This window comes from Aedes albopictus, chromosome 2 (genome assembly GCF_035046485.1).
Source record: "Aedes albopictus strain Foshan chromosome 2, AalbF5, whole genome shotgun sequence".
In the NCBI taxonomy this organism is placed as follows: domain Eukaryota; kingdom Metazoa; phylum Arthropoda; class Insecta; order Diptera; family Culicidae; genus Aedes; species Aedes albopictus.
This window is the reverse complement of record NC_085137.1, coordinates 291,948,253-292,236,610: the sequence shown is the minus strand read 5'-3', so window position 1 is coordinate 292,236,610 and position 288,358 is coordinate 291,948,253. Positions and strand designations below refer to the sequence as shown.

At 40.1% G+C, this 288,358-nt stretch overlaps 10 protein-coding genes and 1 long non-coding RNA gene across 15 annotated transcripts; 6 read left to right on the top strand and 5 right to left on the bottom strand.

Moving 5' to 3' along the window:
- Positions 1 to 1,808: 1,808 nt before the first annotated feature.
- LOC109414278 (uncharacterized) lies at positions 1,809 to 2,630 on the top strand. The gene is made up of 2 exons (XM_019688097.3): positions 1,809 to 1,997; positions 2,064 to 2,630. The coding sequence occupies exons 1-2, from the start codon at positions 1,974 to 1,976 to the stop codon at positions 2,562 to 2,564; spliced, it is 525 nt and encodes a 174-aa protein (XP_019543642.3). The 5' UTR covers positions 1,809 to 1,973; the 3' UTR covers positions 2,565 to 2,630.
- Positions 2,631 to 6,362: 3,732 nt separating this feature from the next.
- On the top strand, positions 6,363 to 7,906 carry LOC109423669 (uncharacterized). The gene is made up of 2 exons (XR_003894006.2): positions 6,363 to 7,336; positions 7,398 to 7,906. It is a non-coding gene; the product is annotated as an uncharacterized LOC109423669 (long non-coding RNA).
- A 5,791-nt stretch (positions 7,907 to 13,697) lies between these two features.
- Positions 13,698 to 24,684, top strand: LOC109414235 (probable chitinase 10). The gene is made up of 9 exons (XM_062848279.1): positions 13,698 to 13,855; positions 13,925 to 14,508; positions 15,711 to 15,986; positions 16,047 to 16,169; positions 16,231 to 16,669; positions 22,433 to 22,486; positions 22,546 to 23,002; positions 23,707 to 24,232; positions 24,290 to 24,684. Exons 1-9 carry the CDS (start codon positions 13,786 to 13,788, stop codon positions 24,647 to 24,649), a joined length of 2,889 nt encoding a protein of 962 aa, XP_062704263.1. The 5' UTR covers positions 13,698 to 13,785; the 3' UTR covers positions 24,650 to 24,684.
- Positions 24,685 to 32,030: 7,346 nt separating this feature from the next.
- On the bottom strand, positions 32,031 to 46,197 carry LOC109423726 (glucose-6-phosphate exchanger SLC37A2). 2 transcript variants are annotated; one of them, XM_019698715.3, is made up of 9 exons: positions 45,960 to 46,197; positions 45,686 to 45,887; positions 36,396 to 37,176; positions 36,276 to 36,326; positions 32,955 to 33,138; positions 32,739 to 32,887; positions 32,554 to 32,677; positions 32,417 to 32,494; positions 32,031 to 32,348 (listed from the first exon to the last, which is right to left on the bottom strand). In XM_019698715.3, exons 2-9 carry the CDS (start codon positions 45,811 to 45,813, stop codon positions 32,182 to 32,184), a joined length of 1,662 nt encoding a protein of 553 aa, XP_019554260.2. In that variant the 5' UTR covers positions 45,814 to 45,887; positions 45,960 to 46,197; the 3' UTR covers positions 32,031 to 32,181. The 2 variants fall into 2 exon arrangements, with proteins under 2 accessions (XP_019554260.2, XP_019554261.2); XM_019698716.3 differs by lacking the exon at positions 36,276 to 36,326 and having other exon boundaries at positions 45,960 to 46,195.
- Positions 46,198 to 59,075: 12,878 nt separating this feature from the next.
- LOC109423725 (serine/threonine-protein kinase SIK3) lies at positions 59,076 to 97,990 on the bottom strand. 2 transcript variants are annotated; one of them, XM_019698712.3, is made up of 6 exons: positions 96,736 to 97,990; positions 65,380 to 66,760; positions 65,099 to 65,315; positions 62,028 to 62,212; positions 61,443 to 61,832; positions 59,076 to 61,200 (listed from the first exon to the last, which is right to left on the bottom strand). In XM_019698712.3, exons 1-6 carry the CDS (start codon positions 96,883 to 96,885, stop codon positions 59,345 to 59,347), a joined length of 4,179 nt encoding a protein of 1,392 aa, XP_019554257.3. In that variant the 5' UTR covers positions 96,886 to 97,990; the 3' UTR covers positions 59,076 to 59,344. The 2 variants fall into 2 exon arrangements, with proteins under 2 accessions (XP_019554257.3, XP_019554258.3); XM_019698713.3 differs by lacking the exon at positions 61,443 to 61,832.
- Positions 97,991 to 139,611: 41,621 nt separating this feature from the next.
- On the top strand, positions 139,612 to 183,067 carry LOC109414231 (ETS homologous factor). 2 transcript variants are annotated; one of them, XM_019688038.3, is made up of 2 exons: positions 139,612 to 140,742; positions 182,063 to 183,041. In XM_019688038.3, exon 2 carries the CDS (start codon positions 182,090 to 182,092, stop codon positions 182,492 to 182,494), a length of 405 nt encoding a protein of 134 aa, XP_019543583.1. In that variant the 5' UTR covers positions 139,612 to 140,742; positions 182,063 to 182,089; the 3' UTR covers positions 182,495 to 183,041. The 2 variants fall into 2 exon arrangements, with proteins under 2 accessions (XP_019543583.1, XP_019543582.1); XM_019688037.3 differs by lacking the exon at positions 139,612 to 140,742 and adding an exon at positions 169,906 to 170,403 and having other exon boundaries at positions 182,063 to 183,067.
- A 21,372-nt stretch (positions 183,068 to 204,439) lies between these two features.
- Positions 204,440 to 205,243, top strand: LOC134286634 (uncharacterized protein K02A2.6-like). Its single transcript, XM_062848278.1, has one exon. The coding sequence runs from the start codon at positions 204,440 to 204,442 to the stop codon at positions 205,241 to 205,243; it is 804 nt and encodes a 267-aa protein (XP_062704262.1).
- Positions 205,244 to 205,972: 729 nt separating this feature from the next.
- Positions 205,973 to 213,356, bottom strand: LOC109414230 (augmin complex subunit dgt5). The gene is made up of 4 exons (XM_019688036.3): positions 213,180 to 213,356; positions 212,980 to 213,118; positions 212,775 to 212,919; positions 205,973 to 207,548 (listed from the first exon to the last, which is right to left on the bottom strand). The coding sequence occupies exons 1-4, from the start codon at positions 213,272 to 213,274 to the stop codon at positions 206,026 to 206,028; spliced, it is 1,902 nt and encodes a 633-aa protein (XP_019543581.3). The 5' UTR covers positions 213,275 to 213,356; the 3' UTR covers positions 205,973 to 206,025.
- A 4,237-nt stretch (positions 213,357 to 217,593) lies between these two features.
- Positions 217,594 to 248,259, bottom strand: LOC109414229 (merozoite surface protein 2). Of its 2 annotated transcripts, XM_029859729.2 has the most exons (7): positions 247,968 to 248,259; positions 224,516 to 224,690; positions 223,267 to 223,454; positions 218,569 to 218,769; positions 218,280 to 218,480; positions 217,921 to 218,028; positions 217,594 to 217,840 (listed from the first exon to the last, which is right to left on the bottom strand). In XM_029859729.2, the coding sequence occupies exons 1-7, from the start codon at positions 248,043 to 248,045 to the stop codon at positions 217,745 to 217,747; spliced, it is 1,047 nt and encodes a 348-aa protein (XP_029715589.2). In that variant the 5' UTR covers positions 248,046 to 248,259; the 3' UTR covers positions 217,594 to 217,744. The 2 variants fall into 2 exon arrangements, with proteins under 2 accessions (XP_029715589.2, XP_029715590.2); XM_029859730.2 differs by lacking the exon at positions 218,280 to 218,480 and having other exon boundaries at positions 247,968 to 248,255.
- Positions 248,260 to 262,228: 13,969 nt separating this feature from the next.
- Positions 262,229 to 273,269, top strand: LOC109414228 (zinc finger CCCH domain-containing protein 3). Its single transcript, XM_062852070.1, has 5 exons — positions 262,229 to 263,028; positions 263,377 to 263,793; positions 263,859 to 264,014; positions 271,555 to 271,750; positions 271,806 to 273,269. Exons 1-5 carry the CDS (start codon positions 262,391 to 262,393, stop codon positions 272,286 to 272,288), a joined length of 1,890 nt encoding a protein of 629 aa, XP_062708054.1. The 5' UTR covers positions 262,229 to 262,390; the 3' UTR covers positions 272,289 to 273,269.
- Positions 273,270 to 275,674: 2,405 nt separating this feature from the next.
- On the bottom strand, positions 275,675 to 277,468 carry LOC109423720 (LETM1 domain-containing protein 1). The gene is made up of 3 exons (XM_019698706.3): positions 277,206 to 277,468; positions 276,717 to 277,097; positions 275,675 to 276,425 (listed from the first exon to the last, which is right to left on the bottom strand). The coding sequence occupies exons 1-3, from the start codon at positions 277,316 to 277,318 to the stop codon at positions 275,807 to 275,809; spliced, it is 1,113 nt and encodes a 370-aa protein (XP_019554251.2). The 5' UTR covers positions 277,319 to 277,468; the 3' UTR covers positions 275,675 to 275,806.
- Positions 277,469 to 288,358: the final 10,890 nt, after the last annotated feature.

The window sequence follows — 288,358 nt, the reverse complement described above, 5'->3', positions numbered from 1 at the left end:
TGCTTGAAGTTTTTATGGGAAAATGTGACCAAACGTATGCAGAAAATTTAAGTTTTTAATTTTTGCCGCTAGGTGGCGCTGTATGCGTTTAATGATAAAACCCTTTGGTATTATTGTAGGTGACTATATGCCAAACAACTTTGTCGAAGACCACAAAGTGATACGACGTCTGTTAAAAAAGTTATACCCTAGACAAAGTGGGGCGAGACATAATGGTAGTTTTTCCAGTACATGTAAAGTAATAATATCAGTAATGAAATCTCAATACTTCGCCTCACTTTGCCTAGGGTACAACTTTTCTCACAGGCGTCAGATCACTTTGCGGTCTTGGAGAAAGTTGTTTGGCTTATAGTCATCTACAATAATGGAAAAGGGTTTTATCATTAAACGCTTATAGCGCCACCTAGCGGCAAAATTCAAAAACTTTTAATTTCTACATACATTTGGCCACGTTTCCCCTTACAAACTTCCAGCGCTTTGAGTGCTCCCTTAGGCTTAATCGATCTTGCTCAAATTTTGAACGTAGCCTCTGGGAGTTCAAAAAACCGATTCAGGAGGTAAGACTTGGCATTTGCAAACTAAATACACATAGGGTATTGCACCATTTGGGCAGGTGTACCTATTTTGGGCACTTGTCGCTATAACTAAGTCAATTTCAAACCGATTGATTTGAATTTTTGTACAGAGTTAGGAACTGTACGTGCCTAACTCTGGATCGGTAACTTCAATCGGTTTGAAATTGACTTAGTTATAGCGGCAAGTGCCCAAAATAGGTACACCTGCCCAAATGGTACAAGACCCTACATAAAAAAAAAATATTTTTTTTGTTTTTCATATAAGTGTGGATCACCCGATAGCGACTGAAATTCGGGAGCGAAAGTGGAGGTGGGTCTGTCACTCTCTATGCAGGAGTGGGAACGAAATCTGCAAACAAGCGTTAGATTGGAACACAGCAGGACATCGCAGAAGAGACAGACCCAGAGGCTCATGACGGCGCAGCCTCAACAAGGAAATAAAGAGAATCGACAGAAATCTGACCTGGCCATAGGTCAAGGCGATGGCTGGCAATCGCCCAGGATGGAAATCTTTCAATTCGGCCCTCTGCACCACCATCGGTGCTCAGGACTGAAAATAAGTAAGTATTTGCTTATATTACTCGTTGTCGATGTTTTGTCCTTCGACGTTTTGGCATTCGACGTTTTGTCCCTAAGCTAGAAAAAAAAAACAGAATATAAGCTGGGCTAAAAATAGTGGTCTAAAAAAAATAAAACGGTTATAAAATATCAAGCTGTTCTTTGGTGTCGAGTAATATAAGCAAATAGTGAGTTCTTTAATCTTTCAAAAGAAATCCCATCCGTTTTGAACTAGCAAATGTAAAAAAAACACGTTAATAAAGATTAAAAATAAGAAACCCATTCTTTCATTTTTCGATTTTTTATCCTTTCGACGTTTTGGCATTCGTCATCTTTTCTTATTTTTTAATAACAACAAAAATATATTTAAAAAAAATCATATGTATGTTTTATCTTTCATTATTTTGTCACAAATTTCATGTTTTTTTATCAACTGCGCTTAATACTTCTATCGTGGGTGACAGTAGGTTTCCAGGTTTTTTTTTCGATTACGTCAATTACGTTCACATCTTATTTGGAAATTTGCTTCATTTCGTGATTGGTTGAGGCTGGTCAAACAGAAGTCGAGACGTGCTGTTTGTAGCGTCTTCGTACGAATTCTTTTTTCCCTTTTGCCATAGCGCAGGTGTCATTCAACACCAGCTAGTCTGTTTTGCTCGAAAGACTACTGGTTACAATACTTCCTAATTTCAAAAATTCACGAACATTCGCGATGTGATAAATTTCAAAAGTATATAATGAGATTGGTTTCATCATTAATACGCAGTAATAAATTTGATTCTGATTCGTTCACATCGCGAGATAAAGTTTGAGACGGTTTTGCTATTACAACCAGTGGAGATGATTTCTAGAAAAGCAGTTTATGTAAGCATTGAGTGATGTTTGAAGTATCCAAAAATAACGTTCTAATCAGTACAATATTTTCTGCAGTTATTCCTGTGTTCCACAGTATTTATTCAACACCAAAGCTGTTCTCCTGTGCCCACCAATCGGAAAATCCGGAACGATGTGCGCCGGAAGTCTGTAGATCAATCCGATGAAGGACTCCTCTCGTCTACTGAGGCTACTAAGCCAACGACGACACCAGATAGCCCTCGTTTATCGTCAGATGATTCGTCAACGGTACCATCAACTGTGTCGACAAGGACACCTACCACTGCTTCGGATTACGATTACGACACAAAGATAGTCAAATTCGTGGAGATTTTCAAAGTCACAGATGAAGAACATGCTAAAGTGAAACGTGATACCGCACCCAGGAATATGGTCGATCCCGGACGACAGCCTTTCAAGCCAGAGTCCGGAGGCGGAGATGATCTTGAGCTGGCTGAAACACATCTCTTTAGGCCTTTGTTCAAGTATCAGTCCGTGAATGCCCAGCGGCAACACATAAGGCGGCAGTCTTCCAGTACTACCACGCAAAGAACATAACGGTACGCATATTTTTCGCATAGGTTTAGGCAAATAAATATCAGCTTTTGTAAAAAAAAAATATAACTTATTGTTTTCACCGAAATTCCGTACTACATTGTACTGATGCAGGCGTTTACTCTCTGTATGGATTGCCATTTGGGTGTTGCTGACTAAATCTGAGCCTTTGTTTTCACTGATGGACTATTTGACAGAATTTGCGACAGAATCCTACATTTGTACCAGATTCGGAGGTTTGGAGTACATAATTGAATGTGGAAGTGCATTCGAAGAATTCACTCAGCTTATTCAAGTTTCGAAACTTGAAGATCATTTGAAGAACTCTATACTAATGCAGAGCCTAATGCAGAAACTGGCACCTTGTTATGCTATGTAATGGGTCAAATACTAACACCGTTTCCAAATGGTCGATTTGAAAACATTTGGAAGTTTTATGAAGGATTTGGTGGATAAAGCGCTGAGAAAATAAACATCAATTCGGCAAAAAGGCGTGAAAAACGGAAGGCGTAGGTTTTCATTCACCCAAAGATGACGGAAAATGATCCAGAAGCAAGTGGTGGTAAATCTGTCCAGGCGCAGCAGGCTCCATAGGCCCTAATATGTATTCCCAAGATCAATTGCTTCATCTTCGAAAAACCAGGGCATTTTGGTCGAGAATGTCGTAATACAAGTTAAGAACGAAAATGGTGAAACACTTTGCATTTACAATCATGGAAAGCAGCATTATAGATCGAAGATCCTATGTGAGATCGGAGGATGTAAGGTTCGTCATTATCCGTTGCTGCATCCACAATACAGTCAGGTTTTTTTTACGCGGGGGATACGTACCGCGTAAAAAAAAACTCAGTTCAAAATTCGAAAAACCGCGTAAAAAATGTCTCACCATTTCTCGACGAATCATGCAAAAATAAGACGATGAAATTTTTTTTTGTATGGAGTTTTCATTTACGCGGCCGCGTAAATGAAAACCGCGTAAAAAAAGACCTGACTGTACGGCCTTTTCAAAAGTTAAGTGAAGAATATTGCAAAACGAACAAACATGGAAAACATTTTCAGATAGAAGCTCAAGCATGAGTGCAATTTCATTTGAATCGAAGGTCGTTTCTACGTGATTCGTGCGTTAAGCTGAAAATGCTCAATGGAGCGATAGAGCGAGATTAGTGGTCGTTTGACGAATTCCAACTTGAACGTAAGCAATGCTCGCAGCCCACACTCAGGATGCATTAACAATGACATAGACGCATCCTGCGTGCAGCTTGAACGCGAGTACGACCGCTGCCCAAGATATGAGGTCAGTATCATCAAGGAGACTTAATAAGTACTCATTGTAGCTCAGGAGGAGCTGGACACCTTGCTCCGATAGTTGGAACGTTAAGTAACTACCAGCTGACAACCACAAAGAGCCTACGCCTCATCGACTTCGCCAGATCCAAGAACAGCGCAAGCTTCTGGCTAGTGTTGCTACGTCCATACTTAGGTATGGCGGCCCGGCGTGGGGCTCCGCGCTAAGTACTAAATGCTACCGATGGAAGCTGGAAAGTACTTACAGGCTTATGTGTCTGCGGGTTGCGAGCGCGTACCGTACCGTGTCACACGACGCTCTCTGCGTCATTACTGGTATGGTGCCTATCAGCATTCTTATCAGTGAGGACATGGAGTGCTTCGAAATGCGCGACGCAAGAGGCACACGCAGGACTGCTAGGATGGCCTCTATGGTCAAATGGCAGCGCGCGTGGGACAGTTCCACCAAAGGAAGGTGGACCCATAGGTTGATACCGAGGGTAGATAGTTGGATTAATAGTTACATTCCACCTGATACAGGTCCTTACAGGTCATGGTTGCTTCCGACAGTATCTACACCGTTTCGGGCATGCGGATTCTCCCGAATGGCCATAGTGCAATGGTTTAGAGGAAACGGCGGAACACGTTTTGTTCGTGTGCCCGCGTTTTCGCACAATGCGTGACCGCATGCTTGCCACATGCGGGGAGGACACAAACCCGGACAACTTGGTCCAGAGGATGTGTAGGGATGAGTTTGGCTGGAACGCCGTTTCAACGGCTTTCACCCATATCGCCTGGGAGCTACAGAGGAGCTGGCGCGTGGACTCGGAGATTGGCTAGTCCAGATGCAGTACAAGAGGTGGTCCAGGGGTTCGGAGTCGGCTTCGTAGGTCATACCGGAGCCCTGCGGTCGAGATCGACCCTTACAGCGATTAAGTGGCCGCGGAGAGGAAGTCCCGGTAGCGGTGCTATCGTGGTGTCGGTCTACTGGGTTGGATCCGAGCCCGCGGTTGGAAAGGGGTCCCCGGCAAGGGTCGGGGCAGGTGGAGACCCTGCTGTCAGCAACCTTCTGGTGCAGCTGATAGGGCCTGAAGGGTAGTGATACCCTTGCCTTCAGCAGGTCAGATCGGGTTGCACGTGGGCATCAGTTCTTGATGTCTGCAAAGCAGTTGGGCGCGGGCGGGGTTGACCTTGCCCGCCTTCCGAGGACAAAGGGAGTGGCGAGGACCACTCGGGAAACTGGCTAAGCGCCAGCATGTTACCGTGATGGACTCTCCAGAGCGAGTCATCGATGTTCGTTGCTGCTAGGTTACGCAGCTAACCTTGAGGGTGCGATGTGCACTAACCCCTCTCTGAAGCAATACCTTCTTGGTGGTTCCGGAGAGACGTAGGGTTTGGCGACCATAGGAACGGTTTAGTGGGTACGAGGAGAGAGTAGTCCTGGCTTTTACTTTTGTTGTAGAAGACGGCCTCAGCCCCACACTACCCTAAACATCCTGTTAGGGTGCCTGTTGAGTAGATTATCCCCCTATGGTTTAGAAGAAAGAAAAAAAAAAACAATCAAAGAACAGTACCATACCTAGCACATTGTGAATGGATACGGTTACACCTCGCATGTAATTTGAAATGCAGTAGGGTCTTGTACCATTTGGGCAGGTGTGCCTATTTTGGGCACTCACCGCTATAACTAAGTCAATTTTAAACGGATTGATTTGAATTTTTGTATAGAGTTAGGCACGCACAGTATCTTACTCTATACAAAAACTCAAATCAATAGGTTTGGAATTGACTTAGTTATAGCGACAAGTGCCCAAAATAGGTACACCTGCCCAAATGGAACAAGACCCTATGTACGAATGCTGTGGAAACCATGTGAAACCGCGTACGTTAACGTTATATCTAGTAGTTATCAACCGTACGAGTCAGAAATTCCAAACAAGTTATGATAGAAACATAATTTACTACATGGCGACCGTGACTCTGCCGGACGAGGGTCAGCTCGATGTAGCCCCAAACAATGAATGCTGGAGTACAGTCAAAGTAGCCATAAATTGCGCAGCCGAGAGCACCGCTAGATACGATGAACGGAGCCAACGGAACGAACCGGTCGATGAAGCGAGATTTTGAAGGACAAAAACGCAGCGCAGACGGTAATGCTGCAGTAGAAATTCGACAAAACAAACAAAACAAACAGAAACGGAAAACAACAGACCTGCTTTTTTCTGGTAAAAAGAAACACGGGAGTTTTATCAGAAGCTCAAAGCATCCCACAACGTTTCCGTCGTGCGGTGAACCGAAATTTGTGGAGATAAGAAAGGGAGTCTATTGATGGAGAAAGTAACTGAACTTGTATTGAGGCTGGAAAAGCGAATTAGGCAAGCAGCTTGGGGAAAAATGATGAAATTTGATGATATTTTAACCCTTATGTGTCCGACAGGATACCCGGGTACCCAGCGCACATTTAAAAAGCATGGTGTAGAAAAAAGCAAAAAGTTTGTAGGACACATAACGGTTAAAGGTGTTTACACAGATGAAAAATATTGTGTTCAACTTGATATTTAGCTTTCTATGTATTGCTGAATAAAAGTGTCGAACAAGTCATACTTAACCCAACAAGCATTTTTGCTGCACAAGAGTGAAGCAAACAACACTTAAGCATACTTTAGCTTACAAACTGTTATTTGGCTTGTTCTGTAACTTGGGAAGACCAATACTCAGCTGACATTGTGTCCAGCCACTGGCACAATTAACCAACCAATGTTTAGCAAATACTCTCTATTAAATGCTGTTCATGAAATAAAAAAAAAGTTTTATGAATTATAAAAAAAAACAAAAGTTTCACGTGTCTTACGTCCTACTCATGTGGTCGCGCCTCTGCTATATTAATCGAGGAAGTTGCAAAAACTTTAATTTGCCAAGGCCTTCTGAATCATCAATTCATTGGAAATGACGGCGTACAAGGTGTGGACTCATTTCACAATGATAAGTCATCACCCTATTTTCGACTAATATACTAATCAGCCCAAAATCAGTATGCTCAACTGATGATTTGCAGAACCTGGTAAAAACCGTTCAACCATACAAGTTTGGCCTATCAATTATCAGATATTCCTTTAACTGCTGGGTGTGTACACACATTACACACGACAGACTACAGGTGACCGTTCTGTGCTAATTAAGAATAGAATCGTTACGTAGCTAGTTCGTATTTAAGAACGGTCTGTATTAGGGCGCCATGTTTTTCACACCCTTCTGCATAATGGGCAGATGCCTTTGCAGCTTCTCAGAAATAAATTTACCGTGCTAGGGATCACGTATAAATGCGATTGCTAATCAGTGCTCAGGGCTCAGATTCATTCTACCAATCAAGTGCGCATTTACGGTTGATCGTCAATCCAACGTGATAAACAAGTGTGACTAAAGTGCTAAAGAAATTGCTTCGTCTGATATCCACAACAAAAACAATGTTTCCCGCCAAGGTTTTGATTTCGGTAAGGTTGCAACAGTGTTTTAAAATCAGTTCAAAATTCTAAACGGGATCTTATTTTTTAGATGATTTCGCTAGCATTGCTTGGTGTGCAGTGCACCCCTTTTCACCGTGATTTGCTGTCCAATGAAGAAACTTCTTCGGAGCCAGCTTCAACATACGTGGAGAGTTATGACTCAGACGACTCGATAGAAGCCACAACCGAATTGTACCTATTATTTGGGGTGCCTCTTGTGAAAAGAAGCATACCTGAGTCATTGGAAAATCAACAAGCTGCCGAGATCAACTCGAACGCATCACCAAATGAGGATAACGATATGGAAGTGGCAGAAACGCATCTCTTCCGACCAGTGTTTCGTTACAAGTCTCAATATGCCGAACGGAGACGTATTCGGCAAATTCCTCCACAATTTGCGGTAGTTGTGCAACAATGAGTTTAATTCGAAATTGGGTTATGTGGTTAATGTTCTCGAGTATGTTTGTGAATGATTCATCAGATCTCATTGAATAAGATAAGTGATTACGAGTGGTTGAGTGTATGTCATTTCTAAGATAATAAACTATATTAGTGAAATAGCATAATCCAAACCAATTGTCCGAAACGCCAACAGTGAAAAAAGACTTGTATTATATTAGTCATTGAAAATACCAGTAGCGAACCTTTTTTATCCAAGCCTAAGCAGCCACTTTTTAAAAATGAGCTGAAGTTGCATTTGGTCAATTTAGTAACATTATTGTCAGTACATACTCATGAAGTCGCAAACGCCACCTCCACCTGTCTTTGATTTTGATCCCCATCACTACGTGCTGCCTATATACGTCGCCTAGTTCGTAGACAGGCGTGGCGCTTCTAGTTCGAAATAGCTTGAGTCCACCTGTGTGCTGATGGTCTCCCCATCCTAAGGTGTACGGTGGCATCGCATGCACACGAGATCTCACCGCTATCAACTGATCACCACTAAGATCGAGTAAGTTTCGCTCACGGCGGAGCACTTCCCTAAATAAGTATGTACCACGTCTTTGAAGTATGATATCTTCCGCCTTCAACGACTTGGCCTTTGTCTCGTCGCCCCTGTAATGAACCGCCAAATAGTCGCTATAAGTGTGGGCATCATCTAACCCCCAGTACGAACTACTTCTCGGGCAAGGACTAAAAAAACGAACGTCGATTCTCTCGTCGTCCACTCCGGTCCGGCTAATGGTACTTTAACTAACATTAGCCAGATCGACACTAAGTATGACCAATACCTCTAGCATGATCTGAACCCACCGCACCGGTTCGTGAACCGGCTTCCCTTTTCCACGACCAACTTTCAGTTAGTGGCTGCAGTCCTCCATCCTGAGACACGTCTCACATTTACCAGATCGTTCTGCACCTGGTCCGCCCATCTTGCACGCTGTCCTCCATACCCTCTAGTACCATCACCCGGATCTCTAGTTGTCACAACATGCACTGCCCATCGTATCCTTCCAGCTTTTGCGACCATTCGGATGCTAGGTGCGCCATAGAGTGCAACGAGTTCGTGGTTCATCCATCGCCGCTCACACCGTTCTCCTGCACATCACCAAAGATGGGCCTAAGCGTGCGACACTCGAAAACTTCGAGTGCTTGCTTTTCCTCCTCATTCACGTCTCGTGTCCGTAGAGAACTACCCTACATTTCTTCTGCAAAGTGACGTAAGCACCATTGCAAATTTCGACGTCTTTTGTTAGGGGCCGTCCATATACCACGTGGACAGAAAATTAATAGTTTTTGACCTCCTCCCCCCTCTCCGTGGACAAGCGTGGACTTTTCATTGACCCCTACCCCCCTCCCCCAATGTCCACGTGGACATCCGAAAAAAAAAGTTTTTTTTCATATTTCTAAAATAAATGGAAAAAGTGATTTTGATTTTTTGTAAATATTGTTTTTTTTCTTCGTGAACAATGTCTTATATATTATTGAAAACTTTATAATAAACAAATATTCTATAGCTATACATAAAATACAAACAAGTAGCACCTACAGATACCTACAAGTTTTCAACATTGTTTTTAATTCAGCTTAATGTTTGTGAGAGTGTGGGTTCGATTCTTGCGCCAGTTGGTGAAAAATTCTCGTCAAATAAAAAATTTTTCATTGAGTGTTTTTGTGTAATGTTCATCGCCTAATGTTAGTGATTGTTCAATGTTTAGTCTGTAAAGCCTCTGATTGAAGACGGTGTTTTTCAGAATGTTTGTTCAATCTGTGATTGTCTGATTGTTGAGATAATGTTATTTAAATCTTAGATTTTTTGTTGAGATAAGATTCTATTTCTTAGATTCTTACAAAAAACAAGATTTACAGCAATTAAATTGTATTACTGAAGTTTAGACTTCATTGTTCATAAGAATTATTTTAAATTTTAAAGGAACCTACAAAAAAAAAGTTTTGGAGATAAGCAAATCCCTACATGTATTTTGAAACTTTGAAGTAGTTTAAAAATTTGATATGAAACTTCGAAAAATCCATACTGAACTTCAATGAAAATTTTCTGACTGAAACACCAACATTTACATGGTCCATTTTAAATCTCCAAAATATTCGTCGATGAAGAAAACTAAGTAATTAGAAATTCTGATAGATTAAAACAAATTAGTCTGTGAATCAATACCATGTTTTTTTTCCCTTGAAGAAGTAACTTCAACCAAAAGACAATGTATAATAAAATAAAATGTATGAAAGAACTTATCACTAATGCGACATAATTTGTTTCGTTATCGTTGATTCTTGTTTCCTAATTTATATGTCAATGTTGTCCACGTGGACATTTGACGAACCCCCACCCCCCTCTCCGTGGACAAGCGTGGACTTTTCGCTAACCCCCTCCCCCCTCCAAGCTGTCCACGTGGTATATGGACGGCCCCTTATATATCTGGTGAAGTAATGACATTGTGTAATGTCCATGGAAGAATACATAGCGAATTATCAAGAGTTTGATGAATAATATCGAAAAATGTTCCAAATTTATCAATGTCGCTTACGTCAATTTACAGAAGAACGGCAGTACCGGTCTTATCAGCGTTTTGTAAATGGTAAATACATTTGGTGCGAGAACGAATCTTTTTCTACCGCAGGCTCTTGTGGTACCCATAGCAGGCCCGACTTTCACTGATAATGCGCTTTCATATTTCATGGCTAACGTTGTTGTTTGGTCATAACTTTTTTGTTTTAGGATGGATTTTGATGAAACTTTCACAACTTCCCGAAAAACTCTTCTAGTTTATGATACCGGGGACATGGATGCCTGGTCCACATGGTTCCGGAGTTATTCCGGATTGTTTTGGGGTACCAAAATTGGCCACATACTTTGCGCAACGTATATCTCAAGATCCCGATGAGGTAGAAGTATAGTGTCTTCGGCGAATTTGTTCATCAAGTTAAGAACTAACTGGCAACGGCGATTTTGGTTCGCGATTCTGCCACTAGGCGGCGCCAGTGTCAAACATGTTCAAACCTTCATATCTCAGAAACCTGATAAGATAGAATGATGCTGTCTTCGGCAACATTCTTCAGCAAGCTAAGAACTATCTGATAGTAAAGTCTTTGGTTTGGAATTAATCCGCTAGGTGGCGCATTGTGCCTGAAAAATTCAAACACGTATATCTCGATACCCTAATGAGGTACAAGCATGCCGTTTTCAGCATAGTTGTTCAGCAGGCTATGAACTATCTAGCAATGGCGTCTTTGGTTCGAGAATCGTCCGCTAGGTGGCGCCAGGGTAAAAAATCTTCAAAATTTTATATCTCAGAATCCTGATAAGATAGAATTATGCCGTCTTCAACAAAGTTCTTCAGCAAGCTAGAAACTGTCTGATAGTTGAGTTTTTGATTCGTGATTTATTCGCCACACCGTCTTTGAACCCCTGCAGACAAATTTTGTCACCCCACAATATTGCTTTGTTATTTCTTCCGAGAATGTCCCCGGGAATTTCTACAGGAACTTTCCCGGGTATTTTTCCATGAATTTCTCCGGGAATTTCTCTAGGGATTCCTCTGGAAATGTCTCCGGGAATTCTTTCGGAAATTTTTCCAGGATTTCCTCTAGGACCCACATCAGGAACTCCTGCGGAGATTCCATCAGGAATTCCTTCGGTAATTTCCCCAGGAATTCTTCTGGGAGTTTCTCCAGGAGTTCTCCAGGAATTCCTCCAGATTTCCTCAGAGAATTTTCCCAGGAATACCTTCATGAGTTCCTACGGAAATTACTCCATGAATTGCTCCGGGATTTTCCTCAGGATTTTTTTCAAGAATTTCTCCAGGCAGGATTTCTCCGAGAATTTTTCTAGGAGTTCCTCCAGGAATATCTTCGGAAATGTCTCCGCAAATTCCTTCGGGAATTTCTTCAGGAAATCTGCCTGGAATTGATCCGGAGACTTGTTCAAGAAATTTTCCGGGAAAACCTCCAGAAATTCTTCCAGGAATTCCTCCGGGAATTCCCCCAGAAATTCCTCTGAGAATTTCATCAGGAAAACTTCCGTTTTTTTTTTAAATCCACTGGGAATTTCTCCAGGAATTCCTTTGGGTTGTTTTCTAGGAATTCCACCGGGAAATTCTCCGAGAATTCCTCCGGGAATATCTCTGGATATTCTCCCAGGAATTTCTCCAGAAATTCCACTAGGAATTTCTTTAGAAAATCACCTAGGAATTTCTTCAGAAAATCATTCCAATTTTTTCCTGGAATTCCACTAGGAATTTCTTTACGATTTCCTCCAGGAATTTCTACGTGAATTCTTCCGGTGATTCCTTCAGTAATTTTGCCAGGACGTTTTCCAGGATTATTTCCGGAATTCTTTCGGGGATTTCTCCAGGAATTCTTTCGGGGATTTCTCCAGGAATTCCCTCACGGGATTCCTCCAGACATTCTTCCAGGAATTGCCTTCGGGAAATCTCCCAGGAAGGAGGATTCCCTGAAGATTTTTCCAGCGGAATTCCTAGAGAAATTTCCTGAGAAATTCCTGGAAGAAATCCTAGAGGGATTCTCAGAGTAATACTTGGTGCAATTCCCAGAGAATTTCCTGAGAAAATCCCGAAGATTTCCTTTAAAAATTCCCGGAGGAATTTCTAAAGAGTCCTAGGAGGAATTCCTGAAAGAATTCCAGGAGGATTTTTTGGAAGATTTCCAGAAAAAATCTCAAAACAATTCCTTGAGGATGTTGTTAATCATTTTTACCATCACTAGTGATAAGAGTCAATGTTGGCGCCACGATAAGTCCTGACATCGATAATGTAATAAAAGTGCCAACCGTCAATCTGGACGTGGTCGATTCGGAATTCCGTATGCTGTGGTGATCTCCAGATGTAACGATAAGGGAGGCTGCGCTGCAAATATGACCATGTTCTAAAAGGCGGTGAAATCAATCAGTGGTAGGCCGTTTGCGTTCGTTAGCCGGTTATCGCTGAACTTTCCAATCGTCGGTCTGAATTCCTCCTCCTGGTGAACCTGCGCATTTAGGCCTCCTTTGATGATGCGTAGAATGCGTCCTTGTCATCAGTGCTTCCGGAATGCGGACGTTGATTATGCTGAAGTTGAAGAACCCTCAATTTGCCCCTTCTTTCGTTGAGATGGCACCAACCGGTCACGCGCCTTTGCATATCGCTCATCACTATAAATGCTCTTCCCAGCTCGCATGTGTAGCCACACAACTCCAAACGTTCGTACCGTTGATCCCGTCCAAGACACTTCCTGCAGCGCTACAATGCGGATCCCGTGAACAAAGTATGGAATTGCGAGATCTGCAGTTCCACGTACCGAGTTTCCAATTGCAGGAGTCGTCACTGATTGCAGCGGTTCGTATTCTCTGGTTGCTTATTCGCTCTTTGATGTTCTACGGCCAAACACCAACGCCCCGGTTTACTGTCCGGAGGGCCACAGTAAGTTTGACGAAGTAAATCCCCCGTCCCTGTCTGCATACAACCAAAGGACTCACCGCGATTGGTATTCCGGCCGGTTCCAACTAGGACTTAGGAATCGAAGCTGCATGGCAAACTCATATAGGATTCCAATGGGTATCATAGGAAAAGATTATGAAAGTTATGAACTTTGTTTCACAATTAAAGCTAACTACTACAATGCAGGACGTAATAATACTGCAACAAATTGTATAAAATTCTTAATTTGATCCAAAAGCTTCAACTAGGCTGCATTTGTTTATGTTAGGAATTGATTAGAATCTGTACAAGACTTGGAAGACAATAGTGTCGTCGGGGGCCTATAGAATAAAAAATACTCCTCAATTGAGATGTAGCTTCACTTACTGAAAACAAAGAACCGAAGACACTCATTTCATCGTGATAAATTAGCAATTAGCGCAAGTGTTCCATATAAACTTAGAAAAAATGATTCGTGGGCTCAGTTTCTTCTTAGATTTCCGCAAAAAACGTATGCATTCAATTTGATACAAGTTCCCTTCTCTACAAGTGCACCACTTCAGAATGCTATCATCAAATGGTGCAGGATTAGTAATTGCAGTTGCATTTTTCCTTGCTATGACAATAGCCGCCAGTGAGTAACGCAAATCATGCGATAACGGTTGAGTAAGCAAAAGGTGTATCCCATTTTTTAATCTTTCAGGAAACATTGTTTGCTACTATGGCACTTGGGCCGCCTATCGGAACGGAAATGGAAAATTTTCGGTGAGCAATATTGACCCTTCCCTGTGTACGCATCTGATATATGCATTCGTTGGCATCAATGCAAACGGAACCATCCGCGTTCTGGACCCATGGCTTGATCTGGAAGATAATTGGGGCCTCGGAACTATCCGACGGTTTAACGATTTGAAGAGCTCTAACCCGAACCTAAAAACGCTGGTCGCCGTCGGTGGATGGAACGAGGGTTCCCAAAGATTTTCCACCGTTGCAGAGAATCCCATTTTAAGGAAACGGTTTGCTCTTGACGCTGCTCGATTCTGCTCGTACCATGGATTTGATGGACTTGATGTTGACTGGGAATATCCGGCGCAACGTGATGGAGATCCAAAGATTGATCGGGAAAACTTTGTGACGCTTCTGGCTGATCTGAGAGAAGAGTTTTCTAAGCGCGGACTTTTACTAGCTGCAGCTGTTGCAGCGGCTGAGTCATCGGCTTCGATTTCTTACAACATTCCGGAAATAGCCAAATATCTAGATTTCATAAACTTGATGGCGTACGATCTTTTTTTTTTTTTAGTTCGTTTATTTGTTAGGCTCATGCGTGCTTGGCACTTTACGGAGCCGAATTCCGTAATTGTAAGAAATAAGTTTTATTTTACAATAGAATAATCTTATTAGACTAACTTTTTCTCGCCGTCTTCTTCGGGCGCAGCATCTCAGTAGAAGTTGATCCCGTCGCTGCAAATTCTTTCCTACGTTCATTTGCTTCATGCCGGACCACGGCCGCCTGGAACGCGTTCGAAATTTTTGCTAGACCAGTCATTACCCTTTCTTGTCTTTGCCGTTCTGCTTCTGCTTCCTCTTCTTTCCGTTGCATTTCCATTTTTCGTATTTCAGCTGCTACGGTGTGCTCAATGACATCTTCAACCGTGTCCTCTTCAATAATTTCCACTTCGTCGAACATCTCCGACGCCCCAGATTCAACGACTCCAGCATAAGAAACCGCTCCTCCTTTCTTCTTATTCTTGGTTTTCTTGATCGTCCGTTGTGGGCAAGCATCTTTATAGTGTCCTTCCAAGCCACACGAAAAACATTTGTCCTTAAGACCTTCGTAAAAAATCCGTGCTTTCCAGCCACTGATTTGCAGAGTTGGGGGAATCTCTTTTTCTATTTCTAGATACACTCCACGGATACCTGTGTGTAAGTGATCAAGGCCCAGTCCGACAGGAAATTTCTCCCGAATAACGCTTTCCACTTTGCCATAAGCACCGAATATCACCATTAAATCATTATCTGGCACCTCCGGGGCGATGACGAATACGCGCACGTAGGTACTGTTCCTGCCCGCAATGGATAAGCGTACATCCACGCTCTTTCCGTTGTTGTAAAGGAATTTGATTGATTCCTCCTGACGATCTAGCATATTCTGCATGACTCCTTGTGTTTTGTACTTGATACAAAGACACCTTCCTGGCAGCCTGTATACTGCCTCCATTTGCAGCAAGTCCGAGTGCAACCGTTTCGTGAAACCAGCTATTTCTTCCCATGATGGCTGTGGAGCACCGATGGGGAACTTAAATTGCACTGTGTTCGATATTGCTTCCATAGTAAGCAGTACCAAATATTTGCACCTAACCGAACGTGTAAACCACACGGACAAAAGCCGTCCCGAACAAAAGGTTACTGATCGACTGCAAGCTATTGGGAGCAAACTGCTGCTGCGTCCGAAGCAGACCAACGTTGAGGAGAAACTGGCGTACGATCTTCATGGCCCTTGGGAGTCTAGAACTGGTCACAATGCTCCGCTCTATATAGGACCTCATGATAATACCACTAATAAAATGCAGTTGAATGTGAATAGCAGTGTAAACTATTGGCTTAGCCAAGGAGCTCCGGCATGGAAGATCATGTTGGGAGTCGCATTTTACGGAAGATCGTTCACACTACGATCAAATAATGAACACGGTGTAGGAGCCCCAACAAGTGGTCCAGGTCAGGCTGGTCAGTATACTTACGAGTCAGGGTTCCTCGGTTACAATGAGGTAAACATGCTTGAGTGAGGACATATGGTTTAGTGCATCTAATTGTGCTGTTTTTTTTAGATTTGTGAAAAATTAGCGGCTGACAAGTGGAATCAATGTTGGGATGCGGATCAGAAGGTACCTTTCGCTTATGGTGGCAGTCAATGGGTAGGATACGATAACGTCGAAAGTTTATCACTGAAGGTGATTTAAACGTGATATAAATATAAAGTGTCATTGGTTATTGATTACACATTTATTTCAGTGTGATTTTGTAGACCAACACGAACTAGGTGGCGTGATGTTATGGTCTGTCGAAACCGACGATTTCCATGGAAGGTGTGGTGAAAAATTTACTCTGTTGAATATGCTTAATGAAAGATTGTTCGGCTCACCTGCGAATACAAGCACCACCCCAAGTGTTCCTCCTTCAATTACCACAGATGCCAGTTCACCCACGAGGACAACAACTACAACACAAACTACTGTGACGATGACCGATACTTCAACAACAACTCAGCAAAGCCATTCATCTGATTCTGATGAATTTGTGTGTGTTACTATGGGATATTTCCGCGATCCTAACAGTTGTGCTAAATTTTATTACTGTGATAATAATGGCTCTCGTTTTGAGTTCGAGTGTCCCGAAGGTCTGTTCTACGATGAAGAAAAATTAGTTTGTAACTGGCCAAGTGTTGTGAACTGTTGAACGAATTTGTATGAGATGGATATATACAACAAGGTTTCAACTCTGTATTTTTCTTTATCCTTACACCGCAACCCCTGATTTAAAATTATTTTTGAATAAAGTAAACTATGTATTAGTATTGCAGAACATGGGGCACATTAGTACCATTGACAAAAATCGCGAGAACTTTCGTAAACTCTAAAACAAATACAGTATGACTCATAAAAAAATGCGACAGTTTTCAAAGTCATCGTTCCCCTACTTCGAACTGATTAACCTCGCATGTATCTATTGGATAGTATAGTTGAGCCACTAATCTTATAATGGCAAAGGAACATAGACTGATTCCATGCAAATACCTTCGGAAATATAACGTTGAACATATGGATGTCGAAATCGTCCACGCGCCAGAGGCCGTTTTTTAAGGATATAATTTTCTTTCAATTGCTTTCAATCACATTCAATCAAATTTTATTTTCAAAATAGTACTTTTATGGCTGGATAAGGTCTTCAGGAATTGGTTGGTTCGTCGGACAAGCACGAAAAAAATATCTATATATATAAAAATGAGTTTGAAGTCCCTTTGAGGCAACAAAAGTCACGAACGGCTGCACCGATCAGCATGACTTTTGCACGGTTCGATTCGCATTCGTGGTGGCTGTGTTTATATGTAATAAAAAGTTACGAAAATCAACTAAAAAGTAGAAAAACTGTGAAAGTAATGATTTTTCATGAATCGAGAAGAAATTCAACAGGATCGAAATGAAACCAATCTAGAGTGCTGTGCTAAAATGACCTCCACAGTTGTCAAACCACTGCAACCTGGCAAGACAAAGTTTGCCGGGACAGCTAGTTAACTTATAAATTAAGAGACATTTTGTGAAAATTGAATTATTTGACAAATGATAATTTTTAGAAAATATTATGTTTTAAGCATGAAATTGTTTTTAAGTACATAGTATTTGTACCTATCATAAAGGTAGGTATATATGCCTTCATCGACAAAAAAATGTTTTGAAAAATGTTCTAACAGTGTTAAGTTTTTTTATTAATTTATCTTAAATACGGTTTTTAATATGTAGCACCTTTTTTAGTTTTTGTTTCCTAAACATTTGAAATTATTTTTAAAATATTTTTCAAACATGGGCGTATTAAAGAGTACGTATTTCTTCATGGTTTCCATGTGTTTTTATCTTAGTTCATTTTGCTATGAAAATTATAGGAAAACTTGATTTTATTTAGAAATTGTTAACAATTATAAGGTATCCCATATACGTAACCAATGAATATTTTGACAAAAATTTTAGAGATCCTGTATGACAATGACCTCCTTATTGTATCCTAATCCAAAAAAGTTTAATTCATTGGGATTATTTCATTAAAAATCATCAAATACTGCAAAAAAATGGAATGTCGCATTTTTTATGGGTCATACTGTTGCTTCAAGACATGCATTTTAATAGATGTTAGTGTCTTAACTAAGTACCGGAATCCGGTATCTCTCTTGCGAATCTTAGAACAATTTAGGAAGATGAAGACTCGTGTCATAGGTTATTAGTATTTCTGGTCCTATCCAGTCTCTTGTCGCCATATAAAATGTAGAAAAGAACATTTGCAATCGTTACAGGCCGTTCTGATGGCTTTGCAGGCAGCGCCTAGTTGTCCGATTCTTTCCTCTTGCAGCGAGCACCCTGCCACCGCTTACAGACAGAGACGGCGTCTTCACTTGCTGTAGAGAAAGGAATCGATGTGAGGAACCTAATGAACATGGCATTTATGATGATGCAACGTTCTCCACCAGATACGGCTATTTGTGGTTCCGAAGTCGATTCAGCCGAGCCGACCAAATCTGAGAAATTAATTTCAGAAAGATTGACTTGGAGGGATCCTAGGTATATACATTTTGGAAATAATCGAATATCTTCGAAAAATGTCAATTCGCGGTACACACTTGTTGTGAACGAAATTCGCCGCTGCAAAAGCCGCGTTAAAAAACTCATTTGATGGCGCTGAATGCATCTTTCATCGTAAATCTGGCTCGAGGACCACTGTGTAAATGGAAGCAATTGAGGCTAAATAAACCTTCATTTAGTCATCAGTAATCATCAACTATTCAAAAACTGTGGAGCGGACCAGGTGTGATGGTTAGAAAACTTGACTATCACGCCGAGGGCCACTCCCGACAAACTCGCAAAAATGTGAGTTCTTCCTTCGGAAGGAAAGTAAAGCGTGGGTCCCGAGATGAACTAGCCTAGGGCAAAAAATCTCGTTAATACAGATAAAAAAAATCAAAAACTGCTTTTTCGCCCAAATTTACAGATCGACAATTCAAACTGATGTACATACATAGGTACATACATTTGTTCAACATCATTAAGACAAGACATAATCAACAATAGTACGCCACAATACTCGGTTTGTGGCTGCCGCTCTCCATCCTCGGTCGCGCCCAATGCTAGCCAGGTCACGCTCCACCTGGTCCGCCCATCGTGCTCTCTGCGCTCCACGCCTTCTTGTGCCAACCGGATTAGTTGCAAACACCAGCTTTGCAGGGTTGTTGTCCGGCATTCTTGTAACATGCCCTGCCCACCGTATCCTTCCGGCTTTGGCCACCTTCTGGATGCTGGGTTCGCCGTAAAGTGCAGCGAGCTCGTGGTTCATCCTTCTCCGCAACACACCGCTCTCCTGCACACCGCCGAAGATCGTTCTTAGCACGCGTCGCTTGAAAACTCTGAGTGCTTGTAGGTCCTCCTCGAGCATGGTCCATGTCTCGTGCCCGTAGAGGACCACCGGTCTTATTAGAGTTTTGTACATGGTGCATTTGGTACGAGAGTGAATCTTTTTCGACCGCAGTTTCTTCTGGAGCCCGTAGTAGGCTCGACTTCCGCTAATGATGCGCCTCCGAATTTCACGGATTACGTTGTTGTCAGTCGTCAGTAGAGATGGGAAAACTGATTCAATTTTGAGAGTGAATCGCATCCGATTCACTCCCAAAAAAGAGTCGACTCTTTTGACCGATTTAGTAACTGATTTCAGGGATTTGAAGAAAAATGTAAATTTTTGATGTGAGCCGACTCCTTTTCGCATAATTTAACCCAGTTTTCGAGAAACAGATGATAACGATCTTCACGCCTGAGCATAACGTATTTCAGGATTCGCAGGTTTTCGATAATTCCACCGAAGAATTGAATCACTGGTGCAATCCGGCCATATAATTAAGTATGAAAACAAAATTATTCATCAAAGATTGCGATGTTCTGCGTCGAATCATCATCAGGTGCGCGGTCATACTCACTATTTTCGCAATCGTAATGAACGTCAGCGAATCGTAACTCTTTTGAAAAGAATCATGGCTCACTCACTCGGTTTCGCGAATCGATTCTTTGAATCGATTTGCGAGTGAGTTACCCATCTCTAGTCGTCAGTAAGGATCCGAGGTAGACGAATTCCTCCACCACCTCGAAAGTATCCCCGTCTATCGTAACATTACTACCCAGACGGATCCGGTCGTGTTCGGTTCCGCCTACCAGCATGTACTTTGTTTTTGAGGCATTCACCACCAGTCCGACCTTTGCTGCTTCGCGTTTAAGGCGGGTGTACAGCTCTGCCACCATGTCCATGTCGTCCGCAAAGCACACAAATTGTCCGGATTTTGTGATAATCGTTCCCCGGCTGTTGAGCCCGGCTCGTCGCATCACACCTTCCAGACCGATGTTGAAGAGTAGGCATGAGAGTCCGTCACCTTGTCGCAGTCCCCGGCGAGATTCGAATGAACTGGATAGTTCACCCGAAACCCTTACGCAGTTTTGCACACCGTCCATCGTTGCTTTAATCAGTCTAGTCAGCTTCCCAGGAAAGCCGTTTTCGTCCATGATTCTCCATAGCTCTGCGCGGTCGATACTGTCGTATGCCGCTTTGAAGTCGATGAACAGGTGATGCGTTGAGACCTGGTATTCACGGCATTTCTGGAGGATTTGCCGTACGGTAAAGATCTCGTTCGTTGTCGACCGGCCGTCGATGAAGCCAGCCTGATAACTTCCCACGAACTCATTCGTTTTAGGTGACAGACGACGGAAGATGATCTGGGATAGCACTTTGTAGGCAGCATTCAAAATAGTGATCGCCCTGAAGTTCTCACATTCCAAATGGTCGCCTTTTTTGTGACTGGGGCAGATTACCCCTTCCTTTCACTCCTCCGGTAGCTGTTCGGTTTCCCAGATCCTGACTATCAGCCGATGTAGGTGGCCAACTTTTCTGGGCCCATCTTGATGAGTTCAGCTGCGATACCATCCTTATCAGCTGCTTTGTTGGGTTTGAGCTGATGAATGGCATCCTTAACTTCCCTCAGCGTGGGAGTTGGTTGATTTCCGTCCTCCGCTGCACTGGCGTCGTCGTTTCTTCCGTTGCCGTGGGCTCCCGTGCCTACGTTCTCCACGCCATTCAGGTGCTGATCGAAGTGTTGCTTGCACCTTTCGATCACCTCACGTCCGTCCGTCAAAAGGCCTCCGTCTGCATATTTCGGCATGGACTGATGTCCAGATGGTGAAAAGAATGCAGTAAATAATTATTATTTAAATCTTCTAAATTTTGAGTTTAAAGCTGCTTTGAGCGCATTTATAAATGACGTAGCATTTTTTGGACGATTTTTGACACCCCTTCCCCTCGTGGTCTATTTTCCCATATCCAATACATGGTTCGTATCAAAATCAGAGATTCATCCCTCCTACATTATTTATGGATGATCCCATCTGAGTTTTTTAAGAATGACGATGTGTTGTTTCCTATTACCCGCATACAAACAGAAGTATGATCTTTAGTTAATTCCTGGTCGAATATTTGACCTTGTGTACTTGAGGTCTTAAGCTGTTAGTACACAGGGCCAAATATTTGTCAAAAAATAAACCGATGCTCAAACATCTTGTTCGACTCGATCGAATTTTCATTGGTGTCAAACTAATGTTGTTTCTTGAATTATTTCCTTGTCAAATATTTGACGCTGTGTACTTCAGGCTTTAGAATGATCGGGTATATCAAAAGTTCGTCGTACAGTTTTACACTACCATCATAAAGCTGCGCGGAATTCGTTTTTGTTTTACAACGTCTGTAAAAAATAAAAACGTTGAACGTGAAATCGCTCCTATCTGCTTTCTATTCTAAGGATTGCCTACAACATTTCTTCGAAAATAATTAGACGGAATTATTTTTATGGGGTAATATTACACAATTGTCATGGAATGACAATCGTACAATGTCAAAGATTTCCTCTCCGTGATTGATACGATCGGAGGGATCTATTTGAAATAAAGGCCGGGCATGAGGCTGGGACACTCCACTTATTCTCTAAGTACAATTTTAGCAACTCTGCATCTCCACGAGAATGGTACTTGTTAGTGGGAAAGGTATTGATGGCACGACCATTCTGCATACCTCGGTAGCCACTAAATCACCAAGCTCGTCAAAGCAAATGTTGCTGAAGTAACGACTAGCAAAGTTCCAATACAATACGTTGAGTCATTTATAAAAGAAGAAAGGAACCGAGCCGTGTGGACTTCGAATGGCGATGAGCCTATTTTTCGAGGTAACTTAATACCACTTCTTGAGTACACCAGTGATATCAGTTAAGAGTCTTGAGTGATTTCTAGGTCCTCTTCCGTTGATAAGTCTATAAAAGCTTTATATGTTGGTTATAGTGAAAACAGTTTGGTTCACAGTTGACGTCAAGTGCAGTTAGATTGCGCAACGTTTTATTTAATTTAATAAATAATGAAATTTTGCTTAGGTCAACTGATTTTGATAGTTTTGGTGTCCGTTATTTTGGAAATATGTGCTGAAAGTAAGACAACTTTAGTGAAAGTGAAAACGATCAACGAGATGAATTTCAAATATTTTTAGAAAAAATCGTCTGCTACGTAGGCACATGGGCTGTTTACAGGCCCGGACGAGGTCGCTTTGACATCGATCACATTGACCCGTTCCTGTGCACTCATCTAGTGTATGCGTTCTTCGGAATCAACGAGGATGGATCGATTAGAATCATTGATCCTTACTTGGATTTGGAGGAGAACTGGGGTCGAGGGCATGTGAAGCGCTTCAATAACCTGAAGTCCGTGAATCCAGCACTGAAGACGCTGGCAGCTGTTGGTGGTTGGAATGAAGGCTCGAAGAAATTTTCTGTTGTAGCTGCAAATCCACAGCGGAGGAAACACTTCATTCGAAGTAGCGTAGAGTTTTGTCGGACGCACAACTTCGACGGGATTGATCTTGACTGGGAGTATCCAGCGCAACGTGGCGGTGATGTGAATTTCGATGTGGAAAACCATGCGAGCTGGCTCGAGGAAATAAGAGAAGAGTAAGTCTTATTTTATTGTGCTGTGCAGCTGAATGGAATTGGTGGAACTAAAACATTTCATCACTGTTGAACAAACAACGTATTTTTGCCATTACTAATGAAGGTCTACAAGGCAGTGTTGGGAATACTCACTTGCAAGGAGTTATACTCACTAGCTACTTTCGCAATTCAGAAGCATGCTATCTGAAAACGGCGTTTGAATGACTGTGACGTTATAGTTTTATCTAAAATTTTACCGAGTATAGTAGAAATCTCACACGCACACTCACGCCGTGGTAAGTCGCCCTCAGATCTCTTTCACGATTTTGGTATGCGTGTGTGACCTTTAGTTTATTCGGCAAACTTTTAGATAAAACTACTACGTAAAAAACATTCAAACACCGTTTTATGATAGCATGCTTCTGAACTGAGATAGTAGCAAGTGTATACAAAATTCTAACGTTGCATTTGAAAAGGGCCCAAGTGCTTACTGTAAACAAACAAGATTCGGTCACTGAAGGGCCTACCCACTCACGCACACCTTTACCACTGACATGATCAAACTCGGATAAGAATGGGAGCCCTGAATGCTAATCGACAACGGTTGCAAAAGTTGGTTTCATTGAAATTAGAAGACAAATTTCAACTTTGACGTTGTTAACTTAATCCAAAATAAGAGTCCTTTTCAACATGCATTCAACGAATTTAAAATTTAATCATTACAGATTCGATCGCCATGGATTGATCTTGAGTGCAGCGGTGGCATCCGCTCGATTTTCAGCAGAACTTTCATACAACATTCCACGTGTTTCGGCTGCACTCCACTTTATCAACGTAATGACCTACGATATGCATGGGGCATGGGATGACTACTGTGGACTTAATGCACCTCTTTACGCCGGACCAGCCGATGTGACGGTCATACAAAAGCAATTGAATGTCAACTCCAGCATCCACTACTGGTTGTCGCAAGGTGCACCAAAGGACAAACTGATCATGGGGGTGCCACTCTACGGACGATCATTCACACTGGCAAATGCTGCCAATGATTACGTAGGGGCATCCGTTAGCGGGCCCGGCATCGCAGGACCGTACTCCAGGGAACCAGGTGTGATGGGATACAATGAGTTTTGTGAGAAACTTCAAAATGAGCACTGGGATATTCGCACAAGTGCTGAGCAATTTGGCCTGTACGCTGTTAGTAATAATCAGTGGCTAGGGTTTGAAGATCCTAGTACTGTTAAATATAAGGTGAACTAATAGATTATTTTCATCAGCAGTAATTTAATTGACTTCATTCTTTTGTAGATGGACTACCTTCTTCAAATGGAACTGGGAGGAGCCATGGTATGGTCATTAGAATCTGATGATTTTCTTGGAGTATGTCACGGTCAAAACAATATTTTGATGAATACAATTTATTCCTCCTTGAACAACGGGTTGTCGCCACCTACTACAGTAGCAACAACGTCTACAACCGCATCAGTTGCTGCTGAATGCTCGGGAGATGGTCTTTTCCCCAACCCGGACTCGTGCCAAAAGTACTACGCTTGTTCAAATGGACGTGTTTTTGAATTCTCTTGTCCTAATGGATTATTGTTTGATCCAGTGAATCAGATATGCAATTGGCCTGAAATGGTAGATTGTGAGGAAAATAATCAGCTATAAGTACAATGAATAAAACATTCAAATAACACTGTTTATCCAGCACCGTGTGGGGGTTATCTTCCACCCAACAGCTGGTTGGTTAATTGATTTTTTAAGCATCGTACGATTCAGTTTTGTCAGACAAACTAATTAGGCTAATACGTGCTATGCTGGATAGATCAAATACAAGTGTTTGAATCGCAGACGAAGAGTCTATGTCGTACATGATGGTTTTGGATGAATTAGAGTAAACCTGAACCCTGTCCGGTTTGGAATGAGTGCCACATTCTGGCATCCCAAGAATCAGATCCTGAGGAAAATTAAAGAAAACTAGAGAAACCAACAAGGAAACCCATAAACATGAAACCATTTCACATCGTTCGTTAAAATGAACTTTTGCTACATGGGCAGGATATTTTTTTATTCAAATAAACTACAAGAAGTTCTTAGAACCATCGTAAAACAAAAATAAGTATATTAGGTTTAACGATGGTTCCTAAAACCTCTACAAGACTAATTGGTAATCAAAATGTTTCTTGGGATATAAATAGTATCTCAAACTAAGAAATCAAATCACAGATTGAAGAAGTTGTCAGTAACATTATCATCGTGATTGAAATTTCGAAAGCACTTTTCTCGTTCAAAACATGCATGTTTGTAATGAAAATGTATTCATTGTGTTTCGTATGCAAAATAAAACGAAGTGAATATATTTACAATAGAAACATTTAATTTTTGAGCAATAAAACTGCTTCCAAAAGATGGCGATAATAAAAAATATTATAAATAACATAAAAAGGACCTGTGTGCAAATTGAATTTATACGTTTTTATGATACAGAAAAATGGCGTTCTTGGAGATCATGAAAAACACCATTTATGGGAAAAGCCTACCACCAAAAAATCAAGTCAGTATCTTTAAATAAATATGTTTTATTATTTTTTTTTAGGTATGTAGGATAGTGGACGTATTTTGGCCAGTGGAAGGTATTTTGGCCCACCTTGGGAATTTTATTACAAATTCTAAGCAAATATTATTGGAACTTCCAATAAAAATTTGCCAATGTTCGTCGGCGTGTTTGGTGGTCGTATCTTGAGTTTTCCCAAATAATATTTTTCGAAATTCATAGTAGACTTTAGTGCAGGCCTGCCCAACCTTTTTCGGCCGCGGGCCACTGGCGAAACTGCATACCAGTCGACGGGCCAGAAATAAAAATTCGTTAATAATACATTATTTTTTTATCTTTTCTGAGCATGGCTAGATAATAGAAAATAACTTTTTTGCAGTTTAATGTTTCTAATGACATTTGAAAGGTTTTTCGATTTCTTGCAGAATATTGGAGCTTGACAAAGTATTTAGGAAGTTTCAATAACATGTTTCAATGTAGTACCAGACAGAGCTTTTGAATGGCACAAAAAAATCTCTGAAAGCTTCAAAAATTGCGATTAAATTTTTCATGTTTTTCCTAAATTAAGTTTATGACGTAATCTTTCTATTTTGTTTTACAATCTTATCAAGCAAATTTTCACATTGCACATTATTTTATTGTTAAGAATCTTTTACTTCAATTCTGTAGGACACTCAAACCAAATGCTTGCATATTTTTAAAAAAATTACAAAATATACTCTAAAAAGTCATTTTATTTTTTTAAATTATTAAAATACATTTCCATTGAAAAAGGAAAATATTCAGAATAATAATATCTCGGGTTAAATTCTATCATTTTTGTCCAATCGTGCCGCGGGCCGCACAAAATGTCCTCGCGGGCCGGATCCGGCCCGCGGGCCGTACGTTGGGCAGCTCTGCTTTAGTGGAACTCTAAGGGAGTCTCAGGGAGCTGTCTGAGGTGTTTTAATGCATTTCTAGATGTTATGTTTTTGTGTTTGCAGCGGAGTTCAAGGTAAGTCCACGGGGCTTTCAGAGAGATTTATATGAGATTCAAGGCAGTTTAAAGCGCTTTAATAGATATTTGAAATATTCAGTAAAGTTTATTGGAAGTTTACGGCAAATTCTAAGGGGTTTCATGAGGCGTTATTAGAGTTCAGTTTACGGGCATCTCAGTTGTTCCCGTACTGCTATCCGTACCCGTGAGTTTATAAGCTTCACTGCACGATTTGAGGGTTAAGTGCATGGAAACATTGGGTCGATAGAGTCCTATTATCTTCGGTCCACACTCACAGCTCTGACTGTAGGGTTCCGTCAGTCCAGTCCTTCTCGTTGTTATCGCTCCGCGAGGGGTTCTATTGTTGGTCATCTAGAGACACCGACACCATAGAGGCGTGGCGTATTCGCTAACAGGTGCCTTGCGTCTACTTTCTAACTAATGCATTGTGTCTCACGGTTTCACGAGCACAATTCTAGAGATCCTTTGAATGAAGTGCGGTTGTTTCTGATGGGTTCCAAGACATTTCAGTGGAGTTTGAAGGAAGTGCACAGGGCTATCAGGGGAGCGATTCTGACCAATTTCGAGGCATTTAGAGACGTTTCAGGTAACTTGTAGTAGAGTGTGATGGAAATCTAGGAGGTTTTTCTGAGAGGTTTCATGACTTGACAGTGGATTTTAGCGAAATTCAGGAGGTTTCGACAAAGTTGAAGGCAACCTTAAGGGAATATCCAAAGGGCTTACAGGCGTTTCAAGGTTTTCAAATGGTTCAAAGGGCGTTTGTAAAGTTCGATATATAAGAGTCTCTGAAGGGTTTCATGAACAGTTCAAGGAGCTTCAAGACGTTTCGAGGGGGTACAAGAAGTTCCGGGAGTTTTCATTGGGTTTCTATGGGCTTCAGAAAAGGATTGGTTGCTGGGGGGTTTTAATTCATTTTAAAGCGTTTCCGTGATTTAATGAGCTTACGCAATTTATTGCGGATTTTTAGAAAATTTTCCACTCTGCGGTAGCCGCCGAGTTCTACCGCAGCTGTCAAAGTCCTACCGCAGCCATGAAAATGATCGTATCATTGAAAAGTTTGGTCAAATCAAAGCATGCTTGCAAAGTGAAATGTTCTGAAAAGCAACAACAAACAATGATCATCGGCGTCGTATCCAAGGCTCGATCCAAGGTATCCTTGGACTGATTGATGATACATTGGTGAAAATCATCAGTCTGACAGCTGCGGTAGCTTTTCAATCTTCCGTAGAGAGGAAAATTTTCTCTAAATTAGCAATAGCTAAAGATTTCTAGTTACGCTTGTATATATCAAGAACTATGCTGCCATGTGCATCATAGTAGTCCCATGTTAATAGGGGTTCCCATAGAACATGGCCAATTATTGGACATACTGCTTCACCGAAATCAGTTTACGATATGCGGTATGAGCATGAAATTTGTTCATAGTGCTTCCAACAATCACTAGTCATGCTTGTAGATTGAATCCCCTACACTCAAGGAAGTTTTTGCACACCCTTAGACTCCTTCGCGATCCAACCCAAGCTCGCCTTAAATACCCTTCAACTCCTTTTTCGCCCCTTTCCCGTAAATCATCATTGAACCTCACCTGTAAAACCTCTCCTCTAGAACAATAAAATCCCATTTAGGTAATGTTACCTTAAGGTGAAACATCAAGAAATCCCTTCGCAATTTTGCACACAAACTTTAGAGGCACAAATCTGACGAACGAAGCTTCGAACCAAGCAGCACTTGTTAATCCTGGCTTTGCTCACTCGCAAAAAGAGGCAGCTTTTGCAAATCGAGCGCATTTGTTTACGAATTTTTAAGATTGGTGCTCTTGAAAACGTGAGTAGGGGTCCAAGTCAGCCATTGTGGCAGCCATATTTATATCCTCTGATGTTTCTTCTTAATAAAGGTACCTAAATAGTTTGCTTAGGAGGATTCTACACTCAGGCAAAAAATATACGTAAGGAATGCATAAAAAAGCATTATGAAATTTAGCCATACACCTAGGCAAACAACCGCAAGGAATTTATAAAAACGCATTATGAAATTTAGTCATAACTTAAACATACCGTATTCGTAAGTAGGTACTCATTATGAAACATGTGGAAACGGAACAGATTCTTTCGCCGGTATTCTTAAAACTGCATTATGAAATCATAGACAAGCCCATATGAATTCATTATGTCACATTATGAAACATATAGGGTAATTCGCCAATTGAGTTCTTTAGGAGTATCCGGATTATTTTATAATCGGATTCTCCACCCAAACTTAGTCGAAATCCGAAATTTCATAATTTTTGGAGTGCGGGAACTATTTTTAAAATGCATTTAAAGTTTGTATGGGATTTTTTTTTTGTTCGGGTCGAACTGTCATTTTATCGATTGAACTGTCATTCTATCCACGAAAATTAAAACTGTTGTTATTTTAACCATCAAAACAATGCTATTGGAATTCAATAAAATCATGTTATACTCAGAAAAATGAACTCTATCGATTAAGCTATAGAAAATAGCAATATTTTATTCACTAAACAACCCAGTTGTTGAACGGTTAGTACTGGCATTTTTGTTTTCGTTTGTTTTCCGTGCATAATTCCATTGCAAGTGGCAAGTCTGTTACCCAAATGTTGAACGCTTCCTTAAGCTAGCTCATCCTAATGTTGGACGCAGGCCCGGATTGAGGATTGTGGGGGCCCGGGGCCCGAGCGGTTGTGAAGGCCCCTCGGAGGTACAAATGCGATGAGAAATACAGTTTTTATTTGTTTTTGTGCAGTACTTGAATCAAAAATGGTTTTTGTGGGGGCCCCTAAAATGTGGGGGCCCGGGGCCCTGGCCCCCCCGGCCCCCCTTAGATTCGGTCCCCCTTAGATCCGGCCCTGGTTGGACGATTCTCGCTAACTGTTGAAAGCTTTGTTCGTAATTGATGACGTATAACCCGACATAAACCTATCATTGACCTGTTTTTAGTTTGACTATCAAACCCAACATAGACCCTACAGTTTTCTGATGTGTGTCCAACCATGGTTCAACATTTGATAAAATTTGACCTGATTTTGACCCGACATCCGATAATTTTTCACTCTGGCGGATTTTTCCGGGTTTTTCGTGTTTTGTGGCTAGTTAGTCAATTGAGTGACAATTTATTCAAATGACTGGGAATCGCTCCTCATTTGAAGAAAGTTCTAGTGGACTGAAATCGTTTTAAACATAATTAAAAGCAAAAAATGACTGAAAAGATTTGATTAGAAGCAAAAGCGATTGAAGAGAAGAACACTTTTGAAAACCCTTAAAACACTCCTGGATACGCGTGGGACCCACTCCACTCCCTAGAACACCCCTGCATCGACCCTGAAATCTCTTGCAAACCCGTGGATCGCTTCTAAACTCCTCTGGAACGCCCTGAAATATTCCTGGGACCACCTTAACACTCTGATTCTCTCTGGATCACCTCTGGAACGCCCTTCAAATCCATTGAAAACCCCTGGAACCTTCCCGAAGCCCTCTGCAACACCTCTGGAACATCCATGGAACGTCCTTGAAATCCCATGACATGCACGATTAGGTAAAGTGGAAAAAAAAATCTGGCAGTCATGTTAACATCGTAGGTTATGCCAGTTTTCAACAATTGGATCTAAGATGCATAATGATAGTGTGATAAGAAAAATATTATTTTCAAATGAAATTACAATGAAAATGTGATTTTAAACAATGTTGAACTGTTAAGAACTTCCTTCCAGTTCTTGTAACTATGGTGTGACTTTGATATTTGTGGTCGATTTCGTAACATCAATTTCTTAAAATTTTTCTTAAGAATTGTGCAGTTCTCGTCTCATCAGCGATACAAAATTTGCAATCATCATTTTTGACGTAAAATATGTATAATTTTGTAACTTAATAGGAGCAATATCGTGGCACACGTGTATACGCATCTACGTCATACGTTTACGTTGAGTGAAAATTACTTAAGTTGGATTTATAATAAAATTTTCAGAAACTGTTCAACATTTGGGTAGTGTTCAACAATTAGCGAATAACCCTAATGTTCTTTCTTGATTTAAAATGAGACCTTATGAAACCATAACGTGAGTTAATGAATTCATCAGAGCTTGATTATGATTTCATAACTTTGTTTTATGATTTCTTGCTGCTGAATTATGAAGTTCAGTAGCCAAATTTGAAAAATCGTAGCGCTTATCATGAAATTAGATTCTGGGTGGAATGATGCAATGCACGTGTAAATTGACTCTAGAGCGATTGCTTTACGCATGAACTGAACCATTTTGGATCCGGAACTAGTATATTTGTTGTTAATTGTTCAGTTTCATGGTAATGAAGCTTTCCCACAAGAGCCAAACCTCTCCTAATTTTACGAATATGGTTTACGGTAACTATTTCGTACGAACCGCTGCATACTTGTGACAATGATGTCGCCGTGGTACAAATTTAGTTCCTCACATTTGGTTCAGTTTCTAGTTCATAATAGTTATTTATGTAACGAGTTGCAAAAAGTAGATTTTTTCAGCACGAGTCGTATATTTATCCAACGAGGCTTGCCGAGTTGGATAAATACGAAGAGTACTGAAAAATTGAGTTTTGCAACGAGTTTCATACAAAATTTTATGCAATGATTGCATATGCAATCATTTGAGTTGCATAATGTTCATAATACAACTCAAATCAGTTGCATTATGAACATTATGCAACTATTTTTCATTATGCAACTCATTTTAGTTGCATAATGAACCAGTTCGGAAAAATCGGCCATTATGACACCAAAATGAGTTAGATAAAATATAAATTATGATACTGAATTGCATAAAGCACATTATGATTGTCTAACTATAGATGCATTGAAAAGGTTAATCAGTTCTATGAAAATCAGCATGAACGTTACGAAAGTCATAGCTGCCCTATGTACATATTTTTTCGTCTTACTCGGTGTTTCATAAAGTTTACTTGTAATTCGTATGTTCAGTTGCCTGAGTGTAACTTAAAAGTTAGATTTTCACAAGTTCTCATTTTGAAACACGTGGAAACGGACCAGTTTCAGTAGCCGGTATTCTTAAAACTCCGTTATGGAATCATAAACAAGAACGCATGAATTTATTAGATCACATTATGAAGTTCTAAATGTTCTCGTTTGATATCAAATGAAACCTTATGAATCCGTTATAAGCGTTACTGAATTTATCTGAGCTTGATTATGATTTCATAATGTAGTTTTATGACTTCTTACCGCATCATTATGAAGTTCATCAGCCCAATTAAGAAACTGGTAGAGCCAAGCATGAAATTAGATTCTGGGTGGAATGATGCAATGCACGTGTAAAGGGTCAACGGCCATATGATTTTTTTTTTCATTTTACTCGCTGTTTGATAATGTTTACCTTATGAAAATCGTAAGTTCAGTTGCCTGAGTGTACCTAAATAAAAGTTTTAGTGTACACTATCCTGAACTGTTTTATTTACCACACAGGAAATTTCTTTCATGCTCTAATAAATTACAGGCCGTTTTGAAGCTTTCCGCAAAAAAGGAAAATCATTATTTAAAAGTTTTCGCTTGAGATGCTTAAATATCAGTTCATATTAGCTAGGTAGTCATTTTGTTGAAAATCTTTAGGCTATGTAGCTTTCTTGAAGTTTACCACTCAGCTATATCACGTTACTCTATTCGGACATTGCGTCGCCTCGATCGCCGCGATATTTCCTTGCTCACAAGCCGCAACAGAAGCAAAAGGGCCAAAATGTCCGATACAATGAGCATGTAGAAGACGTTCTCCCAACCGGATGACGAAATCAAACCCGCAATCAGCGGTCCAACGGCAGCCCCTGTTTGATAAAGCAGAACATGTGCTTAGTTGTTGAGGTCGCAGTGAATGTGTTATTGAGTCACTTACCGATCGATCCTGTTCCATCAATGATCGCGGTCACAGTAGCAAGTGCTTTGCCGTTACCGTTCAATGAACTGTGTTGACCTGGGGAATGAAGGTTGTTAGAGGAATGCTTGTGGATATTGGATCTTAAATTTTCTTACCAAGTTCAGCACTCACGGAAGTAGTAATAAGTGCGTATGGGCCATTGACAAGCACTCCGGCAACGAAGAGCAGACAAATGTTGAATGATAGAGAGAGAGCACCCCATTGTTGGTAGATCAGCAGCTGAAAATGCATTAAGTATTAGAAAATCGTGACATAGATGTGTACATCGAAAGTTAATTACAGCAGGTGCGGCTAACGCCAGCATGCCAGTGCATGTTGTTGCGGACATTCCGGAGTAATCGGAGATTAGACCGGCTGCGATGGCGCCTACGATGCCACCGATATCGAACAGTGTCGATAAATCTGCACTTAGTTCTGCTCCCAGCGTAGCTAAAATGGTAATTAAAATGGGATTATCAGGAAGAGTTTTATTTGACATAAGAAAGATAATACATACTGGACGACTGAATGTACAGTGGTAACCAGAAGAGGAATGTGTAGCTGACAAGTTTGGAGAAGAACAGACACATGGAGAACTCTACAACCCCCGGAATCCGTAAGGCACCGCCAAATCCAATTGCATTGTCCGGGACAGGTGTTCGATTAATACTGCCTATTATTGGTGTGCGTTCGTTTACATCCTGCAAAATATTTTTTCGCTTGTAGTTTTTTTTTATTTCTGTTTTATGATTTTGTAAGAGACAGTAGAATGGCCTATTGATCTATTGTGTTAGATATGCTTGCAGTCACTTTAGATTTGAGTGCTGGAACTATTGAAGAAGACAGAAGACATTTTTCATCAGCAGAACACAACTCGCTGAAACACTATCAAAGTTACACTATTTTAAAGTACATGTTTCGGAAGCTTTGGTATTGGCATGAACAACTTTTGCATACAGATGCACACAATAGATCATATCAAACATAACATTTGCTGCGCGACAATGCCCTTCAAGCGGAGAGAGAGTGTGACTGCTGAAGTTTAGATAAGCATGTGATAGGAATAGGAATAATATGCAGAGGTTTTACTCAACAACTGTCGCACGGCACAAAACTGCGCAAGTGCCCGCCATGTACAATGACCGCGAAGGAAATTTGCTGACAGACAAAACAATGCCAGCAGACGTAATTTGGGTGAGCTCAGCTTAATTGTTCGGGTTCTAAGAGTAATCGTGGTGCTCGTAAGTTTGTCATTATTTTGAATGAATCTACGTCTAGTAACTAGGGTCGTAAGAACTGGATGTTCTTTTACTGGTCAGAGATTGCATGAATGATGGGATATACCCATGGACTAGCTGTATAGCAGTTTCTTAAGCTAAAATTAGCTTAAGAGTCTTTTGTTCCACTTTAACACAGCGAAAATATTTGTTGGGTACGCCCAGGAGGTGGAGAAGCAGAAATTAGCAAAGGTTGCTATGCTACGCCCTTTTCAAATGTTAATCTTTCTTTTTGTACCGTGTTTCCTTTAAAATACATATGAAATGAGGTTAAGAATGGTGCTGAGAAGAGCGAGATTCCAGTCGACCTTCTTAAGCGCGGAAGTGAGGAGCATTGGCGTATAGCTAGCTTTTTCTTTTTTCTTACTCACTCTCATAAAAAAAAACGAGAAAGAGCGAGAAGCAAGAGGGGGCCTCTTGCATCCTTCTTTTTCTCTTGTTTGTTTAGGAGGGTGAGTGAGAAAAAAGAAAAGGCTAGCTACGCCAATGGTGAGGAGCTACATCAGTCAATCCACCAGATGAAGATATGAGAGGATGTCGAATTGCCCACCAGCTGGTTAGAGGGCCTCATATGCCCAATCTACAAGAAAAGGCACAGTCTAGAGTATGCTAATTACAGAGAAGTAGCTCTTCCCAATTCGGCATACAAAATACAGGGGATACTCAAAATAACTGGGACAGGTAAAATTTTCACTTTTCAAAAAATGTTCAACACGCTGTAACTTTTCGAAAAGGGCATCAAATATTCTCAAATCAGTGGTCAAAATTTGGAAAAGATCGGGCCATTTTACACAAAGTTATAAAGGTTCTAGAAAAAGCTATAATTATGAAATAGCCAAATTTGAGCTGTTATATCTCCGGATTCAATTATCCGAATGCAATGAAATTTTGACCATTTATGACTTATATAATGAGCTATTCAAAACTTTTGACTAAACTTACAATTCTTTACACGAAAGAAAATTATTTTGTTTAGTTTATTTTTTTAATATTACACCAATTTTTGCAAAACTTCATCATCGTTTCAAAATTCGAGATAATAATTATAGTTCATTTAAAATTCAATTAGTGAATTGAATATATTTATGTTTCAAAGGAAAGCAATCAAATAGCCGGCATTAAAAAGAAAAAGCAATATTATGCATAGGGTAATTGTTCCCATCGTTGTGGTAGTACCTAATGTTGCGGTAATGGCAATTGAGCACTTTATCGACTGAAATGTTACCAAAAGATATTTTTAATTGATGTATTGTGCTTAAATTATGAGATTTGTTTGCTTAAGATTTGCCCAAAAACCTATTTAACAAAAAAATATTTTCCTAAATGTGTTTGCTGCTGTGCTCCTATTGTTGCGGTAGTGTTCCTAATGTTGCGGTATCCCATATGATTTCAATGGGAAACCGCAACATTAGGAACAAATACCGCAACATTAGGAACATAATGTTCTTTCAGATAAAAACGAATAAAATGCTCAAACAACCTCAAAGTAGCAATATTTCGTTATTTTCTCGTAGATAAAGGATAGATTTTATTATTTTCAACTCAATCCATGTAAAAAGTTTGCTTGGGGCGATACAATTGTGGATTAAGCATGAACCCAGTGCTTAACTCCTCCATGAAAAAACATGGAATAAATGAAATCGCCATAACTTTTTTTCTTATTAATAAGGCCGAAACAAATCTCATTTTCTTCTTTTGTCACAATACTCGTTGGCTCGCAAAGGGGGAGGACAATAAATAATAAATGTATTTGACGAAGAAATACCCAAACAATTCGGCAAAATCTATAAACTCATCGGATTTGTTATGAAATTTTCTGTGCAACTCTAATTTCACCATAAAGTTTTAAAATTTCTTGAATAATTTATTGGTGTCCCCCCTCAAAATGTTGAATTTCGACCAAAATTTTCCGAGGGGGCGGTGACATAAGAGAAAATCGAAATTTGTGTCAGCCTAATTTCATATTAAGTCAACTGTTTTTTTAAAGTTCATTATGTAAGTCATAAATGATCATTCGGTTCAATGAATCCGGAGATGTAACAGCTCAAAGTTGGCTATCGAATAATTATACTTTTTTCTAGAATCTTTATAACTTCGTGTAGAATGGATCGATCTTTTCCAAAACCACTGATACACAACTAGTTGATAAACTTACAGTAAAAATTTGAGAATATTTTATGCCCCTTTTGAAAAGTTACAGCGAGTTGGACATTTTTTGAAAAGTGAAAATTTTATCTGTCCCAGTTATTTTGAGTATCCTCTGTACTGTCATGTGTCCTGTTCAACGGACGCAGGAATCCTTCTTCGGTGAATACCTGTCTGGTTTTTGCGAGGGCCGATGCTCGACTGATCAGATGTTTAACAGGCGGATGATCCTAAACAAATTTCGAGAGTATGTATAACTTACAGACTCACCATCTGTTTTTTTTTTTTTTAATTTCAAAGCAGCGTGCGATTTAGTGAAAACAATTAGCTTTCGCAGATAATGGGAAAACACAGCGTAAAACAAAAATTTCTTACTAAACTAATACAACGTGATTACCAATGTGTCATGCACTTACTATGATATTAGAATAAAAGCTGCCTCGTAAGCTTCTTAGCGAAGGATTTTCCTGGTTAAAAAAAACATGCAAAAAAATAAAAAAAAAAAATTATGTGACTTAGATATTTGTTTTTCCTACCTGCTCACTGTTGGTTCCAACAGATTCTTCCGCATCAGAGGTTCCGCCAGAATCTCCAACTCTGCCGTCATCGATCCTCCTATAGCCTCCTCTGCGATCGCCAACTTTCTCGTGGCAATCCACTATCTCGGGTCGGTCCACCAGAAACAGGAACATGATGAACCCAAACACCCCCATTACGAATCCGGGCACCACAAATGACATGGCCCAATCCTTTTCCACATAGTATCCAGCTATCAGTGTCCCTAGGATGTTTCCAATCGATGTATGACTGTTCCAAATGCCGAAAATCAAGCCGCGCTTTGACTTTCCAAACCAACGGCCGACAATTGTAACCACTCCTGGCCATCCGGTTGTTTGGAAAACGCCGGCCATCGCTTGTACGAATACAAAGTACATCATCGAATGGATATCATATACCTTAGCAATGCCAAACAGATAACAAAAAATGCCGGAAAATAGCATGCCGAAGGTCAAAAAGTATCGCAGGGAGACCCTTTCGGCAATAAACCCGGAGAAGAACATTGCAATGGCATAGCTGAACAGAAATGACGAGTCCAGCGTCCCCAGCAGCGCAGCCGAGTCGGACCCATCGAAGGGCGCATAGTCACACCAGGTGCTATCGTTCGGGGGCTCTCCACCGTTGTGGATGAATTCCGGTGGAATCTGTACGCCAGTACAGTTGCGGTGCAGTACGGATTTAACTACGGAGAGCGGTTTCCTTGTCATGTGATAGCACATGTACGCCAGATAGGTGAGCGTGAGCACCGAGCATTTGAACCTGCAATCACAAAAAGAATTAAGATGCGTGAGTTTATAATAATGTGATCAACAACTGTCACTGGAAAGTTTGTTCTAGCGATAACAGCAATAAACAAATTCCATGTGCTGCCAAGCACATGGAGACACCTAATTGGAGAGATAACAGCACGAGCACTTCACGTGTTGCGAATGCATGTTGTTGTTTCTAGTCTAGCCGAGATTTGTGGGTGTGGAAGATTAGAATGCAGGCGAAATGACAAACATTGAGAAGATCCATCTGCAGAGGAATTATGAAGCAGTGAACTTGTACTCGGAGGTCTTATCGCTTACATCACCCGACTTGGATGCTTTACGGTAGCATATGTTTGGTTAGAAAGTATTTTGAGAGCAATGCTTGAGTTGTTCATAAGAGGTGATAACCTACGACAACTTGAACGAAAAAACGCTATTTTTACCGTCCACATTTGGTCACATTGTGGGGACAATGAAAATTGCTTTTGTTGTTATTTTTTCTTGTTAATTTTTGGCTGAATCTGAGTCAGAACGATTCATCGCTAAAAACATAGGCTGAATACATTTAGAGCAAGTATATTTTATGTCCGCAACTTCAAACGAAATCACCATTATAACATCACCCCCTCGTTGTATCAAAGCATGGCCATTGGCCAGAGAACGCCGGCGTTTACAAGATGCGTGGGCCACATACATCTTCCGTAGATCCCCGAACGCCGACGGCAGCATCCACAATCATTTTTTATCTGTATTACCGAGATTTTTAGCCCTAAGCTAGTTCATCTCGGGACCCACGCTTTACTTCCCTTCCGAAGGAAGAACTCACATTTTGTGAGTTTATCGGGAGTGGGATTCGATCCCAGGTCCTCGGCGTGATAGGCAAGTGTTCTAACCATCCAACCAGATCCGCTCCACATCCACGATCGTTGGTCTATTCGCTCAACCCGTTCATCTCGCGGAACCCGAGCCCCGTGTGCCGTTAGCTTGTTCATCCTTTATGATATACACTCCCGTTCAAAAGTTTGGGGTCACCCCCTCAAAAACATGTCATTTTTTTAGGTTCATATCACCGTCAATTTGCGTCCGATTTCAAAACCCTAGGTTTCATTCAATAGATAATAAGTCAAAGATACTTTGAACATGTTTTAAAAGAAACTTTTTCAAAAAATTTTGTATGTAAACTTAACCCAAAGTTGCCAAATTTTCTAAAAAATGAATATAAACTTACGGCAGTGTCGTTGGAAGTTGGGTCGACCAAATTTTAAGATGAGAGCGGTAATATGACCCATTTTCTATTAGCTTTCAACTGCTTTTTACAGAACTTAGCTAAAAAATCTAGAAAAAAAGTTATTAAGTAAATTAATCCTTGATGTCATCGACCAAAAGTTTGGGGTCACCCCTCAAAATGCTGTATCGGCCAAAAGTTTGGGGTCACTATCGTAAAACATGGAAAAGTGATTTGGTGATATCTTCGTCATCTATAGTTCAATTTTAATTATTTTTGGCTCATTTCAAAGATAATTAACTAAATTTACGATTGATGTCTTCAACTTAACGAATTTAACGATTTTTGTATATAAAAATGTTATGTATTTAAAGTTAGCACATTTTACCACGCTTCAAAAAATGAGGCAACTTTACGTTAAGTTTTAGTATGTAAATTTCAACAAATATGTGTGGTTCAATGTCTATGCAGTAGGTATCATTCATTTTGTTTCACATCACAGATATCAACAAATCACTTTTCCATGTTTTACGATAGTGACCCCAAACTTTTGGCCGATACATCATATTGAGGGGTGACCCCAAACTTTTGGTCGATGACATCAAGGATTAATTTACTTAATAACTTTTTTTCTAGATTTTTTAGCTATGTTCTGTAAAAAGCAGTTGAAAGCTAATAGAAAATGGGTCATATTACCGCTCTCATCTTAAAATTTGGTCAACCCAACTTCCAGCGACACTGCCGTAAGTTTATATTCATTTTTTAGAAAATTTGGCAACTTTAGGTTAAGTTTACATACAATTTTTTTGAAAAAGTTTGATTTTAAATCATGTTCAAAGTTTCTTTGACTTATTATCTTTTGAATGAAACCTAGGGTTTTGAAATCGGACACAAATTGGCGGAGATATGGGCCTAAAAAAATGACATGTTTTTGAGGGGGTGACCCCAAACTTTTGAACGGGAGTGTACCTACAATATATTGAAGGTAAAGATATGGTTATAGTGAAGTGAATAAAACACGGCAAGCTGTGGTGGGCTGGGCACACACAGCTTGTATGCCGCAGGAATGACAGATTTAGCAGAGAACCATGAAGGATCCGTCGGCTCCGTGGTAGGGTTAGCTTTCCTGCAGTTGTGGAAAACCTAAGGACTCTGGCCCAGGACCGAGACCAGTAGTGGATGCAATTGCTTCCAGCATGCATCCACACGTGAAAGCATTATGAATGAATTTCGACACTGGTGTTGTTTACGTGAAGGTGAGAATAATGTTGATCCTTATCAAACTACTGTGATGTAAAGCTTGTTTACCACAACTTAGTCGCCCACCGAATTGGGTTTCATCTTTTCAGTGTTGACAGAGTGAGAGCACATATTTGAAACGTAAATTTAGCTAAAATTACTACTGATTAACGCTGGTATAGTAGACCATTGGCTGTGTAAAACGGGGCAACAAAGAAATCAAAATCACTGTATACGAAGGACTGCATATTATCATCAAAATCTTCAATCTATCTATATTAATAAAAATGAATTTCTGTCTATCTGTCTGTTTGTCTGACCCTTATGCATTCGGAAACTACTGAACCGATCGGTGTAAAATTTTGTATGCGGGGGTTTTAGGGACTGGGGAAGGTTCTTAGCTTGGTGTGTGACCTCTCCGGTCTCCGGTCCCATACAGATGACTTTGCGGGGGACGTCCCACTGGAGCTGTATGTCAAAAAACACAGTGGCCGGGACAGCTATATATAAATGGTTTTGAAGTTCCTTTGAGGCAACAAAACTGACGAACGGCTGAACCGATCAGTAGGACTCTTGCATGGTTTGTTTCTTATTCACACAGAAAAAAATATTCATATAAAATTCAGCGAGAAATCATACACATAAAGGGAATGCTAGAGGACAGAGAACAGACATCCAAGTCCAGTTCCGAAACTGTGTAAGGAATTTAACGGCCATTTGAAATCGGCAACACAAGTGGCAATAGCGTGGCGCTGCAATCGGTTAAATTCCCATACAAATGTAATTCACCACTTGAAAAGTTTCAATTCACCACTGACTGTGGCAATATGGTGTTTGGCGGCGTTAGTGTTGTCATTGTATATTGGTTTGCAACCTTACTCAAGTGAAGATTCAAATCCTTACACATCTTACTGAATGAAATTTGTTATAGCCTGGATGTCTGTTCTCTGTGGCTAGAGTTAGTGCATATTTACATGAGATATCATGTAAAATCATGTCACAATCGTGTAAATTTCCGCTAATAGTCATATACACACTTAAAACTGATTCTTGAGCTCGGCAGAAAATATTGCTGATCTAGATCGGCAACATACGATTTTGCCGGTATCTCGGCAATCGACATAGGTTTACTGAGATTTACCAAACAAGTTTGCCGAGATATCAGCAAAAGATCTGAATAGTTAAAAGATTGGTAGAACTATTTGCTGAGAATGTCAGCAAACAAAGAAAATACTGAAATCAGTAAACCTCTTTACCGAGATCTCGGCAATGATGCCATGCATTGTCGAATTTCGACAAAAGAACTGTCAGTTTTGATTTCACCATTGGAACAATCTTCTTTCAGAGCTGTGAAGCGTGAAGGTGAAAGAACCGAATCTTGAATTATATAATTAATTTTCAATAAAAAACTGCTGTCTTCAGCAATCAGTTAAAGGACGCAGGAAACTGTAGGAATAAAAAATGTAGGTAAGTTATAAGAATGTTTAATCTATACTTTTTTGCAGAACGAATGAAGTTGCTTCGGGGGAGCCCATTCGCACCGTGTTTGACCTGATACCATTATTGGCCACTGAAAAGCGGATGTGTGATGACAATCAAATGATAATTTTAACAAAGTATGCTTTAGTCGAGTAATAAATATATCGGAAGCTTTTACTTTTCTCTAATTTTCCTTGAATCTGTTCATTTTCAATATTTTCTTCTTATTATTCTTTTGCTCAGACGGGCAATCAAAACAAACCAAAAGTGCCGAGATTCAGTAATTTGGTTTACTGAGAATCTCGGCAAAAAAGTGACAGCTGCCAATTTCGGGATTGCCGAGATCCCGGCAAATTCATTTTTTGCTGAGATGATTGCCGAGCTCTTGGCTGTGCCAATCTCGGCAATTTGTTTGCCGAGATTCGGCATAAAAAACTAAGTGTGTAGCCGGTTGAAGTTCATGATTGTTTTCGCGATGGGTGGCGGAAATTTACATGATAGTAATATAATTTTACACTATATCTCATGTAAAGTGCAATAACTCTAGCATTCCCTTTATATGCATGATTTCTCGGTGAATTTTAATTAAATATTTTTTTTCTGTGCATGCCTGTGTTTATTAGTGAAAAAAAAGTTACGAAAATAAACTAAAAAAGGAAGAAAATTGACAAATTACTGATATTTTATGACCTGGGAAGAAAATCAACACGATTGAAATGAAACTAATCTACATAGTGAACGGTGCTGTTTTGAGCCCTACTGTTGTCAAACTACCACAGCTTGGAAAGACAACGTTTGCCGGGAAAGCTAGTTATATTTAATTTTTTACCCAAGTAACACAGAAAACGTCTTTGAAAGTTAAATTTGAAAAAAGATGTTGTAGTATAGTACTATAATCGAATCTGAACACATCTTATGATTTTAACGTTTTAACTATGTTTGGCAATAACAAGTCACTGAAAAATCTTATCAACCAAACCACAAGTTAGAGTAACGTAAATTGAACGTTGATTGCACTAGAGTTTTGAATCATTGTATTTCTTCAATTCAAGATGATATGAAAAACATCAGCAGGACATAGTAATAACCTTTGGGCTGAAGCATGTTAAGAATACGTTAAGTTTACGAGTTAAACGCGTTGGTGTATATGTTCGCTGTCTCTCTTCACCCACTTGAACATTATTTATAAAAAAAAAATTTGCACTTGAAGCTTTCCAACTAATCTAACACTAATATTTTATGCTTTGAGATTGTTGATTGTCTGGACTTGATATTTCGTTGTCGTCCAGGTATAAGAATAATATCTAAAATTCATGGCGATTGCGAAAGTAGCTTTAGTCCTAATGGGTCGGCAGAGGAAAGTTACCATTGAATTTCACCTCAGTGTCAGGCCTTATATGTCATCTAAAATCATTTTGGGTACTTACATGGCAGCTAAAACTCACTTATGAACAATGATTTTGATTCCGCGAAATATTACAAATCAAAACATTTAGATTGGAGTCAGAAACTGCACTACAACTTTGTTATTGTTATACCTGTTCAAAACAGGTATTCAAAAACAACAATCACATCGTTGTATGCTATTTGGAAAAGGATGTTGCAAAAACGTAATTATGATGTTCGGGATGAACCTGCCTACGGCAGAAAATCCCTAAATAAAAACGAAAAAAAAAGTAATTATGATGTTATTTCAATGTATTTCAGTCGATTCAAGTAGTATTCGACAAACATGTTGTTGTGATATACAACCGATGTTATTCAAACGTAATTTTAATATTCTGGATTTTTTCCTATCGAGACTGGATTACAGTGCCAGCTAAAAAGTTTCATACTAATATTTGTATATATAGCCGTTTGTTCATGTACAAATTCCAATTTAAAAAAAAATTATCTAGCGCAGTTCAAACATTCGATGAAGTGATTAAATTTCCTTATTTATATGTAACGAATACAAGCACATCTTTAGTACAATGATTAAAAATAGCATTCCAAAACTTCCAGACAGTGCTGTGATAAGCAGCAGTCATCTATAGTTCAATTTTAATTTTTTTTGGCTCATTTCAAAGATGATTAACTAAATTTACGTTTGATGTCTTCAACTTAACGTATTTAACGATTTTTGTATATAAAAATGTTATGTAAAGTTAGCACATTTTACCACGCTTCAAAAAATGAGGCAACTTTACGTTAAGTTTTAGTATGTAAATTTCAACAAATATGTGTGGTTCAATGTCTATGCAGTAAGTATCATTCATTTTGTTTCAAATAAGCCAAGAAGAATTGAAAATGAATGGAAGATGACAAAGATATCAACAAATCATTTTTCCATGTTTTACGATAGTGACTCCAAACTTTTGGCCGATACATCATTTTGAGGGGTGACCCTAAACTTTTGGTCGATGACATCAAGGATTAATTTACTTGATAACTTTTTTTCTAGATTTTTTAGTAAAGTTATGTAAAAAGCAGTTGAAAGCTAATAGAAAATGGGTCATATTACTGCTCTCATCTTAAAATTTGGTCGACCCAACTTCCAGCGACACTGCCGTAAGTTTATATTCATTTTTTAGAAAATTTGGCAACTATGGGTTAAGTTTACATACAAAATTTTTTGAAAAGTATTCTTTTAAATCATGTTCAAAGTCTCTTTGACTTATTATCTTTTGAATGAAACCTAGGGTTTTGAAATCGGACGCAAATTGGCGGAGATGCTACCATGCTACCCCGATGAGGGGAGAAATTTTCAAACTGGTTTTGTGATATTAGAAATAAGTAAATATAAACAGGTTAAGTATGTAAATGCAGCCAAACTAATCAAATATGTTATGGAGATTTCAGTTTTTAATCGACTTGAAATCAATTTATCATAAAATCTTATTTTGAATGGTATGAAACTTATAACTTTCTCACACAAAAACCGGAGGACACAACTTTTTTGTGTAAAGTCAGATATAATTCTAATTTCGAATGTTCTTCTGTTGAAACTACATTGCAGATAAATGGAGAATATGCTCCCTGCATTGAAAGTTCAAAAGAATTCGAATGTATGAAAATATTGAGGGTGTCCATACTGCCCCGCCTACCCCTACTAATACAGTGCAGTGAGTGATTGCGAACCTAATATTGCATCTAGTAAATATTCATGGATGTTTGAAAATGTATATCATTGCGATATGAAACACAGCTAAGGAAAAAGAGATTTATTTACAGGATAATGAAACTCAATTTATATTGGTCCTCTCTGACTTAACGCCGACCAAATCTATTGTGTTTCTCGAATTTTAGTTTAATTTCCAAACCTGGATCTTGTGGTGTAAAATGCCATATTGCATGGACATTATAGGCATCAAGAACCAAGCGTCTCCACGTGTATCTCAATCTTCTTCGAAACATGAATGATAACAAAACGAAACCATGCAAGCAATCTCAAAAAATGAAAAACAGCAAATTTTCGTAAAGAAATCAATCGAATTTCCTACCAAAACAATGCATTATCTCTACTTTCTTCTAGCCATCTGTGGGCCAGCTTACAGATAGTGTGGCAGGTAGCCTACTCGATTGCAATGACGTTGACAGAAGAGCTTGTATTCCAATAGAGCTTGCTGACGTTTATTCACCTCTCTCTTTCAAGCATGCAGGCGGGATAGGATTTGTTTTCATCGGGAAACCTTTCCTGATGACAACAAAACCTATTCCGCCTGCATGTTTGAAAGAGAAAGGTGAATAAACGTCAGCAAGCTCTATTGGAACAGTCTTTTTCAAGGACGTCATAATATTTACCTAGCATACTTTGAAACTATACACAATCACTGTGATTTACCTTTCGTTACGCTTTTTTCACCATCCTCTTGAACGTGACATAATTCGGACATGACCGATGATGCTACGTAATATGCATTTTATCAAGATTTCGTATCTAAACATTTTCACGCAAGATATGGTGCACAGGGTTGAAAAAATCTCATTCAATTGAATGAATTTATGCTGAACTGAATGCTTTTTGTATTCATTTTCAGCTCCGCTATGAGATGCTTGAAAGTGAACGCAGAAAAATTCAACTACATTGTGGAGGTAATGACTGCACCATCATCAACACACGCTCTGCGCTGTTGGATGCTTCATTTCACCACCGGCCGCATGAATGCGACTTGCCCATAAGCAAACGTGGTGAATTTTTGTCTTTTGAGTGCCGGTCACAGGAAAACTGTTGCTTTTGAACCTCGCCGTCTCCCCGGTGTGAGCGAAGAGAGAATTTTTATTCTCTTTTCAATTGCCTCCGTGAAGGACAGGGGCTTCAACGTCAGAAGCGGTGTGGTGAAAAGACAAAAACAAAAACTCACGTTCGTTGGAAGCTTCGGAATTTTTGCAACCGTGATGGTGCATTGTTTTAAGTAACGCATCTCACCTAGCAAACACCTAGCGCTGGTAACTGTGAATGTCAAGGCAATCAACCAACGTTATCATCGTCATTTTTTTTAATTATAATGTAGAAGTGCTAGGTATCAGTGAAAAATTTCTGCACTGTCGCTTGCCAATTACCAATAAAAAATATCAATAACATATTACTCACCAGAGCAGTCGATTGATCTGCCATCGGGGACAAATTTTCCCGCACAGCGCGGTTACAAGTCGAATCCCAAGGGGTGCATCTGGATAGCTGGTGCTCATTATTCTCCGACTGGAGCGGAAGATTCGCATGAGCCTTGCAAGCAGCTGTTGGGTCACTGGTACACTTCTCCCGTCCCGCGATAGACAGCAGAGATATGTTTTCGCTGCAATGTGCAAGAACAAAGAACAAGTTGATAGCTTCCGAAGGCAAGCATCCCTCGGTGATTATGACTCACAATCAAAGCACTAGTTAATATCAAAGCTCCATTGTGACGGTTCACAAAACTTTTAGTTTTGATTACAGCTCTGCACGAGACACTAAACACTACTGAATGTTTGGGAAGTAATGAGCACAAGATGATGCGGGATCTACCCTGATGGTGTGTTGTGGATTCTTCTGCTTACAGGCCTTCTGATGTTCCTGTTTTCTGATACACTGGCTGCTGACTGGACGGGATGTCAGAATGAATGAATGAATGAAATACGTCGATAACACAACATATGTACGGAAAACCATAACAAGAACAAAACTAAATACGTTCACAAACACATCGCAACGTGCACATCCCAAATGAACTTTGTTGAAATTTGAACTTACTTCACTAGATTGCTCAGAGATGGCTCTGCGATTTATAAATTTATATTCTTAAAGGGCTTATGGTATTTGATTGAAGGTAAAATATAAAACCATGTGTAGATATTGCCCATTTTGGAAATTCATAGATACATATTAAAAGTTTATTTATTTACAAAGCAAAACTATGCCCAAAAGGTGTACTCAACACTGCAGCCCACGCAAAAAAATCTCGCAACTAGGTATGTTGCGCGCAGCAGTATAAATGGGTGAATTCCTCGCAATGCAATGCTTTAATTATGCTTATATTTTTGGCATAGTGCTCAGATTAAAAGCTATCCAACGAAAATATAAAACATACCTATATGAGTTTAGGTAGATTCGTCATTGAACTGTCTCCAAAGTTTTAACTACCCCAAAAATAATTATGCTTTCTTATGTTATATCTCCCATACATTTTGCTGCTGTTTTATAAAGCTTAGACTCTCAGGTTTCTAATGATGAGTTCGGATTTGAAATCGGTGATTGCGAACACAGCGAAAATTGCAATTAAATGATAAAATTCAAAATGGCTGCCAAGAATTTTTCAACTTCAAATGAAAGGTCTATACTTTCCCTTCATAGAAAAGTGAAGTTTTGTATATGTTACAACATTAAATTTTGAGATATTATGCGATAAATTTAGTGCAATTTGATTTTTGTCAGCTTATCATCTCCTTGCCAAGCGAGGGGTCCATTAATTTAACCCAACCAAAGTGGTTTTCATCCTTTTTTATCATATTGTAGCGAATAAGCAAGAAAAATTGAAATCCCAGAATTTGTGTAAATGGCGGCCTGGTTTCAGCGAGAATTACTCATATGCAAGTAAGACATAGAAAGAGTGAACAATTTATACTATATTGCGAGACAAAAATGGGCTTGTCTGGTACTTCTCTATTAGCAGTAAAATTAGTATATGACACATTCTACGGGCCCCGTATCATCAATACTCATTTTTCTAAGTTTAAATTTGGCATATTTCACATTTTTATAACTTTCTACATTACTCTTGTCGTCCAAAAATGTATTCAACATGATATTAAGGTGTCATGCTGCATCACTAAGCATTCAAACGAATCATTGACTTTTTACTTTTCAATGATTGTTTGCCTCGCGTTTTTGAAGTGATAAAAAACTGTCAATTCTGCATCAACGAAGCAGAAAAAGTATCATCGTAATCAGTGCGAGTGAGCATATAGGATGATACTTTTTCATTCGAAATAAATATTTATTGAACGACGGTTAATATTAACAAAAAAAACCCTGATTTTAAGGCATTGAGGTACACTATTCATCAAAGCTGCCGTATTTTACACACCAACGCACTGATTTTTCAAAAGTCTTCCATGATTAACAGATGAATGCATGTAGATTCTTTAGCATACAGAGAATTTTAATTGTAATACTTTACAACTTTGAGGTATGGCTGGTCAAAGTATAGATTTTTTAAGCGTTGTAACGTCACGGAAAAGCAACCTTTATGAAATTTATTCAAATTCGGAACAAGTTTCAAATATGAAATTTTGTATGGTCTTTGTACTCCAGAATATCTTTCAAATGAGACAAAAACAAAGTAAATCAGTTCACTGACGCCTGAGCTTCACCTGGTTAAAGTTTGCGTTGTAACGTCACGAAAAAAATCCTGTGCAAAAGACCAAGCTTGGACGGCTCCTGCAGTGGACAAAGGTAGTTCTATATTCAAAACTTTTCCTTTCTCGTTGTGTATGAGCCCTTTTTTAAGATATCATTCATAAATTGCGAACCAAACGGGCCCATAAACTAAGTAAACTCTTGAGAGACGGGGGGAGGTGATGTTTGGCCAAAATCTATGCTGTATCCAAATTCCAAAAATTGTGTAAATTCAAGACCAACAATTGAAAAGGCCGCAACAACATTTTGTAAACAAACGTGTTTCTGTCGACTTGAGGCCTTTTGAAGTCCACCCACACACCTCACCACCACTAACAGAAAGCGCGAACATCAAGCTTTCTGTTAATGTTCATTTGAGAAAAGTAAAACCTGGTTTTTTTCGCGCGTTTCATTTAAAGTGAAAACATTTTCTCTATTTTTTGATACTGAACAGCATATTTAACTGACATCCGAAATGGAGAACAGTACAAGAATCAGTACATAGTTGCTTACTTTTCGTGTACCAATAAAAATTTACCTAGATTTAGTAGATATTATATACTAAATGTAATAAAACTCCCTAGATGGGCCAAAATACCTCCACTACCCTATTGTATTCGATTCAAATGGTAATTAAAGACCAATTTATTAGTCATAAATGTTCAAAAATTGATTCACTTAGTCATAGATGTTTAAAAATTTGATTCACTTGGTCCCAAGATATAAGAGTTAATAGAACTACAGTCAAAAAATATGTATTCTGCTTGAAGCGCTCCATCTTCATGTAGAGATAACCAAACAAGTATTAATTTGTAGCATTACAGATAACAAGCTGAGAAACTATAGCTATCAGTCAAAATTTGAGAATTTTTGATAACTATATTACCTTTTCTCGATCAGCCTAGATAGCTGTGTAGTGTCGGTAGCGGTTATCTCAATTGGCTTAGAATAAAAACACTACGGACCGCCTGCTCCGGTGGTAAGAGTCTTAACAGGTGACCCCTAATTCATGGTGTGATGCGGTTATATGATTACCATGCCTATAAAAAATGGTTAGGGGGGGGGCTGGGGGAGGTTCTAATAAAAACCTAACCGCTAACGGAGCCTGTGGAGTACCAGGGCGCCCTCCACAGTATGTTGCCCTTACTGCGCTAAACAGCGATAGCACAGTGGACCTTGTGTTTCTCCGAGTCAATCAGCTGCTCTTCTATAGCTTCAAACTTGAGGCTGAATAAGGGCTGGATTATGATAATGTTATTGATTAGTTTAAATTGTCACCTATATGGTTTCGCATTATACGATTTACACAGTGTACTCTGAGTATCCTCACCTTTTGCGTTTGGCAATCGTACCGATCTGGTTTTATTCCTGCTGTTCTTTGTTGTGCTGTGAATGTAAAGAGTTTATTCTTGCCTAGTGTAGGTAGTGGCTAAGGTTAGGATTAGAGGGTCTTGCACGGGATTTCCCGGGACAAAAATCCCGGGATATCCCGGGATCTGAAAAATCCCGATTCCCGGGATTTCCCGAAAATAAAAAATGGCAATACTAAAACAAATCTTTTCCCTTTGAAATCTTCTTTTTGGCAATGTTTCCTGTTTTCCATCCAATTCTACGCTATCTGTCAGGTATAGTTTATTTCTACTTAAATCAAGTTTAGATGAAAGTCCAACTAATTAAACCAAAGATATCGTGGCTGAATTTATGTCATTAATTTTTCATTTTTTTACTTATTCGTTTATTTGGAAGGCTCGGGCGCCACATGGGCATAACTGAGCCGAAATCTTTTTTTTTTTACATTGATTTTACATTTTACAATTTATTACTGCCTTTCCATTTTTCATTTATGTGGCGTTACATTACAGTTATAATCAAACTGAATCAACAGACAGAATATCGGAATGTGAAATAAAATGATTTATTTTAAGCTAGATTGTTCTGGTAGTATTCTTGGAATTTATGGCAATGTTTAACATTTTTACAATACGTGAAATATGTAAACTGTTGCAAATATTTTTAGATGTTTCTGGAGTTATCCCTTAAGAATACTGTGTTGTTATATAATATTCAACAGCCCTGATCAATTGCTTGCACATTTACGTTTAAATTATGAGGAAAATGCGCAGAATTTTCAAAAGAAAACGAATAAACAATCCCTAACCTCTGCAGGACTTTGACAATCTTTAAAATATTTGTTGACGATTTCGTAAAGATATTCGTTGAGACATTTTGTTCTTAAGTCCAGGCGAAATTTTCTGCGGAGCTAATTTCAACAATCACTAGAGATAATACAAGTGATAATTTTGACAAAATTTCTAAGAAAATCAGTAATTTATTTACAAGAAGGAACAACACACCGTTCTTAGATCTTCAGCAGAAATTTCTGTGACGATTTATGGCAAAAAACAGAGCGATATCGAATTGCCAAAAAAAAATAAAGCGAATCGTACAATAAAATCGAAGAATATAATTTAATACCTTGTCATCCTGCCAAATAAATAAAAAAAAAGATCAATGGACTTTCGGGATAGAAATGTTGAAATGGAAATCATAAATAAATTTTCGAAAGAATTTTATAAGGATTTTTTTGAAGATATTCATATCAGTTTAACAAGAAGTTTGTTGAGAGGGTCTGTCTTGAATTATTCAGGATTTTTTTTTTTCACAGTTTCTTCAATGTATTTCACCAAAAAAACTAATCGAAATTCTGAAATGTTAAAATGAACGTATATCCACATATAATTGAAATAGTCACACATTTTCTTAAAGAAAAAAAAAACAAAATGCGGACAAATAATATCTTGAGAAATTGCCGTTTGAAATTTTCAAATCACCATTCTAACATTGCCATTTTAATTCCCTCATAAAATTCTCAAACAGAATTCATGCACGTCTCAGAGTGAATTATAAGGGATTACTCTAGAAATATCATCAAGTTCTGTCAAAAAAATCCTTCGGATAAGTAAGGCAGAAGTTAACCTATAGCCCAAGTTAACCTATTGCGGAAGAAGATAAACTTTATTTGAAAATTTTCTAATACCTTTGAATGTCTCCAACTGCCCTCACACAATCAAATGTCTATGAAATATGTATTTTCTTTCAAATATAATGGTTCTTAGTTGATCGAATTTAATTAAAAGTGCTTAAGAAATCGTTCCATTAACTTTTTCATCGTTTTTTAGAAAACTTAGATTTTTCCCGGGATCCCGGGAAATCCCGGGATTTGGAAAATAAAAATCCCGAATCCCGGGATTTTTTTCAGTCCTTGAAACAAGATCCTCTAGTTAGGATAGCTCAGATCAATCTTCTCCATAAAAGAACAGCAATTATCATGCAAAATGGTACAGCCCAAGTGGCGTTAGTCCAAGAACCTTACTTTCGTAGGGGAATTTCTATCTAGGAAATCCCGTGAACCAAGCCGTGAACCCGGTGTTTGCTACTTTCAGTGAAAATGAAATGGCAAACTCTCGTGTCATGCCTCGAGCCTGTGTGCTTGTCAACATCGCAATCGTTACTACACTCATCTCTGAACTAACCACCAGAGATGTATGTGCTGTCACAATTGATGCATCTGTTGGAAACCTGAACAGGAAATACGTCTATTGTTCGGTTGTTTACTGCATTATGAACCATCCCCTACGGATGCTTTCAAACAAGTCATCGCATACTGCACTTCATAAGGCCTTCCGCTAATTGTTGGCAGTGATGCTAATGTTCACCATATCATCTGAGAGGCTCCAGTTTGATGGAATACTTAAGTAGTACAGATCTTGGATTACTTAACATAGGCAACCGTCCAACCTTCATGGTGCCAGAGAGGAAGTCTTAGATACAATGTTTTGCTCCAGAAGAATTAGTCACGAGGTGACCAATTGGCATGTGTCAGATGGGGAATTTTTATCTGACTATCGCTACATCTTCTTTGAGCATGTGAATGATGTCAACAAACTGGTATCTCTTTACTGATTTGGTTGCAGCCAAATTTCATAGATACTCACCATCTATGACACTCCAAGTGATTTAGATGATGCCGTTGATACTACAACGACATTCATCCAGGCTTGTCATTTGCTTCCGCAATTTGCCTCAAATGCATGTTTTTGTTCTCTTTATCTTTGTACGCTTCCACCGCTATCATTTGTGCGGGAGCGTAGCGCAAGGAGGAAGCATGCGAAAACAAAGAGAAACGTCGAACCACAAAAATCAGCACAAAGAGAAACATTTTTGTGCATCATTTTTGAGGCCAGGGATAGGGTGCGACTCAAAACTCTTTGCGTGCCGCACACTCTGCTACGAGACAGCACAACAAACTAGAAGGAGACGAGTACGCGCAATCGGTTGTGTGTTGCTCGCTTACTTTGCCGCGCGCTGGAGCTCTCACGCTCTGTCGTATGCACTCTCTCGGTGCTTGTCTCCGTGCTTGGCACTTGGCTTGATACTACGCACGATTGGAAAAATTTCGAATCAAACGACCCATCACTTGTCAACCCTTGACAAGCTTAACAACTTTGCCGAAAACACAAACTCTTCAATTAATTTATTAATTGATTTTTTCTGTTTGGAGACAAGCGCAGTCCCAAGCACCGTGCATTACTCCCTGCGCCGTAGAGCTAGTGCTGCGATTGTCTCTCGCACAATTACGAAAGCTCTCACTCACACGTCTCTTGTCTCTCGGCAAAACGGGAGACGAGCACTTGCGATTGTGTGAAGCACACGCTTTTTTCGCACCGCACGGTGCATGCCGCCAATCCCTGTTTGAGGCTCCCGCAAAGTTGATCGACAATTTCATCGGCGTTTTGCGCGGTATGATCGTTCCGTTCGCATTGCATGACACAATTGCATACATAAATACTTGTACGCTTGTTATTTATTGATTTAATGGACATAAGCATATTTATATTAACTCCCGGTGCACAAAGTGCCTCAATTTTGAGCAAACGCACTTTTTTGTGCAAACAAATCCGCACATGTTTCGGTGTCACAAGCTGCAAGCAGGAAGGTGAAAGAAACCGAGAGAAGCCGCTCTGGCATTGGATGCGGGAGCGTGGTGCAGATTTTTTGTTCTCTTGTTTTGCTCTGAGGAGGATTCCATCTCTGCATTCATCATCGAAGCTATTGAAGAAGCTGCACAGATTGATGTGACTGAAAAGGTAAAGTACGTTGGAGTTATTCTTGACTCCAAACTTTCCTGAACACCTCACATTGAGTTCAGAATCAAGAAAGCTTGTATGGCCTTCGGGTAATGCCGGGGTACCTTTGATTCAACTTGGGGTCTAAAACCCAAGAGAAGTATTTCAGACGGCATCGTATGTTGCAATTGTTACACTGATGGTTTCCTTTCTCGAAGGTCGATCAGGTGCTGGTGTCTATTCTCGTGAGCATGGCCAAAGTAATATAATTCTTTTCAGATAGCCGATAGCCAGACAATTGCTTCGGCCAACTCTAGGTCGAAGTTTGTTATCGCTTGTCGAACTCAAATCGAGGAGCTGAATTCAGCAAACGATGTTCATCTTGTATGGGTACCTGGCCAGTTTTCCATCGCTGGAAATGAATTGGCTGATGAATTAGCTCGCATTAGAGCATCACATGACTTCATTGGCCCTGAGCCAGCTATTCCGGTATCGAAGTGTTGGGTGAAGCTTCAGGTTTACATCTGGGCTGCCACTTAGCACAAACAATAATGGAAGAGTTTGGAGTCAAGTCGTCAAACAAAATTGTATTGTACTGAGACATCTCTAGGGTGGCGAAGTATCATACAAATCTGTCAAAGCAGAATTGCAGCATGCTGGTTGAAACAATGACCGACTCAGCTATCACGTGGGGAATATCAGAACCTTAAATGCACAAACCATAAGAAGCGATTCCCTAATATTACTGTAACTTTGTTTTTTTTTCTTGCTCACATTTAATAAGCTTAAAATAAGAAGAATTGTTATTGCTCACATTTAATAAGCTTAAAATAAACCGATGCACCGGTTTTGTTATTTGTAAGATTCATGCGCTCAAAATGTTGACGAGCTTGGCCTTGAAGATATCGTTAGTTTACATGCTAATTTATTCAACGTATGCCACTGTATTTACATGGAGAAACAGACATATGGGGCCGTGTACAAATTATGTCACGCTTTTAGGGGGAGGGGGGGTTTTGCAGAACGTGACGACTCATACAAAAAATCTTTAGGTCCCGTACAAAAAGTGTGACATAGGGGGGAGGGGGTGGGGTCCGAAAAGGTCGATTTTTGCGTGATATAATTTGTGTATCACCCCTAACACTTGTTCTAAGTTCTATCCCATAAAACACATCGTCACGAAAGTGTACGGGTGGGGCAAAATGAAACGCGAAGTTTTGAAATAGTTTTCAATACATTTTTAAAACTTTTCTTTCGCCAAAAGATTGTTTGAACAAAAAACTATTTGTTATGGCATACAAGCTATTCACAATCATTGGACAACATCATGTTAACCCACTGTTTCATCTTGCCTCACCCGTTTCAACTTGCCCCGGTGTACCTTAACCAAAAGGTGATCGATGGGAAGCGCGTGGAATGTGACGTCTGTTTCCCTGTGGTATTTGTATACAGTCGGGACCCGCTGGTTGGGGGTTTAATAGTTGGGTGACTTTTTAGTTGGGTCTCCGTTAGTTGAGCTGTCAGCCAACTAAAAAGCACCTGGATGTCATAATTCAATGTCAAACTGAAAATGTGAACCAATGTGTAATTCCGAGGGGCGAGCAAAACAGTTTTTTGGTTTCTTAAACTTTAGGGGAGACTGGGGAGACTTGATCCCTTTTTCTTAAAATGCCTGTAACTTCAAGAAAAACACAAAACTTGATCCGTTTTTCATACAGAATGGACGGTAAACATCTCTTGCAAGTTTATACACAATAGAAAGACTTTAAATTATTGTTAAAGTTTTCAAAACTGTGTTTTTATGGAGGCATGTCTTATGATGTATTTTTCAAAAATGGGCCACAATTGATCCCCTTTTGAGCACATAGTTAATTTAAAGGGAAAATAACTCCAGAAGCTTCCTTTTCATTTTCATTTCAAGTTTTCTTGTATTTTTGATGAATATGGTGAATTTGAAATTATAAGATTTCCTTAAATTGTTAAGGTTATGCAGTATTTTGAAAATGGAGAAACTTGATCCCTCTTTTTATGTTGTGTAATAAAATAATAATTATCTAACAAGTTTTATCATTGAATAGACTAGAATTCCGAGTAAATAGAGGCTTCCGAATAGAATTTTTCACATGTATAATGTGTGTGTAATCCTCGAGGGATCAAGTCTCCCCATGCCACTGTTGTATATACCAGGCTGTATTAATTAAAATATTTATAAAACAGCCTTATTTGAATAAATACGTGTGATAGTGTTTTATTTACACTGTGCGCTGTTAAATTTTGACACGATTTGGTTCAATTTTTACAAAGTAATTGAGATTTTTCGGAATCGCCTAAAAGATTTCTGAAGGACTGAAAACAAACCATCAGCCATTAAAAAATAATGCAATGTACAATCAAAACCAATTTTAACCAAAACATTGTCGTCTGTCAAGATGTAGTTTTGGAAAAAATATGCTAGAAAAAAAATGTTTTTGATTCCGAGAAAATATGGGGGGAATAAGTCTCCCCAGGGATCAAGTCTCCTCAGTCTCCCCTACTGATAATCGAGAATCATTCATTTTCATTCATTCAAACAATATGTATAATTACTTCGAAACAAATGCAAAACATCGGCAGTCTTCATTTTGTCGATCATTGAAAGCGTTTTGTGCTCGCACTTTGGTCCGGGTGGTTTCATTATCATCTGTATTTTTACTTCACCGACTAAAAATGGATGAAGATAATTAATTCTCGCATTGGTCATATATGTATCTTCCATAACGTATCAGTTTTGCTCTGAATGTAAAAAAAATGAAAATTTTACAAAAGATTACTTTTTACTTCCAAATTAAACATGATAAAAAAACAATGCGCACGCCCCTTGTGCTGCTGACACTTCACCCAACTAACAAATCGAATTCGTTGGCTGGATGGAGGTTGTGGCTCAACGAGCGACTGTACTGTTGAGATCCCAGACACATAACTCCCGTTTGCATAGTGTCCTAAATACGATTGCGATTTATACTGACTTGAAGGCCGCATTTGATCGAGTTAATCATCAGCTCCTGCTACAGAAATTGCTTCGCTTGGGACTTCTATCTAGTTTTGTAAAGTGGCTGGAGTCGTATCGCATAGACCGTCAGTTATGTGTGAAGCTGGGTAATTGCCAGTCCGCTGCGTTCATCAACGTTCCGGCGTCCCACAAGGAAGTAACCTAGGACCTCTGCTGTTCTCGCTGTATTTTAACGATATGCTGGATGTCGACTGGTGTATGCGGATGATCTAAAAATTTTCCTCATCGTGAAGTCAATTGATGACTGCAGGCAGCTACAGAATATTTGACATGTCAAAAATTAATTTGAATGCCATTCCTAGACATTTAAGGACGCGAACGTGTTTAAGATTAGACTTCCAACGCACTGACTATGCTCAACAAAAGGCAATTAGACGAATATGTGCGGTTTTCAATTGCGTGTTTGATTTGTTTGATTTTAATATTAATATTGATGTTTTCCGTAATCGTTTGAGTTCAAGTTTGTGATGTATTTGTTTGTTTTTAAGTTAATTCATGTAGACTCTCGTGTTCGATGAATGATAACAATAATAAATAAATAAATCTTTAAATATGATCTTCTGCATACACCATATTTCCCGATTTTTCAAGTGTGCCCATCATGAAACAGTGTCCATAATGCACTATGTGATAATCACACAACTCTTAGCTAGTTGAGGTTTTGTTGTATGAATTAGATTTATCGGAAGTCTTATATAATTGGTACAAAATTATATAGGATAGAGCAGAACAAAACCTAAAATGTTATTTGGTAGATGATATTATTCACACACGGTTGACTTACCTGGGTAAAACTAACAAGAACCGTCTAAGTTTTTAATTTCTTTATTTATGTTAAAATCACAGCAGTCTTTTAATGATAATTTTTTTTTCTCTTTTCAATATGATATTTACATGTTCTGAAAGATTACGGTTAAAACTAGTTTTCGACTGATAAATATGATCCAATCGTTCATGCTTTCGATTTAATTTGATTTTGTTTTAACGACAGGGCACATTTTGTCATTTTCAATTTTGCTACATGACTAATTTTAGATTTGCACATTTTATTTTTGAAGTTTTTATTTTTGTTACTGTGGTAGTGGGAGAAGATGTCAAATAATTGTGTTGGTTTTAAATTCAGCAAGTCCAACTTTTAATTGATTCAATCATTTCTTTTGAAATTCTTAATATGGCAATTGATAGCAATAACTATAACATAAGCGGATACTAGGATTATAACGAAATGAATAAAAAAGCATAAACTTTAATAATTCACCGAAGGACCTGATTCTGATTCATAATATGGAGAGGTATTTTCTATTGACGTGTATGGCTTCTTCATTCGATCAGTTTAGCATTTCGATTTGTTATTCCTCTTTTGGCTTAATGGATATTCAAAATTTGTGCAGGAATTTTCTCACGAAATAGTACCTTTGCACGGTATACTACTCAATAACAACAAAAAAGGTATTAGATAAAATTCCTCAAGTATCGCACAGAAGCCTTTGTTTATTAGAATAGTTAACGAAAATATAGAAGATCGTGTTGATATGACTAAATCCTGAATGGTAAACTAACGAAGGAATGTAAATTTAGGTCCGAGATAAGAACATGACTTCAAGGAAAAGAGAATCACGAATATGTTGTTCAGCATTTACTGATGGAATCATTTACATTAGGAAGGCTTTTGAAGCTGATGATTTTACATTTTTATGTTTGGAATGTACACTTTTGATCGCTATGTTTTTAAAGTACTAAAAACTATTACACTTGCCGGTTTCTTTTTATACTAAAATAGTAATCACAATATAGCGATTCTTTTTCGGGGCTCTTCATAACAAAAACAAATTTTGAGCTTTCGGATCTTCCTAACGATAGTGGTCTATGTTCAAATATGCTATCCCTATTCGGTTTTGCTACGTGTAACAAAAAAGTATAATTTAAACAAAATCTGCTAAAACTGAGATTACATCTCATGCTAATGAACTTCATAACAATACTTGTAATTTAAAATCTACCAATTAGTGAGAGGCATGACGAACAGAAATATTTTAATCTTTCTCAAATTTACAATCGCTGACATGGATGACGTCACACAACATTCAAAAAAATCTGTTCGCTAGCTATTTTGTCCTCACTTTTAAAGAGATAGTGTCTCGTATTGCATCGAATGTGGTTTCAAGCAGGACAACACGTGGCTTTTCGTCAATAAAAACTGAAAGTGTTTAACATGTGACTCGACAACACAAGCTTCTGAACACAATGAAATCTGTACTATTTTCTTCTAGAATCAAGAACTCAGCCGTTTTCAAGTGAAGTATACTTTCGTAGGAATCATTGATTGACAGTCGTACTTGCACAGTTTTGTTTCCGTAATTGTATTTTCAAATTGCATTTTTATTTATAAAGACTTTTGAAATAATGTGATAAGTTCAAACATAGTTTTTTGTAGCGATCAACAACAAAGAACTACTAGTTTGCAGCATCGCACCTTCAATATTTTAGAAAAAAAAAAACGGATAATTCAACCCTCCCAAGATGTTAGGTTTATCGCACCACGATAGCGTAGTGTACGTTCAACGTGCCTGTCTGGGTCATAGTTTAAAGGTTAAAGTTATGGCCATAGGGTTAAAGTAGCAAAAAGAGAATACAAATGGATTAACCTTCCGGGACGCGCGCCATCAAGCAACCGAAACTGCATCGCGCGCACGCTGTATACAACGAGTGCTGTTGTACTTTTTATAACAGCGCGCGCGGTGAATTGAAACAACATGCGGAGGTTCCATGCTACTAACGTCATCGTGCACTTTTTGTGCACCATCGAGCACTTAGGCAGCTTTTTCCTTTTTTTTTACTCGGTCTTCTAGACTGTTTCCTCTTTTATACCCCTTAGTCTTGTATTTACCAGAGTATGAGTGAGAGAAAGGAAATGTTCCTGTTTTTTGGAGAGTAGTTTACTCCAAAACCAAAACAGTTCAGGTCAGTCTTCCCAAACGGACACCGAACTCGCTATGTGCTGCTGTATTTACACTCCGTTCGTACTCCGACTTTCTGGCTTCCTCTGGATTCGGCCTTCACAACATACAATAACTGCTTAATAATGCCAGAAAAGTCTAACAAAATGTCATTCAAGAAGCTAAAGCATACTATTGCTTGCAATAAAAATGAACAAAATGCTCAAATACGTCTACGGCACTTGACTGTCAAACGGCTGTCGTACTTTCAAACAGTGAGCGAAGTTATCAACTGCTGGCAAAGCTTTCCGTACTCGTTTTGATCCCCGGATATCCGCCGTAGCTTGATTCCCTTTCCACTGTTGTGGCTGTCCTTCATGCGGCCCTCGAAAACTTGCAACTCGATCTGCAGTCCACCCGAGTATTCTAGACTTAGATTGGAACTTTCCCCCATCGCCAAGGAACTATCCATTTCGCTTCGACTGTGATGGCCGCCCTCGAAGTCAGGCTTGGGCGGATTGAAAACGCATCCCATGGGCGGCACTTTGGAGTCAATTCTTCGCTTCACCAGTTCCAGAATTCGAGAAGAGTCAAGTGCAGAACATTCTTGCGGCAGAGGCAATTCGTAGCACTCGTCCATCTTGTTGTCGCACAAGGAATCCGGACTAAGCCTTGCATCTTGCTCGGAATGAGAATCGCAACTTTTGAAACCGGAACTTGCGGACGGCTCCTGACTAGGTGAAAGATTCGAATGGTTTGAATCATTGCTTAAACTATCGTCACTGAAACCGAGTGACTTATCACTGCCTCGGCGAGCGTACGATTCACTAGTGTCCGTATCCAACTTTGCCGAAGTTGACGTCGAATTGTTTTCCGTTTCAAGACTAGCTTTCCTTCCAACACCTCGTGTAATAGAAGGCATATCACTTGACGGTTCCGATATTAGTAACCCTTGGAATCCCAGCCCAGAACTCTTGCAGTTGAGTGAATCGTCACTGTCATGACTAGAGTCAGATGACGCAACTAGGGTAATTTCACTTCCTTGGACATCCGTCAGGTATATCTGAGGATGGGTGTGCTGGAAACTCAAATCTTCCGGAGAAGCTCCAGCAGATTGGCTTTTGAAAGGTGCGTTGCCCTGGATAAAGGCAGAATTGGAATTTTCTTCTTGTATTATACATAGATTAGGCGATGTCGGGGGTGTTGCAGTAAGACGCATTTGCTGCGGAGGCAAAAGGCCAAAATTTTTCATATCTATATAATTAAGGGGTGGACCACTAGCAGTCGATGGATTCATTAGAAAGTTATTTCTTGGAAAATCTAGTTCTTCGTTATTAACAACGTCCATGCTAAGATCTAACGGTTCATTGCAAGACAACGAAAAGGCAGCCGAAGTTCCCCTGGTTATGGAACCTCCAGCCGCCGAAGTTGCACTACCTCCGGTGTTCATAATACTAATACCACGTGTAATCTGATGCATAGGCGAGGCACCACCTCCGATAGGCGAAGGACATTCACTATAATACACAGGAGAAGGACATCCACTATTACTATTACTACCTGGAAAGGTCAATCCAGGCATTGTGCCTTGATACGGTAGACCACCAAAATAACCATAATTTGCTGAACCTATACTACTACCCGCAAAGTTGGGCTGAAGAGTGCCCGGTCGAGGTGTAAGCGGCGAAACGCTTTGACTGTGCTGCAACTGCTGCTGTAGTGTGTAACCTAGATCCGGAGTTAGATCGTGGGCAAACAACCCAAGCTGCTGGCGCACCTCGAATGGCACTGTTCGCGTATTCATGATGCTCTTCGCTGTTTCTATTTGTATCCGCTTTTCTAACACTAGTTTTTCCAGCCCAGGAGTCAGTGATAATATCATATCATGGGGCAGTATAATGTCTTGCTGAGATCTGTCTTCAAAGGGTTTGCAGTGCATTGGCGAGCCTGGCAAACTCACCGAGTTGTCTGCCAACGGAGGACTTGGTGTAATTAGCAAGTTACGTTGCTGACCGCCGTTTGCGTTGAGGCCTTTCTGAAGCTGCTGGCACTCTTGGAATGGTCCTTGGAATTGTGTGTTGATTTTGGAACCCTCTGAAGCTCGTCGAACCGGACTGTAGCGACCTACAGAGAGCAGAGAAGAATATACTTGTTTTATTACAAAAGTTTCTTGCACTAATCGTCAATTGTGTTTTGTACAATACAGAGCGAGTAACATGGAATGAACATCGAAAAAGCTACATCTACCAAAAGAAACGAAACCGAGCGTAGCGATTAGTAAATGAGCCCACCCGATTGTGGACGGCGGAGTTATGATCTTGTTAGTTGGCGAGCAAGTTAAAGGTATCGCAGCTCGATTGACTTACCAATCTCTGGAACAGTAGTCAGTTTACTTGTTCTATGAAAGCGTCTACTACAAACATTCGGCAGTGCAGTGCTAGGGATATTGGGTTGTGTCGAGGTAGTCTGTAAAGAGGACCCGGAGGGTGGAGGAGGAGGTGGAGGACATTGTTCTACTCCGTTTGACAATCCAAATCCTCCAAACACTGGGACTACTGGGGCACTCGATCTGGCGGCAGGCTGTAACCCGGATACCCCCATCGAAATCGATCCGGACCCACTTGGCCCACTGTTGGACATATGCGCTGGTAGCAGTGGCAAGGGTGCTGGCATCATTGATGTACTCATTAACGATGGAGGTAGATAGTTGCGGTTCATTCGTGCCTCTACTTCACGTACAAGTTCAGGACTAATCACTACACGGCATAATTTGGATCGCAAATGGATTACAACATCGAAATACCAAATTCAAACGAAAAGAAAATAAAACGGTTTGATAATCAAATAAAAACGATTGCAGCCATTTACAAAGCATGCAAATTAAAAATAACAAGTTTTTGGATAAAATATATCAGCAAACATTATCTCACATATTTAGTATCAGTACGTACCTGGAGGTCGTTCCATGACAGTTAGTAGACCAGTCCTTCGTGTGCGCCCTCCTCCACTAGTTCCTCCAGTGGATGGAGCCGGTGAGTGTGCTTGTGGAGGCTCCATTGCCGTCGTATTATTAGCAGATAGATCTTCGGTGCATCCCACCGTGTGTCGTTTTGTGCATCCACGGCCGTGCATATATCTAGGATAAAAAAGTAATAATATTGATAATTTGTATTGTTTTCAGCAGGAAGCTGTACTGATCATAACTGCATGTTTGTTTCATTTGCATTTGCGTGGCTCAAATACCAGGACCCTTGGCGTAGTGGTAATACATTCAAATTTGGTTGGTTGCTCTTCCCCTCGATAGCACCTGACACTGCTCTAACCCTTTTCTAAGCCCATAGCTCTAACGGAAAAACGTCGAAACGAAACACAAAACGTCGAATATCAAAATGCCATCCAACGTTTCTTTTTTGACGCAGGAAAGTTTGGCCTTTGACTTGACGTTTTGTTCCTAAGCTTTCTAAAACACCCCTTGGAAGCCTATGCAGCCTCTTTAAGCCCTCCGGAAACCTTATGAAACGCCCTGAAATACCTTGAAACGTTCACAAATGCCATACAACATATTAAAACGCCTCCTAAAACCACCCTGAAGTACTCCTGAGGCGTAAAACCTCTTTAAACTGCTTTAAAACCTACTGAAATGTCATAAACGCCTTGAAACACCTTCAAACGCGTCTGACCCCCCCCCCCCCCTTAATCTCCTGTCTGTGAGCTCACCTGAGAGGCTTCAATAGAGAGCTTCCTAGCGTCAACCCCATCAAATCACTTGAAGCTCTCATGAGAGCGTAGAAAGCGCTCTACACTTAGCGTGCGCTGCTTTTTCTTTTTTTTCTCCCTCATTTTCCTCGATAAACACAAGGAAGAGCGTGATAAAAGATGGGGCGAATGCCCCTTATTTCATCTTACTCTTTCTCGTGTTTGTTTACGAGAGTGAGTGAGAAAAAAAAGATGCGAACGCTACAGCCTATAAAACTTCTCTAAAACCTCCACAAATGCCTCTTAGAGAATTGAAACGCCTCTAAAACCCCTCTGATCTTCCCTGAAGCTCTTCTGAGAACCTTTGAAACCTCCTGAAACGTCCTGAAATGACTTTAAATGCCTCTGAAACCCCCTGATGCTCTCCTAAGGTCATAGGCTCTCATGCCTAAAACTCCTCTGAAATCGCTTGAAACGCTTTAAAACACTTCTAAAACCCGTACAACTCACATGAGAGCCTATGAAGCTCCCTAAAACCTCCTGAAACGTCTTGGAAGCCCACTGAAATCCCTCATGGCTTCAACTTAAAATCTCATACCCAAGTAACCAAAAGTTCCGCTTCCCATGACAAAATGCACTTTCAAGTTCAGCGAAGTTCAGATAAAGTACCAAACGGAACTTTCTGGCTGCTTAAGAGGCTAACGATGAGCCTTGCTGGAACTTCGGTCATAAGTTCCGGCAAGGCTAATTGTTAGCCTCTTAAGCAGCCAGAAAGTTCCATTCGGAACTTTATCTGAACTTCGCGGAACTTTAAAGCTGCTTAAGATGTTATGTCGGAACTTTCAAGTTCATGGAAGTTCAGTTCAGTAGCATTGTGTTTCAATGAAGATTAAATTTATTTCTTTTACAGAAAACAACTGTTTAAGCGTACACGAATAAAAGACAAATTATGCATTTATCAAATCAATGAGAACTAGGCTTAAGCAAAATAAAAAATTCCGCCCATCGGATTCGAACCGACAGTCGCTGCGTGAGAGCCCTACGCTCTACCACAGTACTACAGCTGCGATTGAGTGGACAGCAGGTAAAGTCTGACTTGAATCGATTTTCTGTCGGCAGCTAGTTTTGCACATTTGTACAGTAGTGAAGTTAGCTTGACTTTGTCAAGTGTCATCAACAGCGCAGAGGTAAGTCGGCAGGCTATCACGCAGGAGAATCCAGTTCAAATCTACATAGCAGTGACATATGTGAAAATATAATTATCAGTAGCAATTTCCAAATGTGAATCAGAAACCCCCACCAACAGGGTGTGATTCTGAAAAACACATTTTTGTTTCTGCATGAATTTTGACAAAGTTCTGTCAGAAGCTGCTTAGAAGGCTATCCAGCGTGCTTATGTGAACTTTAAAGTTCCAAAATTACTTAAAAATGAAGCTGCTTAGAAGGCTAATGAGCGACCTCGAACAAGCTGCTTAGCTTATAAAGTACCCTTTTATCTGAACTTTTGGTTACTTGGGTAGCCCCTCCCCCTTAAACTTCTTTGAAATCCACTTAGGTAATAAACTGATTCCATTATGGTGTACCGAACAACCGAATTCAGGATGGAGAGCGGAAGCCGCAAAGCGAGTAATTGTAGCGTAATAATATTGATTAATGATTATGTAGTATCTTAAATGCAGTGCTGGAAAACCGCGAGTAAAATCGGTTCAGAAGACACAAAAAAAATGCCATCGCATCGCTATCCACTGCGGTGCGAACTGTTCGTGCTGCTGTGGTTCGCGATCGTCCGACAGCAACACGAGCGAGAGGTTCGCATCATTCTGTACTGCGATGCTTTTGTGTTTTAGTGGTTCACGGCAAATATTTCTCTAATGAAATCAAATTTTGGTAAACTTTTTCGTGAATATGATTCATAGGAATGGTAGTTGTCCAGTATAATCATAAAACACTAAATTAATTATCTTTAGCGGCAAAGAAGGGCGACAAACCAAGTGTGAGCGAATTGCGATCCTTCTGGCGAACCAACTGCGATCCGGCTCGTTTGACATTTGTTTTGTGTTGGTTCGTCGCTTCGGCAAACCGTGAACCGCTCTCGCTTTTTGGGTTCGCGAGCACGAATACAAAGTTTGTGTTCGATGCGAACCAAAAATCACGTCAAGCGCATGATGCTTTCCACCACTGCTTAAATGTGATGAGTTTTGTAAAGTATAAAATTGACTGAGCCATAGCGTGAAGTGACCAAATCGTCCCACACCCTATCGCACTGATCGAAACAGAAAGTTTCACAGAATTTATATATGAAGTGTTTAAAGATTTAAAGCCTCACCTTTGTATTTCATCGCTACCATCATCTGTAACCTCTGGGCCACTACCAGGCACCGGCATCGGATGGTCGCTAATAACCGGCACTGGGTTCATTACATGCGTAGCTTGACTGCCATACACCACTTCCCCAACAGGTTGCTCATTGACGTTGGATGAAGTTGGATAGTATATATGCAGGTTGGCACCTCCGTCGGAAGCACGTCTTCCAAAGGCACCAGCTGTAATTAAAACACATGCTTCAGATACCGTTAATCATGAAAAGGTGTTTACCAGTATACTTACTAGCACCCATGACGGTAGGCGGTTTCAACAAATGCTGATCCTTGATTGTGAGATTGTGAATCGGTTGATTCTGCAGCATCGGAATATTGATGGGTACATTCTGCGTGGGAGGTTGTTGTTCTGCTGAGCCAACTTTGAAACTAATGGGCGCGTTCGGATTGGCCAATGCCTGCTCATGGGCCACATCGCCGGGCCCAACTGTGTGCCGTCGTGTATTGGCCAACGCATTTGCACACGTTGGTGGAAACAGATGATCCGTAGATTCGGGTGTCTTGGGCATGTTTGCAGATTCAGTGTCATACTTTTCCAGCTCTTCGGTTGTGCTCAGGCCAGCGGACATATTGAGAATTGGTGAACCCATGTTAGTTAGCGGGCTTAGCCTTTCCAATGAGTCATTCTTGATTACTTCAGTCCTGTCCACTACGCCTGTTGTAATACTAGTCTTTCGGGAACGTGAATAAGCCAAGCTGGCGTGATGTTGTAACCTACTTTTCTCTTTCCGCTTTTGCTTTAGTTTGTCCACCAGTAGATAATAGATTGCGTAAATATGGTCGAAGCGATTTTCATGTACAGACTGTGCGATCATATCGGCGGTGAGCCCAGGAAGTTGTAACATATGAGACATTACAATTGTGTCTAGATTTGCGCCTTCGGTTGCTAGGTAGGATGCTTTCTCTAGCATCGGAATGGCATTGTACATTTCCAACCACTTATGGTTCGCTATCTGCTTCAATGTGTATCGCTTTTCAGGCTCTACCACAAGCATATGCCGAATCAGGTGCTCACATTCTTGTGACATAAAAAATGGTATGCGAAATTTTCCTGCGACGACCACGCTTCGTAAATCATGTAACGTCGCCCCATCGAAGGGAAGGGCACCGCAAACTAGCACATATAGCACCACCCCCAAGCTCCAAATGTCCGACTTTGGGCCGTCGTACTCTACTCCCTGAAACACCTCGGGGGCTGCATATGGTGGCGAACCGCACCACGTCCTCAAAGGCGTTCCTTCAGAAAAGGTATTACTAAATCCAAAATCCGCCAGCTTTACATTCATCTCGTTGTCCAGCAGGACATTTTCCGCCTTTAAATCACGATGAACGATGCCCTTGCTGTGACAATAGTCAACGGCGGAGATTATCTGGGAAAATATACGCGAGGCTTCTTCCTCCTTCATGCGGCCGTGCGCTACTAGATGGTCAAATATTTCGCCCCTCGCCGCGTGCTCCGTCACAAGATAGATTTTATTACGTGACTCCATGACCTCGTACAGGCGTGTAATGTGCGGATGGTGCAACACCTTCAATATCGATATTTCGCGAAAGGTTTTCGCTAGGTTCTCTTCGTCGAGACATGTTTTATCGATTATTTTAATTGCAACCTGCGGTAAGAGAAAGGATAAAATGTAACATCAGTACGATTCGTATAATGTATTATAATTTCAAAATATTATTCACTAAAATTGTAAGTTTTTTTCATATCAGTACCGTAAACCGGGGTCAAATTGATCACTCGGGTACTACATTGTGATTCCATACTACGAACACTTGAGCGTCGTAATGAACTTTAACTTTTTACGTCATCTGGTTCGAAGATGTCTAGAAATGAGTGTAGAAAAAAAGTTAGTTTTGCCTTCTTTTTCTTAGGAATTTGCATTGTATTTCTCATTTAGCTGAAATCATTACTTCTAAACAATCGATTGTTAACTTCCCGTAAATTCTCTGTTTTAACATTTTTGTGGAGCCTTGGTTGGAAAGTTATGAAGCTATTCTGACTATGAATAAGTTAAAAAAAGTTTTTTTTTTCGACGAAAAAGTCATTTGTTGTAACAGAAATCACTTTTATCAAAGGAAATTGCCTACTTTTAGGCGTTAAGGGGGAAATTTCAAAATTTAAATTGGGTTTTAAGTGTCAAATACATTAGTTGGAAGAGTTTTGAGGCGTTATTCGGGTTTAGAAGAGCAAAATTAAGTGAATAAAGAAATTTTTCTCTTTAACCGATGCTAAATTGTATACTAATCAATTTCGCCCTAAAGTGGCATCTCCAATTTCTTGATTTTTGAAGTCATTTAACTAAAAGTTTAAATTTTTTGAACAAAATTCTGTCCCATGGTTTCATACATATCCACTGGGTACTGGTTTTACAGAAATTCATTTGGCAATATTTGAATTGGCACTGATGTTGTCCGCAAAAGCTATTTCAAAGTGATCAATTTGACCCCGGATTACGGTACCGTAAAACGGAGTCACTTCCTCAACATGTAACAGTATTTTCCTTATTTTTATATTTTTAAAACAATTACTGGGGTGTCACTTATCAATTGCAATTGAAAGATAGTCTTAAATTTGTTGGTTAACTAATAATTTTTCATGTGCGTGTTCTCATTTTGGGGTAACTTTGAAAGTGCCCTGAAAAACACATCAAATCCCAAAAAAATATTACAGATTGCAATCTTTGGAGCATCAATATGATGAGCGAAGCCGTAAAGAACACACCAGAATGATTTTTTTAAACAAAACATGAAGAATTTGACAAAATTCTACATATCCAAGTAAGCTTGTGGAGTACAGAGTGAAAAACTCAGGGAATTTAAGCATTAAATATAAATATCTGTTTGAAAATATATTATTTTAAGGTACATCAACATATGATTATACAGGGGGTGGCCAAAATGTTTGGGATAGGAAACTTTTTTTCTCTCACAAAAAAGTTCAACATGCTGTAACTGGAGTGCATCAAAAATTCTCAAATTTTGAGTGTTTGTCATCCTATTATATGTGCATCATTGGTACAAATTTGAGCTCGTATGCTTAATCTTTCGCAAAGCTAGAACTATTCTCGTAAAATATTATTTCTTAGACAACTCTTTTTTGAACTGTCATATCTCCTAGACCACTGAACCGAATTGAATGAAATTTTGAACGTTTATCCACAATACATTAATGCTTGAAAATTCTTCAAAACATAGATACTTTTCCAACGTTGAAAAAAGTTATGATGATTTTACATTAGGCCTGTCCAGCTTTTCAAAAATGTTCTCTGATTCTCAAGTCCACCCCCATATTTTGATTGGCATCCTAAAAGAAGTAACTGGTCAAAATTTCAGCCAAATCCATTGAAATTAAGAAGTGCATCAAATCAATTTTGTGTTTTTCGACTATTTTTGAACTTCAAAAAATCATAACTACACTAAAACTTGTCAAAACTTAATTCTTCCGGCAGAAATTGAAAGCTATACTTGTTTGCTACAACTTCTCCGAACAACGTGTGCCAATAAAATTGAAGGAAAGATGTGTAATTGTCTCATTTGTGATCAGAAAAACCTTAAAAAGTTGATTTTTTGATAGATTTCGTTCTGGAACACCCTAATATACGTAATAAGTTGAATTTTTCAAAACGGCATCATATTCTCCAATGTTTTTTGGTTATTTGCTTCTTTGACACCAATGCTGTAGGAGTTGAGCAAAAATTACCAAAATTCGTGAAAGCCAAATGTGGCCTAAAAGCTAACTTTTGGGGTGCAATCACGCTTTGGCGCGCAAAAAGTGGCATCGTGTCAGCACTGATATGATAACCAACACCTGTCATCACGCTTGTTTGTTATCACCTGTGGTAGGGGGTAGCCAAGGCAAACTACAAGGAAGCAAAGCTACTACGTTCAGTACAGTTTCGCGCCACAGCGTGGTTGCCTCCAAAAAGCTAGTTTTTAGGCCACACTTGGCTTTCCCGAATTTTGATATTTTTTGCTCAACTCCTACAGCATTGGTGTCAAAGAAGCAAATAACCAAAAAACATTGGAGAATATGATGCCGTTTTGAAAAATCCAACTTATTACGAATATTAGGGTGTTCCAGAACAAAATCTATCAAAAAATCAACTTTTTAAGGTTTTTCTGATCACAAATGTGACAGTTACACATGTTTCCTTCAATTTTACTGGCATACGTTGTTCGGAGAAGTTGTAGCAAACAAGTATAGCTTTCAATTTCTGCCGGAAGAATTAAGTTTCGACAAGTTTTAGTGTAGTTATGATTTTTTGAAGTTCAAAAATAGCCGAAAAACACAAAATTGATTTGATGCACCTCTTAATTTCAATGGATTTGGCTGAAATTTTGACCAGTTACTTCTTTTAGGATGCCAATCAAAATATGGGGGTGGACTTGAGAATCAGAGAACATTTTTGAAAAGCTGGACAGGCCTATTTTACATGTTCACCCATATAGAGAAAAATGAGTCAAATTTACAATATCGCACAAAAAATACTAAATGTGTTCTTTCTTTAATCTAAATGAGCTCTTATATATCTAATTATAAATATTTTAAGAACAGAAGTAGAAAATCTTTGAAAATCAAAAATAAAATTTAATAACAATGATGTGAAAAATTTACAGTTTTTCGAGAAAGATTCAAAAAGTGTCAATTCAACGTTTGAAAAGTGCTTATGTTTTGAAGAATTTTCAAGCATTAATATATTGAAGGTAAACGTTCAAAATTTCATTCAATTCGGTTCACTGGCATCCGAGATATGACAGTCCAAAAATTAGTCGTCTGACAAATAGTGTTTTGCGAGAACGCTCAAATTTGTACCAATGATGCACATATAATAGGCTGACAAACAGTCTAAAATTGAGAATTTTTGATGCAATCTATGAAAAGTTACAGCATGTTGAACTTTTTTGTGAGAGAAAAAAGTTGCCTATCCCAAACATTTTGGCCACACCCTGTATGCTCCGCATCGTAATTTCTCTTTATTTGAGTTGTTTTTGAAATTTTATAAATATAGTTGAAAAACAACAGATTAAACTACATGAAATTACAAGGGCATTGCATACTTTTAGACGTTTATCGGTGTATGGAGATTCCTGTCATTATTCAATGATTTCAATTTGTTAAACACACTTTGTTAAGAGATTCAATGCCTGATTTAGAATCTACCATGACCGATCTACCGAAAATAAGTTGCCGTTGCTTGAAAACAATACCGTATACCCTCGTTGGTTTGACCGCATCTAATCTCAATACTTTTTAACTTGACCCCCGCTAATCTGCACATCGTTCAAACTAAAAATGGTTCAAACGTCATTCTGCTCATGGAACGGGGTGAAACGGAACGCAGAATCGAAACAAAACAGCATAAAGTGTTACCATCAGTCAATCAGTGTGTTCTTCGGTTACTAGAAGTTCAAATTAAAAAATGAACTCGTTGGTTTGCATGAGGTGTCGCTCAAACCAACGGGGGTAGACGGTAGATAAAACGTTGTTGTACAGTAACTGTTTGAAGGCGTTGACGGGAGACAGAAATATCGACAATTTTTATTTTTAGCCCAAAAAGTTTTACACAAGCTTGGTTATAATGAAAATACCTCTGAAACGAACTTTTTCTTAAATAATTAACCCTCGAGCGATCGCGCTGTTGTATTTTGTACAACACGATGAAAAAATCTCGCTTTTTGTACTAAGCATTAGCGTGGTGCTGACGCAGGTAGTCAACCACGCGAGTTACGGAAGGTTAACAGAATCATTGTTATAAGATAAAATATACAATGCCTGCCGCACTATCAAAGTTATTCGGATTATCAAAGTTACCCCATTTTACGGTAAATAATGCTCATTTAGCTATTGTTGGAAACTGCTCCGTGATTAGGGAGCACCCATAAATGATGTAGAATTTCAGAGGGAAGGGGAGTATCTGATCTTGCCACGAGCCATGTATTCGGTATGGAAAAACATGCTACGAGGGGAAAAAGGCGTCCAAAATCGTAGAACGTAGAGCCATACAGAAGAAGAAAATATACTAACGAATCACTGAGAAAAAAGTTGATTTAATTCTAGCAGCTCGTTCAACAAAAAAATTGCGCCATAAAATTAAATAACGAAAGATTTCAAATCTTGCTTTATATCAAGGTTGCAACCATTCATTTGCAAAGATTTACATTCATTTGCTATTATCTCAGCTCAGAAGCGTGCTATCGAAAAACAATGTATGGATGAATTTAACCTTGTAGTTTTATCTGAAAGTTTGCCGAATAACATTGGGGTCGCACACGCATTCCAAAGTCGTGAGCGAGCTGTGAAGGCAACTTTCCACAGCGTGAATGAAATTTACATTCACCGCGTGGAGAGTTACTTTCACAGCTCGCTCACGACTTTGGTATACGTTTGCGACCCCAATGTTATTCGGCAAACTTTCAGATAAAACTACAAGGTTAAATTCATCCATACATTGTTTTTCGATAGCATGCTTCTGAACTGAGATAATAACAAATGAATGTAAATCTTTGCAAATGAATGGTCGCAACCTTGCTTTATATGTTACACAGGGTCTGGGACCATTTCGGTAGGAGCACCTATTTTGGGCACTTGCTGCTATAACTCAATCAATTTTGAACCGATTGATTTGATCTTTCGATCAGGAAGGCGCAGTATCCCATCTAGCTTTATTCAAAATTTCAAGTCAATCGGTTTGAAATTAACTGAGTTATAGCTGCAAGTGCCCAAGATAGGTGTTCTTGCCCAAATGGTCCCAGACCCTAGTTGATGAGTCTCGCCCCATGATGTATTAATATTTTAAAGATGGCAAATTAGAAACGAGCATGCATAATTTATATTTCAGATCGATCCAAAATGATTCTTTATTGCATTTCTTTGACTTGGTAAATTTGAATTGAATAGTTTCGATTTTTCCATGTTTCTGTTTTTTGTTTTTGACTTTTGTCATCCCAAAACAATTTAAACATTTATATGCCCAAAAAGAAACCAATGTTCAAACATCTTGATTGACTCGATCGAATTTTCATTAGTGTCAAACAGATGTTGTTTCTAACAATATATATGCAAACTAACACTGATCAAATGCAGCATATGTTTTGGAATTAACTGTCCTTTATCCTTCTCTGCTGATCGCTTAGGTGTCGTAACTCCATTTCAACTGGCACGCACGCCATTTCTTTGGTACTTCGTCACATTTTAACGAGTAATGATTTAAAGTTGAAACAACTTAGGTTCCTGTCCTCACAATTGCTAGTAGTAACTATGGCCAAAAGAGAAAAAACAAGAGACTCTGTATTGGCGGAGTACGAAGCCATTTTATTTAGTACAAAATAATACAAAATAAAACGTGAACCAAACAAAAATGTCCATTTACCTGTTTTCATGAGATTTGTTGTGTTAAAGAAGCATGGCTGTATTATATTCTGTTGATTCACAACATTCTCACTTCTTATACGTACTTGTATCCCTATTGTGGTAAATTTTGTCCAAAATTTATGTTTTATGATGTTTATTTTTAAAATGACGAACATTTCTAAGGAAATCAGCACAAGTGAAGCTTACTAGGAAATTTCTTACCATATCATAACCAAAATTGTATTGTTTCAGCTTTAGTATATCCATTTCGTACAATACTTGGGATATAAACTCAAAATTTAACCCTATGGACTCTATTTAGCTACCGTAGAATGTACAACTTTTCGGACATTTTTCGTGCGTGCCGGAGCAAACGGATTTCAGAAAACGAAAGTGTACTGTTAGGCTTATAAAAACAAATAGTAAATAATGTTATTCTAAACCGTATGCTTTATTTAATCAGTATTATGTGGTCCTTCAATACATGCATTCATTTTGAAAATATGAAACACAGATGTAAAATAAAATTATATTTTCTAAATTTGTATTTTGTATGAGAACTTATTGGACACGGTGTAGATTCGCATTAATTGGTAACGTTGCATAATCAACTATGATTACCGCCGGTAACTTACCGGTCAGTCTTCCGGTAGAGAGTAGAGTTTTAATTTTACATACTTTTGGGAAACACTAAGGTATTTTTTACACGGGTGGTTTTTCTGCTTTAACTCGGTCAATTTTGAGCCAATTCACATGAAAATTTGTACACAGGTAGACACGGTTAGTACTACCTGTGTACGGAAAATCAGATAGGTAGGTTCAAAATTGACCGAGTTAAAGCAGAAAAACTACCCGTGTAAAAAAAGACCTTAGTGTATCCAGGATTTTCCTGGACGCTCCCCCGTGATGCTGCAGAAGATCGTAGAAACGTTGTTCCCGTGCTACGATACAAGAACATGGGCCATGTTGGCCAAACCGGCCAAAGCATGATAGCCTGAGTAACGAACGACGAGTTCTTCGCAATAGCGAAGTCGCTTAAGTTGAACAAGGCTCCGAGTCTGGATGGTATCCCGACAGTAGCAATCAAGACGGCCATCCAGGCTAGCCCTGACATGTTCAGAATGGCTATGCAGATGTGCCTAGACGAAGGCGAATTTCCGGAGAGGTAGAAAAAGCATAGATTGGTTCTACTGCCCAAACCCAGGAAGCCACCTGGCGACCCGTCGGTATACAGACCTAACTGCCTTTTAGACATCACCGGGAAACTGTTGGAACAGATCCTTCTATCGAGGCTGATGGTCTATACCGAGCAACTCGATGACTCTGGGCTCTCGGTTAACCAGTTCGGCTTTTGAGAGGGTTGATCGACGGGGGACGCTATAAGGGCTGTAACCAAAACGGTCGAAATAGCGCTGGTCGTCACGTAAAGAATGCGTTCAATAGCGTCATCTGGGTCGCCATCAAGTGTGCCATACACCACCTATGATTCATGGTTAGCTTATGCCTGATACAGGAGAGCTACTTCCAGAAAAGGGTGTCAATCTATGACACCGAGGAAGACGAGAGGAGCTGCAACATCACCGCGAGGGTACCTGCTTCATCCATGATAAGGTATTGCGGCTCAAACTTCCACCGGACGTAAAGCTGGTCGGCTTTGCCTATGATATTACTCGTGGTATACGGCGAGTCGGTAGAGGAAGTGGAACTGACAACAACGCACGTAATTGACATAGTGGAGGACTGGATAATGTCGAGACAGATGGCACTCGTCACAAAACGGAGGTGGTGGTGGTAAATAGACCGGCCCACATTTGTATGGCGAGAAAGAAAGGTTGAAGAAATTCACGGGGCACCCTCCTGAATCGTGCCTTGGGATGAGAAGAACAATCTGTGAAAGATTCAGCTCAATCGGTTTAAAACTGAGCTGGCGCAAGAGTTGAAGGTTTGTATGGGATCTTCAGCCCAAATATATGGGAAATTGAAAGAATGGTAGTTGATACCCTAAGCCCTAAGAAACAACTTTGTAGAAGACCATATTATGATAGAACTCAATTTAGTTGCGGTTTCAGCTAACGAAAGCAGGATGAGGACATCTTCCCCCGTTTACTCTCGGTTGTTAGATGCAGTCGGTCAAAGCTTGCGCGCTACATCATTGGCATCTATGTATGTAGTTCTTCATTGTTTCGATACCCACCCACGTGCGTGAGCAATTGAAATGAGGGACAACATAGCCGCCTATGATGTAGAGCGCAAGTTTCAAACAGCAAACACGTGCTGCATGTAACAACCGAGAGTAAACAGGGGAAGATGTCCTCATTCTGCTTTCATTGCTGAAACCGCAACTAAATTAAGTTTTATCATTATATGATCTTCTACAAAGTTGTTCCTTAGGGTATCAACTATCATTTTTTTAATTATGAGCCAAATCAAACTCTTTCAACCAGCGTGCGGAATGAGAGACTGGAGGTCATCCAATTTCCCATATATTTGGGCTGAAGATCCCATACAAACCTACAAGTTGAAAATCGAAATTTATCATTTCAACTTCATGATAACGATCGCATCGCGGCCGCACATGCCAAGCGATTCATTATTCGCGGAGCATGGGTTGTTATGAATGCTTGACGACAAAATTCTATTGTTGTTGCTATGATCGCGCGATGCCCTCAAACAGCGACACATTTGGGATCCTATCATGATCACTAGATTTCCATCCTTGCCTACAACTCTTTTGCGCCAGCTCAGTTTAAAACCGATTGAGCTGAAATTTTCACAGATTGCTCTTCTCATCCAAAGGCACGATTCTAGAGGGTGCCCCGTGGAATTTTTCAACATTTTTGTATTTGGGCCAGTCTAGTGGTAAACAACCGCATGCCTGGACAACAGGCAGTGGTCACCACAGACGGGTGCACGATCAACTCTAAGCACTCACTGAACCAATTGAGGGTCATGATCGACGATAAACTGAAATTCGGAAGCCATCTGGAAGATGCCTGCAGCAGGGCAAGCGTGGTTATAATGGCATAGTCTCGAGTAAGCGTAAGCTGCTCGCGACAGTAGCGGTCCTCATACTACGGTATGGCGCCATGGTCGAATGCGCTAATGGTGAACCGAAACGTGAAGCGACTCTAGAGTACCCACAGGCTGATGTGCCTTAGGGTGGTCAGCGCATACCGCATGGTCTCAAAGGACGCAGTATGTGTGCTAGCGGACATGATGCCCATAGCACTACTGATGGCAGAAAATGAAGAGTGCTTCGAGAGACGTGGCATAAGAGGCGCGAGGCGAATCGCCAGAACATCGTATATGCTGAAGTGGCAGAGGGAATGGGAATTCTCCAACAAGGGTAGATGGACACACAGGCTCATACCGAGCGTGTCTTAACCCGTATCGGCCTGAGTCAGCGTATATGAACTAAAAATGTGGCCGTTCAGCGAATACACAACGGATTTGAATATTTTTTTGACAGTACACTCGTACATATGTCTAGTTTGTAAAAGTGGACAGAGAACGTCGGAATGGTTCCTATGGCCGGAGTTATTACGGTGGGTCACTGGGTCAGATTCGTATAAAAAGGGCTGTTTTTCGGTACACAGAGTGTTTTCCATTATGATTCGCTATTAAACTCACTCTATTTTCACTAAAACTTATACCTCTACAACCAAACATTGTTTCCACACAGTTTTTGACCGTTTAGGAACTACCGGATGTGGCCACCGGAAATAATCTCCGGAGGAACCTGCCACATACTGTATACTGGGGTACACAACCATAACCCATTTTTTGCAGCTCTATATATTGACTTTAGCGGTACAGTGTCTTAGAAGATTTTGTTCTATATACTGAACTCTTTATTTTGGGATTTTCACTTTTGTGATTAATCCACCTAAAAGAACGACAGAAATTCACTTTTTTTTCAAAAATGAAGATAGAGTGTTGGAGTCTTCTGCGAAGTTGTAGAAAAATGTATTGTTGGAAAGTTTGCCGAACAAACTATTACCTTATTTGCTTAATTATAAGAGATATGTGTCGTTTTTTGTGAACGACCCCTCAAAATAGTTTTTTCGTTCTATCTTTTTCTGGCGATTTTTGGTAATTTTCGCGTAATCTACAAAGTTGTTCTTTGTTATGAAATACACCTCCTTCTGCTTTTTCATAATTGGAATAACGCTCCAGGTAGAACAGAGCCTGCATCTCAACTAACTCAACTGAGTTCTTGGAGAAATCCCTGGTGGAATCATGGAACGAATATTATAGAAATACCTGGAAAGATAATTGGTCTTCTCCAGAATTTATTGAAGGAATTCCCCTTGCAATAACAAGCACTAGCATAGGCAGCCTTTTCTTTTTTGATTTTTTTGATAAATACTAAGAAAAGCGGGATGAAGGAGAGGGCAAGTCCCTTGTCTTTTGTATTTACAACTGAGATTCCTACAAAAGTACTGCTGTGAATCCTCCAGATGTTTCGTTCAAATTTCATGCTGTGATTCCTTCAGGGGTTTTCAGTAGTATTTCAAGCCAAATTCCTAAAGAGAGAAATCTGGAAAAGTCATTGGAAATATATCTATAAAAATCCTTGGAGAAATCACAGAATGGATTTGTATATGATAACGTGGACATGCTTCTGGAGTAATCTCAGCAAGAATTTCAGCAGGAATTCCTTGAGACGTTATCCAAAGATTTCTTCATTTTCCCAAGAGTTCCTCTTGACATTTTCGGCGGATTTCTCCAAGAGTTCCTTCATGAATTGCTCTAGGAAATCTTCTAGGATACCTACCGTGATTTCTGCATTGATCCATTACTTGTTCTCAAAGTTCTGTGCCAAAGTTATCCAGTATCGGATACAGGAGAAAATAGACGCGGCTCTCCGGCGGCAGCAAGAGGGTTCCGTACCGAAAGATCTTGTGTTAACTAGATTGTCACGCTCCGTATTATACTGGAGCAGGTGTTCATTGCGTACAAAAAAGCTTTCGATCGTCTGAGCCATGAAAATCTGTGGGGCGCCCTGAGACGCAAAGGAGTTTCGAATAAAATAGTCAACCTCATGGAAGCGCAGTACGAGGCTTTTACATGCAGAGTCCTGCATAACGGAGCTTTGTCGGACCCCATCCGGGTAGTTTGGTACTATCACCGCTACTGTTTCTCATCGTAATCGACAAGAGCATGGTGGGAGCGATTGTCCGTGTACCAAATCGTAGGCTAGTTTGGCAGTCCATTGCAATGGAGCATACTAGACCAACGACGCTCTAACATGCAGAATAAGCTCGACGACCAGACCGAACGCTCCTCTACGGCGGGTCTACCATCAACATCAGCAAGACCAAATCGTTGGCTATCAACACGGATCAAGACGGCTAGGACTGCTTTTCCGAATATACGAAATATATGGAGATCCAATCAGATCAGTCAACGCATCAAAACTCGAATTTTCAATTCCAACGTGAAATCTATGTGAGCCAGCGAAACGTGATGCGTGTCAGCAGCTACAAAAGCTACAGATTTTCATCAACCGATGTCTGCGGTTTATAATTCTGGCCTGGTGGCCTTACAACTGGATTTTGAGTACTGAGCTCCATCGACGATGTCATTGGAAATCCGATATCAATAGAAATTCGAGAACGTAAATGGAGGATGTCGACCACACACCACGAAAGAACGGAGACAAAATCTGAAAGCAACCGCTGGATTGGAATCCGGCAGGACATCGCAGCTGAGACAGACCCAGGGGCCCGTGACGACGAAGCCTCAACAAGGAAATCAAAGAAGGTGAACCTGACTTGGGTCCAGGTCAAGGCTGAAGCCAGCAGCAGTCCAGGATGGAGATCTTTTACGTTGGCCCTATGTACCTCCAGAGGTGCTCTAGATACATGAGTGAGTGAGTGATTCCTGCAGAAGTTCTTTCTGTGATTGCTACAGGGATGTTTAAAAGATACCTCCAAAAATTCACCATGGAGATTACTCAAGAATGCGTGCTGAGTTTCCGCCAAGATTACTTCATATGATTCCTACAGGAATTTCTTTCGAAATTATCAAATAATTTCTTCGCAAACTCACCCAGTTTTTTTTTGCCGAATTCCTCTAGTGATTTTTCTCTGAATTTCTCTTCGTATTCTGGAAATCCTCTTCAAATTTCTTTGAGAATTCCTGTTGAAAGTGGTCCTGAAATGGTACTGTGGTTTTTCCAGTCGTTCGTGGTGGGAATCCTACAAGAATTGTTGCTGGAATTCTTCAAGCAATTCCTGCTAAAAATACTTCAGGTGGATTCCCAAGAGCAAAAACTGCAGAAATACCATCTAGAAATGCTTGAGAGTTCTCAGCAAGAATAGTTGGAAGTTCATGAATGAATCCGTGCAGGAATTTCTAAGGTTATTCCGAGAGAAATTATTGGAGGAATCCTTGGGAAAATCCCTAAAATGATGACCGGAGCAATTTGCGGAGGAATCCTAGGAGATATACATGAAGAAATTCCAGAAATTTTCAGAAGAACCCATCAGACATCTAGAAATGTTCCAAGAGGATTTCTCAAAAGATTTGGGAAGCCTGCTCTGAAAACTCTTCCTGGGATTCCTCAAGGGAATCTCTTGTAATTCTTCCAGAAATTTCTGCTATGAATCCTTCAGAGAATTTGTGAAAGATAACTCTAGGAATTTCTTATTGTATTCCAGTCATTACTGCTGAGATTCCTTCAGGAACTCCTACTGATTTTTTTGAATTCTTGAGAAATTTCATGCATTTTCAGCATCTCCAATTATTACTGTTGAGAATCTTCCAGGAATTCCTAAATGATTACCTGCAGGTGGGAAACTCAGAAAAAATCCTGGAGGATTCCAGTCTGAAATTTATAGAAGAATCCCAGCAGCAGTCCAGTAGCAATCCCTGCAGTAGTTCCCAAAATAATCAGTAGGAGTACTTAGTTTCTAAAGAAATCCATACTGGTATCGCTGGAGGAATCCCAGCAAGAATTTTTAGTGAAAATGCCAGAAGAGTTTTTGGAAGTATCCTTGCAAAAATTGCTGGAGTAATCTGAAGAATAAATTATAAAGAAATCATTGTAACTACAGGCGGAATTTATCAAGGAATTTCGAGAACAATTTCTAAAACTAAGTATCTATAGAAAAATCACTGGAAGAACTATTGCAGGATTTTTTTAGAAAAATCCGTGGAGGAATTCATGAAAAAATACTTGGAGAAATCACTTGACAAATCACAGCAAGAATTCCTGGAGGAACTTCAAGTGGACTCCCTGGAAGAATCCTGGATGGTATCAGCAATCCCAGTAGCAATTCCTAGAGGAACCCAACAGGCATTCCGGAGGCGTTCCAAGAGAAATTTATGAAAACATTATCTTGGAATTCTTCAACAAATGCCTGATGGGATTATGTAAAATATTTTTGTTGGGATTGCTTCAAAGGTGGCTGTAATAGTTCCTTTACATATCCTTACAAGGATTCCTCCAGAGATTTATCTAAGGGGTCCTATAGAAAATCCTCTTGCCATGTCCCCAGAGATTTCTTCAAGAATTCCTTCAGGACTATGTCTTAGAATAACAACAAATATTACTACTAGGACTTTCCAGAAATTACTGCTGTGGTTAGAGATACCTGCGTAATCCCAGCAAAAGTTCCTGATGGTGTTACAAGAAATTTATGAATAAATTCCAGCAATGTTCCTGAAGTAATACCAGTAAGAATTTCTAAAATAATGTCAAGGTGATTTCCAATAGGAATTACTGGAAACATTCCAAGAACATTTTTGTAGTAATCCTCGTAGAAATCCTTGAAGGAATCAGAGCAGTAAATTTCGAAGGAATCTCAGCTGTAAATACTGGCGTTGGCGTGCTTCTCACTCTCCTAAATAAGCACAAGACAGAGACAGATGGAAGGGGGGATTAGCCCTCTCCTTCATCCCGCTTTTCTTAGTATTTATTAAAAAAAAAATAATGAAAAAAAAAAGAAAAGGCTGCCTACGCTAGTGGTTGTTTTTGCAAGGGGAATTCCTTCAATAAATTCTGGAGGAGACCAATTATCATTCCAGGTATTTCTTTAATATTCGTTCCATGATTCCACCAGGGATTTCTCCAAGGACTCAGTTGAGTTGAGTTGAGATGCAGGCTCAGTTCCACCTGGAGCGTTATTCCAATTATGAAAAAGCAGAAGGAGGTGTATTTCATAACAAAGAACAACTTTGTAGAACACACGAAAATTACCAAAAATCCCCAGAAAAAGATAGAACGAAAAAACTATTTTGAGGGGTCGTTCACAAAAAACGACACATATCTCTTATAATTAAGCAAATAAGGTAATAGTTTGTTCGGCAAACTTTCCAACAATACATTTTTCTACAACTTCGCAGAAGACTCCAACACTCTATCTTCATTTTTGAAAAAAAAAGTGAATTTCTGTCGTTCTTTTAGGTGGATTAATCACAAAAGTGAAAATCCCAAAATAAAGAGTTCAGTATATAGAACAAAATCTTCTAAGACACTGTACCGCTAAAGTCAATATATAGAGCTGCAAAAAATGGGTTATGGTTGTGTACCCCAGTATACAGTATGTGGCAGGTTCCTCCGGAGATTATGTCCGGTGGCCACATCCGGTAGTTCCTAAACGGTCAAAAACTGTGTGGAAACAATGTTTGGTTGTAGAGGTATAAGTTTTAGTGAAAATAGAGTGAGTTTAATAGCGAATCATAATGGAAAACACTCTGTGTACCGAAAAACAGCCCTTTTTATACGAATCTGACCCAGTGACCCACCGTAATAACTCCGGCCATAGGAACCATTCCGACGTTCTCTGTCCACTTTTACAAACTAGACATATGTACGAGTGTACTGTCAAAAAATTATTCAAATCCGTTGTGTATTCGCTGAACGGCCACATTTTTAGTTCATATGCGCTGACTCAGGCCGATACGGGTTAATGGACGAGCGAGACCCATTGCGAGGTGAAGTTTCACTTGACACAATTTCTGTCAGGTGATGGGTGCTTTAGGTGGAATCGGCACAGATTCGGACACGCAGGCACCCCCGCATGTCCGGAGTGTGCACACGAGACCGCGGAGCATGTGCTCTTTGAATGCGTGGAGCAAAGATCGAGTATGCAGTAGAGATATTACTCCTGACAACATTGCCGAAAGGATGTGTACGGGGGTGGACTAGTGGGGTTCTGTTACTTCCACTGTTTCTCGAATCGTACTTGAACTACTGGGAAAATGGCGAGCCGCCCAGTAGCTAGTTGAGTTAAGGCGGTAGCTTGTGCAACGCTTACCATTAGAGTGTACCGTAAACTGGGGTGTAGTTGATCAGTGGGGTGAACCTGATCATTCAATTAGGGGCCGTGCACAAATTACGTCACGCTTTTAGGGGGGAGGGGGGTTTTGCAGAACGTGACGACCCATACAAAAAATATTTAGGTCCCATACAAAAAGTGTGACATAGGGGGGGAGGGGGGTTGAAAAAGGTCGATTTTGGCGTGACATAATTTATGTATCACCCCTTAACCACGGATATCGACTTTAAAGGAAGTTGCCATTCTATTTTATTGTTACGTCATTGGATTGTGAATGGTTAAAATAGAACTGTTGCTTTTTTGAAAGTGGATATCCGCGGGTAATTGAGTGATCAGGTTCATTCCACTGATCAACTTCGTCCCAATTTACGGTACTTATGTACGGCTCCCTCCTGCTCGAAGTCATCCCCCTAAAGGTAAGGAAGAGAGAGAATGAGAGGAGCCACCTCTTGAGTATCTGATTAACAGATATTCTCATTTAAGGTTCGAAATCACTTAATTAACTCAATATAGTATCCATGAATTGAATGTCATACCCGAAAGTCGTATAAAGATTTTTATTCTTTTCGAGCAAATAAATGATTTACCGAAAAGTGGTTTTAAATTTCCTTTAAAATGCCTACCTTTAGGCGTTGTTCGCGGCTTACAGAATTTTATTAACTCAATAGTGCATAACATGTAAGAATTTGAGAAACACATTCGAAACCACGAATTTAGTAAGTAAGGGTGTTTTCAACACAAACAAAAAAGCAAAGAAGCAAAGTGGTGTAAGTGACAAAAGCCCACTTTCAAGTAAATGAGGTTTAAAATTTTCACAGATTTGTCACCCCAAACCAAATTTTTGGGGTTTCATAACCGATCGAATTTTCACTTATTGTAATTTTTCTAATCATCGTAAAAATAATCTTTAAACAGTTCCTGAAATCTGTAGAACGTTTTTGCTCAGCTCAAAATCGGCAAAATGGTCCCCCATTTGTCGTTGAGCCGTTGGTGGAGCCTCGTAGCCGTGCGGTTAGGTTCACCAAGCTTCTAATCGCACCATACTATTCTTCATTACACCAACAAAGCTAGCCATGAAAATGTTTGACACTTCACAGGTTTTATCGATCTTGTTGCCGCCCTTTTCATGCTAATATTACACCTGTCAAAATGACCCGAGAACTGTCAGTCATTTTGGGGTGAGAGTTCGATTCCCACTCCGGGCGATGAAACTTTTCGTGAGAATAGTTTTTTCTCCGTATTCACTGGTGCATGTTCCGTGTGTCCCTTGTCTAGTGTTAAGTTTCATTCAGGCTGTGCAGCCTCTGGCTGAAGACGATGTCCGCGTTTTTTTTTTCGAAAAATATATAACATTTAACGTTTGCTTGAACAAGAGAATTATTCAAGAAAGAGAAAACAAATTGATCAATGTTACGGAACTTCCCACTTCTACCATTTTGGCATAACGTCCCAAGGCTGCACCTCAGATTAGTGTTCTATGACCCTTTCGACAGTTATTAACTGAGAGCTTCCTCTGCCAATGATCATTTTGCATATGCTTATCGTGCGGCGGGCACGAACATACACAATGCTAAAGAAAGTCCAGGAAATTTCCTTGAAAAGTTGCAATACCGCGGAATCGGATCCGTCACCCTCAGAATGGTCATGCTGAATGCCCGTATGCTTATCGCATCGGAAATATGGGCTGCTATTCGTTCAAATGTAGAATAGCAATATTGAGAAGGTTACAGCTGATAAAAACTACCGATTCTAAGGTGTTTTTTTTAACGTATACATAAATAAACCAACCCAGTGAGATCACTTGGTAGAAATTATAATTTAGGAACTAATAACATGTGATTTTGTGATAGTTTGAGATGTATACAAATTTTACAAGCCGTAAAAATGCATAAACATAATAAGAACAACAGCCTATTTGCATGCATAATTGGCGAAAATAAAATATAAGGTCATCGCAACAGAAGGACCCACCATACCATATGTGTGTATGGTAGAATTATTTACGGTTCACTTACTAGCGAATTTTCTTTTTTCAATTGTTCAGTCCGGCGCTCCAACCATGTTACCGGATCAATAAATATAGTAAAAGGACCGTTCCTTTTACGATTGCACTTGTGGGAGCCAGGAAGAATGTGTACAGTAGTACCACCCCAGTCTGTCCTTACATGATACATTTCAGCAAGAACTATTTTCTTTCCGAGGTTATTTTTGGTTACGATTTTATTGCAACCGTCACATAAGTACTTTTTCCTACTTTCCTAGAAACTAGGCTACACGCCGATGCAGTGAGTCCGTGAAATCAAGGATGCAATACATATAGAGATTGATTTAAAGTGCTTTCGTGCAATGATCGATGAGGTGCTTTTAGAATATTTTAGAATTCCAAACCTAATAAAAATAATACAAGTAAAAAAGGGAGTTGAGCATTCCATTAAAGATTGTTCAATTGTACATACTGCATTTCACTGTATTTTTGTAGGACATTTCATATTTTCGAAGCAACATTAAGCTTTCAGAATATAATAGTAGTATATAACTACAAAAGTGTTAATATAACAACATACATTGACCAGACTTGGCCCTAACCACGGTGAAGAGGTTGAGCAAGATGGTCTTACAAAGAAAAATCAGTGTCACAAATTATGTCAACTCTACTACGAGAAATATGCCAGTTGCCAGTCACTTATCAATCAGTTCAATCGAAAAAAGTTAGCGTGCAATCCCAAGCCTGTCTCAACGGGATGCTAACAAAAGGCTGAATTTCAAAAGGCTGAATGCACAAAAGGCTGAACACGAAAGGCTGAAAGTAACATAAGGCTGAATTTCAAAAGGCTGAATGCACAAAAGGCTGAAATTGCAAAACTGCAGGAAATGAGTTATAGTACTTCTTCTTCTTTTTTTTTCTGGCGTAACGTCCCAGCTGAGACTAAGCCTGCTTTCAGCTTATATACGCATTTCAACAGTTATTAATTGAGAGCCTTCTCTGCCAATGACCACTTTGCATTGGTACATATATCGTGTGACAGACAGGAAGATACTTTATGCCCGCGGTTGTCAAGGAATTTTCCATTACAAAAAGTTTCTGGCCCGAGGGAGAATCGAACCCATCACCCTCAGCATGACTACTCGTTCGCTAACCAGATCGGCTACATATATGAGTCCTCGTCATAGAATGTGCTTAGTGAAGAGTGCATACCAACTAACACAAAAAATGACTGATGGTATTTCAATTGGAGATTTTTCCTTCTTTGAGCATGAGCTATTCTTTCGAGTCATGCTGTTATGGAGATTGGTTGCCATTACAGCTGCCAACAATGTGATCAGAGATTTTTCCTTCTTTTAAATATATGCTATTCTTTGGAGAAATACTGTCATAGTTATGTAGGCGATCAATAATGCATACTTTAGCGCGGAAAAACAGTCCTAACGCTTTCCGATTTCGAACATAGTAACGGAAGCATGTTCGTCCAATGAACCTTCAACCAATGAGAGGTAGTGTGCGTCAAATGTAAAACTCAAGCAAAACCAATGCAAGTGTCAGGGCTGAGGGGTCGGCCAACTAGCAAATTTTTATAAAGATCATTATATCAGTGTACGATATGAATAATTAGAGTGTTATGTCTGTTTGTCTGTGATGTTAGTGTTGCCTTTAGGCTCGTATGACTGCCTTTAGGCTCGCCGTTTGAAAACTAGTCGAATCATTATTTCAGCCTTATGTTATTTCAGCCTTTTGACATTTTCAGCCTTTTGTGATTCAGCCTTTCGTAATTCAGCCTTTTGTTATTTCAGCCTTTCGTGTTTCAGCCTTTTGTACGTAACCCGTCTCAACAAGGCATGTCTACGCGGCTACTCGAGCCTCAATTTAAAATTCTCCCACGTCATGCAGGTTGACCCGTTGGTTCAGATTTGGGAGGAAGATTAAGCGTTCACGACCGTCGTCCGATATTACTTATTCTTTGGCGCATTTGGCAACTCGCGTCACATAGATACAAACGTAGGTAGGTAGGCCTACCAAACAAAAGATTAAGTCACATGTAGCCCATGTCATCAATCACCATTCATTAACACCAGTTAGGAGGTACCCTGAGGTTCTCGTCATATTGTCTCTTCTCAGTTATGTACGTTCTGTGGCTTCACGTTTGCTCTGGAACGCTGGTCGTTTCTGTAACTTGGTGATCGTACGAGGATTACCGCAGTGATCTATGAGGCGCCATATTTGTCTGTAATTGCGTACTTCTTTTTTTCTGCTTAGGCTGACACAAATGTCGATTTTCTCTTATGTCACCGCCCACTCGGAAAATTTTGATAGAAATTCAGCATTTTGAGGGGGGACGCCAATAAATTATTCAACAAATTTTAAAATTTTAAGGTGAAATGAGAGTTGCACAGAAAATTTCTTAACAAATCCGATGAGTTTATAGATTTTGCCGAATTGCTTGGGTATTTCTTCGTCAAATACATTTATTATTTATTGTCCTCCCCCTTAGCGAGCCAACGAGTATTGTGACAAAAGAAGAAAATGAGATTCGTTCCGGCCTTATTTCTAACGTTACATCTAAACTGAAATAATGTCAGAAGATTTAAACATTTTTTTTAACAATCTGTACAGATATAGCTGAAGATGAAGTAAATAAATAAATAAATACAGTCGAACCTGCATGAGTCGATGGTCTTTGACTCGATATCGACTCATGGAGGTAAATTTTTCCATACTAAAAATAATTTCTGGATTGCTATGACGCACAGAAGTCCAATTTTGAGAAAAGCTGGCAGAAACTCAATTTTTGGACATGTCTTATATGGGATACAGTGTATTGAGCATTCATCCATTCATCCAGGAGCACTAACTGGCATTTAAAAAATTTGGAAATATTGATTTTGTATCTTGATACAGCACTGCATAGCTGCTGATGGAAAAAGTGCTGAATTTTTGATAAAGAAAACAAACAAGTTCAACCACTACAAAAGTATATTGATATAAGTAATACAATTGCTTTCAAAAGTTTATTTGTAAGTTCTTGTGTATATCAGACATCTGCAATGGAGCAAGAGACCAAAATAATACCTTTGGCTTAAAAATCGACATTACACGTCATAAAAACGAGAAAAACCTACAGTTCGACTTCAAAGTGTCTTACAAATCGCTCCCCGCTACTCGCCGCGGGGAGATTCCGTTCAAATGCTCGTTTATGTATGCAGAATCGGTTAAAGAAAAATGCAACTGCCAAGAGCTGCCAAAACAATAGCGCCATGATGATATGTGTAAAGTAAAATTGTATAAAAACATCGATTTGGTTCGGATTTTGTTCGAAGAAATCGACAAAAAATGAAAATGCCTTTAAAATCGAACTGAGCGCTTAATCATGTTCCAATACATGCATATCGGCTAAAACTAGCAGACTACTATGATTTGGCAATTTTTGCCAGGTATTTTCAAATCTGGACCACTGTGTGACGGTCCCTTTAAACGGCTTCCCAGGGAATTACGTTTCCACTACTCGATATTTACATGAGTCGATGGTCCCTTCAATATCGACTCATGGAGGTTTGACTGTAAATAGATTTTACCAGAACACTATTTAGAATCCCATCTTGAAATTCTCTAAAAAATCCACCTGATGTACAGGTCAAAATTGAACCAGCATTTTTATTGAACAGTTCTTCTGAAGTTTCACAAAAAAGGATTCCGAAAATTTGTCTATATTTCCGTTGCTGTACAAAATGCCTCTTGAAATCCCATATGAAATTCAGAAACATTCTACTGGCAAGTTTTCTCACGTCCCGTTATGTTTCCCAATTTTGCTAGAATTTTGAAGTAAAATTATTCAACAGAATCCGAAAACTTATTTTTGAATTATTGGTTGATATTTGAAAATATCTAAACATCCAAAGAGAGTGATCGACGAATTTTGAAAAAATGCAATGGAGTAACTTGGTGAGTAAGATTTTTGAAGAACAAAATTTGCCCAGCATTTTTTACATCAATCATTGCAGACAAATATACTACCAAGCCTCTTGATAGAGGTGCCAAAAAACAAGAAAAAGTGAATCTTGATCCTCACATTGGAACGCAAAATTTCGTTTTATTGAAAAATATATCTGAAAGCACGAAAGTGTTGATTTCTTTTTATTGAATTGAAATTGAAAATGGAAAAAAATATACAAAGATAACAAATGGGAACATTATTTCCTACACCAAATACTTCGATATCTTTTTTCTTCATGTTCATTTAAAACCTTTTGAAGCCGGAATTTTTTCAAGCATGATTATGGAGTTTTTTCTACGTTTTTCGGTAGTTTTGGTGGTCAATAGCATAAAAACGGGAGAATATTATGCAGAATATTTTTTCTTGATATCCTAGGTCATCCAAACTGTTTAGTTTAGATCTTGAAGCCTACGGGTGTAACGGTAATTTTTTTCATTAAACAAAACTACGATTTGTAATCTATCATGTCCAGTAAGTCTACTAAAAGGCTAATAGAGAGTATAAGATCAGTCGGGATATCCTAGGTCATCCAAACTGTTCTTGAGTTTGGATCCTTAAGTCTACGGGAATAACGGTAACTTCTTTCATTATACAAAGCGACAATTTGTAATCCATAATGTCCAGTAACTCTTCTAAAAGTTCAATGGACAGTATCAGATCAGTCAGGATATTCTAGGTCATGCAAACTGTTCTTAATTTATGATCCTAAAGTCTACGGGTGTAACAATAACTTCTTTAATTATACAAAGCTACGATTTGTAATCTATCATGTCCAGTAGGCCGTCCCTTATTTTGCAAAAATTGGAAATGTTATAAGTTCGTTAATCGAAAATGATCGTTTTAGCTAAGAAATGATCGTGTCAAAATTTGAAGTCCGTATCTCAAGGCTAAGTGGTTCCTCAAGGGGCCTAAAGTTGTCAAAAATTGTATGGGACCAAAAAAACATGACACTAAAAGATACGCTATTCTACTAAAACCGGTGATTTTAGGACCCTGAAGGGCCAAAAATGTGCTTAGATTTGCGATATCTCTACTCGTTTTTGAGTTATTGAACAAAATAAGGTAAGTTTCCTTCGGAATCTGAAAAAAAAATGGTCAAAAATGCTGATTTTTCAGTTGTTTTTTAACAATATCTTGGAAACGAGTAGAGATATCGTAAATCTAAGCACATTTTTGGCCCTTTAGGGTCCTAAAATCACCGGTTTTAGTAGAATAGCGTATTTTTTAGTCGAAAAAAATTTCATGTTTTTTTGGTCCCATGCAATTTTTGACAACTTTAGGCCCCTTGAGGGACCACTTAGCCTTGAGATACGGACTTCAAATTTTGACACGATCATTTTTTAGCTAAAACGATCATTTTCCACTTACGAACTTATAACATTTCTAAATTTTGCAAAATAAGGGACGGCCTAATGTCCAGTAAGCCTTCTGAAAGTTCAATAGACAGTATCAGATCAGTCAGGGTATCCTAGGTCATCTAAACTGTTCTTTTGTTCAGACCTTAAAAGTAAGGGTATAACGGTAACTTTTTGCATTATACAAAGCTACGATTTGTTATACATCATGTCAAGTGAGTCTACTGAAAGGTTAATAGCTAGTATCAAATCAGTCGGGAAATCCTAGGTCATCCAAACTGTTCTTGAGTTTAGATCTTTAAGTCTACGAGTGTAACCGTAGCTTCTTTCACTAAAAGCTGTAATCTATTATGTCCAGTAAGTCTTCTGAAAGTTACAGTGGTTGTTTTTATCAACTTAGCTTTATAACAGTAAGGAAGCCCATAATATCTCAAAAATATATAACAACACTTATTGTTCCTCTAACTACTTTGGTAAGTACAGTGAATTATGTAACACTACTTAATGTAGTGGCAAAAGCTATTATCACAAGTGTAGACCTGAAGCAATGGTCTTCGGAGTAGTGTTGTTGATCTGGAATATCTCAAAACTATCTTGAAATGACTCATGATATGCCAGGGGGATTACAGATTACAGTTCAAAGTTCATTGTGAGAATCAATACTGTTACTATCGAGAGCTAAACTTCAGGATAGTTTGAACGACTCTCAGTATCCCAAAGGTTCATAATAAAATATTTAAGACTTCAGGTTGGTCCAGCCCCGCGATTGATTATGAAACGATACTCAGTGTGACAGATATAGCTGATATTACGAGAGTAGACCTGAAGTTCTGAACTCAAAGATATTTTGGCAGACCTGGAACTAACCCTAAATGATACTTGAGATTTCAAGAGCTTCACGGATCTCAGCAGATTATTTTTGATGAAAACACATAATGTTTTTCTTGTAGATTTCAAAGACTTCATTATATAACAGTTTGGACGAACCTGGATGTCACAAAGGTTTATAATAATAAAAATAATTAGCCTTCAGATTGATCCAGTATCCACGGATTAATATGCAACGTTACTCAGTATAGCAGTTATGGCTGTTGTTACGACTGTAGACCTGAAGTCCTGAACTCTAAGGTAGTTTGGCTGACCTGGGATATCCCTACAGTGTCTATAAATGGCATTTTAGATGTCAAGAGCTTCACGGATCCCAGTAGGTTATGCAATGCTATTATTTGTGACGAACATACATACCATTATTCTTGTAGATTTAAAGAACTTCATTATATAACAGTTTGGACGACCCTGAATGTCCCAAAGGTTTCTAATAAGCTAGGGTAATTCGCCAATTGTTAAACGGTTAGTACCGGCATTTTGGTTTTCGTTTGTTTTTCCGTGCATAATTCCACTTTAGTTGAAAAATATACAGTGAACGTCTAGATCTACTTATTTCTTATACTCCCCATTGAATTTGTATCCCCTTAAATTCCATTTTCTAAGAGAAAATAGAACATTTGTATGGGAAGTCTGTAACCCAAATGTTGAACGCTTCCTTAAGCTAGCTCATCCTAATGTTGGACGGTTCTCGCCAATTGTTGAACGGTTGAGGCTTTGTTCGTAATTGATGACGTATAACCCGACATCAACCTATCATTCACCTGTTTTTATTTTGGCCACCAAACCCAACATAGACCCAACAGTTATCCGATGTGAGTCCAAAAGTGGTCCAACATTTGATAAAATTTGACCCGACTTTGACCCGACATCCGATATTTTTTTCACTCTGGCAGATTTTTTTCCGGATTTTTCGTGTTTTGTGCCCAGCTAGTCCGAGCTAGTGACAATTCATTTAAATGTACAAGGAATCGCACAATTGAAGAGAGCCTTGGTGGACTGATATCGTTTTAAACATGACTAGATGCAAAAATTACTGAAAAGATTTGATCAGAAGGGAAAACTACAGAAGAAAAGTACGCCCTTAAAGGCCCCTGAAACTCTCCTGGAAACCCATGGGACCCATTCAACCTCCAAGAACACTCATGGAACGACCCTGAAATTCCTTGAAAACCCGTGGGTTGCTCCTGAGCCTCCTCGAACGCCTTGAAATACCCTTGGGACCCCCTTAACTCTCTGAATTCCTCTTGAACACCTCTGGAACGCCCTTGAAACCCATTGAAAACCACTGGAATCTTTCTGAAGTCCACTGGAACATCCCTAGAACATCCCCGGAACGCCCTTGAAACCCCATGAAATGCGCGGTTAGGTAAAGTGAAAAAAAATCCTAGCAATCATGCTAACATCGTAGGTTATGCCAGTGTTCAACAATTGGATCATGGATACATAATGATAGTGTGATAAGAAAAATATTTTTTTCAAATTAAATTACAATTAAAACGTGATTTTTAACAATGTTAAACTGTTAATGACATCCTTACAGTTCTTGTAACTATGGTGTACCTTTTATATTTGTGGTCGATTTGCCCGCAAAGCTTATTTCGTTACAGCAATTTCTTAAAATTAATCTTAAGAAATGTGCAGTTTTCGTGTCATCAGCGGTACAACATTTGCAATCAATTTTTTGACATAAAATATGTATAATTTTGTAACTTAATTAGAGCAATATCGTAACCTACATGTATATGCATCTACATCATACGTTTACGTTGGATGAAAATTACTTAAATAAGATTTATAATAAAATATTCAGAAACTGTTCAACATTTAGGTAGTGTTCAACAATTGGCGAATTACCCTAGTTGACTTCAGGTTGATCCAATAACTGCGGTTGATTATACAACGTTACTCAGTATAACAAATATATCTACTGTTACGAGTGTAGACCTGAAGTTCTGAACTCCAAGGTAGTTTGGCTGACCTGGAATATCCCTATAGTGTCTATAAATGATATTGTAGATGTCAAGAGCTTTACGGATCCCAGTAGGTTATGCAATGCTATTATTTGTGGCGAAAATTGCACAACCTTATTCTTGTAGTATTCAAGGACCTCACTATGGGACAGTTTGGAACACCTAGAACATCCCAGAATATAAAATACCTTTTGAAATTATTAACGAAGGCTAAATGAATACATATAAACGTGACCCACATCTAAGCTCAGCTTTTAGAACTACTGGTATGTCAATTATTTCATTTTTCCAAATTTCATGGTGTTCAGGATTTTCTAGGTTTTCAATGAAGTCCCAAATACAAATACTCCCATTTTCCCTAATAGAGGACTCAATTTGCAACAACTTTGTTGAAGATAGTATTCTGTTTTATCAAATGGGTGAATTTATACAGCCGTTTATATGTTGGGGTCATATATGGCCCCTCCGGCTCCAAAGGGTTAAAAAAAACCTGGAAAGCAAGATAAACCCGAAATATTAGTCAACTTTCCTTCGACCACACTTTTAACAATCATTTTAAATCTTTTAAGTTTTGAGCTTCACAACCACTACTGGCATGCGCGTCGTTTTTCTTCACGTTTGACTTTTAATACTTGCGCCTTCTGTTGGTGTGATTGCATAACGCAGTGTGTGCATAGCCCTGGTCCTCGTCACAAGTTCCTACCTCATGCTTCCATGAGCCAATCATCGCCGAAGACTACCAGCTAAGAGATGTGTGCTTAGCTCAAAGTGCAGCATGGACACTGCTGTCTTTCTGACTTCAGCTAGATTGAGGAGGTACGTCCCAAGCGTCTGTTCACCAAGGAGGTGCGACTCGAACAGCGTTTGTTCCGGCATATAGCGGCTGAGTATGAAATGCTTCTCCACCGGAAGCTATACCTATGTTGGCAGTCCACCACGGTGGAGAGGGGACCTTAGGCCAACAATCATGTTCCCGAAACCAAAAAAATATATAACAGAAACCGAAACTGAAGGGTTACAAACTGAGTTAACGACAACGACTTTAACGCGAAACATCGGACAAAAATTGAAACATAGAATGTACTAAGAATAGCACAGCCGGGTAAACTGGTACTAGTCAATGACCTAATAAACACTAATATCATTATCGCGGCAGCGCAGGTTTTGGTTGAGCTTTACTTATAACACATAAGCATTTATGCCAGAAGTATGTCTTAGTGACATTTGCGCAACCAAAATCTACGCTGCCTTGACTCTTCTGTGACATTCTGTTACTTGGGATGGCTTGCCCTATGAAACTTGAGAGCCTAGGACTGAGCGGAGTGCATTGACCAAGCTTTGAAGAACAAAGATTGACATCGGGTCAAATATTGCTATTCGCTTCGAAGCGAACACGTTCCTCGTCACCGTGGAGTTAGTTTTTCTGTTCAGCGCTCACGCTCATGAAGTGGAAACCTATTGATGAGAGGATAATTGTGGTTTGATTCAGAACACGGGTTCGAAATCTTACCATGAATTAATGTTTCGTGCCACCCGATGTTGTCGAAATGTAAGACAAAGAGAATTTTAACAGTCTACTGAATTCTGCCGTGAAAAAGATTCTAAAAGGTTATATCAAGATCCTCATAAGCGACAGTTTTCTGCCAACAATGACATGGTGATTGAGGGATGGCTCTTTCCACATCGACCAGTGTACAAAATGACCTTCGTTTCTCATGATGGCGTCACGGAAATGCAAATCGACATCTGTAACAGCCGAAAATGGAAATGAAGCCTTCTTGAAGTGCGGAACAAACGTAGCGCCGACATTGCGTCCGATCATAATCTCCTAATCGGCGAGATCCGACTGTGCATTGTGAGGGTCCATCGACAGGAGGAGAAAATCGGGTGCCGATTCAACAAACGCCGACAAGAAGACGCTGCGCTGTAAAAGTCCTTCGTCGAGGAGCTAGAGAACCGTGCTGCGAATATTCCAGAAGATGGAAGCGTAGAAGATCAACGGAGCGTCATCAGGAATGCCCTCATCGTCACAGGCGAGAAAAATTTGGGTGAGCTACGCACCCGGAGAAAGCAGTGGATCACAGATCTGGACGAACATTTGAAAAGGGCCTATCTGCTTTGCGTAAACAAACATGTTTTTGTCTCTGTAGGGCCCATCTGCATCCACCCACGCACATCAACACCCTTATCAGAAAGAGTGTTCTTCAAGCTATCTGTTAAGGGTGTTGATGTGCGTGGGTGGATGCAGATGGGCCCTACAGAGACAAAAACATGTTTGTTCACAAAAAACAGATAGGCCCTTTTCAAATGTTCGTCCAGAGATGAGGAAGATAGAGGAGCAAAAAACGCCAAAACCGCGATAGAGCGAGCGAAAACACGAGGAGCCAAAGCCGTAGCCCGTCAGCGCTATCCGGCTCTCGTGAAGGAAGTTAAGTGCTCATGTAGGCGGAACAAAAGAGCGTGGACGGACTCCCTAGCCGACGAAGGTGAGGAAGCCGCAAATACCGGTGACATCCGTCTCCTCTACGATGTCTCACGTCGCCTTAGTGGGACTAATATGAATACTACGATGCCCGTGAAAAACACGTCTGGACAGTTATTGATCGACCTGGCTGACAAGTTGAAGCGCTGTTTCGAGCACTTTGGAAACCTATTTCAAGTGTCGGTCACGCTAGCAATACCTCAGCATGATCCGCCAAGGGTCGACGCGTTACCCGTGTTGTCACACCGAAGCTCCATCAGTGCAGGAAATAGAAACATCCATCCGTAGCATGAAATCGAACAAAGCTCCGGGGGTCGATCGCAGATTAGCCGAGATGTTCTAATCTGACCCCGTAGTATCCGCACAACTGCTGCATCAATTAAAGTGCAACATATGGGAAACCGCGAAATTTCCGCTCGACTGGATGCAAGGCGTCTTAGTGAAGGTGCCCAAAAAAGGTGAGCTGACTGCGATAATAGGCGGGACATCATGGAACTATGTATCGTTCCTAAGTCCTAAGCAAAGTGATCCTTAACCGGATACAGGAGAAGATTGACGAAACTCTCCGACGGCAGCAAGTAGGATTTCGTGCCGGACGATCCTGTGTGGACCATATTGTCACGTTCCGTACCATTTTGAAGCAAATCAATGGATTCCAAGAAACTCTCTACCTGTTATTCATTGATTACAAAAAAGCTTTCGACCGTCTCAATCTCGAAAACGTGTGGAGCAAATCGTTGTTTGTAAACACGGTCAATCCTTCCAGTTTTACGGGCAAGCAATTGAGAATGTTGAAAGCATTCAATATCTTGTTTAGACGAATGGCGGCTGACGGCAGGCACCAAGATCAACGTAGATGCACGGATCAAAAAGGAGAGGACTGCTTTCGGAAATTTAAGACAAGTACGGAAAAGCATTTAGATTAGTTGACGCCTTTGCCAGTGAAGCTTGGATTGTATCAGTGGAGCACACTCAACAGCTGCAACGTTGAGCTCCATCGTCGATGTCATCAAAAGTATTTAGCTACAGAAATTCGAGTGCAAAAGTGGAGGGGGTTGGCCATACTCTACGAAGAGAAGGAAAAGAAATCTGCAAACAAGCGTTAGATTGGAATTTAACAGAACAGCGCAGTAGAGGCAGGCCTAGAAGCTCATGGCAGCGCTGCCTCAACAAAAAATAATAAAGAAAGCCGACAGAAATTGACCTAGTCACAGGTCAAGGTGACGGCGGGTAATCGCCCAGGATGGGGATCTTCAAATTCAGCCTTCTGCTCCACCATGGGTTTGGGTGCTCAGGACAGAAAGTAATTCAACAAATATAAACAACCCAAATTTTAATACAATCAAACTATGTTTAGTTCAACAACATCGAATGTAGCTGTTTGATTCAAACACAATAATATGTTAGTTTCATCGACAGATTGCTACTAGTAGAAACAACAAAACAATATGTTAATTACAGAACTAAAAATATGATATGAATTAAGGTGACAACTATCTTTCAATATCTTGTACCGACTTTTCGAACCCTCTAAGCAGAATATCGTTTTCAAATGAGTGTAATCAGTTTCGTACCTTTTAATTCCACCCTAATTGCATATCCTTTGACAGATACGCGTATTAAGACTACCACTAGTAATCTTCCTCAGTGTCAGTTATCCACTCTTTCCCTGATTCTTTCAATAAACGAAACCTACATACATGATTGTTGTTTAAAACTAAAATGATTTTTCTTTGCAGTGCTGTCGCATCGTTTTCATAATGTTAAAAAATTGTAAATAAAACTTACAATAATGCTAATAATACTCAAACTTGCAAGCATTTGGTATTTGGTAAAGTTTCAGTACACTAATCCATAGCATCCCCAACAACCATTCTAGATTGAACTAAGTCTTATGGCTCGTGCAAAATCATAGCAAACTTAATCTAATAAAATCCAATCGTACCCATTGGCAAATACAGCCTGAAAAAATATCAAATGTAAATGTTTACATATTTCATAGCGAATCCACCTGTGCTTATGGATAAAGGTGCTAATTCCCAACACGATGAATCAAAACACAAGTTTGACATTCAATGTTCGAAACCGAGAATGTGTGTCTGTCTTGATGTGTTTGTGAGCGCGATATGCACTATCGGGATTCGAAATTGATGTTTCGCACAATAATGGCTGCTTGTCAAAATCCAACTTGATTCAAATAGAAATTGATAAAAAACTACTTTTGAGCCCTCAGGCCCGACTGATTTCAGCTCATTTCATTACCTTTGAGTTTGTTATCACATTTGATGCCAGTTTCACCACAGCAAAGTTTCCTTTTCCGATGGTTTTGTCAAGTTCGTAATATCCAACACGCACTAGCTTTTCGATTGGCATTTGTTTTGCGGCAGCTGCAGCCGCGAAGTTTTCATTCATTTTGTGAACTTTTTTACATTTCCTGCTATTCCTCGGTTAGTATATTGATTGGGTCTGTCGTTACGGCATCGTTTCCACCAATTTGCACTTGCAGAACATTAACTTTCGGACGCAAAAACACGGAGCTAAATTTTTCCAACTCCACACTCCTCTTCTCACACTACACAGAAATCACAAGTACGAGAAAATATTTGTGACGACATCAGTATGCAAGAAGAGCAGACTGACGACTGATTCCTATTGGAAGAATAGAGATTTGCGCGAATACATGCAAGATGGCGACACTTAACTACTCGCACCAGGCCCATTCAGAATTGAAATCATGTGTTTTTGCTGCACCCTGGTTGCATACAATTGACTGTAATTTGCACATTCTTATGACGCACTTTTGGCACAACGATTCATTTCTTCAGCAGGTACCCAGACGACGAAGGTCTTGCATTTGCCATTTCGGTACTGCAGCCTTCATAGATTAAATACTTCTTTCTGTTTGACTGCATCTCCTCGCTTGCTTCACCTCACTTGTACACACCATCGTGATATAACAATGTCATTGATTCAAGAATTTTTAATTCATATATTTCAATCTGCGTCTCTACACATCACTACGCATACTCTTCAATGAAGTGCTTCCACTGCACGCACACGGAGTCGATCATTCATACTGCAATTGAGTCAAGTATGAGAAAAAAATCCATGTCTTGTAGTAGCACCAGAATTTGCCTTTTCTCTATGACCTTTATCGCCAAAAAACTGCTTCCTTTATCACTTTTTCTCGTTCAAGCCTGTGTGTCTCCATTCGGAATCGCCACGACTGACTTTTAAACAATCAACTCAATGATCGAAGTTCGACGAAATAACACCATCGCTGGTTTTCCACGGAAATTCAAACTTCGGTCCGATTCCGAAGAATTGCAGATTTGTTCTACACCTTCATTAGACACGACTTTTTTGCACCGTCGTCGCCGCGTTCCGAAACTCTGGAGAAAGCGATATACCTATTCCGCGGTCCGCACCCGAACTGACTGATAACTTAGATAACGTTGAACGAGCAACAATGTCTGCGGGCAGTTCACTGGTCGCGGTCTCTCATTGCAATGATTGGTAATACGACGAGGTGCCTATCACAACCACTGTAGACGCTCTCGCGAATCAGCTCGTGCGGGGTCGGGGTTCCCAACCATTGAGAACTAGCGGGCCATTGTATTTGTGTTCAGTGCTTTCTAAATGATGATGAGAAAACTCACAAATCGACTGTTATTGGTAGGTATCGTAAAACGGGGTATCATTGATCGGCTTACCATTCATTTATTTAGTTAACATCAAATTCATGATAATACTGAATCAACAATTTGCCGCCGTAATACTCGATTTGCAGCTGCAGCTCTCCAACGTCGGTCACGCCCAACAATCGCCAGATCACGCTCCACCTGGTCCGCCCATCGTGCTCTCTGCGCTCCACGCCTTCTTATACCAACCGAATGGTTAGCAAACACCAACTTTGCAGGGTTGTTGTCCGGCATTCTTGTAACATGCCCTGCCCACCGTATCCTTCCGGCTTTGGCCACCTTCTGGATGCTGGGTTCGCCGTAAAGTGCAGCGAGCTCGTGGTTCATCCTTCTCCGCCACATACCGTTCTCCTGCACACCGTTCTCCTTAGCACCCGTCGCTCGAAAACTCCGAGTGCTTGCAGGTCCTCCTCGAGCATCGTCCATGTCTCGTGTCCATAGAGAACCACCGGTCTTATTAACGTCTTGTACACGGTACGGTACATTTGGTGCGGGGGTGAATCTTTTGCGACCGCAGTTTCTTCTGGAGCCCATCCACTGATTATGCGTTTTCGTATTTCACGGCTCACGTTATTGTCAGCCGCTAGCAAGGAACCGAAGTGGACGAATTCTTCTACCACCTCGAAAGTATCCCCGTCTATCGTAACATTGCTGCCAAGGCTTGTCCTGTCTCACTCAGTCCCACCTACCAGCATGTACTTTGTCTTAGCCATTCACCACCAATCCGACCTTTTCTGCTTCACGTTTCAGGCGGGTGTACAGTTCTGCCACCGTTCCAAATGTTCTAGCAATAATATCCATGTCATCCGCAAAACAGACAAATTGACCGGATTTCGTGAAGATCGTTCCCCGGCTGTTGAGCCCGGCTCGTCGCATAACACCTTCCAGGGCGATGTTGAATAGTAGGCAGGAAGGTCCATCACCTTGTCGTAGTCCCCGTCGAGATTCGAATGAACTGGATAGTTCACCCGAAATCCTTATGCTGTTCTGCATACCGTCCATCGTTTCTCTTATCAGTCTGGTGAGCTTCCCGGGAAAGCTGTTCTCGTCCATAATTTTCCATAGTTCTGTGCAGTCGATGCTGTCGTATGCCGCTTTGAAGTCGATGAACAGGTGGTGCGTAGAGGCCTGGTATTCACGGCATTTCTGGAGGATTTGCCGTACGTTGAAGATCTGGTCCGTTGTCGACCGGCCGTCGATGGAACCGGCTTAGTAACTTCCCACGAACTCATTTACTTTAGGTGAAAGACGACGGAAGATGATCTGGGATAGCACTTTGTAGACGGCATTCAAAATGGCGATCGCTCGAAAGTTCTCACACATTAACATGTTGCCTTTCTTGTGGATGGAACAGATTATCCCTTCCTTCCACTCCTCCGGTAGCTGTTCGGTTTCCTAGATCTTGACTACTAACTGATACAGACAGGTGGCCAACTTTTCCGGGGCCATCTTGATGAGTTCTGCTGCGATACCGTCCTTACCAGCCGCTTTGTTATTTTTGAGCTGGTGGATGGCATCCTTAACTTCCCTCAGCGTGGGAGTTGGTTCGTTCCCGTTCTCCGCTGCACCAACATAGTCATTTCCTCCACTGCCTTGGTCCTCCGTGTCTACATTCTTTTCGCCATTCAGGTGCTCGTTGAAGTGCTGCTTCCACCTTTCGATCACCTTACGTTTGTCCGTCAGGAGGCTCCCATCCTTATCCCTGCAGATTTCGGCTTGCGGCACGTAGCCTTTGCGGGATGCGTTGAGCTTCTGGTAGAACTTACGCGTTTCTTGTGAACGGCACAGCAGTTCCATTTCCTCGCACTCCGCTTCTTCCAGGCGGCGCTTTTTCTCCCGGAAGAGACGGGTCTGCTGCTTCCGTTTCTGTCTGTATCGCTCCACATTCTGTCGGGTTCCATGCTGCAGCATTACCGCCCGCGCTGCATCCTTCTCCTCCAGAACCGCTCTGCACTCCTCGTCGAACCAATCGTTTCGTCGACTCCGTTCTACGAACCCGATAGTGCTCTCGGCTGCGTTGTTGATGACTGCTATGACTGTACTCCAGCAGTCCTCTAGAGGGGCCACATCGAGCACATCCTCGTCCGGCAACGCTGCCTCGAGATTCTGCGCATATGCGGTGGCAACATCCGGTAGCTTCAGTCGCTCTAGATCGTACCGCCGCACTATGGGCCAGAAATCAAAATTTCGCGACAAAAGTCAAAAAAGTTGTTTTTCTAAGATCAATCAATTTTCATATTTGTATTATTATTTGGGCTATGTTTGATTATATACCGACTATTTTTTTCGATTTGTAACAAAATTGCATCGTTTTTTGTATGGAGAAATTTCTTATAAGCGAAAATTCTCGATTTTAACCAATATTTAGAAAAATGTTATTTTTGGTGAAAAATGTGCCCAACAAGTATAACGCATACATTTCCGAAAAGTAAATATAGTATATTTTGCTTATTTGGTACACAAATTGCGATGCTTTTAAGTTTAAGAAGAAAATTTTACAATATTTACTCAAATTTTACGGTTTATTTGCCAATGTATTCCAAAAGTAGAAGTATTCGACCGTATTCGACATGCAACCGGTCTAGGATGCTAGTTTGGACTCTTCTTTTTCGAATGCTTCCGGACTTTTTTGCGGGAGTTTGCGGGAAACCATGTTAGAGTGATTTTAGTGCTTGCTTTAATTTTTCAATATTTCACGCTGGGCTTCAATAATCATCTACTCTTGCCAATACGACGCAATGACTTTATGGCTTGCGAAACAATATACATAGCAACAAACAACTACCATTCTGGAAGATTTTGTATCAGATATAAATGTGATTATAAGCTTTTAAATCAAGACCACACACTTACTCAATGTGCAAAGTATATCAATCCGTGTGATCAATAAGAATTTAAAATTAATCCAACGTACATACTTATGTACAGATGGATACATTTTTAATGAAATTAGGGCCAAATCCACAGCTCAAGTGAAATTTTAACTCACGACCCTTATATGCTACACAAGTGCTTTACCGACTTAGCTACTGAGCCAATCAATGATACGGCATTTTGAATATTTCAAGGAAAATCAAATATTTCTATTTATCGCAAATATATTCATCCCAGGGGGTGGAAGCTCAGGTAAAATATTATCTCCTGGGCGCCCATTAAAAACACCACCCCCGGCGAAGACTGGCGCTCGAGCCTAGCTATTTAGCACTGTAGTTGGAGGAAATGCCAATGCAGAACCCGTAGCTTCCGGGAAGGTAAGCCCAGCTCCCTGGGTTAGTGGGTTGGTGTCAGGCCCTGCGAGCCAGCCGTAAAAAAGACTAGCACCGGAAAATCAACAAGAGAAGAATGCGAACCGATACCAATGGCGACGACCACAGCGACGAAAAGGGACTTGCGATTGGAAGCTCGGTACGTGGAACTGCAGATCTCTCAACTTCATCGGGAGCACCCGTATACTCGCCGATATACTGAAGGACCGCGGGTTCGGAATCGTAGCGCTGCAGGAGGTGTGTTGGACAGGATCTATGGTGCGAACGTTTAGAGGTAATCATACCATCTACCAGAGTTGCGGCAACACACGTGAGCTGGGAACAGCTTTTATAGTGATGGGCGACATGCAGAAGCGCGTGATCGGTTGGTGGCCGATCGACGAAAGAATGTGCAGGTTGAGGATCAAGGGCCGATTCTTCAACATTAGCATAATAAACGTGCACAGCCCTCACTCCGGAAGCACTGATGATGACAAAGACGCATTTTACGCGCAGCTCGAACGCGAGTACGACCGCTGCCCAAACCACGACGTCAAGATCATCATAGGGGATCTAAACGCTCAGGTAGGCCAGGAGGAGGAATTCAGACCGACGATTGGAAAGTTCAGCGCCCACCAGCTGACGAACGAAAATGGCCTACGACTCATCGATTTCGCCGCCTCCAAGAACATGGCCATTCGTAGCACCTTCTTCCAGCACAGCCTCCCGTATCGTTACACCTGGAGATCACCACAACAAACGGAATCGCAAATCGACCACGTTCTGATTGATGGACGGCACTTCTCCGACATTATCGACGTCAGGACCTATCGTGGCGCTAATATCGACTCCGATCACTACCTGGTGATGGTTAAACTGCGCCCAAAACTCTCCGTTATTAACAACGTACATTACCGGCGGCCGCCCCGGTACGATCTAGAGCGACTGAAGCAACCGGATGTCGCCTCCGCATACGCGCAGAATCTCGAGGCAGCGTTGCCGGACGAGGGTGTGCTCGATGTGGCCCCTCTAGAGGACTGCTGGAGTACAATGAAAGCAGCCATCAACAACGCAGCCGAGAGCACTATCGGGTACGTAGAACGGAGTCGACGAAACGATTGGTTCGAAGAGGAGTGCAGAGCGGTTCTGGAGGAGAAGGATGCAGCGCGGGCGGTAATGCTGCAGCATGGAACCCGACAGAATGTGGAGCGATACAGACAGAAGCGGAAGCAGCAGACCCGTCTCTTCCGGGAGAAAAAGCGCCGCCTGGAAGAAGCGGAGTGCGAGGAAATGGAACTGCTGTGCCGTTCACAGGAAACACGCAAGTTCTACCAGAAGCTCAACGCATCCCGCAAAGGCTACGTGCCGCAAGCCGAAATATGCAGGGATAAGGAAGGGAGCCTCCTGACGGACAAACGTGAGGTGATCGAAAGGTGGAAGCAGCACTTCGACGAGCACCTGAATTGCGAAGAGAATGTAGGCCCGGAGGACCAAGGCAGCGGAGAAAACGACTATGTTAGTGCAGCAGAGGACGGGAACGAACCAACTCCCACGCTGAGGGAAGTTAAGGATGCCATCCACCAGCTCAAAAACAACAAAGCGGCTGGTAAGGACGGTATCGCAGCAGAACTCATCAAGATGGGCCCGGAAAAGTTGGCCACCTGTCTGCACCAGTTAGTAGTCAAGATCTGGGAAACCGAACAGCTACCGGAGGAGTGGAAGGAAGGGATAATCTGTCCCATCCACAAGAAAGGCGACAAGTTAATGTGTGAGAACTTTCGAGCGATCACCGTTTTGAATGCCGCCTACAAAGTGCTATCCCAGATCATCTACCGTCGTCTTTCACCTAAAGTAAATGAGTTCGTGGGAAGTTACCAAGCCGGTTTCATCGACGGCCGGTCGACAACGGACCAGATCTTCACCGTACGGCAAATCCTCCAGAAATGCCGTGAATACCAGGTCCCAACGCATCACCTGTTCATCGACTTCAAAGCGGCATACGACAGTATCGACCGCACAGAGCTATGGAAAATTATGGACGAGAACAGCTTTCCCGGGAAGCTGACTAGACTGATAAGAGCAACGATGGACGGTGTGCAGAACAGCGTAAGGATTTCGGGTGAACTATCCAGTTCATTTGAATCTCGACGGGGACTACGACAAGGTGATGGACTTTCCTGCCTACTATTCAATATCGCCCTGGAAGGTGTTATGCGACGAGCCGGGCTCAACAGCCGGGGTACGATCTTCACGAAATCCAGCCAATTTGTCTGTTTTGCGGATGACATGGATATTATTGCCAGAACATTTGGAACGGTGGCAGAACAGTACACCCGCCTGAAACGTGAAGCAGCAAAGGTCGGACTGGTGGTGAATGCGGCTAAAACAAAGTACATGCTGGTAGGTGGGACTGAGCGAGACAGGACAAGCCTTGGCAGCAATGTTACGATAGACGGGGATACTTTCGAGGTGGTAGAAGAATTCGTCTACCTCGGTTCCTTGCTAACGGCTGACAATAACGTGAGCCGTGAAATACGAAGGCGCATCATCAGTGGAAGTCGTGCCTACTATGGGCTCCAGAAGAAACTGCGGTCAAAAAAGATTCACCCCCGCACCAAATGTACCATGTACAAGACGTTAATAAGACCGGTGGTTCTCTACGGACACGAGACATGGACGATGCTCGAGGAGGACCTGCAAGCACTCGGAGTTTTCGAGCGACGGGTGCTAAGAACGATCTTCGGCGGTGTGCAGGAGAACGGTGTGTGGCGGAGAAGGATGAACCACGAGCTCGCTGCACTTTACGGCGAACACAGTATCCAGAAAGTGGCCAAAGCTGGAAGGATACGGTGGGCAGGGCATGTTGCAAGAATGCCGGACAACAACCCTGCAAAGTTGGTGTTTGCGAACCATCCGGTTGGTACAAGAAGGCGTGGAGCGCAGAGAGCACGATGGGCGGACCAGGTGGAGCGTGATCTGGCGAGTGTTGGGCGTGACCGAGGATGGAGATCTGCAGCTGCAAATCGAGTATTATGGCGGCAAATTGTTGATTCAGTATTATCATGAATTTGATGTGAACTAAATAAATGAAATGAAAAATATTCATCCCACTTGCACATATGTACGAAGAGCGAGCGTAATTTATTTATTGTTCAAATACTGGCTCCGAGTCATTTAGCCGACTGTCATTTGGATGATTGCCGCTTGGCCGAACGCCATTTGGCCGAAAGGGTCATTTGGCCGAACGCCATTTGGCTCTATGCCGTTTGGCTGAAGAAGAAACGATCGTGCCACTGTTCTCCACGTCAATATAACTCAAAATAATCGCCTATGATTAAAAGGAGGAAAATTCTCTGATAAAATATTGAAAGTTTCAACGCCAACTAACCCCTGAATTGTAAAACTAGAAATAATAATCAATGATTGGAGGAAGGAAAAAGGAACAATTAATGATGATGAAATTGGCAGCTGGATTGTGAAAAGGGGTCCCTGAATTATTTTGAACATAATTCGGCCAAGCGACATTCGACCAAATGCCGGACATCTGAAACACCTGAGTAGCGGATTTTTTCATCGAAAACTTATCCCTGTATATATACACGCTATTAAAACCGTTCTAAAAATCGTCAACCTTCAGTCACAAATTCTGGAACTAGCTGATTTTTGCTTTGCAAATATACACCGTGAATAAAATTCACGGAACTAGGAACTGTTGGGAACCATGTTCCGCAGTTAATTCGTAACGCCTGCCTAAACGGCACATAAACGGGAACAGAATCATAAAGTCATGATTTTTGTTCCAACAGTTCCTACAAACAGGAACTTTGTTCACGGCAACAAGAACTTTGTTGATGTTTGTGCTCTGGTAATTGTGATTTAAATCACGGCAACTAGAACGCACTTCATGGTCTGCTTCCATTGGAGAGACACTCATTTTTTTAGTTTATCACACCATACTTACGTTTTCGTACGTATTTTCATATGAGGCCTGAGATTTACTTTAGTTTTGTGGCTTTTCGGAAGTTTAAACGTCATAAATAAAAGGATTCATTGCGAATTCTGCAGCTGCAAGTTATTTTCAAGAATACATTACCATTTTCCTTGATTTAACTATGGTTTTATCCTGTTCTATCATGAGGGGGAGCACATGCAGCGATAATTCCATCCAGCGCTAACAGCAGCAAATCCAAACAATGTTCCAGATGACACTTTTTTTTGCACGATTCTAGTACTTTTCAAGTATCGGAAGCACGAATTGCCTAGTTGCTAGAAAAAAACTTAATTTAGATCACATACTTCTCAGCACAACAGTATGAATCGATTTTGCTTTTTTTGACTCCGTTGCATTGCGCGAACCGAATGTTTTGACAGCGCGCATGACTTGTGTTCTCGATATCAAGAAGGAAATCACGTATATGGTTGTGCGAGATCTTGACATCGCGATTTTCGTTCCCATTTTTTGAAAGCGTTACGAAATGAGCAGAGAACTATAGCACACGTGAATTGTGTTCTTGGATTTGGGATTTTGCATCTGGCAGCTGGATCAATCTACCACATTTACATGAACAAAATCACGAATTCGAGCAAGTGTAAGGTTCCACCTTTCGTGACATTTTGTTCACGTTTATTGGAACGGATTTTTCAGCGTGTATATGTAAATTGAGCTTATCAAAAATCATAAATTCGTGTGGTCAATTGATGTACCGAAACTTTGCACTTTGAGTAAGTGTGTGGTATTGATTTAAACACCTACAATCACAGTCTTACCTGAAACGAAACCTTTGTTGCGTATTGTTTCGCAAGCCATGAAGAGCTTGCGTCGTAATGGCAAAAATGGATCTTAGTGTTGATAGTTATTGAAGCACAGCGTAAAACATAGTTCTGTAAAATTAACGCATGCACTAAAATCACTCTATCTTCTCTCTCTTCATGGCGTAACGTCCTCACTGGGACAAAGCCTGCTTCTCAGCTTAGTGCTCTATGAGCACTTCCACAGTTATTAACTGAGAGCTTCCTCTGCCAATGACCATTTTGCATGCGTATATCGTGTGGCAGGCACGAAGATACTCTATGCCCAAGGAAGTCAAGGAAATTTCCTTTACGAAAAGATCCTGGACCGATCAGGAATCGAACCCGTCACCCTCAGCATGGTCATGCTGAATACCCGTGCGTTTACCGCCACGGCTATATGGGCCCTATCTATCTTGGTTCCCCGCAAATTCCCGCAAAAAAGTCCGGTAGCATCCAAAAAGAAGAGTTTCAACTAGCTTCCTAGACCAGTTGCATGTCGAACACGGTCGAATACTACTACTTTCGGAACAAATTGGCAAATAAACCATATAATTTGTGTAAATATTGTAAAATTTTAGTTTAAACTTAAAGATATCGCAATTTGTGCATCAAATATGCAAAATATACTAAATTTACTGGAAATCTTTATCTTTTTCTTTATGGCTCGACATCCCCACTGAGACTTGGCCTGCCTCGCTTCAACTTAGTGTTCTTTGAGCACTTCCACAGTTATAAATTGAAGGGCTTTCTTTGCCTGCCATTGCATGAATTTGTATATTGTGAGGCAAGTACAATGATACACTATGTCCAGTGAGTCGAGAAATTTTTCCCGACCGGAACCGGGTATCAAACCCGCCGATTCCAGATTGGAGATCCATAGCCCTAACCACTAGGCTAACTGGAGACCCGCTGTTAGGAAATGTAGGCGTTACATTTGTTGTGCACATTGTTCACCACAAATTACATTTTTCTTAATATTGGTTAAAACTGAGAATTTTTGCTTACAAGAAGTTTCTCCATACAAAAACCGATACAATTTTGTTACAAATCAAAAAAATCAGTCGGGATACTATCAAACATAGCCCAAACAATCATACATATACAAAAATAGATTTATCTAAAAAAAAAAACAACTTTTTTGAATTTTGTCGCGAAATTTTAATTTCTGGCCCATAGTGCGCCGGTAATGTACATTGTTAATAACGGAGAGTTTTGGGCGCAGTTTAACCATCACCAGGTAGTGATCGGAGTCGATATTAGCGCCACGATAGGCCTGACGTCGATAATGTCGGAGAAGTGCCGTCCATCAATCAGAACGTGGTCGATTTGCGATTCCGTTTGTTGTGGTGATCTCCAGGTGTAACGATACGGGAGGCTGTGCTGGAAGAAGGTGCTACGAATGGCCATGTTCTTGGAAGCGGCGAAATCGATGAGGCGTAGGCCATTTTCGTTCGTCAGCTGGTGGGTGCTGAACTTTCCAATCGTCGGTCTGAATTCCTCCTCCTGGCCTACCTGAGCGTTTAGATCCCCTATGATGATCTTGACGTCGTGGTTTGGGCAGCGGTCGTACTCGCGTTCGAGCTGCGCGTAAAATGCGTCTTTGTCATCATCAGTGCTTCCGGAGTGAGGGCTGTGCACGTTTATTATGCTAATGTTGAAGAATCGGCCCTTGATTCTCAACCTGCACATTCTTTCGTCGATCGGCCACCAACCGATCACGCGCCTCTGCATGTCGCCCATCACTATAAAAGCTGTTCCCAGCTCACGTGTGTTGCCGCAACTCTGGTAGATGGTATGATTACCTCTAAACGTTCGCACCATAGATCCTGTCCAACACACCTCCTGTAGCGCTACGATTCCGAAAACGCGGTCCTTCAGTATATCGGCGAGTATGCGGGTGCTCCCGATGAAGTTGAGAGATCTGCATTTCCACGTACCGAGCTTCCAATCGCAAGTCCCTTTTCGTCGCTGTGGTCGTCGCCATTGGTATCGGTTCGCATTCTTCTCTTGTTGATTTTCCGGTGCTAGTCTTTTTTACGGCTGGCTCGCAGGGCCTGACACCAACCCACTAACCCAGGGAGCTGGGCTTACCTTCCCGGAAGCTACGGGTTCTGCATTGGCATTTCCTCCAACTACAGTGCTAAATAGCTAGGCTCGAGCGCCAGTCTTCGCCGGGGGTGGTGTTTTTAATGGGCGTCCAGGAGATAATATTTTACCTGAGCTTCCACCCCCGACAGTAACATACTGTTTTTGTATAAAAAATCATGTTTTCACGAAAGTAAACCAAATTTAAAAGAAATTGTCTACTTTTGGGCGTTTAATGTTGAATGACCCGCATTAAAAGCCTAAATGTAGGCAAATACTTCCAAAAACGCCTGACTTTTGTGAATTGCAACTATGTACTGGGGCCTTGCTAAAAAGAAGGTCATGCAATTTTTACCCCTCCTGACCAGAGTTGCACTCTGTCACTGTCAATGGCAAACAAACAGCTGATTTTGATAGGCAAGCTGTGATCCAAGCACAGAACAGATGTGTATCTTCGAACAAATGTGAAATTTCGAGGTGGAAGTCGTGAAATTGTCACTTGGAAAACTAGATTGGAATGAATTTCCATGGGAAAATAAAAAATCATCATAGCGTGCTACGCCGCCTCCCTATGCTCGCTGCAGGCTAAAGCTTGACTTCCACCACCAGGTTCGCTAGTGTTGAGCTATCAAACGGGCAGTGCTTTTCGTGACGATGATTCACCCCCGTGATCCAAGTCAGCGTGCGCTCTGTTGAGTCAGCGTTACTTTCCTTGTTCCAGGTATCAGGTATCAGTAGGTCGGCTCAAGAGGCACGTTCTCCTCCATTTGGGAAATTTGTGCCATCGCCATGAATACGAGCCTATTCATCATTTACCTGAGGGAGAGCGAAAGGAGGAATAAGGGATGGGATAGGGAAAGGGAAGGTAAGGGAATAGGGTCGATATAATCGCATAAGCGTTCCACAACGGGTTCAAACAACGCCCTGAAAAGGGCACTGTAAAAAACGCATGAAGCGTAAAGTAAGCCTATAGCTACTTGCCACAACGGGTTCAGAACAACAGAACATCCTGAAGATTCAGGCTTCTTAGGTCAGTTTCACTTAATCAAGTGTTTACCGAGTACTCGGAAACGCAGTTGCGTAAAAACTGGGTAGTTACATATCAAATGATTCAAAGTTCCACAGTCGGATTCTCAGCTAAGATTTACAAATGAAGCAGCCTGTTGAGGCTTGTGATGGACAAAATCATAAGTAGGAAAACCACATTGAGTTATCTCAATTGCGTTTCTGCTACGAGATTCCTCAAAAGTCATGGCAAGACTCCCAGATGGGGGCATCCACAAACACTCAATTTCCTAATCGCTGCTTGACGTAATGCCGAGAAGAGATGTTGGTTTTTGAGCATTTGGTAAATCCAATTAGAAATCATTGAAAGATAAATAGGACAATCCATGCGGCTTCCAATATGGAATCGAAAGGTACGTGTTCAAAAATATCCTGGAAATCCGATAAAACACCCAAACAAAATTATTTTTGAATGAAAACGCATTCATATCGTAAACAACATTGTGTAAACAAATCACAGTGGACTTTCCATTTTGATAAGCATGTTGGTTCCCATGGAGAGGCATGTTTGCTAGAAAAACATCACGGGTGTGATGCTCGACAAAGCGTGCTAATCATTTCAAAAGAAAGAGGTCAAATTGATAGGTTTGATCTTCATACGAAGACATTATCCACTTACGGAATAAACTTGACAGTATAATCCCACCAAGATTTGGGAATGGCAAGGCTGCAAACAAGTAGTTTTATCAAAACATTTTGGGGCTTGAGGCATGACACGCAAGATTGTCATTTCAATTTTACTAAAAGTGGCAAACATCGGGTTAAACGCAAAATGCGGAACCATATTGGTGTTAATTAAAACATTACATCTACATAGAAATCCTCCCTACGAAAGTAAGGTTCTTGGACCAAAGCTGTTCTTTTATGCTGAAGATTAATCTGAGCTGTCATAACCATAGCCACTACCCAAACTAGGCACGATCAAACTCTTACAATCACAACACAAGAAAAAAGAACAGCGATAAAAACCAATTCGGTATCGATTGAAGAGCGCCAGAGACGAACATACACAGAGGACACTGTGAAGAACGCATAATGCGAAGAGTCATATAGGTTATAATTAAAGCTAATAAACAACATACTAATAAGGAGTGTATCGGAAATTAACTATAAACATTCAGGATGCTCTATCTCGAAGCATGTTTGGTCTTATCATTCCGGTTCTTCTATCAAATCTTCACAATACAGTCAAGTTTAGAACAGCCTGAAAAAAATTGAAAAATGTTTAGCATTATTGAAAATATATTATTATATTAATATATTATTATATTATTAAATATATTATTTAATATCTCACAAATTAAAATTTTGGACAAATTGTTGTTTTTTAAAGATTTTTCAGCGTTTCAATAACCTGTAGCGATTAAAACTTGTACGGCGAAAAATCCAAAAAATATTAATTATTGTTAGCAGTTATGTACACATAACATATCACCGAACACCAACTTAAAAAAAATATTTATGATCGAAAAACCCTCAACATTTAAAAAATGACCTATCCTAAAAAAAACACTAGTTTTTTGTCGAACTTTGACAGTCTGTTTTAAATATCTTAAAAGGTTATACAATTCCGTTCTCTACTAAAGCTACCTCGTCGTTAAGTTTAAAAACATTTCCAATTAAAAAAAAAATGAATCATCAATTTGATGTATTTTTTATTTGCGTAATCGTGCTTTGAATGAGCATCAAAAAATAGGGTCCCTGAAAAATGACCTTTTTTCATTTTTAAGAATTGCGCTAAAATGGAATCGAATTTTTTCTTGAAAAAAAATTTTTACCTATATTATGAGCAATCTGGGAAAGAATATATTTGCGCTAATATATTTAAAAAAATCAAAAAAAAAACCATTTTTTCCGCAATTTCAAATTTTTAAGAGGTGTCCAAAATTTCAAGATCATGCGTTTAAACTTTGAGATTGATGACCATGTAAAATAATTATTTTTACAAAAGCAAAAGTGCCATTCCTTTTTCTGAGGATTTATATAGTACCTCCAAAAATAAAATTATTTATAACTTGAATTAATTATTTTTTAGGATGTTTTGAACATATATAGCTAATTTCCGATACAGTCCTTAATCCCACCCTTATTGAGCCTCGCAGTTGAGGCTTAAGAAGGATAGCAGATTATCTCGGAGAAACACAAGGTCAACTGCACCATTGCTCCGGTTAGCGCAGTAAGGGCAGAATACTGTGGAGGGCGCCCTAGTGCTCCACAGGCTCCGTTTGTAGTTAGGTTTTTATTAGACCCCCCTAACCATCCATTCCTTGGCACGGTAAGCATGAAGCCGCATAACACCATGAATTAGGCGTCACCTGTTTAGTGGACTCTTACCACTGGATCAGGCGATCCGTAATGTTATTCTTACCCAATTGAGACAACCGCTACCGACACTACACAGCTATCTCGGCTGATCGGGAAAGGAAGTTCACATTTATGGTCAACTTCCAAACGAGCCCGAACAGCCTACATGTTCCATCAGAACTGGACTGACTGTGATGGTGTGTGAATATCACTGATAGACCATGTTTAAAATTCGTTTAAAAATCCATATGAAGACTTACCAAGATGATATTTCAATATACACACTTAAATTCAGAAATTGATCTCGGTAAACGGTTTACCGAGAATCCAACAGCTGATATCTCGGTAAAATATTTACTGATTCTCGGTAAAAAATTTACCGAGATTTCGGTAAACCATTACCGAGTTTCGGTGAACTTTACCGAGATCTCGGTAAAAAGTTAGATTACCGAGATTCGGCTAAGCTTTAACGATATCTCGGTAAAACTTTTACCGAGATTCAGTAAAAATTATTACCGGATTCTTGGCTGTTGGACTCTCGGCAATCCGTTTGCTGAGGTCGGCGATTTAATTTAAGTGTGTATGGTACAAAATAACAAGTTTTGGACGTTGGCCATGAAAAAGGTTGAGTTTTGGCGTGCATCACTAAAATATCAGGTCAGATGCAATGATTGTGATCCAGAGTGCGGGTCAATATCAAGTCGTTGCCTGTTATTTATTGAACGGCCTGGAATGATAGTGCCGATGGTGTAATATCAGTAGTCATCTGATAAGACTGATCTTGTGCAACTCTGCTCCTGTCCCAGGCGTCCACCTGAACAAAACTGTCCTCGTGAAGCTCAATTTTTGAGGGTCCCACCATAATTGAAACTAATAATGGAGAGAACCTCAAAATTTCATGGAAAAATATTGATGTTTTCGTCTTTGGCAACGGATTCAAATTTTGTTGTAAGCCCCGTAGCCTATGGGTTAAGCAGAAGACATATAATCAAAACTATTCACAGGAAAGTCCATCTCAGTGGTATTACACAGTCCGATTTTTTTTTTGCCCAGCTCTAAATTTCACCTTTTTGGATTGCTCCCGAGAAGAAACTCATAAATCTGAAGCTTTGGCGGGGAAGCCCTTCTGGGAGAGGAAAGGGGCATTGATTAGAAACTTTGGAAAATCGAAAAATTTCGAGGTTTTTCGACCGCCATTTCGGATAAATGCACGGTATCAAATAAGGAAAAGGGAAATGATCAATCCCCCTAAAAGTAAGATAGAAAATTTACATTTTAAATTATTCAAGATATAAGCACAGACTAACAGCTAGAATAATTATCGTGTAAATTCATCGCCCAATTCACACTATCATTACCTGGTGGACCTGGACATATTGCACGAAACACTGTGTTGTGCAATATCATTAGGAGAAGGTGCTATGTAGTGTGAAATGTCAAACGCTAAAATAAATCAATGCCCACGCCTCTGGTTGTGAAGGCCACTGCTATAAAGATATGAAATAATCGTTAAAAGCTTGGTCGATGGGAATTTTGCCAGTGTTACGTCTGTTTATCTGTGATATAAGTTTAATGTCTTCACAAGAGTTGTAGAAAATGTTGTTCTGAATAACTTTGTCGAAGATGTAAAAATCGAAACTTACTTTTAAGGATACGTAACGTTTTTATAACCGATGGCCCCTTGAGAAAGGTTCCCATGTAATCATGATGTTGAAGCTGTACGTATTGCATAACTAACGCACATACATATATTGGCATGCACTCTACGGTGAATCCAACATCCTGAAAGTGGCTAAAGCTGGACAAATACGGTGGGCAGGGCACGTAGCAAGAATGCCGGACAACAATCCTGCAAAGTTGGTGTTTGCTAACCATCCGGTTGGTACAAGATGGCGTGGAGCATAGAGAGCGCGATGGGCAGACCAGGTGGAGTGTGATCTGACGAGCGTTGAGCGTGACCGACGTGGGAGAGCTGCAGCTACAAATCGAGTATTATGGCAGCAAATTGTTTATTCAGTGTTATCATGAATTTGATGTTGAACTAAATAAATGAAATGAATGCTACCTACGAAGAAATGCAAATTCATGTTCATCAATAATATCAATTGGCATTTTTCGAAGATAGTCGATGAAATTGACCATAAATATGAAACTGAGCGTTTTTCCGCCACTTTCTTGTAGAAATGGTATAACTGCACAAATTTTTCATATTTTCAGGTTCAGCTTTTAGAATGGGCTGTACGTGACTCAATCTGGATATGTAGAAATGACATTTTTGGCATTGGTTATGAGCCGCTCCTCGTGTAGAACAGACGCTCAGGTTTGCAGAAGCGGCAGAAGCACACTAGGACTAAACTGGCCCCAATCGCATAGCAGCCCCATTTGGAAGAAGGAAGAATTGAGAAAAAATACATTTGTAGTTTAAAAATTCGTTTTCATTGTTCAATTTTGTGTTGTAGGGTATGGAAATCCATTATGGGACTGTTATGCGGGTACTTTCAATATGGGACTATCAAGATTTGGTATTTTTCTCCACTTTGACATACGAATATTTGAATACAAGAATAGTTAATTAACCACAGAAAGCTCGCGATTGAAACCTGTGGAAGTATTTATAGAAAACTAAGCTGAGAAGCATAATCTGTTCCAGTTGGGACGTAGCACCAAAAAGAAAATTATGGAAATATGCAACCTTCAACATGTCATTTTTTCTTTTTTCCTAAAACATGGAAGCACAAAAACAGCAATGACGGGTTTGTTCCTTTTCATTGTCCTTATGCTAATCGATTCTATTCATCGTTTTTCAAAATTCGACACATTGCATAGAATGCTATTTTTTTTTTTCAACCGAAATAAGGCAAGTTTGAGTTTGTTTTCTCTTGCCGCTCTCCCGCAGAGTGACCACCTCGGTTAAACGTTTTCGAATGTCTGGAATAGATTTGTCACCACATGAAGCTGTCGAAGGATAAAGCAAGGGAAGCGTTAACAAGGAAGTTTCCGATTTTCTTTCGATTTATTGTATTTATCATGGAAACGGACGTGACTAAATGAATGAGGCAAAAGTGAAAAAATAAAGGAAGCAATAAATGCACGTCCGGAAACGACATGACCGACGGATATGCGTTTGTTCGATGCGAAGCAAAGGTGTGAAATATGAAAGGAAATAAAAGTTAGGTTAGAAAAAGTATGTTTAAATTTTGCGTTTTTACAATGATAACAAATAACAAAACAGCCAGTCAGTAATTGAACCCACATCTAATATTCCTTTACCCTCTATACCCATTTTTTTTATTTTTATTTAAGCATCATTTTTCGTCATCTAAAATAAAGTAAAAATGTATCAATTATTGCGATTCAATACAAGGAAACAATGACATCTTAAAGGTGATCCAAATATAAATTTTTCAATAATTTTAAAAAATGTCAACACGTTTCTAAAGACACCAAAAACTAGTTTGAGATATACAGAATAACTCTGAATATCAGCCAAAAATATAAAAGTTTTGATTGTCAAGGAAAGAAAACAAAATACAAAAATGCGCAAACTATACCCCGTCTAAAGGCGGGGTTAGGTATTAGAGAGTTAACCCATTATTCCAAGCATTATTTAACACCTTCTTGAGTTAGAAGGTCGTTAATAAATCAAACAAACAACATTATTATACAGTTTTCTTAATGTGTTCCTATAGTGTTGGTGGACAGCGAAAATTCTTGTTCGGGTGTGCTAGGTCATCTAATTTGTCCTTAAGTTTGCATCATAAAGTATACGGGTGTAATACTAACTTTTTACATCATACAAAGTTGCGATATGTTCCGATGTTCTACATCGTCCCAACTATAATTAAGTGTGAATGAAGGATTTACAGCTAATAGAGTATAGATTTTGGTTGCATATATATTGAGTTATGTTACACGATCAACTATGCATATTGAAGCTCAAAGAATATTCCCATAAGCCTTGAGATACTTGCGAGATATTCAGGATTTAAAACTTTTCAGACGAATTGCAACATGGGCGCTAAAGCCACAACAACAATGTTTTTGCTATTTTGAGTGGTATCGTTCATAAATTACGTAACACATAAAATAATAAATCGCTGGGGAAAAAAACTTGATTATTATTATTATTTATTTTTAACTAAAAATTTGGAAGAGGAAAAAACCCCTTTGAGTGATTTCCATCTTTGAAATCTCTCTCAAAGAGGCACAAAACCTCTTCATCTTTCCCAAAACGATACAATAAATAACTTAAAACTAAAGGCTCTTGCGGAATCAATCCATAACTAAGCCAGAATCTTCAAATGTCCTAACCAAGCCGGCAAAGAGGAATCGTCATCGAAATCGAATTTTGAATACTGAAAATAAAAGTAAAAAGAAAAAAATACAAAGGCAGAATCAAACAGTATAAGAAATTTCAAGTAAAAGATCATACAGTAATTTGAATATCGGAAACTGTTTACTTCCGAGAATATCTCGAACAGATTCAGAAATGGGTAAGTTAAAATTTTGTAAATTCTTGAAAAATTAATTTCTTGGCAAAATAAACATTGAACAAAACAGTATAATGTGATCAATGTCCTCATAAAATTCCCCACAATCACATAAATTTCAATCATTTATATTGATACGGTATAAACGACTTCTGCAGTTGTAATGATTCGAAATCAATCTTGAAAAGCAGCAAATGAAATTTCTACTAGCATTCATATGGTTATACCAAGGAAGGTGTTTAACCGTAGGACAAATGGAGTAACACCAACGTCCCTCTTCACTAGAATGCCAAAAATTTTGACAGTTATCCAAACAATACTTATTTAATTCGGTAAAATACTCAGATGGCGAAATATTGCGATCCAAAAAGGATTCCCCGAGTAGCACCTAATTTAGCCAAAGAATCAGCTTGCTCATTACCAGGGACAATGGAAATTCGCGGCAAAATTTCTAAAATTTCGCGGGACAACATTGAACATTTCGCGGTGATTTCGCGGCAGTATATTTTTGACTGTATCGTAGAAGAAATCACCAATTTTGCATGCGAAATTATTAATTTACTTGGATTTTGTGAGGCGTAATCATAAATATACAGAAAAAGTAACAAATTTGATGAAAAATCAGAGAATAAGTAGATGCATTTTAGTTAAACTTTAATTTTGCCAGGTTTGGAATCGTAAATTACATTTCACTGTTAAAACTTCTAAACCAATTTATGTTAAAAAAATTTAAATTTGTCGGAATTTTGAGGTGATTTTCTAAATAGCCTCTGAAGCGTGCACGGTGAGAATTGTTGACCACTCCCAGTCAATCGTTCAGTTGATTCATTGTGCAACTATCATTGGTTCGGGTCAATCACGGAGTAGCAACCATAGATATGTGCAGTCAGCTAAGCTAAGCTAAGCTAAGCTAATTTTGAGGTTATTTTCTAAATTTCCTCATATTTCGCGTCATTTCGCGGGAGTTCCTTAATTTCGCGTCCATTGCCCAATTTCGCGGATTTCGCGGCTTCCGCGAAATCGCGAATTTCCATTGTCCCTACTACCATGAATATTGCAATGTGTAGGAATCCAAACTAATTTAATCAAAACCCCTTGAGAGTGTAAATCTAATAATATTTGTTTGAGTTCCAAAAATATGTGAAGAGCTTTGAAATTTAAATTATTCGAATTTAATGCACGGAGACAACTCATACTATCAGAACATATAATGAATAAATTTGGAGTGCAATCTTTCATCAAAATACATGCAATATATATTGCAATTAATTCACCAATAAAAATAGAGCAAGGATCACGTAATTTGAAGAAATGAGCTGAATTCAAGTTGTGTACCCCAAAACCTACACCGTCTTGCTTTACAGATCCATCAGTAAAATAAAATTGGTCACGATTAATTCCCATAAATTTCCGTTCAAATAAATAATTAGCGAAATGAGGATATCCTAATTTTGAAATTTGTTTTATTTCTTCATATAAAGAAAAATCAATATTAGGATGAAAGGTATGAATATTAATTTTGTAATTATGAAATTTAACTGTTGAAGCAGGATCTATATTTAGGGTAGAGCAATACACATAAGAATTTGGTATCCCACTAGAGGGATTGATTTCAAACAGCGATTGTAAAATATTAATAATGGGATGATTGTTTGAATAACATTGTACTAAAAATTTATAGTTTAATTTTTGAAAACGAATTTTGAGGGGTTCAACGCCTGCTAACACTTTAATGGACTGGGTATGCGTAGAATTCATGAGTTTTAGAGAAATTCTCAAACAACGAAATTGATTTTTTAGAGTTTTGAAAAATAAGTTTGAACAGCACTTCCAAAAGTAAAACATCCATATTCCATTACTGACCTAATAGTTGTTTTATAAAGTGTGATCAAATCAGAAGGATGAGCACCCCACCAAGTACCAGTGATGGTACGAAGAAAATTAATTCTTTTTGAGCAAACTTTTCGAATGTATAAAATGTGGCTAGTCCAGTTTAATTTTGAATCAAACCAAATACCAAGATATTTATATTCATCAACCTGATCAATTTCATGGCCATTCAGATATAAGCAATTATTTGAGGAAGAATGTTTCCTCGAAAATATGATATATTTTGTTTTTGAAGTTGAAAAAGTGAAGTCATTGTCAAACGCCCAAGCATCAATATTATTCAAGGAGCATTGCATGAAATGAAGAATAATTTCCCTATTTTTGCCGCTAATTGATAAAACATTATCATCAGCAAATTGTATTAAATGACATCCATTTGGAATTATTGCGGCCATATCAGAAGTAAAAAGATTATATAAAAAAGTACTCAAGGAAGATCCTTGTGGAAGACCGAAGCAACTATAACGAATAATTTTGGAACCCATTGTTTATGCTTGAAATTAGGATTTGGACCGCATTAGAGAAGTTTGTCTGTACTCTCTGTAAAATGCAACAATGTAGCAATTGTAACCATCAGTAATAATAGATCATGTACATAAGCGCATTCATCACACAGTACAATGCACCAAAGGGTTCAATAGTCAGCCAAACAGTATTTAACCACTGCCATGTATCAGTATCAATCTAGTATCAAGTATCAATCCAATAGTATTAGAGTATCAATATAGTTTTTGTATCGAAGTATCCGTCCATATCGTATCGTGTTACAAGTCCCGCGTCCGTTGTAATAGTTCCGTCCTCGAAATACAAGTTACTGTGTTAAGTTAAATACTTGTGTAGTAAATCAGACAGTCCAACATAGTTCCGTGTAAATCAGACCCGATTATTCCGACCAATAAAACCAAGCATTCAGACAGACCGCATACTATTCAGTGATTATCATTTCCGGAACTCCAGTGAATAATCAAATACCGACAGATCAGTACAGACGCTCTTATGTGCGCGAACACCCATTATGGAAAAAAATGCATAATTTTTAATGAAAATAAATATATGAAATTTGAAATCATGTTAGGAATTTTCAAATGGTTCATTTTATTAAAAAGTAAATCAATCAAAACAGAATCATATGCACCCGAAACATCAAAAAACGTAGAAACGACATCTTGTTTTCTGTTGAATGAAAGTTGAATTTGTGATGCTAAAATTGATGTACAGTCACGAGTTCCACCTTTTCTAAAACCAAATTGTGAGGAAGAAAACAATTGATTGCTCCCTGCCCGCAGTTCTAAACGATTTAAAATCATACGTTCCATAAGTTTTCGCAAACATGACAATAAACTAATTGGTCTACGATTCTCTGCTAATGATGGATCTTTACCAGATTTTAAAATACCGTAAAATGGGGTATCTTTGATAATGCGACAGGCATGTATAGTTTACCTCATAACTATGATTCCTTTACCCAGTTAAGAAAAAAGCAAACGTAGATCAAAACTATACATATGAAAGTCCATCTTCAACGAATTTTCATTAAAACCGAGTTTATAATTAACTTTTTGGGCTTAAAATAAAAATTTATGATATTTATGTCATTTGTCAAACCCTTCAAACAATCTGCTGTACAGCTCTGTTTCAACTATTTTCCAATGAATGGCCTCTTATTCTCGGTAGATCCATTATAGTAGATTCCAAATCTGGCCTTGAATCTCTTAACGTAGTGCGTTTTTGCAAACTGAACTCAATTTTGTAAATTGGGACATAAATCTCCATACACCAATAAACGCCTAAAAGTATGCAATGCCCTTGTAATTTCATGTAGATAAATCTGTGTTATTCAAAATTTGTTAATAGAACATTAAAAAATACCCAAAAAAAAGAAAACTCACCATGAATAGCATGCAACCATATGTTGATGTACCGTTAAACATATATTTTTACAAAGATAATGATTTTTGATAGCTAAATTCATTGTGTTTTTCACTCAGTACTCCACAAACTCATTTTTATATGCAAAATTTAGTAAAAAATCAATGTTTTGATATAAAAAAATCTCTGTGGTATATTCCACAAGGCTTCTCTCATCAGATATATGAAATATCTAAGATTTCAATATGTAATTATTTTTTAAGATTTGATGTGTTTTTCAGGGCAGTATCAAAGTTACCCCAAAATTAAAATCTGAATCTCGCTCATATGGAAAACTCAAAGTCACCCGAAATATTTAAAATCATCAAATCTTTCTATTGCAATTGATAACTGATATCCCAGTACTTGTTTTAAAAATATAATAGTAGAGGAAATACCGTTACATGGAAAAATATGAAGAATATTCGCTGAAAAACTATCAAAGTTACCCCATTTTACGGTACCTACTAACCACTTTAATTAAGCGCCATTCAGAGGGAATAATATTTTCAGCAAAAACAAAAACTTGATTTAACTCTAGCAGCTTTAGCAAAAAAATTGATTTTTTTATATAAAAAGCGCCAGATAATGAAGTGACAAAAGATTTCGAAACTTGCTCTTTATATTACATAGTTGATGTACTCGCACTCGCTAATAGGAAATCCGTGGTTTCGAGATTTTCAGTAACATTCTCCCTTACATAATCTTACGATCATTAAATAATGTTTTTTTAAACCGTCAATTTTTAAAGTACTATTCCTATTTCATTTTTCATGAACGATTCCTAAAAAGTAATGGAAGATATTAACCTTCCGTAACTCGCGCGGTTGACTACCTGCGTCAGCACCACGCTAATGCTGAGTAAAAAAAGCGAGATTTTTTAACGTGTTATACAAAATACAACATCGCGATCGCTCGGGGGTTAAGAGGAAAACATGAAAAATACATGCTTTCGAAAAATAATGTATTACCCCAGGTTTTTCCATATTGAACAAGAACTTCATCAACTCAATAGAGGTTATCAAGTATAATTCAACAATAGATTACTTAAGGCGCCATTTTCTATTGACTTTCGTGCTAATTTCGGCTTAGGCTGGACAACCTATGAAATTGTATTTGTTTATTTTCATAGGTCTCACTTGCCCCAGATAACGAAATACATTGGGGCAAGTGAGAGCAGTAAACTAAAGGTAATAAATCAAAATCATATACTAACAGCTTTTTCGCTTTAAATCATTTGCTAGAACTCCAAATATTATCCTGAAACCGGAAAAATATTTGTAGAATAACAAATCTATTTTTAAACGACGAATGTAGTAGACCACGCCAATCTCACCTAGTGAATTGAAAACTACATATGAACAACAATAACATAAATGGTCTCTTTATGGTTGAATCAATAACAATTTATGTGTTCAAAGTATCCGTAGGTGTGAATCTATGTTTTCCATGAAGAATGTTAGTCTTAAAAATGAATAATAACAAAAATTATAGCTGTAGGTCTCACTTGCCCCGAGGTACCTTATTGAAGCTGTTTGAAAGTTCTAATGAACCCAGAAGTTTCTTATTCAGCCTTTACTGAATTTTGGTCAATTTATCATCTGCCATTAATTTATCTTAGTATCACTAGCGTGTGCAGCTTTTTCTTTTTTCTCGCTCATTCTCTTCGATAAACATAAGAAAGAGCGAGATAAAAGAGGGGGCAAAATGCCCCCTCTTTTATATCTCATTCTCTCACGCTGCGCACGCTAGAGCTTAATATGGAAAGCGTAGTGAAATATCATAGCTTCATACTTTCAAAGGGTCCCTGGATTTGTATCACGATCAACAAACACAACATATGATTTCCATCTCTCCACAAGTTTCTGTTTGCTGTTACAAGCCGCCCACGCAGTGCAACAACGGATGCGTAATAAATATTTCGAAATGTGACACTTTCCACAAGTTTCTACTCTTTTCTCACAGAACCCCGAGAAACGACAAATGCCGGAGAAAAACACATGCTTCCGGGTGGTTGACACAGAGGGTTGACATAACGAAAACCAATTAATGAGTGAAGTGTGTCGCCAATGGCCCATTCTTGCCGCCGGTTTCATGTTCTCAAAACCTACAAACAGGGTGTTCAGAAGTTCAACCCACATTCTTCGCACATGTTTATCCAAGCACTGTTCATCCGCCTTCGAGAAGGATTCCATAAGAAGATCAGCATACTTTCAGTCAGAGCGGTCGAGTTGTATCCTTTTTGGCTGCGAAACAGATTTCCGTTGACAATGGAAAAGGATTATGTAAATAACTTTAATTTGGTGTTTACCATCCGAGTCCTTCCGCATAAATACCTTGAGCAGCTGCATCCTTTTCTGCTCCTGACGAATACCGTAGAAAATTCAGACTTAATTTCCAGCTAATCGGACAAGAGCCTACCTAATGCGGCAAATAATTGAAGACGAATCCTAACCAAATGAGAAATGGATGAATTCACTGATGTTGCTGTTGGTTTGGGGTAGCGCTTCCTGTTTTCTATAATGGAATTTTGGAAACGCTATAGAGGACTTTTGCAATTCACGATGATTTTTCAAAATTTCTGAGAGACGAGGTCTAGGATGATCCTTTCTCCAGTATTTTTTCATGTTTGAAAAACTGCATTTCGTTTTCTTCTGCCGATTTCTTTCACAATTCATTATTATGAAGATCTATCCTTATCCTCTTTTGGGAACTATCTTATCCAATGGTCAATATGGTCGTTATATTCTTTTTATGCCGGGGATGCATAAATTAAAAAGGGCATAAAAGAGGGAATTTTGCACCTAAATCAAATTTTGATTTTAATGAGGAAACTTAGTTGGTCAGAACAGGACTTGCTTCACTGTGAGTTAGGGCCAAGGGCGTTTCCAAGAAGTTCCCAGAGAGCCCAAAAGAAGGGGCTTTAAGGGTGTTTAGGGGATTTCGTAATCCTTTAAGAGCGTTCCGATAGAGACTCCCTGAGATCTCCAGGTTCAGATTATTCTATTGACACCATCAGTCAAGATTCTCTGACGACTGATGACCGGCAAATATCATTAAATTGAGCCCCAGTTAGCAAGCATAAATTGTTGTGTCGCTGCTTTTTTCGTCTAAATCCGTGTAATCCAACATAAACCTATCATTGGCCTGTTTTCATTTTGCCACCAAACCAAACATAGTTATCCGAGTCCAACAGTGGTCCAACATTGCGTAAAATTGACCCAACTTTAACCCGACATTCGATATTTTTTCTGTCTGGTGTATTTTTTCAGGGCTTCTCATATTTTGTGCTCCTGAGACCTGCAGGTACCTCCCTGATGAAACCCTCTGGGAACCCCTGCAACCTTCTTTTGCTCTCGCCTATAAAAGCCCTCTGGTCACCGTTTGTTAAAGTTACCGTTATTTCATTTGCTTTTGCACAATGAGCTAGTGCACGAATTTATGCTGGCCTCCTTACAGTGACCGGCACAAAATAGTTGGTACAGTTTCCAATGAAAACTAAATTAATTTACTGTATGCCTGAAGTACACAGGGTCAAATATTTGACAAGGAAAGAACTCAAGAAACAACATCAGTTTGACACTAATGAAAATTCGATGGAGTCAAACAAGATGTTTGATCATTGGATTCTTTTTGGACAAATGTTTGACCCTGTGTACTAACAGCTTAACTCTCACAGAAAATATGATGTTTGCCGTCTCTGAATAGCTCATAATAATGAATTGTAGGGCAAAAAAAGGTGCAAATTAAAAGTGCATAAAAAGTTTGCATAAACAGAGGTTTTAGCTTCCCTCTCTCTCTTCTTGGCGTAACGTCCTCATTGGGACAAAGCCTGCTTCTCAGCTAAGTGTTCTATGAGCACTTCCACAGTTATTAACTGAGAGCTTTCTCTGCCAATGACCATTTTGCATGCGTATATCGTGTGGCAGGCACGAAGATACTCTATGCCCAAGGAAGTCAAGGAAATTTCCTTTACGAAAAGATCCTGGACCGACCGGGAATCGAACCCGTCACCCTCAGCATGGTCATGCTGAATACCAGTGCGTTTACCGCCTCGGCTATATGGGCCCAAGGTTTTAGCTTATCTCTTTTTAAACGATAACTACCATCAACTTAATAACATTTCATGTATATTGAGTATTATATATGTACATCATATTGCCGAAGCGGGGATAATCAGCACGACCGTCATCAATAATGCAGCTAGGATTTTTATTTTTTTGGAGGAGGCGAGAAGGTTTTAATGTTGCATGAGCGTCAGACATATGAATATGATTGTGCAAATACAGGGCGTCAACTACATTTCGAAATAGTAGTTTACGCAACAAGGTGTAGAATGAAAATTTTTACAGCAGGAGTCGTACATTTTCCCAACGAAGCTTGCCACTACCACGCTACTAAGTACCTTCAAGGGTGCTTCGCATGCACTCAATAGAGTGTACCGTATGCTGAAGATAGAAGCCGCCGATCGCCAGCAAATCTTCGACTGGTGCTCTGGGAACGAAATCATCTGGAAGTTTATTTCACCTAGAGGACCACACTTTGGAGGCCTCTGGGAGGCCGCGGTCAAATCGGCGAAGACTCACTTGCTGAAGGTCATCGGCAACGTCAACTTAGTCTACGAGGATCTTCTAACATTGTTGGCGCAAGTCGAAATGTGTATCAATTTTCGGCCCCTGACGTCGATTCCAGAGGACCCCGGCGATCTAGACGTCCTTTCGCCAGGACACTTCTTTGTTGGAAGCAATCTGCCAGTGGTTAGCGATCCTAACTGGAATGAGACCGCTGACAACTGTCTGGACCACTTGGGAGCTAACCCCAAAAATTCCTGTAGCAGATTTGGTCCCATTGGTACCCAGATTACCTGCAACAGCTGCAATCTCGTGCAACAAAAGGTTGCAATCCGCCGATCGCCATCGAGGTCGGTGCCATCATAATCTTCAAGGCGGACAACGTTCTGCCAGCAAATTTTCCACTGGGGAAGATCATCAAACTTCACCCCGGAAATGACGGTATCATCCGTGTGGTGACCCTCAGGACAGCGATGGCCAATAAAGTGGTGCGACCAGTGGCTCGAATCGCGCTACATCCATCATCAAATACAGCAACAGAAACCAGGTAGAGCAAACCTTAGTGGCAGTAATTGCTCGATGCGCACCTGTGTTTCCACAAAGGTTATTGCAGGTCCAATAATTTACATTATCCTCGTAAGATCTACCTGGTCTTTTATTTGTACCCGGTCGTACATGATGCATTCCCAACCGCCCGGATGCATCCGAGGATTGACCCAGATGTCTTGAGGATTGGGCCAGATGTCTTGGTTTTTATACGAACACCGAACTTATTATGCAATATTCTTTGTATTATAAAGAGAAAATCATGTTTTCTTGTCAGTTCCTTTTCCTCTTATTTTTTACATTACATTCTAACTGTGTCAGTAGGGAGCATCCATTGAGTACGTCACGCTAAAATTGGGGATTTTCGTCCCCCTCTCCAATTCGTACGGGGTTTTCGTATACTTAACACATTGCTTGTCATATTTTTACAAACCCCCCTTCCTCCTCAGATCTTTTAACTCATTTTGCTTAATTTATTTTTTGTTATCAATAACTTGTTAATTTCAAAATTTGTTATTAAAATATTTTACAAATTCACTATTATTAAGTTGTTATTGAAACAAACAAAACCTGTTATTCAACTGGTCTTCCAGGAACATTTTTTTTGTTATGATTTTTGTTATTTTGCCGCTTATGACAGACAAGTATATAACATGATATGTTATGTTAATAACACAAAAATAACTCTTTCCGTTTCTCAGTTATTTTGCCAAAATAACATATTTTGTTATGCTGTAGATATTCTCTACTGTTCGGGAACAGCCATGATTTTCTCTCATTCCAGTAATTATTGAACATGCATGAGAGAGCACGAGTGACCGACGATCAATCGGTTTCCACCGTAGAATAGCAAAATTTGAAAATAGTAGATACCGTCGTTAGGGGTAAGAATGCATGCTTCCACATTCATTGTTCAATAACTTTTGCTTCTTTGCATGAAAAAATCTTTTGATTATTGGAATGTGATCTTTGGTAATGCATGCTCTAATGATGAAAAAATATTTAGAGTTTGTCAATTTTTCTTAAAATTACAAGTGCATGAAAATTGACATGGAATTGCAAGTCACTAGGTTTCGCAGGATGTGACAGGATAATCTACGACGAACTACATCCCCGCAACTTCGACATCGTGGCGTTGCAGGAACTTTGTTGGACTGGACAGAAAGTGTGGAAAAGCGGGCATCGAGCGGCTACCTTCTACCAAAGCTGTGGCACCACCAATGAACTGGGAACAGGATTTATAGTGTTGGGCAAGATGCGACAACGTGTGATCGGGTGGCAGCTGATCAACGCAAGGATGTGCATGTTGAGAGTTAAGGGCCGTTTCTTCAACTACAGCATCATCAACGTCCACTGCCCACACGAAGGGAGACCCGATGACGAGAAAGAAGCGTTCTACGCGCAGTTAGAGCAAACATACGATGGTTGCTCGCCGCGTGACGTGAAAATCGTTGTCGGCGACATGAACGCGCAGGTAGGAAGGGAGGAAATGTACAGACCGGTAATCGGGCGAAACAGCCTGCACGCCGTATCGAATGATAACGGCCAGCGATGCGTAAACTTTGCAGCCTCCCGTGGTATGGTAGTCCGAAGCACCTTCTTCCCCCGCAAAGATATCCACAGAGCCACCTGGAGATCACCCGACCACCAAACAGAAAACCAAATCGACCACGTTCTAATCGACGGTAAATTCTTCTCGGATATAACCAACGTCCGCACATACCGCAGTGCGAATATAGAATCGGATCACTACTTAGTCGCTGTATGCATGCGCTCAAAACTTTCGACAGTTATCACCACGCGTCGAAGTCGAACGCCGCGGCTCAACATCGAGCAACTTCGTAACGTAGAAGTGGCTTAAGACTACGCGCAGCAGTTAGCAGTGGCCCTACCAACGGAAGAGCAGCTTGGCGCAGCTACACTTGAAGATGGCTGGAGGGGCATCCGATCCGCCATAGGTAGTGCCTCGGCTACAGCACTAGGCTTCGCGACTCCGAATCACAGAAACGACTGGTACGACGGCGAATGTGAACAGTTGAAAAACGAGAAGAATGCAGCATGGGCGAGAATGCTGCAACACCGTACGAGAGCGAATGAGGCACGTTACAAACAGGCGCGGAACAGGCAGAACTCAGTCTTCCGGATGAAGAAGCGCCAGCAGGAAGAACGAGATCGCGAAGCGATGGAAGAGCTGTACCGCGCTAAGGACACAAGAAAGATCTACGAGAAGCTGAACCACTCGCGCAGAGGCTTTGTGCCACAAGCCGACATGTGCCGAGATAATCACGGGAATATTCTCACGAGCGAGCGTGAGGTGGTCGAGAGGTGGCGGCAGCATTACGATGAGCACCTCAATGGCGACGTTGCAAGTACCGAAGGTGGCGTGGTAACAGATCTAGGAGTATGTGCACAGGACGAAAGACTTCCGGCCCCTGACCTTCAAGAGATTGAGGAGGAGATTGGCCGGTTGAAAAACAACAAAGCCGCTGGAGCAGATCAACTACCAAGCGAGCTTCTAAAATACGGTGGAGAAGCACTGGTGAGAGCACTACACTGGGTCATTACCAAGATTTGGGAGGAGGAAGTATTACCGGAGGAATGGATGGAAGGTATCGTGTGTCCCATCTACAAAAAGGGCGACAAGTTGGATTGCGGAAACTACCGCGCGATCACACTACTGAGCGCTGCCTACAAGATACTCTCCCAAATTTTATGCCGCCGTCTATCACCGATTGCAAGAGAGTTCGTGGGGCAATATCAGGCTGGATTCATGGGTGAACGCGCTACAACGGACCAGATGTTCGCCATCCGCCAGGTGTTGCAGAAATGCCGCGAATACAACGTGCCCACACATCACTTGTTCATCGATTTCAAATCGGCGTATGATACAATCGATCGAGAACAGCTATGGCAAATTATGCACGAATACGGATTCCCGGATAAACTGATACGATTGATCAAGGCGACGATGGATCGAGTGATGTGCGTAGTTCGAGTATCAGGGACACTCTCGAGTCCCTTCGAATCTCGCAGAGGGTTACGGCAAGGTGATGGTCTTTCGTGCTTGCTGTTCAACATTGCTTTGGAGGGTGTAATAAGAAGGGCGGGGATAAACACGAATGGGACGATTTTCACGAAGTCCGTTCAGCTGCTTGGTTTCGCCGATGATATTGATATTATTGCTCGTAAATTTGAGACGATGGCGGAAACGTACATCCGACTAAAGAGGGAAGCCAGGCGAATCGGATTAGTCATTAATGTGTCGAAGACAAAGTACATGATGGCAAAGGGCTCCAGGGAGGAATCACCGCGCCCGCCACCCCGAATTCATATCGACGGTGATGAAATCGAGGCGGTTGAAAAATTCGTGTACTTGGGCTCACTGGTGACCGACGACAACGACACCAGCAGAGAAATTCAGAGGCGCATTGTGGCAGGAAATCGTGCCTACTTTGGACTCCGCAGAACTCTACGATCGAATAAAGTTCGCCGTAACACGAAGTTAACCATCTACAAAACGTTGATTAGACCGGTCGTCCTCTATGGGCACGAAACATGGACCTTACGTGCAGAGGACCAACGCGCCCTTGGAGTTTTCGAACAGAAAGTGTTGCGTACCATCTACGGCGGAGTGCAGATGGAAGACGGGACTTGGAGAAGGCGAATGAACCACGAGCTGCATCAGCTGCTAGGAGAACCAACCATCGTCCATACCGCGAAAATCGGGAGGCTACGGTGGGCGGGTCACGTCATCAGGATGTCGGATAGCAACCCGACTAAAATGGTTCTCGAGAGTCATCCGACCGGTACAAGAAGACGTGAAGCGCAGCGAGCTAGGTGGGTCGACCAAGTGGAGGACGATCTGCGAACCCTACGCAGAGTGCGGAACTGGAGACAAACAGCCATGGACCGAGTGGAATGGAGGCGGCTACTATGTACAGCAGAGGCCACCCCGGCCTTAGCCTGACCGGTAAGGTAAGTAAGCATGAAAATTGACCCATCCTCACCCCTCCGAGGGGGTGAGAATGGGTCAAAGGATTCAAATATATTCCCCATTGACAACAAAGCAAGTTAATAAAGTTCTGGTCAAGGTTGATACTACTTACCAATTCTATATTAGGGTATTGGTTCCCTTATCAAGCTTGTGGCTCCCATTTTCATCCTACGAAAAGAAAGGATTGAAGCGTTGTTTGTTTTGTTTTACATTTTTGTATTTTTTGTTAGAAGTGAGCACCCATGAAGACAAAAAGAACGAAATCAATCGGTGACGTAATCGCTTGTTTTTAAATAGGATGAATATGGGAGCGTAAGATTACTGATGGCACACATATCCTATATGATAAATATAAATTTGAGATTCTAAAAAGTATTATAGGATATCGGCTAACGGCAACTCATAATAGACTTCCATTTACATTTATTTGTTCAGCATCATTAAGACAAGACATAATCAACAATAGTACGCCACAATACTCGGTTCGAGGCTGCCGCTCTCCATCCTCGGTCGCGCCCAATGCTCGCCAAGTCACGCTCCACCTGGTCCGCCCATCGTGCTCTCTGCGCTCCACGCCTTCTTGTGTCAACCGGATCAGTTGCAAACACCAGCTTTGCAGGGTTGTTGTCCGGCATTCTTGCAACATACCCTGCCCACCGTATCCTTCCGGCTTTGGCCACCTTCTGGATGCTGGGTTCGCCGTAAAGTGCAGCGAGCTCGTGGTTCATCCTTCTCCGCCACACACCGTTCTCCTGCACACCGCCGAAGATCGTTCTTAGCACGCGTCGCTCGAAAACTTCGAGTGCTTGTAGGTCCTCCTCGAGCATGGTCCATGTCTCGTGCCCGTAGAGGATCACCGGTCTTATTAGCGTTTTGTACATGGTGTATTTGGTGCGTGGGTGAATAATAGACTTCCAATCGAACTGGAAAAGGAACATGAGCCATAGATCAACATCCTCGTGCTCATCATTCCACCATGGAAAGGGTAGAAAAGTGATAGCAGCGCAAAGGCAATCAGTTCGATAAATGTAGTAGAATTGGAATAGAAAAGCTGGAAGCCTGGCAACCCTCCTGAACATACGAATGTGAATAAGAGAATATGATCAAAAGTTGAATTAGTTAGTTGTGCATGAAAACGGTTCTTTACCACTTTATAACAAACATTTGCAGTTCACGAACAAGTCATGTTGACAAATTTTATATTAAGCATTTTGTATGGAAGAGTGCACGCTGCTAAAAAGTCCAACCGAAAATTCAGATTCAACAATCAGTTTATTATAATGTGTTAGATCATGGAAACATAGATTCCCAAAATTTAACTTCACATGATATTGAGACAGTTTTCTGCATGCCCCACGCTTTCGGGAATATATTGCGTTTTGGCACAAGCCTATATAGTTTACACACACGTCAAACCGTATCAACTTTCAGTGCCGACGGCATGAGAACAACCAAAATGCCTTACAGCAGGAACCGTCCAACAAGCTCAGCGTGTGCCGGATGTATTTTGTTGTTGTGTTTTTGTTCTCTCTTCCAGGATGCGCATGAAATGCCGTTTGCTACGCACATGCTCGCTTCCCGCTTGTTAAGGGTTTATCCCTTGCTCTGCCCTGCCGATGGATGCTGATGCTGCTATAATAATGCTGACACATCCTTACCAGAAAGTAACCGAGAAGGTCGTCACTTTTTTACTCCTTCCTCTGTTTTACTTGGACTCAGTTTTTTCTTTAATCTTTTCGTCGCTTTCTTCCTTCTTCAGTTTTGACTGGAAAACAATTCAACGGAATAGATCGCCTTTTTTTTGTTAAGCCATAGCAAACCTAAATTATAACAGGAAGAGATTTTCCGGCAGGATTAATCTTTCCTCTCCATTCATCCCATTGTTCAAAAGCCCAGTAATTAAAATCACACAACGACAATTGCTTTGCAAGGTGCTTTCTCCTCTTTCTTTGGTTGCAATGTGTAGGTATTTACGAATCCTGTCCTTTCTCTAGTTTTTCGTTTCATCCGGTGTTGAAACGAACAATGATCAGGAAATCGCTCTAAGCACACATTTTCCCAATGTCCCGGTCGTCATTCGGTAGGAAGGCAAACCGAATGCCGACTAATTATAACGAGTGTTGGCAGTGCAAATGCCTCCGGTGATTTCGGGATTAGAGAATACTTTTCGCCGCCTTACCTGGGCCTTGAGACTTGATTTATGTGATTCTTCTAAGCAATGTGTCCTCCTTCTGCCTTTGATATGACATGGTAGGCACCGGACGTACCAACGATAGACCCCAATAAAAACAGAACATGACAACAAGTGTGGGAAATCTCCTTTTGACAAGATAAACGGTGGGAAAAGGCAGTAGTAAGGAAATTGCGTGGTAATCCATGAAAAAAAAATCGAATGAGTGTAATCAGTTTCGTACCTTTTAATTCCGCCCTGTTTTGCTTATCCTTTGACAGATATGCGTATTTCGACTACCACTTGTAATCTTACTCAGTGTCATTCATCCCCTGATAAGCACCCCTGTGGATAACTGACACTAAGGAAGATTACAAGTGGTATTCGAAATACGCATATCTGTCAAAGGATAAGCAAAATGGGGCAGAATTAGAAGGTACGAAACTGATTACACTCATTCGAAGAGGGTATTCTGAGAGGGTTCGAAAAGTCGGTACAAGAAATGAATTTCACCATTCACAATAAACTCTCGCGATTCTAGCATTAACATGAGCATTAAGGAAATCGCACAAATTCGTAGATGGTACAGTCCTAGATCGCTGTTGTGAGGGTTGCCTTCTTACCGTCCAAAGCAGAGAGATTTAGTGCTAGTCACTGACTCTAAGGCAAGATTGACGCAATCCTTCAACTGTCGGGAGCTGTCCTGGCCACGACCTTGCGACAGCTGAGGGAAAGAAAAAATATTAATTGGACACCTAAGAAAGGCATAGAGGTCTATGTCCTTTTTGACCTAGGTCTTACGGGATTTGGGTGTTGTTAGTGGAAGGATAAAATTCAAAGGATAGGTTTGGCCAACGTTTAGTCTCAAAACGATATACAGGAACAAAATCACCAAATTTTACGAATCTCTCGAGATGAAATTGTTGACTTTCATTTGCATATCCTGGAGATTCAGCAGCATTATCGCCCAAATTAATACGGAAATAACACGAAAATTAAGACGAATTCCGGCAGCCCGATAGGCGATTAAAAGTATAGGTTATTTTTTTTATTCTTCAACCTTATTTACATCTCTTTTGTCCACAAAGACACTGCGTGAGCGATTCCAATTAGCGACTGCAATTACGCTTTTGTACAGCGCCTAAATGTATTCTACTCTAATTCTACTATATCGAACTGGTTGCCTTTGCGCTGCTGTCACTTTCCTACCATGTCCATGGTAAAATGATGAGCACGAGGATGTTGATGTGTGGCGCTTGTTCCTTTTTCCAGTTCTATTGCGGGTCCATTATGAGTTGCCGTTAGCCGATATCCAAGTTTCCGGGTCTGATGCTCAGGAAAGGGTCAGGTGTCAGCCATTTCATTTTCGCTCTCAGAAGACTGACCAAAAAATTGCAAGTGCCGATGCTGAGATCGTACCCATGACCATCCACTTCTCAGTCAACACACGATCGCATATGATGTTAAATAGGATGCAAAAGTGGAGGCGATATATGCACACTTTACACGCGGCTAAATAAAAGCATGTACGCATATGGCCTCCACTACAGCATCCTATTCAAAATCATATAAGACTTTGTGTTAGCTGGGATATGAAGTGAACGTGTAGCCACTACGCCAAGGGCCCCGGAAAGTTGAAGTTATGTCGTGAAAATTTGGAAGTTTGAAAGGAAAATACACACTAATTTTTTTTCGCTGAATCTTGGCGTTTTATCTTGCTTTTTACCGAGATTGTCACCACCGAGCGCTCAGCAAACTTGTTTTTCAACGAGATCTCAGCAATCGTGTTGTTTGTTTGCTGATTTTGCCGAAATTCAGCTAACAAATGTAATTTTTTACCGAGATTCAGTATACAAGTTTGCTTAGGTACGGCGGTGCCGGCGTTTTCCGAGCTCATCTTAGTGTGTACTAGTACCCTAGCAGCTTAATCAACAATGTTTTGGTTAAGCGCTAAAACGATTTTTTCTACCCGGTTTCCACAAAAAAAGATTATCTGGAACGATTCAATCACTAAAATACGAAATGGGATTTCACAAAATATAACCTCACCAATAGGAAAATGACAAACTCTTACAATCGTGAACTATCTTCTTCAACACTACGTGATCCGCTAAATCGTTAGGCAAGAGAAATACGTTGAACACCGAAGATCATTTAGCAAACACTGGGGGTGAATCTTTTTTGACCGCAGTTTTTTACTGGAGCCCATAGTAGGCACGACTTCCACTGATGATGCGCCTTCGTATTTCACGGCTTACGTTATTGTCAGCCGCTAGCAAGGAACCGAGGTAGACGAATTCTTCTACCACCTCGAAAGTATCCCCGTCTATCGTAACATTGCTGCCAAGGCTTGTCCTGTCTCGCTCAGTCCCACCTACCAGCATGTACTTTGACTTAGTCGCATTCACCACCAGTCCGACCTTTGCTGCTTCACGTTTCAGGCGGGTGTACTGTTCTGCCACCGTTCCAAATGTTCTAGCAATAATATCCATGTCATCCGCAAAACAGACAAATTGGCCGGATTTCGTGAAGATCGTACCCCGGCTGTTGAGCCCGGCTCGTCGCATAATACCTTCCAGGGCGATGTTGAATAGTAGGCAGGAAAGTCCATCACCTTGTCGTAGTCCCCGTCGAGATTCGAATGAACTGGATAGTTCACCCGAAATCCTTACGCTGTTCTGCACACCGTCCATCGTTGCTCTTATCAGTCTAGTCAGCTTCCCGGGAAAGCTGTTCTCGTCCATAATTTTCCATAGCTCTGTGCGGTCGATACTGTCGTATGCCGCTTTGAAATCGATGAACAGGTGATGCGTTGGGACCTGGTATTCACGGCATTTCTGGAGGATTTGACGTACGGTGAAGATCTGGTCCGTTGTCGACAGGCCGTCGATGAAACCGGCTTGGTAACTTCCCACGAACTCATTTACTTTAGGTGAAAGACGACTGAAGATGATCTGGGATAGCACTTTGTAGGCGGCATTGAAAATGGTGATCGCTCGAAAGTTCTCACACATTAACTTGTCGCCTTTGTTGTGGATGGGACAGATTATCCCTTCCTTCCACTCCTCCGGTAGCTGTTCGGATTCCCAAATCTCGACTACTAACTGGTGCGGACAGGTGGCCAACTTTTCCGGGCCCATCTTGATGAGTTCTGCTGCGATACCGTCCTTACCAGCCGCTTTGTTGTTTTTGAGCTGGTGGATGGCTTAACTTCCCTCAGCGTGGGAGTTGGTTCGTTCCCGTCCTCTGCTGCACCAACATAATCATTTCCTCCGCTGCCTTGGTCCTCCGTGCCTACATTCTCTTCACCATTCAGGTGCTCGTCGAAGTGCTGCTTCCACCTTTCGATCACCTCACGTTTGTCCGTCAGGAGGCTCCCGTCCTTATCCCTGCAGATTTCGGCTTGCGGCACGTGGCCTTTGCGGGATGCGTTGAGCTTCTGGTAGAATTTACGTGTTTCTTGTGAACGGCACAGCAGACGGGTCTGCTGCTTCCGCTTCTGTCTGTATCGCTCCACATTCTGTCGGGTTCTATGCTGCAGCATTACCGCCCGCGCTGCATCCTTCTCCTCCAGAACCGCTCTGCACTCCTCGTCGAACCAATCGTTTCGTCGACTCCGTTCTACGTACCCGATAGTGCTCTCGGCTGCGTTGTTGATGGCTGCTTTGACTGTACTCCAGCAGTCCTCTAGAGGGGCCACATCGAGCACACCCTCGTCCGGCAACGCTGCCTCGAGATTCTGCGCGACATCCGGTTGCTTCAGTCGCTCTAGATCGTACCGGGGCGGCCGCCGGTAATGTACATTGTTAATAACGGAGAGTTTTGGGCGCAGTTTAACCATCACCAGGTAGTGATCAGAGTCGATATTAACGCCACGATAGGTCCTGACGTCGATAGTGTCGGAGAAGTGCCGTTCATCAATCAGAACGTGGTCGATTTGCGATTCCGTTTGTTGTGGTGATCTCCAGGTGTAACGATACGGGAGGCTGTGCTGGAAGAAGGTGCTACGAATGGCCATGTTTTTGGAGGCGGCGAAATCGATGAGGCGTAGGCCATTTTCGTTCGTCAGCTGGTGGGCGCTGAACTTTCCAATCGTCGGTCTAAATTCCTTCTCCTGGCCTACCTGAGTGTTTAGATCCCCTATGATGATCTTGACGTCGTGGTTTGGGCAGCGGTCGTACTCGCGTTCGAGCTGCGCGTAAAATGCGTCTTTGTCATCATCAGTGCTTCCGGAGTGAGGACTGTGCACGTTTATTATGCTGATGTTGAAGAATCGGCCCTTGATCCTCAACCTGCACATTCTTTCGTCGATCGGCCACCAACCGATCACGCGCCTCTTCATGTCGCCCATCACTATAAAAGCTGTTCCCAGCTCACGTGTGTTGCCGCAACTCTGGTAGATGGTATGATTACCTCTAAACGTTCGCACCATAGATCCTGTCCAACACACCTCCTGTAGCGCTACGATTCCGAAAACGCGGTCCTTCAGTATATCGGCGAGTATGCGGGTGCCCCCGATGAAGTTGAGAGATCTGCAGTTCCTCGTACCGAGCTTCCAATCGCAAGTCCCTTTTCGTCGCTGTGGTCGTCGCCATTGGTATCGGTTCGCATTCTTCACTTGTTGATTTTCCGGTGCTAGTCTTTTTTACGGCTGGCTCGCAGGGCCTGACACCAACCCACTAACCCAGGGAGCTGGGCTTACCTTCCCGAAAGCTACGGGTTCTGCATTGGCATTTCCTCCAACTACAGTGCTAAATAGCTAGGCTCAAGCGCCAGTCTTCGCCGGGGGTGGTGTTTTTAATGGGCGCCCAGGAGATAATATTTTACCTGAGCTTCCACCCCCGCTAGCAAGAAATGTTTTGCCTTTTTTTCGGACAGATGTGTCAAGACAGAAATGTTCTCTCTCGGTTTGCAAGGAAAGTAGTCAAGTTAAAAATTCTGGTACCTACGTTTTCTATCTAGTGGAGACGTGGGGTAAGTTGATTTAAATCTAAAATGGTGGAATAAATTTCACGGTTGCTTTATGGCATTTTAGGCTCTAAAACCATGTTAAATGGGTATATTTGGAATGGAGAAGATGTCTGGAATCCAAAAATGGTAGCATTAGCATTAGCATTAAGCAAGTCGCACAAATTCGTAGGTGGTACAGTCCTGGACCGCTGTTATGAGGGTTGCATCCTTCCTGTCCGTTACCAAAGCACAAAGATTTGGGGCTAATCCATGACTCTTAGACAAGATTGACACAATCCTCCAACGGTCGAGTGCTGTCCTGGCCACGTCCTTGCGACAGCTGAGGGATGGGAAAGGAAGATTAGTTGGACACCTAAGAAAGTGCATAGAGACCTCTACATCCTTTCTGGCCTAGGTGTCACGGGAATTTGGGTGTTATTAGTGGAAGGGTAAAGTGTATAGGATACGTTTGGTCAACGTTTTCAGGTGCACAACATATTGTTGGTTGCGTTGAATCAGCTCCTTGATTCCTTTCCCATCTTGTTCCTTGTTGGGGGTCGGGTGTTCGATTACAAATCTGAAATGGAAAATGGTATTACCCTTTCCCAGTGATACGCTAGCATCACATGGAATGACGAAGATATATTATGGTTCATTCAAATATTCGATAAGTGGTCAATTAGTCATAAGCAGCGTTACTGTTTTTCATTTGCTCACCACTTCCAACCTTCCAATCGTGTCACCCCAGCGTGCTTCATGCACACAATACAAAAGAAATACGGTTAACTTAGCTGAATTTTATCGCTGCCGCTCCGGTCACTGATGATGGTTCTCGCCAGATGTCTGGAATCCAAAAATGGTAGACCAGAAAACCAAGAGGGTGGCCTGAAATCCAAGATGAGGTTTCAGGCTGCAGATTTACACGCATTGCACAATTATGGGTCACACACAATTATTAGTCACTTTCCACTTCAATAGATAAATACTAATTAATTGCAAGCTTTTGTTAACCATTATCATTTTTCGTACATAACTTGATTTGTTTTGTGTCACTATACGTATCGCACACAGGCTTATACGTCAAAACATACATATTATCAATAATTTTTTGATCGGTGTAAAACCATCTGTCAAAGTAACGCTTCGATCGTGAATATCGTTTGAGACCAGTTTTAGATTCTACTATAGTTGATCTATCGAAAATAAGTGATCATTCATTGAAAAAATAGACAAACATTATTGTTGAGCCGATTCTTCTTGAGCGACCCATAATAGGCAACAAATTGACCCATAATTGTTACACAGCTAATTTCGACCCATTATTGTGGTTTTCATTAATCACTAACATTTTAGTAATTTTCACCTCCTAAAGTGAATTTTACAAGCAGATTTTTATATAAAACAATAAAAAGCACTTTCAATGAAGAGAATATAAAATAAAAAATAATGAAAGTGTTATTTTTGTATGAAAAATGATTCATATTATGAAATGATTGTTCATTGAGTGACCCATAATTGTGCAATGAGTGTATCTAAAGCTCTAACATCATGCAATATTCCATACCATAACATATACCGTATGGGGAAGGTTTCCATAGTGCGATAACGACAAGATTCAAGAAAGCGGAATTCAATCCAATATGACGGCCCAAAGTATACTATAGCGGCCCAAATCCCAAATTGCAGCTTATTATACAGGGTTAGACTCTACAACCATGCAATATAAGTGTATTTGCTGTGGAAAGATGCCTAGGAGTCCAGAACAGGTGAACAAAAAACCTGGATGGCGGTCTAAAACTCAATCTTTTCGAGAAACTCAAGATGGCGGCTGTTTTATGGCGTGTCAGATTCCAAGATCATGCAATATGGGTATATTTGGCAATGCCAACCAGAAAAATTCAAGGTGTGTTGTGTCGAAAAATTCAAGATGGCGGTTCACTATGCAACATGGTGAATGTTTAATAGAAATTTTGCTCTGAAACCGTGCAATATGGATGGATACTCTTGGTAGGTATGAGATATTATCGCATCATTCTTTACATTGAAACTATGAAGAAGTTGCATACATTTAGGCGTTTATATATGAATGGTGACAGATGTTTCTATTACAAAATTGATTGAAAGGGTGAAAAACACTCCACAAAGAAGTTCAAGCCTAGACATAGATAGGTATATATCTTGGCAGACAAAACAATAAGCAAAATATATATTCTTTGCATAGTTTTGTATGCACTTGATTTCCATGAAAATATCGTTGAGATGGAGTTTCATGTGTATGGTTTGGATGCATCTTTCAGATATCAGTAGGTTAGCTCAAGAGGTACGTTTTCCTCCATTTGGGTAATTTGTGTCATTGGATCCAACCATACCTTTTGGATCAATTTTTTAAAAGTTGCATTGGTGCAAAAGTACATTGAAATTACTTTTAAAACTAAAGCATTGCTTATAATGAATACCGTGGTTTCGGGTAAAATTGGTCACTTTTCAGTTTTTGGCTTGTAATTTTTGAATAGTTATCGATATGGTCAAACTCAATGCTTTAAAACAAGTAGGACCACGGGTTTCCTCGGTCAACGAGGTTGTAACTTTTACTGCAAATCATTTTATTGCAATAAATATCATTTAAAAAAAAAAAACAGAAATTTATGTTTCGGGGTGAAATTGATCAGTCAGTGAAATGTCTTTGTAAGTGCTGAAAATATTTTTTTCATTTGAATTACCCACCCCAGAATGCGAAAAGCTTTGTAAAACTTATACAAGTATAGTAAATTCTTAATTAGGCCGCAACAAATATCATTTTCTTCTTTTGACATGAGAGAAAATCAAAATTTGTGTCTGCCTTATTTGAATTTTAAGTTTAATAAACGCCTAAAAGTATGCAATTATCATACTTAACAGGTCATTACTTTAGAAAAAGTACATTTTTATGCATAAATAACAATATTTATAGAACTTTTGATGATTAAATCAGGTTTAGCGAACACTTGGCAGCTATAAACATTCAATCGAATATTTATTCCATGAGTAATACAGCTACGGTTACAAAAGTTTGAATGTGACTAATAAGCTGTAAAACAGGTAAACTCATCATTTAATAACCCTTGAGCCAGATTGTTTTAAGCTCAAAGCTTTATTTTTGATAAATAAAAATTACCTTCATGTCGATCATTTTCACCCCACTGATCAATTTCACCCAAAATCACGGTACTAGTCGTATTTTATAAGCCAAGTTTATTTTTTTCGACAAAATGCTCGAGATGGATTTTTTTTATAAATTTTATTGATCGAAAATATGTATGTGCTACAACTTCCCTTATGCATTTCAACCCTGCAAACGCAACAGCTGATCAATGGATCGGTGCATGCAATACGTATACCAGCCGAACGAAGCCGAAGCGTGCGGCCAAAGTAATGGTTATACAAAACCACCGACGAAATACAGACACCATTCAGTCGTGTTGAGGCAGTTGGCGACGTAGCAACTTTAGCTTTCTCTCGATCCCTCACGGTCCTCAAGTCGGGTTGGCTGGACGAAACCGAATCGAGCTTAGTTGTTGGTTGAGTGTTGTTCGTGCACACCATAAGGTGAAGGACAGCTGTGCGAGCGAGCGGTCTGGTGGAGCCACTCTGAAATAAGAAGGTCAGCAGATTAGAGAAGAGAGAGCAAAAATCCAGTAGTGCATTCAATAACAGCAGCAGCCGAGCGGGCCATCAAAGTTCGACAATAATTAGTTGCAGTTCGATCTCGTGTTACATGTCACGCGTAACATATTCAGTTATTAGTGTTTTTATTTGTTTTAAAATAAATGCATCTTTGAGCAATCTTGAAACATTCTAAAATCGTTTAGTGTTGTTCTTGGGAAATCTATCCAGAGAGTTCTCTGCCCTGTGCTTGTGTATTCTGGTGAATTATTCATAGACTATCAAAGTGGTGCAGCAGTGGAAAGCGGGGTGTTCAGCCAAGTGAGTCAACCAAAGCACGCGAAGGAAGTATCAAAGGTGATTGGACTTGACTGTGAGACGCTGAGTACAGGAAGTTATTTCTTTGAATTAGCCTGATTAAAGAAACTGTGATCAGTAGTGCCGGCAAGGGAAACACCTAGGCAAGTGCGTCATATATTCGTGAAAATTATTGAGCGAAACACCGGAAGCTATAATCAGCTTGTTTTCTTGAAATTCGCCTTTGAATTGAAAACTTACTCAAAGAAGTGGAACGAGACGAGCCGAGCTCCCAAGGCGGGAATCAAATAGAGACAGACGAAGCAGGAGAAGAAGGTGAACATCTGCCTCGGGAAAGACGACCGGGAAACGTAAACATATACATACGGGCAAAAGTGCAGTAATAGCAACAGCAGCAGCGCGGCAAACAGCAAAGCCAATCGTATACACACCGGAAAAGCGAGAAGAAATAAGAGAACCACAAAACAGCGCACGGGCGTCATACGGCATCGGGGCCTAAAATCTTGCTGCAGCAGTCGTGCGTTTACGACCTACTCCAATAACAGTGCGCAGCGTGCTTAAGGGCACGTGTGTCGTCCTACAGAACAACCCAGTTTAAGGTAAGATTCTAAGATATGTATGTAACTATTTTCTGCTTCGTGTTTTTCGTACGGAACACGTTTCCCAGCACCGCTGCATTTGTTAGGATACCTTGCGACTGACTGTGCTACCGATCCCCTTGGCTATAAATTATTCATTTCCTTCCGTTAGGGGGTGTATATCCTTTGTTTATAAGGTTTCAAATGTTTCCTGCATTTCGATTGGGTTCGATGCACTGATCCTGCGTTACACTAACAGAAAAAAATGTATCTGAATTGTTAATCGAATGAGACTGTAAATAACAACTTTTTATTTTAGGAGAAAATATGATGAACATTTTGAGCAGCAAGATGCTTACATACAGTGTCGGACAAAACAATAAGACCAGCGGTCCTATTTCATACAAAATGCACAAGTTTGACGATATGGTACTCGGTTTCTAGTAAACCGATTTGGCTGAAATTTTAGAAGCCGACTTCGATTTACGGGAATTTTGATTTGTAATTAATTGATTGAGTTCTGTGCACTACTTCCAAAGTTACAGATATACGGTGCGACAAAACTCTGACACCAAATTTTCATCATGGATATTTGTGGTCAATTAAATAAAAATGTCTCCAACTTTGAATGGTATCCTTAAATTTAGTACTTGTTTATCGATCATCATGTATCAGATACTCTCATATATCCTTTGATAATGGCAATCTGAAAGTGGTCCTATTATTATGTCGTTTCGTATATCTGTAACTTTTGATGTAGTGAGCAGATCTCACTCAATTAAATACAAATCAAAATTCACGTAGCTTCAGGGCTACTGTCAAAATTTCAACCAAATCGGTTCACTAGAAACCGAGCATCACATCGTCAAACTTGGCCATTTTGTATGAAAAATGGCTGGTGGTCTTATTGTTTTGTCCGACACTGTATCTCCATAACATTCGCGGAATCAGTCTAGGCTGTACGCGAACTAAACCTGTTTGTTTACAACCGTAATAGTTTCAATTTCCTATATCTCAATGATTACTCGAAACTTAATGAAAATTTAGTAAAACAAGATGTCGACAAACAGATTATTTTTTCCTCACAAGTCGTATCCATCTATGCATTCCGATTTAGATAAATATAGGGGTAGGCGGGGCATTATGGACACCCGGGGCAGAATGGACACCCTCAATATTTTGAAATATGCGAACTTTTTTGAACTTTTAATGAATGGGGAATATAGTCCATTCGTATAAAACGTAGTTTCAAGAAATAAACATTCGAAATTAAAATTATACTTGATTTTACACGAAAAAGTTGCGTCCTCCGTTTTTTGTGCATGGAAATTATAATTTTCACACCATCTAAAATAAGATTTAGTGATTAATTTATTGCAGGTCGATTAAAACCTGATATTTATAGAACACATGCAAGTAGTTTTGCTGTATCTACATGCTTAACATGTTTATATTTTCTTCTTTATTATATCAAAAATCAAGTTTGAAAATATCTTCTACTGCCGGGGCAAAATGGACACTCACCTTTTTGAAAGAAGCGACAAGGGAAAAATATAACCTAAATCACAAACCAACCAAATTCTTCGATTTCAGTATATTTTCGGTTAAATGCTCACTATATTAGACATAGGGTGAAACAAATTGGTCAAAAAACGACAGAAGTGAAAAATAGTTGTTCTAGGCACAGCTGTACATGCCGACAAAAACGAAGCTTTATCCAAAACAGCCTGAATTTAAATTAACTGAACAAAAATGAACTACTTAGGCGTATTATTCATCAATAATAGTTGTTTTGTAATGAAATGACTTCATAGGTGTAAATAATGTACGAAATTCGTAAGAGTCTCATGGTGTCCATATTGCCCCATGGGGGTGTCCATTCTGCCCCGTATGCTTGAAGACGGTCATGAAAAACTAACATTTTTCAAAACATTTTTTGAAGTGGATAAATCATTTTTCTTCGTGAACATTCTTATGCAATAGATGCTAAATAGACTTTAAAAGGATATATGTATCAAAAAACTAAGCTTTTTTGACATCTTGCCAGGTAAAGTTGGCAAAAACCTTAGGGTGTCCATATTGCCCCGCCTACCCCTAACTAATGTTGAAAGGAAAATGCAATATTTTTCATTATAGAATTCATTTCTCTTGCAATGTGAACTGATGCAGAAAAGTAGGTCATTATGTTGTAGAAGTGATCTGCATAACACATATAGTATGCTACTGAATTGCATAGAAATCGATGATAGAATAAATAGAAGAAGCAACATGAAACGAGCTCACCAATTTATCTTCAAACCAGAGATGTCATGCTGCTCAGTGCGAATAGTGCATCGCATCTCACCGGCAATGAGGTTGCATGTTCGTTCAGGATTGGGGACTACGAATCAACTTACCATAACTGATACTGTGCGGGAAGAACAACATTTTTTACATGACGAAGTATAGGAAAATGCTGCGAAAAAAATGAAACAATATTAAGTAAAAACGTAATTGGATGAGAAACTTCATTTTCTAAGGAATCGGCGCGTCTAAAAAAACAACAGCTAAATAGTTTGCTAATAAGATTTCTAATCTCGTGAAACAAACTGTTTTCACTAAAATGTTGTTTTGTATTTTGAGAAGCATTTTGAAATTCACTTTCTATGCTTCGCCATACAAAAAAAAAATCGGTGCTTAACGCATACGGAAAACTTTTTCATGATGGCAGCTGCGTACCTTAGATCACGCATATAAGCGGTTTAAGTCTACGATACCGGGCCGAAAACAGTACATCATAGCTACATGAAAAGACGCCTGGTTCATTCGAAAAGTGCGTATTGAATGAACATTCCAGAACTTCTTATTTCGAAGTAGTAAAATCGTCATTTGCCAAATGAAACTCGGAAATCATAACATTTTAAAAGAATGTAGTTCAATGGAAAGTTTTTTTTTTCAGCAGATGGTTCAGCAGACCGGAGAGCCTTCTCGTAGGCCTTGCGAGCCGACCTGAAAGGCTCCGAACGACATCTGTCCCATGTCATGCTTTCTTTTTCCTGAGTTGCAAGATCAGAGTTGCACCAAGCGAGTTGCCTTGTGGTCTTTATAGACCGCAAACAGAAAGCTTCTTCAAAAGTTTTCACGACGTAGTACATTGTAGTATCAACAGCATCATCTGAATCATTTGGAGTATCCGTAAAATTTAACCGTAATAAAATTAATAAAGAGATCCTAGCCGATTGATAAGGGATTCCCAAAACTTGAAGTCTGCGGAATATCATTTACATATTCAAAGGGTCAGATAAAGATTGTTAACATGCTTAATGGTCAAATCGTCACTGTTTCTGTTAGAGCAAAGAGTTATGCCTAACTTCTTGTCTAGTAGATACCATGAATGTTGAACGGTTTCACCTATGTTAAGTAATCCAAGATCTGTACTACGTAAGTATTCTATCAAACTGTTGCCTCTCAAGTTAATGTCTGAGCTGATGTCAGATATGCGGTAAGCATTGGCTTTATTGCTCAAAATTAGCGGAAGCCCTATCAAAGTTCAGTATGTGATGGCTTGCTAGAAACATGCTTAGGGCATGGTTCATTATGCAGTAAATAAGACATCAATATAAGTATTATTTGTTGAGGTTTCTAACAGCATATACATCTCTGGTAGTTAGTTCAAAGACGAGTGTATCAACGATTGCGTTGTTAACAAGCACACATGCTCGAGGAATAACACGCGAGTTTCCTATTTCATTTTTACTGATAGTTTTCCTAACCGAGGATTAGATTCTTTGCTTGAAATAGACCAGAAACGATATACTCAAATCGGTTATGGATGAAGAACGCCAGAGATAAAAGTGTACAGAGCATGCTGTGTAAAACGCATATTGCTAAACCGTATAAGTGATATTCACAGCTAATGAGCAACATGCATATACATCGACGTTTTTCATTCAACTGGCCCTAGAGTGTTAGTTGACCCTTGGTACTCGTAGGCTACTCTATTAGCTATGTACAACCAGTGAAGAGAATTGTCAGACAAAAGAGGCACAAAACAAGCAACAAAAGAGACGCGGCGATTACTCTTTATCCCAACTGGTAACAGATAAAGACATGATCTTGATTTTTTTTTTGTTAGCATAGCATAGCATAGCATAGCATAGCCGACCGTACACATCCTGGGGTGGCTGTCGATAGAGACGTTTAATGCGCCAGAAAAGTTGTCTGGGACTTGACAAACCTTTCATTTAACGAACTCTCGACACCTGGCCAGGTCCTTACGATCAGCGGGGATGGGGAGGAAATGTTGATTAGATATCTACTCAGAATATGTCCAAGAACTTGGCCCACTTCATAGATATCTGGAGTTGGAAATTGGATAGGGTTTAATGGGGTGCTTTCCTTGGCGAAAAAGCGTATGAGGAATATGATCTTGATTTTTTTTTTGTTGCAGACAAAACGGAAGCTGAATTTGTTGCGTTCTTTTCAACTCGTGAATAATCCATTATTACTAACCCAAAATCGAACCTTTTTGATGATACATCTTCACCCAAGTAACACAGAAAACATCTTTCAGAATAAACTTTAAAAAATACGTTGTAGTATAGTACTATAATCGTATTTGTACACATATTATGTTGAAATCATGTTTTAACTATATTTGGCAATAACAAGTTACTGATAAATGTTATCACCCTCACTACAAGTTAAAATAACGTAAATTTAACGTTGGACACACAAGATATTTGTGTCATCGTCTTCCTTCAATTGAATATGATATGTATAACATTAGCAGCACATAGTTATAACCTTTGAGCTCAAACATGTTATTAAAACGTTGTTTTTACGTACTAAATACGTTAATGTAGAACATTATCAGTTTGCTATCTTTTCTCACTGACTTGATCATTATTTAATAAACATCTATTTCACTTAAATCAAGGCAATCCAAATACGATAGCAACTTTAATTTAATGCTTTGCGGTTTGATCCCGCAACAAGTATGCTAAACGGGGTAACAAATGGGTATGTTAATAGTCTCTAAAAAAAAAACTTGGCGCAGACCACAGTCACCATGGCTCAAAAGATGGGCGCCACCACTCAACTTTATTTAAATGCCAGGCCTCCCCCGTCACCTAAAAATCACTGGGATACTTACGTGGCGGCTAATTCTCACTTACCAGCATAGTTTTTACACTATTTTTGATCCCGTGAACAATTAATTAGTTTTCGTTCTAGGAAACGCACTCCAACTTTGTTATTGTTATACCTGTCATCCAAAACCAAAAATGACAACGTCGTATGCTATTGGGAAGTAGATGTTCAAAATACGTTGCTATGATGTTTTTTCAATGTATTTCATTCGATTCAAGTGATATTCGACAAACATGTTATTGAGATGTATAACAGTCGTTATTTGAACGTATTTCTAAAAATTTGAGTTCTTCCATATATAAGGCCAGACCAATTACAGTGCCTGCTAAAAAAATTCACACTACCATTTTTTATATATAGCCGTTTGTTCGCCTACTGATGTTTCTGCCAATAATTATTCATCTGGAACAGTTTAAATATGTAATGAAATAATATAATTTCCTTATTGATAACGAAGACAAATTCTGCAGTCTAAAAGAACATCATCAGTACATCATAATTGAAAATAACATCCCAAAACATTCTGACGGTACTTTGTCAAGAAGCCACCATGTTGCATGTCTGAAAATGTGTTTGAAAATTTCTTACAAACCACAGATATGTCAAAAAGCTTCCCTTCTTATTTCCAATCCGATGGAAACGAATGAATTTATGAAGAGGAAAAGTGCTTATTTCACCATAAATTTTGAACGGCACATGAAATTAAGTCATAGTGCCCTTACATCGGGATGGTAAATTACAAACGAAATGTAAGGCCTGGAAATTATTTTGAGCCATCACTAAATACTACATTTATAAAAGATGCCTTATTTATTTGTTGTGCGTGGTTGATAAATATTAATTTCGTGCCGGCAATAAGTAAGTTGTTATGATGTTTCTGAGAACATATTCGATATGTAATTGTATGTTATAAGAATGTATTGAAAAACATCTTCTGTAACATTTTTTGCGCTTTTTCGGTTGAGAAGTCCCAAAAAAATGACCACGTGGTTTATGGACAGCCCCTAAGCGGTGTGGAGAAAAACCTAATGGGTAGCATGCACTAACAACCATGCGTCTCCATGTGTATCTCAATTCCTTAGGTCTTAGGAAACACATGATTGATAGTATAATCGCCGCCGAGATGAACTAGCCTAGGGCTAAAAATCTCGTTAATACAGATAAAAAAAGTATAATCGCCGCAAAACCCGAATTACCAGCAAGAAAAATCGTCAATTTCCAATTCACGTTGGAAAATCAAAAGAATTTCGGTGGGTTCATCTGCCAGGCTAAAAAAAGGATTCATTCTAGCTAAAAAGCAGCTATAGCAATGATCAAGTCCCATTTTAAAATCATTTTAAAATCGACCAGCCATAGAAGTACGTGTATTTTGCTAGACTATGTCGTTCTAGCGAAGCGAATGGTGGGTAAGTCTATAGAGCCTTGCTATTCGATGACGTGGTCATGCTACGAAATGACGTGCGGCTGGGAATGGGAGATTTTTAATATAGGGCTAAGAGCTGTTGCATGAAATACAAGAACTTAAACGCTGGTCCCCAAAAACAAACGGTTTCTCGTCCGGTCCCGAAACACCAGAAAGCGTCACAGGCGCGTACCCGCAGCTTTGATGAGTGTCGGAAAATTAACACTCCCCCTAATCTGTGACAAATTGTATCAAAAGCGCACTCGCCGCCAAGAGCAAACGTGTGAAAATCGTGACCGCACTCAGTGGAGGAAAGCGAAGAACACTGCGCTGAAAAGAAACAAGATACAATTAGATTAGACATGTCTGTCGTCATTCGTCTCAGTCCAATTGCTTTCGACACCCGACGCATGTTGATTGGTAATTTCAAAAGATCTACCCGCCGCAACCAGCCAGAAGGCCCCTTGGGTGAACCCACCAGCGCAGCGCACCGCCATACGACCACAACCAGTTTTCAAGTTTGGCTTTCATGCTGTCGCCATATACCTCACACTGAATCGAACCAATCACGGCGACGACGACGAGGAGGACGACCACAACGGTGAAGGCCGACTTTCTGCGCACATGGCGGCTACCGAACCGACAACCGATCGATCGAATGGTGAGAGCCGCAGATTATGAGGGGCTTATTGATTATTATATGGCAATGATCGCATAGCCATGAGTGGACCAAGAACTGTGTCAGCGAGTGCTTGCGACAGTCAACACTCGCTCTTGCCCAAACAGCTGAATAAGGCCAAAATTTACGGCTGTTTAGAACTGGGTCTTGGCGGTAAACAACCGCCTTCGCTGCTGGAGAGACTTTCCGGAATAGCAAGGAATCTAGGCCACCCGGGTGACGCGGTTGGCATTAGAAAAGCCGGATAAACCTTAGGGGCCGTCCATATACCACGTGGACAGCTTGGAGGGGGGAGGGGGTTAGCGAAAAGTCCACGCTTGTCCACGGAGAGGGGGGTGGGGGTTCGTCAAATGTCCACGTGGACAACATTGACATATAAATTAGGAAACAAGAATCTACAAACGAAACTAATTATGTCGCATTATTGATGAGATTCTCTTCAACAGTTCTTTCATACATTTTATTTTATTATACATTGTATTTTAGTTGTAAGTTACTTCTTCAAGGACAAAATCATGGTATTGATGCACAGACTAATTCTGGAACTCGATTTGAATAGGTCGTATGTGCTTTTGTCGATATAATATTCGATTAGTTGGATTCGCTTCTTATAGCGGAAATTGTTGAAATTTTACAAAATCAATACAGGTAATCTTCGATATAACGTACCCTCGATATAGCGTACCCTCGATATAGCGAATTCGATATAACGTACATTTTGCTTCGATATAACGTACAACATAGAACATTTAAATTTTTCCCGTGAAAAACCCTCAGATAAGCTACGAAATCACTCAAATCAGTGTATTCTTGCAGTTTTAGCTTTGTTAACAAAAATTAGCTCAAATTGAGGAAATTTTTTGTGTACGTTATATCGAAGCAAAATGTACGTTATATCGAAGCACAAAAAACGAAATTACTTTTTCATGAAAACTCATGTTTTTCAATAATGTTTTTGTGTATTTCACCGAAATCATTATCTGGGTTTAATTTCACGTCGAATTCATCATAACTAACATAAAAAATATTAAAATTTTCTCTGCTTCGATATAACGTACACTTCGATATAACGTACAAAGAGAAAACTTTTTTGTACGTTATATCGAAGAGTACCTGTACATACAACCGATTCCTTACAAAATAGGCTTTCCGTTTTATCATTAACAGCCACCGAAATATCATCCATATTTCTACTATCGATGAAAGCACATACGACCTTTTCAAATCGAGTTCCAGAATTTGTTTTAAATTATCAGAATTTTTATTTACTTAGTTTTCTTCATCGAGAAATATTGTGGAGATTTAAAATGGAGTGTACACCATGCAAATGTTGATGTTTCAGTCAGAAAATTTTCATTGAAGTTCTTTATGGATTTTTCGATGTTTCATATAAAATTTTTAAACTACTTCAAAGTTTCAAAATACATGTAGGAATTTGCAGGCTAACCTCAAAAACTTTTTTTTGTAGGTTCCTTTAAAATTTAAGATGTTTCTAATGGATATTAAAGTCTTAACCTCAGCAATACAATTTAGTTGCTGTAATTCTTGTTTTTTGTAAGAATCTAAGAAATATAATCTTATCTCAACAAAAATCTAGGATTTAAAATTAACTTATCTCAACGAAGCAATCAGACAATCATAGATTGAACAAACATTCTAAAAACATCGTCTTCAACCAGAGGCTGGACAGACTAAACATTGAACAATTGCTAACCTTAGACGATGGGCATTACAAAAAAAAACACCCAGTGAAGAATTTTCCGTTTGACGAAAATTTTCACCAAATGGAGCAAGAATCGAACCTACACTCTCACAAACATGAAGCTGAATTAAAAACAATGTTGAAAACTTGTAGGTACCTATTTTGTGCTACCTACTTGTTTGTATTCTATGTGAAGCTATAGAATATTTGTATTTTATAAAGTTTTCAATGTTTAAGACATTGTTTACGAAGAAAAAAAAACAATATTTAAAAACAAAACTTTTCAAAATCACTTTTTCCATTTATTTTGGAAATATGAAAAAAAAATCTTTTTTTTTCGGATGTCCACGTGGATATTGGGGGAGGGGGGTAGGGGTCAATGAAAAGTCCACGCTTGTCCACGGGGAGGGGGGAGGGGGTCAAAAACCATGAATTTTCTGTCCACGTGGTATATGGACGGCCCCTTACGCAACCGGAGGAGGGGTAGGTAATTATTGCCGATCGTCGTCACTACGGACGGTGGCTAATGATCGATGTCAGGAAGTTGAATCGTCCAATTGTTGTTGTGTGTAGGTACGATGTGGTGACATGGATGTCGTCGATGCGTTTGCTGCAGGAAATTTAAGCCCAGGAAGGTCTTCCTCTGTTTTGGTGGGTTTTTATGATTAGTCACTTCGTTTGCGGTCTCTATGGTGGCTACCGTTTCTGGGCGGGTACGTACTTATCTATCTACTTCTCATCGATGTATCTATAGGTACTTGATGCCTGCTTCAAATGATTGTGCAATAAAATAAGCTACACTTCCATAGGACTTTAAAAAAAACATCGGATATATGTTCAAAACACTGATAGATTTTTTTTAAATTGATACAATACTTTTAGTTGTAAAGTTTTACAAAGACATTCCTGTAAAAAAACTAGCTAGAAATTTATAAATTATACTAGCTCTAAACATACAAGATTCTGTTGCGAATAAGCGTCTCACACTATTTGAACTGCAACCTTCTATTTTTTCTATTATTTTTTATTCTTCCTCTGCATTCTTCAAGAAAAAAAAAACTCAAATAACAAAACACAAGATATGATAAACTGAGAAAACTTACAACAATACCCCCATTACAATCAGTGGCGCCTGATTAAAATTAAACATTTTATATACCATGACGAAAACGCAGCCTACAGTAACAGTCTACAGTTAGCTGCACCAATGAACATAGCACCGGCGGGGCAGCCAGCCAACAAATCCAGGGCACCGTTGCTGTGGCTTACATTAATTATCGTGGAGCATGATTCACTGTTTCGCGCAAGCATTGCCCCTTCTCAAACAAATGGAGAGGTTTCTTGAGTCAACAACTCGGAGTTTCAATAGCATATTCATCATCACTTGTGCAAATTCTGTAGGTAGCTTCCTTTCATCAAGCGGTGAGCGAGCAGGTTGATTAATTTCATGATTTGAGTAATAGAGACCGTCTGTAGGTATTTGAAATTACCTTTTGAAACAATGGCCTCATGGAAGGTTAAATGCAAATTATGTATAATCTGCGTGTGAACTTGCCAAATGCACCAATTTGAAACATTTTTTTTTGTTTTTTTTTTTCATCATATATAAGAAAACATGTTCCCTGAGGTGGTTGATTGAAATATTTTTTTTATCTGTATTAACGAGATTTTTAGCCCTGGGCTAGTTCATCTCGGGACCCACACTTTACTTTCCTTCCGTAGGAAGAACTCACATTTTGTGAGTATGTTTGGAGTGGGATTCGATCTCAGGTCCACTGCGTGATAGTCACGTGCTTTAACTATCACACCAGACCGACCAGGTCCGCTCCACATTGAAATATCTTAAAATACATTTAAGTGAGTTAGCGAATTAGCGAATTCAATATTTTGAGGAAACTAAAAAAATCCTTTTTCTATACCTGGATAAGACGCGTCCACATACATTAGAGTTTTCAAACATTAACCAGAATCAAAATAATCTTCTTCTATTGTTATTGTCGAGGGACTTTAACCCGAAGGTCATTCGTCCCTTGTCGCAATACCTGCGAGGAAATGTTCTACCGGATCCAAACGAAGAGTAAAAGCAAATTTTAATAACCGACATTTGGCAGGATATGTATGAAAATGAAGATTGTTTATGCACCCATTCCCAAATGGCAAAGCTGCAAAAAAAAAGCCAAATACCTTTTGGGACACCCTATACTGCCTCTATTCGCATAAGAGTCCCGTGTTTGCTGGATTTCCCATTTACATGGGACTGTTGTGCGAATGGGAGCAGTGTAGGTAATTTGAGTTTACAACATTTGTAATAGTAAATACTATAGATAGTAGAGTAAACATAGATCCGTGTTGATGAATCCGTTGTGTCCAAACGAACTGTCAAAATCTGTATCCAAACGAGCATGACGTCACGGTTTGGACAACATCAATGGAGCGCATGACGTCATATTCAACCATCACACTCTTGAAAATTACTACTTACACGCTTGAAACATTTTAGTCAGCGGTGTCCGCGGATCTATGTTTACTCTACTATCTATAGTAAATACTACTATGGAAGATATTCGTATTAGTATTTTGGAAGATACAACTTTCCAACATACCTATAGGGTGTCCCAGAAAGTATGGGCACAACTTTGAAGCTCTGCCGTTTGGAAACGCATGCATGATTAAGCTTCATTTCCACACATATCCTGCCTTAATGTATTCACATCAAATGCCAATTATTACAATTTGCTTTTTACACATCGTTTGAATGCGGTAGAACATTCCCCAAAAGACCTTTTAAAGCTTCTGAACAAATTGCTTTATTTTTCAATAGTATCGCTTTACAAATTATTTTCCACGCATGAAATTGAGTTTGATAAAAATTTCAAAAGATATATCCGTGATTTTCTACATGCGTATCTATTATACAACTATTTGGTTTGAATTGAAAACATTTACTTTCGAAACTGAAAATTTAATTCAAACACCATAATCGATATTTTTGAAACCCCAAATTTCTAATAGTTGAAAACAAGCTCAAAAATATAAATCACGGCATGCAGAAAAAGACAATTAAACTTCACTATAAGTAAAATAAATACTTTACTATTACTTTAGAGCTTTTAGTAGAACTTGTTACTTTTTTGAGGTGTAGAATTAGCTTGATGTTAAAATACACATTAATAAAAACAATAAAAAAAAGAACTTGTTACTTCAGACTCTAGTTTAATTTAAAAACGCTTCACTAATACTTCGACTAGTCGAGCACTTGACACTGAAGAAGTCTGTGAGTCACAGACGAAATAGGCCTATCTGTCCGAAGATAAGCACAGTAGTAGAATTAAAAGGGATTTGCCCGTCCTTTCTAGTTTTTCTTTAAAAGAGTTATTCATTTTTTATTTTCTTTTGCAAAAGTGAAGTATTAGTGAAGCGTTTTTAAATTAAACTAGAGTCTGAAAAAATAAATACGCCAGATTTACTAAGTGTAGATTGAATTATTTTATTCTCATTAAAACATGCTTTAAAACTCGAATGTCTGAGGCCATGCCTCATACAGAAATAGAAAAAGCGATTTTTTCGATTTTCTCAAAATTCTGAAGGGCCAGTACGCACAGGCAAACCATATTCTTATAAAAAATTTCAATCAAGCATCTTCGGCAACATGTTTCCGAATATATCATGCCAAAAAAATTGTTTCGAATTTGTGCATTTTTCAAAACAGTAAAAAAGTAGGTTGTGCAGGAGTATTAAAAGGTATTTTTTTTTTTCATTTTAAACATTATGCATACAAAAACACTTTTGAATGTATAAACTCCTTACAGGTATCAATAAAAATACTTTGAATTAAAATACAAAAATATAAAAATTGATCTTTGTTAAAGAATGACTGTTTTCTCACTTTTCATACTTTCTGGGACACCCTATACTACAACAAAATGATTTGAGTTGGTAGCTTCAAAGGTTGCTTGCTACTGATGGTATAGTAACGTTGGGATTTTGATGAAAACTGGAACATAGGAAAAATTGTGTATTTTCGGCAATTTTGTTCTCTTTGCCACGGTTTTTATTTAAGCTGTTGAACTCAGAGTTAGCCTCAAATCCTACGCAACCAAGCTGAATTATATGTACAACCAAGTTTAAGGAAATTTAGTCAACAAAAACCCAACATGACGAAGAACACAAACCTGCCGATAATATTCATTGTCACCCTAGTTATGGAAATGAAATATTAACAATTTCGAATGAAAACGGCCGATACCGATTATCCTGGAAGAAAAAGAAGAAAAAGATACCCAGGATTCATTCCCAAATACCTCTGAGGATCTCTCCCGAATTTCTTCCTTTAATTCCTTCCGGATTCCTCTTTGATTTCTACCATAATTTTGAGGGGCTCAGATGCAAAGGTGTCTAAGCGACCATTTTGTCGATTTTGAGCTAAACATATCATTAAGATTTCAAGCTTTAAGGAAATTTTTAAAATTGTTTCTACGATAATTGAAAAAATAACAATAAATCCGTGAAGATTGGGGTGATTTAGAAATTGCACACATGTTGGACCTTATTTACTCGAAAGTGGCTTTTTTCACTTACACCCCTATTCATTCTAATTCCCTCATTTGTCTTTTTGATTTTTTTTTCACTGATTCGCACAGAATCTCCGCGATTCTTTCCGAAGTTTCATTTTTTCTATTTCTGGGAAGTTCCGAAATCTTTCAGGTATTCCATTCAGGATTTCTCCCAGGAATTTTCGATAAAGTTGTAGAAGTAACTCAGGAAAAATCTCTAAAAATGAAGAATCACTGCAAGAAATCCAGGAAAGAACTACGAGGAAAAGCCTTACTGAAACTCTGGAAGAAATCAAAGAAAGATCTACATGAGAAATATCAGCACAAGTTCCTGAAGATGTCCCAAACAGGAACTAAGGAAGAAACTTAAAAAAATCATCTTGAGAGAAAGTACACAATAAATTCGGAAAATCTGACAGATATCCCGGAAGCCACACCGGCAGAAATTTTCTAAAAGAAGTATTGGTAGGGAGAAACTCTGAGAGAAATCTCTGGTTAATTCAAGAAATATCCCAGAAGAAACTCCCGCTAGAAACTATAGAAAAAAACTCACATAAATCCTTTGGAGAAACTACAGAAGAAATTTTAAAAGAAAACCCGTGAGAAACTCTGCCTGGCAAATGAAGGGCAAATTTTACCATTAAAATAAAATGTTTGAATGGCAAAACTTGCTATTAATTTGTTTGAAATAAGAGTTAAAATAACAAAAATTATAACTAAATTTCTATTGCATAACAACTAAAGAATAACTGATTTTGACATTAAAATAATAAAATAATAGCAAAAATAATGCCAAAATAATAACATATTTTAATGTGATGGTAAATTATGCAAATGTTTTGATATTATAGCTGATAGTATAATAGTAATAACATAGTGTTATAATTAGGGACAATGGAAATTAGCGGTAAAATTTCTTAAATTTCGCGGGCTACTATTGTGGATTTCGCGGCAATGTCGCGGTCCTATGTTTTTGACCATTTTTTTGAAAAAATAAATCAATTTTGCATGTCAAATGAATAATTCATTTAAAAGTAACAAGTTTTATGATTTTTCAAGAAAGAAGCATACATTTGATGCAATGAATTTTTATTATGCAGATACGGAATCGTAAATAATCTCAAACTGTCGAAAATTATCTGTCAATTTTTGACTAAAAATTTGAAATTTATGGGAATATGTAAGGTATTTTTACAGTTTTGTCAAATTTCGCAGCATTTCGCGGGATTTCTTGAATTTCGCGGATTTCGCGGCTTCCGCGAAATCGCGAATTTCCATTGTCCCTAGTTATAATAATAACAACTCGCCAATAACAAGTTTTACAATGATGGCATGTTATGTTATGTATGTATGTGTCATCCTAAGCTATTCATAAACAACTAAAGATATGATGACAAAATATGTTATTCTTTAGTTATTGATTTGTTATTCACCTCTATCCGGGTGGGCCCAATATAGGGAAAACTTCTGGAAGAAATCCCGGGAGGAACTTTTGCTCAAAAATTCTAAAAAAAACTGGATTTCATTAAAAACTTCTGAAACTTTAAGAAATCCCAAGGAGAACTTCTAGGTAAATCCCGAGAGGAATACCGAAAATAATCCCGGGAGAAACTTTGTGATAACATCTGAGAAATATCCTGCGAAGAACTCTTGTAGAGATCCTGGGTTCAATTCTGAAAGAAATCCCACGAAAACTTCTCTGGGAAAAAACGTAGGAGGGACTCCGGTAGGATTCCCGCGGAGCTATATGAGTAATGCCGAGAAAATTTCAGTAATGCAGTGGAGCGGACCTCTGGTGTGATGGTTAAAGCACGTCGAAGACCTGATATCGAATCCCACTCCCGACAAACTCGCAAAATGTGAGTTTTTTCTTCGGAAGGGAAGTAAAACGTGGGTCCCGAGATGAGCTAGCCTAGGGCTAAAAATCTCGTTAATACAAATTAAAAAAAAATCTTCGGTAATGCAGAAGAAATTCTGCAGGATCCCCATGAAAACTCCAGGACAAATCTCTAGGCATTCAGGTATCCTGGACGATTCTCAATGCGCAATTGCTCGGAGATGAACCAGCCCCTGGCTGAAAATCTCGATAGTAAAGATAATGATAATAATAATAGTTAAGGAACAATTCCTGAAGAAATTGCTAGAATCTTGTCCAAAATGCCGGCAGGAATATTGGAAGGACATTGAGGAAATTGTAGTTCTTCTATTATATTTTTTACATTATATGGAAGCTTATTTAGTTTTATGAGTTTGAATTTTATTTTTTTTTGTGTTGATCGACTGTCAAAAAATCGTAGTATCAGTTTTTAAACAGTTGTCCAATTGAGTAAAAATCAATGACCAACCTAATTACCTCGTTACCATCCTGGTCTTCATGTTTCGTCTACGGTAATGAAAACTCCCACTAAACAACAAGCTAAACGAAATGATCCCTCATTAATGCTTTACACTAAACATTAATCGTAGACACAGGGAGACCTACCGAAATAAATTGAACTGTAATGTGAATCGTGCAAACAATGACCTACATTACTGTCTTGGTAGGAGATCAGCAGGAAGGCGCAACGCTGCCTCTGCCCTAAGCTTTGCCGGACATAGCACACCGGGCAGAAAACAATCCTCAATGCGACCAAAAGGAAGTGGAAAAGAAAAGCTCAACAACGACGGTCCGTCGTAATTCAGTAGGTTCAGTAGTTAATAAGGAAATCCAGTCCCTCCATACATTGTGGTTGTATTTATTTTCCAATTCATAAACGTTTTAATTGTCCCGCAGGAAGACATACCGGAAAACCTACGATGCCGAGAGGGTCTGAGAATAAGCATTCTTATGTCATCCGTCGGAGAGGAATCTCCGTAGAAAATAGAACGTAATTTCTTAATCAAAGGAAGTGCACGATTGGTGGCGGCGACCGTTGCGACGGTGGTTGACTGTCGTTTGTTAAGGTACATGATGGTCGGAGAATCAAAGCAATTGTTTGCGGCCGGATGAATGACCATTTTCTGAACGTCACATTCTGGTCTTGGTCTGGTTTCGATTAGGCAGTTGCTAGCTTCATACAGCCAGGCGGAAATCTATTAAAATACCGTCTGTAAATCATCTGCCTGCCTTTGGTTCGTTCATGCGTGCACCTATGCCCAGTGAACCATTGAAGGTAATCGTCTGCTTGCTTGCCATGGCGGGCGACGAGACGGTAGACAGATAAAATCAGATGCAGCGTTTTGCCTCTGTCACTGTCTGCTGCTACTGATGTTACAACACGATCTACACCTCATCTGCCTTCTGTCCGATTCGTTTCGCCTATCCCACCACCAAGTCTCGTACACATGCTATGCTCTCCGGCTAAATCTCGGCTCCCGCTCTCTGCGTTCGATCAATCCACACAGATCAAGAATCCAGAACGGAAAAGATTTCTTAAGCCGCAGACCGTGGCACTACGGAAAGGGGCTTATTAATATCACTGCTTATTATCGAGCTATGTGTTTTGTTTATACGCTCAATCCACACCATATTTAAATTAGATTTCCTGTTTCCCTAATTGCCTAATTTTATTAGCCGGTATGGGTATCCCCGCAGCGGCAGCTATGGGGATCACTCGGCGAGATTCGGAGCACTTTTGAAGCGATACTGCGCGTAGTCTTTTTGTTTTAGTCAAGCCGGAGTCCGCGAGTGGCTGTGTGTGTGCTGTTCCGCAGTGAATCTTTGTTGTCATATGCCACTTGCCTCTTCCGTTCCGAGAGGGCATCATCCACAGACGCTGTGCATCACGCGTGGAGGCCGGAATCTTGCCACTTGCGCTTCCGGTTCTGCCAGACAGCGTTGCGGATATGCAAACGGGTTGCGTGCTTCGAGTTGTGGTTAAATAATCAACATCGCAGACGGTGGAATTATGTGCTGCTTATTATGTGGATAGGGGGTCTCCAGTTAGCCTAGTGGTTAAGGCTATGGATCGCCAATCCGGAGACGGCGGGTTCGATTCCCGTTCCAGTCGGGAAAATTTTCTCGACTCCCTGGGCATAGTGTATCATTGTACTTGCCTCACAATATACAAATTCATGCAATGGCAGGCAAAGAAAGCCCTTCAATTAATAACTGTGGAAATGCTCTAAGAACACTAAGTTGAAGCGAAGCAGGCCAAGTCCCAGTGGGGACGTCGAGCCATAAAGAAGAAGAAGAAGATTATGTGGATAGATTGTAGAATATGGACTGTATGCAGTAGGATGTATAATAAGCATTAAGCAAGTCCGTGAGCAAGTCCCACAAATTCGTTGATATATAGTCCCAGACCGCTGTTATGAGAATTGCCTCCTTTACGTCCGTTACCAAAGCACACAGAGATTTAGGGCTGATCACTGGCTCTAAGACAAGATTTACGCAATCTTCCAGCGATCGAAAGCTGTGCTGGCCGTGGCCACGTCCTTGCGACAGCTGAGGCATGGGAAAGGAAGATAAGTTGGACACTTAAGAAAAATGTGTAGGTGAAATTGATAGTGGAAGTCGTTTGGTGAACGTTTAGGCACCAAAACGATATACTGGAACAAACTCACCAAATTATACGAATTCCAGTACTCTCGCGACGAAATTGTTGACCTATATTTGCGTCTAACGGACATCCAGCAGCAATACCCCTAAAAATTACTCAGAAATCACGTGAAAATGGAGACGATTTCCGGCAGTTAAATGGGACTAACACAAACTGTCACAAAAAAACCGCGAATTATCCTACTCAACATTACGTTGAACACCGAAAATCAATTTGCATGCTCATAGTCCCACCAGCTGGAGCAAAGAAAACACGTGACAGTTTTGAAAACGCAGCCCCTCGCGCGCATAGTCTGCTACGACCCCTGTACGATTCACAGTAGGTTGTATAGTCTGGTTCAAAAAGTAATATTGTAATAGTAGTTTACGCAACAAGGTGCAGAATTACGATTTTTACAGCACGAGTCGTACATTTATCCAACGAGGCTTGCCGAGTTGGATAATTGCGACGAGTGCTGGAAAAATCGAGTTCTGCACCGAGTTGCGTACAACGTTTTTTGCAATTTCATAAATTACCCTTGAGGATAGTTTTTAACAAAACTTTTTCATCAAACTGCACACTGATGTTCACAGCCATGTTTAAGAAAATCTGAACATAACAGGTTATACTGTGCAGTTGTCACAATTTTTCAAAACTGCGTCCAGAAAGCATCAAGAAGTTGACCAAAACTGAAAACAGTGCTGTAATGGTTCATTACGCAACGCAAATCAGTGCTGTAATGAACCATTACAGCACTGTTAATTTGGTGTGGGAAAGTAGGCCTTTTCCTGTCAGGTTTGCGTGAGGTAAAACAGCCTATTACGATGAGAAATTGCGAAAAGATTTTTTAAAACAGTTTTTAGTGGAGATTTAATTAGCATGCTCATTACTAAAACACCAACATATCTATCAGTAAATTTTCCGTTCGAAAATTCCGAGAATGTGGTTTTAGTGGAATCACTTTTTTAAAATGAATGTTAGTGGGTTGTCAAACTTTATTATCATGAAAAGTGCACCTGAATAAGTTTTAGAACCCCTCAGCTAATTTGTTGGATTTGTGCTGGTTAATGACATCCTTCCCGAGCCTTCCAAAAAATGAATAATTAAAAATAAAATGGCATCCTTAACTTCTCTCAGGCAAAGATGGGAACTCTCACTTGCAAAGAGTTACACTCACTTGCTATTTCCTCAGCTCAGAAGCAAGTCAGTGTTCCCATCCCTGCTCTCAGTTTGGCATTTGGATCGTTATCGTGCTCTGCTGCACTGACCTTGTCGTGTTCATCAAAGTGCTACTTTCCCTTTTCAATTCCCTCACGTTCGTCCGTCAAGTGGCTCCCGACCTTATCCCTCTACATTTTGGCTCGTGGTACGAACTCGTTGCAGTATGGGCTGAGTTTCTTAAGAACATCCATGTTTCTTGAAAACGTCACGGCAGTTCTCGCATTCCGCTTCCAGGGGGCATTTTTTTTTTCTTCCGAAAGATACCCGCTGTTTGTACCCGCTTCTGTTTGTATTATTGCCTGTTCTGCCGGGTTCCATGCTGCAGCATTACTGCCCGCGCTGCTTTCTCCTCCGTTTTTCACTTCCCGTCGGTCTATTTTTGCCTTTCTCGTACACTAAGTGTACTGGAAAGGCTATATGTTCACTCCAAAAATGACTTTTTGATAGGTGAGGTGATGTCTGTGTGTGTATGTGTGTATGTGTGTGTGTACAAATAAACTCACATCACTTTTTGGCAATAAACCTCAACCGATTTTAACCCTAAAAGGGATACCTTCATGGCCTCAGTTTCGTCACCTCGCTGAGTGTGTTCCATGAAAGACGAGCTCTGAAAGGTGCCTGGGGTCCAATGGACCCCAGGTATCCCTTTTAGGGTTAATGACCGATGGTTCATTCGACGTGTAATCTGGTCCCATTGTTTCCTATTGAAAATGGTTCGAATCGATCCAGCCGTTCCGGAGTTATGGCCATTTAGGTGTTCCGGACCGGTACCCCTGGAAGTTGCCAGACATGGAAATGCAACAAACCCATGCATGTAACCCATCAAACAACGGCATTTTCGATTCTCTGATGAACGGTGAGCAGGGAAATAGTCTCACACCATATCTGAATCGGTAGTGTTCCGGAACCGGTTCTGAGTGTCCCGCCGGAAGTAGCCAAATATAAAATTGAACATAACCCATTCATGCGTCACATCAAGCAGCGGGGGTCGCGACGGAAGTGGCCAAATATAAAAGTAAACCAAACCCAAGCATGCGACACATCAAATCACTGCTTTTCCAATAACCTGATGGCCGATCATTAAGAAAGTAGGCTCAGACCACATTGGTAACTGTCGGCTGTATTCCGGAACCAGTTTCGGATGTCTCGACGGATATGGCCAATTATGAAAGTGATCCAAACCCATGCATTCGACACATTAAATCGCGGCTTTTTTATAACCTAATGAAAAGTTAGCAAGAAACTAGTCTCCGACCATATCTGAACCGGTAGTGTTCCGGAACCGGTTCCGGATGTCCCATCGGAAGTGTCCGAATCTAATAGTGAACCAAGTCCATGTATGCGACACATCAAAAAGCGGCTTTTCCGATAACCTGATGAATAGTTAGCAAGAAAATAATCTCAGACCATATCTGATCCGGTCTTGTTCCGGAATCGTTACCGGGTATCCCACCGGAAATGGCCTTATATAAAAAGAACCAATCCCATGTATGCGAAACAACAAATAACGGCTTGGTGACTGGTTATCAAGGAAGTAGGCTAAGACCACATTAGTGCCGGAACTAGTTCGGGGTGTCCCTCAGAAAGCGGCCAAATATGAAATTGAACCAAACCTATGCATGCGACACAGCAAAGCGCGACTTTTTTGATAACCTTACGAACGTTAGCAAGCAAATAGGTTCGGACTATATAGGGTGGTAGGCTCGTGAATGCAAACTTTTTAAGGATTGATAGAGGATCATAAATGGTGAAAAAAAATTTCTACGCAATTGGTCAAATCTCAACCGTTACGTAGTAATTGAACTTTACATGTTTTTGACTTGCATGCCTCAAACTGGCTATAGATTGAACACCTATTCATAGGTTCCTTGTGCAATTTCGATTGCTTTGGTCAATCACGGAGTAGCAACTACGAATTGTGTGGTCATCTATGCTCATGCTTAAACTGGTTATAACATGAAAATGGTCGATCTAATCACAGCTTTTTAACCCTCATTCGAAAGATTATTAAATTTTCTATAAAGATCTTCGAATCTATTGGTTTAGTTAAAAAAAAATTTAGTTTACTAAAGCAAGTAAGCTCAGAAGTATTGTTTTTTATTTGTTTTTGTAAATTATCTTTGAAAAATGCGTAATAAATTTGAATTTTCTCCTAAGCAAATTTGTGGCCCCTATTCCGTTCTACAATTCGTTCTTTGACATCAACGGTATAGCTCCTCTCGTGTTCTTGTAATTCCGAATTCAACATCGTATTTCAGATCATGTCAAAATCTTCATATATGCAAGAGAACAAAATCATGACCAAAGCAATCTAATCAAATCACACCATTTCAAATTCCTGCGGTGTTAATATAAAGTAGGATGAATGAACGTTTTATGGGAAAATTATAATTTGATCGCATCAACACTAAATAAAGTTTTTCCAATCGCCTTTTGTGTCTGTCTAAAATTACTGTGCACAATTCGGGTTCATAAGAAGATCAAATTTTACATGAATCGTATTAAGCGTTTAATTGTTCTCAGGATCGGCTAATGTCGACGTAAAGATCATGAGTACATATTCGACGAGAAAGGCACTATCACCACTAGGTGGATCAATCTGGGTTTTTTTTTCGTTGACTCTTTTCCAACTACACGACAGTTCTTGCGTCGTTTATGGCTGCTTTGACTTTGGTAGTCCTCAACGCTGCGCTGCCTCGGGATTATGCGCGTAACTGAGGCGACATCTGGTTGCTGAAGTCGCTCAGGTTGTACCATAGTGTTCGCCGGTACCGTGTACTGTTGATGTCGGAGAGTTTTGGGCACAACTTGATCATCACCAAGCAATGGTCAGAATCTCTGTGACCGCCTGACGTCGAAAAGCGCCGTCGATCAATCAGAACACATTTGTAGTCGATTTCCGATAATGTCTGCAATGGTTATCACCAGGTGCAACGATAAGGGAGGCTTAGAATAGCATTTTGGCTATTCTGAATAAAATCCTTCAAATAAAATCATTGATTGCATTGTATATATGCTAAAACAACATTTGAGTTCTTCGTCCCATTAAGGAAGGAAAGAGCATTGCAATAAAACCTAATAGCAAATAATTCGCTATTAAAAGAGCGATTGCAACGCAACGTCTTGAAGAAGCACCTCAAATTATAGCCACCTACAGCAAAACCACCCAATTGGAAAACTCTCCCGTTATCCACATCCAGAATGCATTCCTCCAATTAGCGTTCCATTCCATTTCACCTGGCATACGTAAATACGCAAACCGGCGAGAAGCGCCGCCACCGCCACCGTATACAGATAAGTGGTTCAACTACCTCTCGGTCGGCTCCGTCATCATCATCATCATGCACTCCAGCTAACAACGCAACGGGCAACCGGCAACAGCAGACAGCCGACAACAGGAAGGAGAATTTCCCACTATTATCGTACGCGCCACACGACTCACTTCACTCCACCTAGGTATGCATAGGTCTATATCATTGATAATGGTACAGGGAGTTCATTCATTTGCCGGCGGCTGCCTATCATGTTCCATTTCTTAATCCGAATCTCACCTGCTGTTGCAAGATCTGATGGTCTCTACAGCAACAATGAACCATTGTTCGAAGGCTACCAATATCCACAGATAAACAGACGTTGTATCCCCTTTGCCATCGTACGGACAAATCGAACATTTGGTGGGTGGTCAACCAGCAACACGGCGATATTATCGTAATTGGGTGATTATGTGCTCATAATGATGAGCTGAGTGATACGTCGGTTTATCTGTGCTATACCTATTCTCTCGTATATCACTTCTTCACGGCGTAATCCCGTGCGAGGGTGGCTTTCAAGTGCACGTAAATTGCTTTTCCCATCAATCTTGGTAGCGTTCTTTTTTCGCTAATCAACTTTCAGCTCATCATCATTTCCATCATCATCACCATCATCGTGAATCTAATCGCATATGGCTTGTCTGCTCTAGACCGGGTGGAAGTGGGAAAGAATTCTGATTTAGCTAACAGTACTCAACCCGGGTTGGGTTCATTTCAACAATTTTTCGCTGCTCCCTCGCCCCCACACCGCGCTAACAGCGCGCGAAACCATGGTCGGCGGCCGTGAGCTGAGAAAGCGGATGGAATTATTAAAAATTTACAACGCTCTGTGGAGAATTGGTGGTTTTCTCAGTTCTGCTCCACTGGCTGGCCTGGCCAAATGTGTTTCCTCTCTCTCGCTGTTCCTGTGACTACGGAATTCAATTTTCTTCGCGCTGTTGTGTGAGAAGTTCGTCATTAACTAGCGGCGCGCACGGGATGGACGGGAAATCCCTTCTCGCGTGGCCACGGCGGCGGCACGGGAAATATGAACCAATCTGCTGCTGCTGCTGTTGCTATTGGTGATGCATCTTCCATCCGTCTTGTAGGCTTAGGCTAGATCGGTCAGGAAAGGTCCGAGAAGAGGAAGCGAAATTCAACTCCCTCATTGTTGGGGAAATGAGGCACAAATATTGGGGGTAATGATTTAATTGCAATACCACCTCGTTATTACGGGAAGCGCGCTAGCATACCGCGCATATGTACTTATTTTTGAATAATTGAACCAGTCTATCGGAAGATCCGATCGTTTTCACTTTGTCGATTCAATTTCTCGCAAAAATCATAACCCACATCAGGGATTTGCATCCTAATTTTGCATTTGTAGAGTTTATTCGAAAGAGGCTCAATCAAGTTTTTTGCTTTGCGGAGCCGAAATTTATTATTTCGCAGTTACATTTACTAACTGATTTGTTAGTTTTTAGGCGGTAGTCATAACTGCTCAAGATAACTAAAACATTCATAATGATTAATCACACCACAGAGAAGGTTAAAAACTGGGAAAAAGCGCAGCAAATTTGGGAGGTATATGTTAGTTTTTGGGTACATTGAAGATACAAAAGTGAGTATCGCCAAACTGGTTGCAAACGGTTACAGCTCAATTCGTGTTTCGTGATCATGGATGAGAAATGTCATAAAAGTGTTAATTTTGTTATTTGCTAATTTCTCTGTCCTTAGCAAGAAAAGTTTATCAACGACATAAGTAATTTTCCATAAAGAATCACCATTGGCGATGTAAATAGACGAAAATTAACACCGGCAGTGGAAGAAATTGAAAAAATGTCATGAATTTTTTTTTTCATGAAATTTCGTGAATTTCCTATTATTGTTTAAGGTATTTTTTTTTTGTAGAAGAACGTTTGAAGGGGAAACATTTGTTACGACTTGTTGAAAATGTTCTGTTGTTATAATCTGTTGAAAAAGTATCTAATTCAGTAGCCACTTAACTCTACTCAAGAATATCTGCTTTATTGGGCGCGGTGGAAAAGTTTTGTCGTAATTGAACCTAGTTATTGGAACATTATACCACGGACAAACAGACGTAACAGCTTGAACGATTTTCATGGAAATCCATCGCCCAGTTCACACTACCATCACCTGGTGGAAAAGTTGCAACTATAAAAATTTAAAATGATCGTTAAAAGCGTGGTCGATGAAAATTTCGCAAGTGTTACGTCTGTTTGTCTGTAATTATACTTTATTTTACTGTAATGATATTGCAATTTCATTGTATGCATGGATTTTTTTGAATTTATGGCCTTTGGCGGATCTACTGTCTTTCCATATCACTGTCTATGCACAGTGGTCCAGGACCCAGATTTACGAAGGAAGATGCATTCCAATGATTTTGAGACGAATACAGCGGCCGTTCGCTCGTCCGCTAATCACAAAACATGACAAGCTTTTACAACTAAGAAGCAGTTATGCGTCAAATGTGTGATGTCAGTGCATTTCGCTGCACTTTAGTGACAAAGTGACGTTGAAATTAGCGAAAGATCGTAGTAGGCGTTGCCACGTGCAGACGTGTTTTGAATTGCTCGTCGCATGTATTTCGTGTGCGCTTTTTGTTTTGCGATTCTGTTGACGGTTTGGCCGGTACAATACCATGCATCCTGAAAGTTCTTCAGTGTGTGAAATAGTGTTTGTTTTATACGAAATTTCGATTGAAAGTTATATCACAGACAAACAGACGTAACACTTGCGAAATTTCCATCGACCACGCTTTTTACGATCATTTTAAATTTTCATAGTTGTGGCTTTCACAACCAGAGGCGCGCGCATCGTTTTTCTATGCGTTTGACGTTTCACACTAGCACCAGGGATGGGAATACTCACTTGCAAAGAGTTACACTCACTTGCTGTTTTCTCAGCTCAGAAGCGTGCAATCAAGAAACGATATATGGACGATTTTTGCCTTGTGGTTTTGTCTAAAAGTTTGCCGAATAGAGTAGGGTCCGCACACACATCCTAAAGTCGTGACAGAGCTGTGAAAGCGACTCTCCACGAGGTGAGTGTAATTTACATTCACCTCGTGGAGAGTTGCCTTCACAGCTCCCTCGTCACTTTGGGATTTGTGTGCGACCCCTACACTATTCGGCAAATTTTTAGCCAAAACTACAAGGCAAAAGTCGTCCATACATTGTTTCTCGATTGCACGCTTCTGACCTGAGAAAACAGCAAGTGAGTGTAACTCTTTGCAAGTGAGTGTTCCCATCCTTGACTAGCACCTTCTGTTGACGATATTCCAAAAAACACAGTGATTCGTGCAACTTTTCCACCAGGTGATGGTAGTGTGGACTGGGCGATGGATTTCCATGAAAATCGTTCAAGGTGTTACTTCTGTTTGTCTGTGGATCAGATCTGACCAAAGTTCGAAAACCAAAAATTTATGAAGCATGAAAAGTCAAGTATTAGTGGAACCACCAGATTGCAATTATCAGCTCTACGTCATCTTAGTGCCCCATTCCGGGCGAATTTCGGCATCGTTGTTGGCCGAAGACCGATCCGCCAATATCGGTAGCCTAGCACGCGTAGGAAGGTCCCAGATAGCTGCAGCGAAAACCTCTAGAGCCATCGTGGAAGCAGAAAGTGGCCACACGAGGCCAAAGCCGTGAAGAACGAGAGGAGGACATCGGCGACCATTACCAGGCCGTGAAGAACACGAAGTCACGTGGTTGGTGTAGAGCAAAGGGGCTCCGAAGAGAAAAAGAAAAGATCAGATTAGTGAGTCAGAAAGTGGAAGAAAGTGAAGGATAAGGAGAAGCCGGGAAAGGTAGGAAATAAAGTGGGAGTTGAAAAATGAATGAACTTGAGATATTCTTATGTCTTGTGCTAAAATTCCCTGTCCCGCGTTAGATTTACGGGAAGCGTGCCGACCCTAAGGCAGTTGAGTCGGAGAGTCTTTAAGACGGATTGGCTGACTCATACAGGGGATACTCAAAATAACTGGGACAGGTAAAATTTTCACTTTTCAAAAAATGTTCAACTAGCTGTAATTTTTCGAAAAGGGCATAAAATATTCTCAAATTTTTACAGTAAGTTCATCAACTAGTTGCGTATCAGTGATCCAAAATTGGAAAAGTTCGGGCTATTCAACACATTGTTAGAAAGATTCTAGGAAAAGGTATAATTATCCGATAGCCAACGTTGAGCTGTTATACCTCCGGATTCAACAAACCGAATGTAATGGAATTTTGATCATTCATGACTAATATAATGAGCTATTGAAAACATTTGACTAAGCTTAAAATTCTTTACACGAAAGAAAATTATAACGATTAGATTATTTTTCTAATATAACACCAATTTATCGAAAATTTCATCATCGATTCAAAATTCGAGATATTAATTATTGTTTATTTAAATTCCCTCTAACTGACATGAATATATTTATGTTTCGAAGCAAAACAACCAAATGGCCGGCATTAAATTGAAAAAGTAAAGGGATGCATATGAAAAATAGATAAATTTATTTAAAAAAAACATAGAATAAATGAATTCGCCATAACTTTTTTCTTATTCATAATTTCTAATTAAGTTAAATGTTTTTCAAGGTTCATTACATTAGTCATAAATGATCTAAATTTCATTGCATTCGGTCACTGGCGTAGCCACGGGGAGGATTTTCGAAACAAATTTTTTGGCGAAAAAAATTTTCGGCTGCGCCGCCATTTTGCCACCATGACGGAAAATGGATGTATATGTCCTCATTATACACAGCTGTTTATGAAATGTAATAGTCAAATAACAAAAAAGTATCATTGATCACCGAAAACCCCTCCCAGAGTAAATTTCTGGCTACGCCACTGCATTCGGTTCATTGAACCCGGAGATATAACAGCTCAAAGTTGGCTATCGGATAATTATACCCTTTTCTATAATCTTTCTAACTTCGTGAAGAATAGCCCGATGTTTTCCAAATTTGGACCACTGATACACGACTAGTTGAAGAATTTACAGGAAAAATTTGAGAATATTTGATGCTCTTTTTAAAAACTTACAGCTAGTTGAACATTTTTTGAAAAGTTAAAATTTTACCTGCCCCAGTTATTTTGAGTATCCCCTGTACCTACCACAACTTGCCGCTGGAGCTGACCTACTGATACACTTACTACACCCGATGTAACGCATCGAAAATCCAGCAAAAGTCAATGAAGTTATTTACGAATGAAATTTAGTACACAACACATCCAAAATCCCGGTATAATTTTTTTATATATTGTAGATTTAGCTCTAAACTGAAACTATTGGGGAAATCTATGAAATAGCTTCAGTAAAATCCCAGAAGATGTTTCTGAAGAACTCTTGGGAGAATTCCGGACGAAATTCTTGGAGAAATCTTGAAAACTACTCCTGGAGGAATCTTGGAAGGAATTCCTCAGAAAATACTGGAAAGAATTCCTGGAGAGATCTCGAAAAGAATGTCTGTAAAAAATTCCGTAAAGGAAAAATCCTGGAGGAATACCGGAAGAGATATATCTATAGAGGAATCCCTGGAGGAGTTCCTGGAGCAACTTCAAACGGAATTCCAGGAGGAATCTCTGGAAAAATGGAATACAGACAATAATTTCAGGATGAACCTCGGAATAATTCCAGGAGGCATACCTGAAGGAGTCCCGGGTAGAGAACTCTTGGGAGAAATTTCTGGAGAAATCGGGGGAGAATTTTTTGGAGAAATCACGGAAGGAACTCCTGGAAGAATCCCAACAAGAGCTTTTTGGGCACCTCTGAAAGAACTCATAGAGGAATCTCGAAATGAATTCTTACGCCGAAAAAAGTCCTTCATTCCTTCTATGTGCCGGACGCATTGATATTTGCTTAAGGACAAGGTATTTGGAGTACATAGTACTGGAGTACAATTTTCTCGAGCACAAATCTAGACAATCGTCAAACGTATTTTGCTGAAAATGTAACTTGAACAAAAGTTTTCCATAAGCGCGTCACATATCTTTCAAGAAACGCCATACATACATGACTCAAACAATTTGCTTTTACGTTCCATGTGTTATTATTCCTGCAATGCATAGTTTTGCCATTGAGAATTGCAGCGCATAGATTTTGGCCGGAACCATGCTTCCAGGTTTACTGTTGGTAGATTACAGTGCTACTTGAGCAGTGGCTGGTATTTTGAACACTTTTTGGATATAACTCAATCAATTAATTCCAAACAAATTGACTGGAAATTTTGGACATGGCTAGAAATTTTTGTTATGCCATACGTATCTCAGCGCGCTCCAAAAATTAGGTCAATTGGTTCAAAATTGATTTAGTTACAGCAGAAAAGTACCCAAGGTAGAAGCCCAGCTGCGATGGTTCCTCTTCCCTCGTACCTAGTTTATGAAAACCGCTTATTCGATAAAATTTACCATATTTGATGTTTATTGTAGCGATTGTCCACAATTATTAACTGAGAGCTTCTTCTGCCATGACCATTTTGCATTTGCGTATCGTATGGCAGGCACAAAGATTCTCCATGTCCAAGGAATTTCCATTACGAAAATTTCCTGGCCCGATCGGGAATCGAACCGTCACCCTCAGCATGGTCATGTTGAATTTTGGCAAACCCATGAAATCTAATTTTGAATGTGAGTAACTTACAAATCCATTAGGTAGGTACCTAAAGAAAATCGTAGCCCTAATCCAGTGAACCAATACGTGTCGCGGTAGTTGTCACTATCATCGAGCGGAAAGAAGCACCTTAATCGTCTGTCGGATGACCGAAGACGGTGGTGGCATAGGCCGCTGAGCAGCCAAGGAAACAATCATCCGTCATATGGCGTTCCGCTTGTATTTTTTGTTTCCTTTCGTTCTATGCGCCCGCCTTTTCGCTTGGTGTTGTGTTTTTCAAAGTTTCTCTTCTCCGCACCGCGACCGACCTGAGGTTCTATGCATGGTGCCGCCGCGCTACGATCATTATGTCGTCGTCATCGTCGCGTCGTCGTCGTCTGCTGGGGGGTAGCACAGCACACAGTGCAGTGGCGGCGGTTGACTCTTTGATTGCGGATGTAGCGTGCGGAGAAAATTTGTTTCCCACATTGTTGAATTTCCTCCGAATGTTGGGAAAATCGACTTCCGATCCACAGGCAAACATGTGCGTCAAGATGGATGATCGCGTGGATGATGCTGGTGGGTAGCGATTGTATTGTTGGTAATGTTATTATTCATCTTTATTTTCGAGATATTCAACCCCAGGCTGATTCATCTCGTGAATTTACAGTGTCGCATGATAGTTTTCGTCGTGTTTTTTTTTTATAATATTAAAGTACCAAGTTTCTTGAGGAGCTTTGAAACTCAATTTGACGAGACCCCTCACTGATCAACCGACCGTGACAAAGAAGCAACAATCCCAATAGACAAAATTTGGCTAGTCATCATCTGCTCATTCTTTCGTTTTGCTTCTAGGTGATCCCATAACCACTTTTTAATGAGCAGGAAATCTATTATTAATTTCCGAAACTACCGCACTTTTCGCAGTATCGAGTTTGTTTATACGATCCCGTCGTTTTTTGTGTGGCCTATACCTACGAATAGCAAACGCGGGCGGAAAGCTACGCAAGCCATAGTAGGGTTTCTTCTACGTTTCAGTTTTATTTCGTCCGGATTGTTTGTTGATTCACTTCCATAACACATCATCGCCATCCGCCGCCAACCGCATATGCTTGGCTGGTTGGTAGGTATCTGAGACGCAGTCGGGAGCCCGGCATACACAAATCGACCACCGACGCTACGCAAGCACTATTGTTGTGCACGATGTGAGATTATGGGCGTCCGGCCGGGACCCCACCCGATCAACCATTTCTTTAAAAATCTTTACATTTCTTTATAACGACCTTTAAAGACGTTCATACCGAAAATCGATAGCGATCGACATCGTTTCATAAAGAAATTTAAATAACAACCAAGTTACTTCGATATCGATTGATAAATATTTTTGACGACACATCGATATTAAAAATAGTGGGTTCTACTTTACCGACCTGTCATAATCATTCAAAAAAGCTAAAAAAAGCCACCTCACCCACCACCCACTCTTCCTGTTCATGTTTATGTTTTGATTTTTTTTTTGTAATCATTTCCTAAATTGGGAATTGAACTTACATTTATAGGAACTGGGAGATGTTATGTTTATATAGTTACTTACTGAGTCACACGGTATTACAATGATTATGGGTGGCCAAATGCATTCAAATACCCAAAAAATTACTAGCCTTTAGCAGTTTCCAAAGCCACAACAGAATTATTAAAAAATGTATCCGGCTTTGACGAACTGAATAAACATCATATTGAGAAACCATAATTAATCAAATAAAACATAATTATAATCAAATAAAGTTCGGATCTTTCACAGGGTTCCCGAACGGAGTGAGTTTTGCCGGTGAACGGAAATAACGCAACACGGGGGTGGCGTCCTACTGCCAATAAAACGACCAGAATACCTACCAATATGTATTTCTACTGATGTTGCTGTCCCGGGGAGCAATCCGGTGAGCTGTGGCCTAATCCGGACCTAGGAAGCATTTTCCATTGTATTTTCGAGCTCGGAGAAATCCAAGGAGTAACCATCTTGATTTATCCTTGGTTTCATTTTATTTTTTTCTAATTCGAGCAAAACCAAAACATTGCTCCTGTCATATGAGATATCAGAACACCTTTACTCAGTTTCACCCAACGATACCGAACAGAACGGTAAAGGAGTGTCGTGACTAATCTTTGTTCTTCGATATCAATATGCAAAGTTACGTTGATATCGGAAATTGAATATGTTCCGATAAATATTCACGAAGAAAACCAAAGTTCAAGCGACAACATGAAATTTAACGAAATTAAGTTACGTTTCGGTAAAGGTTTTTATCTTTTGACCGATAAAGGACATTTTTCAAGTTTCGTTATCGATCGATGAAGTTGTTTGAATATATGTAAAGTAATAATCAGTAAAGAATAGTCGACGTTATTCTTTATATTTTGGTAAAGAACTTTAACGAAATTTGTGAAATGGTTGACCGGGCATCATCAGCATAGCGCAACTAACATCTTGGTACACATGCCCCAATAATACTGGGATGATCTTATTTTAGTGACACCATAGGCGGATGATAGCAAAGATGGTAGCTATTTGCATCCCGACGATAATACAGGAAAACCCTATTTTTTTCGTATAATAAAGCCACAATTCAAGAGCACAAATCTAATTTCAACGGAATTTTGGAGTGTAGCTTTGACATTTATTCATCTTAAGCCAGAATTACTTGTTCGTTATCTGAAGAGAGATTTGAGACGTTTACTAAAACCAATCATTCATTTAATTCTACACCAAATTCTGATAAAATATAATAGACAATTTGCCGCCATGACGCTCGGTTCAACGGCGTAGCAAGCTTTTTCTTTTTTCTTGCTCATTCTCCTAATCAAGCACGAGAAAAAGCGGGATGCAACCTGGGGCGAATGACTCCTCTCTACATCCTTCTCTTTCTCGTGTTTGTTTAGGAGAGTGAGCAAGAAAAAAGAAAAATCTGGCTACGCCGTTGGCTCGGTTTGTAACTGCAGCTGTGCAACGTCGATTATACCCAAAGCTCGCCAGAGCTGGTCCACCTAGCGTGGTCTCTACGCCTTTTTGTGTCAACTTGGCTCATTAGCAAATACCAGGATTGTTCTCCGAGATTCTTGCATCATGCCCTAGCTACGTATTCGTACAGCTTAAGCCATTTTCAGGATGTTAAGTTCACCGTAGAGTGCAGCAATCTCGTAGTTCATTCTTCGCCAACACACACAAATTTCCTACAAGCCGCCATAGATCACTTTTAGTACTCGTTCCTCGATCACTCTTAGTGCTCGCAGGTCCTCCTCGAAGCTTTGTCCATAGAGGACCACAGGTCTCATTAGCGTCCTGCTGTATACCGCCTTACAGTCGATGAACAAGTGATGCGTATTCACGGCATATCTGGTGAATTTGCCATACGGCGAAGATCTGTTCTGTTGTCGACCGGCCGTCAAAGTAACCGGTATGATAACTTCCTACGAGCTTATTTGCTAGGTGACTGACGACGGAAGATGATCTGAGATGTGAGACTTTGTAGGCAGCATTCAAAATGGTGATCGCTCTGAAGTTCTCACATTCCAAATGGTCGTCAGATTACTACTTTCTTCCAGTCCTCCGGTAGCTGTTCGTTTTCCCAGATCCTGACTATGAATCGGTGAAAACAGGTGGCCTACTCTTCTGGAGGATCGACTGAGGGTTTTAATCTACGATTTAAACGGCTACGCAGTCTTGTAATTTGGGAAAACGAGGTTTATTATTTGCCCGACGTTTCGACACTGGGGTTGATGACACAAAACCCCAGTGTCGAAACGTTGGGCAAATAATAAACCTCGTTTTCCCAAATTACAAGACTGCGTAGCCGTTTAAATCGCAGGTGGCCTACTTTTCTGGACCCATCTTGATCAGTTCAGCTGTGATACCACCCTTACCAGCTGCTTTGTTGGTTGTAAGCTGGTGAATGGCATCTTTAACTTCCCTCAGCGTGGGAGTTGGCTCATTTCCGTCCTCTGTTCCATTGACGTAGTCGTTTCCTTCGTTGTCGTGGTCTCCCGTGCCTACGTCCTCCACGCCATTCAGGAGCTCATCGAAGTGCTGCTGCCACCTTTCGAACACCTCAAGTCCGTCCGTCAAGAGGCCTCCGTCCTTATCCCTGCATATTTCGGCTCGCGGCCGTTACGTGTTTCATGGGAACGGCACAGCAGTTCCATTTCTTCGCACTCCGCTTCTTCCATGCGGCGCTTTTTCCGCCGAAAGAGGCGGATCTGCTGTTTCCGCTTCTATTTGTAACGTTCCACGTTCTGGCGTATTCCTTGCTGCAGCATTACTGCCCGTGCTGCGTTATTCTCCTCCAAAATCGCTCTGCACTCCTCCTCGAACCATTCGTTTTGTCGACTTCTTTCAACGTACCCGATGGTGCTCTCGGCAGCGTCGTTGATGGCTGCTTTTACTGTTCTCCAGCAGTCCTGTAGAGGGCCCACCTCTTGCTCGCTCTCGTCTGGCAACGCTGCCTCGAGATTCTGCGCGTATGCTGAGGCGACATCCGGTTGCATCAGTCGCTCTTGGTTCTACTGTAGCGGTCGCCAGTAGCGTAACATTATTGATGACGGAAAGTTTTGAACGCAGTTTGACCATCAGCACTATAGATAGATCGGAGTCGATGTTAACGCCACGATAGGTCCTAACATCGAGTATGTCGGAAAAGTGCCGTTGGTCAATCAGGACGTGGTCAATTTGCGATTCCGTCTGCTGTAGTTATCTCAAGGTGTACTGATAGGGGAGGCTGTGTTGGAAAAGGTGCTACGTATGACCATGTTTTTGGAAGCGGGGAAATCAATGAGTCGTAAGCCGTTTTCGTTCACCAGCTGGTGGGCGCTGTACTTTCCAATCGTCGGTCTGAATTCCTCCTCCTGGCCTACCTGAGCATTTAGGTTACACTATGATGATCTTGATGGCGTGTCTTTGACTGCGGTTGTACTCGCGCGTCGATCTGCATGAAAAATGCGTCTTTGGCATCATCAGTGCTTTCGGAGTGAGGGCTGTGCACGTTTATTAGGCTGAGGTTGAAGAATCAGCCCTCGATCCTCAACCTGTACAATGCCAAGGGAGGGGTTTTTTTTCAAACACACCACCCCCTCCCCCCCCTTGAGCACGGGCTTGATGTTGCTCATCACGATAAATGCTGTTCCCAGTTCACGTGTGTTGCCGCAACTCTGGTAGATGGTATGATTACCTCTAAACGTTCGCACCACGGATCCTGTCCAACACACCTGCAGCGCTACGATGCCGAACCCGTGGACCTTCAGTAGATCGGCAAGTTCTTTTTGTTCGCTGGAGTCGGTGTCGTTGGTCTCGGTTCGTGTTATTCTGTTGTTGATTTTCTGTTACAATGGTTTTTACGGCTGGCTCGTAGGGTCTGAAACCAATTAGCGTCGGCGTCGGTGGTGTAGTGGTAAGCGTGGTTGCCTCTCACCCCAGTCGGTCCGGGTTCAATTCCCGTCGACGCCGAAGGGATTTTCTGAGACATAAAATCCGTGATCACGCCTTCCCTCGTATAGGAAGTAAAGCCGTAGGTCGGAATTTAAGGCTCCTAGACCCAGCCAACGTAAAACACAACTGGTGCCGCACGGTGCTAGTTGGCCAGAAAAAAATGAAGAAGAAGAAGAAGAAGAAACCAATTAGCTTAGAGCTTAGAGTCATTCCATGGCACTCGGACGTTGATCAGCCGCCCCTAACATGGGGATCGGACGTTGTTGTGAGCCGCTCCTTCTGAAGAACGGACGGTAAGATCTTATTGTTTTAAGGAAATTATAGTTCTTTCACAATAGTTATACAAGGCATGAAAGCTAATCTACACAGATAAAAATAATGAGGTTTACACTGCCGTGAATCGCATATCAGTCCCATCTTTGCTGGATTTCCTATGCAAATGGGACAGATATGCGATTCAGGACAGTACACGTCATGTAAACTTCATTTTAGTCATGTAAAATTCCAGTTATGATGGTTTACATGATATATCATGTAAATTTGTGTTATTTGTCATGAAAAAACTCTGAGTCATGCTGAATTACATGACATATAATGGAAGTTTACATGATATTTCATGAGATTTACATGACATGTCATGTAAGCTTCTGTGTAATCCCACGCTCCAATCATTTGCATTATATGTCACATAAATTTACACTATCTTTTCGATCTGTGTATAAATTAATAACTGATACCAAATTGCCATTTGAAATTTGGCAAGGTGCAAGAATGAACTCGATCGTTATTGGTCGGTGCTCTGTTAAATGGAAATTACATAGATAAAAACCTAGAAAAAAGGAAAAGGATTACTCAAGATTCAAAACTCCTTCCAAGTAAGCGTCAAGTTTGTGGGCCTGTGACCCTAGTGAATCAATCTGCTCACATCCATTCCAGCAAACCACGTATGTGCTTCAGCTTCATCTCTTCCGATCGTCTACCGGATGTAATTTCTTCGCTTATATCTACACCTACATAGCGTCGGTTGTTCGTAGAACGTCATTACTGGAGCTACTGTGGTGATCTTCCTTCCTGGTAGATACAGTCAAAAGCAGGTCGATACATAGTTATTTAATTATCCTATTAAGAAGCGTCACTTCCCGGACGTTTTTTTATTGGCATTACGTCGTGTATCTAGCTTCTTAGGTTATCCTTTTATAATCATCCGAAATTGATGACCGGTTTATGTCTTCTTATTGCCTCCCACATAGGAACAAAAGTGAAATACATTCCATGAACGGGACGTAATATGCAGTATGCTTGATTACATATGAATCAAAAAAATTAAAGCTGAAATATAAAAATTAAAAATTAAAAATAATTCCTATTCACTTATCAATCAGCACACTACGAATACAACAAACGCACGTGCTGTTTTATACGCAACTAAGCTCTCTATGTCGTTCTTCAGAACATTCGAACCAAAAATAGCATGCACTTTGCAGACCAAACATGACACTCTGACAGCGTGACATCCGTAGAATTTCCATCAAAATATCGCTTCCATCGAACATCCAGCTCAAATACAGAGCGTTATAATGTAACAAATTCGGATGGTTGTTCCAATGCAGTTCTGAAGTCTGACGACAAGACGGGATGAAGGCGCCATCAACAACATCGGTGATGACGATCGCGCGGGAAAACTCTTTCCGGCATTCATATTTTGGCTACCAATATGGACATCGAAGGAACCGCACCGCACCACACACCAGCGCACTAGCTGGCGCTCCTCCAGTGCCAACTGAGTTGTTGATGATTTTCTTTTAGCGCTCATGGCTTGACACTCTTTCGTCCCGATGCGGTGATGGGAAGCTGAAGTAGGCGAGGGCAAATGCACAAATAGAGAATCGCTTCAATAAATATGAGCTGTTGGGGTAAAACGGTCAACTTCCTTAACTTCCTGATGATGAATGTTGTTAGACATAAAAGACAATTCACACCATCTTCAGCCAAAGCCTGCACAGACTGAACACATTTTACATACATTAGACAACGGACAACACAGAGAACACTCGCCTTATGTTGTCTTTTTCCTCCTGGAAGATCGAGTCCTAGCTATTACTATCGACTACCCTTTGGACTCAAGCTCCTTGAAAGTAAGGGGGCCTGCCCAACTTGCTGTTGGTCGGCCCGCCATACTCTTTGAAGTACAAATACGAATCGGGAGATCATGTACGACGAAGTGTTAGGGTTAGAGTTCTCAGTGGGAGTGGAGATGTTCGGCTTTGCTGACGGCATTACGCTCGAAATCTACGGTGAGTCGATCGAACAAGTACAGTTGACTACCACCCACTCGATCAAGGTTGTGGAGGCGTGGATGAGGTCCAGGAAATTGGAGTTGGCTCACCACAAAACTGAGGTAATGGTTGTGAACAACCGGAGCAGCAAGCGGTGATCAGTGTAGGCGAATGCACTATCACGTCGAAGCGCTCCGTCAAACACTTGGGCGTAATGATCGACGATAAGCTCACCTTCGGTAGCCACGTTGATTACGCCTGTAAAAGAGCCGCCACAGCTATAGTAGCACTGCCCCGGATGATGTCCAATAGCTCTGCGGCGTACGCCAGTAAGCGCAAGCTTCTGGCTAGTGTCGCTACGTCCATATTAAGGTATGGCCGCCCGGCGTGAGGCACTGCGCTCAGTACCGAAACCTACCGTGGTAAGCTGGAAAGTACTGCTTATGTGCCTGAGGGTCACTGCGTCATCACTGGAATGGTGCCTATCGGCATCCTTATCAGGGAGGACATGGAGTGCTTCGAAATGCGTGGCACAAGAGGCATACGCAGGACTGCCAGGATGGCCTCCATGGTCAAATGGCAGCGCGCGTGGGACAGCTCCACCAAAAGAAGGTGGACCAATAGGTTGATACCAAGGTTAGACAGTTATGGATTAAAAGGCGCCATGGGGAAGTAACATCCCACCTGACACCGGTCCTTTCAGGCCATGGTTGCATCCGACAGTATATACACCGTTTCCGGCATGCGGGTTCTCCCAAATGTCCAGTTTGTGCTGGTTTAGAGGAAACGGTGGAACACATTTTGTTCGTGTGCCCGCGTTTTCGCACAATGCGTGACCGTATGCTTGTCACATGCGGGGAGGACACAACTCCGGACAATCTTGTCCAGAGGATGTGAAGGGATGCGTTTGGCTGGAATGCCGTTTCAACGGCTATCACCCACATCGCCTTGGAGCTACAGATGAGGTGGCGCGTGGACTCGGAGAATGTCTAGTTCAGATACGGTACAAGAGGTGGTCCAGGGGTTCGGAATCGGCTTCGTAGGTCATACCGATGCCCTGCGGTCGATACAGCGATTAAGTTGCCGCGAAGAGGAAGTCTTGGTAGCGTTATTGTTGTGGCCTCGGACTGCTGGGTTAGACCCGAGCTAGCGGTTGGAAAGGGGTCCCCAGTAAGGGCCGGGGCAGTTGGAGACCCTACTGTCAGCAACCTTCTGGTGCAGCTGATAGGGCCTGAAGGGTAGTGATACCCTTGCCTTCATCAGGTCAGATTTGGTTGCACATAGGCATCAGTTCTTAATGTCTGCAAAACAGTTGATACGCGTGCGTAGGTTTTTTTTATTCTTCAACCACTTTACCTAATTTACAGCTCTTTTGTCCACTAGGGCACTGCGTGAGCGATTTCAATTGGCAGCTGCACTTACACTTTGTACAGCGCCTAAATGTATTCTATTTTAATTCTACTATATCGAACTGGTGCCTTTGCGCTGCTGTCACTTTGCTACCCTGTCCATGGTAGAATGATGAGCACGAGGATGTTGATGTGTGGCTGTTGTTCCTTTTCCAGTCCGATTATGGGTCCATTACGAGTTGCCGTTAGCCAATATAAAAGTTTCCGGGTCCATTAGAGCATATGCTCAGAAGAGGGTCAGGTGTCATCCGCTCTCGGAGGGAAGAGCAACTGACGAAAAATTGCGCAAGTGCCGGGGCTGGGTCCAAACCCATGACCATCCACTTATGAAGTGAACGGGTGGCCACTACGCTACGGGCCCCGACATAGGGCGTGGGGTTGACCCTGCCCGCCTTTTGAGGACGAAGGAAGTGGTGAGGACCACTCAGGAAACTAGCTAAGCGCCAGCATGCTACCGTGATGGACTCTCCAAAGCGAGTCATCGATGTTCGTTGCTGTGGGATACGCAGCTAACTTTGAGGGTGCGATGTGCACCAGCCCCTCTCTGAAGCAATGCCTTCTTGGTGGTTCGGAAGAAAGCCGATGGGTTTAGTGACCATAGGAATGATGTTTAGTGGGTCGAGGAGGGAGTAGTCCTGGCTTTTAATTTTGTTGTAGAAGACGGCCTTAACCCCACACTACCCGGGCCTTCCTGTTCGGGTATCTGTTGATAAGATTTCCCCCTATGGTTTAGAAGAAGAAAAAAAGACCGCGGAAGTAAAGTAACGGAATCCCACTTGTCCACGTACACATCCTTCCAACAATGTTGCTCGGAGTGATATTTCTACCGCATAAAACAAAACCTTTGTATAACGGCAACTAAGACCGGTATCACGATTACTTAGTATGTATTTTATGGCTAAAATAGTATCATTACTTAATAAGGAGGTTCGTATTACCCCGATCTCACCTACCTTCATGGAACGCTGTGCTGTGAGCAGTCGTCTGCTGGATCCAACGCCATTCCCCTGCGAACGAAGAAAAACATACAAAAATAAAACGGAAATCCTTTCGAAGCCCCTCCCGTTCGCACTCGGGAAGAGCGTAGTACATATGGAGTTGGCAGTTTCCCATGCCTTCCGTCGTCATCGTCGTCGATCGCGCGGCCTCATCATGGGACTACGATGATGTCGTCACTATTGTTATGCCGTTGTGCCTGACTCGCCGTCATTCAGAGGAAAACAGCTGGGTTTGCGGTACAGATGTAATCTAATTATTTTAATCCGGTTGCTTCGATGTCCACCATGCAAAATAAGACCTGAAAACGGATCTCTACACAACGCTTTTCAAAAGGTGGTGGCATTGACGATGAATCAATTAGAAAAGGGTTCATTGCGGAAGTATCCCATCCCATCCAGTTTAAAGGATAGTTAAACTTGAAAGATCTGGGAAGTAGGGAAACTTTTTTCCTATTTTTTTTTCAGAAATAATAGATTTTTTCTAGATTTTTTATATACACAGTTTGTGGCTAAAGATTGGATTACACCTACTGCGTCAATGTGCTCTACGCCCGTTGAACCACCGCTTTGCCCCGCGGGATACCCACCAAATCCACATGCTGCGTGCTACCTGTTCGACCTGGCGCTCTGGGTTGGTTGCTGTGGTTCAACTTCCGGCACTGCAAGCGCGAAATGATCTACTTTTTGCGTGCGTGCGAGAAACACCGTATACACCTAAACCTTGTTTTACGTCCACTATTGGCTTAGCGAAAAAAATTTCTACCGGCAAAATAATGATCAAAATACACATTTTTATATTTTTGTACACTTCTCCTAATCATGAAGACGTTTTAAAAAATATATAACTGTTGAGTTTGCTCATTGTCTTAGCGGTAGAATTTTTTGTCGCTTAGCCAAGCATGGACGTAAAAAAAGGACGAGGTGTACCTTATTTACGCTTGCAGCAAATAAATCTACCGTGTGTGGACTGCGAGTACAGGAACCGACGACCTTGTAATGTGGGTTTTCCGTTATTTATTTGAAAATAGCATTTTCCCGGATGCTGCGAGCGCGCGAAACAACTGTGAGAGAAGCACGTGGCCGGATGATGACGCTTCTGGCTGGCTCTCGAACAGTGCAACCCGCATAGTCAGAATGCGTTCCGGTGAGGAAAAGTTAACTTCCATCAAAGCAGGTCATGACGGCGGAGATGCACGAACCGGAAATGGACATTCAAAATGCTCCATAATCATAGCGGGCATTAACTGTACATCTGAGTGTAATTTCCCCTGTTTTGGATTAGCTATCAGACGTCGCGTCGTCGCCGAGCCGGTGCGGTCGCCCGGTCTAATAGCGCTTTTCCTTTCTTTTCAAGCGCGTTCAACTTGAGCTCACCGGGAAGCTGCACAATGGACGATACCAATTCCGGGCTGTTTGAATCGTGTGTTCTCATTGAACTCTGTTGTTGCTTTGGCGGGAAGTGAAAGAGAATAGTGGAATGTGTCGCATGAATCGAGTACAAAAACAAGCCAATGATAAAATCTGTTTACGCTCTTTTGCGGCAGAATACACTATTCTAAACGAAATAAGTCGATACACGTGTTTAAAAGTATAGACTTGTTTTAATTTTTGTTTTGCAAAAATGGAACTGTTTTCAAATAGTCGTATTTTTTGTATATTGCTAGGTATGGATCCCAAACGGAATCACTCAAATAATTACAGTTCAGTGCAATTTTTCTTTGACCAGAATGATAAAGAAATTTTGCAAGGCTCCATTTGATTTGATGTATTTCCTCTGTACTCGGGTTCAAGAAAAATGCAACGCCAGAAGTTCTAGATCAATTTAACCCTATGTTGGGGCCTGTACTACGTCATCATGGTGTGCCTATAGGCTTGCCTATAGGTGCTATAGCTTAATATCTTAGGATGGTTAAAGAAATGTTTTTTTTATTTTGAAACTATTCAATTCACTTCAAATTTAAGTGTAGTTTTCTAAACCCGCCAAGCCTCAATCGTTTCAAGCATTTCCCATTCCCCACACAATTTAAAAATTGGAGCAATTCAATAACCGTTTATTATTTTCTCTCGCTCATCTTACAGATTCCGGCCAAACAGCAGAAAACCACAATGCAGGTAGAAAGTGCAGCAAAGTGGCGCGTACCGCCGCTGGATCTATCCGCCGTCAGTGTGCTTTCGAACGAAAGCGATCGCCGGTGGAGTAATAATCACGGACTCCATCATGGCTCCGGCCAACCCCCGCTTCCACCACCGCCAAAGAAGATCCAGTACGGTGCCGACGGTTTACCGATTGATCCCCGGGATTGGACCCGCGCCAACGTGTGGACCTGGCTCATTAACCTCGCCCAATCCGAAGGGTTGGACATCAGCCCCGAGCTGGCACAGAAGTTTCCCATGAATGGGAAAGCCCTCTGCCTCATGAGCTTGGACATGTACCTCAGCCGAGTTCCGGTGGGCGGAAAGATGCTCTACCGGGATTTCCGGGTGCGGCTTGCTCGAGCCATGAGCTTATAGATCTGTGTTTCAGCTGCATACTATGCCCAACAAATGGCAATAATAAAGATGCCCAAATCTCCTCAGTAATGTTATGAGTATTTAGAAATAAGTGTGTTAAATCCAAGTGTTTCGACAATGCATTATATTTTTTCTAGACTAGTGGTTACCAATTTAGCTGACTTCCAAAGTTCCACAATGTGTTGCGAAATGCATCAGAATGTTTATCAAATCTCAAATATATAGCAAAACTACTAATTTAGCCCAAATACATCAAACCAATATACTTAAATTTATCCTGTAAGAAAAAGCATCAATTTGAATGATGCTCAGTATTTTTTTTTTCTACTATCCTATCGTATATCTTTTGAAGGTACATTTTCGTGGGAATTTGTTTGTGTATATACGGTTGCTAGGAATAAGTAATCTAGTCAATAAATCATTTTCAAAAATTGCCTTTGTTTAGATACTGAAAGAAAACAACCATTAACATCTTTATATATACAGATAGGTAATTTTGACTACAACATCGCAATGCTTGTTTCATGCCGGTGACTCTCTAACCTCGGTTGTGCCAATGTTGCGCTAAAGGATGTTTTCGAGCACCAGACAATCGTATAATTATTCCGAAGTAAGCAAGCTGCTCAAGCCGTAATGCATGCATAAATACGATTTATATAAAGCAAGCATTACTGTGTATGTACAATTAAAGATGCACTAAAGAGGGAAAGGGCCCCAACAATGCTTAATTAAAGTTAGCTATAATTGGGGCCCTTTCCCACTTTAGTTGAACTTTAATTGTACATGCTTTATACAGGGTGTTTGTTTCCGGAGTGCAGATATTTTTAGGGTGAATAGGTCTCCATGAGTTATGAAAAAGTGCCCAAGGAACATGGGGTCGGAAATCACTGCTAAGTGAGTTAATCACATTTTAAGTTTTTTAATTTTGCTCATCTTTGAAACCCTCTATCTACTAAACCATGGTTTCCCAAACTGTGGGTCGCGACCCCCCAGGGGGGTCGCCAGCGTTCATCCAGGGGGTCGCGAGGGACAGTAAAATATTTTACTGCAACAGACAACAAATGAGGGAATCTCTATGGGGGGTCGCGAAAACTACATTACCTGGAAAAAGGGGGTCGCGCGGTCTGAAAGTTTGGGAACCTATGTACTAAACTATCAGTCGTACCATCAATGTCAACGCTCGAATTGAAAGCTAATGACTTCTACTATCTTAGTCTCTTGGACGTGAACTTTGTAAAATGAGTCTAAAAGGCTTAAATTTTCAAAACATTGCAAAACATGTCGAAAAAACAGCTCTTTTTCAGACATTTTTGATGATTTTAATATGAAAACAAAACTTCTGTTAAAAAAGTTCTTCTACAAAACACGCATGAACTTGTTCTCTAAAAATGTTTCTTTGACAGCAAAACTCTATCTTTTGTAGATTAGCTAGAAAATGATTTTGAAAATATCGCTCCAAATTGCATCAACACCATGCCAAAATAATGGTCATCACCCCATCCGTTCGTGCGTTCGTGTGATGTTGCTCTACGGTATGAGGACGACGGCAGCTGCTGGTGCTGCCTTCGCGAACAGAGAACGAGTTCGCTCTTTGTCGCGTTGTATCCCCGCCTGTGGAACATTTCGAGGCGGAGTGTGGCTTCTGTGCCATATTCAGTTTGACGCGCACTATACACTTGTTTTGGACGGAGCGAAAGCGCTGACAAAAGTGTATTTACAAGAGCATCCCTTTAAATCCTTCGCACTCGTAGGGTAGGTAATCAAAATTTGAACCAAATTGCGGCTTCCTGAAGCAGTGCAAATTTTAAGTGATTTTTTCTCCCACATGGAAATAATTTACTACGGAAAAATCGTATGTACATGAAAGCCACAGGTATAAGCTTTCTGTTAAATGATAAAAAGTTTGTATTTGCACCGAATTTCATTGAAATATTTGATTTTTCATCAACAATGATTTTAATCTTAATTTGAACCATCGTAATCATAATTTGAACCAATTTTAATCTTAATTTGAACTACTGGCGGCAGCAGCTCGAGCAACTCACAAAACAGCCAATTCCATGTTAAACAATGAAAAATCACATGAATCTGCTAATTCTCATACCTATTTTTCATTAGGCAGTGGAATCTCATCTCAGAATGTTCGAAATTCTTTAGGAATTTGGAAACTAAATTTGGATGTTTTCATCCCCCAAGAGTAAACAAAGCAACCACTAGCGCAATCTACAGGTCAACACTAGAAGCTCACCCCCCGTTTACTAGTTCAAATTTAGATTACAAATGGTTCAACTTAAGATAACATTCTCCAAGTAAGAATCACTTAAATTTGATAATTTTATGACAAATAATGCGGAATATTATTCGGTTGGTCGATTCTACGATAAATAAGCTTTCATTTGACGTGTTCACATATTGCGTGTGATACAATGCATGAGCTGTACGACTGCACCGAAAATGTGCTTTTTCTTGGGGGAAATGGATGAAATCACAGTGATTTTTCAATTGCCTGTTTTCCATGACAAAAACGCTTTTTTCAATGCTTTTAAAATCCATGTTATCAGGTTATATTACGAAAAGCTGTTTAACATCTTTTTCGGGACAATATTTGCCTGAAAAGTACGTCTTTTTAATGAATTTTAAAATGGTTCAAATTAAGATTACAATTTGACTAGTTCAAAGTTTGATTTCTTACCCTAGCTCTGCTGCGGTGCTGTTCAGATGGGGAGGTCTATGCGTGCGGGAATTTAGAGCATGCACTAGAGAATGCACTTATTCAATGCATTTTCAAATGCACTTATTAGGCCATATGAATAAAGTTGAGTAAATGCTCTTTACTAAATCTATGTGAAGCCATGGAGCAAATCTCTGTGAAACTTCATAGAGATCTGAGTAAAGAGTATTTACTCAGCTTTATTCATATGGCCTATTGTATTATGTGTAGCGTTATCTTCTTCTTATTACTGGTATAACATCCCCAATGGAACAGAGCCTGTTTCTCAGCTCAGCTGATAAACATGCAGCAAAAATTTGCGGGATTTCAAGGTTAATAATGCGCATAAGAAATCTGGGAAATAAATTAAACATTTTAGAAGAAGTTGTTGATTTTTAGAGAACGTTGGGGATTTTTAGGAGATATTGAGGATGTTGTAGGAAACTTAGGAATCATGAGGGTCGTCATGGGAAATGATGCTTTTGTGAAGTCTAAGCATTAAGTTGGACATTTTAGGAGAAGTTGGGGAAATTTAGGGAACATTGGGGATTTTTAGGAGATATTGAGGATGTTAAGGGAAACCTAGGAATCATGAGGGTCTTCATGGAAAATGACGCCTTTGTGAAGTCTAAGCATTAAGTTGGACAATTTAGGAGAAGTTGGGGATTCTTAGGGAACATTGGAGATTTTTAGGGAACATTGGGGATTTTTAGGAGATATTGAGGATGTTAAAAGAAACTTAGGAATCATGCGGGTCTTCATGAGAAATGACGCCTTTGTGAAGTCTAAGCATTAAGTTGGACATTTTAGGAAAAGTTGGGGATTTTTAGGGAACATTGGGGATTTTTGGGGAACATTGGGGATTTTCAGGAGATATTGAGGATGTTAAAGGAAACAAATGACGCCTTTGTGAAGTCTAAGCATTAAGTTGGACATTTTAGGAGAAGTTGGGGATTTTTAGGGAATATTGGGGATTTTCAGGAGATATTGAGGATGTTAAGGGAAACCTAGGAATCATGAGGGTCTTCATGGAAAATGACGCCTTTGTGAAGTCTAAGCATTAAGTTGGACAATTTAGGAGAAGTTGGGGATTCTTAGGGAACATTGGAGATTTTTAGGAGATATTGAGGATGTTAAAGGAAACTTAGGAATCATGAGGGTCTTAATGAGAAATTATGCTTTTGTGAAGTCTAAGCATTAAGTTGGACATTTTAGGAGAAGTTGGGGATTTTTAGGGAACATTGGGGATTTTTAGGAGATATTGAGGATGTTAAAGGAAACTTAGGAATCATGATGGTCTTCATGGGAAATGACGCCTTTGTGAAGTCTAAGCATTAAGTTGGACATTTTAGGAGAAGTTAGGGATTCTTAGGGGACATTGGGGATTTTAGGGAACATTGGGGATTTTCAGGAGATATTGAGGATGCTAAAGGAAACTTAGGAATCATTAGGGACGTCATGGGAAATTATGCTTTAGTAAAGTCTAATCATTAAGTTGGACATTTTAGGAGAAGTTGGGGATTCTTAGGGAACATTGGGAAATTTAGGGAACATTGGGGATTTTTAGGAGATATTGAGGATGTTAAGGGAAACCTCGGAATCATGATGGTCTTCATGGGAAATGACGCCTTTGTGAAGTCTAAGCATTAAGTTGAACATTTTAGGAGAAGTTAAGGATTCTTAGGGAACAATGGCGTCATTTGTTTCCTTTAACATCCTCAATATCTCCTAAAAATCCCCAATGTTCCCTAAAAATTCCCAACTTCTCCTAAAATGTCCAACTTAATGCTTAGACTTCACAAAGGCGTCATTTCTCATGAAGACCCTCATGATTCCTAAGTTTCCTATAACATCCTCAATATCTCCTAAAAATCCCCAATGTTCCCTAAAATCCTCAATGTTCCCTAACAATCCCCAACTTCTCCTAAAATGTCCAACTTAATGCTTAGACTTCACAAAGGCGTCATTTGTTTCCTTTAACATCCTCAATATCTCCTGAAAATCCCCAATGTTCCCTAAAAATCCCCAACTTCTCCAAAAATGTCCAACTCAATGCTTAGACTTTACAAAGGCGTCATTTGTTTCCTTTAACATCCTCAATATCTCTTGAAAATCCCCAATGTTCCCTAAAAATCCCTAACTTCTCCGAAAATGTCCAACTAAATGCTTAGACTTCACAAAGGCGTCATTTGTTTCCTTTAACATCCTCAATATCTCCTAAAAATCCCCAATGTTCCCTAAAAATCCTCAATGTTCCCTAAGAATCCCCAACTTCTCCTAAAATGTCCAACCTAATGCTTAGACTTCACAAAGGCGTCATTTGTTTCCTTTAACATCCTCAATATCTCCTGAAAATCCCCAATGTTCCCTTAAAATCCCCAACTTCTCCTAAAATGTCCAACTTAATGCTTAGACTTCACAAAGGCGTCATTTCTCATAAAGACCCTCATGATTCCTAAGTTTCCTATAACATCCTCAATATCTCCTAAAAATCTCCAATGTTCCCTAAGAATCCCCAACTTCTCCTAAATTGTCCAACTTAATGCTTGGACTTCACAAAGGCGTCATTTTCCATGAAGACCCTCATGATTCCTAGGTTTCCCTTAACATCCTCAATATTTCCTAAAAATCCTCAATGTTCCCTAAAAATCCCCAACTTCTCTTAAAATGTCCAACTTAATGCTTAGACTTCACAAAAGCATAATTTCCCATGAAGACCCTCATGATTCCTAAGCTTCCTTCACGGTGTGTCTGGTAGAAGAAATTACAAAAAAAATAGGCATCGCTAATTTTTACGCTACGTGAAAGTTGACGCTACCAGCTTCCATTCAAGCCTAACATCGAAATATTCTATCGGGGGAACTTTTTCATACAAAAATTGGGTATGTTTGTTAAGTAGAAATAGGGATTAATTTGGAACCGTTCATTTTGTATGGGGAAAAACAGTATTCTGAAAAAGTTGTTCGGGATCCCTCGGTGGATTTTTTTTAGGGACCCTGCAAATGAAAGCTGAAAGCCTCTATTTTTGAATAGCGAAAAATTTGACTATGCCCATTTTTTTGTTATAAACTTTTCCCATACACACGCCGTGTCCTTTAGCATCCTCAATATCTCCTAAAAATCCCCAATGTTCCCTAAAAATCCCCAACTTCTCTTAAAATGTCCAACTTAATGCTTAGACTTAACAAAGGCGTCATTTCCCATAAAGACCCTCATGATTCCTAAGTTTCTTTTAACATCCTCAATATCTCCTAAAAATCCCCAATGTTCCCTAAAAATCTCCAATGTTCCCTAAGAATCCCCAACTTCTCCTAAATTGTCCAACTTAATGCTTAGACTTCACAAAGGCGTCATTTTCCATGAAGACCCTCATGATTCCTAGGTTTCCCTTAACATCCTCAATATCTCCTAAAAATCCCCAATGTTCCCTAAATTTCCCCAACTTCTCCTAAAATGTCCAACTTAATGCTTAGACTTCACAAAAGCATCATTTCCCATGACGACCCTCATGATTCCTAAGTTTCCTACAACATCCTCAATATCTCCTAAAAATCCCCAACGTTCTCTAAAAATCAACAACTTCTTCTAAAATGTTTAATTTATTTCCCAGATTTCTTATGCGCATTATTAACCTTGAAATCCCGCAAATTTTTGCTGCATGTTTATCAGCTGAGCTGAGAAACAGGCTCTGTTCCATTGGGGATGTTATACCAGTAATAAGAAGAAGATAACGCTACACATAATACAATAGGCCATATGAATAAAGCTGAGTAAATACTCTTTACTCAGATCTCTATGAAGTTTCACAGAGATTTGCTCCATGGCTTCACATAGATTTAGTAAAGAGCATTTACTCAACTTTATTCATATGGCCTAATAAGTGCATTTGAAAATGCATTGAATAAGTGCATTCTCTAGTGCATGCTCTAAATTCCCGCACGCATAGACCTCCCCATCTGAACAGCACCGCAGCAGAGCTAGGGTAAGAAATCAAACTTTGAACTAGTCAAATTGTAATCTTAATTTGAACCATTTTAAAATTCATTAAAAAGACGTACTTTTCAGGCAAATATTGTCCCGAAAAAGATGTTAAACAGCTTTTCGTAATATAACCTGATAACATGGATTTTAAAAGCATTGAAAAAAGCGTTTTTGTCATGGAAAACAGGCAATTGAAAAATCACTGTGATTTCATCCATTTCCCCCAAGAAAAAGCACATTTTCGGTGCAGTCGTACAGCTCATGCATTGTATCACACGTAATATGTGAACACGTCAAATGAAAGCTTATTTATCGTAGAATCGACCAACCGAATAATATTCCGCATTATTTGTCATAAAATTATCAAATTTAAGTGATTCTTACTTGGAGAATGTTATCTTAAGTTGAACCATTTGTAATCTAAATTTGAACTAGTAAACGGGGGGTGAGCTTCTAGTGTTGACCTGTAGATTGCGCTAGTGGTTGCTTTGTTTACTCTTGGGGGATGAAAACATCCAAATTTAGTTTCCAAATTCCTAAAGAATTTCGAACATTCTGAGATGAGATTCCACTGCCTAATGAAAAATAGGTATGAGAATTAGCAGATTCATGTGATTTTTCATTGTTTAACATGGAATTGGCTGTTTTGTGAGTTGCTCGAGCTGCTGCCGCCAGTAGTTCAAATTAAGATTAAAATTGGTTCAAATTATGATTACGATGGTTCAAATTAAGATTAAAATCATTGTTGATGAAAAATCAAATATTTCAATGAAATTCGGTGCAAATACAAACTTTTTATCATTTAACAGAAAGCTTATACCTGTGGCTTTCATGTACATACGATTTTTCCGTAGTAAATTATTTCCATGTGGGAGAAAAAATCACTTAAAATTTGCACTGCTTCAGGAAGCCGCAATTTGGTTCAAATTTTGATTACCTACCCTACGAGTGCGAAGGATTTAAAGGGATGCTCTTGTAAATACACTTTTGTCAGCGCTTTCGCTCCGTCCAAAACAAGTGTATAGTGCGCGTCAAACTGAATATGGCACAGAAGCCACACTCCGCCTCGAAATGTTCCACAGGCGGGGATACAACGCGACAAAGAGCGAACTCGTTCTCTGTTCGCGAAGGCAGCACCAGCAGCTGCCGTCGTCCTCATACCGTAGAGCAACATCACACGAACGCACGAACGGATGGGGTGATGACCATTATTTTGGCATGGTGTTGATGCAATTTGGAGCGATATTTTCAAAATCATTTTCTAGCTAATCTACAAAAGATAGAGTTTTGCTGTCAAAGAAACATTTTTAGAGAACAAGTTCATGCGTGTTTTGTAGAAGAACTTTTTTAACAGAAGTTTTGTTTTCATATTAAAATCATCAAAAATGTCTGAAAAAGAGCTGTTTTTTTCGACATGTTTTGCAATGTTTTGAAAATTTAAGCCTTTTAGACTCATTTTACAAAGTTTACGTCCAAGAGACTAAGATAGTAGAAGTCATTAGCTTTCAATTCGAGCGTTGACATTGATGGTACGACTGATAGTTTAGTAGATAGAGGGTTTCAAAGATGAGCAAAATTAAAAAACTTAAAATGTGATTAACTCACTTAGCAGTGATTTCCGACCCCATGTTCCTTGGGCACTTTTTCATAACTCATGGAGACCTATTCACCCTAAAAATATCTGCACTCCGGAAACAAACACCCTGTATATACCATATTCATTAGACCTCTTCATAAAAAATGAAATTTCTCGAATTCAGCCAGTCACCCCCACATCTTAATTCTAATGCTGAAACAAACTTCTGGTCAAATTTTCAGCTAAATTGGTGAAGATTTCGAGGTGCCTCAAGTCAAAATTGTGTTTTTTGGTCATTTTTCGCCTTTAAAAAATGCCCGTGGAGGCTAGAAGTTATATAAAATATCGTGGTAACCCTTGAATGAAAGATATGTCTGTCCCTTACAACTTTTGTGAACATTATGTACTGATAGGAGTATGTTTTGATCATATTTATCCGTTTTTCAGACATGCAAGTATGCTAAAAAGTTACATTTTACAACAGTTTTTGTTCTACGAAATTCAAACACTCAATTTTTATCAAAAGTTTCAAACCATTATATGATTACCCACAATATTCTGAACAATATTGCCATACATCATTTTCTTACCCGATCTACGGAAAAAATCCCAAAAATCGAAAAGTAGAAGCTATCCTGAGTTTTTTGATACCTGGGGTTGACGCAACTGCTGGCAGGCAGAAAAGTCAAACATAGTAGCTTTGCTTTTTCTTGATGATTACAATGATTGATCATTGATTCAAGTGACAGGTTGGCACAAGTACACATTGTCTTAACAAAAGTGGCATATAATGTACCTCAGTAAAGTATGAGAAATGGTTCAGATGGTAAGGCTTTGGACTGGCAAACCAAAGGTTCAAAGTTTGAATATAAGACCATTTGCTTAGTTTTTTTTTTGTTATCAAGCTGGTAATATCAACTAGCATTTCATTATTTCATTTTGCTTGCATTATTATCCCTTTAAATCGTTCTAAACTTTGCATACATGATGGCTAGCGTAGGGGAGCCGCATGAACTAGCGCATGCATGTACGCTAGTATGGGACTCGCTGGTATGGAAAAAATAAATCCTCGCTCCAGTCGACTTTTTGGATTTCATTTAGGTCCCATGTGAAGTGTACAAAATTTCAGCGCAATCGGTGAAACTATAATTTAGCGCAAGCGGTTCAAAGTTTTCATAGGATTTACTATGGGAAAAGTAGCACTTTCAAACAAAAAATCCCAGAGGTCGCCCTTTGTCTCCTTAATTCAAATTGATCAACGTTCCTTGTAGAAAAATCATTTATGAAATTTTCTTTCGAAGACCGCAAAACGATTGGATGCTTGTGGAAAAAGTTATTGATTTATTACCGATTAGTGATCCAAAAAACGGCTTTTTGTTTTGTTTTATCAGCAGCACTGCTGCTGCCGTTGTTGCATGGGGTGGCGGGAGGCATCACCACCCCCAGAAACAGCAGCAGCCAAGGCAGCAGCTACAGTGCTGCTGATAAAACAAAACAAAAAGCCGTTCGTTGGATCACTAATTGGTAATAAATCAATATCTTTTTCCACAAGCATCCAATCGTTTTGTGGTCTTCGAAAGAAAGTTTCATAAATGATTTTTCTACAAGGAGCGTTGATCAATTTGAATTAAGGAGACAAAGGGCGACCTCTGGGATTTTATGTTTGAAAGTGTAACTTTTCCCATAGTAAATCCTATGAAAACTTTGAACCGCTTGCGCTAAATTATAGTTTCACCGATTGCGCTGAAATTTTGCACAGTTCATATGGGACCTAAATGGAATCGAAAAAGTCGACTGGAGCGAGAATTTGATGTTTGTCCTATACTAATGTACGCATCATTCTGACAGAATGATAAAACCTTCATTGTGTGCGTAGTTGAAAATCGGACACGCTAAATAACTAATTTATTTCTTAATCCGTACTTCGGTTCTTACGTCGGACTGGTTGGCTGAGTAGCGGATCACATCCGCTCATAAGCTCTCATAAGGATCAATGACGATCAATGATCGGATGACATCTTCCGACGCGAGCTTCGACGTTAGGTTTAACGTTTGGATTTGTGGGAAAACCATTGCAAAAAAAATGGAAAGCACATTTGTCATAAATTCAAACTCTGAATCTTTGGGTTGCTAGTCCAAAACCTTACCATCTGAACCATTTCTCATATTTTACTGAGGTACATTATATGCCACTTTTGTTAAGGCAATGTGTACTTGTGCCAACCTGTCACTTGAATCAATGATCAATCATTGCAATCATCAAGAAAAAGCAAAGCTACTATGTTTGACTTTTCTGCCTGCCAGCAGTTGCGTCAACCCCAGGTATCAAAAAACTCAGGATAGCTTCTACTTTTCGATTTTTGGGATTTTTTCCGTAGATCGGGTAAGAAAATGATGTATGGCAATGTTGTTCAGAATATTGTGGGTAATCATATAATGGTTTGAAACTTTTGATAAAAATTGAGTGTTTGAATTTCGTAGAACAAAAACTGTTGTAAAATGTAACTTTTTAGCATACTTGCATGTCTGAAAAACGGATAAATATGATCAAAACATCCTCCTATCAGTACATAATGTTCACAAAAGTTGTAAGGAACAGACATATCTTTCATTTAAGGGTTACCACGATATTTTATATGGCTTCTAGCCTCCACGGGCATTTTTTAAAGGCGAAAAATGACCAAAAAACACAATTTTGACTTGAGGCACCTCGAAATCTTCACCAATTTAGCTGAAAATTTGACCAGAAGTTTGTTTCAGCATTAGAATTAAGATGTGGGGGTGACTGGCTGAATTCGAGAAATTTTATTTTTTATGAAGAGGTCTAATATTCATGCATGCATTACGGCTTGAGCAGCTTTGTTACTTGGGTTTGTTCATAACTCGGTTCAGAAGCCTGATATCACAGACAAACAGACGTAACACTCTGATAAATCCCATCGTACACCGATTTAACGGCTAATTTAAAAAAAATGATAGTTGGCCAACTGACCACTCGTGGCGCTCGCATCGTTTTTATTTGAGTTTGATGTTTGCCCACTACCGCCAACTAGTCGACGGTTGGCTAAACTCAGTTCTTTTAGCATTGGACGAACATGTTTCCGTGACTAGATTTTGAATCGAAGAATGTTCGAAGGCAGAACCCGTAGCTTCCGGGAAGGTAAGCCCAGCCCCCTGGGTTAGTGGATTGGTGCCAGGCCCTGCGAGCCAGCCGTAAAAAAGACTAGCACCGAAAAATCAACAAGAGAAGAATGTGAACCGATACCAATGGCGACGACCACAGCGACGAAAAGGGACTTGCGATTGGAAGCTCGGTACGTGGAACTGCAGATCTCTCAACTTCATCGGGAGCACCCGCATACTTACTCGCCAATATACTGAAGGACCGCGGGTTCGGAATCGTAGCGCTGCAGGAGGTGTGTTGGACGGGATCTATGGTGCGAACATTTAGAGGTAATCATACCATCTACCAGAGTTGCGGCAACACACGTGAGCTGGGAACAGCTTTTAAAGTGATGGGTGATATGCAGAGGCGCGTGATCGGTTGGTGGCCGATCGACGAAAGAATGTGCAGGTTGAGGATCAAGGGCCGATTCTTCAACATTAGCATAATAAACGTGCACAGCCCTCACTCCGGAAGCACTGATGATGGCAAAGACGCATTTTACACGCAGCACGAACGCGAGTACGACCGCTGCCCAAACCACGACGTCAAGATCATCATAGGGGATCTAAACGCTCAGGTAGGCCAGGAGGAGGAATTCAGACCGACGATTGGAGAGTTCAGTGCCCACCAGCTGACGAACGAAAATGGCCTACGCCTCATCGATTTTGCCGCCTCCAAGAACATGGAAATTCGTAGCACCTTCTTCCAGCACAGCCTCCCGTATCGTTACACTTGGAGATCACCACAACAAACGGAATCGCAAATCGACCACGTTCTGATTGATGGACGGCAATTCTCCGACATTATCGAAGTCAGGACCTATCGTGGCGCTAATATCGACTCTGATCACTACCTGGTTATGGTTAAAATGCGCCCAAAACTCTCCGTTATTAACAATGTACAGTACCGGCGGCCGCCCCGGTACGATCTAGAGCGACTGTAGCAACCGGATGTCGCCAAATGTTGTCGACGAAATGATTGATTCGACGAGAAGTGCAGAGCGGTTCTGGAGGAGAAGGATGCAGCGCGGGCGATAATGCTGAAGCATAGAACCCGACAGAATGTGGAGCGATACAGACAGAAGCGGAAGCAGCAGACCCGTCTCTTCCGGGAGAAAAAGCGCCGCCTGGAAGAAGCGGTGTTTTTTTTTTTTTTTTTTTTTTTCCTTCTAAACCATAGGGGGATAATCTGCTCAACAGACACCCTAACAGAAGGTTAGGGTAGTGTAGGTCTGACAGGCTGTCTTCTACAACAAAAGTAAAATCCAGGACTACTCTCTCCTCGTACCCACTAAACCATTCCTATGGTCGCCAAACCCTACGTCTCTCCGGAACCACCAAGAAGGTATTGCTTCAGAGAGGGGCTAGTGCACATAGCACCCACAAGGTTAGCTGCGTAGCCTGCAGCAACGAACATCGATGACTCGCTTTGGAGAGTCCATCACGGTAGCATGCTGGCGCTTAGCCAGTTTCCCGAGTGGTCCTCGCCACTCCCTTTGTCCTCGGAAGGCGGGCAGGGTCAACCCCGCCCGCGCCCTACTGCTGAGCGGACATCAAGAACTGATGCCCACGTGCAACCCGATCTGACCTGCCCGCAAGGAAGGGTATACCCTTCAGGCCCTATCAGATGCACCCGTAGGTTGCAGACAGCAGGATCTCACCTACCCCGACCCTTGCCGGGGACCCCTTTCCAACCGCGGGCTCGGATCCAACCCAGTAGACCGACGCCACGACAGCACCGCTACCGGGACTTCCTCTCCGCGGCCACTTAATCGTTGTAAGGGTCGATCTCGACCGCAGGGCACCGGTATGACCTACGAAGCCGACTCCGAACCCCTGGACCACCTCTTGTACTGCATCTGGACTAGCCATTCTCCGAGTCCACGCGCCACCTCCTCTGTAGCTCCCAGACGATGTGGGTAATAGCCGTTGAAACGGCGTTCCAGCCAAACTCATCCCTACACATCCTCTGGACCAAGTTGTCCGGAGTTGTGTCTTCCCCGCATGTGGCAAGCATGCGGTCACGCATTGTGCGAAAACGCGGGCACACGAACAAAACGTGTTCCGCCGTTTCCTCTAAACCATTGCACACTGGGCATTCGGGAGAATCCGCATGCCCGAAACGGTGTAGATACTGTCGGAAGCAACCATGACCTGTAAGGACCTGTGTCAGGTGGAATGTAACTTCCCCATGGCGCCTATTAATCCAACTATCTACCCTCGGTATCAACCTATAGGTCCACCTTCCTTTGGTGGAGCTGTCCCACGCGCGCTGCCATTTGACCATAGAGGCCATCCTGACAGTCCTGCGTATGCCTCTTGTGCCGCGCATTTCGAAGCACTCCATGTCCTCACTGATAAGAATGCTGATAGGCACCATACCAGTAATGACGCAGAGAGCGTCGTGTGACACGGTACGGTACGCGCTCGCAACCCTCAGGCACATAAGCCTGTAAGTACTTTCCAGCTTCCGTCGGTAGCATTTAGTACTTAGCGCGGTGCCCCACGCCGGGCCGCCATACCTAAGTATGGATGTAGCAACACTAGCCAGAAGCTTGCGCTTACTGGCGTACACCGCAGAGCTATTGGACATCATCCGGGACAGTGCCGCAATAGCTGTGGAGGCTCTTTTACAGGCATAATCGACGTGGCTACCGAAAGTAAGCTTATCGTCGATTATCACGCCCAAGTGTTTGACGGAGCGCTTTGACAGGATAGTACAGTCTCCTACACTGATCTCCGTCTTCTGCTCCGACTTCAGGTTGTTAACAACCGTCACCTCTGTCTTGTGGTGAGCCAGCTCCAGTTTCCTGGACCGCATCCACGCCTCCACAACCTTGATCGAGTGGTTGGTAGTCAACTTTACCTCCTCGATCGTTTCACCGTAGACTTCGAGCGTAATGTCGTCGGCAAATCCGACAATCACCACTCCCACTGGATACTCTAACCTCAACACCTCGTCGTACATGACATTCCATAACACCGGACCCAGGATGGAACCTTGCGGGACTCCTGAGGTTATGTGAAAGCACTTCCGACCCACCTCCGTGTCGTAGACTAGTACACGATTCTGAAAGTAACTTCCGAGAATCTTGTATAGGTACTCCGGTATCCCCAGACGCAAGAGCGCATCGGCAATAGCAGACCAGCTGGCGCTATTAAACGCATTCCTTACATCCAGAGTCACTACCGCGCAAAAGCGAATTCCCCTCCTCTTAGGCTCGAGTGCTTTCTCGGCGGTTTTTGTAACCGACAAGATAGCGTCTACGGTGGACCTCCCCTTCCGGAAGCCGTACTGGTTACTCGAAAGACCATTTTCGCCCTCGGTGAACCGCAACATTCTATTGAGGATGATCTTTTCGAGCACCTTCCCCGCCGTGTCAATCAAGCATATTGGTCTATATGCCGACGGGTCTCCGGGTGGTTTCCCCGCCTTTGGCAATAGTACCAGGCTCTGCCTCTTCCAAGCTTCTGGGAAAACTCCCTCGTCCAGGCATTTCTGCATAGCAGACCTGAACATCTCGGGAGCCTCTGCAATAGCTACTTTTAAGGCCAGGTTCGGAACTCCGTCCGGACCTGGGGCCTTACCTACGCTAAGGGACTTAGCTATCCCCGCAAGTTCCACATCGGTGACCCTCTCCTCATCGCCAGCCCCAGTCCCCGGCTGTCCTACGAAAGGAGGCCAAGGACTAGGATCATGACGCGGAAAAAGTCCTCCAATGATCCCCTCCAACATCTCTGGAGATTGCTCTGTAGGAGCCATCACACCTCTCGTCTTGGCCATAACGATCCTGTAGGCGTCACCCCACGGGTTCGTATTGGCACTCTGACAGAGACCCTCAAAGCAGGCCTTTTTGCTTGCTCTTATCTCGGTCTTAAGCGCGGCTTTTGCAGCGGCGAACACCACCCGCCGTTCGTTTCGCTCTTCCTCTGATCGTGCTCGCTGCATCCGCCGCCTAGCCCTTAGGCAGGCGCGGCGCAGGTCCGCAATCGCGTCGGTCCACCAGTAAGCCGGTGGCCTCCCATTTCTAGGGTGGACTCGCCTAGGCATGGTCGCATCACACGCACGAGAGAGCACCGCTACCAGCTCGTCGCCGTCTAAACCGATTAAGTTTCGCTCACGGCGGAGCGCCTCCCTAAATACCCCTTCGTCGAAGTATGATGTCTTCCACCTGCGAGGGCTTGGCCTTGACCTAGCCGCCTCTTCTTCTATCCGCTGTCTGCTGTTATTGTAGTCGATACTGTAGCGAACCGCCAGGTGGTCGCTGTGAGTGTAGCCATCATCTACTCTCCAGTTCGAACTACTTGTTAGGCCAGGACTGCAAAAGGTCACGTCAATAATTGACTCCGCTCCATTCCGACTAAAGGTACTCTTGGTACCGACATTAGCCAAGTCGACATCTAAGATGGCCAGTGTTTCTAGCAGGATCTGACCCCGCAGGTTCGTGAAACGGCTTCCCCATTCCACGGCCCAGGCATTAAAGTCGCCCGCTATTACCACTGGCCTTCGCCCTGTTAGCACGGTCGTTAAGCGGTCCAGCATTTGCGTGAACTGCTCGATCGGCCACCGCGGAGGCGCATAACAGCTACAGAAGAAGACCCCGTTTACTTTGGCGACCACGAAGCCCTCATAGGTAGTAGACACCAACTCCTGAACGGGGTATTTACCCGTCGTCCATATCGCCGCCATTTTTCTGGTCCCATCCGCGACCCAGTTGCCGTTGCCGGCGGGTACTCGGTATGGGTCCGATATGATGGCGATATCCGTCTCCCACTCAGAAACTGCCTGACAAAGCAGTTGCTGAGCCGCATCACAGTGGTTCAGGTTCAGCTGCGTTACCTGCACTGTGATTTGTTGTTCACTGCGGCTTTCTTGAAGGCCGGGCACCTTGGACCACCCATCGGATGTCTGTTGTTCGAGGATTTCCCGGTACAGATCATGCAGATGGGCGGACTCGTGCAGCTTTGGGCCTTATGACCTTCAGCGCCGCATCGCCTGCACAGTTTGCGCCTGTCGGGGCCTTTGCAGTCCCACGACTTGTGTCCTGGTTCCAGACACCTGAAGCAAACCTCTGGTGGCTCGTGGAATGTCTGGTGACATACACACCAACCCACCTTTATGCTCCCTACTTTAACGGACTTTTTGACGTCCGCCACAGGTAGCTGAACCAAAGCTACCTGTGTCCCTGCTGGCCCTTTCCGTAGCTTAACGGCTGCGGCGGCCACCTGCACATCGCACTGTTGCCGCAGTGCCGTGACGAGCTCTTCCACTTCGGTGATCTCATCGATGTCCTTGACCTTCAGAGTCGCCTCATGTGTCAAAGCCCTCACCTGCACACCCTCACCAAGGACCTCTTCTGCCAGCCTCTTATAGGCGGCGCCCTTGTGCTCCTTCTGGCGCTTCAGCTCCAGGATCATCTCGCCCGTACGAGTACGTCTAATACTGCGTACGTCGGCTCCAAGACCCTCAAGCTTGGCGTCGCTTCGCATCATCTTCAAGACGTCCGAGTACTTGGACTGTTCCGTCTTGATGACGATAGCGTCGCCTTTCTCGCGCTTGGCACCTGCCCTCCTACGCCTTGGCTTGGCGTCCTGCGCTACTACCTGCGGATTCGCCTTCTTCTTCTTCCGCTCTACCTTCGTCCAAGGGGGGTCCTCCCCTTGGATCGCCCTACTCTGTGGCTGTTGAGGGCCCACTAGCGGTCGCAACCCCTTGTTCCCATCGTTCCGGGACGGGCCAGCCTTTTCAGGCCCACCCTTCCCAGCTTTCCGGGAAACCTGGCTGGGGTCCGACCTTCCGGCATTATTACCGACTTTCGGGGTAATGATTCGCCTGGCCTTGCGGGCACCGCCAGACAGCTCCTCGCCTGACGGTTGCCTCGCCCGCTTCTGCGATTGCTTGCCCCGTTTGTCGCGAGCAGTCGCTTCCGCCTTATTTGGACTTCCTGCGAAGGAGAAGGCCTCCGTTTGGGTAAACTTCGGCACTTTCTCATTTGCAGGCTCCGCTGCTGCAGCAGTCAGCAACGCGAGTGCCGCGTGCTCCTGCTTGGCATCGTCGATCGACGCCCTAAGTCGAAGCATGGCCGTTTTCAGGTCCTTGCTTATGTTCGACTTAGTGGACGCAAAGTCGATGATTTTGCCAAGCTGCTGCTCAGCCACCTCTATTGCGGACCGTCCTTTGGATCCTCGGTTGACGGCCCTCAACAACCACGCTCCGTCCATAACCTCCACCGGCTGGCTTGCCGGGAAGTGGACTGGAGCACCCACGCTTGAGCTGCGTACGCAACTCCCAGCGCCTATCTCCTCACTTCTCCTTGTCGGAGATCTCATCAACCCGCTCCTTGCGAAGGGGTTGATCCCACCACTACTTCCACCTGAATTTTGATTGCTTGATTTGTTTGATTTCATGATTAATCCCACGAGTCGCACGGGAAAGAATGTCCACCACGCCAGAGCCCTGCATTAACGCGGTAAGGGACAGCTTACTGTGGGGGGTGCCCAGGTACCCCACAGGCTCCGTTAAAGATCGAGCATCTTTTTCACCCCCTCGATCACTCATTCCTCAGCACGGGTCGCTTGACACCTTGAATTGGGGTTAGTAGTCCTATTCTTAGCCGGCGACTACGCGGCTGACTCGCAAGCGGGGGGGTGCGTCAGGCCCCAGGACTTTCGTCCCTGCTGCCCCGGAGGAGGAAATGAAACTGCTGTGCCGTTCACAAGAAACACGTAAATTCTACCAGAAGCTTAACGCATCCCGCAAAGGCTACGTGCCGCAAGCCGAAATCCGCAGATATAAGGACGGGAGCCTCCTGACGGACAAACGTGAGGTGATCGAAAGGTGGAAGCAGCACTTCGACGAGCACCTGAGTTACAAAGAGAATGTAGGCACGGAGGACCAAGGCAGCAGAGGAAATGACTATGTTAATGCAGCAGAGGACGGGAACGAACCAGCTCCCGCGCTGAGGGAAGTTAAGGATGCCATCCACCAGCTCAAAAACAACAAAGCGGCTGGTAAGAACGGTACCGCAGCAGAACTCATCAAGATGGGCCGGGAAAAGTTGGCCACCTGTCTGCACCAGTTAGTAGTCAAGATCTGGGAAACCGAACAGCTACCGGAGGAGTGGAAGGAAGGGGTAATCTGTCCCATCCACAAGAAAGGCGACAAGTTAATGTGTGAGAACACTGAGAACCTTCGAGCGATCACCATTTTGAATGCCGCCTACAAAGTGCTATCCCAGATCATCTTTCGTCGTCTTTCACCTAAAGTAAATGAGTTCGTGGGAAGTTACCAAGCCGGTTTCATCGACGGCCGGTCGACAACGGACCAGATTTTCACCGTACGGCAAATCCTCCAGAAATGCCGTGAATACCAGGTCCCAACGCACCACCTGTTCATCGACTTCAAAGCGGCATACGACAGTATCGACCGCACAGAACTGTGGAAAATCATGGACGAGAACAGCTTTCCCGGGAAGCTTACCAGACTGATAAGAGCAACGATGGACGGTGTGCAGAACAGCGTAAGGATTTCGGGTGAACTATCCAGTTCATTCGAATCTCGACGGGGACTACGACAAGATGATGGACTTTCCTGCCTACTATTCAACATCGCCCTGGAAGGTGTTATGCGACGAGCCGGGCTCAACAGCCGGGGTACGATCTTCACGGAATCCAGCCAATTTGTCTGTTTTGCGGATGACATGGATATTATTGCTAGAACATTTGGAACGGTGGCAGAACAGTACACCCGCCTGAAACGTGAAGCAGCAAAGGTCGGACTGGTGGTGAATGCGGCTAAGACAAAGTACATGCTGGTAGGTGGGACTGAGCGAGACAGGACAAGCCTTGGCAGCAATGTTACGATAGACGGGGATACTTCCGAGGTGGTAGAAGAATTCGTCTACCTCGGTTCCTTGCTAACGGCTGACAATAACGTGAGCCGTGAAATACGAACCCAAGTAACCAAAAGTTCAGATAAAAGGGTACTTTATAAGCTAAGCAGCTCGTTCGAGGTTGCTCATTAGCCTTCTAAGCAGCTTCATTTTTAAGTAATTTTGGAACTTGAAAGTTCACATAAGCACGCTGGATAGCCTTCTAAGCAGCTTCTGATAGAAATTTGACAAAATTCATGCAGAAACAAAAATGTGTTTTTCCAGAATCACAACCCTGTCGGTGGGTTTGAGATTCATGTCTGGAAATTGCTTCTGATAATTATATTTACACACATGTCGCTGCTATGCAGATTTGAACTTGATCCTCCTGCGTGATAGCCTGTCGACTTACCGCTGCGCTGCTGAAGACACTTGACAAAGTCAAGCTAACTTCACTACTGTACAAATGTGCAAAACTAGCTGCCGACAGAAAATCGATTGAAGTCAGACTTAAGCTGCTGTTCACTCAATCGCAACCGTAGTACTGTGGTAGAGCGTAGGGCTCTCACGCAGCAACTATCGGTTCGAATCCGATGAGCGGCAACTTTTTTTTGCTCAAGCCTAGTATTCGTTGACTAGCTGACCCGACGTGGCTAACCACGTTAGCTAGAAAAAGATTGTTTTTGAAATTCCAGTTACACTTCTTTAATGAAACTGTTTTCGAGAACATTCCAGAATCTCTCTCCAGAATGCTTCTCTCTTGAACGTTTAGTAATCTGCAGAAAGTTTTCAAAATTTAATGAATTTTGATTTTCCAGAACATTTCAGAAGGTCCATTTGACTTTTTTTTGAACGTTGACAAACTCCATGAACATAATCGGCATTAAAAAATTTGTTCCAGAAAATTCCAGAAGGTTAGTTTTCTTGTTCTTTCTGAAACATTCAGTAACTTCTGGAAAGTACCTGGGAAGTTTAATGTTCCAGAATATTCTACAGATTTTCTCTGTTTTCATTTGGAATGTTCAGTAGCTTCCAGAAATTTCTCAAACATTTTATGAATTTGGTTGTTCCAGAACCTTTTAAAAGGATATTCTTCATTCTTTCTGGAACGTCTACAAACTCTCAGACACTTTTCGTAAATTTAAAAAAGTTTGCAGAAGGTCTTTGTTTTGTTTTTGTCCAGTAACTTCTCGAAAGTTCTAAGAATTTTGATTATCTAAAACATTTTCGTAGATTATTATTCTTCCTTCTGAAACATTCAGTAATCTCTAGAAAGGTCTCAAAATCTAACGAATTTTGGTGTTCCAGAACATTTTAGAAGGCCTTTTACTTCTTTCTTGGACTTTCATTAACTTCCAGAAAGTTCTTGAAATTAAGAATGAAAAGTGTACAGAACATTCCAGAAGGTTCTTCTCCTTTCTCTGATTGAAACGTTCAGTAACGCACAGAAAGTTTTCGATATTTGAGGAAGTGTGATATCCAGAATATCTCAGATGATTGTTTTACTTTTGTAACGTTCAGTATCTTTCAGGAGGTTTCTGGAAATTTTATGGATTTTTATGTTCCAGAACATTCTAGAAGGTTCTTTTTTGGTTCCTTGCTCGTTCCCTAACGTCCATAACCTTTTCCCAATATAATAAAGTTTCATGCTCTGTAGAACATCCTAGAAGGTTCTTTTCTAAAACGTTAAACAACTTGGAAGTGGTTATTAGAAGCCGAAGTTCTCAGTTATAACTGAGCTCATAGACACTAAGCTGAGAAGCAGGGTTTGTCCCAGTTGGGACGTTACGCCAAAACAAAGATGTTCCATAATGCTGCAGAAGGTTCTTCTTATTTTTGAAGCGTCCAGAAACTTCAAGGGCATTCTCGACAATTTAAGAAGTTCCATATTATAGAGCTACCCAGAACGTTATTTATTTTCTGGAACTTCCACAAAGTTCTTAGAATTTTTAGAATATTGATGTTCCAGAACATTCCAGAAGGTACTTCTTATTATTTCTGGAAAGTCAAAACAACATCCAGAATGTTCTCGTACCTTTTAGAAATTTGATACAACTATGGTGAAACATTTCAAAGCGTTACGGACAGACAGACAGACAACGCTTGGATTTTATATATATGATTTGATAAATTCATATTCGTCTTTTATTCGTGTATGCTTAAACAGTTGTTTTCTGTAAAAGAAATAAATTTAATCTTCATTGAAACACAATGCTACTGAACTGAACTTCTATGAACTTGAATGTTCCGACAAAGCTCCGAGTAGCATATTAAGCAGCTTTAAAGTTCAGCGAAGTTCAGATAAAGTTCCGAATGGAACTTTCTGGCTGCTTAAGAGGCTAACAATGAGCCTTGCGGGAACTTGTGACCGAAGTTCCAGCAAGGCTCATCGTTAGCCTCTTATGCAGCCAGAAAGTTCAGTTTGGAACTTTATCTGAACTTCGCGGAACTTGAAAGTGCATTTTGTCATGGGAAGCGGAACTTTTGGTTAGTTGGGAAGGCGCATCATCAGTGGAAGTCGTGCCTACTATGGGCTCCAGAAGAAGCTGCGGTCAAAAAAAATTCACCCCCGCATAAAATGTACCATGTACAAGACGTACAAGACGTACAGTATTATCATGAATTTGATGTTAACTAAATAAATGAATGGTACGCCGCAAGTGGTAGTTACTGACAATGGGCCGCAGTTCGACACCGAAGAGTGGAGCAGGTTTGCGAAGGATTGGAGTTATGCGCATGTGACATCATCCCCATATCACGCTCAAGGAAATGGCAAGGCTGAATCAGCGGTCAAATCCATGAAGCAATTGTTCAAGAAGTGTGGCAAAAGCGGGGTGGATTTTTGGCAAGTGCTGCAGCAGCATCGCAACACACCGAATGCGATCGGGACCAGTCCTAATAAACGAATTTTCTCGCGAAGCACACGTGGGGCAGTACCAACGATCACGAACAAGCAACAACCGCACCAAGCTTCACACGTTGAAGAACGGATTGCACACAAGAGAAAGGTAGTCAAGGCAAGCTACGACAAAAGGGTTAAGGAGCTTCCAGATTTGCGGGTCGGTGAACATGTTATCATTCAGCGAAGACCTGACGCTACTAAGCAGTGGGAACAAGCAACGCTAGTGAGAAAAATCCCAGACCAATCTTGCGAAGTACAAACGAAGGATGGCGGAGTTTACAGAATAAGTGCAGTTCACGTAAAACCGAGATGCAGCAACAAGCCTAATACTACACTTAACGAGGATCCAGTAAAGCAACCAAGTGTAACGGACCGCCAGAGTGATGATCATCGGTCCCAGAAAGTCCCAGTTGAAGATCGAAGGAAGATGGTATTCGAGAGACGTGATTACAAGACCGATAGCGGCAGGCCTAGCGGAGCATCCGTTCCAGAGGGCCAGTCACAAGCGGCAGATTTCGAGAAACAACAGGGTATCGACGAATAACGAGAACTGACGTCGATTCCTGAGACTCGACCGAGGAGGGAGGTCAAAAAACCATCAAAGTTTGCAGATTACAAAATGTAACTTTTTATATTTCCTATAAAATGTAATACCATTAATATTAGCTTTAAGATAAGGGGGGATGTTGTATTTGAACCACCCTGCTACGCAATGTAATGAACCACCCTAACAGGAACAATAAATGAGTTTGATTCAGACTGTCAACACCAAACCACGTTCTTTAGAAAACAGACGTAAGCGACAATTTTAGTTTTCAGCACACTTTTAGAATTTTAACAACGAATAAAATTAAATTCGAGATTGATATTTAACTAAAGATTAGATCTTGATCTTGTGCTCTAACCTGGTCATTGATTTGCAAATGCGTTAGAAATTAGCTTATGTTTGCTGGCATTGTAAGGTTACATCGACCACGCGAACATGGGCAGCTTTCGACAAGTAGGTTTCTTAGAATTCAGTTGCACTGGCATCCTACACCTTACAACCAAGGGGTGATACACAAATTATGTCACGCAAAAATCGACCTTTTTCAACCCCCTCTCCCCCCTATGTCACATTTTTTGTATGGGTCGTCACGTTTTGCTAAACCCCGTCTCCCCCCCTCCAAGCGTGACATAATTTGTGTACGGTCCCCAAACAACGTCGTCAACTCTCTAAGCAGTTAGAAGGCATGTGATGTAAAATGAACTACCCCGAATACTGTTTTACATATAAGCTTAGCAAAGTTTTTATTTGAAAAAAAAAGTAGTAAATACCTCAGCACATCACTGACCACCGATCGGTCCATGAATCATCCGATAGTACATCAAATACTCGCTCTCATATTCGCGATAGTTTCGACCGTTGAACAGCTTCTTCGGTGGAACGTACCGGCGCAGTGGGTTTGCCAGCACAAAGTTATAGTAAACGCGTCCCTTTTCGATCACCTGCTGCGTGTTGGTCGCAATAGCTTCAATCTCATCCAAGTGCTGGCAGATCCGCTCGTGATTGGCCTTCCACAGCTGGTGATAGTGAGCCTGGTCCACTGTGACTGTATCCAGCTCGGGTTTCTGATCCTGGGCGAACGAGCGGATCGTTTCGTCGAACTTGACCATGGCTCGCATTTGGTGGAGAGAATTCTCTGCGGTTGAGAAGCAGTTCGGCAGGAAGCACATTGAGGCGTTGGGATCGTTCCCAACGGACAGATAGATGTGCGTATTGAGCGAGAGAAGGAACGATTTGGTGTGTCGGTAGAACTTGTGGAATGGAATCTCTGCGAATGTTGTTAGTTCGCTGCAGTACGGGGGAAGGCTTGCCGGCGCGTATGCAGGAATGTTGGCCATAGTGCTGCCTTCAAGCCTCGTAAGATTGATTGTCTGATCGGGCATGTTTATGGATTGATTTGTTGTCTTTTGTCGCATATTGTGTACGGTGTAACGACTGTATCTTTTGAAATATGATATTTTCTCTTTGATTTGATTTAGTTGTTGTATTTCTTCTTGAATTCGCTCAGAGTAGATGTCAATTTCTCCATAAATCTCTCGCAGTTGGGCCAGAAGTTGTTCATGGTTTTCCAATTTGGAAATTTGTATTTTGATTTCTTGTTTCTTTCGTTCAATTTCCTTGCCCAGAAAATCCAATTGGCCTTGATTATAATCCTTAGAAGTAGATTGAAACATATAATCTTCAAGAATTTCCTCAGCTTCGTCATCCATCATATTCAAAAGGTTCATTTTAGTTTCCAACATTTGTGCAAAAGGAGTGTACTTAGCGAGATAGTCATCCTTCATCAATTGAATCGCTCTTTTCATTGCAACCAAATCGATGAACAAATTTACATGATTGCCACACAGTTTAGCCATATTGATCTGCAGTACATCCTGTGCGGAAAGTGCGTTTTCCTTCTCATGCTCGTTTTGCTGCGAATCCGCTTGTGATATTTCCAAAAGTTGCCTCTCCTTCATTTCCATCACCACACTCCACAGAAGATAGTTCGGGATCCCCTTTAACAGTGTCCTAATACTTGACCAAAGTTTTTGCTGTGCTTGCTTGCTGCCCTCTTGTTTCAGCTCCGAGAACTTCGAGTAGAACTCATCCAATTGCTTCAAACACGCTTGGACAGCTTCCACGGCATCGGACTTGGTCTTGGTTGACTCGGATGCTCTTACCGGCATTGATCGTTCAATGACATGCTTGATTTCAATCTCTTTTTCTGATGCCTTCATCAGGGAATTATCAACAGCTTTGTAGAATGCAAGTTTATCCGTTGTTTCGCTGAGCTTCGTGCTGATTTGCATCTTTTGAATATCTGAAAAGGAAAGAAAAATAGAGTGAATCATTAGGCAATGCTACAATCTTTTAATAACATTAATTGAATTTATACTATTATTATTAATATAAAGTCTTGCACCATTTGGGCGGGTGGACCTATTTTAGGCACTTGCCGTTATAACTAAGTCAATTTTATTCCAATTGGTTTGGAATTTTGTATAGTGGTATGTACGTACGTACAGTAAATCTCACAGAGTGCTAAAAATAAGTTATCAGGTATAAAATAGGCTAGTTATAGCGGCGAGTGCCAAAAATAGATGCACCTGTCCAATTGGTATAAGACCCTACTTCCTTCTGACATGGACAGTAAAAAACTTGCTCTATATGGCATATTTCCCTAAAAAGGCGCGTCCTTCTTTTTGATGGGATAGTGAGTGTTCCAATGCATTGAAAAATAAATCCGATGCTTTCAAAAATTTTCGTATATCAGGCTCCAGAGATAGTTACCTATTGTATTTTAAAGCTGAAGCTCAGTTGACCAGACTTACCAAATTCTAAAAGAGAAATTATTAGAGAAATTTTGTAGAAAATCTGGACAATGAAACTTCATTGTCCACTTTGTGGTCTGTAGCACGAAATTTAAGAAATTATTTATTTATTTATTTATTTAAAAATTACATCATCTGACGACAAAGGCCTACATGACTAAACTAATGTTCCTGTAGTTTTGGAATACTCAGAAGAATGGATTGAAAAATTTGCTTCAAAAGTATGTCCTGACTTTGTTGCTGCTTTCATAAATAATAAAACAATTTTTTTAAATTATTTTCCAGAGCAATGTAATCCATTCTCCTTGGCTGAGTTTAATCTGGCTTAATCTATTACCAAAAATACAGCTCCGGGTATTGATAATATAAAATTTATTGTCTTAAAAAAATTGCCTGATGAAGGAAAACTTCATTTACTTTAGATATATAACAGCTTCTTTCTTCAAAATATCATTCCTTCCGAATGGCGCTCCATCAAAGTAATAAGCATTCTTAAGCCTGGTAGAGATCCTTCATTAGCTGACAGCCGAAGACCTATCAGTTTGCTATCATGTTTACGTAAACTCATGGAGCGAATGGTTTTAAATCGTCTTGAATTTTAGGCGAAAGAAAACAACATTTTTTCTCCTTCTCAATTTGGATTTAGAAGGGGTCGTGGTACGCGTGATTGTGTTTTACTTTTAGCTTCAGAAGTTCAACATGCATTTAATCAAAAACAAGATGTAGTTTCTAATTTGTTAGATGTCTCTGGAGCTTATGATTCTGTTCTGATTGATTTGTTGTTCAAAAAAAATGAACAATTTGAAAATTCCATGCATAATTTCAAAATTTTTATATAATTTATTTTCATTTAAAATTATGCATTTTTTCATAATAATTCTTTCAAAACAATAAGATATAGTTTCTTTGGCCTTCCACAGAGATCATGTTTGAGTCCATTTTTATATAATTTATTCACTAGTGAAATGGCATCCATTATTCCTAATGGTTGCTATTTGCTTCAATTTGCTGATGATAATGTTCTTTCCATACGTGGAAAAATAGATATGTAATTGAACATTTTATGCAATGTGCTTTGGATAATTTGGATATGTGGACTCATGAAAATGGATTCTCATTTTCAGTTCAAAAAACCAAATTTATTTTATTTTCGAGAAAACATTCGCCCATAAGCGTTAATTAATTTCTCAATGGACTTCAAATAGAACAAATTGATGAGTATAAATATCTTGGTATTTGGTTTGACTTTAAATTAAATTGGAACACTCACATTACATTCAAAAAGTTTGTTCAAGAAGAATTAATTTTCTTCGTACAATTACAGGCACTTGGTGGGGTGCAAATCCTTCTGATTTGATAACGCCATATAAAACCACTATTCGTTCAGTAATGGGGCACGTTCGGTGTAGTACTAGATTTGTAGTAATGAGCTGAATTTTAGTATGGTGAGAAGGTCAATTCTCCGTTTCTGCAATGAAATGGTGCAAAAAGCGTGGGTATTATAATTCCTTGCCTAATTTGATGCTGTTTGAGCAAAACTTTGGATAACTATGTTGTTTATGTTGCAAGAAATGAAGAAAACAACAACATTGTTGCCCAAAGTTTTGCTCAAACAGCATCAAATTAGGCAAGGAATCATAATACCCACGCTTTTTGCACCATTTCATTGCAGAATTGACCTTCTCACCATACTAAAATTCAGCTCATTACTACAAATCTAGTACTTCACCGATCTGTCCTATGGAATACGGTTGCTTTACTTTTGGTAGTGCTGCGCAAATTCATTTTTCAAAACTTGAAAAAAATCAATACCGTTGTTTGAGAATTTGTTTAAAACTAATGAATTCCACTCATATTCAATCAATAGAAGTTCTTGCTGGTATTGTTCCACTTAAAATTCGTTTTCAGGAGTTAAATTGTAAATTTTTGATAAATTGTTTTGCAAATAATCATCAAATCATAAGCACATTGGAGTCGTTATACCTAATTAATTCTTCGAATAGAATATTGGATTCTTTTACTCACTGTAAAAATCAACATCTTTTACATGTGCATTTAAATAACTTTTATGTTTTCAAGTTAAACATACATACATATGAACCATTAATTGACATGTCCTTATTTTATGAATTGCGGCAAATACCAAAGTTGCTTCATTCGCATTTTGCAAATTTTCTATTTCAACGTAAATTTGAGGGATTCCTACCCTACACAAATGTATTTCATAGATGGTTCTCTGATTGATGGCATTGCAGGTTTTGGAGTGTATAATTTATATTTAACTCATTTTCGTAAATTACAATCTCCGTGTTCTATTTTCATTGCAGAACTAATTGCTCTATATTTTACATGTACCATGATCAGAGATTGCCCGCCCAATTTGTATATCATATGCTCTGATAGTTTCAGTTGTCTGAGTGCTTTGAATACTATTAAATTCAATTTTAAATCCCATCATATCATGTTGATGTTGAAAAAAATATTATTTGATTTGCATTATGAAGGATATGTTATTAAATTTGTTTGGATTCCTGCTCATTGCATTATTTATGGCAATGAACAGGCGGATTTATTGACAAAATTTGGGGTTATGTGTGGACAAATTTATCATCGTGATATATTTCCTTCTGAATATTTACCCAATCTGAGAAATTATTCTCTAAATGCTTGGCAAATCAATTGGAATTCTAGTGATAAAGGGCGATGGTGTCATTCAATATGTCCCAACGTGAATCATTTTCCTTGGTTTAAAAATGTATCTGGGAGTAGAAATTTCATTTGTGCTTTTTTGAGATTGATACCATCTGGGTATGTACCAGATTCCGCTCATCTAAGGCCAGTTTTGCAGAAAAAACATCATCTGTTAAATAACTGTTAAGCCAATTTGTAATGTTTTTGCATTTTAAGTTAGTTTAATCTAAGTACAATCAGATACAAAACAAGACTTATGTAGAACTTTTCATAAAAGTATGATTTTATTACAATTTGTGTGAGACCAAAGTGGTCCTAATTCCGCTCACGGACAAATGTATGCCATCTTTTAAATAGACGTTTGCGGAAAAGTGAATTATTTTTGCAACTCTATGTTTTTACAATTATTTTTTCCTATTCAGCGGGAGTGTATAATAGTGATCAAATACACTGTGTACTAAAATCGACAGTTTTTACGATTTTCACGTATTTTTTTGCGTGAGCGGTTATTGGAACACATAAAATTTCCTACAGCTTTTTGGGTCCAATAGCCGCTCAAAAAAATCTACTGTTTTGTTTTTAAAATTTATGTTATTTGGTAAATATTGCATAAAATGGCTTTGCTTTCATATAATTTATATTGTGCAAGAATATCAGCGACGAAAAGGGGGTATTTATGCGTGAAAACTTGATTTTTGCAACAGTGAGCGGCTATTGGGTCATGAGCGGCTACTGGTACACTGACGGTATCCAATCATTAGATTTGTAATAGTCATTTGTATCGTATCAATATTGTAGATTCAAACTTATGCGAATGTGGCTTATCGTATAAAGACATTGATCACATTATAATAAATTGTTCTCGGTTTAATGCACCGAGGAAGCTATTATTTGATAGCCTAATTGCAGCAGGTTTTTCAATTCCTGTATCTATACAGGATATTTTGGGCTTAAAAAATGAACATATATTGAAACTTTTGTACAAATTTCTAAATGCCTAAATTGCCTATTTTGTTTGATACTCTTCCCCTTTTGTTGTATTCTTTATTTTCAGCCTTGAAGATTGGTTTTTGATGACCTCCTGACCCCTCCCCCTTCCCCATTAGGATTTCTGGATTTCCGAAAACTCGTTTTACGATTTGGCATGATGTCCTCTTTCAAGATAGCGGCTCCGTTCCGTGGTTCACTGCCGTGTGAGCCTTTAGTTAAGTTATTTTTATAATAAGGGGGCTCACTAAACAGTTTAAATTGCTGCGTAAGCCATGATTTTCTGATTATTTGAAATGTTTCATGAAATTGCGAATGAAATAATCAAAGATTGCCTTGGTGATCGCGACGTTTAATCAGAATAAACTCTAATAAGCAGTTTACGCTGTTAAGTGAATCCCCCTAATGTTTTTTTTTGAAAAGAAAAAGAGGTTTTGTCCCTCTTTGAGAAAGATTTCGTTTTTGAAATGCCGAAATCACTCAAAGGGGGTTTTTCCTCTTTCAAAATTTCAAGTTTAAATAAACGATAACAATAACAATGGCATATTTCCCATCACGAAGAGAACAAAGCTGCCGAAAACAAAAATAAGTTCTAGTACATAAAAAACGGATTAGAATACATCGCGACTCAATAAGGTAAATGTACCAATCATATTGGTATCAGTAGCTGCTTGTAGTAAATTAGAAGATTCACTAAACACCTATCTGATTTTGATTATTGAAACGTTTCATTAAATTGCGAAAGAAAAAATCAAAGTTAGCATGGTGATTGCGACCGTTAATCAGTTTGTTTGGTGACTCCCTTAAATAGGATCTGGGTTAAGACACAATAAAAGATACAATAAAAGAGACAGTAGTTTGACTGCTGATAACATTGCATGTTAATGTTTCTGGCAAATTTCCGGTGTATTCCAGATTATTCCCTAATATCACCAGTACTGCCGTGTGCAGCGTAGTTATCCTATGTTGAAAGGGATTCCCATAGAATATGGGACAACTAAATAACAATAATACCAATAATATACAGCAAATCTTACCTTTTTCCTTGATTTTATCTGTAACCGCTTCAAACGTTGCCTTTGATTTGAGAATCCTGTTTCGCGTTTCCGCACATTTTTCCTTCAGCCTTTCCACTTTCTCGTACCGTTGCAACTCCTCGGGCATTTGGAACATTTTAGATTTCTAAAACGAAAACCTCCCCGATAACATATGACTTCGAATAAGCACGCAAAATGGACTTACCGCAACCACACCGCCAAGGGCTTGATACTGCTTCAGTTTGGCGACCAAGACATTGTTTCGCATCGTGGTTATCTCCTGCTTCGGAAGTATTCCGGTCACAATCTGCTGGAAAAGGATACTCTGCTTACCGCGAATACATCTACAAAACGGCGAATTCGTTTAGATCAAGACACACATCAAAGCAAAAAAAAAAATCTTACTTTTTCAGCGAATCATCTGATGGAATTTTCTCCAGTGGGCACCCCATTTTAGTAGCCCACAGTTTGAAGCGAATAATTTCATCTGTTAGCGACATTTTATCGTCAGTTAACTTGTAAAAATCACTGTTTTTCCGCTATTTTACTTCTCAGTTTCAACTGAATCCTGGAATCGCTCGCAATCAACCGACGGGTGTTGACAGTTTGAACATTTCAACGTTCAATCTGTAGATGTCGCTGCTGCAGCTAGCTCAGACACAAAAAGGGGTTGATCGGAGTGTTCGAAAATATAACTGACCGAAAACCACTAGATGTTTCGGAAATGTTTAAGCCCCTAGATGGAGCCACAAATCTAACAGATTGCCTTTTGTTTCAGCCCCTAGAGTGCACAATTTTCAGTACACGCTGAGCAAGAAATACTAAAATGAGTAAGGTTCACACGCTAAGAAAAAGTTACACTAAAATGAGTACACGGAGCCAACTTGACCAGCGGTTGGCAACACCAACCGGCTGCGATTCGGCCATGTTTTTGAAGTCATCATCTGTGTCAGGTCAAACATTTGATTTAGGCGTAGTTTACGAGTGATATTTTTTCTTTAACAAAAAAGTTTTTATGCAATTCTGTATCATAATTTACATTTTATTTAATTCATTTCGGTATCATAATGACCAGTTTTTCCGAACTGGTTTATTATGCAACTGAAATAAGTTGCATAATGAAAAATAGTTGTGTAATGTTCATAATACAACTCATTTGAGTTGCATTATGAACATTATGCAACTCAAATGAGTTGCATTGTGAAAGAATCATTGCATAAAATTTTATATGGAACTCGTTGCAAAACTCGATTTTTTCAGCACTCTTCGTATTTATCCAACTCGGCAAGCCTCGTTGGATAAATGTACGACTCGTGCTGAAAAAATCAACTTTTTGCAACTCGTTACATAAATAACTATTTGCATCCCCAATTGCGGCCTAATTTGAATACGTTTTTATTTATTGTAACATATATCAGCTAAGAGAATTACATTTTTTCATAATTCTGCTAGTATTTTAGAAAATTTTCAAGTGTTGGTCCAGAAAAGTTTATTGTTTACAAACTTCTTCTTCTTTTTCTTGGCGTAACGTCCTCATTAGGACAAAGCCTGCTTCTCAGCTTATTAGTGTTTTACATTTATTAACTGAGAGCTTCCTCTGCCAATGACCATTTTGCATGCGTATATCGTGTGGCAGGCACGAAGATACTTTATACCCAAGTAACCACAAGCATTATAACATTGCACGAATTAGACTGAATATCAACATTTGCAATGCGAAATGCAGTAATTCCACACTTGTCATGCAATAATCCTTTAGATTGGCATTATCAATGTGATGATGCATTGCATTTTTCTTTACATTCGGGTTTATTAAAAGGTGATATAAGATAATCCAATAATTCAACACTGCAAAAACTGAATAAATGCAATGTACAAACTAGCAAAGTTTGCTCTAACAATACAATTATAAAAGCTTGACTCTAATGGTAAACAAATGAAATCAAGAAGATTCAACAACTTTACGGTCAATTCTAGCGGTCTTCAACATTTCTGGTTCGACTCCCGACCAACTTAATCCCCGTTTGAGCCACCGATCGACGACAGCAAAAGCTATTTAGAGATGAACTTTTCTCTTTTCTGTAGGCTGCAATCACATGACAATAACGATAGAAATCACAATTAGCATATGAGCAATGTGCGAAGGGTGTTTTAGTCGAGGTTTTTATTTTCTTATGTTGATTAAATATCTTCTAAAATGCATTTTTTATTTTCAGTAATTTATCGGAATGTGATAGTTTACTGTATTCTATTACATATGACATAGTCGATTTACCCTCTACTACAATGATTGAGATAGAAGAACATTTTCCTTTTAGTTAATGAAATATCTGTTGTTATCACTGCAGCAGAAACGGTCCAAGGTGCCAGCGCGTATGGAACTCATCTAGCGGTCTTCAACACTTCTGGTTCGACTCCCGATCCGACTACAAAAAATAATGGTTAAAACATTAATGTGTGAGGGCATCAGTACCGTCGATAACGAAACGGTGCTAAAAATAGATTTTTGTTTTGGTTTTTCGTGTTGCACGTATCAAGCATGTCAAATGCAAATGTACAGCACATGCATTTATATTACTTTAACAATGGCTGTCAGCGTGCTGCAATATGTGGCACTAATTTGATTTTAGTGGGGCCCTTTTCGACTTTAATATTGTTTCAATGGGGTGTTTAAAGTAATGCAGCATTATAGTCATAATTTTAATTATCAATATATGGCAAAATTGATGCACTTATATACGGCTTCGTGGTTACTTGGGTATGCCCAAGGAAGTCAAGGAAATTTCCTTTACGAAAAGATCCTGGACCGACCGGGAATCGAACCCGTGGCCATGCTGAATACCCGTGCGTTTACCGCCTCGGCTATATGGGCCCTTGTTTACAAACTTATTGCTGTCAAAATGGGGTTCAACGCACAATGGGGGTCAAAGATGTAGGCTCGCTTTTTTACTGTGGGGTAGTATTCGGATGACAAGTGGCTGGGCAACACCCTCTTAGAATCGAATGAAAGTAGGGGGGCATAAGGACTAGCTAGGTTTTTATAAGCAACTTTGCATACTTAGATTTTCGAAAATTTTCAAGAGAGAGAGAGAGAGAGAGAGAGAGAGAGAGAGAGAGAGAGAGAGAGGAGAGAGAGAGAGAGGAGAGAGAGAGAGAGAGAGAGAGAGAGAGAGAGAGAGAGAGAGAGAGAGAGAGAGAGAGAGAGAGAGAGAGAGAGAGAGAGAGAGAGAGAGAGAGAGAGAGAGAGAGAGAGAGAGAGAGAGAGAGAGAGAGAGAGAGAGAGAGAGAGAGAGAGAGAGAGAGAGAGAGAGAGACTCATTTTACCATCAACTGCATTTTTTAATCAGCACACGTAACACCTTGCAGTTTGACATTCGTGCCAGATCACACTTGGGTATAAAATTTACTCATTTTTTGAGCTGCTCCAGTTTAGCTCAGGTTTGTGTGAATTTTCTGACCTCGTATGACAACGCTGCCTCGAAATTCTGTGCGTATGCTGAGGCGACATCCGTTTGCTTCAGTCGGTCTAGGTTGTATCACAGACAAACAGACGTCACTCTTAGAGGAAATGCATCCAAGTCAATCCAAGTCGATTTGACCCCACGATGGCAGTGTTCATCGCTAAAATACACTAGCCCACAAAGCGACACGAGCTCCAAACGGCCAAAAACGACGAGCACTGGAAACAAATATGACAACACAACAAGTTAAGTGATGGGACGCTAGCGCCGCTCAACGGGAGCATAACCACATAGGGTATTGGTTCCCTTATTAAGCATGTGGCTCCCATTTTCATCCCACGAAAAACAAAGGATTGAAGCGCTGTTTGTTTTGTTTCTTATTTTTGTATTTTTTGTTAGAATTGAGCACCCATGAAAACAAAAAAAAAACGGAGTCAATCGGTGCCGTAATCGCTTGTTTTCGAATAGGATGGAAATGGGAGCATGAGATTACTGATGGCACACATACCCTACTCCGATATGATCGTTACAAAGTTTTACACAAGGCAGAAAGCGAAGATAGACGTCTGTTCTCTGTGGTAACACGGCCCATGCTCAGTTACAATTCATTGGAAGATATTTATTGAATTTTCGTTGAGGATTTTTTTAAATAAATTTTCCAGTAGAATTTATGAAGAAAATTTAGAAGATGTTTTATTTTGAGAGAATTGTTGCAAAACTCTAAACTTTTCCTTTCTCAAGGAGTTCATAAATAAGTTGAGAAGGTATCCCTTTTATTATGCCCATTAGGGAACTTCCATAAATTACGTCACGCTTTGAGGGGAGAGGGAAGTTAGCAAAGTGTGACGACCCATACAAATACATCAGAGGTCCCATACAAAAAGTGTGACCTAGGGGGAGAGGGGGATTGAAAATGGTCGGTTTTTGCGTGACGTAATTTATGAACGTTACTTTAGGGAGAAAGAGTACTACAGAAACTACAACTGTACAGCACAGACAAACAGACGTAACACTTCGAACAATTTACGATTCAAATCATAGTCACGGAAACACATTCGCCCAATGCTAAAAGGACTAAGTTTGGCCGACCATCAACTAGGTGGCGGTAGTGAGTAAACGTCAAACTCGAACAAAAACGATGCGAGCGCCACGGGTGGGCAGTTGGCCACCTATTCAATTTTGAAAAAGGCCGTTAAATCAATGTACGATGGGAACTATCAGAGTGTTACGTCTGTTTGTCTGTGTGTACAGGATAACGAAGGGGCCGTTGTGAACCACGAGCTACATTGTTTGTGAAGGATTAAATATTATCATATCTACTTGAGGTGTTTCTCATAGAGTAAAATGGAACACATAGGTACATCACTGGCTTTACAAAATATAATATTTTATTTTATTCGATAATCTCACACTTATAGATGAATTTCACTGATTTTACGATACGTAAGTAGATCAAGAAATATATTCACTGTTATTCATCTGACATGAAGAAGTACTACTGCAGCGAAGTTAATGCACTTCGGTGTGCTTGTGAACGTGAACAGTTCCGCTTCCCGACTTGTTGTTCAGAAACTGGTTTACCGCACCGAGCGTCGAAATAGGAATCTGGAAAGAGTTATTTTAGAATTAATGCCATTGAACTGCATGAGTAAATGAAGCGAACGAATTCGCCGGGATGAACTTACGTTGAAAATATCGTTCCAGAAGTTGGGATTGCCCGAAGCCTGAACTGTGTGGGTGTGAGTAGAGCCTCCGGAATGGCTGTTTGAATCATACCGGGTGTTCAGATGAACCTAAGAAAATCGTAATGGAGAGTGTTAGCCATAAAATAGTCAATAGAAGCAAGCATGATCAATGTTTATTAAGCACGTGTACGGTGTACTATTTATTGGATGCTTGATTAAATGTGTGCAAGATGAAAGGATGGGCAATAGATGATCAAATGGGTCTAGGTTACGTGATGATCACATATTGTGGATGATCAAAATTTTATCCGGTATTTTCAATATTTTTAGTTTGATAAATTGATTGCCAATAAATATACCTCTTTTTGAATTTCGGAGTCATGGTGCTGTTCTCGCACAACGTGATTCAATGATGATGGCGCAGGCGGTGCAGGATGTGAGTAGCTAGCCGCAATGTTGGTAAAGGTTTGGAAGTCGAAAAATCGATTCAGATCGACGTTGTTCGAAATGTAACCACCTTGAGCGCCATTATCATAGGAACTTGTTTCAACAATCGCTACCTATATACGGGTTGTGTTGGATTGGTGCTTGGTTAGTCTACTGGTAAATTCGTGTTCTACTATCGTTGTGCTTAAATTTCTATTTTACCTTATGCGGGCGAGTGATGACCTTCTTCTTGTAAATGGTTTTGGTATGGCTACGGGACGGTGGCTGAACTGCCGGAGGTGCTTCCAGATCAGTATGGACTTCCTTCAAAATAGTTTTGGTCTTGGTTTTCACACTAGTTTCATCGTTGAAACGGGTATGAACGGCTACTGGTGCTGGCGATGCATCATGCACTAGTAGAGTCTGTGGAGTGAAATGGAAGTAAAGTTTGCAAGTTTTTCACCGAATAGCAATTAAGTTGGTCAAGGGGCGCATTCAGCGCCTTCAAAGGATTTTTTAGACAAATATGGTCTTCACAAATTTGTTCCTAAAAATAAGGTATTCTTTTCAATGTACATGAAAATTAGGGTGGTCCATATTTTCAAAGAAATTGGTAACACATTTTTTTTTATTTGTACGAATAACTATAAACATTCTTCGGGAAAGTTGTAGATCTATCAATTTTGAGCAAGTCTCAGCAAGTAAGTAGCTTTAAAATTGATCGATCTAGAGTAATTTTTCTGAAGAAGCTTAGGGTGATTCAAGAAAAATCGGTTTTCTGGCATTAACTTATTTGATTTTCCATCAAAGTCGGCCAAGAAACACTTGTAGAGCATTTAAAGACGCGTCGTTGCGTGCGCTGAGATGGTCATTATCTATTTTGGTTCAATAGTTACAGGTGTTTTTCTAAAAAAAATCATAGTTTTTTAAAAAGGTGATATGTTGGGGTGATGGGTTGGGGCAAACATAAAAAAAATATATTTTGCCCGCATTCAAAAGAAGAAATGTTGTTATAAAATATATCAAAAAATTGGTTTCAAATTTCTCATCAAAGTTGTCCAAGAACCATTTTTAGAGCTCAGAAAAACGCACATTTTCGTGCGCTGAAAATGTTGGTATGTCACTCCGTTCAAAATTTATTGAAGATTTTCTAGAAAACAATAGGCACTTTTCAAATATTCTTTACTTTAGTTACAAAAATAACACCCCTCTAATTTTTTGACATGTTTTATAACAACATTTCTTATTTTGAATACGGGAAAAGATATTTTTTATGTTTGCCCCAACCCATCATAAGCCCTTAAAAAAAACTATGATTTTTTTTAAGAAAAACACCTGTAACTATTGAACGAATAGAGATTACGACCAGCTCAGCGCACGCAACGACGCGTCTTTAAATACTCTACAAGTGTTTCTCGTTTAGTCCCAATACATGTTTCGCTATAAACCTTTGCAAAATTCAAAAGTTAAGCCTGGAGCACATATCGTCCGTTCCGTCGAGGTTTTCGTTTTTTTGACAGTTTTCCCATGGGAAATGTGTCAAACTACTGTCACGCACACGCAAACGTGTGCATTGTGCGGGGCACTTTACAGCGCTGACAAGCAAAACTAGGGGTTGTACAAAATTCAATGACTCACATTTCACTCCTTCATTCAGGCATGAGAATGAGACTTTTTTCTGCTTACCGTTCATCGATACAGGCAGTAAAATAAAAACAAAACAACGGCAGCACCAATACCATCAGACGCCGCGCCGACGGCAGTCAAGCAGACGCTTGATGGTTTTCGCTTCCACACGAAAATATTTATGAGCAGTCATGCTGAGGTGGGTGATTGCGAAAAATGTCAAATATTTTCAACTGCTAATAACTCACTTGTTTTAATAAATAATTTAAATCGATTTGCACAAATAGCTAGAGCACACTCCTAGCTTTGTGATGCATGTAAAGAAGTTTGTCTAGAAGCGGTTTGAAACACAGAAAAATGCGAAAACAGGAGAGACAGAAATTTTTGTCGTCGTTGTGCTCGAGTACTGGCGCTCTCGCGCTTGGAAACCGTTTCGAGGAAGAAGGCTGCTGGAAAAAAAATGTTATGACATTTATTTTTCGAACAGTTTGAGTTTGGCTGGGCCTGTGATGTTCGTGTGGAAAAATGTCAAATGTACAGCCGGTAATCGTTTTTTCCAGTACATTTCTCATCCCTGCCTTCATTGCTACATTTAAAAGTACTGCACCAATTCACATGAAATTTTGTGGTTGATATGAACACATTTAAAGATATTTTTAGGCCAAATTAGAGCAATGTATCTAGTGCAGAGTTACGGTTGTATTTCTGTATCCCGATACTTTCAGATTCAGGCTTTATGTAAACTGATATACTATGATGCTTAATTGTAACTTCGGATGTGCCGAAAAACTTTGTTGAAGACCGCAAAGCGATCCGACCCTTGTGAAAAAGTTACATTATTCAAATCGTCTGGTGGTGCTTAATATTTAAGCTCTTATTACACAGGGTCCCATTTTTGTCCAAAAAGAAACCAATTCTCAAACATCTTTTTTGACTCGATCAAATTTTGATTTGTGTCAAACTGATGTTGTTTTTTGAGTTCTTTCTTTGTCAAATATTTGTGACCCTGTGTACTTCAGGCCTTAGTATGTTTGAAAAAGCATACAAATACTAGTTGAGGTGCCACCAGAAATCTACCGATGCGTCTGTTTGTCTTCCGACCCCAAAGAACAATCACTCATATAATAGTAATTCTCGCTGAGACCGGCCCACTATTTACACCTTGTCTTCAAAAATATTTAAGCTGGCGATTTTCTGAAAGTCCTCCCCAAAAAAGTAAGGAAAATGCATTTGGTTACTCAAATTGATGAACCCCCGTTAGTGGTTGCCATCATGGTGAAAAAAAAAGTTTTAGTATAAAAATCCAAGATGGTGGCCAAAATCAATATGGCCGACCCAACTTTTTATAATTGTAAAAAATAGCTCTATCTTTCCTCTTTTCAACAATATTTCGTATTATAGTGGTTTTAGACAAACTTTCGAGTTATAACGGTTTAAATGAGTCACCATTTGACCAAAATCGAGGGGTCTGCAAAAAAATGGTGTGGCTCTTACCATCAATTTGAGTAACCAAATGCATTTTCCTTACATTTTTGGGAAGGACTTTCAGAAAATCGCCACCTTAAACGTTTTTAAAGACAAGGTGTAACTATACTATAGTGGGCTGGTCTCAGCGAGAATTACTTATATCCAACATTGTAATGACATTTTTATTTCACATTTGATTCAATTATAGTTAAACATAATTTCATCACAGCTTGTAATCAGGCGTTGTTCAAACAGAAGTGGAGAAGCTATGGAACATTCTTCTCTCCAAGCGCGATACAGGCTTTACAGTCGGAAGTAAACTATGATATACCAGCCTCATATTAAACTTGTATTCAGCTATGATAACCTAACCTGCTGACGACAAAAACAAATTGACGTGCGAGGTGCAATTATAGTGTAATCATGTTTTTTTGCCTCATCCAAACCCATTTGTAACACACTAGCTCTTCTAAAAAAATTAATTTGAACTCGCATGCCTTACCGTCTACGCCATCCTGGAACTGGGAAGTCGGTCGCTAAGAGCGATACCCCAAGGAACAATCACTCATTTATCCAACATTGCAATGACATTTTTATTCCACATTCGATTGAATTTACAGTTTAACATTATTTCATCACAGCTTGTAATCAGGCATTGTTCAAACAAAGTGGAGAAATCATTCAGCATTTTTTTCTCCAAGCGCGATACAGGCTTTATAGTTGGAAGTAATCTGTGTTATATCAGCCTCATATGCAACTTGTATTCAGCTATGCTAACCTGTTGAAAACACATACAAATTGACGTGCGAGATGCAATTATAGTCCAATCATGTTCATTTGTCTCATCTAAACGCATTTATAACACACAAGCTCTTCTAAAATTTTTCAACTTGGGATTTGAACTCGTGATCTCCCGCCATCCTGGAATTTGGAAGTTCCTCGTTGAGAGCGAAACATCTTCGCAAAGCTGTCAAAGATCAATATTCAGATTTATGGAAAATATTTATCAAAAAAAAAACTATGTGATTGTGACTACAACTTTGAAATTGCTACCAAAACTTGCAAATGTTTCAAATATTTTGCGTTGGTGTGCAACAAACATCAATACATGTTAACAATGAGGAACTGGCCAATTATCATCACTTTGACCTGTTGTTCAATCGAAAAGTGATAATCGAACAAATGAATCATAAATCCGTTTATATAGCTTACTATTAAACCATTATTGAACGTATCTACAATAGCTGAAGTGTTAAACATCAAAAGCATTTGTTCAACTTATGTAAACCACAATAATCAGCCAACGGGAACTGTGGAACATAAGCTTTTTAACACCTAGAAAAAAGTTCTTTTTCAGCTTACAGTAAAGCTAGTAAGCGCCAATCGAACAAACAAAAATTGCTGACGTTTGTTAAGCTTGTAATTAAATTGCTGTTAACATACGTGTCAAATGTTGCATTTTGGCTTATTTACAATGTAAAAAGCACCATTTCAGCTTATAATTCAGAATTTGTTTTGTTCAGCTGAGAATATTATAAACCAGCAATAATTCGACATACATGCTTATTTATGACTTTGAATTGTTCCTTGGCACGCAACCAATCGTACTCATATTTTGAATAGATGTTTTGAATGCTAAAAGGAATCGAAAAAGAGTTGTTCCAAAAATATGACCTTGTTAACCCAGTTTAATGAATATTTAATAGTAAGGGACAATTATATAGAAAAATTAGATTTTAACTAGCGTTCACTGTGTGACTATCATAAAAATAACAAAGATCCCTAAATGATTTCTAATTTTAAGCTCGATGCTCAAGTACTACCTACCTCACTAGGCGGGGCAGCTCCATTTGTTTGTCCAAGTTTAACAACCTTCTTGCTCGTTCCGGGTGCGTGAGCCTCGGCACCTAGTCCACCAGCGCCTCCTGCGTTGTTCAAACCGCCGCCGAATGCTGCACTAGCTCCAACGCCATTTCCTGCTGTAGCACCAGCGTAACCTCCACCGGCACTGCGATCTAGATTGACATTCTCATTAATTGGGGCTCACGCGGATTCCGTTGACAATCATTAGTCGGTAGGTAAGCGTGTTTTCTACTTACGAAGCGTGGTTGGTGTTAGGTATTAGTGACGCAAAGCAAAGCTTTTACGTATTGGCGGTGCTGATACATAACGGCAACTAGTGTATGCTTCTTTGTTACTCAGAGCTGTTAAATTGTTATTTATGAAACATTTCGTAGTTAAAGAGTTTATTTTATAATTTAAATGATTTTTAAAACATTAATCCACTCTAAATAAACTATTCACTATGAATAATTTAGAGTTTATCACTAATATTACTATCTTGCAGGTCGTACATACAGCCACAGTAATTACTCGGAGACCATTTCTTAATGATTCTTGACTATTATATCGACGAGTACTCGTATCACAATATGTAGATCAAATCTGATTGCAGTGACACTAATGCTACAAAAAAATATATCACTTTTTTTCGATACACAGAGTTCAATTTTGAAGATATACATGACTGTGAATACAAACAATGAATTGGGAAAAGATGGTTTTGATTACTTTACAAAATTGGGTAGCCTTTTTGATTCGACCCATTGTAGTACTTTATTAGTGATTAAAAAAAAACAAAAAAAATGTCTTGAAGCTGAAAGTGAAGAGTTTTTTTTTAATTTCTCATAAAAATATTCAAAACTTTTTAAAAATATGGTAAAATGATCCGATCATGCATTCGTTGGTCATCACTATATATCAATTCTTACGATTACGATGCATATTGGATTAATTGTCACAACATAGAGTTAAGGCACAACAAAGCAAATTTTGGATAAACGCAATTAAACGGGCAAAGATCAACATGAGTAATGAGGTTATTAGTCAACTTTTTTTTGTGATGTTTAGTTTTTATTGGACAATTATTTCATCCATGTTTATTTTCCAATCATTTTATTTACGCTTGTCATGCTTCGTGTACGTCAGTAATGGTTAATTTGCGTACGTTGGCGCATTTTTTTTTATCTACCAGGGGATCTAGCAAAAGCACCAAGAAATCCACCAAGACCGTTACCATTTCCGTCGAGTATTCCGCCTAGGCCGGCTCCAGCCTGTTGTCCGTTGGGGGTACCGGCCGAAGCTGAGAGTCCACCGTGGGCCGTGTTTCCGGTCAGAAATCCTCCGAGTCCTGCCTCGGCGTGGTAGCCTCCGAAATTGACTCCAAATTTGCCATCCTTGAACGTTAGCCACTGGAAATTGATGAAATAAAAGAAATGACATTAGGTTAAACTGCTTATGATATGCCTATTGACATTTTATTGAATATGTTAATATTTAGATTTTCTAAATTAGTCTAGCTAACATAAAATAAAAATTCACTAAATGTGGCTTCATCCTTCCGAAGGCCGTAGGCCTTGAGATGAGCCTCACTTTAAAAATTTCGTTATTGAAAAAAATGATACACTAAAACCTAGGGGCAAGACACTGTGCAAACGAGAGTAACTCTGAGGAATTCGGAGTAACTCTTTTTACCCATTTTCACCAATGATCGACGAAATTTGGCAACACCCAAATACAAACGGGAGCAATCCGTAGAAATTCTGAGCAACTCTGTGAAGGAAAATGTACTCTCCAGCACAGTGTCTTGACCCTAGACTAAAACCTCTTTATATACAGATGATATTTAAGCATTTTTAGTTTATGTATCTATTTTTGTGCACTGCATAAAAAAAGGGGGAGCTATTCAGAACCAATATTGTAAAAATGTAATAATGACGGTAACTATGGCAGCGGCGGCCAAGAGATAGCAAAAGGAGGTTGCATGGGCGTTTCAGGGGGTATAAAGGGGTTTCAGGGGGTACCAGGAGATCTTAGGAGCGTTTCAAGAAGGTTTTAGGGGATTTCAGCAGATACCAGTAGGTCTCAGGGTCGTCTCCCGGAGTTTCTGGGGTTTCCATGAGGCACCTTGGGGTATTAGGAGCGCTACAGGGGGTCGCAGAGATATACCAGGGGGCCTCAGGGGCAGTGCTGAAAATGTCATTTCGACATATCTAAATTCAACCACATCCAGCTTGTTTTAGAAGCTCAACCTGAGAATATGGTAAATGAAAACTTTGTGCGGCTAGTCCAGTTCAACAAAAAAGTAACGGAAAAATCGATCTTTATCGAATATTTAAGATCAATGTCACGGACTACCTTCGGAAAATGCCAATGACATGGTGAATATGAATTGGCATTATTCGAAAGTAGTCCGTGACATTCACCTTATATATTCAAAAAAAGAGTGGTTTTCCGTGACTTTTTTGTAGGACTGGTCTAGCCGCACAAGTTTTTCATTTACCATATTCTCAGGTTGAGCTTCTAAAATGAGCTGGATGTGGTTGAATTTAGATATGTCGAAATGACATTTTCAGCACTGCTCAAGGGTGCTTCAAGCAGTTCGGGGGTTCAAGGGGGTTACAGTGAAGTTCCAGAGGGTCCCACTGAGTCCAGAGAGTCACTCTCCCCTCTTTTTGGTAATGTCCTCGCATAGACAAAGGCTGCTTCTCAGCTTGCCCATCTAACCATTCTATTAAAGATAGCATGCTTGTATAAAACACATATGCACATGCATTTCCCTATCCATTATGTTGAATAAAAGAGCCCTGAGTATCTTGTGTTGTGCGTAGGAGTCACTTCCATTCGACTTAGTCCACGGCTGTGCGTTTGCACTTTGCGAAGGGTCCGTAAATCATCCTCCACTTGATCGACCCAGTTAGCTCGCTGGGCACCACGTCGCCTTGTACCGGTTGGATTGCCCTCGAGAACCATTTTTACCGCCCACCGTAGCTTCCCGATTTTCGAGGTGTGGACGATGTTTGGTTTTTCTCTCAGTAGCTGATGCAGCTCGTGGTTCATTCGCCTTCTCCACGTTCCGACTTCCATCTGCATTCCACCGTAGATCGCACGCAACACCATCCGTTCGAAAACTCCAAGTTCCGTGCTCATACAGTACCACCGGTCTAATCAGTGTTTTGTAGATGGTTAACTTCGTGAAACGACGAACTTCGATCGATCGTAGAGTTCTGCAGAGTCCAAAGTAAGATCGATTTCCTGCCACAATGTGTCTCTGAATTTCTCTGCTGGTGTCGTTGTCCGCGGTCATCAGTGAGCCCAAGTACTCGAAATTTTCAATAGCCTCGATCTCATCACCGTCGTTAGAGATTCTGGGTGACAGGTGCGTTGAATCCTTCCTAGAGCCCTTTTCCATCATGTACTTTGTTTTCGACATATTAATAACCAATCCGATTTGCTTGGTTTCATTCTCTTTTTTTATCTGTATTAACGAGAATTTTAGCCCTAGGCTAGTTCATCTCGGGACCCACACTTTACTTCCCTTCGGAAGGAAGAACTCACATTTTGCGAGTTTGTCGGGAGTGGGATTCGATCCCAGGTCCTCGGCGTGATAGTCAAATATTCTAACCATCATACCAGGTCCGCTCCACTTCATTCTTTAGTCGGATGTGCGTTTTCACCATCATCGTCTCAAATTTGAAAGCTGTAATATGAATATCATCAGTGAAGTCTAGCAGCTGAGCGGACTAAAAATTATGCCACTCGTATTTATTCCCTCTGTCCTTATTACACCCTCTAAAGCGAGGTTAAACAGTAAGCACCGAAAGAGCATCACCTTGACGTAACCCTCTGTGAGATTCGAAGCGACTAGAGAGTGTCCCTGATACTACAACTACGCACAACATTCGATCCGTCGTCGCCTTGGTCAATGTTAGAGTGACTGGAAGGAAGAGTGGCGTCATGTTCCAATTTTGACAGGTCTCCTGCTCGTTTGGAACGGGAATTTGTTCCAATTTTGACATTGACGCCACTCTCCCTTCCAGTCACTCTAGTCAATGTCAGTCTAGGGGCAAGTCACTTTGCAAACGAGAGCAACTCTGAGAAATTCTGAGTTACTCTTTTTATCGATGTTCGACGAAATTTGTTGAAAGACATCCCTAAGATGTAATTTTCATTTAGCTAACGCAACACTTTGCAGTTTGACATTGGTGCCAGATCACACTTTGGTATAAGTGGGAGAAAATGTGGGAGAACTGTGAGGAATTCTGAACAAAATTTCGAGCACAGATTTTCTCTCGTTAGATCTGTCTTGCCCTTAGATGTCAGTTTACAAGGGAATCCGTATTCGTGCATAATATGCCATAGCTAGTCTCGATCAATTGCATCATACGTCGATTTAAAATCGATGAACATGTGATATGTGGACACGTGTATTCGCGGCATTTCTGTAACACCTGGCGGATGACGAACATCTGGTCCGTTGTAGCGCGTTCAACTATGAACAAATGATATTGCTCAACGAATTCTCTTGCAATCGGTAACAGATGGAGGCATACAATTTGAGAGAGTATAGTAGGCAGCGATCTGTAGTGTGATCGCACGGTAGTTCTCGCAATCCAACTTGTCGTTTTTTTTACATATGGGACACACGATACCTTCTTTCTCCCACATCTTGGTAATAAGTAACCCAGTGTAGTGCTCTCACCAGTGCTTCTCTACCGTATTTTAGAAGCTCGCTTGATAGTTGATCTACTCCAGCGGATAACGACACGCTCAGGGGCCAGAAGTCGCCATTGAGGTTCTCATCTTAGTGCTGTCGCCACCTCTCCTCCACCCCACTTTCACTCGTGAGAAGATTCCCGTGATTGTCTCGGCACATGTCGACTAAATGGCACAAAACATTTGCGCGAACGGTTTAGCTTCTCGTAGAACTCCCGTGTCTTTAGCGCGGTACAGCTCTTCCATCGCATCGCTTTGCAATCTCGTTCCTCTTGCTTCTTCCGGAAGACTGAGTTCCGTTTGTTTCGCGCCTGTAACGTGTGGCTTCGTGGTCGTGCTAAGGAGCGCGGGTTCGATTCCCACCGCAGCTGTCAGGAAAAGTTTTCGGCTGTGCCACTGGGCGTTGCATGCTAGTCCGTTGTCTAGTGTCGTGCTTCCTTTAAAGAGCGGATAGCTCACTGGAAGCATTGAACGTGTCCGTGTCTTTAACGTGCCTAATTCGTCCTTGGATAGTGTTCTCAGAGCCCTTCCACAGTTATTTACTCAGAACTGCCTCTGACAATCCCAAGTAACACAACTTGTTATATAACAGTTAAAATTACACGTTTCATACTAGATCTGTTGTATTTTTCTTGCATTATTTACATAATATGGCACACTTATATAATCAAAACAGCGCAAAAAATGGCGGCTTATAGAACATCTTATAAGTTATATAAGATGCATACTAATATACGTATAGGGTGGATGTACCAATTATGGCACTATCTAAGGAAAACCATTTGTACAAAAATAACGAGAAGATCTACGAATGTCATCAATATGTTAAAAGATAGCTAAGTTTCCACACTTTACAGGAAAAATGAAGAATCGGAGCCAAAACTACTTTTAGTATTTATTACAGCGTGTGCCAATGATAGGAACCCTGTACCAATTATGGTTACATTTTTTAACTTCGGTTCCTTTTCGCACTATTTGCATGCATTCCTTATGGGATTAGCCATAACTGGTACACTATGGCGAAAAAGGGTGCAAGGAAGCCGAAATTTTAAGGAAAATGATTTATTTCTACCATAATTTGAGAAAAATGTGGAATTTAAATGAGTGCAACCATCTTTTGTGAACGTGATCTGTTGTTCACAATTTTTTTCTTGCTGGTTTACGCCGTTAAAGGGTGAAAATCAACTATGGCGAATTATTGGTACTATAACCATAATTGGAACACTTACCCTAGTACTAATTATGTCGTTCAAGGTACGTTCCACCCAGCCACTGAATGTTAATTGGTTGCAAATAAGATATTTGTCTTCATTGATAACTAACAAAATACCTATTTAATGCAGCCTTTATCATCAGTTGGAATAAGGTATTTTTCGAAGAATACAGCTCGCAGAATGCTGTTATATTACATACAATAAGCATTAGTTGGAATTAAGTTATTTGAAGGTAATATAGCTTGTGGCATCCCATAATAAAACACTAAATTGAATATTGACACTACATGAATAAGTACCATAGGCGAAACTATCGGGGGTGCCGGGGTTGCCAGGCACCCCCTAGAATTTAAATGCATTGCTGTGAGATATGGGGCGATGCATGATGAATGGATGAACTCATGAATATTTGTTTGTAGTGCACCCCCTGGCAAAAAATCGTAGTTTCGCCCATGATAAGTACAAGTACTGTATCATCGGACAAAACACAATTGTATTGATAGCTGCAACAACATGATATTTGTTTCCAAGTGATGGATGCTATAATATATGACAGCTTATAAACTTTGCTGATAGTATAATTTATTAAATGGGAATTAGTCAGTGGAGACGGTGCTTTTTCACATGCGCGGCTAGATTCACTGCAAAACTTCTGGTTTTACTTCACCAGAATTCAAGCGCCATTGAGTTGAATTAGAAAATGTATATAAAAATTTGCGATTTTTCTTTAAAATTGTCTCGATAAACAATATGGCAGCTATCCATAAGAATTACAGTATCGGTTGAAAGTATTAAGAATTATTAAAATTTCAACCATATTTACATTTTAGCCTGTAATTCAAACAACTGATCATACTTCAATTGCTAACCGAATGAGTTTATATTTAAGAAAATCAATTTCTACCAATTGATAATAAAAATATTTGAAAAAAAAAATCAATTTGTGTCGCATTTTTATTTGTGTACTTATTTTTTAGGCGGTACTGTGATCTGCATAATTTTATCTAGTGGAACACAAGCCGCAATCGAAATCTAGTGTTGTCATTGTAAATAAGTTGAAATTACGTAAAAATTACTTTTCGCGAACTACTTCGCAATTTAGTCATAGAAAGTATTTTGCGACACTGAACTAACTCTTTTACTGCTAATCATTTATCGCGGCTTAACTATATCTGTCAAACGTCAAAATGTTGTTATTAGCAATCGTGCAAATCCGTCGGAATTTTGTCGCCTTCACGGGATTCCTGGTGGTCGATGATTTACCCGACCATCCCGTGTTCGAAGTTAGTTTCCTGCAGCGCTAAGGATGAACGATTTCACAGTTTGTAGGATTTATGACACAGGGACCCGGCAGGATCTATTAGCCGGCCAACAAGATCTGTTAGCAGTCCCGGCATTTACGATGGCGTCCGAAAAGAAACATCTAATATACATACTAACACTTTCGCGGTGGCTAGAGCGCAAGCTGTGTGGAGCGGAATTATTTGGGAAGTTGGATCAGGATTGCGAACATTGTAATATTGCCAGTCTACAAAACTGGCGCAAAAGGCCACAGAGGGTTCATTGTTTTTCCGAAAGGTTGAAGTGGCTTATCAATGGTTTACCAAAGTGCTCAGAACATAGCCTAATATGACGTGGTAATACGAGAACTAAGCTCGGTGGATGCTTGATTCTTTCTAGAGATATTACTGCTGGTCAGTCCACCGAAATCATTTAACACAAACCATAAAAGACTGCGCAACTGATCATAAATAAATCAACTTGAATTTGATGCTTTTGTAGTGTTATATAATTGTAAAAGTAGCATGTTTCATACATAAATGAGTCAATGTAATTTTTATTGATGTTTGTTTTTAGTCAACCTAATTTCAGCTAAATAATAACATAAGAAGTTGTCAGATCCGCTTATAATACTACTATACAACATCTTCTGTAATTTTTATTTCTGAAGATGTTTTCTGTGTTACTTAATGATCATTCAGATTGCGTACATATATCGTGAAAATTTCATGCCGGAAATCGAACTTGTCACTCTCAAAGTCTCAGCCTGGTCTTGCTGAATACCCGCGCGTTTACCGTTGCGGCTATATGGACATATTTGGGCCCTGTCCCCCCCTTAAACTGGATGAATAACTGGATGAATGATTTCTGTTGGAAATATTTCGTAGACTGCAGAGCGATCTGATGCATGTGAAAAAAGTTATTGACTGAAAACCAAATAGCAAAGTTACGCTGTTTAACATTTACCTATGCAAAGAATAATCACAAATAATAAAATCTCGTCATTTTATCGATCGATTGATTGTGTATGGCTTAATATCTTTTTTTTTCAAAAACCTCGTAATTCTCCGCATAGCAAATCGGATGACGATCTCGTTCCATTCTAAATTGCCAACTTCATTTTGGATGATCTAACTCATCGTATCATCCGTAGTGGAAAACAGATGAACATGAATTTGAAACCAAATAGATGGAATGAGAATGAGCATTAATCGTAACAGATTGTCACAATGAATTAGCGCATCACATGTGCATTTGAGCACATTTATAACTTCCCTATTTTAAGTGAGAATCAGCTTCCCAACAATTAAGAAAAAAATTGACCTTGACTTTGTCTTCATACGCGAGGATCATCCCGTTCGGATGAAATAATCAAGGTACTAATTAATCCACATGTTTTTGCTACGAAGCGAAACTAATTCAATGCGAGCGCTACGACCAACATTTGATGTGCGAATGATAGAAATCTTAAGCACGACAAAAACGGAAACCAAGCTATCAAAACCTACTGTTGAGTTGATTTCGGTTTTCAGCATGAGGAAGACTCGCTTTGATTTTAATCAGAAACCTAGACGAGACATCGCATCATACTCATTTCCACTAAGCCGTATCACATAAGTGTGTCACGATTGAACAATTTTGCAACAATAGCTGCATCACTATTCACTGCCTTACTGTGACTCTAACAGAATTTTTCCTTCTCAAGTAGCCCTTTCAGAAGCTTTGCGCGCAGCGATACCACACCAACCGGCTTCCCGGTATAATTCCACGCTACTTGCTCAGTTTTCTAGCCTTAGCCGGACACCGCGATGCAGGTTTAATTTTTCAATATGGTGATTAACGTTTTTTATCATTACTATTCCCCTTCGATTGAGCGTTCAATGTCAACGGCAGTCGTTTTTTTCCCGTTTGCTTCCTTCTGCAACTCAACCTTGCTCGAGTGAGCTGCAGAACCTGATTTTAGAAGAATAAAATACATAGTGCCTTGGATATGATTTGCACTGGATAGTATTTACAGGATCCTGTATACGTATAGCATGTGCAAATAAAAATAGAGAATTGAGAAAACGAAAACAAAAAATGTGAAAGCGGATTCATTTCACGATTGTTTTATGTTCTACATTGTTCTTTCAATGAATCATTATAATCTATCATAAAAATTCTCCCAGCGTGCAACTCTACCTAACGCTGTACGTTGTAGCGAGTAGGAATATACGAACAAGAAATCATGTCAACAGATATAGCCATCTCAACTTCATTATTATTCCGTTGAAGTTCGAAAACACGGTTGGAATTTGATTTTGCTTTCGAATACTGTCTTACGTTCCTTCAGTATGTTTAATTTTTTTTTGCAAAATATCAACATAACATATGTAGTCATATATTAGATTTAATCACACTCACAAATTTCAAAAAGATAGGGGGTATTGCAGGTTAACTCTTATTAAACGTAGATATACGTACATAGGATAACAAAGGGAATTATCGGCAGGTTTGTTCGTTTGTTTTGGCACATATCTCAGTTTGGTTGTGAAAGATTTGAGGCCAACTATGAGATCAACAGGTTAAAAAAAAAACATGACGAAGTGAACAAAACTGTCGTAAATACGTAAGTTGCCCTATATGATCACTAGTATGGGACAAATATCAAATCCTCACTCCAGTCGACTTTTTAGATCCCATTTAGGTCCCATATGAACTGTGCAAATTACATTGTCCGATACTAATACATTTATGAATGTACTTTACCTAGTATTTGATGTTACCCATGCCACGACGTCAGGATTAATGTTGTGTTTCAGAGACTTAAATGCTCAGACAAACCAGAAGAAGGGATTCATTCCGACGGTTGAAAGCTTCAGTACGGACGATGATGGTCGCATTGCAAGGACCATGCGGAAGAACTTTATCCAAAATGAAATAAATAATACTCATAGCTTTAATGTTCATAAGTTTTAACATGCAAAACTATGTTCAGTTAGGAATAACGATCAGCCAGGCTTGTCGTCACTTCAGAAAGCCACAAAATAGTTGCAATGAAGACATTATAACCAACCAAAAATAAAAAAAAATCTACCAATACTTTATTGTCAGCATTAATATCCCACTTATGCAAATTGCTCATTGAACAACGTGATTGACATAATAGGGGTACTCACTAAACAGATCTAGGGGATTCACTAAACAGCGTCGAAGTCGAACGCCGCGGCTCAACATCGAGCAGCTGCGTAACGTAGAAGTGGCTCAAGACTACGCGCAGCAGTTAGCAGTGGCCCTACTTGAAGATGGCTGGAGGGACATCCGATCCGCCATAGGTAGTACCTCGGCTACAGCACTAGGCTTCGCGACTCCGAATCACAGAAACGACTGGTACGACGGCAAATGTGAACAGTTGAAAAACGAGAAGTATGCAGTATGGGCGAGAATGCTGCAACACCGTACGAGAGCGAATGAGGCACGTTACAAACAGGCGCGGAACAGGCAGAACTCAGTCTTCCGGATGAAGAAGCGCCAGCAGGAAGAACGAGATCGCGAAGCGATGGAAGAGCTGTACCGCGCTAAGGACACACGAAAGTTCTACGAGTAGCTGAACCACTCGCGCATAGGCTTTGTGCCACAAGCCGACATGTGCCGAGATAATCACAGGAATATTCTCACGAGCGAGCGTGAGGTGGTCGAGAGGTGGCGGCAGCATTACGATGAGCACCTCAATGGCGACGTTGCAAGTACCGAAGGTGGCGTGGTAACAGATCTAGGAGTATGTGCACAGGACGAAAGACTTCCGGCCCCTGACTTCCAAGAGATTGAGGAGGAGGTTGGCCGGTTGAAAAACAACAAAGCCGCTGGAGCAGATCAACTACCAAGCGAGCTTCTAAAATACGGTGGAGAAACACTGGTGAGAGCACTACACTGGGCCATTACCAAGATTTGGGAGGAGGAAGTATTACCGGAGGAATGGATGGAAGGTATCGTGTGTCCCATCTACAAAAAGGGCGACAAGTTGGATTGCGGAAACTACCGCGCGATCATACTACTGGAGCGCTGCCTACAAGATACTCTCTCAAATTTTATGTCGCCGACTATCACCGATTGCAAGAGAGTTCGTGGGGCAATATCAGGCTGGATTTATGGGCGAACGCGCAACAACGGACAAGATGTTCGCCATCCGCCAGGTGTTGCAGAAATGCCGCGAGTACAACGTGCCCACACATCACTTGTTCATCGATTTCAAATCGGCGTATGATACAATCGATCGAGAACAGATATGGCAGATTATGCACGAATACGGATTCCCGGATAAACTGATACGGTTGATCAAGGCGACGATGGATCGAGTGATGTGCGTAGTTCGAGTATCAGGGACACTCTCGAATCCCTTCGAATCTCGCAGAGGGTTACGGCAAGGTGATGGTCATTCGTTCTTGCTGTTCAACATTGCTTTAGAGGGTGTAATTAGGAGAGCGGGGATAAACACGAGTGGAACGATTTTCACGAAGTCCGTTCAGCTGCTTGGTTTCGCTGATGATATTGATATTATTGCTCGTAAATTTGAGACGATGGCGGAAACGTACATCCGTACATCACTAAAGAGTGAAGCCAGACGAATCGGATTAGTCATTAATGTGTCGAATACAAAGTAAATGATGGCAAAGGGCTCCAGGGAGGAATCAGCGCGCCCGCCATCCCGAATTTATATCGACGGTGATGAAATCGAGGCGGTTGAAGAATTCGTGTACTTGGGCTCACTGGTGACCGCCGACAACGACACCAGCAGAGAAATTCAGAGGCGCATTGTGGCAGGAAATCGTGCTTACTTTGTACTCCGCAGAACTCTACGATCGAATAAAGTTCGCCGTAACACGAAGTTAACCATCTACAAAACGCTGATTAGACCGGTCGTCCTCTATTGGCACGAAACATGGACCCTACGTGCAGAGGACCCACGCACCCTTGGAGTTTTCGAACGGAAGGTGTTGCGTACCATCTACGGTGGAGTGCAGATGGAAGACGAGGCTTGGAGAAGGCGAATGAACCACGAGCTGCATCAGCTGCTGAGAGAACCAACCATCGTCCATACCGCGAAAATCGGGAGGCTACGATGGGCGGGTCACGTCATTAGGATGTCGGATAGCAACCCGACTAAAATGGTTCTCGAGAGTCATCCGACCGGTACAAGAAGACGTGGAGCGCAGCGAGCTAGGTGGGTCGACCAAGTGGAGGACGATCTGCAGACCCTACGCAGAGTGCGGAACTGGAGACAAACAGCCATGGACCGAGTGGGATGGAGGCGGCTACTATGTACAGCAGAGGCCACCCCGGCCTTAGCCTGATCGGTAAGGTAAATAACTAAACAGCGTAAACTGATTAAACTGATTAAACGTTGCGATCACCAAGGCAATCTTAGATTATTTTATTCGCAAAATCATGAAACATTTCAAATAAGCAGAAAATCATGGCTTACGCAGCAATTTAATCTGTTTAGTGAGTACCCCTAATGTCATAATCACCAGAGCAATCTTTGATTATTTCATTCGCAATTTCATGAAACGTTTCAATAATAAGATAATCATGGCTAACGCAGTTATTTAACCCTTATGTGGCCGACGGGGTACCCGGGTACCCAGCACCCATTTAAAATACACGGTGTAGAAAAAAGCAAAAAGTTTGTCGGACACATAACGGTTAATCTTGTAGCCTTTGCTCCATGTACTATAGTAATTATTCAATTAAACCAGACATTCCACCACCCAAATCGATCTAATTTTAAAGAACTGCAACACGCCTTAAGGTAGACCGTCGCTTACTTTAGATCTACCGACAAAATCGGCTACAGGCGTTATTAATGGTTGCACTTGGCCCTGAAAAATTGTCTCCGAAGGTCAAGTCCATTCGGAATCTTTGGAGAAAGTCGAGAGAGAAAAGGTTGCGGCCGAACGCGAAACCTGAGCGATCGGTCAGCATATTCTGCTAGATTAACGAACTATTTCGAAGAATGTCGCGGGAAATTCGAGTATCCGCTGGACTCGACCGAGGCCACCTTCCCTAATTTGAGGGTCACGGCTTTGATTCAATTTCGTCCGAACCGTCAACCTCAGTGGAAGTGTCGCGCTTTTGTAAAACGTGTCGACTGTCGATTGTTCTTTTCCTAGTATAAAGATAGTTAGGAGAAAGTTGTGTGTCGTTGAAGTTTGTGCGTTTTCTTGACAGAAACCAGCCAACGACCTTCCGAACATCTTCGCGGCTTCCTATTGTTTCCATCGGACAGAAAGATCCCGACATCGTCACCCCGTCGGAAGGAAGCGATCCGTCAACATATCGCTTCGGTCTATACCGCGGCTACCACGTGCCGCCCAGTGGGCCCGTTCCGTCCAGAAAGGATCTACACCATCCACGTGGATTCGCGATCGCGAGTCCAAAAGTCGCGATCAAGCACCGTGGTCCAACCGCGCTAGTGTCAGGAGCGCAGGATCGCAAGCAGCAGAACGACCAGCCAAGCCGAGTAACAGCAGCTGCAATCGGTGAGTCCGTTCACGTTTCTCTTTGTGGAGGGCGGCGTCCGGTGAGGGCGCCGCGGAGTGATTTTTTGCCGACCAAAGGTCGAAGAGCTTGATTTGGGCTGCCCATCCAGCATTTGGACGCGTCCATAAATTTTGAGGTTGGGTGCGGCATGACGAAAACGTGCGCACGTAATTAGTGGACGACCCACCCAACCCTAATTCAATTAGTCACCCGGGTGTGAAGCTTTTCCTATCGCCGCTTGCGTCATCCAGGGAATATGAATGAGCGCACACTAAGCACGAGCACGGAGGAGCAGCAATAGACAGAGGTAGTTAGGAAAACGTACACGATAGGTACCTACCGAAGACGGCTAATAACAAGACAGACATCTACCCTCTTGCTCCATATACTTTGGAAGCTACAAGCACACTAGCGCCGCGAACGACTTCAGGGAACAACATCATGAATAAGTGTGCGTACGATGCTACAAGTTCCGTGTACGTATTAGCATGTACACGCACACATTCATGTTCTAATGTTCCTGTGAATCGTTGAGGGCGTTTCAACCATGTCGCCTGCGACAGGGTGGAAGCTGTCTGTCTTGTTATTAGCCGTCTTCGTACCTACACAATAGGAATAGGAACGATACACGTAGCTACGAAACAAATATATGCATTGTTATAGGGCCCATATAGCCGAGGCGGTAAACGCACGGGTATTCAGCATGACCATGCTGAGGGTGACGGGTTCGATTCCCGGTCGGTCCAGGATCTTTTCGTAAAGGAAATTTCCTTGACTTCCTTGGGCATAGAGTATCTTCGTGCCTGCCACACGATATACGCATGCAAAATGGTCATTGGCAGAGGAAGCTCTCAGTTAAAAACTGTGGAAGTGCTCATAGAACACTAAGCTGAGAAGCAGGCTTTGTCCCAATGAGGACGTTACGCCAAGAAGAAGAAGAAGATGCATGTGAATTTTGAACAAAATAAAGATTTTTGTTCTTCGTTTCCCTCGTATGAAATGTGGTAGTTAATGAATAAACGGTTACTAGTCTAAAGTCATTGCGTCCAGTACAGATGGTTTTGTAGAAGAATGGATTCCCATATTGTCGCGTGTAGTTGTCCGTTAGTTCAATGTCTTCCGCTTCTCGGGATTTAAATCTGATGGTACTTTTCTCCTCCACTTTGGTTGCGCCTCTGGCGGGAAGGGATTGAAGCCGCCAGTGATGAGAATATAGCGTGCAACATTTCCCCTCGTTGCAACGTTTTTAGGTATGGGTGATCTCTCACCGCTCTTTGGAGACGTAGTACGGTAATCTAGAAGTTATGTTGGTTGTTTAGGGTAGTTTCCCCAGTTCTGGTGTAGTAAGTAGACGGACTGGCTCGATCTCTATTTTCTCTAAAGATTTTGAATGGACTCGCCCTGAACGAGTCTCAACCGGGCAAATTAAACCATTCTTGCGGTCTCCTAACGGAGTGGCGCTTAAGCCGCATAGATTATTCCCGGATCAGCCAGTGCCGGCTACAATCTGTTCAGTGAATACCCCTATTAAATTTCTGCGTAAGCCATGATTTTGTGCTTATTTGAAATATTTCATGATTTTGCGAATGAAATAATCAAAGATTGCCTTGGTGATCGCGACGCTTAATCAATTTAATCAGTTTACGCTGTTAAGTGAATCCGCCTAATGTTTTGAATAGGATGTAAGAAAAACGGGGTTAACCGTACCAAACTTTTATTTTTAAGGGGATTGTCTACTTCAACTTCAGGATGTTCTGAGGATTATACAAATCTAAATAAAGTCCATATTTAGATGAATTCCCGTTGCGAAAATTTACGGATATAACTGGGGCGGGTATCACGAAAGTAGAATGAATATTGACCAGTGTAGAGCCTATAGGTTATGAAGTTCTTTATTTCAGGGTTTTTTGAGGACCTTAAGGGTGGAACTATATTGGGGTGCACACTTGGCGACACTAGCGCCAAAAGATAAAACATCGGCGAATCTGCACCGCGATTCGAAATGTGACAGCGCCGCGTAATGGACACATTGCCAAATATTTCAAAACAACCGTTGCAATTCTTTACACAACTGCACTTCATAAGCTTGGACGTCTGTTCTCTGTGATTACACCATGTACTAGTGTGCCGTAATGGCCTACTTTTCCATGTTTACACAATGTTGTACATTATGCAACAGAAAAGTACATTATGCAACACTTTTCAGTACTCAAAAACAATAGGCAATTGCTCGAGCACTCCATGCGTCTCCGTCGATTCTGCTACTGTTTGTACGTCCACGTTCAAGTCCCAATCAATAGTATTCCAATCCTGATTGGGGATGTCGATTAGAGCAGGGAGCCTACACTCTCGTCAAACGGTTGGTCAAACATCGTGTGGTAAGCAAACAACTCCCTCCGATTGATGCAATGTTTGTTGATAAGTTGGAGCGAGTTGATCGGTCGTGTGGCCTGGTTTGTCCAACCGTTTGAGTGGTGTAGGCCCCTAAGACTCAAAAGCAGCAGCAGAATCGACGAAAGGCACGATGAGAGCAACTCCTGCTTATGGGTAGTACACAGATCGCAAGAAATCTCTTGGCCTATCTCGATGCGTGGAAAATTTAGGCAAGGAATCGCTCAAGAAATAATAAAGTGTAGCTTTATTCCGGATCCTAGTACGGAGCTGACATGAAACGTCAAATCAAATGGGGCTTGCTGTGTTAAATTTCTTGACCATTCCGGTCACGGAAAAATAATGCACTGAACGAAAATTATTTGAACGATTCCGTTTGATGTGCATACCTCGCATTATCGACGCGATGGGTGCTCGAAACTTAAGACAGTCTGCTGTATCATAGGCCCATTGACCATTCCAGATGTCTGTGTGGTAGTGGTTTGTGTTCAAACTTCCCGTGTTAAGAATTTGTAAGAGCTTTGTAAACAACTTTTGTTCTCCCGTATATGGATAGGCTTGCATAAGGTTTTTGATCAAAACAAAAGCTTGGCTTACACGCTAAAACTGCTCAGCAATAAAATGTGTAAGACCTACTCATAAGTGCATAATTTCCAGACCACACAAAAATGTGTGACAGTTACACATTCTCAAAAAACAGCTCGTACACTCGTCTAGATGCGAAATGTTGATTTTTTTTTGTCTTCCAAGGTCACTAGTAAACCTAGCTAGATTGGCGTACACAATTTTTTGCGAATTTAACGATTTTGCGGACACTGGAGCTGATTTTGTAAATGTGCAAGGGTTACACATTTTTAGTGTGGTCAAATTATGCACTTTAGTGCTGAGCGGCGTTAGCGTGTATGTGGGTGGTGGGTTGATGTTCACATGTGTGTCCTTACACAATTTTCTGAATGAAATTCGTTCTAGCCTGGATGTCTGTTCTCTGTGCCCATACATCGCTTCTTGATTGCACGCTTCTGAGCTGAGAAAATAGCCAGTGAATGTAACCCGACTAGAGGATCATAACAAAAATATATCATAATTATATCTCATTGTGATATGACTAACAAATTATGTTTTAATTTTGTTATGACATGGGTTGTTTATTACTTTTTCGAACTAAATTATAACAAAATATATTATAATCTTTTGTAACTAATTTTGTTATAAATGATTCAAAACAAATTCTGTTAAAACTTTGTTATTTTTACAACTGAATAAAATGATTCGTTGGAAAAATAACACAATTATATCAGAATATGAAATAATTTTGATTTTTAAATACATTACAAAAAATAAAAATAAAAATACTATGTATTCGTTTTTTTGTTTGTTTTTTTTTACTGCGCAGAATGCCGGAAGCGTATCCGAGTACTCTCAAAACTAAAAGGTACTCTTATTTTTCCAACTTTGAACCGAACTTCGACTCGTTAAAATAAGAAACTATTTTTATTATTGATCGGTTGGGTCATGCGGTATTACCAAAAGTACAAATTTTCTGGAACATGTCCTTATACTATTGAGCGGCCCAGATGCAAAGGGGTGTAAGTGACCATTTTGAGCTGAGCATATAAAAAAAACTTCAGATTTCAAGCTCTCAGGAACATTTTTAAGATTATTTTTATGATGATTTGAAAAATTCCAATATATCAGAGAAAATTCGGTTTATTTTTGAGACTCCATACATTTTGTATGGGATGATAAAATTGATGAAAAACTTCAAACCTCATTTACTCAAAAGTGGGGTTTTGTCACTTACATCCCTTTGTTTCTAACCCCCTCTATTCTAATATCGGAGTTGGAGTAGTTGGAGCGTATTGAAAAGACATGGTCTCTCGGGAAACATGTTCCGTAATGATTACTTTAAAATCAATGAACACGTACTGTATAGTAGCAAAGGTTTATTGGCTGGGACTCTTATTTAATTTGCACATCTTCCGGCAAATCTTCCGGAGTTAGATTTAAGTGCAATAAAAGCAACATGAATAATTTCACAGTATTTGTGCAGTAGCTATATATCCCGCTTCAAGTTAGATTTGACAATAATGTTTACATCCAACAAGCCGTGTTGGTATACAAACAGTTTCTTTAGTACAGCTTCTAGCTGTAATGATATCGCATAACAGCCTTCAAGGCGCTGCTGGTTTGTGGATTTGTTAGTATTACGAATTGTACTATATATTGGCAGCTGTTTCGTTAATGGGAACTCCTATTAAGTTTGTTCAAGATTTCACATCTTTTGGTGTTTCCGTATTTGATATTTGCATTTCGAATGCCCACAGCAATAACTATTACTTAATTTATCTTCTTAAGTTTATTGACTGCTGCATCATATTATTGATGATGATGATGATGATGATTGAGTACCCACCATCAGCGCAAGGATTACCTATATGTCATATTAACAGTACTGCTATTCTAACTTCTAATTATAACGTCAAAAAGTACCGAACAGACTATGTATTAAGAAGTAATGGATGTTATTGAGCGTGGAGATAGCAAATGCGGTACTAAATAATCCTAGGACCAGAACCGTTTTGTGGTGTGTCTGGGTGTTCTCTCAGAATGGAATTTAAAACATGGGAACATGAAAAAATAATATCCAACTGGGAAAATACCACTTTTGCGAGGCAGTCAAAACGTTTCATAAAGCCAAACTTTTCAAACACTCGCAAAATCTTAGAGCTGTCAAAAAGAGATCTAAGTACTTTTACTGGCCTGCTAACAGGCCATTGTCCGAGCCGTTATCATATGAAGCTAATCGGAAAGCTTCAGAATGATGTATGTCGTTTTTGCGACATAGATACAGAAGACTCGGAACATTTGTTATGCCGTTGTCCGGCAATTGCTGTTAAAAGAATTAGGTTCTTCGACAAGGGGCTGATAGAACCCCTTGATGTCTGGAGAACAAATCCCAATACGGTTGTACAGTTTATCCGAGCTGTGTCACCATGTTGGGATCAAACGCACAGTCAAGGTTTGATTATTGCTAACAGTAGTAATACGTCAACTTGATATAGCTAAAACAAACTGGGGCATAAATATGTCACAATAGATCTAATAACTGGTCGTAGTGACTTAGATACCCAACAAGGAATAAAAAAATAAAAAAAAAAATAATCCTAAACAATACAAATGTGAATGATAATTCTGCTCAATTGATCACTGCATTTCTCTACTCAAACTTTTTTTTTATTACGACCTATTATCATTTGACCATATTTGCTTTGACATTATATCAACTTTTTCATTTCCAAAAATAATCTAAATCTTAGAATAAAACTAAATAGCATCTGCAAAAGTTATCATATCAGCCTATGATATAATTGTGATCAATTAAAACAAAGCCACATTTTACGCTCACGTAGGTACGTGTAAGAAAAAAAAACCAAATTCAATCATCACCGTCCGTAAAGAATCACGACTACAGCAACTTTGACGCCGCCAGAAAGCATCATAAATAGTCGACTGGCTATTTTTTCGTCGTTCTCTTTGTTCAACAAACGCCACCACTGTTATTAGTGTTTCAGTGCGCATGTCTGCGCACCGCGATAGCGCTGTTGGTAAGAGAGAGAGAGGTTCATTGTTTGATCTTGCATTCAAATCTCTGTCTATTTTTGTTCTGCGACTGATAAACAAGAGATGGGGGAATAGGGAAACTGGCAATACGTGGAACCAGTAAAGCTTCTTTCATTGCTCGCTTCAGGTGCTGTGATAGCCTCATTGGTAAAGGCGACTGATATTTAGCGATGGTAGGATTATTGGTTCAAATCCCATTCGGGTATGTATGTTTTATAATGAACTAGAAAGTTTTTTTGCGTGACCTATAATTTTCTAAAAATAGAATAACACACTCAAAATAATTACCCAAAAAATGAGTATAAAAAATAGTTTTTACCCTAATTGGTGTCAAAGGAATTATAACACAATTTGTTATAATTTTGTTATATTCTATCATATTTCATGGAACAAATTTTGTAATATTTTTGTTATGATCATAACACAAGTTATTACATTTTTGTTCTTTTCAGTGGGAATTTTGTTAGAATTTTTGTTATTTTAACTACTAACGGTACATGTTTTATAACAACCCTTGTTATAAAAATTTATTGTAACAAAATAACACAGCTTGTTATAATTTTGTAATGTCCATCTAGTCGGGAACTCGTTGCAAGTGAGTGTTCCCATCCTTGCAAGAGGTATTATTTGGTAATAACAAAAAGTAGTATAGAACCCGTTGCAAAACTTGATTTTTTCAGCACTCGTAGTATTGTACGACTCGTGCTGAAGAGATCAACATTTTGCAACTTGTTGCATACGGGGAAAGTTAAAACGTGTAAGATGAAAAAGTGGGTTAACATGATGTTATTCAATCATAATGAACCATTTGAATTGCATACTTGATTTGATAATAACATATAGTTTTTGAACTAAACAATCTTTTGGTAAAGGGAAAAAAATACCAAATTGTATTGCAATCTACAGGGGGTGGCCAAAATGTTTGGAATAGGCACAAACAAGTTCAACATGTTGTAACTTTTCATAGATTGCATCAAAATTTCTCAAATTTAGCTGTATGCTGTCTTCGAGCAAGTTTCTTCATATTTGTTGAACATATTTTCCAACAAAGTGAAATTAGGGGGGTTCCAAATGGTTCTCAAGATCACAATGTCAATTTTTTATTGTTTTCGACTAGAGAAATGTTTTAGATTTTAGATTTATTTCCAAAACTACACCATATTATGCATAAAATAATGTGAATACTCCTCAGTTGTTTTAATTCACATTTGTAGGGTTCTCGTACTGATTGCCTTACTTTTATATGGCCCAAAGTATCCCCCAAATGAATTATTTGTATACAGCTCAAATAAATAAGTTTTCATGCAAAATAGCATACAAAACCAAGTAAACTCATAATTCACATCACTTTTTCTTAATGGAAAATCAACAAAATGCAACTTTCTTCTACAGCCAACGCAAGCTATATTTACCATATGATAATATCCACTTTTTGATAATCACTTGAATAAATGTTAATATTTTGAGCGAAACATCTTTCCAAAGTCACCCCCAGGCCTAAAGTCATTCCAACTGGCGGTATAAAAGTTATTCACGGTTTTCTTCTAAAAATGGCTTATTTTAATGGCGCGAACCGATTTCAAATCTTTAAGTCTTGTTTAAGGTGAAGATATCCTAAGCAACAATTCAAAATCATTAATAAGCATGCCAGTTGATTAAATATGCTACGAAGGCGCCGACAGTTGTACAAGTGTATATGTTGAACAAAATGGCGAATAAATGTTTCATGCAATGAAAACTGCTCGTTTGTTAAACATATTTCTGCTCATTGAATAACCAATGGTACAAAAGTTTAAAGACAGTTGCTTAGGCATTCTCATCATCTGTTTAATAGTGCTCTAATAATGATAGAATACAAGCTGCTTCTGACGTATTAGATGCCGTTATTCCACAAATGATCTTTAATGGAACAAGTAGCTTATTTAATGTTTAACAACTTTTGCTTTTTTTATTCAACTAGACTGATATAGCTTAACAACAAGATGTTATCATGTTTCTTCAAAAAAATGTTACACTTTTGTTCAAGCAACGTTGATTAGCAGTGGTAGGTACTGTATAACTTAATTATCGTTGTTCGCCCTGCTCCTTTTTGTAAACACGATTGTTGATTAGGAGCCTAAGTAAAGCATCCGCGGCTACAAGCTTGAAGACCAAACAAACTTCTTGCAGCAGCTCAAAATATCTCACTTTTAAAAACATTCTGACTTACCGTTTGCACTACACGCTCCAAGGACAGCATAATCGGCAACAAAAACACCAGAAAATGCAGCTGAAGTGGATCCTGGGTGGCTCCGCTGTTTGGTATTGAAAATCTACTCTACCCACTTTAGTGGCACCGGTTAAACCGGGCTCAGCTTCCTTATGTTCATATCTTATAGCTGCCTGGAGATTTACAACATTCTCCTCCCGACACAAAACAGGAGCAGTAAAAAAAAAACAAAGTTCATTTGTTTGGGCGTTCAAATAAAAATAAGTTCGAAGCGATACCAATCTTACAACACAACACCGTGAATTACTGACAGACTTGCAAAATAATTAGCATGCATGCCTTATGATTAAACGTTGTGGTTACAATTATTCAAACATTGATCAACTTCAATGTTTATGAAGACAATTAGTTGAATAAAATATTTAAGCAATGTTTAAGCAGCATATGTACGGTAATGTATTCGACTCAGGGATTCAATATTTATATACTGCTTCAAATCTGCCGATACATGTAATTCGGATTGAAGCAGAGCGGATGCAGACGAGTGTGAATCCAAAGGTTCAGAGTTCGAGTCTTTACATTGATGTGATTTGTCCAATAAAATGTAATAAAATAAAGATGTTGGTTGTACATAATCAGAGAGAGATATTCCAGATACAAATGCAGAAATGTAGAAAGTTAAATCATTTTTCCCATTTTATTTTTACAATGTTGTTGAAGAAACGTTTAAGAATCACTTTTGTAGCATTTTAAAACCATATCTATTAATAGAAATAAATTTCGTAAGTTGTATCACGGCCCCAGCATGCTTTAATTGTATTATAGTGGAATAAATATCGAAGAAAGCTTGTTATTATGCACTATGTTGCTGGCGCACAATAATGGTTTCTAAAACCATTATTAAATGATTAAACAATTTGCGTCGTACAACATTGTTTAATAAACGTTGAAGAAAAGTTTATGATGTTTGTGTAAATTGCTGATGGTTCTAACGTTGAACAGTGGAGGACGATCTGCGGACCCTACGCAGAGTGCGGAACTGGAGACAAGCAGCCATGGACCGAGTGGAATGGAGGCGGCTACTATGTACAGCAGAGGCCACCCCGGCCTTAGCCTGACCGGTAAGGTAAGTTTAACGTTGAACAAGAGTTTCTCAACCGATGTACGATCATTGAATAAACATTAATTTCATCGCGCTTATAGAACGGTTGATGTTGAATAGATTCTCATTTTTGGGCGAACAAGAGTTGAAGAACAGTTTTATTTCAAAACTATTCAAAAATAATACGACTTCTCGTTTAATAACGTTGCTTTGAGAAACATTGCTTAAAGCAAAAAATGTTTCTTGGGATGACAAAGCCACAGCCCGAATTTTCAAGTGCACAAATCTGAAGAACCACGTGTCGGTTTGCGCTGAAAAGTTGATCGATTGGTTACCACCCGCTGGTGGTGACCAATCGATCAACTTCTCAGGGTTCTTCAGATTTGTGCTTTTGAAAATTTTGGCTGTGGCTTCGTCATATATTCACCTTAAAAGACCCTATTCTCATTTTGCAATGGTGAACACACGGAAATAGTTATTTATGTAACGAGTTGCAAAAAGTTGATTTTTTCAGCACGAGTTGTACATTTATCCAACGAGGCTTGCCGAGTTGGATAAATACGAAGAGTGCTGAAAAAATCGAGTTTTGCAACGAGTTCCATACAACATTTTATGCAATGATTTTTTCATTATACAACTCATTTAAGTTGCATAATGTTCATAATGCAACTCAAATGAGTTGCATTATGAACATTATGCAACTATTTTTCATTATGCAACTCATTTCAGTCGCATTATGAACCAGTACGGAAAAGTTGGCCATTATGATACCAAAATGAGTTATATAAAATAGAAATTATGATACTGAATTGCATAAAGGTGTTTTTCTTAAAGCGTTTAAATTAATTTTGAAAATATTGAACTTTCCATAGAAATAGAGCCCTAAGTACGCAAATTATTGAGATTCAAGTTTGTCGTCTTCGACAAAAATGTGTGATGTTATAAGTATAAAAAGTGTTAAGAACAATGCTTATCCTGTTAACCGAGAAAAAAATATTCTGGAATATTCAGAGGAAAGGGAAATTTGTGAATTCACAATATTTTGTTTTTTGATGTTTGAAGTGATTTCTTGGAAAATTCTACAACAGCACTTTTAGATAATAGATGTATTCTGTTGATTGGATAAGTCCTAATTTTCAACACGAAAAAAAAACCTAAAAACCACCCTCCAAGTTACTGATTATCATGGGCGAAACTACGATTTTTTGCCAGGGGGTGCACTACAAACAAATATTCATGAGTTCATCCATTCATCATGCATCGCCCCATATCTCACAGCAATGCATTCAAATTCTAGGGGGTGCCTGGCAACCCCGGCACCCCCGGTAGTTTCGCCTATGCTGATTATATAATACAGGATGCATGTTTCACTATCATTCAGTTTCCACTGCTCCAAAAATAGCCCAACTGGGACTTCTAATAACGGGGGCATCCTCTAACCAGAATTTTGCCACACCCAATCTCAATTTCAAATGTGTGCAAAATTTCTCCAGCTTTTATCTAATTCGCATAATCATATTAGCGCGCTCCAGCACATAAATTACAATCCCATGAAACACGTTTTTCCCGCCGTTGAAATGTTCCCATGTTACCAAGCTGGGGAAAAGGAATGCACAAAAGCAGCAGTCACACTTACTTGCGGAGCCGGTAAACCACATGTCGCTTGTATTAGCACCGCTGCTACCAGAATCGTCGTTACACTTTTAGAGATCATTTTTATCAATCGTTAATCAGCCAGGTACGGTATGAATTTTCTCACAGAGAACAAAACTATCCAATAGCACTTGCGCGGGTCACGACACACTGCTTGGGTTGATTACACTTTTTTGCAATCCTCTCACTAGAAACCACTTTAACCCTGATCGAAACGTTGCTGCGCGCTCGAAAGATCGACTCGCACTGAATTGATCCGATCGCGATCCAGACTTCTTAATGCTTTTGTCTCCTCGCATGCTAGTGAGTCTCGACACTTGAGATGATCGTGCAAATCTTTTCCCGTGCGATTCCCGTTTTGCTCATCCCATTAACTGCGGTGGTCTTTCGCATTACAGCATGTATCGAAGCTTTTGACGCAGATCATTTAGCACTCGGTGTAGGTAGACTTCGATCGGAGTAAAAACTGCAAAAAAATCTAGAATAAGCCGTTCAGAAAACAGGTTAATTTTTTCATGCATGACCATCTTGTAATGATTTGATACTATTGTAGGCATGCTATTTTATCTACCGAGAGAACTGATTTCAGAATACTTCTTTTCTACAATGGTGTAGGTCAAAATATTTCAAAACATTTTTTTGCAAGCTCATATGAGTAATTTCAATTAGGGTATTGGTTCCCTTATTAAGCATGTGGCTCCCATTTTCATCCCACGAAAAACAAAGGATTGAAGCGCTGTTTGTTTTGTTTCTTATTTTTGTATTTTTTTGTTAGAAGTGAGCACCCATGAAAACAAAAAGAACGGAATCAATCGGTGCCGTAATCGCTTGTTTTCGAAAAGGATGAAAAAGGGAGCATGAGATTACTGATGGCACACATACCCTACCTATCTGAGGTAAGGTTCAAGAGTACAAAGTGCAAACAACCACAAAATAGAAAAGGTGTTGACTGTTCATCCCACTTCTTTAAAATGAATTGCAAGAAGAGTTTTTTTTTATTTGAGTTGGGTAATCACGATGATTGTTGAAATATGGGATAAGTTTCGTTGACGAGTTGCCCACAAATTATTCCTCCTCTTGTTTTGCTACTCTTAATTTATTATGAGTTTATGCCTTACTAGAAGAAAACGAGCTATCCATCCATGTTATTTAAACCCATAAATGAAAATTTGAAGCATTTCTTTTCTGGTCGGTATTGAGTTAACACCGGAGAAGATTTATGTTTGCTCTGGGACCCCGAGTTGTTTCGCTCATAAAATATTGGCCTAAAAGTGACTCTCAGTAGTAGATAGGATATGATAGATGTTACTTTTGACAACCATACGGTGTTGAAAAAAGTAATAGGTTTTAAATATTTTATCAGTTTACCGAATAAACATGAATATTTTTGTTTCAAACGAACGAAATTTGTCTCCGTGAAGGAAACTTTGTGAGCATTTAGAAGACAAATCTAGCATCTTTTCACTCCTGCAATTACTCAAATTATGTACATTTTGTTGGTTACGGCTTTTTCGCTAATTATTACGGAATTCTTTTCCAGAATGCTCATGATATAGGGTATCGGGATGCTTCGTTGGCATAGACCCCTCGTTCGGCCTATCTTAACGTAAACCAAAAACTCAAACAAACACGCATATTTATCTGGAGATCGGAAAAGCTATGCGCCAAACAACTGTAACATTTCGTTTCACTTTTCGTAGCACTTAGGATTTAATGCTCCTCCATTGAATGGAAATGTCACTTTGTTTAGTGGGTAGGCCATACTCATGATCATAAATTACATGATTATGGAACATTTCGGATTGACTTTTCGATAACTGAACAGTTGATGCATCGGCCAAAGCCGCTATTTTTATCTTGTATATTTGTTTTTCAACGAATAATAACTATTTTACAAATTACATGTGGGCCGAATATTCACTCCAAAAACGAAAATTTGATTGAGATGGCCAAATTTTGGTCTACGTGGTTTATGAACAGCCCCTTATGTGCCTTGTGCACCACAGAGCGTTAATGATTAATCATAAATTTAATCATGATTAATGATTAATGATTAAGATTATTCAAAAATCATTAATCATAATCACTAAAAAATTTTATTTAATCATTAATCATTAATCTTAATCACACTGATTTCGCAATTTAATCATTAATCAGTAATCATAATCATAAGGAAAAAGAATTAATCAATCATTAATCATTCATTACCAAAAATGATTCACCATATAAAATATATGATCCAACTTAAATTGGTTCAAATGCTGTTCTAAGTGTGATTCTTTTTTCAAAAATCTCCCAGGCAAACAAACTTTTACTTTTGAAACTTCAAAAATATTGTAAACAGCACAAAACCTTTTAATAATTTACAGTTTTTATGATTGATTAATCATGATTAATCATGATTTTCAATCAATTAGCCGTTTTTAATCAATAATCATAATCAATAATCACAGATAAAACCAATTTTAATCATTAATCATAATCTTTAATCATCCTAAAAATCAAATTAATCATTAATCATAATCAATAATCACCGAAATTAGAATTTTAATCAACAATGATTAATCATGATTAAAAATTTTGTTAATCATGAACGCTCTGAGTGCACCATCACCAATTCGTTATCCTAGTCTTATTCATGCTATGCGCACCGCTTCGTTAGTATGCTGTTAATATTACAGTATCGCCACTAAGCGACATACATGCTATTTTTGTGTGTATGTGTGTATGCATGGGCGAAACTACGGATTTTTGCCAGGGGGTGCACTACAAACAATTATTCATTAGTTCATACATTCATCATTCACCGCCCCATATCTCACAGCAATGCAACAAAATTGTAAGGGGTGCCTGGCACCCCCGGCACCCCCAGTAGTTTCGCCTATGTGTGTATGTGTACAAAAAAAAACTCACATCACTTTTTAGCAGTAAACCTCAACCGATTTTACTGACCGACAGTTCATTCGACGCGGAATCTGGTCCCATTGTTTCCTATTGAAAATGATTCAGATCGGTCCAGCCGTTCCGGAGTTATGGCCATTTAGGTGTTCCGGACCGGTACCCCAGGAAGGGGCCAGATATGAAAACGCTACACGCTAAGAAAAAGTTACTCTAAAATGAGTAAGATTCACACGCTAAGAAAATGTTACTCTAAAATGAGTAAGATTCACACAAAACTGAGCTAAACTGGAACAGCTCAAAAAATGAGTAAATTGCATTTCCAGCGATAGCGCTGGCCCAAGTGAATAAATCCAACTTATTTAATCCGTATAATATTCTTCACATCATCAAGAATATTATACGGCTTAATCTGATGAGATTTTCCAATTTGGGCCAGCGCTATCGCTGGAAATGCAATTTACTCATTTTTTTGAGCTGTTCCAGTTTAGCTCAGTTTTGTGTGAATTTCTTGACCGTGTACAAACCCATCCATGCGGCACATCAAACTACGGCATTTTCGATAACTTGATAAACGGTAAGCAGAAAAATAGTCTAAGACCATATCTGAACCGGTAGTGTCCCGGAACCGGTTCCCGGTGTCTCTCCGGAAGTGATCAAACATAAAAGTGAACTAAACTCATGCATGTGACATATCAAACCCCGGCTTTTTCGATAACGTGATGAACAGTAAGCAGGAAAACATTCTCAGACCATACCGAAACCGGTAGTGTTCCGAAACCGGTTGCAAATGTCCCACCGGAAGTGGCCAAGTATAAAAGTTAAACAAACCCATACATGCGACATATCAAATAGTGGCTTTTTTTGATATCCTGATGAACAGTAATCAATATAATATACTCAGACCATATCTGAACCGGTTGTGTCCCGGAACCGGTTCCGGGTGTCCCGTCGGAAGTGGCCAAATATAAAATTGAACTAAAACCATGCATACGACATATCAAAACGAAGCTTTTTCGATAACCTGATGAACAGTGAGCAGGAAAGCATTCTCAGACCATATCGGAACAGGTTCCAGATGTTCCGCCGGAGGTGGCAATGTATAAAAGATAATTAAACCCATGCAATCGGCTTTTTTGATATCCTGATTTACTGTTCATCAGGAAGCATTTTCAAAATAATGAGTATTGTGTTGTTCTTTGCTGTGCATGCATCACTCCTGTAGGGGTGAGTATGGCAGCATAATCGATCGCGTTCGCTATTGTCTCGAGTGAAAATCAAAACAATAGATGCGCGGGTGTTTAGTGTTCAGTATTGTGTTGTTCTTTGCTGAGTATTGTGTTGTTCTTCACAGAGAAGAACATTAATCAAGACAATTAGATGATCGGCATTGAACCACAAAAAACCCCACAACAATTGGTGAGATCTTTCCAATATTATTTATTTAAAAATATTTCTATTTCAGTATATTTACTTTATAACTGTATATAAGTTGAAAATTCGCTATTTTCAACATCCTTTCATCTATTGGAAGATGCTTCAGTTCTGGGCTCTTTCTAAGTTGATGAAGGGATTTATAAATGCTTGCAAGGACTTGGCCAGGTGTGTGGAGCCTAGGGGCAAGACACTGTGCAAACGAGAGTAACTCTGAGAAATTCTGAGCAGAGCGTTCATGATTAACAAAATTTTTAATCATGATTAATCATTGTTGATTAAAATTCTAATTTCGGTGATTATTGATTATGATTAATGATTAATTTGATTTTTAGGATGATTAAAGATTATGATTAATGATTAAAATTGGTTTTATCTGTGATTATTGATTATGATTATTGATTAAAAACGGCTAATTGATTGAAAATCATGATTAATCATGATTAATCAATCATAAAAACTGTAAATTATTAAAAGGTTTTGTGCTGTTTACAATATTTTTGAAGTTTCAAAAGTAAAAGTTTGTTTGCCTGGGAGATTTTTGAAAAAAGAATCACACTTAGAACAGCATTTGAACCAATTTAAGTTGGATCATATATTTTATATGGTGAATCATTTTTGGTAATGAATGATTAATGATTGATTAATTCTTTTTCCTTATGATTATGATTACTGATTAATGATTAAATTGCGAAATCAGTGTGATTAAGATTAATGATTAATGATTAAATAAAATTTTTTAGTGATTATGATTAATGATTTTTGAATAATCTTAATCATTAATCATTAATCATGATTAAATTTATGATTAATCATTAACGCTCTGATTCTGAGTAACTCTTTTTACCAATGATCGACGAAATTTGTCGAAAAACACCCCTGAAACTGCAAGAAAAGCGGGATATCGGGCAATATTGTTTTGATTTTGCGATGAATCAGGCAACACCCAAGCAAAAACGGGAGCAATCCGGAGAAATTCTGAGCAACTCTGTGAAGGAAAATGTACTCTCCAGCACAGTGTCTTGCCCCAAGTGTGGAGCTGAGTGAATCTATGACATTGTAGATAGTAGCGACATCAGCAATGTCAATGGAAATATTCAACTTTGCAACTCCATCCAAGATTTGTGCAAGTATTCATGCTATGCTATGCTATGCCATCAGGAAGCATTTTCAAAATATTTTCAGAACATATCTGAATCGACATTCACTGAATGTCGGTTGACATTCTGAATCGGTTGTGATCCGGAACCAGTTCCGGGTGTCCCGCCGGAAATGGCCAAATATAAAAGTGAACCAAACCCATGCAAGCGACACATCAAATCGCGGGTTTTTAGGCATCTTGATTTGGCAAAAAAAAAGTTTCCGGCCATATGGGGACAACCGGTAGTATTCCGCAACCGATTACGGTTGCCCCATCGGAAGTGGTCAAATGTAAAGGAGAACCAAACCCATAATTTCGACACATTAAATGACTTTTTAGGTAAGCTGACTAACGGTTAACAAGAAAAAAAAATCATAGACCATACTTTGGAAAACCAATAGCACAGAGAACAGACATTTAAGCTCGAACAAAAATACGTCGAAATCGTGTGTAAAGGATTTATGTTTACCTCTACGCCACCAACGGAGACTGCTCCACTTATAAAGTCGATTTGACCCCAAGATGGCAGTGTTCATCGTTAAAATACACTAGCCCACAAAGCGACACGAGCGCCAAACGGCCAAAAACGGCGAGCACTGGAAACAAATATGACAACACAACAATGTAAGTGATGGGTCGCTAGCGCCACGCAACGGGAGCATAACCACATACTCCGATATGACCGTTACAAAGTTTTACACAAGGCAGCAAGCGAAGATAGACGTCTGTTCTCTGTGCCAATAGTGTGCTGAAACCAGTTCCAGGTGCCCCGACGGAAGTGGTCAAATGTAGAAAAGAACCAAACACACATTAAACAAAGGCTTCTTCGATAACGCGAAGAACGGTCAGCAAGAAAATAGTCTCAGGCCAGTAGTGTTCCGGAACCAGAACCGGAGTGCCTCGCCGGAACTGGCGAAATGCACAAATGAACCAAACCCATACATACATACATTACATCAATTTGCGACTTTTTACGAAAACTGCACGCTAAGAAAATGTTACTCTAAAATGAGTAAGATTCACACAAAACTGAGCTAAACTGGAACAGCTCAAAAAATGAGTAAATTGCATTTCCAGCGATAGCGCTGGCCCAAGTGCAAAAATCCAACCAATTAAGGCCGTATAATATTCTTCACATCAGCAAGAATATTATACGACTTAAAGTGATGAGATTTTCGCCCTTGGACCAGCGCTATCGCTGGAAATAAAATTTACTCAATTTTGAGTTGTCCCACTTTAGCTCAGTTTTGTGTGAATTTTCTGACCGTGTGAATAATAATTTGCATGAAACTAGTCTAAGATCACATCAGGGACAATCGGTAAGTGGTAAAATGTGTACCCAATGCGTGGTAAAATGTGTAAACCCACACGGTCAGAAAATTCACACAAAACTGAGCTAAAGTGGGACAACTCAAAATTGAGTAATTTTTTTTTCCAGCGATAGCGCTGGCCCAAGTGCGAAAATCTCATCAGTTTAAGCCGTATAATATTCTTGATGATGCGAGGAATATTATACGGCTTAAACCAGTTGGATTTTTGCACTTGGGCCAGCGCTATCGCTAGAAATGCAATTTACTCATTTTTTGAGCTGTTCCAGTTTAGCTCAGTTTTGTGTGAATCTTACTCATTTTAGAGTAACATTTTCTTAGCGTGCATGCGTGTCGTACCATAAAACCACTCTAATTCGACAATGATTGCTGTCAAATTACCTGGGTAAACTTTTAATTCGATAAACTAACTCTATTTTAGTTTTGTTTAGATTGTATGATTTGTTTTTGAACACAAATCTTACAGATATTGTGGTGGTATGAATTGATAGCTTGTTCATTTTACGATTGTTCACTTCCGAGGTTCACTGCGGTTGATGAGTAACATCACAATATCGTATCATTCGTATTTACAGTGTATTACACTGTGACATTTGATCATTTTTTAATTCAACAAATTTCGAATGAGCGGCGTACAAATTAAAAAGTATCGTATTAAGGTGAAACGGGACGCCGTGTTATTTTTCCTATCTTGCCTCTCTTTCTAACAATTTGCCTCGCGATTTTGAAGATGGTAATCTCGAGACCTATCGCACTGAAGATGCTGAAAACCAATCAGCATATGCACCAAAGTCCAAATCAAGTCGTAGCAGTCAGGCTCAGACTGGGTACCAGCTCTAGTACTACATTTGGTCCCCGGTACCCAAATTTGACATTTGACTCAATACCTCATTTTTTATTAACATTGTTTTAGTAAGCTATGACAACGAACCTAGCTCAACAATGAATCTAATGTCAAATTCCAAATTCGTGTGTTGTCACAGTCAATACAGTTTGAAATAAAATTCGATCATCTTTACAAGTATGCTGCATGGGATTTCACATTAGATTTTTGATCTTAGTTTCTTAATTTCCGCGTTTTTGTTCTTTGTGGGGGTCAGTAAAAAAAAATTTTTTTTACTGAAACAATTTTTGACCCCGTAAGAGAACGGCCCAAGATCCCAGCGGCTGGTCACAGACACGGCCGCTTCCGATGCGGGTAGTCATGACCATATTTTGTCTCCCAGATCCCAGGGCGTTAAGTAGGGGGAAGTTTTCGGTAGGGTAGTCCTAAATTACCAGAAGTAATTAATTGACGTATATTAATGGACGATTTATTGTGCGGAAGGAGGAAAACTGAGTTATTCGGAGAAGTGGCCGCTTGAGCCGTGGTCGTATTGCGTAGTCAGGTCAAAGAGTGAGTGTCGCTAGTGGTTGCATAGATGCATCGAGAAGCGATCGGAATGATGAGCGGCCGTAGATGATGGAAAAGCAGCGGAAAGGCCGGACCTGCGGATAACCCGAGAGCTTTATAACGTTCGTACGCGACCAGAGAATTGTTGGAATGGCTGACAACTGTATATATTCAGGGACCGTTTTATTTTCCTAAAATAAAATAAATATTTAATTGCTGCTGGAAGACAATGATCACTCAATACGTTACTCACCAGAGTCCGAATTTTTCGTGTTTATTTTTGTATAAACAAGAGATTGTTACCCATAGCAACATTAACGGAGGGCAAAGTAACATTATACTAAGGTATTATAGTTTTTTGATCTAGTATTTCATGAACCTCAAAATTTCTCATAAATGTATGAGAGTGGAACGACTTAATTTGGACTTTGTATGCACTGCAAGTGAGCATACACAATGATAGGTTTTTGTTGCAAAATATGAAGTAGAATCTGAGATTCCCGGATAAAAAATTACCATTCATTACATGGTAAATATTATTAACATATGACTGGTTTTATTGTTCACAATAAAACACATAGTAGATATATTGTTACTTTTTACAATAGAAATCAAGCCCATATAGTTCGTACAATAAGTGAACATTAGCTTTATTAGTGACTAATTGATTCGATTGTTTTTCAATAGTTCTCTAATAATTTAAAGTTACTATCAGTAAAAATTTATTTAAGTTGTTTTTAAATAGTTGCAAAAGCGCCTGCAAAGTTCTCATGGACTTTTTATTAAAAAAGAGTTTATTTCTCAATCACACTTAAAACAATTCGGAACATATAAATAACAATAAATATTATTGTTGCTTGGATCATGTTTGTATAATCAAATACAAAATCACTTGACATATTTTTTTATAGTTTTCGTTTTAAATTTGAGTACAGTAGATGTTTCGGTTATCGAATGTTATTCGCTAAAACTTCAACGACTGACAGACGTCAAGCCGTGTTGACAGAGGAAGCTCTCAATGAATAACTGAGGAAGTACTTATAGAAAACTAGCTGAAAAGCAGGTTTAGCCAAGTGAGAATGTTACGACATGAAAAATGAACAATGATTTTTCTAATGTTTTCCAATAAATTAAAGGCGAGATTAAACAAATCTAGTGAATAGTAAACTACCATTGATAACAATACAAATACAATTAGTTTAATGGGGTCAATTGAACCGATGTTAAAATAAACATGCAATAATATTTGTTGTTATGTAAACAGATTTTGCCTTTGAAAAACCAAAGAAATCATATTTCTCGGTAACATTTTTCTCCAGCATTTACAGATACTAATGGCCACATGCATTGTGAACGATTTATGGTATGGATCATACGATCTGAGGTCTGACTTGTGATATTTGGCAGTTATTTGAAAAGATCGAAGATAGCCCAAGTAACCACAGTGCTGAAGCCTTATTGCATGCAGATTTACGGTATATTTAGTGCAATCATTACTTTACATGCAAACTTAAGGTTGATTTAAAGTGGAAGTGGGCAATTGGGTTTTTAAATTTTGAAAAATGTATTGATTTTTTGATTTTATACGAAAGAGCACCTTTTTCTGAGTCACTATGATTTTTTTCAGATTTTTAGAACTTTGTTTTGATACCTAAAATCAATTTCAAAGAGATTTTTTGAAATCACCTTTTGACAGGTGGGCAACTGTTTGACAGCTCCGCTTAGTACAAACTGCGACGAGGGGTGATTCGACAAATCGCTCCCATATAAACTTCAAATTGATTTTTAAATAGGTTCCCGGGCTCCAAAACTCATGAAAATTTGGATTTCGGCTAAGTTTGACATGCAGATTCAGATTATCGAATTATCTCAACATCGTTAAAGAAGCCAATTATAGAATCAAATTAAGATTATACTGGTATAATCTTGAAGCAGTCGCATAATTGCTCATTTCCACTTTAAATCAACTTTAAGTTTGCATGTAAAGTAATGATTGCTCTAAGTACACCGTATATATGCATGTAATAAGGCTTCAGCACCGTGGTTACTTGGGAGATCTTTTCAACAGCTGCCAAGCAATACTTATTAGACAGACATCAAAGTGTTTGATTCATATCATAAAATGTGCATATCATTCTGGTGGCCGTTAGTGTTCGTAAATGCTGGATATAAATGTTAGCAAGAAATAAGAATTCTATGGATTTTCAAAAGCGAAAACTGCTTACAAATAACAACAAATATTATTGTATTTTTATTGTAACAACGATTCATTTGACGCCATTCAATTAATTGTATTTGTATTGTAAGAACAATGAAAAAACATTAAGATATATTGTTTTCTTTTGAAAATTGCCCTAAAAATGTCTCATAAAAACACAATACATTCTATTGTTTTTCGCGAAAAAGTGTATGAAAATTTTCTCAAAATTTTATGGTAAAGATACATAACGACCACCATTTTTTATTGTAAAAGTGCCATTTACCATTCGCCGAATGGTATAGAACAATAGGGGTGATGGTGAGTGTACCGTGTAAATTACAATACGTTTAATGGTGAATATTTTTCGAAAAAATGGTGTTGTAACAATAAAATTTATCGTATTTTTATGATATTTTTTATCAGGGTTACCATCTTAGTAGCAACAGAGCAATGGCGGATATTTTCTCGACCGTCCCGTCCGCCCTTAAAGAGTGATGAATACGCGGGGTTTGACAGTACATCTTGCAGTACATCAAATAGCAGCTTTTTTGATAACTTCTTCTTCTTTATGGCTCGACGTTCGCAGTGGAACTTGGCCTGCCTCTCTTCTACTTAGTGTTCTTTAGAGCACATCCACAGTTATTAATTGAATTGCTATTTCGACAAGAACAAAAACTGATATCATATCACTTTGAGCTACAGTGACGACCCAAGCAACTAAAAGTTCGGATTCCACTTGAAGAACGAACTCAGAAGTTCAAGTTCGGTTCAATTCCAGGTTTCGTTGAACTTAATTCTCCAAAAAGTTACTCTTTTTTTTTTTCCTTAATCTTTATTTATAAGGCTCATGCGCCCGAGAGCATACGGAGCCGAATACCTTTTTTTTTTCAAATTACAATACAAATCTTACGTAAGATTAATACAAATTTGATCATTCGGACAATGTTTGCCCTGTAAAATTTCTATTTTCTTTGAACGATTATCAACGCTGGATTGACTGTTGTTCAAAGAAGCCTGACTTGAATACAACTTGTTTTTCTCATTCGCGAGTCTAGCCGATCGCCGCCGCTTGTTGGGTACTTCGATGCTACCTGATGATGTGCTTTCATTATCGTCATTGTCGTCGTCGTTGGTCTCGATAGTTATTGTGCTTGCTTTCTGCTGGTTCTCGGTTGGTGTCACTGGTATGGATGGAGGCCCGTTTTGTTCTATCGACGTCACTGTTTGGTTGATTGGAGGAAAGTGATCGGGGTTGAGAAGAGAATCGTTCGCGTTGCCCGGGAGGACTGTTTGAGATGGAGATGATGTGTGTTGTGTTTGATTTTCAGCGCATTTCTGACCGGGATGAGCAGTCTTTTCGCACCACCTGCATGTCTTCTGCTGCCCGGGGTAGGAGATTGACGTCATATGTCCCGAGATGGTTACGAATGATGGGATAGGATTTTTCAACTTCATGTGCAGAATGCGAACACCGTTGTAGACACCCGGGAAAAAGTTCTTCCACCGCTCTCGTGTAACGGATTGTACTTCGCCGTATTGTGTGAGGAACTCAATCACAGTGGTGTGTTTCATCTCCGGCGGTAGATCGAGAACGCGTACTGGAACAACAGCACTTTCTACATACACCGGGATTTTGAAGCCTTTGTCTCCGTGATACAGAACGTGCCTATTGTTATGGAGCTTCTGATAGCGAGCAGCAATCTCACTATCTTTAACTGCGACATAAACACAGTTTCGAACATGGTTCAGCTGAATGCTACTGACGTCCGATAGTTGGAGCTGCATTTCCTTCTCCAAGAACTGATGTACCTTAGCTACCTCTGGCCGCACAGGCAGGATGCCGAAGTCGATCACTAAAGTATTTTTACGCTCGATACTCATAATGGAAGCCAAAAAAAAACTCGTAAATGAAACCGATGGGGGAGAACACGTCCGATGTGTACGAGCGGAGACTGCCAACTGAAAAAAAAAGAAAAAAAAAAAAAAAAAAAAAAGTTACTCTTGTATTGTTTATGAACTTGGAAGTGCATGTACAAGCTTTTGACTTCTCTTCAAAACGACATTAAAGTCGAAAAAAGGTTCAAAAAGAACTTATGTTGAACTTTAAAACAGAGTTAAATCAAATATTAACCGAACTCATGTTGAACTTTTGCGTGCCTTTAAAATTCAAATATAGTTCATTTGAACATATTCCAACAACTTGAAATCATCCGTTCCGAACTTGTTTCGAACTTGTTTTGAACTTACTACCGAAAGTTCGGATAAATATTAATTAAAAACTGTGTTATGGCGATCAAACTGTTTAGCTTCATTAGAAAACATCATGTTAACCCGCTGTTTCATCTTGCCCCGGTGTACCTTACACCAGTAGTGAAATTACAATTAAAAACAATTTATTTACGGTACATTTTATTGTTTGAAACCATTCATGTACCATACAATGTAAGGTATATTTAAACCCACGTATCAGAATTTAGAACAATTCATTAACAATAAAATGCATGGTTTTGCAAAAATATATATATGGAGAAATTTTTTTTTTATATTGTTACGATACTTAACAACCTGTATAATTTATTGTAAAAATTTTATTTACAATTCACGGTATGGTGTCTACATTACATCTTATTGTTTTTGTATTTTTATTTTAACAATGGTGTCAATTGTGAAAATATGGTTCTATATAGTACTGTTACAATACAACGTTCGGTTTTTATATTGTATTTTTTATTCGGGCAGCGCTACACGCTAAGAAAAAGTTACTCTAAAATGAGTAAGATTCACACAAAACCGAGCTAAACTGGAACAGCTCAAAAAATGAGTAAATTTCATTTCCAGCGATAGCGCTGGCCCAAGTGCAAAAATCCAAACAGTTTAAGCCGTATAATATTCTTCGCATCAGCAAGAATATTACACGCTAAGAAAATGTTACTCTAAAATGAGTAAGATTCACACAAAACTGAGCTAAACTGGAACAGCTCAAAAAATGAGTAAATTGCATTTCTAGCGATAGCGCTGGCCCAAGTGCAAAAATCCAACTGGTTTAAGCCGTATAATATTCCTCGCATCATCAAGAATATTATACGGCTTAAACTGATGAGATTTTCGCACTTGGGCCAGCGCTATCGCTGGAAAAAAAAATTACTCAATTTTGAGTTGTCCCACTTTAGCTCAGTTTTGTGTGAATTTTCTGACCGTGTATGCTTTTGGTCGAAATACAAAGTGACCGAACGTGCGAAAATTGGTTTTTAACCTACCTAGAAATGTCGCAACTCAATTTGGATTAGTGCATATTGTTGCTCTTAATTAAATAGCTTAATGATGCGCAACAGAAAAAAATAGATTCAAATTTACTTCGCAGCTGCAACTTCGCATGTGCTTCTAGCGACGACTTCGATTTGGTGGTGCGACGATAATATTATACAACTTAAACTGATGAGATTTTTGCATTTGGGCCAGGCCAGCGCTATCGCTGGAAATAAAATTTACTCATTTTTTAGTTGTCCCACTTTAGCTCCAAAATGAGTGAATTTTCTGACCGTGTATCGATGGAAATGCAATTTACTCATTTTTTGAGCTGTTCCAGTTTAGCTCAGTTTTGTGTGTACTCATTTTAAAGTAACTTTTTCTTAGCGTGTACGATAAACTACACAATAGATGGCACTGATATGTACAATAAATTACACAATAGATGACACTGATATGCCCCGTGTATTTTGTTTGAAACTACAGATGTCGTTTCTGTTGTATAAAATACTCAATAGATCGCATTGATGTGCTGAAGCAGATCATTTGTGTCGGTGAATGATATTTTCGACCACTTTAGCCAATACCCGATCGAAAACCAGAACAAAGTAGTAAACAAAGGCACAAGTGTCACAATTTTTCAAGAGGAAAGCTTTCGCATTGAAATTGTTGAAAAAAATACATCTTTTTATATTGTAAAACGTATTTAATTGTACTGATTCTACCAACGTTGTGATAATAGTATTGTGATATAGCGAGCATAAGCATGGATGTGAAAGAATCGGGATCAAAAATTTATATCAACCCGGAGTTTAAAAAGGCGCACATTAATCCAAACTTCCTGACTAAGAACCTTCCACAAGCACCCACCGAACCCAAACCAGTGGCCATCGCGGCTCCCAGCATCCATTTTAACCCTGCATTTTTAGAACGATTAAGTTTACGACAGCAGCAGCAAAATGAGCATCGCGTACCTCAAGAACCAGCATCTGCTCCGACAGCGCCGATTCCTCAATCAAATCCAATCATCACAAACACCAAGCGGAAACTCGTTCGGGCCTCTTCGGCCATTCCGGTCAGCACGACAGCAGTACGGACCGCGCCCCTGGTGGCTCCGTTGGTTAAGGTCAGCCGCAACAAGTTGATTCGATCGGTTCCGGCCTCCGTTGTGGTGCCTCACGTTGCAGTCAACCCGACGACAAAGTCAGCAGGAGTGAGAATAGTAGAGAAGCGCTTCAAGTTGATAAACGGAAGCAAAGCGCTTTACAAATTGGATCGCCGTCCAGCGGGCACTTTACGATTGTCTTTGAAACCTAAGTCGTCTGTGCGGCGATTCTCGCTAGTCCGGAGCAACTCTATTAGCCCACAGAAAGTTGTCATCACCGATAGGAAATTATTGAAATTGTAAGTACTATAATTAAAGAGAGCTCTATTCGATTTGTAAATTGTTTATTTTTGATTCACTGTTATTATTTTAACATTGATTCGGTGAATGCGTTAGATATCAAAAAGTATTTCATCAATATTGCGTCATCTCGAGAAACCTTTCATAATACAACTCTTTTGAGGTGCATATTGATTGTTTGCAACTCGAATAAGCTGCATAATGAACATTATGCAACTCTTTTTTATTTCAATTGTATAATAAATTAGTGCAAATAAATAGATCCCCGTAATATTAAATGAGTTGTATGAAATTGAAATTATGTACAGAATTGCATAAAATAGATGTACATTCCCAAACACTTTCAGGTGTCGCAACAGACCTCCACTGAAAGATGTTGGAGGATCAACACCCCGTAATATCACTTTCAGCTCTCAAAACAGGAAGCTGGTGATGGTCAACATCAATGGAGTTTTATATCGTTCCTCTTCTAACAAGCTACAAGTGTCGACAACACGAACCCCTGCAACACCCACCCCAACGTCTTTCAAGTCACCGGCAGGATTAACTTCAGCTAACAGTAGACAGCGCTTCTTATTGATTCGCGGTACCAGATTTATGCTGGATCAAACGGGAACCAAGCTAAGGAAGATTCCTTCCGCTGAGTTTGACCATCCTCATCCGGCGAAGCTGCGTCGAATCGACATCGGTGGACTAACGTACATGCAGAAAACGGATGATACTTTTGTACGAACAGAAACCCATCGAACCAGATCTTACTTGAGGTGAGCATGATATGCGTTTCTTTAGGATTTGTGGTAATTTACTTAATGTTTGTTTCATATTTCAGCTCGACTAAACAGAAAAGCATTCACATGTTGACGAGTAACATGCGAAAGTGTAATATTCCGTGTCCCATCTACCGGCGTTTAGGAAAGTGCACTGCGTTCTCACGAGGAAAATGTCCCAAGGTGCACGACAAAAATCAAATCATGATTTGTTCCAAGTAAGTATTTTTGCGTTGAAACCGCAGCTGAAATGCCCAAATAATGGTTTTACTCATGAAAGGCTGAAACACGTACAGTGGTTTTTCGATTTTATCACGGTCAAAAAATTTTTTACCGTGAATTTAGCGAAACCGTGAATTTGGCGAAATGAAAATAAATGAAAATTTTATGTTAAAAATCGATAAACTGCAAAATGTTTACATTGTAATTCACAGCTTTAGTAATGTGTCAATGAAATTGTTGTTTTGGAGGTGTCCATACACTACAGAGACCCATTTCGGGTCATATCCAACAACCATCTTCCTCTGTAGACCTTCGTTCTAACAAAATTTTGTTTTTTTATGGATCTAAGACTTTGGCCAGATCCACCTTCCCCTTGAAGTCTACGAAGTTTATGGACGGGCCAACCGTGATTAGGAGTCAAAACATACATACAAGAACATTGTACAATTCTCGCGCTTAGTATCATACAGGCGTATATACAATGATCGTTTTCTGTTTAGGGGGCATCCATTAAGTACGTCACGCTTAGAGGGGGGAGGGGGGGTTTGTGAAAGTGTGACAAGCAATGTATAAGGTATAGGAAAAACCCGTACGAAGGGGGGAGGGGGGGTTGAAAATTATCAATTTTAGCGTGACGTACTTAATGGATGCTCCCTTATCGGTTTTCTCTATTGTTAATAACTTAGCCAGCAAATTATTTTCGGTTGTTTTCGTTGTTCTAGAAGCCGGTACAAGTCGTCCATCACCGAAACATACCAAGATATCATCCGAATATTGAACGTATTTCTCGAAATAATCCAAAGAGAAAATCGATGAAGAAATATCAAGCATTGTAGATATGCCCGTAAGAAGTTTTTTTTTTTTGTAGTAGATAATTCGAAATCTCTTTTATAGATGAAGCTGTAAGAAATAATCAGACGATTTACTAAATGGAATTGTATTTATTTCAATGAACGAGGTAAAGGAAACTAAAGCAGTAATCATGAAAGTGAAGAAATAACAAATGGTAATCTTGTCAAGTTTGTTGTGACTTCTTTTCCAAAGTTTATTCGCCAAATCTTAAAAGTTTCCATAATCTAACTAATCGTTTTTGTATAAATTGCTTCCCTAACGGTTTTCATCAATTAGATATTTACAATATTTATTTATGAAATGGTTTAATGTGTAATGACCAAAAATCATTTTAATTTTGTTTTAGGGATATTGAGGAAAATAAAGTCAGTGAAATAAAAATAAAATATTTTTAATTTGTGAAAATTCTTTACTCGGTTTTATATTTGCTCTGAAATTTAAAACCTCTATTCAAAGAAACCTATTCCCACTTTTTTCTCATAGTAAAGGTCAAATATTCCAGACTCTGGAAAGCCCTGAAAAGTAGTTTCACAATCAGGGCATGTCTATAAACTACGTAGACTCTTAGGCGGAGTAGGGTTCCTGACCAAAGTCTACGCTTCATACAAATTTCGATAATTTTGTAAGGCCAAAAGTCTACGAGGGGGTCTCAGATGGCCAAATATTAGTCTACGTAGTTTATGGACATCGCCTATCATTTATATGCTGATTTCGCGATGTTTTAGAAAAGGCGTGATAAACACGAAACGAAAACCGTGATAAAATCGAGAGTGAATTTGACGAGTAGTGAATAAAATGACTAGTGATAAAACCGAAACGCCACTGTACCTCAAAAGGTTGTAATGTCATGATGCTGGAATAGTGACATCACCTGATAGTTTGAAGCACTTAGGTGTAGATTTTTTGTCCTAAGCATCCCCATGAGCTTCCAAACGCAACTGGATCACCTTATAATTTTTTTTAGACGTTTCAGCTTCTCTATAATTTTCTGCGTTTTAAATTCGTGATTTATAATAGCCTCTACAACAGTTAACTTTTTTAGCTCACCAGGGATAGCAGAAAATCACTTCAAGCGATAAATGATACAGGATACGAATAATCCAAGATAGGCTTGTTCTTGTAGTAACATGATGTCGATGCCTCACACCGTGTTCATATCACAGAGACAATCAAAGTATCTGATGCACGCCTTATCGCGTGATGGCCCAATATCGGATCATGTTACAAGTCGTGATAAACTCTATTCATTACAATTTATGCCATTTATGCACCTGTAAACCGCATTCAGGATTAGAAATAATACATTCATAAGCATATCTGGAAATTAGAGCAGTAAGAATGCTCAAAAAGTGAATGAAATCACGAATTTATTATTTTGACTTTATGATAACGATCGCATCGTGGCCGCACATGCCGAGCGAGTCATTCTTTTTTGGACCGTAGTTTGTTATGATGCTTGACGACAAAATGTTATCGTTGCTTTGATCGCGCGATGCCGTTCAACCGCGATACATTCGAAATCTGATTATGATCACTAGATTTCCATCCTTGCTTTCCACGGCTTTGAACGATTATTTCTATGCCAAGGAAGCGTTTCCAAAAAAGTTGTTTCGTCTAGCTTTAAGAAGATTCCTGCGTTGTGTGATTTTACTTCCAAGGACAAGGTGAAGACGAATGACTTCGAACTACAATCTCACGTTTTATTGACGCAGTGCTCCTGCTCTGTGGTGGTATATTGCTTACAACTAAACTTACATTGATCTCGCTGTCGCTTTTATAGGCGACAGCGATAGTACGGACAATAGGTATGTGAATGCGTATCGCCACAATGTGCGATGCGCTGACGGGCTAGCACCACGCAGCCCAGTGCGAGTGTTACAATAGGCGGGCTGATTGCTGCTAGCAGTGAAATAAAAGGAAAGCAAAACAAACTATCCTAATTGAATGTACTGCTGCGCCGCTGCTGTGGCTGAGGTGCCAGGGTGACGCCGTTGATGTGATGCGCCAACAAAGGGTTCTACAAAAGATGTTCCAAACGGTCCAAATTTTTCAAAATAACGAAAATGTTTTTAGTTGTAAAACAACAGTTTTTTTAGATCCTATAACAGCTCCCCGAATACCATTACCACGAATACTACTTCCCAAAAACCAATACCCCGAGAGTCATTACCCCGAATAGATCGTTTCCCCGAATGACACATTACCCCGAATGCCATTTCCCTACAAAGCAATGTCTTCCGATACATAACACTTTCCCAGAAAATGTCAGATGCGCAGATATAGTTTCATCAAATATTTGTAACTGACATTGAATGCAAATAGCATGAAACTTAATATCAGATATTTTTCCTTCTTTTGTTCAAGTGCTATTATTCGAGAACAAAAATACTGAGGGTATAAAGCAATACTTCATTTTGAATAAATAAAATAAGCGGTACTGTCTGATAAGTATATGACATATTCATATAATACGCCCTGGCCAAGATCACAGGGTTTGACGGTATTAAAGTGAAGGAAGTTAATTGTAATTCTTGTAATGAAAATATCACCTTTAACACTTTAATGCGCCTCCAACGGCTCATTGCGAACCGGCTGCTACAGATGGAGTATGGCTGATTTTTCAGAAATGCTCGATAAACAGGAGGGACCTGCTGGGGCCTAGTAGTTTCTATACCCAGAAAACAGTTTGCTAATACATAGTTCTCAACATTTGATGTGCTTTTGTGATTTAACTTTCTCTATAATTACTTTTATATATGATAGTTTTGTGAGTAAACTTTAATATGTTTCGAATGCCTAATGTTTGATAATGTTTTCTTTTTCTTACAATATCAATTTAAAATAACTAAGAAACTAGTAGTGGGAAGTGCAGCATTTAATAGTGCTTGCTTATAGATTCGAAGCTAACGTGTGATCAAGACGAAATCGACAAAAACTGACTACTTCGACTTTGACTAACGTAGACTATTTATGACAAATTAGAGATTTTTACATTTTTCGACTGAGTGTATGAAAGGGTTTCTTTAATTTGGACTTATTTGGACTGATGCTGATAGTGAAAATAAAATAGAAGATAATAAAAACAGTAGTAAAATGATTTAAAGGATGAAAAAAAAATGGACATAACGAACACATCGACCATCGTAACAGATCATAGGCACATCAAAGATTACTGAATTATAAGGCACAACATAAATTTGAACTATAACATTCTTCAAACTTTGACATGACGAAAAAGAAAACAAATACAAAATCGACCATATGACAAAACCGAAACTTTCACACCTTCTACCGTAACCATCTGAGTCAGTACGCAACAGTGTCTTACTGGACGACATGTTCCGTGCACGGCTGGTGAACTGCTTCTGAAGGATTACCCGAGCAGGGAATGAGAACAAACCTATAACAAATTGATAACTCATTTTGTTATTGATAACAAAATGAAATCAAAACAAGTTTTCGTTCCAAATGGTTTTTATTTAATATCAAATTGAGATATCATTTTGTTATCATTTCAAAAACTCAATGATAACAAGATTTGATTTTAAAAATCCAAAATAGGGTTAATATGCTTGACATTAATTATATTCACAAAATATTTGTGAAATCTACCTGAGTATTGTACTTACATATTGACACAAAATTTATAATTTACTGATCCTGGGTAATGGTCATGCTATTGGTTTAAATTGGTTGAACTTTATTAAGTCTTTTTAGGGTGACTGGTTATTATCGGCAGGGTCGTTCTCTTCGTTGAGGGGTTTTTAATCGACCAAATTGCTTGAAACTTAGTCGTCTATCTCAGCCTGGTTGGGAAAGATTTGAGGCCAACGTTGAATCCAACAGGTTTCAAAAAACCTTCTTTGACGAAGAGAACGACACTACCTAGAATACAACTTCGCACTTTCATAAGGAAATAACGAGAGTTCCACAGTACTCCAAATTTTCTCACACTTTAGGTCGTTTTGCATAGACATTTTGCATAATAGTCGTTCGGCATCAAAGTAATTCACGGTCATTCTACTGTTGAAGGTCACATATTTTACCTTTATAAAGTTTTGTCGCGTGAAAAAGGATTCATTGTAGCTCCGTACCAAATTGATGAATCCCGTAATGTTTGATACAGTTTTGAAAATAACACAGATATTTATCATACATGAAAATGATGAATGCCATTTCACTTATTGTTATGCCAAACGACTATTATGCTTGATTATGCCCATTTAACCATTATGCCAAACGACATCATGCCAAACCAGATAGAATTAATGTATTAAAATATTTTTCCAATCGGATGTTTTATTGTTTCAATGTCATCATTTTTCCCCGGGTAACGAGGGAAACAGCTGAGAAGCCGAATGCAACTCAATTCGTTGCTCGATGTCATTCAATATGAGTTCCGATGCCTATGGTTCTGGGATGTCGTGAACATCTCCCATATTTGTTTTACTGCAGTGCATAGGTATAATCAGAATGAAAAGCTGAAATATAATTATACAAAAATATTACGTGCAGTTGTGCTTTGACTTCAAATTTACTTTTCTTTGTCACATCGATATCATTAACACTTATGTGGCCGGCAGGGTACCCGGGTACCTTTTTCAATTTCAAATCTCGATATTTTAATGGTTATTGAGACTAGGATATTGGAACTCTGTTAGATCTTAGAACTCGTGAATATACATCTATTGCTGGGGTTAACCAAATTTTAAAGTGAGGAGGGGCAGGGGGAGGGGCTCCTGCATTTTTTTATTACGTGGAAGGCCGGCAGGGTACCCGGGTACCCACGAAATTGAAATGATCATATCTCCGTCAATTTTTCATCGATTTTGGAAATTTTTAGCTCATTCAATTCAGAAACTCATCATCTATCGGGAAAATATTTGGTTAGACCGATCTAATCACCGTGGTTTTCGGAAAATCCATAGTTTTGGGAGCATGTCCTTATACCATATTGAAACCCACATTGTTAAGGCTAGGATACCTTAAAGTGTTTATGGTCAACCATGGCCTCACGGGAAGCGTGTTCCGAAATCACAGTTTCAAAGTCAACACGTTTTATGATTCCAGGCCGGTCAGATACAATATACCAAAGCAATTTTACGATGCTTGGTACCGAAATTGTTACTAACCTACCGAAAATCCCGTATATTGTATTGTATAAAAACACGGATCCCGAAATCCGGATTTTCCGGTACCTATGGTGATCGGACCGGTCCAACCAAATACGATCTTGATAGATAATGAGTTTCTGAGTTGAATGAGGCAAAAACTTTTAAAATCGGTGGAAAATCGCTGAGATACGATCATTTCCATTTCGTGGGTACCCGGGTACCCTGCCGGCCTTCTACGGGTGTTTGTTTTGCTGGCCACACTACGGTTAATCTTTTAGTTGAATCATGGTATAGATGCTGCATATCTATGAGGATATCATATCTGATTTCCATTTTTCTTCGTGTAGGCTCCAAGTTTGAAATGACTGTTGATGAAATGTTAATGTTACAATCGATATTACTACGCCATTAATAGGGACCATATTCTGATGATATCATATCAAACAAAACAAGTTTTCAATTACGAGATTCTTCTGAATTTTGAAAAAAAATCGTATTTAAAGTTTTACTCAGTGTGTAAAAAAATCGAAGGTTGAAAGTGAAGATTGACATTCTCATATTTTCATTCGTGTTTGGCCACATTCATTGTCAGCTGAATGCCTGTCTTTTTTCATTCAATTCTCTGTCACGAATATTTTTTCGCACGTCGTAAAGTGCCCAATTTCTGTTAACAAACGCACAATCTGACTTAATGGACAAATAGAGCAGTTTATTAGTATTCTAATTAACTACTATACACAAGTTTTGAGGTGATTGGAAGAATAACCGGGAGTTACGGTCTAGTTATATTTCTCAGTGAAAATTGTCAGTGACAGACAAATGAATGAATAAGTGAGAATATTCATTCACCAAAATGAATTTTATTTTGATCCCTCAGTTGAGAATCTTCAAGATTCATGTTGAACTTCACTCATTGAAAATGAAAATTTTAATCTCTGGTTTTACTTATTCGTGTAATTTAATCCCTAATAAAAAATCAAAATGAATACTAAATTTGTTATTAATTTTCAGTTATTACCCTATAGATTCGATAACTCCTTGAGAACTGCGTATGATATCAAGTCGTAAAATGTGGATAACAAAATGAGATATCAATTTGTTATCAATGAGAACTCATTCTGTTTTCAATTAGATATTCCAGTACATTATTTTGTTATCGTTTTTTGTTATGATAACACTTAAGTCATACAAAATGAAAACTCATTTTGTTATCAAAATTCGTGATATCTAAATAACTCAATTTGTTTTCAATAAGTTCTCATTCCCTGCTCGGGTACACCTTTTTAGAGCGATGTTAAATGGTAGACAGGAAAGTCCTTGTCGCAATCCTTATATAGATTCGAATGGATTCGGCAGTTCACCCAAAATCCTCAGGCAGATTTGTACACCGCCCATTATGTTTTTATAAGTCTGGTAAGTTTCCATGGAACACAGCGGTTCTGATTCTAATGTACCTAATGATTCCAAATTCGGCCTTTCGAATACAGCCCAATGTGCAATGTGCATTCATACTTTTGCTTTTGATATTAAATTTTAGCATCCACAAACAATGTATATTTTTGAATTTCAGATTTCTGAAAGGCGAATGCTCCAACAGTGAATGTCTCCTGTCACATAATGTGACTCTGGAAAAGATGCCCGTATGCCACTTTTTCCTGGAGGGTCGCTGCACGAAAAACGATTGTCCTTATCTTCACAAGAAAGTCAGCGAAAAGGAACGAATTTGCGAAGATTTCCTAAAGGGATTCTGTGCACTGGCGGATAAGGTAATGCTTGTTTGATCTCTGCAATGATTCACTAAACTTTTTTTTTCTATTGCAGTGCATGAAACGTCATGAATTCATTTGCCCGGAAATGGTTCGGCTTGGAGTATGTGATAGAACCAATTGTCCTTACCCGCACAGTCGCAGAAGTGAGAAGAAAAAGCCCCAGGTATCCAGTGATAATAAGGAGCATCCCATCAGAGCTGCGCCAGTGATAAGAGAACCGAAACAAGCTGCGCCTATTTCATCGCAAAGATATTACATTAATAGCACTGATGATTCATCGATAGCAGACGTCGTGCAGCTCTCCGATGTCCAGGAAGCTCAGCTCAAAAGTATGCTTTCAAAGGTTGAGAAAATGAAGCAGGGACACCTGGACAGCAACTGCGACTCAAAGCCCGATCTTATCGCCAAGAAAAACGACGAAGAAATTGAAATTAGTAGCTGCGACGAGCAGGAAAGTGAAGACGAACATTCAGAGCAACCAATCGTAAAGAAAAGAGCAAAATTAGGTCCATTGCCCTCGTTCATTCCTATTTAAATTGGTAATGTTATGCATTTGTTTGCTGGATATTTTTCTTTTCAACTAACTACCCAGTATGAATTCAAAATGAATGGCTTTGATGACTAACTGTGAATTTGAATGATGTCAAGGTGCATAGGAGATATTGCCATTTGTCCTTAGATTGGTGTTATTTGAAGAGGTCATATTTTTTTCCGACATAAAAAGAAGGTACAAATAGAGCTCATTTCATAGTTACGTACATATATCTGTTGAAGCTTACCCGTCTATTGTTATACTGCTATTGTCCCAACATTAGTTTCCTAAATTGCATTTATCAGAAAGACTTGATAAATATCGTGAATGCCGCATGCGAGTCGCATATTTTCTGGTACGATGTCAACTACAACGGGTCTCTCACCACCTTGTAGCGCAAGGCGGAATTCAACAAATTGAGAGTAGGTACTTATCTTTTAATTATGCGATTCTATCGTTGATTCGATTAGCCCTTCATACACAACCTGCGATAAATAGTTGATTTTTTTCAACCTGGTATTCCAAATCCAGATGTTCTTTACTACCTATCCCAAATTGAAACAAATTGTACGATTTCAACATACATTTAAAATCCAAATACTTTCGGTAGTAGAAATTTATGGTCCCATAAGACAACCTCTTCTAATCGTAAACTGTTTCGCGATGTTTAGCTTTAGCTTGATTGTGCCGATCCCGATTTCATTGTTGAATTCACGCTGCGTGTTACGGCTGAATTGCCAGGCCGGACACCGTTCCAAACTTGCATAACAGTTCCATATGAATAGGAAACCCAACAAAGATGAGACTAAAACGGTTATACAACAAATATTGAAGCTGTATCGTGCACTTCATATACAAGAAAAAAACACCACCCTAAGGACTAAAGAAATTATCGAACAAATGCGAAACAATAAATCACCGTGTGACACTTTGCAAACGCTGTACTCTTTCTTAATTGTTATAAGATGCGTTTTTAGAGAAAAATTTTCAAATTGTAAGGTAAGAATCATAGATAAAAACAGTTGATTCAATGTAAGAAAAAATATATTTATATACCTAGTAAATAAATGATGCATTTTTCTTCGTTGTTGTTTATAAAGTTTGTGTATTATGGAAACTTATATAGGGTATCGGGATGTTTCGTTGGCATAGTCCCCTCGTTCGGCCTATCTCAATGAACATAAACCAAAAACTCAAACAAACACGCATAACTGGATATCGGAAAAGCTATGCGCCAAACAACTGTAACATTTCGTTTCAACTTCAGCACTTTGGAACATTAAAATTGAATGAAAATGTCACTTTGTTTAGCTTTTGTAGACGCCATGATTCTTCGGCTATACACATGATCATAAATAGCGTGATTCTGGAACATTTCGAATTGACTTTTCAATAACTAAAACATTTGATGCGATGGTCAAAGATGCTATTTTGAACTTGTGTATTTGTTTTCAACGAATAATAACTGTTTTACAAATTGAATATTGAGTACATTTTTTTCACTATGTACCCAAATCTTGGCCCATCAGTAAAGTGACGTGAAAAACAGCGATAAAAAGACGTCTACAACATTTCTTGCGTAAGAACCAGAAAGAACGAACAGGAAGAAAGATTTTGTGTGCGGTGACTGTAAAAATATAACACAATAATAGGGTTGCGTTGTTATCGCTAAATTGTTACTAAATTTAGAAAGAACTTTAGTTGAAATGATTTATTTATAGTTTTTTTTTTTTAATTTGGCTCAGAAAATATAATTTAAAAGTAAGATCGGTGAACAAACAGAGATAATTTAGCAGAAATATTGAAAAAATGAGATAATTAGTGGTTCTAGTGCATGGAAAGCAATAGACCAACGTTGTATCCACTAATAGGCCAATTTTTGTACCATAGACCAACGTTGCATACCATCGCATCGAATCTTTTGAACTTAATTAAGCAAATTCTTGAATATTTACGTTAGTTTACTTTCAATTGGTGAAACATTCATTGCCTAGAGTGTGTAATAGGGTCGACATATTATTTCTAGTGCTATTAATTCATGAGTTATGGTCAAAATTGTCAAGGCGGCTTGCAAATTAGGCCAAGGAATGGTACATATACCCTACCTAGACGAAAATGACTTGCTTGGGAAGCTGATTAGGCTGATCAAAGTAACGATAGACGGTGTGCAAAACTGCATAAGGGTTCCGGATAAAGTATCCAGTTCATTCGGATCTCGCCGGAGACTGTGACGACAAGGTATCGAACTCTCATGCCACTCTTCACCATCGCCCTGGAAGGTGTGTATTGCGATGAACCGACGTACGTTTTTCACGAAATCTGATCAATTTGTGTGCTTTCGGAGCGACAGAAGGACTGTACACCGGGGCCTGTATCGCGAAGCCTAAAGTGAAACGAAGTAGGTACATGCTGGTAGGTGATTATAGTGAACTTTTAACCAAAAATAATACTGAAATCGGAGAATGTGGTTGATTTGTGATTCAGGTCATATTTTTCCCTTGCCGTTTCTCTCACATAGACATTGGCGAAACTACGAATTTTTGCCAGAGGGTGCACTACAAACAAAATATTCATTAGTTCATCCATTCATTATTCATCGCCCCATATCTCACAGCAACGCATTCAAATTCTAGGGGGTGCCTGGCACTCCCGGTAGTTTCGCCTATGCACATAGATGAGTGTCCATTTTGCCCCAGTAGAAGATATTTTTAAACTAAATTTTTGATATAAAAAAGAAGAAAATATAAACATGCTAAGCATGTGAATACAGCAAAACTAATTGCATGTGTTCTTGAAATATCAGTTTCCAATCGACCTGCAACTAATTACTCACTAAATCTTATTTTAGATGGTGTAAAAACAATAATTTCCATGCACAAAAACGGAGGACGCAACTTTTTCGTATAAAGCCAAGTATAATTTTAATTTCGAATGTTTCTCTCCTGGAACTACGTTTAAGATAAATGGACTATATTCTCCATTCATTAAAAGTGTAAAAGAGTTCATATATTTAAAAATATTGAGGGTGTTCATTCTGCCCCGCCTACCCCTAAATGCTCAAAATTTCATTGCATTCGGTTCATGGGATCCGGAAGTTTAAAAGTTCAAAATTGGCTATCAAACAATTATGCCTTTTACTAGAATCTTTTAACCTTCATGTAGAATAGCTCGATCTTTCCCAAATTTGGACCGTTGATAGACAACTAGTTGACCAACTTACAGTAAAAATTTGAGATTTTTTTATACACTTTTCGAAAAGTTACAGATAGCTGACCATTTTTTGAAAAGTGATAATTTTGCCTGCCCTGATTATTTTGTCTATCCCCTGTACTTGTTCTAGCCTTTCATAGACATCATCATATTTATAAAAATGATATTAACACCGGAAATCGAGAAATGAATCATATTCATTTATTATTAACAATCAAATCATAGTTTTAGGATAAAAATAAAATAAACTCAACCGTATTTTATTCGGCATGGGCCCTAAGGGTCGATCCGATTCTCATTACCCGACCTTGCTAGTGGATTAAAATCCAATTGTTCGGGTGGTTGTAGGAGAGCAGAACCGGAAGATGCAAAAATAAGCTAATGTTATCCTGGTTGATGATTAAGGACACTTTTACCCAATCGTTCAACCAGTCGATCATACTCTCTGTACTTAGATTGGTCGCATTCAATCCCCGCACAAAACAGGCGTGCTTTAACGACTCCACTGGCATATTGTGAACGCCACCCTCCCGTTTGATGGCCAAATCCATGTGATGTACGATGTAGGACCGCTCCGCCAAACGGTATCTTCGCATCAGCCCAGCATTCAGATCGTGCAGCTTACATAGGTATTTCAGATGCACCGACGACAGATTGTTCAGATGGAGAGGAGGTCTCTCAAAAAGATCCTTGATGTTGAGGATTTCTTCCGAAGTTGGATGTAGACCACTGCCGAGAAGGCCTAGAATGTTTCCGAATTGTTCGCAGAGAGGATCATTGTTCCTTCTCAAGACATCCAACTTGGCCTGCATGCAGCGGAAAACTCGTCGGTTGTAATGAAGTCTCTGCTTTAGGTCCTGCTGGGCAAAATCCACCTTTTGCTGTATCGACCAGAAATGAGGGGTCAAGAACGTGCGCGGGTACATATAACTGTAAGAATAAGAAATGTATACAATAAAAGATCAATTTATTTTCTGTACACTTTACCGGGAATGGTTCAGTGAAATTCACTAGATAGTCGATTATTCATTTTGTTCTACAAATTTATCCGTGCTACTTTTCTATATACCTCTATTGTGAGAAAGTAGGATTTTCTTTCGACTTTCGTCATAAGAAACCCGTAAAAAAATTTTGAATGAATTAATCAGAAATACTGCCAATAATAAAATCCTAGCCGCGGTTCTCGCTAATTAAGACCTGCTTAGAATTGCCAATACTCACGCTAGAGGGAACACCACATAGTTGGCAAACGGCAGCGCAGAAACGAGCAACACTGGAGCAACTTTCTTCATATCCCGCGGCATCTGATAGTACAGCTCGATCTCCTTCCGGGTCAAACAACGCAGGTCGTTATCATGCGTGTACACAATTTTGGTAATCTTGACTAGCTTTTTCATGTCGTTGAAAAACTCTTTCACTCCAACCAGAAACACACGGTAAACGTGCATAGCGGAGGGAAACTTCTTTTCCAGGACTTTGTCATAGTTTTTAACATAGTCGAAAAATCGGGAGAATACGTAGCCCTGGACGTTCCGCTTGACATTCTCTCGGCTGTACTTGACGGCAAGTTTTTCCTTCGCATTCTCAGGCTGCTGCACATTTCTGAAAATAAATAATCCAATAATTAATTTCCTTTTGAGCGGAACAAAAAAACACCTAGAATCAGCTATTAGCACCCAATATCAGCTGATCCTTTTTCAATACACTTACCCGTCGTTCCTTTTGGGATCCTGCTGGTGACAAAACCGATAGTATACCAGCGTTGTTTGGTGCTGGATTCGCGGCTGTTGCCGGCACAGACTTCTCAGCAATGTCAGCGACATTCCGGGACACACTAATAAGGATAATTATCAAGCAAAGTATACGAATTACATCATTTTTACACCGTCCGAGAGCAGAACCATCCAAAACAAGAGCACAATCAGCCCAGCAGCCGTCGCTAAAAGTCGAATGTTTTTATCTGCCGACGAGTGACTGACGTTTATGTCAAAACAAATCCTGCAAAGTTAGGGGTGCTTGTCTAGAAAAAGCACTCTAGGGGTGTTCAAGCTTTGTGGAAAGTCGATGTAAAACAGACGTCATGGCACCGTCCTCAAATTACGTAACGCTCTAAGAGCACCTTTACCGGTGCGCGACTAAACTAAATTACATAGCGCAGTATCATAGCGCTATACCTCATCGGGGGCTACCTTGGGGCAAGACAGATCTAACGAGAGAAAATCTGTGCTCGAAGTGTTGTTCAGAATTCCTCACAGTTCCTCAGATTTTATCCCATTTATACCAAAATGTGATCTGGCATCAACGTCAAACTGCAAAGTGTTCGTGTGCTGAATGAAAATAGCAGTTTTGGGGATGTCTTTCAACAAATTTTGTCGATCATCGATAAGAAGAGTAACTCAGAATTTCTCAAAGTTGCTCTCGTTTGCACAGTGTCTTGCCCCTAGGGGGCTACTAACCGGGCTAGTAAAATAGCAGCAAGGCTCGGGAAACATCGAGCGCACAAATTTAGGCGCCCGATAGTTGCGTGGGAAACGATTGCTATTTCGTATATGTCAAAAGTGCAGTGTTGTTTTTATTGTTTCAAACAAAACGCACCGGTGGTCTGCAACAAATTTTGTAAACACTCGAAAATAGCATATTGAAAATTTCGCTCTGCACGTCGAATAATGCGTTTGGGAAATGTGTAGATCACTGGTCCACCCGGAACAGGTTAAACGGCCATCCTGACCAAAATTCCTCCGGGGAGTCCTCCGATGAGTACCTACAAGAATTCCTATAGAAATTCCCTCGGAAATTCCTCTGGAAATTCCTCCGAGGATTCCTCCAGAAATTCCTCCAGGAATTCTTCCAGAAATTTCTCCGGGAATTACTCCAGAAATTTCTCCGGGAATTACTCCAGAAACTCCTCCGAGGATTGCTCTAAGAATTCCTCCGGGAATTCCTCCAGGAATTTCTCCAAAAAATCCTCCGGGAATTCTTCCAGGAATTCCTCCAGGAATTTCTCCGGGAATTCCTTCAGGAATTGCTACGGAAATTCCTCCAGGAATTCCTCCGGAAATTCCTCCAGGAATTCCTCCGGGAATTCCTCCAGGAATTCCTCCGGAAATTCCTCCAGGAATTCCTCCGGAAATTCCTCCAGGAATTCCTTCGCGAATTCCTCCAGCAATTCCTTCGGGAATTCCTCCAGGAATTCCTTCGGGAATTCCTTCAGGAATTCCTTCGGGAATTCCTTCAGGAATTCCTTCGGGAATTCCTTCAGGAATTCCTTCGGGAATTCCTCCAGGAATTCCTTCGGGAATTCCTCCAGGAATTCCTTCGGGAATTCCTCCAGGAATTCCTTCGGGAATTCCTCCAGGAATTCCTTCGGGAATTCCTCCAGGAATTCCTTCGGGAATTCCTCCAGGAATTCCTTCGGGAATTCCTCCAGGAATTCCTTCGGGAATTCCTCCAGGAATTCCTTCGGGAATTCCTCCAGGAATTCCTTCGGGAATTCCTCCAGGAATTCCTTCGGGAATTCCTCCAGGAATTCCTTCGGGAATTCCTCCAGGAATTCCTTCGGGAATTCCTCCAGGAATTCCTTCGGGAATTCCTCCAGGAATTCCTTCGGGAATTCCTCCAGGAATTCCTTCGGGAATTCCTCCAGGAATTCCTTCGGGAATTCCTCCAGGAATTCCTTCGGGAATTCCTCCAGGAATTCCTTCGGGAATTCCTCCAGGAATTCCTTCGGGAATTCCTCCAGGAATTCCTTCGGGAATTCCTTCGGGAATTCCTCCAGGAATTCCTTCGGGAATTCCTCCAGGAATTCCTTCGGGAATTCCTCCAGGAATTCCTTCGGGAATTCCTCCAGGAATTCCTTCGGGAATTCCTCCAGGAATTCCTTCGGGAATTCCTCCAGGAATTCCTCCAGGAATTCCTTCGGGAATTCCTCCAGGAATTCCTTCGGGAATTCCTCCAGGAATTCCTTCGGGAATTCCTCCAGGAATTCCTTCGGGAATCCCTCCAGGAATTCCTTCGGGAATTCCTCCAGGAATTCCTTCGGGAATTCCTCCAGGAATTCCTTCGGGAATTCCTCCAGGAATTCCTTCGGGAATTCCTCCAGGAATTCCTTCGGGAATTCCTCCAGGAATTCCTTCGGGAATTCCTCCAGGAATTCCTTCGGGAATTCCTCCAGGAATTCCTTCAGGAATTCCTCAAGGAATTCCTCAAGGAATTCCTTCGGGAATTCCTCCAGGAATTCCATCGGGAATTCCTCCAGGAATTCCTTCGGGAATTCCTCCAGGAATTCCATCGGGAATTCCTCCAGGAATTCCATCGGGAATTCCTCCAGGAATTCCTTCGGGAATACCTCCAGGTATTCCTTGAGGTATTCCTTCGGGTATTCCTCCAGGAATCCCCAGAGGAATCCCTGCAGAAATTCCTGGGGGAGTCCCTGGAAGAATTCCTGGAGGAATCCCCGGTAGAATTCCTCCAGGAGTCCCCGGAGAAATTCCTGAAGGAATCCCCGGAGGAATTCCTGAAGGAATCTTCGGAGGAATTTTTAGAGGAATCCCGGAGGAATTCCTGGAGGTGTCCCCGGAGGAATCCCCAGAGGAATTCCTGGAGGAATCCTCGGAAGAATTCCTGGGGGAATCCTCGGAAAAATTCCTGAAGGAATCCCCGGAAGAATCCCTGAAGGAATTCCAGGAGGGATCCCTGGAGGAATTCCTGGAGGGATCCCCGGAGGAATTCGTGGAGGAATCTTCGGAGGAATTTCTTAAGGAATCCCCGGAGGAATTCCTGGGAGAATCCCCGGAGGCACCCACGGAGGAATTCCTGGCGGAATCCCCGGAAGAATTCCTGGGGGAATCCCCGGAGGAATTCCTGGAAAGATCCCCGGAGGAATTTCTGGAGGAATCTTAGGAGCAATTCCTGGAGGAATCCCCGGAATAATTCTGTGAGGAATCCCCGAAGGAGTTCCTGGTAGAATCCCCGAAGAAATTCCTGAATGAATCCCCGGAGGAACTCTTGGAGGAATTCCTGGAGGAATCCCGAAAAGAAATCCCGAAATTTTAGGTGATATCCTGGAAGGAATTCCTGGAGAAATCCTAGTACGTCCCAACAAACATTTTGGTCGTACAAAAATGGAACAAACCACTCTTTAGCAAACTTTAGCTTAAGAAACTGTTATTCAGCTAGTTATGTTTCTTGGGGTATTGCTCGAAGATACTTAATAAGAATTCATGCTAGAATCTCAGAGAGAATTCCTGGGGAATCCCAGAAGGAATTCTTCCAAAATAGGTTTCCAAAATGTACTGTACTATGAGGAATAAGAAAAATATTTTGTTTATATCGCAACAGTATTTGGCAACGACCGGTACGCAATCCGGTAACTAAATATAGTAGCGACCGGTGTGGAAATGAGTAACTAAACTAAAATGACAACTACGTGGGCAATCATTTTACTCGCCCAGATAGTAGCCCCCGGTAAACTTGCTCTAAGGGTAGCGGGGGGTGGTTGGAGATGGAATGGCCTGGATCAGTGCTGACGCGATTCAACTTTTTGCGCGCCAAATCATGATTGCCACCAAAAAACTAGTTTTTAGAACATATTTGGTTTTCACGTATTTCAATATTTTTTACTAGGGGCAAGACCAAGGGCAAGACACTGTGCAAACGAGAGCAACTCTGAGAAATTCTGAGTCACTCTTTTTATCATTGATCGACGAAGTTTGTAGAAAGACATTCCCAAAACTGCAATTTTCATGCCAACGAGTGCAACTCTGAGAAATTCTAAATTACTCTTTTTATCATTGATCGACGAAATTTGTTGAAAGACATTCCCAAAACTGCAATTTTCATTCAGCACACGCAACACTTTGCAGTTTGACATTGGTGCCTGATCACACTTTGGTAGAAATGGGAGAAAATCTGCGGAACTGTGAGGAATTCTGAGCAACATTTCATGGACAGATTTTCTCTCGTTAGATCTGTCCTGCCCTAGGGGCAAGACACTGTGCAAACGCGAGCAACTCTGAGAATTTCTGAGTAACTTTTTTTAGCAATGATCGACGAAATTTGTCGAAAGACATCCCCAAAACTGCAATTTTCATTCAGCACATGCAACACTTTGCAGTTTGACATTGATGCCAGATCACACTTTGGCATAAATGGGAGAAATTCTGAGGAACTGTGAGGAATTCTGAGCAACACCTCGAACACAGATTTGCTCTCGTTTGATCTGTCCTGCCCCTAGGTCCTGCCCCTAGGTCCTCACTTGGATAAAACCTGCTTTTCAGCTAGTTTTCTACTTGGTTTTCTATAAGTACTTCCTCAGTTATTAATTGAGAGCATTCTCATCCAACACGGTTTGACGTCTGTCAGTCGTTGCAGTTTTAGCGAATAACATTCGATAATCGAAATATCTACGCATCTACTGTACTCAAATTTAAAACGAAAACTAAAAAAAATATGTCAAGTGATTTTGTATTAAATACATCATCACACATCAACAACACATCAAATTTTGATTATAGGGGTAGGCGGGGCCTCAATATGGACACCCTAAGGTTTTTGCCAACTTTACCTGGCAAGATGTCAAAAAAGTTTAGTTTTTTGATACATGTATCCTTTTTAAGTCTATTTAGCATCTATTGCATTAGAATGCTCACGAAGAAAAAATGATTAATCCACTTCAAAAAATGTTATGAAAAATGTTAGTTTTTCACTAGGTTTTTCATGACCGTCTTCAAGCATACGGGGCAGAATGGACACCCCCATAGGGCAATATGGACACCATGAGGCTTTTACGAATTTCGTACATTATTTACACCTATAAAGTCATTTGTTTACAAAACAACTATTAGGGATGAATAATACGCCGAAGTAGTTCATTTTTGTTCAGTTAATTTAAATTCAGGCTGTTTTGGATAAAGCTTCGTTTTTGTCGGCATGTACAGCTGTGCCTAGAACAACTATTTTCCACTGCTGTCGTTTTTGACCAATTTGTTTCACCCTATATCTACTGTAGTGAACATTTAACCGAAAATATACTGAATTCAAAGAATTTGGTTGATTTGTGATTTAGGTTATATTTTTCCCTTTTCGCTTCCTTCAAAAAGGTGAGTGTCCATTTTGCCCCGGCAGCAGAAGATATTTCCAAACTTGATTTTTGATATGATAAAGAAGAAAATATAAACATGTTAAGCATGTAGATACAGCAAAACTACTTGCATGTGTTCTTGAAATATCAGGTTTTAATCGACCTGCAATCAATTAATCTCTAAATCTTATTTTAGATGGTGTGAAAATTATAATTTCCATGCTCGAAAAACGGAGGACGCAACTTTTTCGTGTATTTCAAGTATACTTTTAATTTCGAGTGTTTCTTTCCTGAAACTACGTTTTAGACAAATGGACTATATTCTTCATTCATTAAAATTTCAAAAAAGTTCGCATATTCCAAAATATTGAGGGTGTCCATTCTGCCCCGGGTGTCCATATTGCCCCGCCTACCCCTACAGAGTAGAATAACATGATCCAATCAACAATAATATTTATTATTATTTATTTGTTAAGAGTTGTACTTAAGTGTAATTGAGAAATAAACCCTTTTTTTTAAAAAAAAAGTCCAAGAGAATTTTGCAAGCACTTTTCCAACCGTATAAAAACAACCTTAATTAATTTTTATTGATAGTAACTTTAAATTATTAAAGAACTATTGAAAAACAATCGAATCAATAAGTCACTAATAAAGCTAATGTTCACTTATTGTACGAACTATATGGGCTTGATTTCCATTGTTAAAAGTAACAATATATCTACTGCGTGTGTTGCCACCCTATTGCAATCTGAAAGGAATTGAAATATTTACTTTAAAAATACTAATTAATGTTGATTGCAGCTTCAATCCGCTACACTGACAATCGCGCAACGATATAGATCGTTATACTTAAAAGGGAACTAAACGTAAGTACTTGTTTATGCCGGTTGGAACCTTTGTCAAGTAAACTTATATCTACAGCAAGTGCTTTCATTGCCTAAAGCAGATTACATAAATAGTCACACAAACTTATATCTATACTCATGCCTAGGGGCAAGACACTGTGCAAACCTAGGGGCAAGACACTGTGCAAACGAGAGTAACTCTGAGAAATTCTGAGTAACTTTTTTCCCCAATGATCGACGAAATTTGTTGAAAAACACCCCTAAAACTGCAAGAAAGGCGAGATATCGGGCAATATTGTTTTAATTTAGCAATGAATCAGGCAACACCCAAGTAAAAACGAGAGCAATCTGGAGGAATTCTGAGTAACTCTGTGAAGGAAAATGTACTCTCCAGCACAGTGTCTTGCCCCAAGGTGCAAACAAGAGTAACTCTGAGAAATTCTGAGCAACTCTTTTCACCAATGATCGACGAAATTTGTAGAAAAACACCCCTTAAACTGCAAGAAAGGCGAGATATCAGGCAATATTGTTTTGATTTTGCGATGAATCAGGCAACACCCAAGTAAAAACGGGAGCAATCCGGAGAAATTCTGAGCAACTCTGTGAAGGAAAATGTACTCTCCAGCACAGTGTCTTGCCCCAAGACTCATGCAACATATAAATATTATAAAAAACTTGCATCTACCTACGTTCATGCATAATCCTTTCCTAAACTTACATCTGGCATGCAAAACGTAGATAAAAATAGATTGTTATCCATACTACACTAGCTACACAACATTTATAAGAGCTATTGAATCTAATATTTGAAATGTGATGAACTTACAGGAAAATTATAAATCTCCATATTCCTCATCACGAATCGGATCGAGTTTTATAATTGCGGGAGAAATCCCCCTTCCAAAGTGTTGCAAATCGCAACAGCGTGTTTTATTGTGAAAAATAAAACCAGTCATATGTTAATAATATTTACCATGTAATGAATGGTAATTTTCTAGGTAATTTTTATCCGGGTGGCTTCACTTTAAGAGGAAACAAACCATCATCGTTATGCAAAAAATCAAAAGCAGTTTTCTCGCCGAAATCTCAACCAATGTTAATTAAAATTTATCACTGCACTCTGGCCACCACCTGGATAACAGTGAAATAATTTTCTATGACGGTTTTGTGACTTAGAGGAAGAAAACTGCTTTTGAAAAATTGATGATTGCTGATGACTGAATGATGGTTATTTGAGCCTTAATCGGATGTATTGTCGTCGCGGTTGAAACCCGAAGTTTCCCTTCGTCGGTGGTTTCCCCACACCCGACAATCGATTTTTTTCAAAATCCATACGTGAAACCTTACGGTTTAGGAGAAAAATCGATTTTCGCGTGTCGAAAATTCCGATTTTCAACTGCACGAACATTACGTCACAGACAAACAGACGTAACACTTTGATATTTCCCATCGTACACCGAATTAACGGTCTATTCAAAATTTTGATAGTTGGTAAGCAGGCCATCCGTGGTGTTCACATAGTTTTTGTTCGAGTTTGACGTTTGCTACCGCCACCTAGTTGATGGTTAGCCAAACTCAACCCTTATAGCATTAGGCGAACATGTTTCCGTGACTATGATTTGAATCTAAAAATGTTCGAAGTGTTACGTCTGTTTGTCTGTGATTACGTTTCAGCCATCGTCTCAAATTTACGAGCAATAATATCAATATCAACAGCGAAACCAAAAAGCTGAACGGACTTCGTGAAAATTGTTCCACTCGTGTTTATCCCCGCTCTCCTAATTACACCCTCTAGAGCAATGTTGAACAGCAAGCACGAAAGACCATCACCTTACAGTAACCCTCTGCGAGATTCGAAGAGTCTCGAGAGTGTCCCTGATACTCGAATTCCCTGAATTCGATCCATCGTCGCCTTGATCAAATCAATCATATCAGTTTATACGGGAATCCGTATTCGTGCATAATCTGCCATAGCTGTTCTCGATCGATTGTATCATACGCCGATTTAAAATCGACGAACAAGTGATGTGTGGGCACGTTGTATTCGCGGCATTTCTGCAACACCTGGCGGATGGCGAACATCTGGTCCGTTGTAGCGCGTTCACTCATAACCCTTTATAAGGCAGTGGCAACTACATATATTGCCACCTTATACACATATTTTTTTCTGTTCGTTTAGAAAATTTTTACAACTTCTGTTTTAACTGATGGACACATTAGGCCTTTGTGAACACTCATGATTTTTTTGAGCCATAACAAATATGAATGGGCTTTTTTAGAACAAAATGTCTCTCCAAAAACATCCATTTTTGAATGCATGAAGGTTTATAAGCTCGAAATTCTGTTATGGTGAGCGAATTGAAAATCGAATGATGGTGAATGAAAGGCCTATGTTCCTTTTACTTGTGGACAAAATTTCAACTTGATTGCTACATTATTATAAGAAACTCAGCCTTTAAAAAAATGTACTATGATAAATGGGCATGTACTAAAATTGCCATAACGTCCAAAATAATTGACCAATCGAGTTCAAATCCACACAACTAACTCATAAATATTAGGGCAATAACCTGTCAAAAAATCAGCATGATTGATTAACGCATCACAAAACAACAACATTTTAAACTTTGTTGACAAAAAGTTGAAATTTAGACCTAGGGGCAGGACAGATCAAACGAGAGCAAATCTGTGTTCGAGGTGTTGCTCAGAATTCCTCACAGTTCCTCAGAATTTCTCCCATTTATGCCAAAGTGTGATCTGGCATCAATGTCAAACTGCAAAGTGTTGCATGTGCTGAATGAAAATTGCAGTTTTGGGGATGTCTTTCGACAAATTTCGTCGATCATTGCTAAAAAGAGTTACTCAGAAATTCTCAGAGTTGCTCGCGTTTGCACAGTGTCTTGCCCCTAGATTTAGACCATTTTTTTTCATACAAAATCGACCATCAAATTTTTTGAAAATAAAAACGTTTTTGTTCATTACACCACATGTACTTTATATTCCAATGTAGAACGAGTGAATTCCGTGCCTGATTCTCTCGGCCTAATAAAGGGATAAATCCACCCTGATATTTCCCCACGAACACTCTTGCAACCTCTTTCGTCCTGTGCACATACTCCTAGATCTGTTACCACGCCACCTTCGGTACTTGCAACGTCGCTATTGATTGATGCACCAAGCGAAAAGAAGAAGAAGTTTTGACATCCAAGCGGTGTGCCGTCGATTAGATCCTCGTCGCTGATTGGTCGATGGATGTAAACGGCACACCGCTTGGATGTCAAAACTCTTCTTCTTACCGCTTGGTGCATCAATCAATTGAGGTGCTCATCGTAATGCTGTCGGGTGCGCATCGCCGCATCGCCGAGGAGAACAATGATCACGACAATCGATCGAGAGAACGCGAGAGAGGAACGACGACGAGAGAGCGGAGGCGACATACGCCGTGGTTACTACATAGAATGTTCATCGACGCCGGCTACGCGATGCGTCGAGAATGTTTTACCGGCGGCGGCGAATGCGCGCCAAGAACGTTCTGGAACACGTGATCGCGGTAGCGTGTATATGGGGAATGGGGTATAAAAGGGAGTTGCGTTTCGTATCTAGTATCAGTTTATTTGAAGTTATCAAAGTGAATACATCGAAGATTCAAAAAGTGTAGCTGTAACAGGATTTGTGCGGGACAGGCCCGGTTCAACTGCGAAACTAAAAGAAACGATACGATACCTACATATGTCTCCGGTACGCCTGTGCCTTGGGAATCCTGGTCCCCGGGTTCGGTAACAGAAGAGAAGCGGATCTCAACAGCTAATCGAAACGGAACTGAATCTAAACTGGACTACTTTTCTGGCACGAACAGATTGACCAATGCCCTAAAAGTTAAATTTACAAATCCGCTTAGGCAACAACACGCCTTTCAGCGTGATGCGGAAATGCGCGTTGTAAAATCTACCCGGCTAACTTACTCAGGGTGGGTCTATCGATCACGAAACCTAACTCAAAAGACTCCCAATCCAAAATATCTGACGTCACCAAATGTTCAACTACACAAATCGAGCTTTTGAGGGTTTAAAATGGTATTGATTTCTATTAGAATAAACGGTGTTAGGTTAGAGGGTTAGTTTGTGTTTTACAAAGGTTTGATTAAAGGCTAAATTTGTTCTGACCTTATTGTAGTTGCTAACTGCTGCTGATGCTGTGCTGCTGATGCTGTGCTGCTGACGCTGTGCTGCTGACGCTGAAGGCGGGCGGGTCGAAGGAGGCGCACGATTCTTTACGCCGATGGACTCGGCGGGCCGGGAGGAGGGCTTAGCCAAATGAGGCGCACGATACTTGGCACCGTTTGCCCCGGCAGGCTAGTGAACACTCTAGGCGGCGCGGCGGTGCACGCACTGATTCACACCACACGTGATGGGCATACAACTCACGTGACGTCGGATGATATTCGGAAAATCGCTTATTTTGTCTTCGGTGGTTACCTACGCGCTGCACAACGTGGTGGGTTGCAGCGGGGCTAGCGCGATGGCGCCGATGAATGCTCGCGACCAGAGGGTCACGTGAGGTTCGACGATGTCGCGGAGAATTACTTACGAGAGCACGTGCGAATCCCCACTTGCTCAGGGCGGTGGCTTGGACCCCTACGGGGAGATCGTCTCGCTCGGTCCCGTTGCTACGATGCTCGTGGGACGCGCGCCAGGACAATGGCGTCACTGACTCAGTGGCGGAACTATCTGTTGAGGCTTCCGGTTTCTAGCGACAGGTTTTAACCTGTCCGGAATAAAACCTTCGTTCCGAAGGTTTTCGCCTTCGAATCGAAATCGTGCTTTTAGCATCACTTCAGCATACCTACAGAAGCATCACAGTTAATTACCTTGCGCTCCAACCGCTCGATCTTCCCTCGGTTGGATTCTACAACTTTTTTTTAGCGGGTATAGCACTACCTA

Coding starts and splice junctions, on each gene's coding strand:
- LOC109414278 (XM_019688097.3), top strand. CDS start 1,974: ATGATTTCTAGAAAAGCAGTTTAT. Junction 1,998..2,063: donor TTTCTAGAAAAGCAGTTTAT/GTAAGCATTGAG, acceptor TATTTTCTGCAG/TTATTCCTGTGTTCCACAGT.
- LOC109414235 (XM_062848279.1), top strand. CDS start 13,786: ATGCTATCATCAAATGGTGCAGGATTAGTAATTGCAGTTGCATTTTTC. Junction 23,003..23,706: donor CTCGAGGAAATAAGAGAAGA/GTAAGTCTTATT, acceptor TAATCATTACAG/ATTCGATCGCCATGGATTGA. Junction 24,233..24,289: donor CTAGTACTGTTAAATATAAG/GTGAACTAATAG, acceptor ATTCTTTTGTAG/ATGGACTACCTTCTTCAAAT.
- LOC109423726 (XM_019698715.3), bottom strand. CDS start 45,813: ATGCGAATCTTCCGCTCCAGTCGGAGAATAATGAGCACCAGCTATCCA. Junction 36,327..36,395: donor TTGGAACCAACAGTGAGCAG/GTAGGAAAAACA, acceptor TTTTTTAACCAG/GAAAATCCTTCGCTAAGAAG. Junction 32,349..32,416: donor TGATGGAACAGGATCGATCG/GTAAGTGACTCA, acceptor TTTATCAAACAG/GGGCTGCCGTTGGACCGCTG.
- LOC109423725 (XM_019698712.3), bottom strand. CDS start 96,885: ATGAATGAAAACTTCGCGGCTGCAGCTGCCGCAAAACAAATGCCAATC. Junction 66,761..96,735: donor ATGTGATAACAAACTCAAAG/GTAATGAAATGA, acceptor CTCTTACCGCAG/GTTGCAATTAAAATAATCGA. Junction 61,201..61,442: donor GACTACTGTTCCAGAGATTG/GTAAGTCAATCG, acceptor TGCTCTCTGTAG/GTCGCTACAGTCCGGTTCGA.
- LOC109414231 (XM_019688037.3), top strand. CDS start 170,383: ATGATCGCGTGGATGATGCTG. Junction 170,404..182,062: donor TGATCGCGTGGATGATGCTG/GTGGGTAGCGAT, acceptor CTCATCTTACAG/ATTCCGGCCAAACAGCAGAA.
- LOC134286634 (XM_062848278.1), top strand. CDS start 204,440: ATGAATGGTACGCCGCAAGTGGTAGTTACTGACAATGGGCCGCAGTTC.
- LOC109414230 (XM_019688036.3), bottom strand. CDS start 213,274: ATGTCGCTAACAGATGAAATTATTCGCTTCAAACTGTGGGCTACTAAA. Junction 212,920..212,979: donor CCCTTGGCGGTGTGGTTGCG/GTAAGTCCATTT, acceptor TTTTCGTTTTAG/AAATCTAAAATGTTCCAAAT. Junction 207,549..212,774: donor AGATAAAATCAAGGAAAAAG/GTAAGATTTGCT, acceptor TTTCCTTTTCAG/ATATTCAAAAGATGCAAATC.
- LOC109414229 (XM_029859729.2), bottom strand. CDS start 248,045: ATGATCTCTAAAAGTGTAACGACGATTCTGGTAGCAGCGGTGCTAATA. Junction 218,029..218,279: donor ACTCCGAAATTCAAAAAGAG/GTATATTTATTG, acceptor CGATTTTCTTAG/GTTCATCTGAACACCCGGTA. Junction 217,841..217,920: donor TCTGGAACGATATTTTCAAC/GTAAGTTCATCC, acceptor AACTCTTTCCAG/ATTCCTATTTCGACGCTCGG.
- LOC109414228 (XM_062852070.1), top strand. CDS start 262,391: ATGGATGTGAAAGAATCGGGATCAAAAATTTATATCAACCCGGAGTTT. Junction 264,015..271,554: donor CAAATCATGATTTGTTCCAA/GTAAGTATTTTT, acceptor TTTGAATTTCAG/ATTTCTGAAAGGCGAATGCT. Junction 271,751..271,805: donor TCTGTGCACTGGCGGATAAG/GTAATGCTTGTT, acceptor TTTCTATTGCAG/TGCATGAAACGTCATGAATT.
- LOC109423720 (XM_019698706.3), bottom strand. CDS start 277,318: ATGTCGCTGACATTGCTGAGAAGTCTGTGCCGGCAACAGCCGCGAATC. Junction 277,098..277,205: donor GATCCCAAAAGGAACGACGG/GTAAGTGTATTG, acceptor ATTTATTTTCAG/AAATGTGCAGCAGCCTGAGA. Junction 276,426..276,716: donor TATGTGGTGTTCCCTCTAGC/GTGAGTATTGGC, acceptor TTATTCTTACAG/TTATATGTACCCGCGCACGT.